General features: G+C 45.8%; 4 protein-coding genes across 4 annotated transcripts; 2 read left to right on the forward strand and 2 right to left on the reverse strand.

Moving 5' to 3' along the window:
* Nucleotides 1-4,261: 4,261 nt before the first annotated feature.
* On the reverse strand, nt 4,262-23,578 carry ARL17A (ADP ribosylation factor like GTPase 17A). Its single transcript, XM_032870953.1, has 5 exons — nt 23,473-23,578; nt 20,840-21,006; nt 13,414-13,524; nt 9,099-9,223; nt 4,262-6,096 (listed from the first exon to the last, which is right to left on the reverse strand). Exons 2-5 carry the CDS (start codon nt 20,985-20,987, stop codon nt 5,935-5,937), a joined length of 546 nt encoding a protein of 181 aa, XP_032726844.1. The 5' UTR covers nt 20,988-21,006; nt 23,473-23,578; the 3' UTR covers nt 4,262-5,934.
* Nucleotides 23,579-32,331: 8,753 nt separating this feature from the next.
* NSF (N-ethylmaleimide sensitive factor, vesicle fusing ATPase) lies at nt 32,332-180,124 on the forward strand. Its single transcript, XM_032870954.1, has 21 exons — nt 32,332-32,437; nt 58,397-58,482; nt 60,777-60,876; nt 64,275-64,314; nt 74,372-74,538; nt 77,762-77,869; nt 78,353-78,428; nt 81,073-81,228; nt 111,387-111,586; nt 120,358-120,523; nt 121,308-121,382; nt 121,518-121,705; nt 130,044-130,139; nt 132,269-132,425; nt 135,723-135,856; nt 149,011-149,077; nt 151,230-151,309; nt 173,120-173,254; nt 174,348-174,461; nt 177,965-178,020; nt 178,475-180,124. The coding sequence occupies exons 1-21, from the start codon at nt 32,426-32,428 to the stop codon at nt 178,518-178,520; spliced, it is 2,259 nt and encodes a 752-aa protein (XP_032726845.1). The 5' UTR covers nt 32,332-32,425; the 3' UTR covers nt 178,521-180,124.
* Nucleotides 180,125-185,510: 5,386 nt separating this feature from the next.
* WNT3 (Wnt family member 3) lies at nt 185,511-231,339 on the reverse strand. Its single transcript, XM_032870955.1, has 5 exons — nt 231,097-231,339; nt 194,262-194,503; nt 190,465-190,730; nt 189,289-189,776; nt 185,511-185,841 (listed from the first exon to the last, which is right to left on the reverse strand). Exons 1-4 carry the CDS (start codon nt 231,174-231,176, stop codon nt 189,297-189,299), a joined length of 1,068 nt encoding a protein of 355 aa, XP_032726846.1. The 5' UTR covers nt 231,177-231,339; the 3' UTR covers nt 185,511-185,841; nt 189,289-189,296.
* A 23,420-nt stretch (nt 231,340-254,759) lies between these two features.
* On the forward strand, nt 254,760-275,433 carry WNT9B (Wnt family member 9B). The gene is made up of 4 exons (XM_032870956.1): nt 254,760-254,885; nt 271,962-272,218; nt 273,636-273,901; nt 274,731-275,433. Exons 1-4 carry the CDS (start codon nt 254,806-254,808, stop codon nt 275,202-275,204), a joined length of 1,077 nt encoding a protein of 358 aa, XP_032726847.1. The 5' UTR covers nt 254,760-254,805; the 3' UTR covers nt 275,205-275,433.
* The last annotated feature ends 12,342 nt before the right edge of the window (nt 275,434-287,775 follow it).

Below are 287,775 nucleotides of genomic sequence, written 5' to 3' on the forward strand. Positions count from 1 at the left end.
CTAAGAAACATTAGGTGGTGGTATTATTATTATTGAACACCAGAAGAAGGAGGGCTTGGGATAAAAATGTACATGTAACAAAGGCAGCCTTTAAAAGCTAAATTTGTTTCCAGGCAAAAATAACAGGAAAGAGATGTTCAAGGCAGATGACATGATATTAATAAAAGACATTAATAAAAGACTGGGGGAAAGCTAAAGCCTCCTTTCTCCCTAGTTCCTTCCATTTCCTGTGTTAAAGAGAATAATCGTCAAGCTGGAAAGGTGAACAAACATGATTATAGGGTAATTGGGACCCACGACAGATGATGTAGTGCTCAAGGACAGCCCCGCTGCTGTACTTGGTCTCAGCTCTCCTGATTCCAGCTAAATAGATCCAAGAACTTTCTGGTGTGACTGCAGAACCCCTACTGGTAAATACTGAGAAATCAGGAAGCTACGAGGAGTGGGGGGAAACTGGAGGCAGGGACATATTGCCCCGATTTGAGAAAGAAAGTGAATTCCAGAAATTAGATTGGCATGTCTGATGTTGACCTGTGCTCAGCTAGGTCTTGAGACCTTACAGAACATGGCAGATGTTACTAACGGCCAAAGTACTCACTGGGTAAATGAATCTCACTTCCCATGTTGATCAATTGGTATAGGGAGACACTGCTATGCATCCTGTATACTGATTTTTGGCCAAGTACCTGACAGAATCTTTGAGGATTCCTGGTGAGCAAGATGAAGAAATAAGGCTAGATTTAAAATGCAAGGCTCAGAGAGGTTGGTATTTTTATCCATGTCACACAGCTAACCTTTAGCAAAGCGAGGATTTGAACTCGAGAGAACTTAACTCCAGGATTCAAACTGTTAGCCACATCACTGGGCTGGCATCTACCGAGTGTCAGCCTTACCACTGGCCCCCACATTTTAAGAAGGATGCTGACAGATCAAAGCAAGTGAGGCAGAGAGCTACCTGGAGAATGTGAGAGGCTAGAAACTTTACATACAAAAAATCTTTGGGGTTCCCATATGAGAGAAAAATTACTTGGGGGGAAGGCCATGACTGGCCTAAAGCACGTGAAGAAATGTTACGTGACAAAGCAATGAGGTTTATTCTGCACAGAAGGATAAGGGCAAGAGGGGCGCCTGGGTGGCTCAGTGGGTTGAATCTGTCTTTGGTTCAGGTCATGATCCCAGGGTCCTGGGATCAAACCCTGGGCTCCTGATGAGCGGAGAGCCTGCTTCTCCCTCTTCCTCTGCCCCTCCCACCCCCCTACTTGTGCTCGCTCTTGAAAAAATAAAATCTTAAAAAAAAAAAAGGCATAAGAGCAAGTGATAAGATTTCAGCTTTCTGAGGATGAGGGATTTATCCCAAACTAGAATGCGCTGCTTTATGAGGACTGAGACCCCTGGCACTGAAAGCATTCAAGCAGAGGCTGGACAGCCAGTAGCCAGGCTTTCTACTCTTGAGATGGTACTCTCCCCCTCTTCTCAAAGTGCTTACAGCACTGCTGAGACCGACTTACTCGACACCCTCGTTGCTATTGGTTTCATGTTCATAAATTTCACACCGCTTTTTGGAGGTGTAATTTACCTACCATACAATTCACCCATTATAAGAAAGCAATTTAAAGATTCTTAGTAAATGTGTACAGTTGTGCAGCCATCAATGCAATCCCGTTTTAGAACATTGATTATAGTTCTTGCTTCCCAAAGAACATTATAAGCATCCAAGTTAGGTCCAGGTCTCTCTGGCGGCCGTCTCCACTGGCCCAATATTGCATCTCACACCCCCATGCCCTGGCTGTTCCCCTCCATCCAGCACCCATTCCCTTTCCTGTCAGCTGACACAGTTCTGCACCTGCTGCTCTGTCCCCAGGCTCTAGGCTGTACCCAGTTTGTCCCCTTCTCTCCCGGCGTGCCAAGCTCTGGAGGCCAGTGTGTGGTCTTCAGCAGAGTCTGAGGTGGTGGCGTATTCTGGAAGGATATGGACCCCGGTGCCCTGGATGACATTTGAATCATGGCCATGTGGCCTCCAGAAAGTCACTTTATCTTCCGGAAACTTAGTTTCCCTGTTTGCAAAGTAGATGCAATAAGCGTGCCTTGCGGGGTGTTCCGCGGGAGAGGGAAGAGCAGAGATGACGTATGTAAAGTGCCTAGAAGCCTAGAACGGCATCCAGCATGCTCGGTAGATGGCGGTGACCACTGCTTTACAATTAGCATCACTGCTGATACTGCTGCCACCTTTATTATCATTGGCACTCTGGAGTCCTCTGCACTGGGTGGCCATTTGCCTTTCTCTTCCAGGCATATCCCTGGCCGCGGTCCCTGTTTTCTAGGTTACTCCGGGCGTCCAGGCAAGAAGATGGATTCCGTGGCACTCGACACCCCCAAGGCCCACCCCTGCTGGGGCTGCGGGTAGGTCAGTGGGACGAAGCAGCAGCACCACCTAGTGGCGATGAGCCGCAGCGAGTTATTTATGGGCCAGATGAGTAGCTGATCTGACTGCACAATTTTGGAGCCTTGAAGTTCAGTGGTCCATCCACTGCTCACGTGTGAGGCTTGTGTGTGCCCGGGACCCTCCTTCCCGTGCCATGCGTTAGAGTTAGGGAGAGACCACAGGGTGTGACGAAGTGGTTTAAAAAGCATCTCTGCCTAGTCTAGAGACAGGAAGACCAGCGACTAATGGTTACCTAGGACCGGGGCTGGGGGTGTGTGAATGCTGAATGGTACGAGGTTTCTTTGCAGGATAACGAACAAAATTGCAATAACGGTCACACAGATCTGAGTATACTAAAAACCACTGATTGTAACCTTTTAAAGGGGTGAACTGTGTAGTATCTGAATTAGATCTCAATAAAGCTACCCAAAAAGGTGAGGTGGTATCCAGATTTTTTTTCATCTTCACATCATCAGATTTTCTGTGTACTGTTTGACAACCTCCATCAGACCCGTGGGCAATGGACTCAGGTCACTTCTAGGTGTCCTACCTCACTTCCCGTGAAACTACTTCACCCCTTCTGTGCAGAGCCACTCACATGGAAATATCCCCAGCTCTGTTAAGACGTTATTTAAAATAGATCTAACTACAGGACCCACAGTCGAGAGAGCTCATAGAACCCCCACATTACCCCCCCATTGTTGGCATTTGCACAGAGCTATCTCCCAGGTCAGCCTGGGAACTTCCATTTGCAGGGGAGGAAATGGAGGGTCAGAGGTTGACTAGTCCAACAGAATCCAGCTAGTGAATGGGCGGAGCTTTCAATTCAGCTTCAGACTTTGATTCCAGTTCAGAGCTCTTGCCATTCCACGTAATTGTTAGTAGCACCCCATTCCCTCTCGATAATAAACATTGTGCCCTCTAGGGGGCAGTCTTTCCCCTTGGGTTCTGCCTCATCTGTACCTCAAACTGTGGTTTGAGGACAGAACTGTGGTTAGGCCAAGAGCGGCTCGGTGCTTCCTAAACTTCCCACTGGCTCCCCAGGCCCCTCACCAAAAAGAAACAAAAAGTAGATTAGTGGTTGCTGGGGGTGCCTAGGAAGAGGGAGGAATGGGGAATGGATGCTAACGGATCCAGAATTTCTTTTGGGGTTGTCGAAAATTAGCAGTTGTGGTTGCATATGCTAAAACCACAGAAAGAAAAAGAAAAAAGGAAGAGGAATAGGTGAGGATAGGACACAGCAGTGTGCTTGTTGGACAAGCATCCGGAGTGATCTCACTAGCACTCTCCATGGTTAGAAAAGGACAGAGCATTCAGCAGGGTTAGAAGGTGACTAGAGCAAGAGAGATTAAATGCAACCTCCCACCATCCCACTTCCTTTCTCCAATAAAGAATGTTTATCAGTTTGCATCCACGCGGCCATTCACACTTAGACAGCAAGATACTCCCAGGGAAAGAGTAAGATGTGCAAAGGTCAAAGACACTGAACCCGCACAACATCATTAGGCAGGTATTATTATCCCCATTTAACAGTGGAGTGAACTGAGGCTCAGAGATACAGAAGCCAAGAATAAATGGCCTGAGGCCAGCAGCTAATTAGGGACATAGCTGGGATGTCAACATGGCATTCAGGGACCCAAATCCAAAGTTCAAAGTTACTACACTGAGGTGGCCCCACTTACCCTCAACCCAGCAGCTCCAAATCATAGAAGACGACCACAGTTGAAAGCACCAGGAAAACTGTCAGTGAGGATTATTGCTAAAGGCATAGAGTAAGTCCGCCAAGACGGAGGGGAAAAGGGATTTTAAAGTCTTTCAAAATATTCAGAAGCAGATGGCTGTCCTCTCCTCTTTCCAAAGAAAGTTCTTTATTGTCCAGCCAATCAACAATTATTTAATGAGGCCCAGCACCATACTAAGCATAAATACAAAAATGTAAGACACAGTCCCTGCCAACATGAGGCGTACAACCTTACTATTTCTCAGGAATTACTCCAGGGTTAAAACAAAATCTGGACTTGGATGCCTGTATTGCAAGGAACATTCTTTCAAGTCAATATTTCAAAGAAAAACATCACACCCCACATGTATCATGGTATGAAACTTCTTCCTAGTAATATCAACTTCATTATCAACAAACAGGGTTTACTTTTGTTAAAATTCACCTTGCATTCCCCTCCTAGATCTGTTAATTTGAATAAACATTTTTCTCAAAAAAGGAATTTTCAAAGGTGAAGTAGGGGAAGTGCATAGGTACACATTTGGCCAAGAGCCATCTGCGCAAACGAGCTCTACACTACCGCATGAGACCCAGCTCATCACCAGGCCGTTTCTATGAATGTTTTGAAGACAACATAAAGCACGTCTCCACACAGGACATTACTGCATCCAGAAGACGGAGTCAGCACCACGGACAGCGGTTGGGATTAGACATTTTTCATAGCAAAATTTAGCACCAACTCAGGGGCAGTAACAGGGGTTGCTGGGAATTTCGTCTCCAAAATGAACCTCTCAATCCTCTTTCACTCTCAGAACTCACAGGTGTGTGGTTCTGGGAACAGAAACTAAGCAACACCGCAAGCCGAACGGAGACAACTGAACTTGGTGACGATTCCATCCCAGGAGTGACCCTCCTGCTTCGAGCACAGAACATTCAGCACAGAGCAGAGAAGTGGGAGCAGCTGTCTCAGGAGCCTGAAACCTGAGATGGTGATACAAGGACACAAACACGACCCTCACCTCCCTTCCGCAACCCGGCCCTTCGCTCGACTGCGTGGCCCCTGTAAAGAGCCTCGGCCTCACACTGGGTTACTTACCCCAAATGGTCTCCATTTGGCAAACAAGAGGCAACAAGGGGAAGGAACTAGCATGAGGGAAGGACTGGATGATGTTCTAGTGTTACGGACTCTGGATACTCTAATGAAGAAGATCTCAAGTTCCTTTCAATAAAGTACATTAAACCAGGAAGAACATAACTTATGGGAAAATTTCAGAGCTGAATTTCAACCCTGTAGCAAGCAGGTGTCTTTTTTCTTGAGGACCGTTTGCTTCGAAAGTACTGAAAAGTGAGCTGCGAGCTCTGGCAGTGATGGGGAAGAATGACAGGCCCTTTCTCGTTTACAAAAGGCCACCGAAGTCTAACATGACTCTGGGCAGGCAGAGCCACCGGACCCAGGACGGCACAGCTCCACCTGGGCCCCATGCCAGCCCTCCTCCTCCTGCCCACCACGAGGGCCTCTCAGGCTGTCGTGTGCCAGGAAAGCCTCCGGACCCCTCCATCACCTGCTAAGTTGACCCTCGAAACTCCTGAAATGGAAGGTAGCGTTTAAAATGAAACACTGATTTTTCTTCAAATGTAAGCCTGGTTTTCTTGTAGCATGGCTAAGGCACAGTGTGAGAAAGCTGCTCCCACTCCCAGCCACACACCCATCCTCGGCTCCTCACACGCACACATGCACACAGAAGAGGCCAGCTGAGTTTGCCACGATGCACGGCGAACGGAGCGCTTCCGATCACTTCTGCGTTTTGAGCTGGTTGGAGAGCCAGTCCAGGCCTTCGTAAAGCCCATCTCCACTGGTGGCACAAGTGGCCTGAATGTACCAGTTTCTCTGGCGGAGGGAATGTAAGCCGAGCTTGTCTGTTATTTCTGCTGCATTCATCGCATTGGGAAGATCCTTGAGAAAGAAAATTCAGAAGTCAGTTTATAATGATTCTTTTTTATAATGAAATACGCTCTTCTCCCAAAACCTCAGTCACAGGGCGCCTGGGTGGCTCAGTGGGTTAAAGCCTCTGCCTTCAGCTCAGGTCATGATCCCAGGGTCCTGGAGATCGAGGCCCACATCCGGCTCTCTGCTCAGCAGGGAGCTTGCTTCCCCCTCTCTCTGCCTGTCTCTCTGCCTACTTGTGATCTCTCTCTCTCTCTCTCTCTCTCTGTCAAATAAATAAGTAAATAAAAATCTTTAAAAAAAAAAAAAAACCACCTCAGTCACAGTCTCAGCTCAGCAGATCCCCAATTTCTCTCGCTCTCTCTGACCTCTCAACTCCACTTCGGGAAACCCCATCAGAACGTGCAGGATCTGACCACTTCTCACCACGCCCACAGCTACCCACCCAAGCCTACCATCGCCACTTCTACCTCCGGGTACCGACATAACTTCCGAATTGGTCTCCTTGCTTCTGGGCTTGTTCCCCCTCGAGTCTATTCTCAACCCAGTGGTCAGTGAAAGTCAGAGCAAGTCATTCTTTCCAAGCCCTGAAGCGGATCCATCTCTCAGGGGGAAGAGCCGGAGTCCTCACCGTGGTCGGCAAGGCCTTTGGGACCCAAGCCCCCAGGACCCCTCCCTAATTTGCCTGCTTCATCTTATCAAACGCAGCACTCTCCACATGTGACTGTACTATAAAACTGACTTATTTGCTATGTTGATGACTTAGATTACCTGTGTCTAACTAGAACACAAGTTTAACAAGGGCAGGAATTTCTGTCTTGTCCTCTGATTTATTCCAAGTTCTAGAACTGTGCCTGGCACGTGCGTGGTAAGGCAGATCTAGCGATACTGATATGGAACGACACCACAACACGCTACGTGAGAAAGCAGGCGGATTCCCAGCACCTAAGTACGAATGCAATCACGCAGCTGCTTATACAGGCATGGAAAGCTGTATCTCTGAAAGAAGATGGAAGAAATTCAACAACATTATTTTACCCCGAAGACTGAGGCAAGAGTATTTCACTCGGTACTCTAAATTGCTGGCAGACTTATACTACAAGCATGTTCTGCTTTTATAATTAAAAAGAACAAGCGTCATTATCTTTTTGAAAGTCCATTAAGTTCACGAGTGAAATTCGGGAATGGCATAGAACCAAGCAGTAGTGTAAAGCCTAAGCAAAAGACAGATCAGCCACCGTTTAAAGTCATGTTTACAGTGGCACCTGGGTGCTTCAGTTGGTCCTGATCGGCTCAGGGTCATGAGCTCAAGCCCTGCACTGAGCTCATGCTGGGTGTGGAGCTACTTAAAAAAAAAAAATCTAGGGGCGCCTAGGTGGCTCAGTGGGTTAAGCCCCTGCCTTCGGCTCAAGTCATGTTCTCAGGGTCCTGGGATCGAGCCCCACATCAGGCTCCCTGTGCAGCGGGGAGCCCGCTTCCCCCTCTCTCTGCTTGCCTCTCTGCCTGCTTGTGATCTCTGTCAAATAAATAAATAAAATCTTAAAAAAAAAAAAAATCTAGGGGCGCCTGGGTGGCTCAGTGGGTTAAGCCTCTGCCTTCGGCTCAGGTCATGATCCCAGGGTCCGGGAATCGAGCCCCGCATCAGGCTCTCTGCTCAGCAGGGAGCCTGCTTCCCCATTCTCTCTCTGCCTGCCTCTCTGCCTACTTGTGAACTCTCTCTCTCTCTGTGTCAAATAAATAAATAAAATCTTAAACAAAAATAAAAACAAAAAATCTAAGGGACGCCTGGGTGGCTCAGTCGGTTAAGCATCTGCTTTCGGGTCAAGTCATGATCCCAAGGTCCTGGCATCAAGCCCTGCATCGGGCTCCCTGCTCGGCAGGGAGTCTGCTTCTCCCTCTGCCCCTTCCACTCTCTCTCTCTCTCTCTCTATCTCTGTCAAATAAAAAAAAAAAAAAAAAATCTAAAAAAACCCAACAACATAATAAAACATAATACAATATAAAACAAAACCATGTTTACAAAGACCCGAAGGGCAAGGGACGGGCAAGAGAAATGCCTTGGATAAATCCGAAGTGACAAAACACGAAGGACGCAGCCCCGTCAGATGAGCATGAGCTCAATCACAGAACGAATGTATTCGTGACGGAGAAAGTTGAAGGAAACATATCATGACCTGACTGAGGTCATCTCAGGCTGGTACATTCCATGACTCTACCTCATCCCACGATGCTACCTTCTTTCCAATCTTCGCTCCACTTTGAATCCCAAGGCGGAACAGCTCAACACTTGGCCCTCCTCCCACCCTTCCTTTACTACTCTCCACTACATTTACACGAAGCCCCTTCTTCCTCCTTGACAGACCCTATATGACACAACCATCTCCTCCCTCGCTGCCCCTGTCCCCTCCGTTCCAGCTGCACTGGCTGCCTTGCTATTCCTAGCCCCATGCAGCAACCTTCCCGCTGGCCTTCCAATCTGCTCAGATGTCGTCTTATCATGGAGGCATTCTGGCCCTTTCCCACAGCCAGCCTGCCCGCCTCCTCTGCTCACCTTCCTCTACCACACTTCCAGCAGACACACCACGTATTACTGACTGACTCTCCTACCACTAGAACGTAAACTCCATGAACACAGGGACTTTTGTCTGTCTTGCTGCTCACGGCTATGTCACCAAAACAATGTCTGTATCTTAGTAGATGCTCAATTCGTATCTGTTGAATCCATGAACAGAAGACATAAGCTAAAAAGGACGTCGGGGGAGGGGGGCCCTGACTGGCTTAGTTGGTAGAACATGTGATGAGTCTTGATCTTGGGGTTGAGAGTTCAAGCCCAACACTGGACAATGGGCCTAGAGCTACTTAAAAAAGAAAAAAAGAAAAAAGGAGGTGGAGGGAAAAGTTATGGTAGGGACTAGAGAGAGGGAGGCACACAGCTAATTTAAATATCTGTATTTTTAAGTGAACATCTAGCAGCAATTTTGGTCCCAGTAGCCAGAAAGCCAACAACATACCTGTTTATTTACAAACACCAGTAAGACTGCATCTCTGAGCTCATCTTCTGCTAACATTCTGGTTAGTTCCTCTCGGGCCTCATTGACTCGCTCTCTGTCATTACTGTCGACCACAAAAATCAGACCTGGAAAGAAATCACAAGCATGTTGGTGATCTGAACCTAGAAAGTGAGAACGTTTACATGTCCTTAGAGCTTCTCCCTACCTATGCATATGGTTTCACTGAAAGCACTCAGGGAGGGACATCTACTCTCCTGAGTTAGAGAGCCTGCCGAGTTAGAGAGCCTGTCGCACCTCACTGGTCCATCTTTTTGGAAGCAAACAGGCTTTCCCCAGGTTACCAGAAGAAAGAATATAGAGAAAAGATATAGTTCATGCTTAATCACTTCACTTCTACATCCTGTTTACATAACAAAGTCCCCATAAAACCCAGGGACATCAAAGTTCGCATAAGCACCCCTGGTGGCAACACTCTGCAGACACGTCACACATCAGGTAGCTGGAGGTCGTACGTCCTGACGGAAAGGACAATGTTCTGGGGACACCCGCATTTTCAGCAGGTGTCCGAATGGAGGGAGTCTTGTACCCCTAACCAGGGAAGTCTGGCCCAACTCCAGGAAGTTGGTGCCGAGAAATCTTCGCAGGATCCCATTCCAGACAGCATCAGAGAAATCCCAGGAAGCACAAGACGGTCGAAGAAAGATACCATCACACTGAGGCTATGCCAAGCTGGCTGAACCCTGCACACACCAGGTCATCACTGGCTGGGCCAACACGAGTTCCAGAGGATTCCCCAGGGGGAAAGCCAACATACACCCAAATACAGAACGGGGAAGACCCCTCTCAGCAGCAGTTTCTGTGGCAATAATGACAGTAAGAACTGGGTGGTTAGCTGAGGTAAGTCCTCTGGGAGACGAATACGGGAAGCGGCTGCCAGAACGAGTTTGCTCCTAAGCCGGATCGTGAGGATACGGCGGAGAAAAAGCCTTCTCCATCTCCCGTCAGTCAGAACATCCTGCAAACATTATTACCTGGTCGCTGCTGGACGCCACACTCTAAAACACGGGCAAACTGAAAGGACTCAAAAAATGCCTAGGAGGGGCGCCTGGGTGGCTCAGTGGGTTACAGCCTCTGCCTTCGGCTCAGGTCATGATCCCAGGGTCCTGGGATCTAGCCCCACATCAGGCTCTCTGCTCAGCAGGGAGCCTGCTTCCTCCTCTCTCTCTCTCTCTCTCTCTCTCTGCCTGGCTGTCTGCCTACTTGTGATCTGTCAAATAAATAAATACATAAAATCTTAAAAAAAAAAAAATTGCCTAGGATGGCAAAGGAATGAGATGCCACGCCAGACGAAAAAGAACGGATACACCGAGGTATTTTATCGTGAGAAAAGACTCACTGAAAGGACTGCCAGCTGTCTTTATGTATCTAAAGAGCTATGCCATAAAGAGAGGTTCAACTTGTTTTATATACAGCTCTCTTCGTACACTGACGATCAGTGGGTGCAAACTACAGGAAGTCGGCGGACAGAGAGTCAACAGAACTGAGGAGGCAATGAGCTCCCTCGGGAGGCAACCCCACCACTGGAGACACGCGGGCCCAGCTTCAGCCACTGTGTGTGGGGACACACAGAGGGACCTCCCTGGTAAGAGAAGTGTAGTGGGACAAGATGACCTCTTGGCTCCTTCGGACACTGGGATTTTACAGCTGTGTCTGGGATGGAAAATCAGCGCCTACCCTCCCCGGCCTTCCCTCCGGCCTTCCCAGCTCTGGAGAGGCCAAGTGCGGCAGACAGGTTCCAGGTGTTTGGGGACTGCATGTGAGACAAAGTCACGTCTGTTATATCACAACAAATTTCAAAAGTGCAGAACATTCAAAACCTCCCCCCAAAATGTGATAGTCTACCTGTAGTATAACCAGGACTCTGATCTTAATTAAGCAAACAAGGTTATCCAGAAATTCAGGGAGATCCTGGCAAAACTGACAAGGTGGGAGCAGATATATAATCCCTTTGCCAATCCTAATAAAAATAAAGGTTTATAAATATTAGGGCCCATTTCATACTGTTTTTAATGTAAATCCTTATGCGAGAAGCAAAAGAACCTAGCATCAGATTGACTTCACTTTTGAACTGGAAGAACCTAGAAAAGGTAAATTTGCATATGAATAGTGTGTTCAAATTTGTTTTAAATGGGAGGGGGTAATATATTTCCGGCTGCTTGCACATGCATAAAATATCTTTGGACCAATATACAAGGAGTACAAGCGCTTGTCTATGGGAGTGCGGAACTGGGTGGTTAAGGAAAAGGAATGAGACAATGACTTTTCTTTATATTCTTTTCTATCTTTTGGAATTTTGCACCATATAAATGTATTCCCATTTAACAAATTAAAATAACTGAACCTATAATCAAGGAGAAAAATCCTTCCACATGGGAACTAATGGACCATTTTATGCACACTGTACAACATAATCAACTAAGAAATCACACAAACAACTCAAATTTCAATCTCTACAAGTAAAGCCTAAGTGAACACACAGTTAAGTGTCTTATTGGAGAGCTAAAAGCTATCATTAAGTCTGTCATACTCAACATACTGATGAAAAAATTTCAAATGAAAAAAGACAGCATGACCTTTTAGGAGCCGGCAGGAGAAACAGGGGCAGCCTCCAAGGCTACTCCTGGCTGAGATGTCCGGACCCACCACAGACAGCGAATCCATTCTTCAAACCGTCCCCGTTTGCTGGTTTCACAAAGAGTCTAACTGACCCACCCCGGGGTCCTAGATCAAGCCAGGTGCCTGCCATCACCGCAAATTACTGAAGTTCCATAAAATCGGGCTTGTTATGAATAGAAGATTGAAAACAAAAAGGCATTCCAACTTGGTGACCGAATATGACACTACATGCAGCAAAAGGACTCCTGCCAGAGAATGAGCCTCTCACCATTTGGGCTCAGTGACGGTTAATTTTATGTGTCAATGTGACCAGGCCATGGGGTGCCCAGACGTTTGGTCAAACATTATTCTGGGTGTATCTGTGAGGATGTTACTGGCTGAGGTGAGTCACGTTTGAATCAGGAGACTGAGTAAAGCAGACTTCCCTTCCCAGCGTTGGGGCGGGGGGAGGGCGGAGGTGCTCTCCAATCCTTTGCAGGCCTTAAGAGAACACCATCCTGGAGCTGGTCTTCTGCCCTTGGACTAGACTTTCCACCTTTGGCTCTCCTGGTTCCCCTGCTTGCCGAATGCAGATACTGGGCCTGCTCAGGCTCTAGTAACCATGTGGGCCAATTCCTCTTAATAAATCTGAGACAGACAGACAGACAGACAGACACACACACACACACGTGTAACTCCATCCATCCTCTTGGTTCCGTTTCCTCTGGACAACCCAGTCTAATAAAGGCTCCTATCTGAGTGCCTACTACCTTCCAACCACAGAACGAAGCATTTTATAAAATCCATCTCATTTAAGCCAAATGATCCAACACAGCAGGTACTACCTCCATTTTATAGATAAGGAAACAGAGACAAAAAAAGACGAACTTTCCCAAGTTTTCATAGTAGAGCTGAGGTTTAAACCCACACTTTCTCATTTTATTAACTAATAAGGAATCGCAATCGTCTGGCCAAAATGGCACGTGCCAAGCCAAGTTACACGAACACTCCGGGTATCAACAGTACTGTGTGCAGGGGATTGAAACACAAAGACACACAAATCGGAGTTTTGGAAGTTGCTTGTGCTTGCTCTGACAAATAGAATCTTTTTAAAAAAATTTTTTAAAAGCCCGAAACCAGTGGTAAGGAAATAAGGCAATGATCTGGGATACGTGTGTCAATTCATGCACTTTTAGAATAGTGGGGCAACAGGCAGGGACGCCGGCCGCACAAGATGCTGGCATCTGGGGTTCCAACCTTGCCTGTTCATCTCTCTCTCACCAGCGGCATGACTTTTAGATATTCTCAATGAGTTTAAAGGAGTTTACTGAACTCAAATTCTCTAAAACCTGGTACTTCGTCTGAGGCACATACAACTTTCAATTAAGCAAAAGACAACTTCATCAGGAGAGCCATTTTTTAACTAGTCTGCATTAAGAGCAGTTTTCTATGTAGGGCATTAATGCCCAAGTACTTTTTCTAGGAAGGCAGGGACCATTTTCCAAAAAGAAACCTCCCCAGTAAGTTTAAGTGGGCTATCAGAGGAGAAAGAACAACTGACAATTCGTATAAAGTGGAGCACAAGGTTTTGCTTCAAGCATCCATCTTTAGACACATTTAATACAAATGGGTCCAAGGCTAGAGACTGGACAATCTTTACCTTGGGTGTTCTGGAAATAATGTCGCCACAAAGGTCTGATTTTGTCCTGGCCACCAACATCCCAGACCGTGAAGCTGATATTTTTATATTCTACCGTTTCCACATTGAAACCTAAATTGGGAAGAAGGAGAAAATTTTTAATGAAGACTTTAAAACAATTCAAATGAATTTCAGCTGACATTTGGACAGTATTTTTTAATTTACAAAGCAACTTGCTAGTCAAAATCTTTAGCTCACAGGGGGAGCCTGGCTGGCTTAGCCAGTAGAGCATACAACTCTTGACCTCGGGGTCTTGAGTTCAACCCCTACATTACTCTTAATTCAAAACAAAACAAACAAAAAAGATATACAGCTTACAAAACAGGGTGTATTAGTCTTCCATTCACCGTGACAGGTGTCTCAAACCTTCTCTACTCTCCAACCTCACACATCCTCTCTCTCAGATCTTACAGCGTACTTCAGGGCAAACAGAAACCATTAATGAGACTGACCTCCACCTTCTACCAAACAGCGTAGAAACCTACCTACCTCTGCACCCATACTTCTTTCTCTCCCTATTAGAAGAGAAGGGGGCAACTATCCAATGCCCATTCCATCTAAACATACAATCTGGACTTCTCCTAAGACTCCAACCCATTCTTCTCAGCATGCTTAAGTCTTTACATCTGTCAAAAGAGCCCTTCCTTGGAGCTCCTGGGTGGCTCAGTCGTTAAGCGTCTGCCTTCGGCTCAGATCATGATCCTGGAGTCCTGGGATTGAGCCCCCGAGTTGGGCTCCCTGCTCAGCAGGAGGCCTGCTTCTCTCTCTCCAGCCCTGCTTGTGTTCCCTCTCTCCCTGTCTCTCTCCATCAAATAAATAAATATCTTAAAAAAAAAAAGCCCTTCCTTGACTCCCCATCTTCAACTGATCTCACCCTCGATTTTCCCTATCAAAGCCAAACTTCTCTAAGAAGCTGAGTCACATTCACTGCACCCACTGCGTCTCCTATAACCCAACAGCACCTTCTGCTTCACTGTGTTACAAAGCTGGTCTGGCCAACGTGAGCAACAAGCACCATGTCAATAAACCCAACAAATGCTCCCCAGTTCCTGCGTAATTCGATTTTATATCTGACACTACTGCTCACTCACTTCTTGAAACTCTCCCCTGGGTTCCCATTTTCCTTATATTTCTATGGCTGAATCTCCTTGGTCTACTTAGCGAGCTCAACCATATTTAACGGATCCTTAAATGATGGAGTTTCTAGGACTCTGTCCTGCCCCATCCATTCTCCTCTTTCCACTGCCCCAAGAGGTAATCTCACTCAGTTGTAGGGCTTCGTTACCACCTTTGTGCTAACAACTTTCAAATTTACATTATCTCATCCCAGATCTCCTGAGCTTCAGGCTCATAATCCAGCCTTCCATCCAACATCTTAGATTAGATCTCTCAAAGGCTCCGATAAGACATTATGTCAAAACTGAACATAAGATTCCTACCCCTCCAGGGATGCCTGGGTAGCTCCACTGGCTGAGCGTTCGACTTTTGATCTCATCAGCTCAGGTCGTGATCTCAGGGTTGTTGAGTTCAAGCGCCCTGTTTTGTTCCATGCTGGGCATTAAAAAAAAAAAAAAAAAAAAAGATCCCTGCCTCTCTAAGTTGCTCCTTTCCTAGTTACCCCCGCACTGACCTACGAGCTAGAAATCTGGGAGGCATCCCTGACACTTCCAACTCTTTCACCCCTAAAAATCTCATTATCAAATCTTACCCATAAAACCTCCTAAATATCTAATACCCACCCTAACCCAAGAGACAGTAATTTCTAGCCTCAATTACCGAAGTAACCTAACTACTCTATCTGTACCTACTCTTCCTCTTCTCCATCCATTCACCATTTTCCAATCAAAACTTTCAAAATAGGAGCGCCTGGGTGGCTCAGTGGGTTAAAGCCTCTGCCTTCGGCTCGGGTCATGATCCCAGAGTGCTGGGATCGAGCCCCGCATCGGGCTCTCTGCTCCGCAGGGAGCCTGCTTCCTCCCGTGTCTCTCTCTCTCTGCCTGCCTCTCTGCCTACCTGTGATCTCTGTCTGTTAAATAAATAAATAAAATCTTTAAAAAAAAAAACTTTCAAAATATACAATACGGTAATATCACTTCGCTACACATTTACGCTTGACTAAGATATTTAAAATAAGGGGGGAAAAATAATCTCTCCTTGGCTTCCCACACCCAAATCCCAAACATGACCGCCGAGGCCGACCACAACCTGGGCCTTCTCACTTTCCAAATCTCACTTTGAGTCCTGCCTTGTTTTAGCAAGAGGCACTCACTATATTGCAGCAGTCTCAATTCTTGCTAAATACATGTGTAAACTCAGTTCCATTCTAATTCTAAAGTGATGAGGGAAGGAAGGTGAGGCGTGAAACTTAGCAAAATCATCTTAAATGTAATCTGGGGAAATAAGCGAGTAAACGTAACCAGGAACCCTCTGAAAACAGTTAACAAGTTATTTGTAAAGATATTATCAAACCTTAAGAATGCATGAAATAATTAAGTTCAAATGACTACAACAGGGAGTTGTCTAAAAGAAGACACACATACCCACGAAACTTTAGTATATGATAAAGAAGGCATTTAAAATCAGCAAGGAGGGGCGCGTGGGTGGCTCAGTGGGTTAATAAGCCTCTGCCTTGGGCTCAGGTCCTGATCTCAGGGTCCTGGGATCGAGTCCCGCATTGGGCTCTCTGCTCGGCAGGGAGCCTGCTTCCTCCTCTCTCTCTGCCTACTTGTGATCTTTCTCTGTCAAATAAATAAAATCTTAAAAAAAAAAAAAAATCAGCAAGGATGGGGCACCTGGGTGGCTCAGTGGGTTGAGCTTCCAACTGCTGATTTCAACTGGAGTCGTGAGATTGGGGTCATGAGATCGAGCCTCATGTCAGGCTCCATGCTTAGCAAAGAGTCTGCTTGTGCCTTTCCCTCTTCTCCGTTCCCCACTCACTCTCTCTCTCAAATAAATAAATAAAATCTAAGAAGAAATTATAGTAAAAAAATAATAAACCAAATCAGCATGGAAAAATTACCCAATAAGTGGGCATGGACAACTGTCTACCCCTGCACATGTCCAATATATATGTGGCCATTTGGATTTAATTAAAATTAAGTACAATTAGGGGTGCCTGGCTGGCTCAGTCAGAAGAGCATAAGACACTTTATCTCAGAGTCGTGAGTTCGAGCCCCAACTTGGGTATAAAGATTACTTAAATAAAACACTTCAAAAATATTTTAAAATAAAATTAAGCACAATTAAAAAGTCAGCTCCTGGGGCGCCTGGGTGGCTCAGTGGGTTAAAGCCTCTGCCTTCAGCTCAGGTCATGATCCCAGGGTCCTGGAGATCGAGGCCCACCGGCTCTCTGCTCAGCAGGGAGCCTGCTTCCCCCTCTCTCTCTGCCTGCCTCTCTGCCAACTTGTGATCTCTGTCTGTCAAATAAATAAAATTTGAAAAAAAAAATCTTTAAAAAAAAAAAAAAAAGTCAGCTCCTCAATCACACCAGCCACACTTCAAGTGTTCAACAGCCACTCGTGGCTAAAAGTACGACCATGGACAGCATGGACACAGAACATTTCCATCACTGCAGAATGTTCTACTGGACAACACTGGCATACTCATTTGAAAAATATCAATCCCTACCTTACTCATAACAGAAAAGTAAACTTCAAATAAGTAAGATATTTCAATGTTTTTAAAAACAAAATAAAAATAACACAGAAAGTTAGCAGCAGAAAATACTGGTAAATACTTTTATGACCCTGGAGTAAGGAAGACCTTTCTAAAAATGATATCAAAGCTAAAAAAAAAAAAAAAGAAAGAAAGAAAGAAAGAAAAAGAAATTGGTGGGATGCCTGGGTGCCTCAGTCAGGTAAGTGTCTGCCTTTGGCTCAGGTTGTGATGTCAGAGTTGTGGGACTGAGCTCCCCATGAGGGTCCATCAGGGAGTCTCATCAGGGAGACTGCTTGTCCCTCTACTCCTCCTCCCTGCACTCATACACTCTCTATCTCAAATAAATAAATAAAATCTTAAAAAAAAAATAAAAAGAAACAAGAAAAAAATTGGTAAATTTGACCACCTCAAATTCTATACGGCAAAACACAGAAAAAATGAGGTTGAAAGACAATTGACTGGAAAGTTAAAACATGAAAAGAGTTGCTCCAGACCCGTGATATACCTCTTCAAATGGCTAAGAGACAAATAAATACGCTAACAAAAAGAAAGTACAGTAGAACCAAATTAAAATCAAGGCGTGGAATGGAGTGCCTGGCTGGCTCAGCTGGTAGAGCATAGGACTCTTAATTTCAGGTCGTGAGTTCAAGCCCCACACTGGACAGAGACTACTTAAAAAATAAATGAATAAGGGGCACAAGGGTGGTTCAGTTCGTTAACTATCTGACTCTTGATTTTTGGCTCAGGCCATGATCTCAGGGTTGTGGGACTGAGTCTCAAATCTGACTCTGTGCTCAGCTGGGAGTCTGCTTAAGATTCTCTCTCCCCCTCTCGCTGTCCCTCTCGCAGCACGTGCATGCTTGCTCTCTCTTGCTCCCTTGCAAATAAATTTTAAAAAGCTTAAAAACTCAATAAAGAAATAAAATGGAGTCATAGAACAAATACAAACAGCCAACGGATGTTTGAATATATCCACTTGCAATAAAAGAAATCCCAATAAAAATCAGTGTTTTTTCTCCATCCGTTTGGGAGAAATGAACACTTTTTAATAGTTGGTGACACAGCCTTTTTGGAGAGAAGTTTGGCAACGTGTATTCACATTTTAAATGTACATAAGTTTTATTTTGCTCGTTTTTTGTTTTGTTTTTTAAGTAAACACTATGCCAGTGTGGGGCTTGAACTCATGACTCGATCCCGAGAGCAAGAGTCCACGCTCTATGGACTGAGTCAGCCAGATGTCTCTAAATGTACATTAGTTTTAACATAGCAATCCTTCCTCCAGAAATTACTGCAAGGAGTAAAGAATATGTCTGCAAAAATGTTAAAGATGCTTACTTCAGTGTCATTTACAAAGAATCACCACAAATAACTGAACCAAACATCAGTGGAAATTCATTAAAAATACAGCCACATAATGGAATAATATCTCATTATTAAAATTTGATGTCAATCTGTATAAATTGTTATTTAAGCGCCCAAACTTAGTGACTTAGAATAATGATTCTGCCCCTCCAACAATTCTGGGGGTTGCCTGGGCTTCAGCTACGGAGTCCCCTGAGGGCTGAACTGGGCCCCTCTTTCTCCAGGTAGTCTTTTCATAACACTGAGCATCCTCTTACGGTGATGGCAGTGTTCCAAAAGTACAAGCCTCAAGACACAAGCACTTCTTCAATCTTTGTTTGAATTACATTTGTTGATGTCCCCTTGGTCAAAGCAAGCCATGTGGCCAAGCTCAGCATCACTGGAGAAGGGAATGATTCCCTGGGGGCCATCTGTTTCACAAACTATAAGATGGATATCCCATTCACTCACCACATATTTACCGGACAGCTACTGTGTGCCAGGCACTTTGCCAGAGGCCTGGGAACAATGGTGAAAACGACAGACATGGCTCCTGCCCTTATCTACACACTGCTAGAAGGAAGGGAAGTGGGAAAGCAATGCCAAGTATGTTGAGAATTTCTAAGAAGTTCTGGTTACTATGGAAACTTTTAACAGGGGAAAACAAGTCCAGGCCATCAGGAAAGGTGCCCCCAAGACATAACATTTAAACTAAGACCAAAAGAATGAGCTGGCATTAGCTACATAAAGGGGGAAGAGACTGAGGAAGAAGGCAGGAAAGCATTCCACAGGGAGGAAATAATATAGAAAGAGATCCAAACATATAGTTTAATGCAGTTTGAAAACAGCATGCATATGATTTTACAAAGGTATTCACCAAAATCTTAACCGTAGATTGTTTTTTTTGAATACTCGTTGATGTTTTTGTCTAACATTATGGAAGCACAAATTATTTTTATAATTGGAGAAAACCAAGCAATTATGCTATTTTCATTTTGGACTAATAGCATTTTTTTTTAATTGTGGATGTGAACATTTCCTCCATCTGGTTTCCTCCTTCTCCAAATGTTGCAATCTCTGAAACTACGGCCCAAGTTCAAACTTGATCATTTGGCTTCCTGTGACTAATCCAACATTCAGAACACTACTTACTTCACATCCTGCGGGGCCTATTCTAACTCAGGAGACTGGATCTAGAGGCAGTTCATAAGGCAAAGATTTCGTCCTATCAGATCTGCCTTTGCAAAAAAGTGGCCCATAAAACACAGTGCTAGTTTGCAGGAATAACTCTACTTCCAGGTTCTCCTCCAGCACTGGAACAAATCAGTTTCTTCAGCTGGACACCAACTCAAGGAATTGGCCTGAGCCAGGGTAAAGAACATCACACTGCATCTTTACACCCTAGGAACATACTTCCTGGGAACATACTTCCACTTAGAAAGGCCGGCTGGAAGGAAGATGGACTGAAGGGGCAACAAGAGATTCCCAGCTCCCCTCTCAAGCTTAGGCTGGGACACATGCTAATTGACTAGAACAGAGGGCATAACTGCCCTCCCTGGTCATTTGTCTAAGATTTTATTTTTAAATAATCTCTACATCCAATGTGGGGCTCGAACTCACAACCCTGAGATCAAGAGTCGCAAGCTCTGGGGTACCTGGGTGGCTCAGTGGGTTAAAGCCTCTGCCTTCGGCTCAGGTCATGATCTCAGGGTCCTGGGATCGAACCCCGCATCAGGCTCTCTGCTCAGTGGGGAGCCTGCTTCCCTTCCTCTCTCTCTGCCTGCCTCTCTGCCTACTTGTGATCTCTGTCTGTCAAATAAATAAAATCTTTAAAAAAAAAAAAAAAAAGTCGCAATCTCTGGAGCACCTGGTGGCTCAGCTGGTTAAGCACTGGAATATTGGTTTCAGCTCACGTTGTGATCTTGGGGTCCCAAGATCAAGACCCGCGCTGGACTCTGTGCTGTGTTAAGTCAGCTTGGATTTCTCTCCCTTTCCCTCTGCTCCTCCCCCACAAGGCTTACTCTCTGTCTCTCTCTAAAATAAATAAATCTTTAAAAAAAAAAAAAGTCACAAGCTCTACTAACTGAGCCAGCCAGGCACCCCTGCCCTCTCTGTTTTAATCATTATCTTTTTCTTTTTTTGCCAGGCAGAAAAGGTTAAGTGTGCTTATCCTAAATGTGTCCGTTTGATTACCCTGTAAACCTAGGAATAGTCCTAGAGATGCCAGGGAGCAATTAGGAAATTCTCTATTACCTAGTTTGGGCCTCAAAAAGTTTATGCTCTTGGGGCAGAAAAGATTTTTAAAAAGAAATATTCAATAACATAAAAGGCATGTAAAAGTGTAACATACTAACTTGTAAACTGGTCTCATCACAGGTCATGAACATACCTATTGTAGGGATGGTAGTCACAATCTCTCCCAGTTTCAATTTATACAAGATGGTAGTTTTTCCGGCTGCATCCAAACCCACCATAAGAATCCGCATCTCTTTTTTCCCAAATAAACTTTTAAACAGTTTTTCAAAAACATTCCCCATTGTGACTGAATTCCGTTACCTAAATGAAAAGAAAGGCAAGTCAAGTAATTGTTCTTTGCAGAGATAAAAAAACACCATACATAAAATACAAGTCTCTATTAGAGGTGACTTCTAGCAAAAATTTAAACAATTTTAAGTATAATTTGGCCAAGAAAGAGTAGTATGTTTTGTTTTCAAAGGGAAATTCAACTAAGTCTTTTGATGCCTTGCCAGAAAATTCTCTTTTCCACTGCAGCATCCAAGTGGGGTAAGTGGAAACACAGTCTCAATGCTACCTCTATGGCAGCAGGCTTTGGTCAGCCTATAGTAATGCCAAAACAAATACATCTGAACTCTCTTGAAATGAGAACTAATGAAGCAGAGAACCAGTTTATTTTACAGGATGTAAAGCCAAGTCCTTAAGATACGTTAAATATCAGGATCTTTTAGAAATGTAGTAGTTGCCTTTGGCTAACAAACAGTTTCAACACCCAGAAAAGAACCTAAGACAATTTCAGAGGGGAGAAATATAGCACTGGGACACCACATAGGCAAACAGAGAAACTGACTGGCAAACATCCCCCGTTGACCATCACCTGACTCTCAACCACTTTAACTTTTTATTGAAATGTAATTTACATAAGACAAAAACACACTTGATAACCAAACAGTTCAATGAAATGTCATAAACCAATCAAAATAAGATTACCAGCGACCAGGATCTCCTTGTCTCCCATCCCAGTCATTACCTCCCAAAAGGTAATCACTATATTGACTTCTAACAGCATAAGCGTTCAATATTTTATTTTTTAGAAGAATGCATGATAGATTCTATAAAGGCAATAGTAAAGACAGACTAGCTTTGCAGAAATTTATTCTACAGTCTTTTAACACATCAGCCTATTTGAAGTGTGAGCCTGACATTTTAAAGACTTGAAAGTAGTCCTGTGTCTGCACCTCTAACTAAGCTCCTGAAAGTCTACAAAGATTCTTCAAAGATAAGAAAAAAGCCCTTGCTTCAAAAACTATGATTTTCCTTTTAAACTGCTAACCACGGGCGCCTGGGTAGCTCAGTCCGTTAGTTGCCAGACTCTTGATTTCTGCTCAGGTCATGATCTCAGGGTGGTGAGATCCAGCCTGTCATAGGGATCTCGGCTGGGCACGGAACCTGCTTAAGATTCTCTCTCTCTCCCTCTGCATCTGCCCCCCCCCTCCCCAATAAATAAATAAAATAAATTGCTAACCAAAGAAAAACTTTACTCTCTGGCAGAACAGAGGCAAAAATGCAACAAGGACAGCCAGTCTCCGATTCGTCTGGACCCTAGTGATCTCAAAGGGGAAGTCACCAAATTCCAGAGCGCCCACGTCTGAAACTCAACGCTTTCCCACGGTAGCTTAACAAGGATGATGTCCAAGCATACACCATTCCATTCTACGACCAGAGAAGAGAAGCAGGGCATTGGGACGCCTGGGTGGCTCAGCCGTTGGGCGTCTGCCTTCTGCTTCCGTCATGATCCCAGGGTCCTGGGATGGAGCCCCGCATCGGGCTCCCTGCTTGGCGGGAAGCTTGCTTCTCCCTCTCCCACTCCCTCTGCCTGTGTTCCCTCTCCCACTCCGTCTCTCTCTGTCAAATAAATAAATAAATTCTTAAAAAAAAAAAAAAAAAGGCAGGGTACTTAGCCCGTCTAAAAATGAAGTAAAAGTGAACTGCTATAACCAAAGAATGATGAGTGCTCTAACCATTCATAGTAGGTCTGTATGTAAAGCATATACACGTCCAGGGCACTGCAGCAATCAAAATCTTGTTGGGCGACAAAACGAGAGATGCCTTGTCTTTGGTTCCAAAAAAAGACAAATCGCATAGATGAGAAAAACTAAAAGGATGTCAAGGGTGAAGGGGGGAGGTACTCCCTAATTAGATGTCCTTTGAGGCTCATACTCGCGCTCGATTCCCCCTCCCAACTACACACGGTACACCACCTAGGTTTTTCCCTCCTGCTTCTCTTTCCCTCTTCTTCCCACTCATCTGCCAGAGGCGCCCAAATCCCACTGAGCCTCTGAAGACCCTCTGGGGAAAAACGTCCCAGACCCCGGCGCCTCTTCGACCCGCTCACCCTTCCCTGCCACAAGCACCAACTATCCATCAGGGAGGAACGGCGGCGAGACCCCCAGGGCACTAACGGGAGCGGGTGGCCAAGAGGACGTGCGCGGCGGACAGGCACGCGCACCGGGTCCTCGGGAAGAGCCTCGAATGCCTTTTCTGCCCACCCGCCAAGCCGCTCCGCCTCGAGATGCCGGTCCTCGGGAGAGCGGAGGATCACGGGTGGACGCGCCAAGCTTTCCTCGGGTCCCCACAACGCCGGCCCTACAGAAGGTGGAGAAGCACCAGGGAGCCCAACCCCTTCAGCAGGCCAACCGCTACTCTCTGGTTTCCCGCCCGCTGATGGTGCGGAAATCCAGCCAAGCCTTAAGTGCTACCGCTTCTTCTCCGCAGCCCGCTACTCACCTGCAACCGCACTGAGCACGATTAACCACACCACTGCCTTTCGGATTTCGGCTCCCTCTTCAAAATGGCGACTGGCGCGGGGGCGGGAACCTCAACCAACCAATCATCCTCCGCCTCTTGGAGCTTTCGTACCAATGAGCTCGAAGTTCCATGAGTGACGACATGTCTGACCAATGCAAAGGACAATAAGAGCCTGGTCGGGAGGAGGCCCGCCCCTCGCGGCCTAGGCGACGGCACGAAGCTCTGAAAATGCCGGGTTCATCTTCCAATGACAGCTCCCGGCGTCCGGGCGAGACACTCCCACACGCCCCGCCCCAATGCCTCACATGACCAATCAAAAAAGTCAAAGGAGTTCCGATTTACTCCGCCAATCAACTTGGAAAGATCCCTAGGATTGAACTAACCCGGGGAGCTTTTGAACCAACCGGGTGGGGGCATGTGGGCGGGGCCGAGTTCCTAGTGATATTTAAGGAAATTTGCCGCGGTTGAGCTAAAAGTAGAAACCAGATTGGGGCGGTGTCCTGTATGGGAAATACCCAGATATTAACACAGAAGTTAGGCTTAAGGAAAGTTTCCTACTTAGTCGGAAGCTAGATTGCAGCCCTGCCTCTATACAAATTGTCAATAGTTGAGTAAGATACTAGCCACCTGCACTGTTCGGATGTCACAGTATCCCAGCCAGCCCTCTCGATGACTCAGACCCCTCAAACGCCAACTTGGTTAGCTAAAAAGGTAACCAACTCTGTAAATGGTATCTGAGATAATCAGAAAACGAACACCTGTTAAACACATACAATGTGCCATGAACTATGTCAAGGACTTTACCTGCATGACCATAATGCCTTGTGAGTTAGAAACTGTCATTTCCATTTTACAAAGAGGAAAACTAAGTAGCCGAACAGAGATAAAAGCTTAGGTTTTGATCCCTTTACAGGATACTTTCTGTCCTGGTCGCAGTAATTGTGTATATGACAGTAAATATATGAGAGGTTTTTCTATGTGACTCCTTAAAAATTTTTTTTCTGACTGCAAAAAATTATACAAAGTCACTTTTTATAAAAGATTTTATTTATTTACTTGAGAGAGAAAGAGAGAGAACAAGCAGGGGGAGCTGCAGAGGGAAAGGGAGAAGCAGGCTCCCTGCTGAGCAGGGAGTCAGACTTGGGACTCTATCCCAGGACCCCAGGATCATGACCTGAGCTGAAGGCAACACCCAAGGGACTGAGCCACCCCGGTGCCCCTACAAAGCCACTTTTTAAAATACATGAAAAATGACGTTCCTCACCAGAATGGACACAAAGGAGGGGGGAAGAGGAAAAAAAAATTACCCATCATTCTATCATCTAAGGGCAATTTTGGATTATTTCTTTTCAGTCATTTTTCCTTGCAACTTTTCTACATAGTTCAGATTATGAATACATAAAATTTGGGGTTTTTTTCCAGTTAACATTTTAATTTGAGCATTTTCCACATTACTTAACATTTAAACATTTTTGAAAGCTGTGTAATATTCCCATATGGATATACCCTGATTTATTTAATCATTTTCATGGAATTCAACATTTAGATTGTTTTGAAGTTTTTCTATATGAATAATGTTGCAGTGAACTTTTTCCCCAGCATTCCTGTCTGCTTTTTTCTTAGGAAAAACCCCAAAAATGAAATCACTAGGTTAAAACATGAAGATGTTTAAGGCTCTTGATAACATATTAAGCCCCCAAATCGTTTTCTGACTATGCAAATGTACATTCCCATCCTAAAATGTAAATTTTCCCATTCGCTTGGCAATGTACATTTGTACATTTCCCATTGCCAAGTAAAAACAGTGCTTACTTCATCATTTGGTAAGCTCTTTTTAATGTGTTTTGTTTGCTAGTTTGATAACCAAAAGAAAAAAAAAGTATCTCATGTTGGTTTCATTCTCATCTCTTTGATTAGTTGTTTTTCCCCAAATGTTTACTAGTATTTTTATTTCATCTACTACAAATGGTCTATTCATGTACTTCTGCTGATTCCCAAGTCAGAGATGCAAAACTGTTTTGCCAGTAATTATGAAGACTGCTTAAATGGATTCATCATAACCTGAAAAAAGGGTAAAATAGCAAAGAAAAGGTTTTTCCTACCACTGTTTGTACCCTACAAAAGGAATGTTGGAGCTGATAATAACGGGACTTTATCCCTCCACCTCAATGACCTGAGAATATGCATTATTTTCCCAAGATCTGCATCTTGATGCCTATGAATAAATTCATGATGCCTATGAATAAAATAAAGTCCCTGATCACATGGCACTCAATAGTTCAAGGATTATGACCATGTATAGATACACATATTCACACAAAGAGATGTTTATATGTATACACACAAATTTATGTTTTATATGTTTATATGCATGTTTTATACATACATATGTTTCCTATGTATATGTTTTTTAAGATATTATTTTTTTAAGTATTTCCCACACTGAACAAGGGGCTCGAACTCATGACCCCAAGATCAAGAGTCCCATGTTCTTCCAACTGAGCCAGCCAGGCACCCACCATATATTTTTTATAATAATATGCATGGGAATGTATGGGAGAGGGGCTAGAAGAAAACAGGTCTAACTTACTAATGATTGTATTCAGGAGACAGAGCTGTGATTTTTTTCTTTAAGTGATTGAGAGAAAATACTAATTTCATAATGTAAAACTCGACCTTTTTTTTTTTAATACAAAACCCACAATTAGGAAGAAGTTTTAATTGAAATCATGGTAACTGTTCGGGGAAGGTTTATTAAGCTCAATTGTGGTGACTCAATAAATGAATTGCTTATGGTGATGTTGTCTGAGTAGAGTTTTTTCCTTAATAGAAAACACCTCTTGGGGGGCCTGAGTGGCTGTCGGCTAGGCGTCCAACTCTTGGTTTCAGCTTAGGTCATGATCTCAGGGTCATGAGTTGGAATCCTGTGTCTCGGGCTTCTCACTCAGCAGGGAGTCTGCTGGGGATTCTCTCTCTCTCCTTTTGACCTTCCCCACCCCCATGCAGGCATACATGCTCTCTCTCTCAAATAAATAAATAAATCTTAAAAGAAAAAAGGAAACATCTCTTGTCGATATAATGTTATTTGTACAGCATGACAAGTAGAAATTGCTCCTGGGAGAAACAGGATCATTTCACCCTGAGAAAGATCTTATTTGGAGATAGCTTTCCTTCTCTGAGTTAGACTTTAAAATCAGCTCATAGTGTTACTAGTATTATAGTACTATTGATAGTAGTAGTTAGTATCCATGTAACTGCTGCATCAGGTAGTGAATGTGTTAGGTACTCCATGATAATTATCTCATTCTTATATGTGTCCAAATGTCACACAGTATACCCACACCATTCTCCCCCAAGTATCACTAAACTTATCCCTTTATTCTTTTTTTTATAACTTAAGTAATCTCTATGTCCAACATGGGGCTCGAACTGATGACCCCAAGATCAAGACTTGCATGACCTACTGACTGAACCAGCCAGGAACCGGTTTATCCCTCTATTCTGGTCACACTTCTGCTCAAGAGATGTCTTCTTCTCTTGGAAAGCCCTACTTCATATGTTCCTTGTTCTAGAAACCACCCTGCAGAAACCATATACACACCTTCACTTTTTCTCGAAAGCCCTCCTGAGAGCCATCACAGATAGCCAGTATTGTCATGACCAGTGAGCTGTGGTTTACTGACCTCTAGTGTCTTAAGAATCCAGGCAACTTGACACTTCCCAGGAGACTCTGACTTCCTTTTCGCAAGATGCATAAAAGCTCATCAGACCAATATCTGAATAATCCCTTTCCAAAGACCGGCAAGCAGCTCTCTGGCTCTACAATGTTAATATCCAGGGTTAGGCAGCCTGGCAAGCACTTTGGGGCTCTCACTAGAGGATGATCTGGTTTCCATAGCAACATTCATTCCTTTCCACGGAGGATTCTATCATCTCTCCTGCCCACTCAGACTTTCCAGAATGAATTGATTTTTGTGACTATAGGTGTTTGTCCTTGATATTCCAAAGAGAAAAGACATATTCATCAAAACAAAAAACACAAAAACACCACCAAAAAAAACCCCAAACAAACAAACAAAAAAAAAACAAAAAACCCGACTGCAGCTGAAATGCCGCATTGCACCAGCCTGTCTTCCTTTCTTTAAAAATTCCATACCCTTTCTCCATTTTGCTCTCTTCCCTAGCCTTATTCATCGTGTTGGGAAATAGGTTTCTCCAACAGAAAACAAACAGATGGTGACTCCATTTTCCTAAAACTGGTTACCATGGGGCTATAAAATGAAGTTTTCAGCGAGTCTCCCTTAAGCCTGGGCTTAGGGCATGGGTGGCTGACCTGTGGGTTATGATTGGAGGGGCAAGAGTAAGGATCATTATCCACATAAAGCTCCCTAGAAAGAGGTCACAACCTCTGAAATTCCACCAGTAGCAATTTGTTTGTTTAGGTTAGGCATTGCCGTCCCCAGCAGTATTCTCTTAAATTGCATATACTTCTGGGAAGAATAATATATGAGGTTGCTAATGCATAAAGAACTTGGGAAAAAGAGGAAGCGGTGCAGAGAGAAGGGTGTTAAAGTAGCTCTGGGGACCACTTTTATCTGCTTCACAATGACATCTTCTACAAGAGGGGCGGTGCAGGTCCTTGTCACTTACATACACAGAGCCACTGGAGGATGTTCTCCGACGTTTACAATGCAGTGGCGAATTCACTACATAGCACTGTTCCCTGAAACACCTGCATGCAGTCTTGCTGGAAGATGTTTGAAACCCACACTGTGAAGTGACTAAAACACATCTCTGTTCCCAGCACCATTTATTTAACCCTCGAGTTTCCGCAGACAAAAGGTAGTTTTCCTCTGGGCAATGTGACAAGAACCAAAAAGCTTCATTGCTTTGTTGAATAAACTAGATGACATGGATTCAGCTTATTTCTACTTAGGTTACTATTGCCTTCACTCTTCAAAACACGGAATAAATTTTTCCTGCAGTTAAATTCTTACAACTGTTACAACCAAAATGCTGGAAAGTTACTAAGCCCCATTCCAATGGCGCTCTTACTAAGTGATGTTTAATGGGCCATAATTTGAACATAGAATTATATCCATGCAGTCATTTAGTCTTTGAGTCAGGCCTCCACCTAGAAATGTTGGTTACCCATCGGGGAGGAACAGCTGATATTAAGTTTCACTATGTAGAAGCCTGGAATCATGTTATTGTTACTAACAGGAAATAGAGTGTATTAGTCAGTGTATTAGTCTGTTCTCTACAGAGAAACAGAACCAATAGGGTGTATTGTATAAATATCTGTATAAAATATAAAGATTTATTTAAGAAATTGGCTCATGCAATTGTGGAGGCATTTGATGAGGCAGGATGGCAAGCTAGAGATTCAGGAAAGATTTGCAATTCAAGTCCAGTGGCAGGGTGCTAGGAAACCAGGAAGATGTGATGTTGCAGATGAAGTCAGAAGGCAGTCTGCTGGAAAATTTCCTGTTGCTTCCAAGAGAACAGCATTTTATTTAATGTGGGCCTTCAACTGATTAGATGAGGCCCACCCACATTATGGAGAGCATCTACTGTACTCAAAATCCATGGATTTAAATGTAAATCTTGTCTAAGGATATCCTCATGGAAACATCCAGTATAATGTTTGACCAGGGATCTGGGCACTGTGACCCAGACAAATTGATACATAACATTAACCATCACACTGGGTCACAAGTGGTGGCCATATTCAACAAGAACTGATATCGATCAAACCCTTACCACCACCACCTCCATTCCTCACTGTTATTAATCCTAGATACTGCTATGTCTAATTCATTATTATGTCATTATCTTTTGTCCTTTCATTCAAGGTACCTAATACCCCTTTTTTCTCTGACTCTTCCTAGTCTCACCTCATCTACCTCCTGCCTCCTTAAAAAGCCCTGCAGCCCTTAGAAAATTATCCTGGTCATTTATACTTCAGGATAAATTTAGGGGCACCTGGCTGTCTCATTCAGTAGGGCATGTGACTCTTGATCCTGAAGGTGTGAGTTCGAGCCCCATGTCAGACACTTTAAATAAAAATAGAGTAAATCTAAATCATTGTTAACTGTCTTACCTACTTTCTCATTGTAAAAGAAAAGCATATTAAGAGGATTTCAGGATCAATGAGGAGCTGAGGGAGGTATTTCTTTTGAGGAAGGGAAAGAAAAGAAGAAAGTGACAAACAAATGAAGGCAAAGAGAGAAAGCCAGATTTTGCAGAAGATGGAAACCAGGTAAATTCCAGGGGTCTAGATAAGTCATGAATGGTCTTTCCAAGGTGTCACCATTGCAGTAAATCAGCTCTCACTGTTTTCTATCTTCCTCAGGATAGTCAAGGTTGCAGCTGCCTGGGAGAGAAGCATCTGATTGAGCTTGGGTTCTGTGCTCCTTCCTGGGCCGGGGAATGGCAGGGCACCTTGTCTGACAGTATCCAAGCTTCATGAGCTAGAGGAACTGTGGCCAGCAAAAGGGGGTGTAGATTTGGGCAGCAAAATATTTATTCTCTATTGACTACCACTGTAAGAATTGCTCAAAGGTGATGCAGAATCAGCTCCATTACGATAACCTTGAATATCAGAGCAAGTCACAGTTGGGAGGCACAGACGCTGTAACAGCCTGGACTAATGTCTCAGAATCCTTCTGCTCCAGCTGGACACTAAGTACCTCAAGGGCAAGAGCTCATGTCTATTTTAGTTTCTTTGGTAGATGGACCTGTAGGACTGTATACACAATGCTATTGAACTTATATCATTTGTGAGATGCTACAAAGGTTGGCTTATCATGGAAACATGTGCTCTAAACAGACACACTGGAACCTCTCAAGCAAGCCTATCTTTCCTAGGTGGTAAGTATTCCTCCCTGTTGAAGAGATTAAAGACATTTTCCCTTGCAATCTATTTTACCTAGTAAGAAACCAGTGGTGTAAACATATTTGCATTATTCTCTGGCCTTGAAAATAACGTCAGGTCATTGGACTGAGAACCAGTATCATCTTCTGGATCTGTTTGGTAACTCTTTGATTTACAGATTCAGAGTATCAAAAAATGTAAGAGGCAACCATTAAGCTCATCTAATTATACCTCTCACTTTGCAAATAAGGAAACTGGGGCTCAGAGAAGAGATATGGCAAATGAGTTGGCAGAGCATGAAAAGGGACAAGAACCTGTACCTCCAGGCTCCCCAATTCATTCTCAGTGTTTTTGTAGCTTTTGCAAGTTAATACATCAGAGCTCAACTACTTCTCTTTCCTGATAAACTCCACTGATTTAGTTAACATCTGATTTGCCCAATAAAGCAATGTGGTTCTCAGGCATAGCCTGAGAGTTTATAAAACTGGCCTGGTTTTGTTTCTTCTGTCCCTGGCCCGCCTTCAGGTCACTTACTGATTTTTATTCTCAATCTTAAACCGCTAAGCGTGCCCACCTCTTCTAATGTTTTCCTCTGCTCGTATTGGAACCACTATTTTTTCCTAATCAACTGTGAGAAATGAAAGGATTTGTTACCTTGTTTCTCGTCTTGTGTAAATATGGAGAGAAATATAAGCTATCAGGGGCAGGGCCAATAAAAGCATCAGGGAATTTGCTAAGCAGAATCTTTTGCAGCATGCTGCTGCTGCTGTTACTATTCTTATTTATTTTTTTTAAAGATTTTTATTTATTTATTTGACAGAGAGAGATCACAAGTAGGCAGAGAGAGAGGAAGGGAAGCAGGCTCCCTGCTGAGCAGAGAGCCAGATGCGGGGCTGGATCCCAGGACCCTGAGATCATGACCTGAGCCGAAGGCAGAGGCTTTAACCCACTGAGCCACCCAGGCGCCACTATTTTTTTTTTTTTTTAAGATTTTATTTATTTATTTAACAGAGAGAGATCACAAGTAGGTAGAGAGGCAGAGGGTGGCGGAGGGAGGGAAGCAGGCTCCCCGCTGAGCAGAGAGCCCAATGCGCGCTCCATCCCAGGACCCTGAGACCATGACCTGAGATGAAGGCAGAGGCTTAACCCACTGAGCCACCCAGGCACCCCTGCTTTTACTATTATTAATTCTAATTTTTATTATCCTCTATTCTGAAGACTCCAGTGAGGCAATGGTATAGTAGAAATATAGAGGTAAAAGAAGTAAGAGCGAATTTGGGGCATATTTTATTCAAATTCCGCCCTATTGTCTAAAATGAAACAATACTGGGGAATCATAAAGATTGTTAAAAACATTATCTTTATAAATAAACAATGAATTAAAATATAGAAAATAAAGGGTAAAGCAACAATTACGATTCACTCTTAAATTTGAAAATAGAGTTTTCCAGGCTCCACAAAAGTTAAATATAAACAACATTGATAATTTCTAGGACCTAGATAAACAAGCTTGCCTACAGAGAAAGCTTGAATCCACGCAGAACTTGAAATCAGAACCAGCTTCGGGCAGGTCAGTACCCTCGCCGGGTGCTTTTAGGCACATTTTCACATTTCAGTAGGTCTGGAAGCAGAAAGGTAAAAAGTCTTAGAGGCCGTAACTGGGCAAGCAGCAGTGGGCAAAGAGAAGCAAGGCTAAGGGATTAAAACATCTGAGGCCTTGCTACACAGCCAGACGCAAACGGCCAGCTGTGACAAGACTCTCAAAAGAAACCCTTAAGAAAGTCGCCAGCAGACAGGTGCTCTGCAGAAATAGAGAACACCGGCACCCGCAGCTCCCGCTCAAAATGGCGCCGTTGCCCCGCCCGCCCCTCGGCGGCCGCGGACCCGCGCGCGCCGTGCGGGGCGGGTGGGGGGGGGGACGCCGGGGACGCGTCCGGGCGCGCGCGCGGCCTCACGGTGGCTGCGCGCCTGCGCGAGGGAGGGCGGCGAGCGCGCGCGGGGGCGGGCTCTACTAAGCGCCCAGCTGCAGCGGCGGAGCCGGACGTGTCCGCGAAGATGGCGGGCCGGGTGAGTGCCGGCCCCGAACCTGCGGCTCGAGGCTGGGGCGCCGGGCTCGCGGTCACTCCGAGATCCTGACGGCCCCAGGGGAGGGGGCGTGAGTCCGAGCAGATGGGGGGGTTGGAGGGGGCGGCAAGCCAGAGAAGGGCTTGAGGGTGAGAAGTAGGAGCGGTGACGGGGGATTAGCCTTCCGCAGAAACTCCATCCCCCTAAGGAAGCTCGAGGGGAGGCGACCCCCTCACTACCCTGGGTCTCCTGGGTCTCCTTTAATTCTCCCTCTCTATCCCTTGGGGCTTGTTACCGCGTCCCCCAAACCAGCCACAGGATTGTGGCGGTCCCAGCCCGGTCGGATGGGCTCTGGGGGTTTCTCCGCACCCCCTTGCTAGGGCTTATTAGGTGCAGCCGCTGGAATGACTGCGGGGGATCCGTCTCCTGCGTTGGGGGTAGGCCTGTGGGAAGGATCATTAGGAACCCATTTCTGTTTCTTTTAAAGTGAAAGGTCTTGGGAAAGGGAGGAGGAGGTGCAAATGACTTTTAGTGTTAAACCCCAGCCATCTGGGGGACCTGTCACTGTCCAAACAGGCAGGAATGTCTTCAGCTGGGAATGGGGATGCTTTTGGGGTGTCGCGTTTTGTTTTTATGAATGACAGTCGCTTTGAATGCAGCAGTCTATGTTGTAGTTCCATGGTTTTAAATTTTACTTCCTCCTTTACCTCTTAAGATCGCAGTGTAGTATGGGTTTGGCAAGGGGAGATAGGGCTGGTTCTGTGCCGTACTGCAGTGTGCCTTGAGCTAAAAGCTCTCTGAGGGATGGATCCTGCCCAGAGATTACACTGGTCATAAACCTGGGGACATTAACTGCGTCACTAGGGGATAAGGATGTGCTTGACTGATTTATTTATACTGGAATATTTAAACAAGTTTGCGTGGATTTATGCTTGCATGCAGATGTCCTATCTAAACGGCCTATCTAAAAGAAAGTCATGAGATGATGGAGTAAGAAGAGACCTTAAAGGTCATTTAATTTGACTTCTTTTTCTTTCTATTCTCCATAGGCTCTCCTTTTATCAATGGCTTCTCCCTCTACCCATGCTTCAGATTCTCTTTTATCCCATCCAAGGAACCCCACTCCTGTGCGTTCACCTGTTCCCGCTTAACATACTTAAGCTTCTCCCATCTTAAGACGAACCCTCCCTCCACCCTCACAGCTATCTCCTTTCTTTTCCCATTTTTCAGCCAGATATTTCCATAGAGTTGTATACATTTATTGTCTTTTATATTTGCTTACCACCTACTCACCCCCCAGCCCACTGTGGTCTGATTTCTGGCCCTATCAGTCCACTGAAACGTGCTTCTAAACTTAATTGACATTTTTCATTCTTTGTCTGACTTGAGGTCTCCACAGCGTTTGGCATTGTTGATCATAGCCTCCTTCATGGTAAACGCTCTTTCCATGGCTTCTCTGCAGCCTTGCTCCTGTTTTTACTCATACCTCTCTTTTGCAGACTCACCCTCCTCTATGCTGTTATTCAATGCAGATATTCCTCAAGGCTCTCTTCTCCGTGATCTCTTCAGGCAGTCTCTTCTAAGCCTACAGCTTCAACTACCATCTATATGCCAGTGATTCTCAGTATTTTACTCCCAGTCCAGATCTGTCCTTTAAGTTCCAGATCAATATGTCAGAGTGCCAATTTAAAATCAAGGCACCTCAAACGCTACTGTTCACATCTAAACCCATGATCTTAGCCCACCTAGTTAGTACTTTCCTGTGAATGTCATCACCGTCCATAGGCTAGAAACCAGTGGGCGATGAGGAGGTGGGGTGGTGGTGTTCATGGTCATCCTTTATACTTCTCTCTCACCACATCCTCTGCCCCCCAGTAAAACTCATCACTGAGTTCTGTTCCACCCACCCCCACCCCTTCTCTAAAAGGGTATGATTAGGGCCAAAGAATGTGGAGTGGGCATTGCTGCTTTAAATTATACCCAAATAGGGGCACCTGGGTGGCTCAGTGGGTTAAAGCCTCTGCCCTCAGCTCCGTCATGATCCCAGGGAGCCTGCTTCCCTTCCTCTCTCTCTGCCTGCCTCTCTGCCTACTTGTGATATCTGTCTGTCAAATAAATAAATAAAATCTAAAAAAAAAAAAATTATACCCAAATAACCCACTGGACTACTGGTCACGTGGGTTCTGTCATTTTAATATCCTAAAAATCTTCAATCTGTCCACCTCTCTTCATCCTCATTTCTACCTCATTTCCCTAAACTACCATCATCTGTGGTTTGGACTACTTTGGGAATCTCACTAGAGGTCTCTTTACAGCATTTTCCACATTGATTGTTTCCTCTCATGCCTGTTGCTTTTTAAACCCCTACCTCAATAGTATCAGGTTACTTTTGGGAGATCAGTCCAAACTGGGCCTTTAAGGCCCTTTGTGGTTCTACTCCTGCTTCTCTCTACTCACACTGCCTTACTCCCTATGCTCAGGTTATATAAACCATTCAGTTCCTTGAACTTTAGTAGTTTTCTTACCACAAGGTCTTTGCACATACTGTTTCCTTTCTTTGTGATGTTCTGTTCCCAACCATTTACCTCCTACTCATGGATCACTCATCTATTCAAGGGAAGCCTGTTCTGATCCCACACAAGTCATGATCCTTTGTTAGATGCTCTTGAAGAGCTCCATTCCTTTCCGTAGAGATTTATCTGTTTGTCATTTTAAATTTATTGGAATGGTTATTTGCCTTTACTGTTTATCTTCCTTGAAAGAAGAGACCATGTTAGTTTTTCATTCATTGTCATCACTGTGTGCTTTGCACACTGCCTGGGGCGTAGGTGCTCAATACCTTTTTGTTTGAAATGAAACTAATCTAATTTCTGAATACTCTAGCAGTAGAGAGTGCATCACCATTAAAGCTATCCCATTTTAGTGGCATGTTTTTTATATGGTGTTCCATGTAGTTTTTAGCAGTTTAGAGTTACAAAGAACTAAACACAATTCCTTTTCCGTATGACAGGTTCTCATATATCTGAAGACACGTTACATATTTGCTCAGATTTTCTCTTTGCAAGTTAAACATCCCCAATTCCTGAAATAGTCTGTATTCCGAACTCTTCATCATTTAGGTTACCTTCCTTTTGAAACGCTGGTTTGCCAGTGTTTCTTCTAAAATGTGCCCCAAGTGGAACACAGTGATTCGTGGAGGACATACTGAACTCCTATTCTCTTAAGCTAGACTCTACCATCATTAACACAGGGTAAAATCGTATTTGCTTTTTTTCTGCAGTAAATCACACTCTTGGGTCATAATGAGCTTGCAGTCCATTAAAACTCTCATATTCTTTTAAAATTGGCTCCCCTACCCCGTTCTATGTATTGTGCAATTGTTTTATTGAACCTAAGTACAAAGCCTTACATTTATCCCCTTTACAGTCCTCGTTTTTTTTAGGTCAGGGCCCATCTACTACTTGTTCAAGGTCTTTCTGATTCTTGATTCTTTCATGTTATGCAACATAGTAGCTCTCTCTGCCAATTTTGTTTTCATCTGTAGGTTTAAAATAATGACTTCTGTGTCTACATTCAAGTCATTATTAAAAAGGAGACTAAGATGGGTCAGAAATAGCCCTTGAGCATGCTGTTAGAGACCTTTCTCTAGACTGATACACATCAATATACTTGGGGTACCATTACTTAAATACAAACATATCTCATCTAATCCTGACAAAACCTTCCTGCAAGCTAGGTAGTATTAATATTGTTTTTCTCAGAGATAGGGGCTCATTAATTTGCCAGGTTTACAACTAACAAGAAGCAGCGTTAGGATATGAATTCAGCTCCGTTTGCTACTTATTACCTGCTTCACCAACTTAATTGCAAGGGTCTAGAAAAGAGTAGATTGACCTTACTTAGAGCTTTTGGAGGTTGATGTCAAAGTTTAATTTTCAAAAACGACCTTCTGTCTTTTGGAAACTCTGAGCACCTTTGGCCCATCCTTGATTGTCTTATTTCTTCTGATAACCATAATTTCCTAGTAACTGCTTATTTAACAAATAGAGTTAGCCTTGTGATGCTTTTAAAATAAATTCTGAATTTCCTTTTTTGGAAGAAAAGCTATTTTGAATTATTATTGCTTTTGGTTACTTTAATTTTGGCATTCTGACACCTTGTAAATGGTATTTATATTCAGTATGTAATTGAAGGTTTTTTTTCCCCCTGTATCATTATATCACATGTATCACTGGTAGCATTAGTAACCTGTATATCTTGTCCTTTGCTTTTTCTGGGCAAAAGAGAGCATCATGTTTAGTTCATCTAGGAAATTGGCTGAAGAATAAAATGTGTGATATTATTCAGTAAATAACATCTAGGTCATTAGAACTTGATTAATCCTTAAAATTTCTTGAAGCTTATAATCTGAAAAAGCAAAGAACATGAAAGAAAATAATTTTTGTCATTATCTTCTTTAGTGTATATACTGTATGAGAAAAAATATGGGATTATAAGTTGGATACATTTTATAATAAATGATGAATTGATTTAAAGGTACTTGATTCCCTTTGGCCTTTCAAAAAGATTGAAATAGGTACTAAGTGCTCTTGGCTGTTTTAAATTTTTGCTGGTAATAAAACATATTCTCTAGTTCTAATTCTTATTATTTATATAAATACAGACTCTTAGTTATATAGGAACTCCCCATACAGATGGCTGCTTTTGCCCCAGGCCTCCACACTATCAGAACTCTTAGGCTACAGCGTCTCTGAAATCATAGAATCAGAAGTAGAGGAAAGAAAGAATCTGAAATACAGCCTTAAATGTTTAGGAGAGCTGATTCTAAGTATGGAGAGGCTCCTTAGCAAAGCTGCTCTGTTTGGTGTTGCTTCTTGGCCCCTTCTACCACCATCACCACCACCACCACCTGGTTACTGAAAAGAAAAGAAGAGAGGCTTTCCATATTGCCTGAACTTTTTTGTACTGTATCTTTTAAAATTGCCCAGAGATGGGGCGCCTGGGTGGCTCAGTGGGTTAAGCCTCTGGCTTTGGCTCGGGTCATGATCTCGGGGTCCTGGGATCGAGCCCCGCATTGGGCTCTCTCCTCAGCGGGGAGTCTGCTTCTCTCTCTCTCTCTCCCTCTGCCTTTCCCCACTGCTCACTCTCTCTCTCTCTCAAATAAATAAAATCTCTTAAAAAATTTAAAAAAGGAGAGATGTTAGAGGTAAAATTTACCTAATCTCACATTTTGAGGAGGGCAGGCTAGTAAATTTCATATCAGTTAGTATATTGATGAAACTTTTGTAGCCTAATGTAGAAACCTAGCCATTTACGTATGTATGTACGTATGTATGTATGTATTTTTGAAGATTTTATTTATTTTAGAGACAGCGTGAGTGGGGAGGGACTGAGGGGGAGAGAGAAGAAGAGGGAGAGAGAGAATCTGAAGCACACTTCTGCTGAGTGCGGAGCCTGACGTGGGGCTCTAGCCATGACCTGGAGATCATGACCTGAGCCAAAACCAAGTCTGACGCTCAAATGACTGAGCCATCCACATACCCCAATAAGCCGAGCCTTTTGTAATATTTTGTGGGTGAATGGCATCTTTACCAAATAATTGACCTTCGGGTAGTTTTGGAATACAAGTTCTGAATGGGGATGGCTTATGTGCAATACCACGAGTCCAAACAAACAATTCAGAATGTTTTGTAGTCTTGTTTCCTGAGGTCAAGAGTTCTGCTATCCAAAGCATATCAGCCTTCCGCCATGTTTGTGCATGTTACTTTAGTGGAGATTTCAAAAAGTATTTTGAAATGCAGTATGTTTTAGAAACTAAAATTGAACTCTTTATAACACTACTAAATAGCTTCTTTTAGAAACAAAAGGAATTTATGCTTAAAATGGATGTATTCCTTTTTTCAAGTATTTAAAACAAGGTGCAAAGGTATAAGGTGGAAGTATACTGTTGGGGATGCCTGGGTGGCTCAGTCAGTTAAGTCTGCCTCTGGCTCAGGTCATGATCCCAGGGTCCTAAGATCAAGTTCCACTTCGGGCTCCTTGCTCAGCAGGGAGCCTGATTCTCCTTCTGCCTTCTGCTACCCCTGCTTGTGCTTTCTCTCTGACGAATAAATAAAATCTTGAAAAAAAAAGGAAAGTATACTATTTTATTCTTGAAAATTCTTGAATCGGCAGAACCGTGAACCCTTGGAAACACCTGCACTGGCAATATACTAGACACTTGCTCTAGTGCAGTTCTTAAGGGTCCATACTCTGGGTGTGGCATCTTTGGTTAAGAATCTCGTAATGAGATCCTTTCTCACAATTCAATATTAATACCCCTGAATGGACTCTAAGGCTTACATTGGGTTGTTTTCAGTTTCTTAGTGATTTTTTTACAAGATTCTGTTTATTTGGGGCACCTGGGTGGCTCAGTGGGTAGAGCCTCTGCCTTCGGCTCAGGTCATGATCCGAGGATCCTGGGATCAAGCCCCACATCAGGCTCTCTGCTCAGTGGCGAGTCTGCTTCCCCCTGCCTCTCTGCCTGCTTGTGATCTCTGCCTGTCAAATAAGTAAAAATAAAATCTTTAAAAAAAGAAAAGATTCTCTTTATTTATTTGACAGGCAGAGATCACAAGCAGGCAGAGAGGCAGGCAGAGAGAGAGGGGGAAGCAGGCTTCCCACTGAGCAGAGACTCCGATGTGGGGCTCGATCCCAGGAACCTGAGATCATGACCTACCCGAAGGCAGAGGCTTAACCCACTGAGCCACCCAGGCACCCCAGTTTCTTAGTGATTTAATCTCATAATTTCCAACTTAAATTTTATGATGGAAACTATTCCTTGCTTGACTGTATATCTAGAAGCTCTGTGCATTTAAGCAAGTATAAATTATATACACTTCAAGAGGTTTCAAACATGGGACACCTGGCTGGCTCACTCAGAAGAGCATGCAACTTTTGATCTTGGGGTTGTGAGTTCAAGCCCCACATTGGGTATAGAAATTACTTAAAAAAAAAAAAAAAAAGAAAAAGAAAAAAAAATCTTTAAAGATTTAGAGCATGCTGAAAAGTACAGCAAATAGCATAACATATATCCATATGTTCACCACCCAGATTTAAATGTTAACATATTGTGATATTTGTTTCAGAACTTTAATTTTTAGAAATAAAACATTACAGATCCAATTCAATCTCTTTTGTATCTCCTTTTGATTTCACTAACCTTTCCCAGAAATAACCACTATTCTAAAGTTGGTATAGATCCTTTCTGTTCACATTTACATATGTTTGTGCCCATAAGTAATATATTGTTTTGTGGGTTTTAAAAATATATATAGGGGCGCCTGGGTGGCTCAGTGGGTTAAGCCTCTGCCTTCGGCTCAGGTCATGATCCCAGGGTCCTGGGATTGAGCCCCACATGGGGCTCTCTGCTCAGCGGGGAGCCTGCTTCCCCACCCTCCCACCCCACCCCCCGCTCTCTGCCTATTTGTGATCTCTCTCTCCCTATCAAATAAATAAAATCTCTAAAAAAACACCCAAACATAAAAATACATATAGTGATGTCATATTGTATATTTCCATCTGCAAACTGCATTTTTAAAAAAAGATTTACTTATTTATTTATTTGTCAGAGAGAGAGAGAGAGAGTGCGAGCGCTCGAGCACAACCAGGCAGAGTGGGAGGCAGAGGGGGAGAGAGAGAAGCAGGCTCCCTGCCAAGAAAGGAGCCCCATGGGGGACTCGATCCCAGGATCCTGGGATCGTGACCTGAGCCGAAGGCAGCGGCTTAACCACTGAGCCACCCAGGCATCCCGCAAACTGCATTTTTAAAATTTAAAATGACATTTGAAATTTAGTCATGTTGATAGAGAGCCAGTTAATTCTGTTTAACTACTGTATAGTATCCTATTTTGTGCCTATACCACAATTATCTGTTCTCTTATCTTAGGATAATTTAAGTGGCTTCCAATTTTACTTTTTATGGTGTACACATTTGTCTATATGTCTCCTTACATACACATGTAAGAGTTTCTTAAAGATGTATGTCTAGAAACGTAGCATGTATCTTGTGTAGAATCGCTACATAGAATTGCTGGGTGATGAGTTACCTTTGTCTTTACCTAGTTACACCAGTTTGCACTCTTGCCAGCAGTATTTGAGTGTGTGTTACTCATGTCCTTTTGAGTACTGAACATGGCAGATATTTTAGTTTTTACAATATGATAGGTATAAACAATCTTACTGTTTAAATTTGCGTTTTTGTGGGGGCTCTGGGTGGCTCAGGCAGTTAAGTGTCTGCCTTCCACTGAGGTCATGATCTCAGGGTCCTAGGATTGAGCCGGGCATCCGGCTCCTGGCTCAGCGGGAAGCCTGCTTCTCTCTCTCCCTCTGCCCCTCCTCCCCCTCGTGCTTTTTCCCTCTCTAATAAAAAAATAAAATCATTAAAAAAATAAATTTGTGGTTTTTTCCTAATTACTAGTGAGATTGAGCTATTTTCTTGTTGGTCTTTGGGATATTCTCTTCTTTGAATCCCCTTTGTATAACCTTTACCTGTTTTTACCTTTTGGCTGTTAGTATTTTTTAAGAAATTGATTTTTAGAGTTTTCCTTTTGGGAGGGATAAGGTATGCTTTGGAACCTTAATTCTTACGTAGTCGTAAATAGCTTCTCCCAGACAGTGGTGATCTTTTCATGTTTATAGAGTTTTAGACTTAAATTTCATTATAGCTTATAATTATGCATTTTTTTTACCTTTATGATTATTGTGTTTGCGTGCTTTAAGAGAAATCTTTTTTTTTTTTTAAGATTTATTTATTTATTTGAGAGAGAGAGAGAGAGAGAGCATGATGGGGGCAGAGGGAGAGGGAGAGAAAGAATCCTGAAGCAGATTTCCCACTGTGTGTGGAGCCCAATGCAGTGCTTGATCCCAGGACCCTGAGATCATGACCTGAGCTGAAAACAAGAGTCAGCTGCCCAACCAACTGAGCCACCCATGTGCCCCAAAAGAAATCTTTTTTTAATTTATTTGACAGAGACATACACAGCGAGAGAGGGAACACAGGCCGGGGCATGGGAGAGGGAGAAGCAGGCTCCCCCCTCCCCAAAGCAGGGAGCCCATAGTGGGGCTGGATGCAGGGCTGGATGTGGGGCTGGATCCAGGACCCCGGGATCATGACCTGAGCCGAAGGCAGAGGCTTTAACCCACTGAGCCACCCAGGCACCCCAGGACCTCAGATTCTTAATGACTGAGCTACCCAGGTGCCCCCCTCCTGCCCCAAAAGAAATCTTTACCTACCTTCAAGTTAAAAAGATTTTCATCTTAAAGGTTTAAAAGTTTGGTTTTTACAATTTGGTGTTTAATTCATCTGGAATTTATTTTTGTGTTTGGTGTGAATTGGGAAGCTAATTTTATCTTTTCCTTATGTATAATAGCCAGTTGTCCCAATATCATTTATTGAGTCCATCTTTTTTTTCCACTGATTTTTTTTTTAAAGATTTTATTTGTTTATTTGACAGATAGAGATCACAAGTAGGCAGAGAGGCAGGCAGAGAGAGAGAGAGAGGAAACAGGCTTCCGGCTGAGCGGAGAGCCTGATATGTGGCTCGATCCCAGGACCCTGGGATCATGACCTGAGCTGAAGGCAGAGGCTTTAACCACTGAGCCACCCAGGTCCTCCTTTTGCACTGATTTTTGATGCTATCTCTGTTTTATAACCATCCTAAGTCTGGACTCAATTGTGGTTTATATTCTGTTTGCCTATATGTGCACCAATGCCACTGTTTTTTTTTGTTTTGTTTTGTTTTGTTTTGTTTAAAGATTTTATTTATTTATTTGACAGACAGACACAGCAAGAGAGGGAACACAGCAGGGGGAGTGGGAGAGAGAGAAGCAGGCTTCTTCCCACGGTGCAGAGCCGGATGTGGGGCTCGATCCCAGGATCCTGAGATCATGACCTGAGCAGAAGGCAGACACTTAACGACTGAGCCACCCAGGCGCCCCCAATGCCACTGTTTTAATTAAAGTAGCTTTAATATTATATTAAATGTATATCATTTTATATATTTTATAATAATTGTATTATTTGATGTTATATATATTGTATGATAGCTTTAAAATTATTCTTGCTATATGCTAAAATTATTCTTAGCCCCTCCTTATTTTTCTTTATTTGGCATTTCTTGACCCTTTTCCATATGAAAGTAATCTTTCCTCTATTAAAAAAATCTTTAAATTTAAATTAATCTTTATTGGGGTGCCTGGCTGGCTTGGTCAGTAGAGCATCCAACTCAGTCTCAGGGTCATGAGTTCAAGCCCTGTGTTGGGTGTTGAGATTACTTAAAAAATCTTTAGGAAAAAAATTATCTTTATTGCTGTTGATTTTGACCTACATTTTCCTGCATGTTTTACAAGAGCAGATAAAAGATTACGCTACAAAGCTGATTTTCTTTTCTTTCTTTCTTTTTTTTTTTTTTTGATGTTAAGCCAGAATGTACTAATAATTTATCACGACTTTGTGCTGTATGGATTTGAAATCAAATGAATTAGTATCAGCTGTTTGTGAGTAATGCCCGGGGGGGGGGGGGGGGGGGGAGGATTTTGGTCCTTTGCTAAATTCAGAATGAAGTGCTAAAGTTCTCACGTGTTTTGCACTAGCCATATAGATCTTTACTAATGGAGAAAATGGGAAAGTTATTAAAGTAAGAAATAAGTTGTCATTTTTGAAATCCAACATTCACTTATTTTTAAAATCCCTAAATAATAAAAGAATATTTTAGGGTTTTGCTGGTGGAATATCTTAATACTGTAAAATGTTTTTAGTGTTATGTGCATATGAACATTTTCTTACTTGATTGAAAGCAATGAAAATAGCAATTATCACTAATTCTGGGTCTTCCAAAAAACATCAGTGTGGGGGGAATTAAAAACATTTAGTTATCCTAGTTACTTTTCTCCTGCGGAATAATATTGACAACATTTTGTGAGATAATAGAGGACGTGGTTCTCATGTGTGGAACAGAGCCTTTTCCATGAAGTATTACTTGGTGAATGATTGTTGAGTGAATGGATGAACATTTATTTCTAAATACCTTAATAAATCATCATTTTAGACAGTGTAGTTTGAATTTTAATGTTACATTCTCTGCCAAGCTATTGGCTACTGATCTGATTTATTCTGTTATTCAGATCATTAATAATATGGCATAGATCTAACTTTAAACAGCTGCTGGATTTCATGCTAGTCTTTTTTCTCCATGTGCTGATATTGAGTCTGATTATTGTTTTTTATATATAAAACCTTCTAATCAATTTACTACTTATCAAGCACAAAATAAACTTAACTGTATTTATCATGTTAAATGATGAAATGGCCTAAGGGCATTATTGAAGCCTCTTTCCCACATTTCTGTTGTAGAAAGAAAGGAACCTATAGGTATTTCTGTTTTTATGAAGTTTATTTCTCCTTACTGAGTACAGTGATTCTCTCTCTCTTTTTTTTTTTTTAATACAGTGATTCTTAAAGGGGAATCTGCAGACCAGCTAATACAGTATCTCTGGAGAACCTATTAGAAATGCAAATTTTCAGGCTCCACCCCAGTCTGATTAAATTAGAAACTCTCCTGGGGCCCCCTGCAATCTCCTTTAACATATTCTCCAAGTGATTCTGATAGATGCTAAAGTTAAGAACCAATGACTTGGTATATTTTGCTCTCCAATTTAGTTCCTTAACAAATTGCTGAAGATATTTTTCCCATATTTCTCTCCAAATGTATATTCAGCCTTGTCATTTCGAGATTTCAGGATTGTTTTCTTTTCTTCCCTTTAATACCTTAAACTGTATCCAATTTTCAAACATTTAAGAAAGCATAGTTATTTCCTACAGTATAGTGAATTTGGTATTCTAAGTGATCTTCCTATAGAAACAATTTAAAATGCTAGATGGCACTGCAACTATAGTTAAAAATAATATATTGTATACTTGAAATTTGCTGAGAGTAGATCTTAAATGTTCTTTACCACACACAGAGAAAATGGTAACTATGTGAGCTGCTGGATATATTAATTAGCTTGATTGTGGTTATCGTTATACAGAGTATATGTATATCAAAACACTACATTGTACAAATTAGGCAAAATTCCCTAAAGCTGAACATATATGTGTATGCTATGACCCAGCAATTCTCCTGGAGGCTGTGTGTATATGGGCGTGTATATCCAATAGACATGCATGCATATATTATTCAAAAGACATGTACAAACATGCTAATAGCTGCAGTATTCATAATTAAAAACTAGAGACAACTCAGATAAATAATGGTGGCATATTCATATAATTATATACTATAAAAAGCAATGAAAATGAATGAACTAGTGCTGCATGCAACAGTGGATGAGTTTCATAATCAAAACATTGGGGGATAGGGCACCTGGGTGGCTCAGTTGTTTAAGCAACTGCCTTCGTCTCAGGTCATGATCCTGGAGTCCCGGGATTGAGTCCCATGTCAGGCTCTCTGCTCAGCCGGGAGACTGCTTCTCCCTCTGACCTCTCCCCTCTCATGTTGTCTCATTCTCTCTCTCAAATAAATAAATAAAATCTTTTTTTAAAAAATTGAGGGATAGAAGTCAGACACAAAATTGTACTACTGTACAATTCTGTTTATGTAAAGTTTCAAAAATAGACAAAACTATGTTTCTGGTGATGGAAGCAAGATACTGGTTATCTGGGGCACCTGGGTAGCTCAGTGGGTAAAGCCTCTGCCTTCGGCTCAGGTCATGATCTTAGGGTCCTGGGATTGAGCCCCACAAAGGGCTCTCTGCTCAGCAGGGAGCCTGCTTCCCCCTCTTTCCCTGCCTGCTGCTCTGCCTGCTTGTGCTCTCTTTCTCTCTCTCTCTGTCAAATAAATAAATAAAATATTTTAAAAAAAGATATTGGTTATCTGTAGTTGGGGGTGAAGGGCTAGTAACTAGGAGGGGGAAGTATGGGAGGCTGGTCACATTCTCTTTCTTGAACTCAGTGTGTTCACTTTTTAGAAATTCATTGAGCCAAATACTTTAACGTACGTACTCTTCTGTAGGAATGTTTTTCTTCAATAAAATTTGATTTAAAGAAATGGTAGTTCTTTTTCTTAAACTGGGGTGAGGCTCTAGGCCTTCTACTTTTGTTCTGATTACCTCTCCAAAGATTCTTCTCTTCCTCTTCACCCTTCAAAAGAACATAGGTGCTAAACTTTCATCAAGATGTTGGGAAATAAAAAGAGAGCTTCACAAACATTGTTTTCATTTCTTTAACATTTAGAGATAACTTTTTAGAGTAAGAGCACTAAGTTACTGAATAAGAATATCTTAAACTAAATGGTATTTTACAGTTTTGAAAACACCTTCACAGATCTTTTCTTGATAGATCGTCAGAGCAACCTTGAGTTAGCACTCTGTAAATTCAGTTCAGCAAGCAAAATTCGACAGAATAATCCACAGCCCACATTATACTTACTGGTAAAAACTGAAAGCTTTCCCTTTTAGGATCAGGAACGAGATAAGGATGCCTGCTCTTGCTACTTATATTCAATGTGATATTGGAGGTTCTAGGTAGGCAGTTAAGTTAAGATAAAGAAAAAAAAAGTTTGCAAAGAAAGAATTCAATTTACAGATGACATGGTCTTGTATATAGGAAACCCTAAAGAATTTACAAAAAACGAATCCAGCAAAGTTGCTGGATACAAGATCAATATACAAAAATCAGTTGCATTTCTATACACTAGCAATGAACAATCTGAAAATGAAATTGAGGGAAAAAATCCATTCACAATAACATCAAAAAGAATATAATACTTATGAATAAATTCAACCAAGTACAAGACTTTTACACTAAAATCTATAAAACATATTGAAAGAGATTGAAGATCTAAATAAATGGAAAGACATCTTGTGTTCATGGATTGAAAGACTTAATATTATTAATATAGCAATACTCCCCAAATTGATCTATAAATTCAGTGTATCCCTGTCAAAATTCCAATGCCTTTTTTCCAGAAATGGATAAGCTGCTCCTAAAATTCACATGGAGTTGCAAAGTCATTGAATCCACAACAACTGGATAAAGTAGAACAAAGTTGAAGGACACACACTTGACTTCAAAACTTACTATAGGGGCACCTGGGTGGCTCAGTGGGTTAAAGCCTCTGCTTTCGGCTCAGGTCATGATCCCAGAGTCCTGGGATCAAGCCCCACGTTGGGCTCTCTGCTCAGCAGGGAGCCTGCTTACCCCCCCCCACCCCCGCCTGCCTCTCTGCCTACTTGTGATCTCTCTCTGTCAAATAAATAAATAAAATCTTTAAAAAAAAATTACTACAAAGCAATAATAATGAAGATGATGTGAAGATGGCATAAGGATAGTGTTATAAACCAGTGGAATAGAATTGAAAGTCCAGAAGTAAACCCATAAATTTGTAGTCAGTTAAGTTTTAACAAGCATGCCAAGACCATTCAATGGGGAAATAATAGTCTTTTTAGCAAATGATGCTGGGACAACTGGATATCTTCATGCAAAAGAATAAATTTGGACCCCTACCTCACACCACATACAAAAAAATTAACTCAGAATCAAAGATCTATATAAAATTCTTAGGAGGAAACATTGGGAAAAATCTGCATGACTTTGGATTAAACAGTAATTTTCTTTTAGCCATGACAAAAGTGTAAAAAAATAGCTAAGTTGGACTTCATCAAAATTTAAAACTTATGCATCAAAGACAACTATCAAAAAAGTGAAAAGACAATCCACAGAATGGGAGAGAATATTTGCAAATCATATATCTGATAAGGGTCTAGTATCCAGAATATATAAAGAACTCTTGCAACTCAACGTTAAAAGACAACTCAATTTATAAACAGCCAATGGAAAAATAAAAATCAGCAAAGGATTAGAATAGACATCTTTACTAAACAGGTGTGCAAATGACCAGAAGCATGTGAAGAGACGCTCAACATCATGGTCATTAGGGAAATGCAAATTAAAGCCACAGTGAGGGGCCCCTGGGTGACTCAGTGGGTTAAGTGCCTGACTCCATCTCGGCTGAGGTGTTGATCTCAGGGTAGTGCCTTTAAGCCCTGCCTTAGCTCCACGCCCAGCATTAAGAAAAACAAAACAAACTGCAATGAGGTACCACTTCACATCCATTAGGCTTTGTGAGTTAAAAAAAAAAGAAGTGTGGGTGCACATGTAGGGAAATTGGAACCCTTAGCCTCTGCTGGTGAGAATGTAAACTACTGCTGTCATCGTGGAGAACAGTTTGGCAGTTGTTCAAAAAGTTAAACAGAATGACTCAGGAATTTTACTCCTAGGTATATGACCAAGTGAGTTGAAAGTACATTTATACATAAACTTGTTAGTTGGATGTTCATAGCATTGTTCATAGTAGCCAAGAAGTGGAATTAACCCAGTGTCCACCAGGTGATGAACAAATGCTGTCTATTCATACAGTGTGAATGATCTGGTCACTTGCTGCAATATAGAAAATCTTGAAGACATTATACTAAGTGAAAGAAGACACATGAAGATGACATATTTTATGATTTTGTTAATATGAAATGTCTAGAATAGGCAAATCCACAGAGTTAAACTAGTGGTTATCATAGGGTGAAGGAATAGGAGAATTGGGACTAACGACTAATAAGTACAGGATTTCTTTTTGGAGTTTGCTGGAAATGTTCTGGAAATGTTAGTGGCGATGATTGCACAACATAGTGAATATAGTAAAAACCACTGAAGTGTACACTTCAAAATGATGAATTGTATGTTATATGAAATTATCTTAGTCTCTTTGGGCTGCTATAATAAAATGCCAGAGACTGGGGTACTTTAAGTAACAAATTTATTTCTCACAGTTGTGGAGGCTGGAAGTCCAAGATCAGGGTGTCAGCAGGTGATGAAATAGAACTATATTATGTGGTTGAATTATATTGGAGGTGCCTATAAGATGAAAATATGCAATCTCCAGGTTATTCACCATAAAATTAGAATTTTTTTCTCTTCTATGTATGCAGTTTTCCGAATGAATCCTATTAAAAGATCATTTAGAGAAAAATAATTTTTCTTGTGAGAAACAAAAGCAGTAACTAGAGTGAGGCAGATACAGTTGACCTTTGAAGAACACAGGGGTTAGGGACATTGACAGTTGAAATTCCACTTAGAATTTTTGACTCCCCAAAGTCTTAACTACTAATAGTCTGTTACCAGAAGCCTTACTGATAAATGGTTGAATAACACTTATTTTGTATGCTCTGTGTATTATATACTGTATTCTTAATGAATTATGCTGGAGAAAAAAATGTTAAGAAAATCATAAGGGGGGCACCTGGCTGGCTCAGTTGGTAGAACATGTGATTCTAGATCTTGGGGTTGTGAATTTGAGCCCTATGTTGGGCATAGAGTTTACTTGATTATAAGAAATATATATATAGGGGCACCTGGGTGGCTCAGTGGGTTAAAGCCACTGCCTTCAGGTCAGGTCATGATCCCAGGGTCCTGGGATTGAGCCCCATATCAGGCTCTCTGCTCAGCAGGGAGCCTTCTTCCCTTCCTCTCTCTCTGACTGCCTCTCTGCCTACTTGTGATCTCTGTCAAAAAATAAATAAAAATCTTTAAATGTATGTATATATGTATATATATATATATATAGAAAAAATCATAAGGAAGAGAAAATACATTCATAATAGTGTAATGTATTAAAAGCCGCATAGAAGTAAAGTTCAAACCCATGTAGTTCAAGGGGTCAACTGTAATGTTAGATTTTGGTAATAAGAAAGAATTGTGGGCTGGGATGCTTGCAGGTATGTAAAGCTCTTAAAACGGCGCCTGACTCATAATCAAGTTCCCCAAACATGTTATCTATTGTTATTAACACTCTTCCCACACCACCACCAAATGGCTGGTCAGTTGTCTCAACACCGGTATTGAATAGTTCCTCCCCACTCCCCCATTCTCAGTCTTGTATATTAAATTCTCATGTACATCTAATCCTGTTTCTGGGTTGGTGGTTCTACTCCATGAACTGTTTGTTTTTGTACCGGTACCATCTAGCTTTAATTACTGTGTATAGCATGTTTTGATGTCCAGTAGGGCCAGTTTCCCTCGTTCTTCCTGAACGTTTTCTTGGCTACTTCAACAAATTGAAAAAAATTCCCTCCCATTTCCTCTACTGTATTTTACTTGGCACTTGCAGTTTAGATTGAATTTATGAACGATCCATTGGGATTCTGCTTATAGTTACATTACATTTATAGGTTAATTTGGAGTTCATGATACCCTTACAGTATTGAGTCATTGCATACAGTAACATCATATTTCTCTAAGTTTATATGGATATTCTCTTATGTATTTCCATGGGTTTTCTTTATGAGAGTCTTCGGCATTTTTGCTAAGCTTTTTTCTAGTACTTTAAACACTTTTTTCTGTTGTACTTGGAACCTGTTGTGTATTTCCTATTTATAGCAGTTTCTGATTTTATGTGTTTATCTGCTTAGATAGGCATAAATTTTCTTCAACTTTGTAGGTATATTTCTCCAGAAATTTTTAAATTTAACAAATACTTGGGATGCCTGGGTGGCTCAGTAGGTCAAGCAGCTGCCTTTGGCTCAGGTCATCATCCCAGGGTCCTGTGATCTAGTCCCACAATGGGCTCCTTGCTGCACAGGAAGCCTGCTTTTCCCTCTGACCACAGCTCCCCCTGCTTGTGCTGGCTCTCTGTTTCTCTCTCCCTTTCTCTCTGACAAATAAATAAAATCTTAAAAAAAAAAAAAACCATAAATTAAATTCAACAAAACTTATTGAGTCTCTCTCTCTTTTTTTTTAAGAGATTTATTTATTTATTTATTTATTTGACAGAGAGAGAGATCACAAGTAGGCAGAGAGGCAGTCAGAGAGAGAGGAGGAAGCAGGCTCCCTGCTGAGCAGAGAGCCTGATGCGGGCCTTAATCCCAGGACCCTGGGACCATGACCTGAGCCAAAGGCAGAGGCTTCAACCCACTGAGCCACCCAGGCGCCCTTGAGTCTCTTTTTGAGTCTCTCTCATGTGCTAGGTAAGTATTGTTCCAGGTTCTTCTCCACATTTTTAAGTAATTTATTTTAAGGCATTGATGAACTTTTTCAGATTAATGCAGCCTTGGAGAGGAAATTATTCACAGTGCCAAGGACTCTGTCAACTGACTATGATTTAGTGCTCATTTTGATGCTACCAATATAACCTGCCCAATATAAATAAATCTTGAACTCTAAGTATCAAATGGTTCTATGTTTCAGACCATATTTTATAGCTTCTTACTAAGTTCGCTAGAAGTGTTTTTTCTTTATTTACAAAAATCCTTGTCATACCATGATCAAAATTAGGTTTAGCCAACATGATTTAATTATGAAGAAAAAACACACACAAAGGATGAGGCAGTGTCTTGTATGTAGTGAATAATGACAATGACCTTTATTAAGCATGCTTTGAGTTATTTTCCTAATGTGTGTGGTCATAACTGTCTATACAGAAGCAGACAGGGGTCTAAAATGAAATGTCATCAATTAACTTTAAAGATTTATTTATTTGAGAGAGAGGGCAGGGGGAGGGGCAGAAGGAGAGGGAGAGAGAGAATCTCAAGTAGACTCACCACTGAGCTTGGAGCCTGACGTGGGGCTTGATCTCATGATGCTGAGACCATGACCTAAGCCGAAATCAGGAGTTGGATGTTTAACTGACTGAGCCCCCTAGGTGCCCCACTGTCAATTAACTTTAAGGTAAAAATTTTAATTTGGTTAAATTGGAAAATGCAGGAAAAAAGATGAAAAAAAAAAAAAAAGAAATCATCTGTAGTTCCATTATCTAGTCACAATTGTTTTTTACATTTTGGTGTGTTTCCATTAGTTGATTTGCTATTCTTTTAAAAAACCAAGCTGCAAAGTAGAGTAAAACTTACATACATTTTTTTCATGTTCCTGTGATATAAACCCATCAGTATATTATGAGCAGTTTGATGATTATATAATATTTAATTAAGTAGATATGTTGTAGTTTACATAGCCTTTACTTAGAAATAGTATTTTTAGGTTGCTTCTAATTCATCACTGTTAAAATAATGCTGTAGAGAACAATTTTGTACATAAAAGTTTCCCATATTTAAAATTATTTCCCTGAGTGCCTGGCTGGCTTAGTCAGAAGAGGGATCAACTCTTGATCTCGGGGTTGTGAGTCTGAGCCCCACGTTGGGTGGAGAGAACTTAAAATAACTAAATAGACTTAAAAAAAAATAAAGAAAAATTATTTCCATAAGATAAGTGTTGTGGGAAGTGTTTCCCTAATGACTTCTTGTTTCTCCCCAGTGATAACTACTGTTAATTTAGTGCATATCTTGTTTGTTAAAAAAAAAAAACAAAAAACTTTCCCTACACATTGTTTCATAACTTAAAAAAAATTAGCACTATAATGTGGACATTTCCCTTGTCAATAACACACAGAGGTACCTTGACCTTTGAAATGCCTGCATAGTTGAGATTCTTTTAGCCACACCCCTATTTCTGGCATTTATATAGGTTTAGGTATCTGTGATTTTTTTTTCTATTACTGAATATCTTTAGGGTAGTTATAGAATAGCTAAGATTCATTGAGTATTTACTCTGCATCAGTAAATGAGGATTATCTCATTCAATTATCATTGTGTAAGAGTGGGTGGGTACACATTTCTTCTTATTTCCTCACTTTTCCATTCCTGCCCAGAGGGAGGGTGCAACTTTAGCTCAAACTTTCTTGCCTCTTAAGGGAAGAATTATTACAGAGAAAAAAAAATCCTTACTTATTCTTCTCAGGAGGAAGAATTACCAATCTGATAGTATGGGACGTTTGTGCCAGAAGGAGTTGTAGGTTTTTGTTTTTTTTTTTTTAAAGATTTTATTTATTTATTTGACAGAGAGAGAGAGAGAAAGAGAGATCACAAGTAGGCAGAGAGCCAGGCAGAGGGGGTGGGGGAAGCAGGCTCACTGCCAAGCAGAGAGCCCAATGCGGGGCTTCATCCCAGGACCCTGAGATCATGACCTGAGCCGAAGGCAGAGTCTTAACACACTGAGCCACCCAGGTGCCCTGGAGTTGTAGGTTTTATCCTTCATCTTTCACTTCCTGTGCCCAGGGCTAGAAGGCCAGTGTGGGCAGCACCCTTGGACGGGCCTTTCAGAGGTGGATATGACCATTCTCTTAGTTGTGTAGGTTTCCTACATCTGGAATGAGGACTGGTTGGGGAATGAATGGAGTCTGTTCTTCAGGCCTAATTATCTCTCTCTACCAGGTAAGAGTATGAATGTATCAAGGTCTAGGTCTTTGTTATATAGGAATAAGGGCCCCATTTTGAACTTGTACCTAAAGTCCATTTTCTAGTTTTAGCATTTATCCTGTCTTTGCAATGGAAATTATTAAATTGTACTGCCATTGAAAAATCAGAGTGTAATCTCTCAACTTTGTTGAAGTATAACCTATATACAGTAAAATGCAATCAAGATGTAAAACACTGATACGGCACCTGGGTGGCTCAGTTGGTTAAGTGTCTGCATTTAGCTCGGGTCATGATTGCAGGGTCCTGGGATTGAGCCCTACATCCTGCTCCCTGCCAAGTGGGTAGTCTGCTTTTCCCTCTCCCTTTGTCCCTCCCCTGTGCTTGATCATACTCTCACTCTCTCTCTCAATTAAATAAGTTCATTTGAGAGAGAGAGAGAGTGAGAGAGCATGCACACAAGCAGGGGAAGTGGAAGAGGGAGAGGCAGGCTCCCCACCAAGCAGGAAGCCCCATGTGGGACTTGATCCCAGAACCCTGGGATCATGACCTGAGTGGAAGGAGGACACTTAACTGAGCTACCCATGTGCCCCAAGTAAATAAAATCTTAAAAAATAAATAAATAAAAACCCTATAAAACACTCTGTTGGGGCGCCTGGGTGGCTCAGTGGTTAAGTGTCTGCCTTTAGGTCAGGTCATGATTCCAGGGTCCTGGGGTTGAGCCCCACATCGGTCTCCCTGCTCAGCGGAAAGCCTGCTTCTTCCTCTCCCACTCTCCCTGCTTGTGTTCCTTCTTTCGCTGTGTCTATCTCTGTCAAATAAGTAAATAAAATATTAAAAAAAAAACACTCTGTCATCTCAATAAATAACTTCATACTTCTTTGCTGTCCTTTTTACTCAGGCAAGCACTGACGGATCATTTGTTGTTGTTGCTCTAGATTACTGTTGCCTCTTCTAGAATTTCATCTGAATATGAGATGCATTTTACATAATTTCCAGTGAACTCTTATTTTGCATTTGGCTTCTTTTACTCATTGTTATGTTTTTGAAGTTTACTTATGTTGTGGCATGTATCCGTAGTTTCTTTTTAATTGCTGGATAGTGTTCCATTGTATGGCTGAACCACAATTCGTTTATCTACTCATGTGTTGGTAGGCACTTGTGTGTCTTTCCAGTTTTTGGTTGTTATGAATAAAGCTTCTGTGTACAAGTGTGGCTACATGTTTTCATTCCTCTTGAGTAAAAAGTTAAGGATAGACTTGCTGGGTCACATTAACTTTATAAGAAACCGTATTATGTTTTTGCCTGTACTTAATGTTGCCAGCCTTTTACATTTTGGGGGAGGGCCCCGCCTCCCCAAAAAAGACCAAAATGGGAACATGTTTTTTTTCTTTTTCATTATAAATCTGTAAAGGAATTTTAAGGTCCTAAGGAATGTTAGGAGGTTCATATATGTGAATAATTATTGTTCGGAAATGGGTAAGATAAAAGTATCCCTGCAGGCTCTTTGAGAGATAACTTCAGGACGTTTAACTTATTTCTACCGTATCACTCACTTTTAGGCTCATGTGACTTCAAAATTTCAACAGAAATTATTACAGGGTTTATGCACAGAGAAATTCCATAGGCCTGAAGACAGGTATTATTGATGGCCTTTCTCACATAATCCTAGATTAGTCCTAAACTTTCCACAGTGATAGCTACTGGCCACATGTGGCATTTGAAAGGTGGCTAGTGCAACTGAATGGAATTTTAAATTTTAATTTTAGTAACCATATCTGTCTAGTGGTTCCTTTATTGAACAGTGCATTTCTAAAATGTTATTTTTCAGCAAAGGTCATCCGACAAGAAATAATTGAGTGAGACTTGTCAGCGGAGCTGGCTCTGGGCAAGTTTATGTTATCCGTCCTACTTCCGTTTCCTGTGGGGGATTGGTGTGTCTCTAGAGAGATGTAACCAAGGCCTCAAGCACCACAGAGGAAGAACCAGTGGTTCTTGAGTGTTACAGTGAGGGCAGGGGCAGTTACTTGGTAATGAGCTCTTCTAGTGACCTGCTACACTCTGTTTTTTTTTCTACTTAATTTTCCCTACTGAACTCTTTGGTAAATGATAAAGCATATATTTCATTAATTCAGTGGACCTTTGGATGGAAGTATGCTATTTAAATTCGAAAACTGTATAATGTTGCCCAGACGAGACCTGGTTAAATTCTTCTATCTTTTGGGGGGGTTTTTTTTGATGAAGAGAAGCAAATTCTCTTTCTGCACTTTAAAGGCATTCAAGTAATGATATAATTACTTCTACCAAAGTTTCCATTAAAGAATGGTTGAGATTTTTGTTCCTTCAAGTAGCAATGAGTTAATAATTTTTTTACATTTCAGGTTATTAGTGAAAACACTTTACAGCCTTTAGATGGTTAAATGTTCTAGTAACTCAAATAACTGACCTTATATAAAAATGCCTATCAATGTCACATTTTTATTTCATAATAGCTGTGTGGCTTCAGTGGCTGAGGTTTTATTATTGTTTCCTAGAGGCAAGTTCAATGTTAGAAAAATTGTGGAATTTTCCCTTGGCATTACTGTGGTAAGTAAACAGCTACTATTTATAGGGATTTATATTTTGATGAGAAAATGAGATACCCTGCTTGGCATATCATAAAAACACAGATGCTTCTAGATTCCAGTAGGGAGGCCTTTTGCTCATAGCATCTGTTTTGGTTGGCTAGCCAGATGACTTCTACAGAGTTTTTCACTTTTTTTTGAAGGGCACTACCTCTTTGGCAATCTTTTTTTGATGGATGTAGAAAAGTATTACAAATAATGTCATGTCTCAGACAGACTGGAAGGTGACCCCCTCCCATCATCACTGCCTCTTATTCGTGCCTCTGTGTCATCCCCTCTACTTGGGTATATGAGACATGCAGCTTGCTTCTAACAACTGGATTATGGCAAAGGCAATGCAATGTCATTTCCATAATTACATTGTGTTACATAACATTCCAGCTTGCTAGTGGACTCAACCTATTGACTCTCCTTGCTGGCTTGATGAACTAAGTGGCTATATTGAGAATGGCATGTAGCAAAGAATTGAAAGTATTCTCTAGGAACTGCGGATATTTTACAGCAAGAAGCCTGGACAATCAGTCTCACCATAGCAATGAAATAAATTCTGCCAACCATCCCAGTGATCAGTGAAGCAAGCCTCCAGGTGACTTCTTGATTATAGCCTTATGAGACTTTAGACAACCCAGATGGGCTATGCGTAGGCTCCTGAGCCATAGAACTGTAAGATAATAAATGTGAGGACACTAACTCTTTGAGAACTAAACAAGTTTATAAATGAAAAAGTTAACTTAGGGGCGCCTGGGTGGCTCACATGGTTAAGCGTCTACCTTCAGCTCAGGTCATGATTTCCCGGTCCTGTGATTAAGCCATGTGTCAGGCTTCTAGCTCATCAGGGAGTCTGCTTCTCCCTCTCCCTTTGCTTCTTCCCCTGCTCATGCTCTCTCTTTCTCTCTCTATCTCAAATGAGTAAATAAAATCTTTAAAAAAAATGATTGAGCATTTTGTAAATTTTTTATTACTTTGGCTTTATCAATTCTGTGCAATTTTGAACTGTTAGATAATTTACATTATGTCATTTCATATCTCTTCCTAAGGAACCTTGAAATGTCCTTTATGTACCTGTCCTTTGAACGTTTTATTCTGCAGCTAGATTTGTACTGATCCATAAGTTCATTTATTCAGCAGATATTTGATGAGCACTCACTGTATTCCAAGCTCTGTGCTAGTCTGGGAAACCACACATTTAAGCAAGATGTAGTCTGAGACCTCGAGAAGCTTACTGTCTTTTATGCCATGCACATATGTAAACAGACAATAAAAATAGGTGCTTTCATTTGAACTTTATTGTATCAGTTTAGTGAGGAGGGAAAGGTCTAGAAAGTTCTAGAAAAAGTAATGTCTGAGCTGAGAATTGTTGAAATGAGAGGGGTTAGCTAGTCAAGAGGCTCAGTATTAGTGAAGAAAGAAAAATATACAAGGAAGAAACTAATAGATGAGAGAGACCCCAGGATGGGTAAGAAACTAAAAAAGTTTGGTATACTTGTCAGATGGCTACTCAGACTGGCCATGGGCAAAAATACTGTCTCATTCATAAAGCAAACTTTTGACCCAGACTTTATTCACCTCATGTTCTAAATAAGTGATTTCTAAACATTTTAGGAATCCCATAAGTAAAACATGTTTTCCTCATGTACCTCCAATATGTATACATACGTATTTATAAGCAACATACTAATAATTTATATACATAGTAAAACATACACAAAGAGCAAAGTGCTACTTCATTATCCTTTAAAATATAGGCTTAATATTTTATAATATACCTATTTAGAGGTCTGTTTTCTAAATGCAGTTAATTTTGATATTTGGTATCAATCAGCGAATCCTTCTGGTGAACACAGCCTAATTTATGGACCACTACTCTAAACAACTGGGATAACTGTTGAAACTAGCCTTTTAGTTAAAATAAAAGCAAAGCAAAAAGGTAATTTAGTTTGCTTTATTCATTTGTATTTGGAAGGCAAATTTAAGAAGAATCAGCTTTGGCTTGAGATTTAAAGAATGAGCACTTTAATCACAAACTACATGTGATGACAACAGGGGTCATATTTCACTAACTAGGAAACCCTAGAGAATGGCGGAAGGGTTATTGGTTAAGTACGTTATATAAAGGAATGTTTTGCTAGTAGTTGTTGATCAAAAAGATGAATTGCTGCTTTGAAAAAAATAAACCTTCCAGTTATCTTTGTTGGGAGATACTTGGAAGACGGTCTTTCTTAATCCTTAGGAGATGTGGCTCATGACACTTGGGATCTCTTCTAAAAATATTTTTTCATGATGCACTTTATTAAACTTACTGAATTTACTTCACTACATTTGAATCAGTCAAAATTCTTTTCTTCAGAAAAGATGGAAAACCGAACCAAATAAGGTTAAGTGACAAAAAGAATTTATTGGTTCATAACCAATGTTCAGTACTCATCTCAAGAGTTTTAACTTGGTTGTCAGATCTGTATTTCGAGGTGTCTATTCATGTCTCTGTTACCTTTGCTTTCCCTGTGATAGTTTCACTCTCTTTTAGAGCAGAAGGTCGTCCTCCATGAGGTGGTGAGGCAAGGGAAAGGCCTTCTCCCGGCACATGTCTATATAAAATCCCACGGATGAACTAGAGTCTGTGGTTGCATGTGTGCTGTGATTGGCAGGCCCACGAAAGCATGTGGAATGGATGGAGAAGGAACAGTTTCCCAAAGGAAGGGCTTGCTGTTACCACAGAGGCAGGAGTGCAAGGAGTCAAAAACGATAGGTGAAGAGGAATAGAGGACAGGAGGCATAAGCTATTCTCTAAGCCTGTAAAAGATGACTTAGGGGCGTCTGGTGGCTCAGTTGGTTGGGTGTCTGCCTTCGGCTCAGTTGGTTGGGTGTCTGCCTTCGGCTCAGGTCATGATCTCAGGGTCCTGGGATCAATGAAGCCCCATGTCAGGCTCTCTGCTCAGCAGGGAGTCTGCTTCTCCCTCTCCGTCCACGTGCCATTCCCTGGTTGTGTTTGCTCTAAGATAAATAAATTAAAAAAAAATCTTTAAAAGATGACTTAATTTTATTTTCTTAATCATTGATTTTTATAGAGTATGCAAGCTGCAAGATGTCCTACAGATGAATTATCTTTAACCAACTGTGCAGTTGTGAATGAAAAGGATTTCCAGCCTGGCCAGTGAGTATCTAATTTTGTTTTCTCCTAACCAGCCAAGTGGTATTTTAGAAACTTCTAGAGAGCCCTTATTTTTTAGGAAACTTGAGAATAATTTTTTAATTCCTCTTGCTGAGTGGGAAAATGGAAGAATTGAGAGTTACTGTATTTCAGTCTTTACTATGTTAAACATTGATTAATATGTTTTAAAAATCATACATACCTTTTTATCTATAACTTTTATTTTTATCAACTTTTTTAGCAGAACTAAGCATACTTGTTATATAAATCATATATAGCATAGTCATTAGGATTTGGGGTCTTCAGTCAAATTGTCTGAGTTTGGCTCTGCCAGTTATGAACTGTGCCTCTGTGTCCAAATCTGTGAAATGGGGATGGTGATAATATCTTTCTCAGGGTGGTTGGGCAGATTGACTTACATAAATAAAGCATTTAGAACAGTGCCTTGTACATTAATAAGCACAATCAATATTAGCTATTTTGATAATTATTACTATGATAATCTAAGAGACATGAAAATTACAAGATGCACAACAAAGTATTTATAAGTATTTACTTATACATATTTTTTTGTTGTCATTTGTTTATTGTCATCACCCACTGCCAGAACTTCTAAAAAACCCTATTACCAAGTTCAGTGCCACCCATGTATGCGTCTGAGACTGGTAGAGGTAAGGAGATAAAGGAGCCCCACCAGATGGCAGACTAGGGTAATAAGGAACAGTAAGGCAGAATTTTAACTGAGCCTTATTAAAAACAAAAACAAAAACAAAAACAAAAACAAAACAAAAAAAAAACAAAAACCCAGCTATCTGTAAAATCCAGGAGTTTTACAAAGTTAGAATTGCCAATTATCTTTAGTTTTCAGCTTTAGAGTAAGGGGCTATACTACATGATTGCAGTAATATTGTTCCTTGTCCTAAAAATTCTTTGATGCTAAGTTGAACACAGAACTTTCTATGTATAAACTGGGGTGTAGATAATCAGTATGAGAATTTGTTTATGGAATTCTCTTTTTTAAATTTAAAAAAAAAATATGTTATTTATTTATTTGACAGAGATCACAGGTAGGCAGAGGGGCAGGCAGAGAGAGAAGGGGAAGCAGGCTCCCTGCTGAGCAGAGAGCCCAATGAGGGGCTTGATCCCGGGACCCTGGGATCGTGACCTGAGCTGAAGGCAGAGGCTTTAACCCACTGAGCCACCCAGGCGCCCCTGTTTATGGAATTTTCTTATATTTGTCAAATGTTCACCATACTCTTGATGAAGTTACTTGAAATATAGCAGATCTAAGGAACTTGTAGTGGCAAAATGACATGTATGGAAACATTAACCATTAATATTTTAAAAGTCATAGCATTTTAAAAGGTGATTTTCTTAAGAGATTTTATTTATTTATTTGAGAGAGTGAGCAAGCTAGTAAGGGAGAGAACATGAGCGGGGGGAGCAGAGGCAGAGGGAGAAGCAGACTCACCCCTACACCTCCCTGCTGAGCAAGGAGCCCAACTCGGGGCTTGATCCCGTGACTCCAGGATCATGACCTGAGCCGAAGGCAGATGCTTAACTGACTGAGTCACCCAGGCTTCCCTCTAAAAGATGATTTCAAAACAGATAGTGCTGTTGAAGCTTTTATCACACACACAGTCCTTGGCAATTTCTTGTTGTAGGAGGTTATTATGAGATAAGTATATTTTATCTGTTTATGGGTAACTTCTGAGCAGAATGAATTAGCACAAAATGCCTTAAAATAATAAATATTTGACATCTGTATGAAAGCTGATGTATTTTGTGACCATTTTTTATTCTGTTTGAACTATTGTGAGAGCCTACAGAGATTTAATGAATAGTCCTAAAACTTAACTTTTTTTGGACTGTTATATCCTGGTTCTTCTATCTCTGGTTCTCCTCCATTTGTTCTATTTAAGGTGTGAAATAATTCCCAGGAGAGGAAATTCATCTAATTTTTACTTAATATCTAAGACTCTAAATCATTGTCTTCACTTTTATATAAACTGGAAATATAATGGTGTTGATACTTTGATTGGTATGTACTCTCTTGAACTTGATCCTGATTCTTGTTGTGTGCTTGGCCCAAGGTTATGCCTGTAAAACATTTTGAATTGCTGACAGTTTTTGAGAAATGAAATTTGTGGTTCTATTCCTTCAGGACTTTCAAACACCCTGCCATGTTTCCACCTGCTACTCTTCAAGCATCCGTTGTTGGAAATGAGCACATGCAGTGGAATTGATGGTTTGTATTTCCTACGACACGGAGCACCAACTATGTTTCTGTCTTTTAGGCATGTGATTGTGAGGACCTCTCCCAACCACAGGTACACATTTACACTGAGGACCCATCCGTCAGTGGTTCCAGGGAGCATCGCATTCAGCTTACCTCAGGTAACTCAGAGGCTAATTTATTCTCTTCCATTCTTGAAAGTCCTAGAAAAATCAGTTCATTTAAAGCAAGTCTCATCCTGGAACTGTATTGATTCATATGGAAGGGAAACATCTAGGTATTTATATAAGGAATTTAAAAATACTTCCTTTTTTTTTTTTAAAGGGAGGTGGGGCAGAGGGAAATGGGGAGAGAGAATCTGAAGTAGGCTCTGCACCCAGTGTGGAGCCTGACAAAGGGGTTTAATCTCACAACCCTCAGATGCTGACCTGAGCCAAGGTCGAGAGATGGATGCTTAACCGACTGAACCACCAGGTGCCCCTAAAGATACATTCTTTTTTTTTTTTCCTAAGATTTTATTCATTTTTTGAGAGAGAGACAGAGACAGAGTGTGCACCCACTTGCACACACAAGCAGGGGGAAGGGGCAGAGGAAGAGGGAAAAGCAGGCTCCCAACGTGGGGCTTGATCCCAGGAGACCTGAGCTGAAGGCAGATGCTTAAATTAACCGACTAAGCCACTCAGGCACCACCTAAAGATACATTCTTTTTTTTTTTTTTTTTTTAAATATGCATTCTTAATTGTGAGTTTTACTATGTTTGCCTTTTATTGACTTGAGTTTTTTTTCCTAATTTTTAAAAAATTCTGCAGTAATAGCAGTTAGCTATCAGATAGTCTCAAGTTATTTTAATGTTAGCTCATAAGGTAACAAAAAATATATAAAAATAACATTTATAGGGGCTCCTGGGCGTCTCAGTCAGTTGAGCATCTGCCTTCAGATCAGGTCATGATCCCAGGGCCCTGGGATGGAGCCCTGCATCAGGCTCCCTGCCCCTCTACCTGCTGCTTTCCCTGCTTGTGCTTTCTCTGTCAAATAAAAAAATAAAATCTTGGAAAAAAAATTTTAAAACTGACATCTAATAATAGTGCTTTTTAAAATGCAATGATGTCAACGCTAATGAGTATGATATGAGTAGCTGCTATCTCAGAGTACAATGTAACTTGTTGGTCTTTACCTAAAGAGTGGAAGGATTATGCTTACATTTATAATTGTTGGAGGATTCTGTGGTGGGAAAACTGCCTTGCACTGTTGCAGGCACCAATACGTAACTGAGGAGCTTTGCAAGTACTAGTCTGTATTCTTTTCTCCCTTATCATCTTACTTGTGCTACTAATCCCACAGTCCTCAGCAATATAATGCAACCCCTACTTTCTAGTATGGAATTGATACTTTCTAGTATGCTAATAAACATTGATTTTCTCCCCTGGAGTTTGAAGGAAAGACATCAAACACTCTTTAGGGATCTATTAAAGATCTCTTGAAGCCCTCAAAAATTATGGGACATCTTTACTGGCAATTCCCTTTTCTCTGTTTGGATGCCTCTGATTATCAGGACTATTTTTCACATTTGTTTCTACACATTAGGTGTTTGGAATATTTTAGAGTTTGTCAACTTTTGCAGAGCTGAAATTCTGGTGGTCAGAAAAGGGGTTTCTAATTATTTCTTCTCGTCTCTGCTTTAAAAAAAAAAAATCCCTAATATATACAATAGGCCAAGTACTATTCTAGATACTCTTGCATATATTAGCTCATTTAATTCTCAAAACAACCCCATATGATAGATACTATTACTTTCATCCTTTGAGTCTGTCTTTGGGATTGAAGTACAGAACCTCATTGTGGCTGCTTTTTGATCCAAAGTCTGGACTTGCTCAGCATGCTGCTAAACTTCTCGTTGGCCAGAAGTGAGATGGGATATTACAGAAGAGGGCACGAAGGGCAGAGAGGAGGGAGAAGCAACCTGTGATGAGAGAGCTGGAGGGGAAAGCAGGTGTTGCACACACTCACCACGCAGCCTTTTCACCATCCACCCCCAAATCCGCTCTGCTTGATGAGTAGACAGAAATGTGGCTTTTCAGCCAAAAATGATTTTTCTCACTGTTCTTTGAAGTGTTATCTGTAGTGACTAATTTTGACTCCATACCAAGCCAGTCCTAAATTCCTGCCTAAACACAATCTGGCCTGCCTCCGCATAATCTTGCCATTGTAACCATTCTGGACCTGGGAGAAGCTGAAGACTAGTTGCAAATGCCTGAAAATCCTTTGGCTAGTACAGAGAGTAATCAGAACCATCTGGTGATTGAAATCCCTATTTGGGTTTCAGGCTAGATTAGCTAACCAGCTTCAGTTTAGTTTTCATGAATTGAAAGTCTTTTCTTTTTTCTTTTTTTTTTTCCTCTAAGATTTTATTTATTTATTTGACAGACAGAGATCACAAGTAGGCAGAGAGGCAGACAGAGACAGAGAGAAGGATGCAGGCTACCCACTGAGCAGACAGCCCGATGTGGGGCTCGATCCCAGGACCCTGGGATCATGACCTGAGCTGAAGGCAGAGGCTTTAACCCACTGAGCCACCCAGGTGCCCCGAATGTCTTTTCTTTTTGAAATACTATAACAAACAGTGTAAGTAACCACGGTACATTTAGAACACCGAAATGTTATCTGATACTACGAAGGCCTTCGGCACAGTATAGTGGACAAAGGAACATCCTCAGTGATACCAGTTTTATTGTACAAAGGCAAGCTTTGTATGTTTTCTGATAGATGTTCAGATGTAAACTACAGCATATAAATATGTTTCCTAGGGGTGCCTGGGTGGCTTATTTGTTAAGCGTCTGCCTTCGGCTCAGGTTATGATCCCAGGTTCCTGGGATCGAGCGCCACATTGGGCTTCCTGGTCAGCAGGAGCCTGCTTCTCCCTCTCCCTGCCACTCCCCCTGCTTGTGCTTTCTTTCTTTTTCTGTCAAATAAATAAATAAAACCTTTAAATAAATAAATAATATGTTTCGTAGGGCCACTGTACAAAGTATCACAGAGTGGGGTGGCTTAAATTTATTCTCTTGCAGTTTGGAAGTCTAGAAGTCTGAAATCAAGGTGCCAGCAGGACCATGCTCTGTCCGAAGGCCTTAGAGAAAAATCTGTTCCGTGCTTAGCTTCTGGTGTTGCCAACAATCTTGGATGTTCCTTGATTGGTAGATGTGTCACTTTAGTCTCTGCCAACGTCTTCACATGACTTTTCTCCCCATATGTCTGTCTTTCTTTTTTCCTCTTGCAAGGACACTGGGTCATATTGGCTTACATCCACCCTAATTTGATAATGACCTTATCTTACCTTGATTGTGTCTGCAAAGACCTTATTTCCAGATATGGTTGTATTTGTATGTGCCAGCAGCTAAGACTGCAGCATGTGTTTTGCGGAACACAGTTCAACACACAACACTAAACCACATTTTGGTCTTTGAATGTGTTCCTGTTACTCAGGTTCATAGAGATCCTTCTTTTTCTCATTTCTCTAATTTTGATTAATTTGAGATTTAAGTGTCTTTCTTTTATTTTACAGCGAAAATGGGCTGGACTTTCTATTGGGCAAGAAATAGAAGGTAGGTATAGTTTTTAGCTACCTAATATAGATTTTCTTTATGAGTTTCTCATGATTGTGGATATCTCTAAAATTTTCTATTACTGGTTGTCAGGCCATTAAACATTGATCCTATTTAAGTTACTGGTTAGATATATGAGAATGGAAAAGTAAATAGTTATGGTACTTACCTCTCGACTTGCTATTCTGCCTGAAAATTGCCATCTAATGGGAGGAAAGAATATCCATTTATTCATAGCTCACAGAATGTGTACAGGGTAAATAAGTGTACAAGTATTAGCATTGGGAACTCTGTGTGAAAGTGCTAAGGTAGAACAGGAGTGGCTAAATTGATTGGAGACTGGAAAATCAGCCAGAGAAATCTTAGGCACTGGAGTTTTGAGCATAATTATGAAGTAGGGGGAAAGCATTACATAGGAGAGATAAGGAAGAAAGGCTCTTAAGATGAGAAATAAGATCAATCAAAGGCATTCATATGGGAGCAAGCAAATCACAGGCAGTGCTTAGGAAGTATGTTTGCCTGATTGAAAGGATTTACCTGAATGAGTTCTATTAAGTGATAGAGGCATGCAGTTAGTGAAGGGCCTAAAAGTACAACTGGAAACTTTGGATTTTATTCAAAGACAGTTGAGAGCTCTTGAGGATTTCTGAATGAGCCTGTCAAAATCCTAACTTTGAAAAAGATTCTGATGTCACTGTGGAAGATAGTGAGGGAAAGGGGAGAATTCAGGAGTCAAGGAAAATAGCTTGGAGATAATTTGGCTTACCTAGAATTCAGTTGAATAGGACTTTGTGAAATTATGGCTATGGGATATATTTTTTTAAAGTCTAAGTTACATTGGGGGTGCCTTGGTGGCCCAGTTGGTTAAGCGTCCAGCTCTTGGTTTCAGTTCAGGTCGTGATCTCTGGGTCATGGGATTGAGCCCCGCCTTGGCTCTGCTGTCAGCGTGGAGTTTGCTTGAGATTCTCCCTCTCTCCCGCTGCCCCTCCCGCTAAGGCTCTCTCTCTCTCAAATAAATAGATCTTTTTTTTAAAGATTTTATTTATTTATTTGACAGAGAGAGATCACAAGTAGGCAGAGAGATAGAGAGAGAGGGGAAGCAGGCTCCCTGCCGAGCAGAGAGCCAGATGCGGGGCTTGATCCCAGGACCCTGAGACCATGAGCTGAGCCAAAGGCAGAGGCTTGACCCACTGAGCCACCCAGGCACCCCTCAAATAAATAAACCTTTTAAAAAAGTCTAAGTTATGTTGAAGAGGAGTTATTGGTATTACTTGGTGATTCCATTTTACTATATACTGAGATATGTTTTCTTCTGTGTTTGTTTGGAAAGATAAATCAGATTTAAGTTAAGAAAAGGGTAGCAGTATTTAAGCAAATGGTATACTTTTTAAAAATTTTTATTTTAAAGATTTATTTATTTATTTCAGAGAGAAAGCACATGTGTGCATGCAAGCAGGGAAGGGGCAGAGAGAGAGGGAGAGAGAAAATCCTCAAGCATGACCTGAGCCAAAACCCAAGTGTCCAGCACTTAACCAGCTGAGCCATCGGGCACCCCAAGTGGTGGGCTTTTTTTAAATGAAGTGTGTATCAAGTCATCATAGTTCACTGGGGAAGGGCATGGAAAGCAGCTTATGACATCAGGTATAAAAAAAGACTAAGCTGCTTGTGGATTCTAAGCCAAGAAGCTAATAAGCAAAAACTGGCATTGTCTGTTAGGCACTGTGGCAAATTGAGAAAATGGGGTATGAATCTTCTTGTCAGATAGTTTCATGTCAACTTCATGGGTACAAGCAGGAGAAGGAAAGAAGCAGCAAGTATAATTAACTCAGGTTTTTTCTGCTTGTTTTTCTTTTTTAAAAAATATTTTAAAGGTTTATTAGAGAGAGAGTGTGCATGAATGGGGGGAGGGGCAGAGGGAGAGAATCTTCAAGCAGACTCCCCTATGAGCTCAGAGCTGGACCTGGGGCTCAGTGCCATGACCCTGAGATCATGACCTGAGCTGAAATCAAGAGGCTGACGCTCAATCGACAGCCACCCACCCAAGACGCCCCTTTCTGCTTGCGTTTAAAGCTTTAAAAAATTCATTTTTATGAAAAGTTTGCCAGAAGAGAATCCATATATACTGCTTTTACCCAGATTCACCAATTATCATATTTTTAAAAATTCATTTTCTCTCTCTACACACATCCCTTCATACACACACATTTTTTTAAAAAAGATTTTATTTATTTATTTGACAGACAGAGATCACAAGTAGGCAGAGAGGCAGGCAGAGAGAGAGGAGGAAGCAGCCTCCCTGCTGAGCAGAGAGCTGGATGTGGGCCTCCATCTCCAGGACCCTGGGATCATGACCTGAGCTGAAGGCAGAGGCTTTAACCCACTGAGCCACCCAGGTGCCCCTCATACACACATTTTGAACCATTTGAGATTACATTGCAGAAATCATTCCTCTTTACAGCTAATACTTTAGTGTGTATTTCTTGAGAACAAAGATGCAGTCTTACAGTAATTGAATTCAGGAAATGAAACATTAATATAATTAAACATTGAAGCTTTCTTCTGTAGTCCATAATTCAGTTTTGGTAATTGTCCCAGTTATTTCCTTTACAGACTTTTCCCCCCTTCAGTGTAGGATCCAGTTCAGGACCATGTATTGTCCTTAGCTGTCATTTCTCAGATCCTCAGCTTCTTTGTTTTCCTTTCATGATGATGATATTTTTGAAGAAAACACTTATAAGATGGGGAATTGTTTGGTCAAAGGGTACAAATTTTCAGTTATAAGTTCTGGAGAGCAATGTACAGCATGGCGACTATTTAACAATATTACATTATATACCTAAACTTTGAGAAGAGGGTAGATCTCAGGCATTTTAATTTTTTTAATTTTTATTATTTTTTAAAGATTTTATTTATTTATTTGACAGAGAGAGGGATCACAAGCAGGCAGAGAGACGGATCACAAGCAGGCAGAGAGACAGGCAGAGAGAGGGGGGAAAGCAGGCTCCTCACCAAGCAGAGAGCCCGATGTGGGGCTCGATTCCAGGACCCCGAGATCATGACCTGAGCCAAAGGCAGAGGCTTAACCTACAGAGCCACCACCCAGGCGCCCCTAGATCTCAGGCATTTTCATCTCACATGTGCATACACACACACCTACATGCAGAGAAAGAATGTGCACTGAGAAGGAGGTATATTCTCTGTTATCAGGGTGTATTGTTTGCTGTATAATCGGAAGCTCTGCTTTACTGATTGTACCGTTCAGATCTTCTATATTCTTATTATTGGTGGTCACTTACCCCATTTTGCACTGAGAATGGTGTGTTAAAATCTTAGTTTTTCTATTTTTCCTTGTATCTCCTGTAGTTTCTATTTTACATAGTAGTTTCTGTGTTATTTAGTATGTAGATATTCATAACTTTTTTTTTTAAGATTTTTATTTATTTATTTGACAGAGAGACACCATGAGAGAGGGAACACAAGCAGGGGGAGTGGGAGAGAGAAAAGTAAGCTTCCTGCTGAGCAGGAAGCCCGATGGGAGGTTTGACCCCAAGACCCTGGGATCATGACCTGAGCCAAAGGCAGCTGCTTAACGACTGAGCCACCCAGGCACCCCCATAACTGTGTTATATATATATATATATTTTTTTTTTAAGATTTTATTTATTTATTTGACAGAAAGAGAGATCACAAGTAGGCAGAGGCAGGCAGAGAGAGAGAGGGAAGCAGGCTCCCCGCTGAGCAGAGAGCCCGACGTGGGGCTCGATCCCAGGACCCCGGCCGGGATCATGACCCGAGCCGAAGGCAGAGGCTTAAACCACTGAGCCACCCAGATGCCCCCTGTTATATTTTTAATGTGGATTGTGGCTACTAGAATCATGAAGTGTCCTTCTTTGTATTATTTAATGTGTTGTAAATTATACTTTGATGTCAGGATCACAAACTTTGCTTTCTTACTGTTTTTAATTTGCTCAGTATATCTTTGTCCATCTCTTTACATATAGGCTTTCTTAATCTCTGTGTTTTAATGTGTCTATGGTATACAATGTAGAGATGGGATTTGCTTTATGAGCTAATCTGAAATGTAATAGGTTTATTAAGCCCATTCACAGATCTCAGCTCTTTTATTTTGCATTTAGTTGTGTTTCTCTATTCAGTATGTCATCTTGGCTATTTTAAAATTTTTATTTTGGTATTTAGGAGTGTTTATTTTATTTTATTTTTAAAGATTTTATTTATTTATTTGACAGACAAAGATCACAAGTAGGCTGAGAGGCAGGCAGAGAGAGGGAGGAGGAAGCTGGCTCCCTGCTGAGCAGGGAAGCCCAATGCGGGGCTTGATCCCAGGACCCTGAGATCATGACCCGAGCAGAAGGCAGAGGCTTTAACCCACTGAGCCACTCAGGCGCCCCAGGAGTGTTTATATTTTTGTTTTAGTGATTACTTTTGCATTTATACGTCTCATAGTTCCTTAGTTCCCTCTTTTTTTTTTTCTTGATCTTTTCAAAAACTGTTCTGTCAATTCTAAGTGACATCCTTTGACTCTCATCTGTTGCTTATATGACAGTTCATGATTATTTTCTACCTCTCCCTTTCTCCTCTATGTTTTTCTTTGTTCTTTTTTTAAAAGATTTAAAAATTTATTTATTTATTTATTTATTTATTTGACAGACAGAGATCACAAGCAGGCAGAGAGGCAGGCAGAGAGAGAAGGAGGGGAAGCAGGCTTTCTGCTAAGCAGGGAGCCCGATGTGGGGCTCGATCATAGGACCTTGGGATCATGACCTGAGCCACCCAGGCGCCCCTAAGGATTTTTCTAAAAAAGATTTTATTTATTTATTAAGGAGAGAGAGAAAGAGAGTGCACCAGGGGGAGGGGCAGAGAGAGAGAGATAATCTCTAGCAGACTTTGCACTAAGTGTGGAGCCTGACCCGCTTTCAATCTCATGACCCTGAGATCGTGACCTGAGCCAAAATCAAGAATCAGATTTTTTTTTTTAAGATTTTATTTATTTATCTGACGCAGAGAGAGAGATGGTGAGAGAGGAAACACAAGCAGGGGGAGTTGGAGAGAGAGAAGCAGTCTTCCCACTGAGCAGGGAGCCTAATGCAGGGATCCATCCAAGGACCCTGGGATCATGACCTGAGCTGAAGGCAGTTGCTTAACAACTGAGCCATCCAGGTGCTTCAAGAGTCGGATTCTTTTTTTTTTTTTTTAAAGATTTTATTTATTTATTTGACAGACAGAGATTACAAGCAGGGAGAGAGGCAGTCAGAGAGAGGAGGAAGCAGGCTCCCTGCTGAGCAGAGAGCCCAATGTGGGGCTCGATCCCAGCACTCTGGGATCATGACCCGAGCCTAAGGCAGAGACTTTAACCCACTGAGCCACCCAGGCGCCCCAAGAGTCGTATTCTTAACCAACTGAGCCAACCAGGCGCCCGCCTTTGTTCTTTAAAAAATTTTTTTTAATCTTATTTTTGTTACCTGGTTGTTTTCCTCTTCTTTCACTGCCTTTTACTAAATATTAATTTGAATTTACTCTCCCCATGGCTACTTTGTAATTTATTATTCACTCTGAAATAATTTTATCTTTTTCTTCAGTTTCCTTCTGGAGTTTCATAAACTCTAATTGCATTCTTTTGTCTACTTGTGTTTTTACATTTTAATCTTCTGATTGTAGATGTTTTGTTATATGTCTACATAGTTGTTTGGGTATTTAGTTCAGTTTAAAGTGTTTTATATATATATTTTATATATATACATATATATATAAAGTCAATATATATATATTTTCTAGTTCATGGTTAATTTTGGGGGGAGAAGCTTTATTAGCTGAAATGCTGCAGTATTTTGTTATATGTTATGTTTTCTTTTTATAATAAATTTGTGGAGTTGTTTTTTTCAATTTTTGTGGGAACTATTTTTTAGTTAGAGGGAATTAAATATTGGGGTTATCTTTAGGTGGCTTTTTGTTTCCTTTGTGGAAATAAAATGAGGGCTAAAATTTTTTGATTGAGGGTGGAAATAAAGGAAATTTCTTTAGATATGGGTAGTTGATGGAGAGATTTGCATAATTAGTGCTTTCCAGACTTGCCTGGGAGAAACACCTGGAGAGTTTGCTTAAAAAAAAAAAAAAAAAGAAAGATTCCCAGGCCCTCTCCTTGAGAAGTCTGATTCATGAATCTGTGTTTTTAACACTCACTGTTAAGTGATTCCTTAGCCACATTTTGAGAAACAATGACATAACTGATTCTGTTAACTCTAATTCCCTCACCTGAAGCCTGGTAAGAAGCTGAGACAGGAGTTCAGCACTAGAGTGAAGTAGGTCAGTGCATGAAACCAGGGTTTTTTGTTTATAGACATTGGCAGAAATAAAAATGTATGCTTATTAAATCTAGTGAGAAAATAAGTGTGTATGTAGCATAGGTTTCTTACTTCAAACTTATTTTTCTAAATATAGTTAAGAGAGTGCCTAAATTTAACCTTTAATGTAGATAAATTCTGTTATGAAAAAATATGAAAATATAAGATTATAAATCCTGATGAGCTGAGAAATGTGGTTTTTTTTTTAAAGATTTTATTTATTTATTTGAGAGAGAGACAGTGAGAGAGAGCATGAGCAAGGAGAAGGTCAGAAGGAGAAGCAGGCTCCCCATGGAGCTGGGAGCCCGATGCGGGACTCGATCCCGGGACTCCGGGATCATGACCTGAGCCGAAGGCAGTCGTCCAACCAACTAAGCCACCCAGGCGTCCCGAGAAATGTGTTTTGTGACTTAAATGTGTTTAAAGCATTCTTCTGCTACCAGAAATGGTTGTTTCGATTGTAAAGTCAGTTCTTTAAAAAGGCAAATCAAACAGGGGCTCCTGTTGGCTCAGTTATTAGAGCATGTGACTCTTAGTCATGGGGTTGTGGGTTTGAGCCCCATGTTGGGTGTAGAGATTACTTTAAAAAAATAAATTTTTTTTTAAGTGAATCAGACAGAAAAGGAGTAAAATTATAAAACTAAGTGATTAGGTGGGATTAAGGTAGAGGTAGCTTGAGGCAAGGAAGAGTCTGGGGGCCTGAGTGATGTGGATGCTATGGCCATAAAGGAAGAAAGCTGTTTTAGTGTAAGTAGCAATGTAGGCACTGATAGGATAGGACATGTGGTATGAAGGGGAGTGCTAATTCAAAGATTCTGAAACAGGAGTTTTGTCTGTAAGGTGAGAATTTTTTTAGTCAAGTCAGTAATTATAGTGTGAAGGACTCTTCTAGAAGAATCATTTTCATATTTAAGTATTACAGACTGGGGGTGCCTGGGTGGCTTAGTGGGTTAAGCCTCTGCCTTCGGCTCAGGTCATGATCTCAGGGTCCTAAGATCGAGCTCTGCATTGGGCTCTTTGCTCATCAGGGCGCCTGGTTCCCCTTGCCTCTCTGCCTGCTTGTGATCTTTGTCTGTCAAAAAAAAAAAAAAAAGTATTACAGACTGATGTCCAATTAACACGTTTTTGACCATTATAGTATATGCCTTTCATTGTAATGTCTGTTTATTCAAAGGACTGCCTATATCATTCTTTGCTTATAAAAACAATTTTTATTAGTCTTTGGCATTAGATTTCTATTAATCATAAAATAAGAAAACATTCTCAACCTTATAGCCCTTGTTTGCTCCTGTATGAAACCTTCAGGGCATTTGTCACTTTGGGGCTGACAGTGGTGCTGACCACGGTGCTGCCTGTGTTACTGTCCGTGTTACTGTCCGTGGTACTGTCCGTGGTACTGTCCGTGGTACTGCCCGCAGAATTTGAAATTGTAACAGCTTGGTCTTTTCTATTTAGGAACACTGACCTTAAATTAAAGCACATTAGAAAACTGTAGTCGGGGGGGTGGGCCTGGGTGGCTCAGTGGGTTAAGCCTCTGGCTTTGGCTCAGGTCATGATATCAGGGTCCTGGGATCAAGCCCCGCATCTGGCTCTCTGCTCAGTAAGGAGCCCTCTTCCCCCTCTACCTGCTGCTCTGCCTACTTGTGATCTCTGTCTCTGTGTCAAATAAATAAATAAAATCTTTAAAAAAAAAAGAAAACTGTAGTCAGTAATAATGATATTTTAATACACTTATTCAAGTTTTTTGATACACAGATGACACACACATGTATATACATACATAGGTGTATGTGTATATGTAAATACATACATAAATACACATCATGACATTATAGAATTGTTTTTCAATCTTTAATGCATAGAATGGTATTATGCTGTATGAATCTGCAGTATGGTTTTTTACTCAGTATTATATTTTAATAGTCTATCCATCTTTTATACATTTAAATTATACATATTTTAACATTTAAATTATACATACAATATAATTTATAATTATACAGTTAAATATATATGAAGTTTTAATTTCAATTGCTGTACAGTATTCCACATTCTGAATATGCCACATTTTATTCATCATTCCCCTAGTGATCAGTGTTTTTTCAGTGTTTAACTGTTACATATAATGCTGCAAGGAACCTCTCTGTAGACCTCTTTTTAGATAAATGTTCAAGAATCTTTTTGGTACAGACACCTGGAAATGGAATTGCTGCACCAAGTTGCTCATTTTTACATAAATATTTCATTCTGTACTCATCTTCACTATATGAGGAAACAGGCTCTCTTGCTTATGAAAATTAACGTGTAACCTTTACTTTCTAGAAAATGTTAAGAAAGAACAAAGCACCCAAAAGTGGAGGCAGGAAAGTCTATTGAAACTTTCAGCTGAGATTTGAACTTATTCTTTGATCTTCAGTGAATTTTCTATTCTGTACCCTGGCTTTCTTAGTTAATTTGCTTTTGAAAATGTTTATCTTTATGTGTATCCCCCTTTATAATGACAAACCAAAATATTAAAATATGATTATATAAGAAATTTCATTTGGAGAATTTGTAGAAAATTTCTACATATAACTCAACTGACTAGATTATAAGCAATAAGTTTAGAACAGAATTTAGGGTATGGAAGAAACATAAAGGTTTATATAGTTCCAGCTTCTTGTTTTACAGATGTGACAAATCAAGACACAGAAGCTAGATGATTTACTTAGAATCTTTTTTTTTTGAGATTTCATTTATTTATTTGAAAGAGACAAAGATAGTGGCAGAGAGCATGAATGAACACAAACCAGGAGGAGAGGGAGAAGCTAGGGGCACTCCCCCACCACCACCACTGTGCACTGAGCCAGGAGCCTAGCACAGTGCTCGATCACAGGACCCTGGGATCATGACCTGAGCTGAAGGCAGATGTTAACTGACTGAGCCACCTAGGTACCCCCTAACAGAATCTTTTGAAACAAAGACTCCAACTCCAAAGTTCCTTTGTCTTGTCTACTTTATTAATAGCATGGAGATTAGGTTTTTTGCTATATGTGCTGTTCATACAAAGATGAGTTAAAAACATGGTTCTTTCCTTCTTTTGCATGTTGTGCATGGAGTACTTACTGTAGTTTGTTGGCTATAGTAGGTGCTCAGTAAATATTCTTGTAGTATTAGAAAAGAAATGTCAAACTCTAAGTTGCTCTGGAGCAAATCTGCCTAGTAAATATTGTTTCTCAAGCCTTTTTTTTTGGGGGGGGGGTGGTCCTACACACTAACTTGCTGGGGCAAAAGAGTCCACACACTTCTCACAGTAGCTCTTGCTTATGTCAAACAAAAATCTTGTTTGAAAGCAGCATGCTATGTCAACTCCACTGGCACTTCCCATGCTGTCATTTTGTCCTCTGTTAAATGAGAAGGAGGAAGATGCAGAGACCATGTGGGAAGGGCTGTGATTTCCTGTGAGAGTCAGGTGAGGGGTAAAGGTAGAGGGAGAGTGCTGTTCAATATGTCCTAATTCAGAGGGGAGCAAGACGTCCAGTGGTTCTATTATTTTCTTCAATCTCTGCCTGTGTCTCCCTCTAGTGATGGCCATGGAAAACCCCCTTTTGGTCAAATTCTGTTAGGCTTCATTTATGTGAGACTTGTAAATTACTCACAGAACAGCAAGTATTTGGTGTCCTTGAGATTCTAAAAATGCTTCTTCTTTTTTCCCCTAGTATCCTTATATACATTTGACAAGGCGAAACAATGCATTGGCACAATGACCATTGAGATTGATTTCCTGCAGAAAAAGAGCATTGACTCCAACCCTTATGATACTGACAAGATGGCAGCAGAATTCATTCAGCAGTTCAACAACCAAGCGTTCTCAGTGGGACAGCAGGTGGTTTTGAATTTTCTTTCATTCCTCCCACTTAACAGGCATTCCAACCTCTGTAGTTGTCCAAAATAATAATTCTACTTTTTAGAAATTGTGAGGAGCTTGACATATGGACAGATATATCCAGGTGAGTGACAAAAAGTGATGGAGATTTGTTTACTGAACCTCTGAGTCCAGTCAGAAAAATTCTGTAGTAGCTTTTAGGGTTACTATTTAATTATAGCAACTCTTCCCTCTGTGGATTTGGAAATACCGCAAACTTGTAAGTCTCAGATTTCTTACTTTTCTTTTTGTGGGACATTTGTTTTGTTTCAGATGGCTTTCTCTTTTACTGATATATTTCTTTAGAAAAGTCATTCTTAATTCTTTGATTGTGAACTAACTTGAGAATCTTAAGACAATTAGGTGTATATATTTTCAGGTTTTTCATGGAACATCTGAAACCCAGATTTTTTATCCTTAAAAGTGATGTGCTGATCTTGCCTTTTTTTTGGACTTCGGTTAATATATTGTTAACATCCTAGGAAGAAATTCTGTTCTTTTATAATTTTACTTGAAAATCTGTGTGAGTTCATAAATTGCTGCTTGTTTGAATGTGTAAACAATCACTGCTCTTTTGACCTCATCATTACTTTTTCTCCAGTTTTGTGACTTTTCTTAATTGTTTCTAACTCTTTCCTCCTTTCATTCGTAGTTCCATAGCAGTAGTTCTCAAAGTGTGGTCCAGAGACCTCTGGGGGATCCCTGAACTCTTTCAGGGGGTTTGCAAAGTCAAAATTATTTTCATAATAATGTCAAGATGTTATGTCTCTTTTTCCTCTTATTTCTTCATGAATGTACGATGGAGATTTGCAAACTATGTGATGTGTGCTAGCTCATTGGCACACTGACTGTTAAAGCAGATGCAAGGGTCCAGCTGTCTTCCTTTAACCAAGACATTGAAGAGATTTGTAAAAATATGACAGTGCCGGGACGCCTGGGTGGCTCGGTTGGTTGGGCGGCTGCCTTCGGCTCAGGTCATGGTCCCGGCATCCTGGGATCGAGTCCCGCGTCGGGCTCCTTGCTTGGCGGGGAGCCTGCTTCTCCCTCTGCCTCTGTCTGCCTGTGCTTGCTCTCTCTCTCTCTCTCTGACAAATAAATAAATAAAATCTTTAAAAAAAAAAAAATATGACAGTGCCCCTGTTTCCACTTACGTTTTTTATTTTGGAAATTGGTGGGTTTTTTTAATAAATTAAAAAATATGTCATTTATGTTCACACATAGTAAATTTATTGTCATTTTTATATTAACAAATACATTTTAAGTTTCTTGTTCTAATTTTTACTATAGTGAATACCAGTGGATATAATCCATTTAAACAAAGGCTCTTTGGGGATTCTCAAAAGTTTTTAGGAATTTAAAGAGACCCTGAAACCAAAAAGCTTGTGAATCGCTGCTTAGGGCATTCTGATCTCTAGTGACTTCCCTGGACTGTCCTTGTAGGCTGTCATCTGGGGGAGAATGTGGAACAGGCAGTGAGAGAAGTGGTAGAAAGAACTAGCTTTTGGATGAAAGGAGTGTCACTTCTCTGGATTCTCTCATCTAAGTGTAATGGCATAAATCTGGAAGAACAAGACCAGGCATCTGGATAATCCCTATATTATGATAATCAAACTTCCACAAATGAAACTGAGTCACTGATAGAAAAGGGTTATAGTGCATTTATTATTATTATTATTTTTTTAAGATTTTATTTATTTATTTGACAGACAGAGATCACAAGTAGGCAGAGGCAGGCAGAGAGAGGAAGGGAAGCAGGCTCCCTGCTGAGTAGAGAGCCCAATGTGGGGCTCAATCCCAGGACCCTGAGATCATGACCTGAGCCGAAGGCAGAGGCTTTAACCCACTGAGCCACCCAGGCGCCCCTGCATTTATTATTATTTTTAAGAGTATTAGAATTGGGATGAACCTCAGAGTTTATCTTTTTTTTTCCCCCCTCAGAGGTTATCTTGTCTAACCTCCTCATTTTGCAAATGAGTAATTTTTAAATTCAGAGAAGGTAAATGATGTGCCCATGGCTACACAGCCAGGGCCATAGCTGAGACAAGAACCCATTAGTTAACCGAACAGTTAATTAATTGAACAAATACTTACTGGATAACCTAGTATGTTTCAGCTACTATTTTAGTCCCAGCAGCTCAGAACAAAATACACTCATTTCCTATTCTTACAGAGCTTACTTTCTAGTTGGGGAAGACAAAAAAAAAGCAAGAACTGCCATGCACTGTTAAGTATTTTCATGTAAGTAAAATGAGACAATGTGCTGGAGAACCAGCATGGTTGCTACTTGAGATTAGATGGTCCAGGGAGGTTCCCCCAAGGTGACAGTCCGCTGATCATTAGGTGACAGTCCGCTGATCATTTGGTGACCACCTGTCCATTGCTTTTTGAGCTGTGCTGTACTCCTTCTGGACCCCTACACTTTTTGATGAATAATGATGCTGAAATTGCTTACGTAAACGTCATTGTTTTTTACCTTTTCCTTTAACATTACTACTTTAATAGAAGATGCTTTGGTATTTGTAATCATTTAAAACCCAGTAACATGCAGATGTCTATAAACCCATGAGAGAAAAATCCTCCATAATGCAGAGAAGAAATAAATATCTCACCCCAAATCACGTATCAATTCCCATTTGTAGTGGTGAGTAGTGGCAGGATTTGGCAGTCAGCTTTGCGTGCTGTCCCAGCAGAGAGGGCCCAGGTTGTAGAAGGCACTCAGTAAATACTCGGTGAATGAATGAGCATTCAGAAGCTCTCTGTGAACTTGTATGGCAAGGGTTTGTATTGGTGGTAGAAAGGCATGAATCTTCGAATTATGGACCCAGGACCCAGGCTTGAATCCTGGCACTGTCATTGACTAGGACTCTGGCTTCCATTGCTTAGGCCCTCTCTGGATCTCAGCTCCCCTTCTAGTAAGACTGAGAAAGACTACCTGTTTCCAAGAGAGTTCGTGACTGTTAGGTATAGGACATCCTGTAGTGTTTGTTTGGCACATGAAGATAGTCAGTGTTAGTTCCCTTTTCCTCTCATTGCCTGTGTGAGTAGTTTGCCTGTGGAGCAGATTTGAGAGGGATATACAGAAGAAAGCTGCTTTCCCTGCATTTGGAAAACACTGGTGATGATGTGAGAATCCCGCCATTATATCACAAAGTGATTTTTCTCCCCTTATCTCTTTTCTACATAGCTTGTGTTTAGCTTCAATGAAAAGCTTTTTGGTTTGCTGGTAAAGGACATCGAAGCCATGGATCCTAGCATCTTGAAGGGAGAGCCTGCGACAGGTAAAAGACAGAAGGTATGTTTTATTTCTAATAATCACTGTGATGTGAATTGTGAAGATTAGTATAACATTTCTAGCCATTCTCTTGCTCAGTGTTTTCTTTCATAGTATGTACTCTTTCTTTTTAGGTAGTAGGGAGAAAACATTGCTTTTGTAGCTAACACTTATCAAAATATATTTAGCAAAGTGTGAATTACACTTCATTGCAGACTTAATAGTAATTTGAAGTTTGTATGTGTACTTGTAATCTGGTTGAATGCAGATAATTATTGTACATAAATAATAACTGTAAGTCAGGCATTATCAAAAGATACATGCATTGAAATTAAGTAGAAATAGTAGAAGGTGGTTAGGACAAAAATAAATGGAATTTAGATGATAGTTTAGAAGACTTGCTCTGCTCAAAGAGATCTTACTTCCCCTTCATTTTTGGCCTTGCTTTGAGAAGTCCAGAAGTTCACTCTTAGGCTAACTACTAATTATTGTCTTTCTATATAGATTGAAGTAGGACTGGTTGTTGGAAACAGTCAAGTTGCATTTGAAAAAGCAGAAAATTCATCACTTAATCTTATTGGTAAGATTTGCAATTTTTATAAGTCTGAATAAAGTGGGACTATGTCTGTTATCATATGTGGCTCAGCTACTGTGATTTTCAAGTCTGGGAGGAGAATAAGGGCACCTCTGTTGAGAAGGGTTATCATGAAATCACGCAGTATTTCATCACTGTCCAATGTGCCAATACAGATAAAAAGTTTGGGGCACCTGGTGGCTCAGTTAGTTACTCATCTGCCTTCAGCTGCCTTCAGCTCAGGTCATGATCCCAGAGTCCTGGGATCGAGTCCCACATCGGGGTCCTTGCTCAGCAGGGAGCCTGCTTCTCGCTCTGCCTCTGCCTGCCACTCTATCTGCCTGTGCTCACTCTCACGCTCTCTCTCTCTCTCTCTGTGACAAAAAAATAAATAAAATCTTTAAAAAAAAAAAAACCAGAATGAGGTCTCTATGTGTAATTTTTAATTTCCTAGTAATCACACTAAAAATCTGGAAGAAAATACAGAATAAAATTAATTTTAAACTTTTTTTTTAAGATTTTATTTATTTATTGGGGAGAGCACACAAGAAGGAGCAGACAGAGAGGGAGAGAAGCAGACTCCCCTACTGAGCAGGAAGCCCGGTGTGGGCCTCGATCCCAGGACTCTGGGATCATGACCTGAGCTGAAGGCAGACAGTTAGCCAACTGAGCCACCCAGTTGCCCCTAATTTTTAAACTTCTAATTTTGAGATCAGTTCAGGCTTACGGAAGATTTGCAGAAATAGTTCAGAGAGGTCCTGTATGTTTCACCAGCTTCTTTGGTGTTAACATCTCAAATAATCATAGTACAGTTACCCAAACTCAGTTAACATGGCTATGTCGCCACTAACTAAACTACAGATTTTATTGGGGTTTCACTAGTTTTTTCATTATGTCCTTTCTGTTCTAGGATCTGATTCAGAATCTTACATTGCATTTAGTTGTTTAGTTTCCATAGTCTTCTCTGGTCCCTGACAGTTCCTTAGGTTTCCACTGTCTTCATACACCTTGGTGCATAACGTGTCTATATGCACGTTGGGAACTGGCTAGCCTGCCCGTCACCTGGTGGTGTGTTAAATATGACATTAGCATCATTTCTATTAGTGATTGAGTTAAATGGTGAGTGTGCAGGTGAGGAAAGTCTTTCCACAGGTTCATAGCTCAGTCCTACTCTTGTATGTTAGGTAACGCAGACTGGACTCTAAGAAAAGTAACTCAACCAGAATGATGATGCCTGTATGGTAATTCCGATTCAGGGTGATGTCTTCCCAAGTACAAAGTAGAGGATTTTCACTGGTTGCATACCATTATTTCCAAGGTTATTCACTTTTAAATATGTGACCTTTTTTATTGATCCATAAATTATCATTCCCTCTTTACTGTTTTTTTACTGTTTTTTTTCTTAATTTTGCAGTAAAATATTTGTTTCATAAATTACTGATATTCACTCAAGAACAACTCGCACACTCTAAAATCTTAAAATTTGATTTTATTTTCATAATGTTTTATAATTCATTTTGTTGCTTAACATATTTCAAGCCTCTTAGTACACCTCAACAATATAATTTTTAATGATTATATATGTTGTCTTATGGAGATCAGATTTTTCAGAATCTCCTATTATTGATCCAATATATTTCTGAAATGATTTCTTTGTATTTCACACACCTTTCATACACCATTTATTAAGGTATCTTATCTTAAGGGAGTTGCATGACTTTCATAAATGTGGGTATTTCTAAGTTGTGCAAAGGTGTGACTGATGGGCTTTTTTCCATTGATAAATAAAATTGTGTATTGATTTAACATGCCCACAAGAGGGCAATAGAGTGTAAGAAATATATTTTTCATGGCTTCATAAAGGAAATGAGTCCACAAAACCCTAACCATACAATCACCAACTAGGTAAACTTTTTCTAATGTGATCTTTTCTTCCCTAATTAAAAAAAACTGTATCACTTTATTTTTGTTTATCGTAGAGTGTATTAAGGCACTTTTATTGTTTTTGAGATGGCTAATGTGGTTCTCTTGAGTTACTTTAGGTGGCACTATGACATTTAAATTAGATCGGTTTTTAATCTTTGAAAATTAGGAAATGTTAATTTTGAAATTATTAAGACCTTAGGATAATTTTAGACTTTTGTGTGCAAGTGGGGGAAAAAACAAATGACATCAGACTTACTCAGTGCCTCTTTTCAGGCTAAGGGGTTTATAAACGTAATCTAGATAAATACATGTATTTTTAAATATACTTGCTTCAGGAACCTTGAGGGATTGCTAGATTTCAGTTGCATTTCTAGCAACTAGTGTTGTCTTCATCAGATGTACACATGGTGTTTGTTTTCATCAGCCAAGTTAGTTAACTTGGTTAGGATTAGAGGTTAATAAGACCAGTCTCCATGGATTGATTACAAATGGACTACTGCATGAGTTTAGACATTTTGGAAATGTTTTACTGGCCCTGAGTGGGTCCACACAACTAGTTAACATAGCAAAACTCATTCTTCTTATTAGAAAACCAGCTAAAAGCATGTTCATCTTTGCATAGGATAGCTTCTCTTTATGCATTAAGAGTGCCCAGCGATTTCTGTCTTTTTTCACCTAGTAATGAAGTTCTTGTTTCACATTTGATTACCTTTGTTTGACATAGGCAAAGCGAAAACCAAGGAAAATCGCCAATCTATCATCAATCCTGACTGGAACTTTGAAAAAATGGGAATAGGAGGTCTGGACAAGGAGTTTTCAGATATTTTTCGACGAGCGTTTGCGTCCCGAGTATTTCCTCCAGAGATTGTGGAGCAGATGGGTGAGTTTAAAAAGGAAAATTTGATAAAATCTTGTATTGTTAAAAAAAAGAAAAGAAAAGAATGCCAAGAAGTGTTTTTTTAAATAACATTTTGAAATTATTTTTCAGACATGCTAGTGTATTTTTGTGTTCTAACTTTTTCTTTTAAAAAAAAGTTCAAAAAATTTTTTGAAGTATTAGAATTTTTAAAATTACCTTTTAGTGTTGGGGGGAAGTAGAAATATTTGTGGCTACTTTATCTTATTTATTTATTAATTTAAATATGTGTATGGACATATTTAGAAATTTCATTTTTTAAATTTATTTATGAATGTTTTTCTATAAGACACATTTAGGAATTTCACCGGACTCTAAAGAGCCACTGTGGGTCTAAGGTTTACGCCGCTGTATCATCATTATCTGTTAGACTGTGGGCATTGTTCTTATGTTAGCTACGGCCTCTTTTTATTGTGCTGTTGTATTACCCGATTAGTACATTTTCATACCTAGTAAATGGATTCTTGGCACGTTTTTCAATTAGATAAGTTTGATCCAAGAAGACAAATGCAGAATATACGTGGGAGTTTCCATACTGCATATAAAGAAATGTGCTATTCATTTATCATTTCCTTCTTGAAGGTTTATTTAATTTATCGTTGTGTGAAGTGGCTTTATTTGCCATAGTGGAAATGCTGTCATGACTGTTTTCATATCCATATGATAGGTTGAATTGGAATGTGTGCAACAGAATTTCTGAGAAAGGAATTTATAACATAATAGCTTCTGGCAGACTGTTAGTATAAAAACAGTATCTTAAAAAAACCTGAAGGAATACAAATATATTACTCCCTTCACCTCCATCATTCTTTATCTTTCCATTGCTACTGGCAGATAAAAGTATGGTGAGGAAAAGAACTGCTTTCTAGGCACTAAGTGCTTGGTTCTATTAGCCGCCTATTGTTGTAGCCTTTCTTCCTGGCCATTCATTCTGATAAACTACAGGCACAGCACACACCTGTTCTCTGGGTAAAGGTCGAGTTTGGAGTTGGATTAAGAGAAAATGACAGAGACCCTCATCACCTGAGTTTTATACACCTTGAGATGGCAATAACAGACTTTTTTATCTGAAAGATAACAAAGGCCAAGTCCATAAAAAACAGAGTTTTAATTTGGAGCACAGTAAAAAATGTGGTAATTCACGATCTTGGTACTGTGTATTTTGAAGCACCGTAAGTCCACAAAGCTTTTTGAGCAAGACGTGGAAATATTGTTTGCATATATTTTGGGTATCAGGAGAGATAAAAGGATGATTTTAAATGTTCTGTTATTCTTAGGGCACATTTTTCACTGGTTTTCAAGACTGAGCTCTGTGCAGAGTCTAATGATTCTGTTTCTTTGAACATTTATATTATCCAGCCAACAAGTAGAAAAATAATGGCTTCTGTTATAAGCTGTATTATAAATATTATCTCACAGTTTTTGGAAGCTATCAAGGATTCACTTATTTAGATATGCATTTCCTGTCTGTGCATTATGCAAACTCTGCTCATTAGGGTCTCTGTCTGCAGTTGGGTAGATAATACAGAAAGGAGCAAAACTCATATTGGTCAACTTGTTACTTTGCCAGCTGTTGGAGAGCTTGGAGTTCAATTGAAACAGATTTGGAATTTTTGAGTGAATTTAATCTGTTTCTGCAGTCGTATTGAAATTAGTTAAATTATAGTAGTTGGCCTTTTGTTATTGTCAACATGTTTTTTGGCTAAGAACCATGGATTTGAATTTTGTTTGTGAGGGCTACTATCTAGAACCTTTTTTGTGGATTTATTTTTCTAATACTTTTACACCAATTGGACAGAAAATGAATTCTGTTCTTTAAAAAAAAATTCTTTTTTCTCTTTATGGCTTTTTGCCATCAAGATACATGCTACCAATTTGATTTAAAAGACAAAAAGTATAAAACTACCTTTGCTTTTGGGCTAAATTGAAAGGCATTATTTTCTTTATTCTGAATGAAGATTGTCAGTGTCCTAAAGCTCATTTTTATAGTAAAATGGCTGGGAAATAAATCTCCTGCTATACATAGGTCTTTCCCTGTTTTCCATTAGAGTCTTCTTTTTTCCTTTGAATTTTGGGGGAATTGTATAGTAGAATACCTCATTGCAGTCTAAGAACAGTGTAGTTATAAAATTCCCATTAGGCTTTGGTAAAGGTATATAAAAGTACAGATTGCTACATTTGGATAGAATATAAAATAACCCTGTGCAAGTTCCTTTTATATATACCCTATGTTCTTTTACTCTACTCTGCCAGGTGGGAACAAAATTGTCTAATTTTTTCCTCACTCTTTATTAACTAAATAGCTAAACATCTATGGTTTGGGGATCTGATTAGACACTGGGTGTGATTGTTTAAATCAATTAAAATTGAAAAAATAGTGATTAGAAAAGAATAATTTATGTAGGTTATGGAGCTGTTTTGTTTTGTGTTAAGTAGAGAACTTTTTTACTTTTGGCTTGAGACCAAATGATGGTGTTTACCATGGAGTCTACAGTTATGTCTGCTTTGTAAGTAGGAATCTTAACTAAATGGGTCTCTTTGCCCGTATATCAAAGTTGCAAGTTCACAGAGTGATCAGTTTATACTTCTTTTCTCTCATTGTGTTCATGAGTGACAGTTTTGCTTCTAGGTAAGAGTTCTTTCCTTTTGCCCATAAAACTTCATGTTCCTTTCCACCATTGAGGATGTAGTTTAGAAATGTGCAAACTGTCGCTGGTGAGGGGTATGAAGACCAAAAGTGACCAGAGGTGCACAGTGTCGCGGGAACATTCGAAGTCAGGTGAGGTCACGCCCATGCAGTCAGTGTCCTAGGAGCTCCGTCCGAGTCCCAGGGTAGAGGCGTGGGTGTCACAAAGTGGTGTCTCTAAGTCGCAGTGAATGACCTCAGCAGCCAATGGTGGTCCTCGAGCTCAGTCAGGTGGCTTGTGTACTTGTGTTCAGTCACTGCGCTTTTCTCCCTGGCAGGCGGTTTTGTGGAGAGTGTTGCAGGTCATTAATTGATCAAGTACCTCAGTTCTCATCGTGGCTCTTTTGTTGGCAAAGCTAGAGATTCTGTAAAGAAACTTCATTTTTCAGCATCTCTCCAATGACCTGTAAGCTGTAAATGCCAGGACAAAAAGACCCACCAAAAATCCTCTTCAAAGGACAGTGGAATGATTGTTAAAGAATTAGCACCTCTTGATGTCGTTTTGGGACTGGGTTTACATGTAGCCAAGGAAAGGGGCTTTGGCAGAAGTTACCCATCTTAGAGCTGGAAGGAACGGGTGTGCAGACTGAAGGCCTCCAGCCTCGCACTGCCTTTCAGGGATGCTATACCTTGCCGAGATCCAGGCCACCTAGTGGGGAGGAGAGCCACTGTGAGCTCTTGTGCCCCCCCCTTCTTGGAAACAGACTCCTTTGGTCCCCTTTCTGCAGGCCTCCCTCTCTAAGCCCATGTTCAATCTGTATTTTTAAGATTTCTTTTGACATTCTAGAGGAAAGCAACTCTTTTCTGATACCGTAAGGGAAACCGCAGTTACTCTAAGGCATAGAGCGCCGAGAAGATAAGGAGCCTCTCAGTGGCAGGCAGACATCTTTCACACGCTAAGAACAGTGCAAATAAAATACGTGGAAGAAAGGGCACTGAGGTTTTGTATGCGCCATATTGGGGAGAGCGGGAGTTCTTGCTCAGATTAACATAAACACTGACACTCTTAAGATGCATTTTCACACCCCCACTCATGAGGGGAGATTGCAATTTAAATGGGGGTTAAGACATCTAGCCGAACTCCAGGGCTCTGTAAAAGGAGCCCTAAGGCTAAAGAGCTTATCTGAAATTTGAAAAAAAAGAAAAAAAATGAAGCTTTCTGACATTCATCTTTTTTTCCTTGTATTAGTCATAACTTGCTTTTCAGCTATATTTTAGGTTTTGAATGCCAACCTGACATCTGTTCAAGTCTGCCTGTAATTTATTAGGAAAGGAAAAGAAAGCAGTGGCTCCCTAGTTAGAGATGCAAAACTTCCCTCTTCTGCTTTACCACCAAGTACTTATAGATGATGCTTGAATATGAAGCAGTAATAACTTACTAATTTACTAATTCCAACTTTATGTTGGGAAATTTGTCAAGTTTTTTTTTTTTTTTAAACTGGAAGAAAAAATGGCTTATGACCATGTGATTTCCAAAAATCTCTAGAACAGGATTTAGAGCTAAAGCAAACACCCTAAAAAAAGTATTATAGGGGCTTTTTTTAAAATAAGTTGGAATTTTTAACCTTGAATTAATTCTTTTATTGGTTTTAATTTTGTATGTGAAATTTACTTATATTGGAATAGAAAAAATGTAGCTGTCTCATATCTCAGAGTCAAACCATATGTAAATTCAGTCAGCATTTTTTATTAATAGATAAACTTCTAGAAATAAATCTTTCGAGGAGGTAGAGCTGTCTATTGAGTCTAAGTTAATGGATTAGGTTTGCTGAAAACTACAGGTCAGGTACGTGTCCATAATTGGGTCACTAGTCTAAGTTTGAACCTAAATGGCCAGCAGTAAGGAAGTAATTAAACTATGCTGCATGCTCTTAGCCTTGCTATGGAACACAGCGAAGTGGGTCTTAAAATGCTACAGCTCCTAGTATATAGAGATGTCTTAATAAGAAATATATATATATATAAAACTAAAAGTAAAATGCATTAAATTGAAAAAAAAATTTACTTATGTGGAAGGGAAGTTAGGTTGGGAAATACAGGGAGATTTTTGTTCTTTTACTCTCCGTACTTCTGCATCTGAATGTTTTATGTGATCTTAGATTTCTACTTGTGTAGTTAAGAAAACAACCAAAAGGTAGTATCACAGGCTCTTTTTTGTGGCGGCTTTACTGTCAGCAAAGCAAGGGAACGTGAGAACAGGTGTGTCCCATGTCCTTCATGAGGTTTCCGTGGAGGAGAAGAGCACGGGGTAAGGGGACCCTCCCCCTGGACTTTGATGGTAGCCCTTGAAATAGGGGAGTCAGAAGCACCTGTCCTTTTTCACTGAAAAGAGAAAACCGATTTCCTGATATGTAACAAACTACTTCCTCCTATTACTTTTCTTCCTTATATTAATGAGTATAAGTAGTTTGTACTCCCTGAATTTGCATCCAGGCCTTTACTCAGCTGTGGAAGCCTGAGAGGGGAGAGAGTGGGACACAGGGACTTGAGGAAGAGCAGACATTCTGATGTGTGAGGACCTGTGCTTGAGTTTGCTCGGTCCTTACACCTTTCTGCCAAGGAATCCAGCTCCTGCGACTCCTGACGTAAAGTGGTGGGTATTTCTTCCCCTGTTACTCCCGTGTTGAGATTGGCGATGATGACGTCGATGACAATGGTGGCTAATGCTCCTGTAGTGCCAGGTGCTGTTGTAACTGCTTTATGTAGGTTGACTTATTTAATTCTCACAACAACCTTATCAGGTAGGTACTGTATCACCCCCATATGGAGAAGGGAACTGAATCTCAAAAGGTTGAGTGACTAATCCAAGACCTATAACTAGTAAGTGGCGGAGTCAGATTTGGACCCAGGCAGTCTGGACTCAGAGGCCGTACCCTTAACAATTACATCGTTCTTCTGTTATGAAAGCCTGTCCTATAAAGCTGCTAAAAATGGGCCTGCTCAACCCCTCTTCTTGGGGCTTCTGAGGTGGTTTTTTGAGGGAGCTAGAGTTGAGGGTTTTTCAGCTGTGGCATCATAGACATTTTGGGGCCTGATCATTATTTGGTGTGGGGCACTGGCTGTCCTGTGCATTGTAGGATGCTTAGCGGCATCTCTGGCCTCTGCCTACTAGATGCCAGTGGCTCTCTCCCCACCTCTAGTAGTTAGAATCACAAATATCTCCAAAGACTGCCAACATGGCCCTTTGAGGGGTGCAAAATCGCCCTTGGTGATCTAGTGCATGCCCTTGGCTTCCCTTTGCAGATGCAGAAACTATGGCCCAAGGTCACTAGGCAAGTCACAGGCAGAACTAGGACTAGAACTTGGTTCTCTTGATTCAGGAACATTTGAAGGAGGAGAAGGAAGTGACTTACTAAGTTTGTCCAGCAAGTAAGTGGCTGAGTTGGGGTTGGAAGTAGGACGTCTGGTTCCAAATTCTGATTTCTCAGCTGCCTCTCCAGGTACTGGAGAGATGGAAAGAATCAAGGAGCCAAGGAAGCCCTGAAGTTTAGGTCAAAGAATATTTTATGATGAGTAAATAAGTGCCACTTTTTCCTTTCTCCCTTAATTAATTCTCAAAGAAATTTGCGAAGTTTTTCATATAGAAGTGTTCTGGGAACTTAGACATGACAGCCTAGAAGGGTGGGACAGAAGAGAGGAGTTAACTGAAACCCTGAAGGTCTGAAGGTCTAGGTCTTGCCTCATCCCCCCACCATTGCCCACACACAAGTATAATTAAGCATTCATAAAATACAGTGCAGAAGTCACACTTCTGCATTTAGGTATCAGATAAGACAACTTTTTAACTGTTTAAACTTTTCCTGCAATTCCTATCAAAGTACCATCCATTTTTTTCAAAGAAATGGAACAAATAATCCTAAAATTTATATGGAACCAGAAAAGACCGCGAATAGCCAAAGGAATATTGAAAAAGAAAGCCAGAGTTGGTGGCATCACAATTCCGGATTTCAAGCTCTATTACAAAGCTGTCATCATCAAGACAGCATGGTACTGGCACAAAAACAGACACATAGATCAATGGAACAGAATAGAGAGCCCAGAAATAGACCCTCAACTCTATGGTCAACTAATCTTCGACAAAGCAGGAAAGAATGTCCGATGGAAAAAAGACAGCCTCTTCAATAAATGGTGTTGGGAAAATTGGACAGCCACATGCAGAAAAATGAAATTGGATCATTTCCTTACACCACACACGAAAATAGACTCAAAATGGATGAAGGACCTCAATGTGAGAAAGGAATCCATCAACATCCTTGAGGAGAACACAGGCAGCAACCTCTTCGACCTCAGCCGCAGCAACATCTTCCTAGGAACATCGCCAAAGGCAAGGGAAGCAAGGGCAAAAATGAACTATTGGGATTTTATCAAGATCAAAAGCTTTTGCACAGCAAAGGAAACAGTTAACAAAACCAAAAGACAAGTGACAGAATGGGAGAAGATATTTGCAAACGACATATCAGATAAAGGGCTAGTGTCCAGAATCTATAAAGAACTTAGCAAACTCAACACCCAAAGAACAAATAATCCCATCAAGAAATGGGCAGAAGACATGAACAGACATTTCTGCAAAGAAGACATCCAGATGGCCAACAGACACATGAAAAAGTGCTCCATATCACTCGGCATCAGGGAAATACAAATCAAAACCACAATGAGATACCACCTCACACCAGTCAGAATGGCTAAAATTAACAAGTCCGGAAATGACAGATGCTGGCGAGGATGCGGAGAGAGGGGAACCCTCCTACACTGTTGGTGGGAATGCAAGCTGGTGCAACCACTCTGGAAAACAGCATGGAGGTTCCTCAAAATGTTGAAAATAGAACTACCCTATGACCCAGCAATTGCACTGCTGGGTATTTACCCTAAAGATACAAACGTAGTGATCCGAAGGGGCACGTACACCCGAATGTTTATAGCAGCAATGTCTACAATAGCCAAACTATGGAAAGAACCTAGATGTCCATCAACAGACGAATGGATAAAGAAGATGTGGTATATATATACAATGGAATACTATGCAGCCATCAAAAGAAATGAAATCTTGCCATTTGCGACAACGTGGATGGAACTAGAGGGTATCATGCTTAGCGAAATAAGTCAATCGGAGAAAGACAACTATCATATGATCTCCCTGATATGAGGGAGAGGAGATGCAACATGGAGGGTTAATGTGGTAGGAGAAGAGTAAATGAAACAAGTTGGGATTGGGAGGGAGACAAACCATAAGTGACTCTTAATCTCACAAAACAAACTGAGGGTTGCTGGGCAGAGGGGGGTTGGGGGGGGTTATGCACATTGGGTAGGGTATGTGCTATGGTGAGTGCTGTGAAGTGTGTAAACGTGGAGATTCACAGACCTGTACCCCTGGGGGGAAAAAAATATATATATGTTTATAAAAAATAAAATTATAAAAAAAAAAAACACTTTTCCAGCCTCTCTGTCTCTGCTAATGAATTAAACCACCTCCTTCTTCATCTTCCTCTTTGTCATCCTCTTCTTTCTCCCTTTTCCTCCTCCTCCTCTTCCATCTCCTCCTCACCCCCTTTCCTCTTCCACTTGTTCTTTTTGAGATTAGTGGCCTTTTCCAAAATCTCAGATTTTGGAAATCTGAGAGTATTTCCAAATATGGCAGGAGAGTATTGACTAGAAATACAAAGATCTCTTCATCTGTTTGGGTTTAAAAATTTGAGCAGAGAAACTGTCCCAATTGAGATTTTTAAATTTTCTTGTTTCTGGCAGATTTTCTGGGACTTAAATGTGACAAAAATCGGTGGACTTCTCTTGGCCTGGAGAAGAAGTATTAAGTGCTCAATGTATGAGAGTGAATGAAGTCTCTGTAACACTACGGTTTTATAAATAAACTATGTTTCTAGTAACCAGATCCATTCGAATTGTCATGAGCTCAAAGACATGAAGCGTTGATTATAGGACTGTAATGTCTATCTAATACTTACTAATAAGTCTAGTCCACTTTCTTCGTGTGTTTTTCAGTACCTATGGTATCATTAATACAGGAAGGAAGTGATTGCTATGGGTGTATCCGGAAGCTTTGTCTAAGTGAACTGTCAACTTCGAGATGGAACATGAATGCTAAAATTAAATAATCACTTAGAAGTTAAGCACCATAACCTAACCAGTGATATCAGAAGTCAGTATATGGTAAAGTGCCAAACGAGCGCTATAGATGAAAAGTCCTATAGCAATTTTAAGAGAGAGAATCCCCGAAGACTTCATGGAGGATGTGGAGCTTGAGTGAGGCCCTGAATGCCGAATGAATTTGGATAGGAGGAGAAAAGGACGGTTGTCCATGCGCTGGGAAGAGTGACAGACTCAGCAAGGTGTAGAATTCACAGCTTAGACCAGTCTAGCAGAGCTGTTGTTGGAAGAAACAGGAAATTAGATTTAGAAGTTAGATTGGGGTTGTATGTGGAAAGTGATGAATTGGGAGATGAGGACTTCTCTCTCTCTCTCTTTTTTTTTTGTAAATACTAAACCTGTTTGACCTTTGGGACAGACTCAGGTGCTTCTTCTATGCTTTCTCCATACCTTTTATATACTTAAAATGTAGCTCTCTTCTTAATATACTATAATTTTTCATTTGTATTACACTCATAAGGGGGAGTTTCTCAACTTCAGCATTTTTGACATTTTAAGGTGGATCATTCTTTGTTGGGAGAAAGGCCTGGTCCTGTTTGTTGTAGGCTGTTTAGCACCATCTCTGGCCTCTATCCACTCAGTGCCAGTAGTTCCCTGCCTCCTTCCCTCTGTGTAGTGATCGAAAGTATTTCACTTGAATGTCAGAATTGCCCTGCATTGAGAACCGCTGCTCTAAGACCTTTGAAGGCGCAGTCGTAGCGTCTTTTTAGCAACGTGTTATCAACATCAGGGCTGTTTAGAATGTGGTCTACAGACCATTGCTGGACCATGAACCATTGTTACCAGTCCAAGATGAGATAAATATTGAAACTGAGAATAAGACTTTAGAAAATTTTTTTAAAACAATTTTATGTTAGCACAATGTTTTTTATTGTATTTTGCAAAAATATTGATTAGAAACTTTGAAGGAAAAAAAACTGGGCCTTAGCATAGATAGTTTGAGAAGTATTGCCCTACGTAAATATTTGCTAAATGAATGAAACTTTTTAAAAAAGATTTTATTTTTAAGTAACCTCTACATGCAATGTGGGACTTGAACTCAACAACCCCAAGATCAAGAATTGCATGGTCTACCAACTGAGCCAGCCAGGTGCCCCTAAATGAATGAAATTTCTGAACAAATGATTATAATGAGGAGTCATTGGAGAATTTTTAGTAGTGGAATAAGATGAAGTGAATGTTTTAGAATAGTTAATTGGTTATTCTGTGTGAATGGATTACTCTAGAGAAGAGGTGGAAGACTGCGTAGCTTGGGAGACCAGTAAATTCTCCATTTGTGTGGTCCTCAGAACCTGGATTGGGTGGTGGCAGTGGAGATGGAACAGGAGGAAAAGACACAAAAAATGTTACAGAGATGAAATTGGCAGAATTTGGTGATTACTGATTGTGGGTGACAGAGTTGGAGGGGAGGAGTCGGGTCTCACTGAGAAAATGTTAGAAATGAGAAAACCAGGAGGACCTAGTTTGGGGGGTTTGGAGAATATCATTGCATATCTTTTCATTACCATGAGGAGAAACTAGAACCTGAATTGAAGACAGGAAGAATTACTGATACTTGTTTTTAGGAAGGCTAGTTCAATCTCTGTTGACCACTCTTTCTTTTCTTTTTTTAAAGATTTTATTTATTTATTTGACAGAGAGAGATCACAAGTAGGCAGAGAGGCAGGCAGAGAGAGAGAGAGGAGGAAGCAGGCTCCTGGCCAAGCAGAGAGCCCGATGGGGACTCGATCCCAGGACCCTGAGATCATGACCTGAGCCGAAGGCAGAGGCTTAACCCACTGAGCCACCCAGGTGCAGCTTTTTTTTTTTTTTTTAAGATTTTATTTAATTACACCACTCTTTCTTGAAATATCCTTTTTACTTGGTTTCTCTCACTCCAAGGGTTTCTGATTTTCCCTCTACCTCTGGCTGTCTGTATTGGGGGGTTGTGTCTGTGTCCTTTAAAAATGCTGGCGTTCTGTCTATGGCCATACCACCCTGAACGCGCCCGATCTCGTCTAAAAATGCTGGCGTTCTTCAGGAGTCTATCTTAGATCTCTTTTCCTCACTCTGAGATTGTTCTGTGTAGAATTTATCACATCCATTTCCATAGCTGCAGTTAGTATCTTTATGCCATCGACTCTCAAATATGCATATTTTATCTCCGTCTCAGTTTAAAGCTCCGGATTTTTATCAGTATAACCTGTTGTCTATCTCATGATCACACAAATAAGTTCAAAATTGAATTTATTCAGCTGCCCGCTCCATCCTCCCTAAACATGCTCCTGCTCCTGTTTTCTGTCTCAGGCAGTGCTCTAGCCAAAAAAGTGGGCACCTTCTTTAACTCTCCTCTCTTCCTCCCTTCCACTTCCCAGTCAGTGCTACAGTTTCTCACTATCTCAGACCTGTCCAGTCTCTTCGTCCCCCCACCGCCCTGCCATTCCCTTCATCAGGACCCCTTGCCTGCATGGCTCCCCAGGCCTTCAGCCTCGCTATTCTCCAGTCCATTCTTCAGAGTGTAGCTGGAGCGATTTTTATGAAAAGGCAAGTCTGATCCTGTCACTCCACTGGTTAAAACTCTCCTTAGCTCTCCTTACTCCCTGCTTGGTTTATAAACCCTATGTGTTCTGGCCCCTGCCGAACTTCCCCTCTTCCTGTAGCCTTTGTCCCTCCCCCATGCCCTGGGTTCCAGCCAACCTGTCCTATTCCCGTTCCTCTGATGGGTCATGCTACTGTCCCTTTCCTCTGTACCCCCGGGTGCCTTTCACCATCTTTTTATCCCGCTCCTGTTCATCCTCACTATCAAACACTCGGTAGAGGTGGCTGGTTGGTGTGATGATTCCGTTGCCTAAGGTACTCTTACAGCTCTGTAAGAGGCAAAAATCTTTAATCCATTGCCTTTAGTCAAATGTTTATAGATCTGTTTCCTTATCTTAAACTTTTGTTGCTATTGAAGGTAGTTAACGCCTTAGATTATCCTCTTATAATGTTTGGTAATTCCCCATTTTGAACAGTGTTTGTTGATAAGGTAGTCAAGGGGACACTTAGAAATATTTTTTCTTTATTTGTGAACTCATACTTTGGCTGATTTATATTTACTTTTTATCACATTCCATCAGAGAGGAGTTGATAAATGCTCTACACTTGTATAAATCTTGTCAGTTTCTTATATGTGAATACTGACTTAGAAAAAAGACTATCTTGATAGGATACTGGAGGAAGGGAGGTGGAAGAAAGAATTAGGGATAATGTTAGCAAAAAGCTGCCCAGAACTTAATACAGAATTATTTCTGAGAGTATTTCTACCATGAGAGTATTTCTACCGTGATTCTAAAGAGACTTTTCTTAGAGTTCCATATGACTTGTTACTTGGACCAATATACCTTTGATTATAAGTTTATAATTTTTTTTAAAGAACCTGCAAGAAATGTGGGTTTTGCTTTTTGTTTTTTAAATAACATGATGTTCTTTCAGGTTTTTCAAAGAAGTTAGAGTAGACGGCAGTAAATCCCTGCCATATACCGTTTTCTTAATGGTGTAAAATTTGACATTGAATGTTACTGTAGGTAATGTATTCAGCACTCAAAGATTTCCCGTACATGTGGCTTTGAATTCTTCATTAACACCTCAGGCTCTCACATGGTATCTTTTCTCTGGGCAGGTGATAGTTTGAGTTCTGTTCCTATTCCAGAGTGACTGAAAATTGATATATAAAGATACATACATCTGTAGCTTGAACTTCTCTACCGTTTATACATGTATTTACTCGAACTTATCCACAATGATGTAATTTTTTTTGGAAGTGCTTTGATTTTTAAAAAATCGACCTAGAATCCTGTCATGAGGGAGAAAACTTAGCAAGACTTAAGAGCCTTTTGATAATGAATGGTTACTACAGGATAAACCTATAATTAGAATGCTGGCAAGCCACACAGATACATTCAGTCAAATCTCAGATATACGCAGGAGAATTATCCAGACTGCTGCATATTAGTGCATTCCAGGGACATCTCTATGCTGATCTACAGCTACTTTTTTGCCTGACGCTTTTCCTGTGTTACTGAACTTTTTCTACAAAACTTCTGTTGATTGATTCTTTTTTGCTTTTCTGTCGGCCACCTGATTACTTGGCTTCTTCTGTAACTCCTTATTTAGGCAACCAGTTGTGGCTGTGATGAGCTTAGACCAAGGGAGATAGAGAAGATGCCCTTTGCTTGAGTTACAGATTCTTTGTAATCTCTTCTTTCTCTGGGTGGAAAAGGTTGCCAAGATGTGCTAATAAATGACAGAACTCAGCTGTCCAAAATTCAGATTTGTTTTATAAGTGGCAGTGGTTCCAGGTGGGATACTGTGTCCCCATGAGGAGAGAAGGATGATAGTTTTTCACTGTAGACAAAAGATTAAATCCTTTTCTTCATTTTATCTAAAAGTGAATTTTTAAAAAGTTGAATGGGTTGAACCTGTAAGTTGAATAATTCTGTTTTTGACAACTCATATAAGAATTTGAAGGAAAAGATCATTTAGAAGGATAGCTAGAAACAGAATAAAAGACCTTATTTACATTTATTACCTTAATTATCCAGTCCATTCTCAGATAGTATTTTGCCCCCTTTTGCCCCCCTCTTTGCTTTCTGTTCTCAATTGCTGCTGTCAAGGTATGACATTTGCTCAAAAGGATTGTCACCTGCTTTGGATTATCTGATATTCCTCTCTATGAGATAACCACAAGTAGACAGTGTATCTGTAAATATAGTAGATTTAAGTACATTAAGATAGCTATATATCTAAATCAGAATTAGACCAGGTTAGAGTAGGAGACCTTAGAAATTATTTAGTCCAAAATTTCCGAAATTTACTTAAACTTATTTAGGCATACATGAAGGTAATGTTGCAAGGAAACACCAGTTTTGAGAAACACTGATTTTTGTTCATGTCATTCTTGTCTTGTAGATTTGTAGAGGACATTGGGGCCCCAGAAGAGTAAGCAGCTTATTTAAGCTAAAGTCACAGGAAGGGGGGCTAGAATCCAATTTGCCATGCTCCCAGCCTGGTACCCTTTCGGCTTCTTGATTCAGCCATTGAAAATAATTTGATTTATTACTGAGTTTTTTACAGATTTCACAACTTGGATGTGAAGCTATACTTCTTATTCTCTAGAATAAACTTCATTATTTTTTGAAGTCTGAATTTGATTCAGAAAACTCCATCCTGCCTTTAGATCACTTCAGGTTTTCTGGTGGGCCTGGAGATTCCAGAGATAGTGCTTTTATTTATTTATTTTTTTAAATCTGCTCATCATCTTCCCAGCTTTGATAGGGTCTTTTAGATCTCTCAGATCTAAGATTTCTGTTTATAAAAATATTTTTATTAGCTCTTTTAATTATAGAAATACGTGTTTATTATTTCAAGAATACACATGAATAAAAAGATAATTACTCAGTGTAAAAGAAAAAAAAACCTGAAAACTGTTATTAATATCTGGAGTATATTGTTAGTTTTTGCTTTGGATATATGTATACACATATGCATATATGTATGCATGGAGGGGGACAAAAATGTATTTTACTGTTTTGCAACCTCTTTTCCTCCACTCAGTAATGTTTTTCTTAAATATTCTATACTTTTTTTATTTTATAGAATGAAAATGTCATAGCTAATTTAATCAGCCCACTACAGTTAGACGTATCAATTATATTTATTTTTTCACTATTATACACTATGTTGTGATAATGACCCCTGAAGCTAAATGTTTTTTGCATGTCCGTATTTATTTGGGATAAATTCCTGAAAGTGGAATTGCTGAATCGAAGAGCATTCCCAAATGTAAACCCTTTTCTCATGCACTGCTAAATTTAGAGTTCCTTCTTGAAAAGTCAAAATGTTATAGATGAAATCAATCACTAAATAGGTTCTCTGGAAGAGAGAGAGAAATGTCAGAACTCTAATGGTTTACTGGGAAACTAATGGGCAAGGTCAAGAGTTTTGGAGCCTGGTCTTAGATTTGTCATTGACTGACTGTGTGACTCGTTAGTGTAGTTTCCTCATTAGTAAAAAGGGGGCAAATCGACTAGATACAGAAATGTTTCTGGAACATTTGCTTCCAAGTTTGGGTATTTATTACTAATTATGAATAAAGCTCCTGTAAACATCTGTGTACAGGTTTTGGTGTGGACAGTAAGTTTTCAACCATTTGGCTGAGCACCAAGGAGTGTAATTGCTGTATCATATAGGAGTAGGTTTAGTATTGTAAGAAGCTGTATTCCAGAATGGCTATGCCATGTTGTATCTCCACTAGCAACAAATGAGAGTTCCTGTGTTCCATATCCTCATCAGCATTTGGTGTTGTCAATCTTATGGATTTGGGCCATTTTAATAGATGTGTAGTGGTATTTTGTTGCTTTAATTTGCATTTCCCTGATGACATATGATGTAGGGCATCTTTTCATATGCTTATTTGCCATCTGTATATCCTGTTTGGTGAAGTGTCTATTAATGTCTTTGGCCCATTTTTAATTTGGGTTGTTTTCTTATTTTTGAATTTTAAGAGTTCTTGTTATATTTCGGTGCTTCATCACGTGTGTCTCTTGCAAATATTTTCTCCCAGTCTGGGGCTTGTCTTCCCATTCTCCTGACGTAGTCTTTCACAGAGCAGTTTTTAATTTTAACAAATTCCAGCTTATCAGGTATTTCTCCCACAGATCATGCCTTTGGTATTGTATCTAAAAAACCAGTGCCATACCCAGTGTCATCTAGGTTTTTTCCCTATGTTGTCTTTTAGGAGTTGTACAGTTTTGGCGTTTTACATGTAACTCTGGGATCCATTTTGCATTTTTTTTTTTTTTTTTAGATTTTATTCATTTATTTGACAGAGATCACAAGTAGGCGGAGGGGGTGGGGCGGGAGGGAAGCAAGCTCCTTGCTGAGCAGAGAGCTGGATGTGGGGCTCCATCCCAGGACCCTGAGATCATGACCTGAGCCAAAGGCAGAGGCTTAACCCACTGAGCCACCCAGGTGCCCCTGCATTAGTTTTTTGTGAAGGGTGTGAGGTCTGTGTCTGGATTCCTTTTTTTTTTTTTTTTTTTTCGCATGTGGATGTCTAGTTGTTCCAGCACCATTTGTTGAAAAGACGATCTTTGCTTCACTGTATCGCCTTTGCTCTTTTGTCAAAAATCAGTTGGCTATATGTGTGTGCATGCATTTTTCAAATCCATTATTGAATACTTCTAATTTTTTCTGCTTCGTTTTTTGGATCATTCCTTTTTTATTTTTTTTTTTTAAAGCTTCAGTAAATTATACGTGAACATAAGCAGTAGCCTCCTTATTATCTTCCCAGCCTTTAGTCTCTTTTTTCCTTCCTGGAATATTTATTTCAAAGCTCATTGTCTTTGCAAAACTAGCTCGTTCTGTCAGAGAATATCATGGGAATTATAGGATCTCAGCATTGCAAGGGATCTTAAATGTCATTTAGTTTGTACACTTTTGTTTGAATTTTTCTCTCCTATTTTTGCTAAATGTCTTCTGTCGAGTTCTTTAGTCTAAGCTTAGATTCCTGCAGTGACAGGGGAATCATTCTCTTTGAATGTTGCGTGCCAGTTTTTGGACACCCATTCATGTTAGTCTTCCTTATGTTAAGATGAGATGTATATCCTTGTCGCTCCTACAAGCTCTAGTTCTCCCTACTAAGACCATATAGAACAAGGATGCTTCTCCTTCATTGTGCAAGCGCTTGAGGCATATGAAGAGAGCTGTTCTATCCAGACCTAAAGTCCTGCAGGATTCATCTTTTTCCTAAGTTAAATCCCCCAGCTTGGTGGGTTCTTTCAGCCAATATTTTTATGATTTATTTTCAGCCCGTTACCATCCTATTCACTGTTCTCTGAACTTCAGCATTTGTTTATATTCTCCTTAAGTTGTAGAACCCAGAAATCAGTGATGTCCTCAAGTGTCTCCCCTGTTCTAAAATAGACCAGAACCCTCCATCCTTTGTTCAAAATCTCAGTCTTCTGTTAATGCATGCTGGAATTGCATTAACATTTTTGACATCAGCATTCTATCTTGGATTCTATAGCACATTGAATTACTATTGGGTAAAACCCCAAAATCATCTCTCACAAAACCATACCTCCCCCAGCTGTACTTAACTACAGAAATCTTACATTTTTTCTTGATAACTTATCTTCTTAGAATAGTTATTTGCTATTCTACAGCTACAGCTTGTCAAGGAATAAAAAAAATGTGTCCTTCTCAGCTTATGATTTAATTAAAACCATAGAACATATACACTAAATAAAATAAAAACCTCAGAACTCTTAGAAAACGACTTAACATAGTGTCAGTTTTAAGTGTGAATGGTTCTGTGTGCTGTGGTCTGCATTACCCTCGTCTGGGCTGGGGCGGGCGTTGGGCAGGGAGCTTAGTAACTGGTCACCTTCCTCAGCTCTGCTCCCGACTTAATGAGTTCAGGTTTCTAGGAGTGATGCCTGAAAATCTGCATTTTAACAGGCTCCAGTGAACATCAGTGCATGTTGAAGTTTGACTACTGCTACTGTACTTGAGAATAGAGCCAAAGATGTGATGCGAGAGAGGAGGCATTGACACAGTCAGATGTGACAGGGTTAGGTGACATTACTTAAGGAGGTGATTTCTGAGGAGCAGAAGAACACGAACTTGACAGAGTGAGTAGAAGTTCCAGGTGTAGGAAAGGAAAGAATACGTTATCTGCCAGGGAAGATAAGATATTTGCTACTCTGCAGCAGACGCCTGTAGAGCAGCAAATAAAATAAGTAGAAAGCTAAGGGACAGAGGGAAAAAGAAGAGAGGGAAGGCTGTAAAATTCTGAAACCAGTAAGAACGCAGGCTGCCAGATGGCAGCAAGGCAGGACCTGCCATAGTAGAAGCATGATCTTTGTCATCAAGAATTCGTGAAATACCGGCCACGCCCTAGGAGGGAGTGTAAAAGGGTGGGGGTGTCAGCAGAGATTAGTTCAGAGAGTTGCTACACATACCCCATCTTTAGTTCTAGGCTATCTAATGAGAAGATCTATATGAAATCTCAGTTGACTAATTTGGATATAGACCAGTCAGGTGGTAGACATCACACAGCTGCTTGGTGCTCAGGGCGGAGGCCCTTTTCACTTTATCGTAACGGAACTCACTCAGAGTGTTCTTGAGAATATCTGAAAGTTGGCGGGGCACAGCAAGTCTCTGCTAGACAGAGTGACACCTGTGGATGATCAGAGACCTGACTGCCCAAATGGGGTCAGGAGTGAATTTGTAGCCTTGGATGTGTCCTTTCCTTAAATATTTGATAAGTGCCCCGGTCAGCAAATGCAGATGATAGTCCACGCTAGATGCTGATTGGCAGTCTTTGAAATTAACAAACAAACAAAAAGGGCCCCCTGTGTTACGATGCGTTGATGGAACTGATGCTCCAGATCCTCTCTGCGTGGCTGGAAAATTCAGAACTATTTCTTCAAGTACGTTAATCATATCATACTGCTGAAAAGATGAGTTGGGCGGCAGTAAGAACATACAATTCTAGGAGAGGTTGGAAGTACGCAGACTTTAAAACAAGAGATCATATATTCATATCAGCTTGTGATTGTGTTTCTACAAGTGAATGCACTGTTTAAAAATAAGCATTCAGATCTGGTTTGCACAACTGCAGAGAGAAGCTTGCAAGACTTGGGAATGTGTCCTGACTTGCCACTAGTCTGTTGATAGTCTCCCTCTTAGGCAAACATGGCAGATCTGTCTGCATTTGCACTGGAAGCTACTTGGACTTCCCCTTTAAACATCAGCTGTCGTTCAAAACCCACTCCACACTTTCTCTCTTTACAGATCATGTTGCCCACGAAATGAATGAAACACTCCATACCCTGACGCTAATTTGACAGAGATCACTTCTAATATATTATCATTCTGTTCACTCTTGTGTAAAATCAATGGATTGTTATTGTTGTATTTAATATATATAATTTTTCCTCTTTTGGATACCCAAAAGTTGACTGACAGTTTCTTCTCAGCGCAGCTTGCCTCTGTATCCTCCTGGGAAAACAATGAAAATTCACTGCTTTTTAAAATCAAAGAGCCTAGCAAACATACTTGTCACTGTTTGGGGATAATGTTTTGTAGGATTATAAACAGTAAACATTACTCTCTATTCATTTAGGTGCAGTGATAAGGCTCTATATTTTTCACTGAGCTATTTTAAGAAGAGAGATTATAATTAGCATAGTAAATACCTTATATTTTCATGTATCATTTTCATCAGAGGGCTGGAGAAGCCTTATTATAGTGGATAAGGTCCTCTTCGGTTTAGACTTTCAGATCAGAAATCATTTCAGGTTATCCGTAGCGCACACCTTAAAGCCTCTTCAAGTTGTCCCCATCCGAATTTGTACGATTGTAATCACTGGGTGTCGGTACCTGGGGCTCAAACAATATTCCAAGTTTTATACATTGCTGGAGAATTAATTCCTTATTCAACGGAGAGAGGAAGAAGTGAGGTGGGAAGGCCTATCATAGTCATTGCCTCAAATGAAGAGGCAAAGGGTAGGCCGTGGTTGTCTAGCCTGGGGGGTGCGCATGTGGATGAAGTCCCCAGGAACAGCCTCAGTCCTCCCGGCAACATCAGGTCATTCCAGGGGAGTGCCGGCAGAGCTTGGTGTGTGCTCCCTGCGAGAGAAGTGACAGCTAGGGGCTATGACAGTGGTTGTACTGGGGAGACACAGGGGACTTCCCAGAGGAAACATACGGTAGAGCCAGGGGTGGCAGAGACAGCAGGACGTGTGCACATGGAACTGATAATCAGAGTAGCCAGGGTTTAGGGTAATGAGCTATGTGGTGGCCCGAAGTGAGCTTGGAAAATGAGGCATAGGGATGAACGGCCTCTGCCTGAGGCATAAGAGAAGCAGATGGGATTGACTCCGATAGTAATCTGGTCTACCTGGAAGACGGAGGCTGTAGCCAGGGAGAATCCTGACTTACTGAAACTCTCGTGAAATCTTTGGGGAACTGCTGTGGTCCACCTCATTTACTGCTGTGCCCATTTGCAGCTTGCGGTCCATCCGCAGAATGTGTACGAGCACTTGCAACCTTCAAGTGATAGTAGTGTCTATAAGTGAAGGGGCCACAGTTATTAGTCTCAGAAGGAATTTCGTAAGCAAAATAGTCACTTATTTTCAAGCTTTACTGTCACCTAGCAGTAATGTAATTCTCACAGAACAGTTAGGAGTCTGGTTGCATTTCATTGGTCCTCTCCAACAAGATGGTAAAGTATAAGCTAATATTAATTAATAGCTAATATTTATGAGCTCTTACTATATGCCGACAAGTATGCTAAGTGCTTTGGATGCCTTGTATTGAATCCTCATACTAACCTTCTAAGGTAGTTGCTGTTATTATCTCTGGCTAGGAAACTGAAGAACTAGGATTGAAACCAGGCGAGCTGAGTCCAGAGCTCACACTTTTTTTTTTAAAAACATAGAATGTGTTATTTGTTTCAGGTGTACAGATCTGTGAAGCATCAGTCTTACACAATTCATAGCACTCACCATAGCACATACCCTCCCCAAAGTCTATCACCCAGCAGAGCTCACACTTATGACAGTGTATATAATATGGAATTCGTGGGGCACCGGGGTGGCTCGGTGGTTAAGCCTCTGCCTTTGGCTCAGGTCCTGATCCCAGGGTCCTGGGATCGAGCCCCGTGTTGGGCTCCTTGCTCAGCGAGGAGCGTGCTTCTCCCTCTGCCTCTGCCTCCTGTTCCCCCTGCTTGTGTTCCCTCTCCTTCGGTCTCTCAATAAATAAGTAAATAAATAAAATATTTTTAAAAATAAAATGGAATTCGTTTAACATGAAGACTATCTTTTATTCTGAGATTCATTCATCCTACCTTTTGATATGAAAATATATCTCTTTTTATGAAATGTGGTGTTAGGAGATGTCAGGTTTGATTTTTTTTGTTATTGTTTAAGAAAAATTTACCCTGAAAAATAAAAACTAAGCAACCCTATGACATGACAGCACTTCTCCCCTGTTTAAAAAAAAAAAAGTTCTTTTCCAAGTCTGAAAACCACTGCTCAAAAAGGTGAGACTGTTAGTAATTTTTAATGTTCTCTAGAGATTTTTCACTCACATTATTTCCTAATGCGTTTAATCTGATAAATCTCATCCAGTCCATCTGGCACCTGACCACAATTCATATGTTAGTCTGGTGGACAGATACCTATTGTGAGACGTAATTAAAATGCAGTTTGTGGTTCATATTCGAGGGAATCATTAAAAACGTTTTATGACAGGGACACCTGGGTGACTCAGTTGGTTAAGCGGCTGCCTTTGGCTCAGGTCATGATTCCAGGGTCCCGGGATCGAGCCCCGCATCAGGCTCCCTGCTCAGCAGAGAGCCTGCTTCTTTCTCTCCCTCTGCCTGCCGCTCTGCTTACTTGTGCTTTCTCTCTAGCTCTCTGTCAAATAAATAAATAAAATCTTAAAAAAAAAAAAAAACAACTCTTTATGACAGGTGATCTAGAATGAGGTACCAGCAAGCCTTATACTAAATACTTTACGGAATGTAGTCTCACGTGAGGTTCCAGTGTCTCATTAACTTAAATCCTTAGTAAACAATGGCTATCATTGACTATGTTTATTTCTTGGGCATTTTGTATTGTTTCTGCCTTTAGTAGTAGCTATTGCATAATAATAATAGGGCTAATACACAGGAATGGTTTTCCGGTTTTCCGTGTCAGTAACATTTGGAGAACAAAATGAGAGAGTAAGAGTAGCCAGCTCGGGAAGTGCTCTGTCTCTCTTAAACAAATACATTAAATATTTTTTTTAAAAACAGGTTGAAAGCTCAAAAAAGATATCAGAACTACTGGTTCCATGTTTTTGAATGCCTGCTCTGGGCACATGAAAACCAGGGGAGCCGGGAAAGACGCTGACTGACTTACTTGGTCCTCCCGAGTATAATTTTCACTGTGTTTTCTTTCTCTCTCTGTTATTCTGGACTTCGGTGTCCTTGCTGGTGATTTATTCAGCAACTTTTCTTCACAGTTCTTTGGCTTCCTCGTTTCCAGTAAGCTTTCAGGCCCCCCCGTCCTTTGCTCATACCCCAAGCTTCACTGTTAGCAGTAACGACCGCTTTGGGGATCCCCGTGTTAAGCACCCTGCTCTCCAGCTGCCTCCCGTTTGTCTCATGCTAGCACCGTCCTCACCCCGGCTCCAGCAGCTTGGGCCCCACTGGACCCCCCGTTAATTTATTCTCTCACTTCACAACGTTTTTATTCTCTCTTCCCTCTTTACCCAGCTTCAATTCTGTGGTCTACCATGTTTATCCTCCTCCCGTACAACCTTAATGGCCTTGCTCCTTATCTTCTGTGTGTCAAAGCCCTGGATATGTCTCAGCTGCCTGCAGGCTCTGGATCAGGACCCAGACTACTGACTGTGGCTTTAGAAGAGTCCAAGGCAGGATGTCCGATCTCAATTTAAATTTAAGAAGCACATCTCAAGTGGGCCCTCAGTGTTTCTTGGTATCGGTATTTCCTGCTGTTCCTTCTGTATTCCCCTAGTCTAGCCACTTTACTCTCCTTCTCTCCAAGAGGACCAGTTCCTCTTTTCCGTTCTCCTCAGACCTCCAGCACCACCTCTTCCAGTCCCTCACCAGCCGCTGGTGCCCTGGAATCATGATTTCATTGAGAAAATAGAATTAGTCAGAAGAGATCGGCCTCCTCTTCCCTACCACCAAACGTAGCATTTGTTGAATGAGTGAAAGAATATGCTATCCCAGAACTTTACTTATTCCTGTATTCAAAGGTAATTAGCAACTTACATTCCAAAACCGTATATAAATCTGGTTTTGCCATTTTAGATTATGCTTTTCACAACCACCATCCTTTATGCTACTATAACCAAGAGTTATTAATATGTTTGTGCCTTAACCAAGTAAAAACTAGGTATTTTTAAAAAGTTGATTATTAACAGGAGCAATTAGTAAAATAAGCATTTAAGTAATTGAATATGGGAAATTAAAGATTATTTATTTATTTATTTGACAGACAGAGATCATGAGTAGGCAAAGAGACAGGCAGAGAGAGAGGAAGAAGCAGGCTCCCCACTGAGCAGAGAGCCCGATGAGGGCCTTGATCCCAGGACTCTGGGATCATGACCTGAGCCAAAGGCAGAGGCCTTAACCCACTGAGCCAGCCAGGTGCCCCTGAATATGGGAAATTATGAGAAGAAATCCTTTGGAGCTATGTTTGATTATGCTATTAGCCCATGATAGCTCTAACTTGTAGAAGTGACAGAAGAAGGAGAAAAGATTCGAATGACATAGAAAAGAAGATAAAGCCTCAAACTTCGTGGATGAGAACAAGTCGTGTGAGAGTTTCACCCTCCCACGTTAGGAAAATTAGATAATAGAATCTACTTAGTTATAAATATGTTGGCTTTAAATTTGTGCTGCTATTTACCTCATGTTGCTCAACTTAAAGATTTAGTTTTGAAAAAAAAATAAAGGGGTTAAAACAAACAATAAAAAAAATCAAGATCCTTATGCCAGCTTTAATGAAATTTCTATTTATGGAGTTGAGTAAGAGTCTGCACCTTACGGGGGCACCTGGGTGGCTCAGTTGGTTAAACATCTGCCTTTGGCTCGGGTCATGATTTCAGGGTTCTGGGATCGAACCCCACATTGGGCTCCCTGCTCACTGAGGAGTCTTCTTGTCCCTCTGCTCTCCCTCTGCCCCTTCCCCTGCTTGTTCTCTCTCTCTCTCTCAAATATATAAATAAAGTCCTTAAAAAAAAAAAGTCTACACCTCACCAAACACCTTAAGTAGCTTAGATAATCACAGCAAAGAGGAGAGTCCCTCAGTGACCTGAGTTCCATATTCTGAGTTCACTTAATGGCACCTCTGTGTTCAGGCGTGAGTTCCCACACATTTTCCCAGTTTCCCATGTTCTTTCCAAACCTTTACCATGCTTTCCAGGATCATCTCCTCATCCCTCATTTTGTAGATGACCTGGCTCCTGCTTCACATAGTAAATAGAGCCCAACAGGCATAACCTCCACTCGCTTCCTCATCCTCCTTTACTTAACTAATTCTAATCCCGGAAGAAGAGGTTTCCTTGCAAGGTATCTCTCAAAATCCCTCCTTTGTGTCGCCAGAGTTCCCCAAATTGTGATCTCTGTTTGTTCCTGCTTATATTACTTAGTTTCCTTCTCCCACCTCAACCCGAAATGATCTGACCCTGACCCAAGACCTTATGGCCCAGATCAGCATGAATTTCCTGGTTTTTACATCTAGTGTTCTCTTTTCAAGCCCCAGCCTCTATCTCTGCACCATTTGTTCCCATTGTCACACTCCTCTGCTTAAAACTTCTTATGGCTTTTCATGTGCTCAGAGCAGGCATTCAAAAACATGGAACCAGTAGTTCTGATATCTTTTTTGAGCTTTCAACCTGTATTTTTTTTTTAATATTTAATTTATTTGTTTGAGAGAGACAGAGCACAAGCTGGGGAAGGGAGAAGCAGACTCCCCACTGCACAGCCTGACTCGGGACTCGATCCCAGGACCTTAGATCATGACCTGAGCTGAAGATAGATGCTTAACTGACTGAGCCACCCAGAGGCCTCTCAACCTGTATTTTTTAAGGGATGTTACTACGTGAATCTTAAATGCCTTATAGCTAAAAACAAAGTTATGATTTCCTCTAATCTCCTCTTGCTAACTTCTTGGTTATGTTCTAGGGTTTCATCATTTTACCATGTGTCCAGGCTCATACCCTTGGGTCAACTTTGACTACTCCTCTTTCTCTTATTTTCCTTTGGCTTCTGAGCTCTGATGAATATCTCCCAAATCTTTGTTTCCTTTCCTACTATAATTTCTTATGACTATTGCCTCTTTCCATTTCTGGTCTCTTGTCTGGATTATTTCAGTAGTACATTCAGGGGTTTTAAATTTGGATTTCATGAATAGACCTCAGAGGATCTAAGAATATCATCAAAATTGCTTGCACATTTTTTGTACATGTGCATTTTTCAGGACAGGTCCATTAGACTATTCCATGGGAAAGAAAGTAAGAGAATGAGAGGCTAGGACAATTTAAATGAGTCAGTTCCACTGATTTCTCTTCTTTCCATGCCTGCTCTTTGCTATTTAGTTCACCAGCTCAGGGCGCTGATCTCTGAGTAGCGAGGCATGTTAAGACATCGAGAAAGAACAAGTGACAGCAGTCAGTTCAGCTTGGCAGTCAGGACAGTCCAGTGGCCACAGGTCAGAGGCTTTCCAGCATCAGAGCCATGTCTTAATGTACTCCAGAAGCTCAGGAGAAAGCTGGGGCATCTGTAGGGAGCTCTCCTAAGGCCTCCGGACCCATTTGTTCAAATGGTTCCAAAGGACTTGGAGGAAAATGAAAGTTTAATTGGCAAAAATCCAGAGCCGGCCAGTGAGGCAGTGTCCCCAGAAAAAGGTTAAAAATATTCCTCCAACTAGACTTTTACCCTCTCATCTTTGTTCTTCAGTCCTCCCTTCACTGTACCAGCAGAGTTAGTTTTTATTTTTTTATTTTTTTTTAAGATTTTATTTATTTATTTGACAGGCAGAGATCACAGTAGGCAGAGAGGCAGGCAGAGAGAGAGAGGGAAGCAGGCTCCCTGCCAAGCAGAGAGCCTGATGTGGGGCTCGATCCTGGGATCATGACCTGAGCTGAAGGTAGAGGCTTTAACCCACTGAGCCACCCAGGCGCCCCTAGTTTTTCAACATATATCTCATTGTGTACTCTCCCTGATTAAAAACCTCAGGGTTTTTCAAGACAAATTAAAAACTACTGGGCATGGTGTCAAGGCCTTCCATAGTTGGGAACCTGTCATCCTCGTCTCCAGACACTCCCCACCCCCCTCCAAGGCTGTAGTCACAACAGGTTACTACTGGCTGTTTTGAAAGGACAGCTTCTATGTCCGTACCTCTATGCCTTTGTTTGATCATGCTAGTTTCCCTTGTTAGGTGCCACTTCCTCTCCCATGCTCAGTCATGATCTTCCTGCTGTCCTTCAAGGCCTGCACTAAATATTATTTCTTCCTGTGTCCATCCCTCATTTTCTGCTATCACCCTGGTGAAGTCAGTCTCTTTTGGCCGGGTTCCAAAAACATTTCATACATATCTCTGATAATGTCATATTATATTGTAGATAACCTATTTTTATTTCTGTCTCTCCTACTAAACCAGAAATGCCCTGCAGGTAGGGACTGCCTTTTTCATGTTTGTATCCCTAACACCTAGTTTCATGCCTAGTCCAAACAGGAGCTTAATACACTTTTGTTGAATGGAATTACTTACGAAGAGTTTTTATGACTCATTTGAAATTAGAGACCAATGCTTATTTAATAACTCAGAAGAGGCTATAATAATAGTAGTAATAACAAAGTCCCATTTCCACTGCTTATTCAAGTAACTGCTTCCTTTGTGGAAGTGGATTTTGAAAATCTTCGCTTGTCAATGTATATTTTTTTAAAAGATTTTATTTATTATTTATTTGACAGACAGAGATCACAAGTAGGCAGAGAGACAGGCAGGGTGGTGGGGAAGCAGGCTCCCTGCTGAGCAGAAAGTCTAATGTGGGACTCGATCCCAGGACCCTGGGATCATGACCTGAGCCGAAGGCAGAGGCTTTAACCCACTGAGCCACCCAGGCGGCCCGTCAATGTATATTTTTGATGTGCTTGCAATCCTGAAAGAATTATAGTTCTAATGCAGGCTAGAGCTTCTATTCCCTATTTTTGTCATATTGAGTAGATTTGGTCATTTCAGAGATCTGTATGAGCTACAGTAAGTTCCACGGATATGCATTTTATCTCTTTCAGACTTCATGGTGATATTTTGTGAATCATTTATGAGTCCATTTAATTCAAACCACATTAAATTGAGCATTTTCCACATATGAAAACAGAGTTACGGAGTTAAGATTCTAGTACAGACAGTCCCCAACCTATGATGGTTTGACATAATGATTTTTTGACTTTATGATGGTGTGAAAGCAATATGCATTCAGTAGAAAACATATTTTAAATTTTGAATTTTGGTCTTCCTGGGCTAGAGATAAGCGGCACAATATTCTCTCACGATTCTGGGCTGCGGTACCCACATCTCCCAGTTGCCTGTGCCATCACAAGGGCTGTCTTCAACTAGCAGTGAGTTAATGGTAACTTATGATGATAAGTTGAGGTCAATCTATGTTATATATTATATAGTTCTGCTAAATTTGCAAAGTCCCAGTCACTATAAATATGTTTTTTAGGTATTAGTTCATTTATGAAAGTAAACACTTCCATAAATGAAGAGCTTCAAATAATTTTTTTAATTTTATTTTTTTTTAGGATTTTATTTATTTGTCAGAGGGAGCACAAGCAGAGGGAGTGGCAGACAGAGGCAGAGGGAAAAGCAGGCTCCCCACTGAGCAAGGAGCCCAATGTGGGGCTTGATCCCAGGACCCTGGGATCATGACCTGAGCCGAAGGCAGATGCTTAACTAACCAAGCGAGCCACCCAGGCTTCCCTCAAATAATTTTTTTAAATCGTCATCTTTCCTTCATTTTCTTTGAGTTTTGTAGGAAAGGAGTCAACAACAATTTACTTATTCAGCCACTTACTGAGTACATATTAGATGTTAGACATTATGGTGGATGTTTGCAATTCCAGATTGATGAGCTAGCACCTGCTCTTGAATAGTTCATCGTCTAATGGAGAAGGTAGATAAACAAATAATTGCAACTTAAACCTTGGAGAAGAGGAAGGAAACTCCTTGAGAAACCATGATGAGATTAAGACTGGATGTATCTGCAGATGAATTTGTGGTTAGAGAATCAATGAGCTGAAGGGAGTTCATACCTGATAGTCTTTTTTTTTTTTTTAATATGAAGTTGGAATCTAGGTCTTTTCTATGAATTAAACACATAGGGTAGCACTTGAGAAGAACGGTGAAGATCTAGATGATTAATGTATACAATGGGAGGTGGACTAACAGAAAACAGTAAAGGGTGGCGTGCAGTATCAAGAAGTAGTGAGCATGGAACCAAAAGTGGATAAAAGGAAATCGTGAGAATATCAGTCAGGACAGTGGTGTAATTTTCTCTGGCTGTGCTCTGTAGCCAACATGTAGGTACAGTAAAGTCATATTGTGTTCAGGCCTGTGGGATGAGTAGAAGAGAAGTGTAAGAAGGCCAAGGGGTTGAAAGAAAGTATAGCTTAATGTGGAAGGATGTAGCAGTATGAGGAAGTGGATGAACTTGGAGAAAGTTAAGAAATTAGAGGAGGAGGAGAAGGCCGGGTACTTTGTTGGTCCTCAGCAATTATTCGTTTTCTCCTTTCTGGCTCCCCTTTCCTGTGCCTTGTTTTACCAACACCATGACCACCTGCCTCTGCTGTGGTTTATATGAACAGTTTGAAGTCATGATGATAGCAGTTGGCTCAGAGGGTAAGATTAGCAGCCAGGTTCTGAAGTCTTCATCAGAAGTACCCCAGTGGTTTGGATGCTAGCAGTGCCCGATGAGGCTGGCCTTGGCCTCTAGGAGCCACCCTTCTTATGCTCCAAGAGTGGATCGAGGCCAAAGACATTTCATTTCATTGGCCATGGTTCTCAGACCAGGAATTTATTTGGTAATGAGAAAAGTTAAGACCCTAAAGCCTTCAAGGGTTTCCACTAAGTTCCCCTTGTCTCTACAAATCTAACCGTAAGTACACATCTCGTTACTTTCAAAGATTTAAAAAGGAGTATTTTTTTGGACATACAGAAGTAATGACCGTACTGGCAACCCAAAGGGTATTCCTTTTTATTTTTTTTAAAGATTTTATTTATTTATTTGACAGAAATCACAAGTAGGCAGAGAGGCAGGCAGAGTGAGAGAGAGGGAAGCAGGCTCCCCACTGAGCAGAGAGCAGAGAACCCGATGCGAGGCTCGATCCCAGGACCCTGAGATCACGACCTGAGCTGAAGGCAGAGGCTCAACCCACTGAGCCACCCAGGGGCCCCCCAAAGGTTATTCCTACTCAGAATCTAAAATACCTAGCAGAGTTGGTTGTACCTTGTGATTTCTTTTATGTGAGTTATTAAATGTATTGTCATAATTTTTTTAAAGAAACAGTTTTTAAGGCTTTCATTCCAAATGAGGACAAACTATCATACATGGAAACATACTATATTTCATTCCCAGAAATTTTCTTTTTCACCTGTACTTTTGAGTATAACACCGAAATCTAATAAATCGTTATTTCACAGAATGCTTTTTTGCTGTAGTATAAGGGAAAAACTCATAAGAAAAGAGTCCTGCATCCTAAGTGTGAAACTGCAGGAAAGGTGAGAATTCCTAGAGTTAGTAAAGTGAAACCACAGGTCATCGGAATCTTAGAAATGGAGTAAATGCTCATGAAGAAATCCTGGGGAGTCTAAATCACCAGTCTTGCTCTTTTCCTTTTGTTACGGATACCTTTTAAGGCATTTAGCAATGCTTGCCTAGAAACGAATTGAATACTGTTCTCTTGAAATTTCATCTTCATCTGGGTGGTGTTGAGAAAAGCGTGTGACTCCCTTGGCATTAGTCACATGAAGTAGGACATTTAGCTTTATCCACTAAGTTGTAACATCCATCTGGATCCTATGGATTGCTCTATACCAGCCAACTCAAAACATGTTTGCCCGTTCTTCAAGGGCTTGTGTTGACAGGTAGACCTGTAATTTCTATGACTAAGATATGGTTTCCATAGCCTACCGTATCATAATAGATTTGTGTTGGGTTAAATTTGCCTAAAAGCAGATCTCTTTTATTCTTTGACTTTAAAGCAAAAGATAATGGAAAATAAGTAATACTTCCTAATTAGGTATTTAGGTCAAAGAGACATTTTCAAAGTTAAAAGTATTTGTTCTAAATGATAGTTCAAATAGACTTTTCTAAAGACCTTTAATTGGCAACTTTCACACTCAAATACTGGTACTTGTATAAGAATTTTTTCTGGATTTTCTATTTTAAAAAGGAGTTTTAGGGACACCTGGCTGGCCTAGTCAGTAGAGCGTGCGACCCTTGATCTCCAGGTCATGTGTTCAAACCCCATGTTGGGTGTGGAGCCTACTTAAAAAAAAAAAAAGAGCTTTAGTTGTTCATTCTTGTTCTGTTGAGGCACTTGGATATTATATGTTAATGACATGACTATAGTTTTCCTAACACGCATATGAAGAAGAAAGATTTTCCTTTCGATGTCTTACTTGGATTTTTGTTAATTGATATAAGTCTGTTTTCTTTTCCTCTTTAGGTTGCAAACATGTTAAAGGCATCCTGTTATATGGGCCCCCAGGTTGTGGTAAGACTCTCTTGGCTCGACAGATTGGCAAGATGTTGAATGCAAGGGAGCCCAAAGTGGTCAACGGGCCAGAAATCCTTAACAAGTACGTGGGAGAATCAGAGGCTAACATCCGTAAACTCTTTGCTGATGCTGAAGAGGAACAAAGGAGGGTAATGTTAATATAAGTATAATTTAGTGAAAGTTTGTTATCGCTTTTATGATGAATGAAACCAAAGCTAAGGTGGAAAACTTAACTGTGATCCATGTTTTGAAAAACATGCAGGTAGAATTTATTTAGTACTGAACTATATCACTGAACCAGGGATTATGGGGCATTTACATGATGTGAACACATGCCATTACCCACATGGACAGAATACCAAGATAGATGATTATATAAGCCAAAGGTTTTGCAAAAACAGCTCATGAATTTATTTTCAGGTGTCACTTTTATTCCACATTACTTTCAGAGAGTTAAACTCATTTATCCTCTGGCAAAGGGGGAAACTAAATTCATAAAATGACTAGTAGAATTATCTATATGTAAGGAGCAGTTGCTGAAAGCGAGTTTACTTACCCCTGAGTCTCCTCAGCTGTAGAGTGACAGGTATGAATTGTTAGGTCTCAAAGGAAAGTTTGATGTGGGTCTTAGAAAAAAATTAATTAAAAGTCAAAGCAGAGTTTACTAATTGTTATGGTTAATTTTATGTGTCAGTCTGATTGGGCCTCAGGGTGACCACACATTTGGTTAAACATTATTCTGGGTGTGTTTGTGAGGATATTTCTGGATGAGATTACCATTTGCATTGGTAGACTGAGTAAAGCAAGTGCCCTCCCTAATATGGGTGGGCCCCATTCAATCAGTGGAAAGCCGGGCTAGAACAAAGGGCTGCTCCTCCTCTGACTAAGGGAATTTCCTACTGCCTGACTGCTTTTATCTGGGCCATCGGTTCTTCCCTGCCTTTATAGTCAGACTGAAACTGCCTCCCTTGGAAGCTCAGTCTCCAGGTTGCGGCCCTACCATTGGTTCTCTCGTGTCTCCAGCTTGCCAAGTGCAGACATGGGACTTGTCAAGCCCCATAACTGGGTTACCCAATTCCTTATAATTTATCTTTCTGTAGATAGATATAGATCTATATTTAGATCTATGTAGATCTCTCTCTCTATGTGTGTATATTTTCAGATGACCAATAGGGATGGATCTATAGATCCATCTTACTGATTACATTTCTCTGGAAAACCCTCATACACTAATACTAACATATTTATTTCATTGACAGAAGTTCAAAAACAATACCATCAGATTTCTGCTTCTAGCAATGCAGTAGAGTAGGTAACCTAAAAACCTGCCTTCTGTAAATACCTTCAAATGCTGGGTAGAATATAACTAAAATCATTTTAAATGCATAATTTAGTTCTCAAGAAAGAAAAAGAGATCTCCAGAAATGAAAAGAAAACTCTGAAAATTAGAGTGGTAGAGTTAAGAGTTGCAGCTTTTTGTTTTGGTAATCTATGAGTTTGTGTTTTAGTACCTGCTAGCTGGCAGAAAATGAGCCCTTGAGCCCACTTCAGATGTGGACTAGGAACTGGAACCTTCAAAGGGGTTGTGTCCTCAATGAAAAGAATGGACTAGAAATTGCTCACTAGCACAAAGAAATAACAAAGACATTTAACCATCTGTCTGAGTTCTTCAGTGGGATCTAAAGAATCTTTCATGGGAATTCTGAACTGTGGTTTCTTACCTCATGCTTAGGATTTGAAAACACACACACACACACACACACACACACACACACACCTCACCACTACCACCAACATCCCTACCCCCATGCCCACCCCTGACTTATGGGGTCTGGGGCCCCCGTGCTGAGAAATTGATTTAAAGATGAATCCTGAACTAATAATAGCATGGGGTTGATAGATATTAACAAACCTCTGGGGAGGAGGAGAATGGAGGCTCAGAAAAAAAGATCCTGGTGTGTAAGGTCATCATCCCTTTGGAGATATTAGCCATTTCTGGAGGGAGCTGCTAAACCGCTGTGCAGCCCTTTTGACAGGCCAGTGGGAACAATGGGCCAGAGGTTAAAAATGAACGGCTCACAAAGAAAGGACACCTGATGAACATGTCTCAGTTTGAGCTGGGACCCTGGAAGGCTGCACAATAGAAGCAGGGTTTAACCCGAAGTAGACATGCTCTCACAGAGGCCAGCTTTGAATTGCATCTCATTTCTCTAAAATTAAATTGAAGGTTCCTAAATCACTGGTGCCTTTCAGCATCCAGCAGAATTGTAGATCCTCCCTGGAGGAAGGTAATATCATGCAAGGCCACAGATTATTAGTTTACAAATGAGATGCCTGGTTATAATCAAAAGCAGTCAGGTACACAAACACATAGACAACTTGAAGAAAGAAAAACAAAAGGTGATAGAGATTGATTGGGCCTCCAGATATCGGAATTCTCAGATACAGGCTTTTAAAGTAACTTCACTTACCATGTTTCAAGGGAAACAAGATTGAGGATTTTGGCTGAGCAGTGATTTGTTTTAAAAAAAAAAAAATCAAATGGAAATTCTGGGAATGAGAAATTCAGCAACTGAAATTAACTCAAATAGATGGGTATAAATAGCCGATTAGATGCAGCTGAAGAGAGGATTGGTGCACTGAAAGTTGTTAGACAAAAATAACCAGAGAAAGGATGAAAGCAATGAAAAGTTTCAGAAAATACCAACACAAATGATAGAAACCGGAAATCAGTTGAATGTTTTTTCTAAGAAGTTGAGAGAGAAGAACTGTTAACTTAGAAATTTGTATCCAGTAAATGGATAAATCGTCAAGTAATATCCCATGAAGTATTACACAGTAATAAATAAACAGAATATGGTCATACGTAGTTGTGAGTCTCACAAATAAATATTGAGCAAAAGAAACCAGACAAGAAAGAATCATGACCTGAGCCAAGGGCAGAGGCTTTAACCCACTGAGCCACCCAGGCGCCCCTATTGTCATGTGTCCTTAACAGAAAAATGAGATGGTCTAGTTTCTTGTCACAGAATCTTGCACAATGAAGATTTTTGTTGAATAAGTAACTAGATGAAAATGCCCTTTTTTTGTCCTTAAAAATATATTATTCACTCATTCTTTATTTTTAACTTGAGAGAGAGAGAGAGCGTGCACACAGGGGTGAGGTAGGGGTGGAGGGAGAGGGAAAGAGAAACTCAAGCGGACTCCCCACTGAGCTCAGAACCCAGCGCAAGGCTCACTTTCCCCCTGAGATTAGAGCTGAGATGAAATCAAGAGTCAGCGCTCAACCGACTGTGCCACCAGGCACCTCTCACTCATTCTTGAGCTTGAGAAAATTTATGCAGGATAACATCATCTGAGGGCACGTAGTCTGATATTTTACTTATAATCATCAATTTCTCTCTCTTCATTAGAGTCTCAAGTGATGCTGTATCACTCCGCTTTAGTCTTTGGATTAGATATAACAAGTGTGAATTATTTTGCTCTATTGGTTTTCTTTTCTTTGCCGTTATGGCCAGAGGGAGGAAATCTGAATTCTTTTACTGTGTTCAGTTAAAGCTAAGACCAGGGAACAAAGATGGTGGATGGTGTCTCCAGACTTCTTTTATACCTTCTTGAGAGATGTTGTAATTTTTTGGACAACACAATAAGAAAACTGAAGAGTGATGTCATAGCGGTCGTGATTTCACTATTGCATTATCCCTCTGAGCAATTCCGTCATTCTTTCATTTTTCTTACCATCTTAATCTTTTTAGGTTAATTGGGAATCAATGATGAGTAATAATGATGTCATTTCTAGAATGTTGGAAGAGCATAATATATCTTAGATTTATAAAAAGCTTCAGTGGACTCACATGGTGCTTGCAAGATAGAATGAATTTTATTCTATTTATTCTATTTTTTAAAATATATTTTCCATTTTCTTCTGTGGAAGACTTCTAATTTAAAAAGTCACGAAATGTCAGTATTTACAAATAGTTAGAATTGTTCAACCAAAAAAACTTACAAAACTGAAATTGTGTCTAAGGGACCCTGATGGTATATTGAGGTTTAAACACTAGGTGCAGGTGTGTCAAAATGTCCCTTCTTTAAAGAGACATTTTTTAAAAATCTGTTGTGATAGTTTCCACATGGCCACATAGGTGTTTTTGGTACTGGTGTTAAACTTGCAGACAGTTTAAATAAGACACTGTTAATGGTACAACTGAGTTGACAAAGAATTTCTAGGTAAATGTTAATCAAGCCTGCCTTTTCAGTTACACCTTTTCTCAGTTCTTACAACCAGGAATGGCTTGGTGTTCTCAGCTAATGACCCCATGGAGGGTAGATGTGTGTTACATAATAGAGGAAAGCATCACCTCTGTGATTCTGGACAGTCCAGGCTGAGAGATGAACACTGGCATATAGGTCAAACTAGTTAAATATAGAACAGCTGTTATCCTAGGCAGTTGCCAGGGGCTCGACAGCATCGGCTCTGTTTCTGTGGGGGAAGACGTTGCAGAGGGTAGGAACCGAGCTAGAGGCCAGAGAATTAAAGAGGATTGCATTGTGGAAATTTAAACTCTTGGGTAAAGGTTTATTGATGAGTCAGCTATATTAATCTGTGAACATTAATCTTAACATCTTCCCTACATGACTTCTAATTTATTGGAAGAACTTGCCTTTATTTAAGTAATGCACCTGTAAAAATTGGTGTGGTTGTACTGACTAGGTTGGGGGAAGGCACCAGATGACAGGTCACAAGATTAGTAAGGTTCTAAAAAGGTCAGAATGGTACTGAATTATGTTTAAGACAGAATGTTCCTGTGGGCCTACGGTGTTCCTATTGTCTTTGGCTTCCCACCCACACAGACGATTTTTAAGGTCAGACTGAGAAGGAAGTAATGATTCCAGTGGCAACATAAGGCACATTGAACAGCAAAATTCATACATTTTAGCATCTTTTTGTTTCATGCTAAATTGGCAGACAGCCTTGAGTAAAAAAGTGTCTTATGAAATAATGTAGACTCTCAGGTGCCTGCTTAGCTCAGTCGGGTAAGCATCTGCCTTCAGCTCAGGTTATGATCTCGAGCTTTTGGGATCAAGCCCCACATCCTGCTCCCTGCTGGGCAGGAGTTTGCTTCTGCCCCTTCCCCTGCTCATGAGCTAGCTCTCTGTCTCTCTCTCAAATAAATAAATAAAATCTTTTTTTTTTTTTTAAGCTATACATATGTTAAAACTCACAGAACTGCTTACCAGAAAAGTTAGCTTTACTTCATAATGAATTTTTTAAGCAGAAAAATATCTTATAATACTTACATTCTATTGTTCATATTCTCTGCAAGATAATAGTTATGTGTTCATCAAGGTTTCCGAAATGTAACTAGGTTTTTTTTTTCCTGAACACTACTTCCGGATTGTTCTCCTTCCACCAGTTTTAAAAACTAAACTAAAATCTGAAAAAAATTAATTTTCTCAATATAGTCATATTTATTGAACAGGTATCTGATTATAAATGGTAGCTTGGTTTCTTAAAAAAAATTTCAACACCAAAAGCTATCATCTTTCCAACTGTAGAAAAGACCGAGAATAAGGAATTGGAACTATACCCTTAGCTTTGCCAAACACTTCTGTATGGTAGGGTATTAATACTTGGAAATTTTGTGACTGAAAAACTGAGTCTACATAATTTTTAAAAAAGATTTTATTTATTAATTTGAGATGGAGAATGAACAGCAGGAAGGAGGGGCAGAGGGAGAGAAAGAAGCAGGCTCCCCGCTGAGCAGGAAGCCGAACATGGGACTCAATCCCAGGACCCAGAGATCATGATCTGAGCCAAAGGCAGTTGCTGAACCAACTCAGCCACACAGGCGTTCCGTAAAGTAGTCAAAATTGTTATGACAGAGTAATGTCACAATACTATGACAAAAAATAATGATAATGTTACGACAAAGAGTAAGAGCAAGCTTGCCCAACCTATTGCTCTATAATAGAATAGGCTTGTAATGATATAAAAATATAAAGCCCAATAGAAATGACAGCTCACTGATGAAAAGATGATTTAGTCTACAGTATTAGATCAGTTAGTTAATCGTTTGAATAAAAATCACTTGGATTGGGACGCCTGGGTGGCTCAGTTGTTAAGCCGCTGCCTTCGGTTTGGGTCATGGTCCTGGGGTCCTGGGATTGATCCCAGATGGGGCTACTGGCTCAGCGGGGAGCCTGCTTCTCTCTCTTCCTCTGCCTGCTGCTCTGCCTGCTTGTGTTCTCCCTCTCTCTCTCTCTTTGACAAATAAGTAAATAAATAAAATCTTAAAAAAAAAATCACTTGGATTCTTACTTCACATGTACCATATACAAAAATGAAACTGATAGACTGAAAAATTATATGTAAAGTAAAAATTTGAAAAAGAAATATAGGTGACCATAAGGGTCTGTAAAGAGGGAGGATTTTAAGGGTGAAAGTAATTTTACAAACCATAAAATTAAAAATGGGTAATTTTGGCTACTACATAATAAAAAAAAGTAAAAGTCCTTCTATATTAAAAAATGTGCCATAAATAAAAGATAAGTGGCAAACTGGGATAAAATATTTATAACAAATAAATAATACCCTTAATATATAAAGAATTTTTCTATGAATCAAAAAGAAACACTATTAAATCCCAACAGAAAAATGTACAAAGGATATGTACAAATAATAAATGAAAGAAGAATTACAGGAGCACCTGGGTGGCTCAGTGGGTTAAGCCTCTGCCTTCAGCTCAGGTCATGATCCCAGGGTTCTGGGATCGAGCCCCACATCAGGCTCTCTGTTCAGCGGGGAGCCTGCTTCCCCCTCTCTCTCTCTGCCTGCCTCTCTGCCTGCTTGTGATCTCTGTCTGTCAAATAAATAAAATCTTTAAAAAAAAAAAAGAAAAGAAAAATTACAAATGGTAAAAACATGATTTTAAAAAGTGCCATCCTCTTCAGTAATCAGACAAATGCCAGTTAAAAACAATTGAAAAACGCCATTGTTCAGTTGTCAAGTTCAGAATTACTTTTTAGATTTTTCTAATATTCATTACTTGTGAGGATATACCAAGAGAGGCACTGTCATATTCCTTGGGGATTATAAAGTGGTAAAATCTTTCTGGAAAAGTATTTGACAACCTATTTCAAGGGCCTTAAGATACTCAACACACCTTTTAAAGTAGCAGTTTGCATTCAGGAAGTAATCAGATCTATTGTCAAGGAGTTAAGTACAAAAATGTTTATTATGGGGCACCTGGCTGGCTCAGTCAATAGAGAATGTGACTCTTGATCTCTGGGTCATGAGTTTGAGCCCCATGTTGGTACCTAAAAATAAAATCTTAAAACAATGTTCATTGTAGCAATACATATAATAGTAAAAATTTAGAAATTATTCAATATCTGAAAGGAAGGAATTAATGTGAAGTTCAGGAGTTCTCTGTGCTGCCAGTTATACAGTGAAATATTATGGAGCCATTAAAAATTACATAGTTGTATCTATAGCCATGTGAAAGGACTGAAGATAATATCTGTACTGAAAAAAGGGATACAAACTACCTACACAGCACCTGATTAATAATATGAGTTACTTGTAGCTGGTTGAATGTTGGATGATTATGATTTCTTTACACTTTTTAGTATTTTTCTACATTTTTATCATGATCATGTATTTTGCAAATAGAAACAAAACTAACAATTTTAAACAGTTTTCAAAGAATAGTTAGTGTTCAGGAGAATAAAGATGCAGCGAGTTCCCAATTTTTTAATTAAGATAAATTTAAAATATAGAAATAAATCCACAGAATGTTAACAGCATTTATCTTTAGGTATTATATAGTATATATCATAGGTATGATATGACAAAACTTATTTTTAACTTCCATTTGTTTTACAACTTTTGCTCAGTTAACATCTAATGCTTTTATAATGAAGTAAAAAAGCCCCAACTCTTGGGGGGAAAAAAAAAGATTCTATCCTTACCAGAGGTTTAATGAATACCAACCATTTCTAATCCTGAATTTCATTATGCCCATCATTTATATTATCCATATAAGTTATATTCATTTTCACCTGTTTTGTTAATCCCTGATTTTTTGTTTGTTTAAAAAAAGAAAAGAGAGTTTATGGAGTACACTTCATTCTTTGGTTCCTATCATAAGAGACTTAAATACTTGAATATAAATTGTTAGAGGGTCCATGTTAACCTAATGAATTATCAGCATTTGAAAGTATTTGCATCTATTAGAAGTTTATAATATATACACTATTTTCTTGGAATGATGCCTCTGTCTTCAGTAAACTCAAACAAATCACTATGCAAAAGAAATAGCACCCCCTTGACTGCTCTTTCTATAAACTATGTCTCTGTTCTCACTTTACTGTTAGGAAGAAGTCCTTTGTTTTCATGTGATATAACCAAATGTGAATCATGGTCACCTCCTTCTGTCATCTGCCCACTTCCCAGTTGACCTCCAGATAGAGTCACTGCTTAGTTATATAACATGACAAACGTTAAGCCTGCTGCAACTGGGACAGTGTTCTCACCAAAACTCAAGGAAAATGGGGAGGGAGTCACCATTCACTGACTTAAGACAGGCACCTGGTAATTATGAGTTCTCCTTTCCAGTAGTGAGAAAAGAAATGCGTGTCAATGAACAGATTGTTATTTGATGGACTGTTCACATTCATTAGTATATAATGTGTATTTTTGTTTAATGGCTATTAAATGTGAGGTTCTGGAATGCCTTTTCAGTTTGTAGAATTCTGAGAATGCACTTCCAGTACCTTTGGCAGGGTAGAAGCCATGAGTATACCTGCTGTATTTATTAGTCAAAATGGAGCAAAAGCCATCTGTGACGGCTTTCTTTGACTAGTTTGTTTAGTGATATATTCAAATTATGACCTTTACTCTAATTCCTTCCCTCACCAGCTTGGTGCGAACAGCGGTTTGCATATCATCATCTTTGATGAAATTGATGCCATCTGCAAGCAGAGAGGGAGCATGGCTGGCAGCACAGGAGTTCACGACACTGTCGTCAACCAGTTGCTGTCCAAAATTGATGGGGTAGAGCAGCTGAACAACATCTTAGTCATTGGTATGTTTGCTTTAAAAAAAAAAAAAAAAAGATGATTTCAAAAACATTAGACACACAGGTTCTGAATTAAGGTCTGTGTAGGTGATGGTTAATACTGTGTTGCCCGTGTTTCCAAATTAGAATCAGGTGATACTAAAGTATCTTAAGTGCCTATTTTAATGTCTGGCCTTAATAGGACAAATAAAAGATGGGGGTCAGTGACTCACAGGTGGATGCTCATAGCTCAAAGATGAAAAAGGCAGCACAGTATAATGCAGTGGTTTTCACACTGCGTCCTATAGGCCTCCAGGGGCCCTCAGAGGTGCCTCACGGTCTGTGAGTGAGCTACAGATCATGTCTCCCAATTATAACTTCTTCTTTTAACTGTTTCCTGTACTGAGGTTCTCCCAAGATGACTTTAAAAAACAAGACAAAACTGATATTTATGGAGATTGAAAACCTTTGGCCTGCCGAAAAGGAGAGGGCAAATCATGTTCACATTGTCCCTCCTCACTTTGACAGGTTACTTAGCCTCTCTGAACCTCTGAACTCCCTGAACCTTGAAGTTTTCATTACATTTATATTCCGTTGGCAGGATAGGGAAATACTAAAGTGGAGTCTTCAGGTATTCCCATTAGAACAGATCAAGAACAAATGATATTTTTTTTTATTTGGGAATAATTGGTTTTCCACTTGACCTTTATAAAATATCTTAGCTTGAGAAGTTACTATTCTTACATATCCTGAAGGGACATTTTATCTTACTTTTGAACTTTTGTTGTTTTGTTTTGAAATCTGTGCTCAGGAATGACCAACAGACCAGACCTGATAGATGAGGCTCTGCTTCGACCTGGAAGACTGGAAGTTAAAATGGAGATAGGTAGGCAGAGTGCTGTGGCCTAACGTTGGTTAGAAAAGTTGTGTGTCATGAGGAGCACACTGTTTACCTGCTTAAGTACCTATAAGAAAAGCATTAGGATTATAATAACTTCTATTTTATTTTCAATTTTGCCAGGCTTACCAGATGAGAAAGGTCGACTACAGATCCTTCACATCCACACCGCAAGGATGAGAGGGCATCAGTTACTCTCTGCTGACGTAGATATTAAAGAACTGGCTGTGGAGACCAAGAATTTCAGCGGTGCTGAACTGGAGGGGCTGGTGCGGGCCGCACAGTCCACGGCTATGAACCGACACATCAAGGTCAGGAACGTCCGCTAGCACATTAGGGGTCTTCAGCCCTCTCAGTCCCGTGTCAGTGTTCTTTCTCTTGCCTTTCAAACCTGCCAAGGGCTGTGGTAGTGCCGACTTTTGACAGAGAAGAGACATGGTAAAAGGAATAGGAATTGTCCGCTGCCCAAGTTCAGAGTGGCAGGACGTAGAGGTTGGAGGCCTCTGCCCCAGGGTAACCACAAACACTTCTTCCCTAGTTGCCACCGTCTGATACAAACGTGACGATGAAGAGTTGGAAGAGGTTGATTTTTAATCTTTGTACTGTGTTGAGTTGTAACATGCCATAGGAAGTTGGGTTTTTCTGCAATGCTCGAATTATGGAGGCTGCTTCCGTTCAGCCCATACACTGAAATACTTGTTTTCTGAGTATTAAACTGGAGACACAAAGATGATGAACCACGACCTCTCCCCTCGAGGAATTGCGAGTCAGGCGGATAGACATGTTTCTAAATGAGTACAATAACGTTGATACCATGGTAGGAAGACATACCAGGATGCTTCTATGTTGAAAAAGTGCTTTTGAGTCTTTACCATCCCTTCTCTTCAGGGGTAGATGGATGACTCCCAGAGGTATGTCTTCATCTCTTGAAAGCTGCTTTCTCCCGCTTTCAGATTTACACAAAATACCTCTACCTCGATGTTCTATCAGGTTTCAAATTTAATATTCCAAAACCAAATTCACTTTTTTTTTTTTTTTTTTTTTTTACTGCTTTCCTTCCTGTTCCTTTTTTCCTGTTTATCCCAATTTCCCAGGCATAAAACTTCAGGAATATCTTTAATTCCTGCCACTCTACTGTGTCCTACATCAAGTCACTTGTCAAATTTTGTCACTTCTATCTTGGCAATGTCCTCCAGTTTGTACCCACCTTCTGTTTGATTAGCTTTCCTGTTTCATACTGTTCTACCCTACAGAACCTTTCAGAACCAAGTACAGACTTCTTAGCCTGATCCTTAAGGTCCTCTAGATCTGACCCTAAACGGGCCTTTCCACGTGTGTTCCCAGTTATTCTTCATACTTTAGCCAAACTGAAATCCTCATTGGTCTTCAGACATTAATTTATTTTTTCACTTCTCTGCTTTTGCGGAAGTCCTTACGCTCTTTGTTTACTTCTCTTCAATACCTAGTTCAGATGCCACCACTTTCTTCAAACCTTTTCTGATTGTCTCCTTTAAGACGGATATATTGTCTTCCTTCTTGAAATAGTAATGTATCACTTAAGGTACTTGCGGTTCACTTTGGTTCACAGTAGCTTTATCCAGCACCTTCCCTATGCCAGACGCTGGGCTGGCAGTGAATGCTACACCTGGAAGAGGTAAACTGCCTACCATGTGCAGCCCGTGGTTTCATCAGTAACAGCAAGGACAGGAGACGTAAGGAAGTGAAAGGGTATTAGATGTGGTCAGCTCGTGGTGTGAGAGTGTGCTCCAGAGAGACATTTCTGGGTGAACGCATCTCTCGGAGGGGTAGGACATTTAGGTAGAAGGCAAAGGAACAGAGGCACAAAATAGCATGGTGCTTTAGGGTAATTCAGTATCCCTTCAGCATAAAAGGTAGGGGAGGGGAGGTAGAAGGAGACATTGTGGGGAATAAGTGTAGGAGACTAAAGCAGGGAATGGAGCACAAAGAGCCTTTTGTATTGTGCTAAGAAGTATGGACTTTTTTCCTGCGAGTAGTACTAAGCCATTGAAGAGTTTTAAGAAAAGCAGCGACATAGTGTTAAAACATAAGCTCACTCTGGCAGCTGTGTCGAGTGGAGTATTGATGGGAGTGGAGTTGGGTTGGGAACATCCTATCACTGGTTCTAACCCGAGGACTGTGACCCATGAGCCATATCCAGCTCATCACCAACTTTTATAAATAAAGTTTTGGGGGAACACACCCATTTATGTGTGCGTTGTCCGTAGCTGCTTTCATGCTACAGTGGTAGAGTTTGAGTATTTGCAACAAGGATTGTGTGGCCCCCCAAGCCTAAAATATTTGCTGTCTCATTCTTTACAGAAAAAGTTCGCCAATCCGTGTTCTGGACTTTAAGTCCGTATCTTATTCGTGTCTGAATATCCCACAGTGCCCCAAATAGGTCTAAATACCGAGAACATAGCAGGTGTTTGGTAAGTGTTTCTAAAATTAGTAAACTGATGTATGTATTCTGAATCAAGCTCTACCCATGAGTCACAATTTCCCTACATAATAGAAGTGACTTTGTTCTAGCTCAGGACTGCCAGAGGTCAGGATAGTGTGGAAATCCAGTATTGGGTCCTTTATAGAATGGGGCCATCCATCATCTATTCATTCTTCCATCCTTTCTTCTTGCCTTAAGAAATATCTTAGAAGTGATGGGGACTCAAGAAAAATTGTGTAAATGAGTGAGGAGTGTAATGATGAAATGATGTGAGGAGTGTAATGATGAAATGATCTTTCATCTTGTGCCACATCAGTGCATCTTGGTATAATCCACAGTGACTGGTCTATTATCAAAGCTTTCATAGCCAATGGCCACTGGATTTTTCTCTTAGTCACTTGTCATTTTTGCCACAATAGTCCTATCTCAAAATGTCATTCTAAACCATTCTCTCACTAAGAAACATGCCTTTCTTCAAGTATATATTGGATTTATCTACACACAAAGCACTGAGTAGTGGTGGAAAGATCACAGGTTTTATAGTCAGAAGGTGTGGCTATGGATTGCACTTCTTTCACTTTTTCATTTCTTTCTAACTTTTTTAAAGATTTTAAAAATTTATTTCTTAGCACGCGCCGGGGGATGGGGGGGAGAAGCAGGCCCCGTGCGAGCAGGTTCGATCCCAGAACCCTGGGCTCATGACCTGAGCTAAAGGTAGACGCTTAGCCAACTGAGCCACCCAGGCACCCCTGACTTTTTTATTTCTGTCAAGGGGAAATAACTACTTACCTCATCAGGTTTTTGTGAAAATCAAATAGTATATATGAAAGTGACCTTACAAACCATATGAAAGTTAATTATTTCCATTTTTGTTATTATTGGCTAATTTGAGAACCATATATATCCTTTCCAATGCCTGAGTTTCTGAATTTGTTGACTGTTCACAGTTATAATTTTTTCCATTGTAAATATTAGTTACAACTGTACAGAATATATATCCTTAAGATTTGCAAGTAAAAGGGTGCCTGGGTGGCTCAGTGGGTTAAAGCCTCTGCCTTCAGCTCAGGTCATGGTCCCGGGATCCTGGGATCAAGCCCCACATCCGGCTCTCTGCTCAGCAGAGAGCCTGCTTCCCCCTCTCTCTCTGCCTGCCTCTCTGCCTACTTGTGATCTCTGTCAAATAAATAAATAAAATCTTTAAAAAAAAAAAAAGATTTGCAAGTAAAAAGTAGTGCAAATAGTTGATATGCTTTGCCTTCACTTTTCTCATGTGGTTACTTTTAAACTTAAGGTAATGTATATTGACTTGGGATCAGTATCTTTTATACCAAAGAGCTTTTAATTTTTTTTCAGTATCAATAGAATATCTAATACAAGGGACTGTTCAGGCACTTCAGGGAAGAGAAGGATTTAAAGGACACTAACCCTAGCTCCCAAGAAGAAATAATGTGAACATTTATTTTCTTTTCTATGTTTTTAAAAATCTGTGTTGTCAAACACCTTGAAACACTGTTTTCCCAACAAGACTCCTCAGCTGAACAAAAGGCATACAGCTGTAATGCTTCCATTTTTAGAGATGTTCATAGCTTCACTGGTAGTGAGTGATGAGTAAGTATTTAATTTGAAGCTTATGGCCTGATATTGTTATACAATTTTAAAACATCCACAGCATTTAATTGTTTGTTCTACTTTCCTGTCTTTGTATTATAAAAAGCCATGATCGGTTTTATTTTGCATCCTTTTCAAAAGATTTAGGCTTGAATAAAGTCAGGTACACTCAACTAAACAAGTCTTCCCTGTTAGACTGTTTGGGGTTTTTTTCCCCCAAGTTTTCTGGAACATGGAGAAAATCCAGTCATAAACACCTGATGTTCATGTCATTTGTAGTTGAACCCATGTTTGTGGGCAACTGAAATTCATGTGACATTTGGTTGTTTTTTTCTTGAAAGGAATTTCTGCTTCAGGTAGAAAAGATTCATAATGCAAATTTCTTGTGCTCTAACGGGTTGTAAGGAGGTAAATTGAGGACATGCACTCACACACAGCACACAACACTCTACTTGAATCAAAGCCCTGGTTTATGCTTGCAGAATTTCAATAAAATTATTTCTTGTTTTCTGTAGAATTTTGATTGATTAAGGTCATTCTACCCTTAATTTAAGAGGAATGATAAGAACTTTGAAAGGTCAGATTTAAAAGGTTATGAAATTTAAGGGTGACCACTTGATATTTGCTAGTGTTGAAATACAAGTTTATTAGTTTTTGCAGGTATAAGCTGAAAGATGTTGCCTCTTCTATATTGATTAGCCGTTATAAATAAAATGCAGGAAAAAAATCACAATAATTCAGACAAAAGAGAAAAGGTTTTCTGAATGAGTAAAAATTCAGAATTATAGAATATTTTAAAATTAGATTTTACTAATTTTGATAAAATAGTAAAAGTTAGCTAAGAGAAGTCCTTAGAAAACTTAATGAATAGGCAGTAATAATTTATAATTATAATACTGGTTATTTACAGTTGGGTAACTTCTAAAATTCCTGGCATGCCTAACAACTTGCTCTAAAATAACTCTCCCCCAACCATCTTAATTCACTTTTAATTCATCAGGTGAGTCCTTTCGTAGTAATAAAAAGACAAGTTTCACACAGCTTCAGTCCTGAAATCTACCATATTTTTTGGCAAAAGTCAAAAGTTTAAGATTTTCCCCTCATATGGCTATGTTTCATCATCTGAGTTCACTTTCACCAGCAGAGGAAATCAAAACACAAAACGTCATAGTAGAAACTCAGGGCTATATACAGAAGGGGACATTGGGAATGAGGCTGGAGACTGGAGGCTTCATTGGGGTTTTAACATGATTCTATCAGAGCTCCTTGTTCACTTTGACCTGAGAGTTGACACCTTATAGAATCCTTTTTAAGATGTGTCGGAAAGTTTTATTCAGAGTTAAAACATTTATATAAGATTACCTCGGAAGGAAGTCTTATATCTACCCTTAGTTAAATTATCCTACCCTTAATTTAAGAAAACTTTGAGGCTTATATAAGGATAAAATATATAATGGGTATGATGAATGTATATGATAATGTATATGAACATACTTTATAAACTGTAAAGCACTGGGGTACTTGGGTGGCTCAATCAGTTAAGCATCTGCCTTTAGCCCAGGTCATGATCCCAGGGTCCTGGGATTGAGCCCCAAATTGGGCTCCCAGCTCAGCGGGCAGCCTTCTTCTCCCTCTCCCTCTGTCTCTCAACCAACCCCCACCTAGCTTGTGCTTGCTCTCTCTTGTGCTCAAATAAGATAAATATTTTATTTTATTTTTTTAATAAAGTATTTTAAATAAAAATAAATAAACTACAAAGCACTGTAGAGATTTATATATTATGAACTGAGCACTATAATTTTTTTCATAGAGGTGCATGTTTCCTGTAACACTGTTTCCTTTCTTTAACTTAGAAATGTCAAATAAATGTTTAATTTTTTTTTTTAAGATTTTTTATTTATCTATTTGACAGACAGAGATAACAAGTAGGCAGAGAAAGAGGAGGAACCAGGCTCCCCGCCAAGCAGAGAGCCCGATGCAGGGCTCGATCCCAGGACCCTGGGACCATGACTCAAGCTGAAGGCAGAGGCTTTAACCCCCTGAGCCACCCAGGCGCCCCGTGGTTAATATTTTTTTAAGGTTTTATTTATTTGTGAGAGCACGAGTAGGGGAAGGAGCAGAAGAGGAGGCAGGGAGAAAGCATCTCTCAAGGAGAACCCACGCCAAGCGTGGAGCCTGACATGGGGCTCGATCCCGGGATCCCAAGGTCATGACCCAAGCCGAAACCAACAGTTGGATGTTCAACAGACTGAGCCACCCAAGTGCCCCAAATATGGTTAATATTTGTCAAATGCTTAACAGGTATCAATGAAAACCCTATTAATAATTTAAATGCTAATTATTTTCTGTATTTAAGTAGGATCTTTTATTATATCTATTCAAATATTATTTGTTATTTTTTAAAAAATATAGAAGTCATGTATGAATACATTTTCTTTGTAGAAGATTCAAGGATGCCAAGTAATTGAGGGAAAAGTGAGAAAGGCTGTCTCCAGTACCCGTTCTCTTCCTGTCTGCGGAGGTAGCCAGCGTTTGGGTTATATCTGTATAGTCTGTTTTCCTTACATTTACATTCATATATTTATATGCTTTGAAAAAATAATGGGGGGCAGCTGGGTGGCTAAGTGGGTTAAAGCCTCTGCCTTCAGCTCAGGTCAGGATCCCAGAGTCCTGGGATCGAGCCCCGCATCGGGCTCTCTGCTCAGTGGGGAGCCTGCTTCCTCCTCTGTCTCTGTCTGCCTCTCTGCCTACTTGTGCTCTCTCTCTCTCTCTCTATGTCAAATAAATAAATAAAATTTTAAAAAAAAAGGAATTATACTGCAGTTCGTGTTTTTCACTTGACAATATATCTTGGATAGCTTTCCATGTCAGCATATATAAGCCTTCATTATTTTGGACAAATGCACAGTATTCTAGAATATCATAACATAATTTAAAATGTAAGATCCATGAGAGCAGGAACCCTGTCAGTTTTACTATTCTGATGTCTCTGGTGCCTGAAACTGTAAGTAATACTGTTGTGAAAGTGCTTGCCTTTACCTCCCCAAGTGCATGTGAGAATCCTTTTCTAAGGGAGATAGCTGGATGTATTTTTGAAAACCACATTTAATTACCTTGTCTTCTAGTTTCTAGTGTTGCTGGTGAGAGATACGCCAGTTTTATTCTGGTTTCTGTGCAGGTAACCTGTTTTTGTTTCCCAAAAATTTCAGGGACTTCCTCTTTACCGTTAGTGTTCTGGTAGTGTACAAGTGTGTCTAGACAGATGTGGGGTTTTTTCACTCATCCTGGTCAGCACTCATTGAATCTTCTAAACTGCAAAGACACAACTTTTTTCAGCTGCAGAAAACGTTTTTCCTTCTGTCTCATTGTTTTTTTTCCTCTATCAACCTCTCTCTTCTGTCCTTCTGAGACTCCTCTCGGGTCAGTGTTAAATTTCTGCATAGATCTTCCATGCTTCTTAGCCTTTCTCTTTCACTCTGTCATTTCATGGGATTTGGGGCAGGAAGGGAGATAAATAAATACTTTCTGTTTGCCATCTTGATCCAGTTTCCTGACATAGTTCCTTTTATCCCATAAGGCTGATTTTTTACAAAATGTCTGTCATTTCATTTGTCTCAACAATCTGTTCCTAAAGGAACATGAGTCATAATTTATAGAAATCAGTGAAAGGTTGATATTGCTTAATATACTTTTGTTTTAGAGTCAGATTTTTTTGGGGAAGATACCTTCTTTAAAAAACGCAGTGCCATTTAAAAATTAGACTCACTTGCCTTGTGCTATTGGGAGTGAGCCCAGTCGCATTAAAAAGCGTGTTGGTATCTCAGTCACTCATCAGGTCCAGGCAGCTCCAAGTGCTGATAAAGGCCTTGATGCTTCTCCAGATGTCTGTTCTAAGTGTTAGCTCCAGGTGCAGTAAGCAGAATATTTGGAGCTGGCACATGGTTTCTCAACCACAAAGTATGACTACAAATCAAAGTTGTAGGACCTTGGTCTTCTAGAATAATGGTTCACAAACCTATATGAGCTTCAGAATCACCTGTGGCACTTTATGAAAATATAAATGTATGGACCCTCCGTTGGACCTGTTAGATCAAAATCCTGAAGGGAGTGGGGCTGGGCTTCTGTATATCTTTAAAGACTCTAGAGATCATGCTGGTATGCAGCCAAGGATGAGAACCACTGTTCTTAGAGACCCTCAGTATATATTTTGTCCTCCTGTGCCTTATTTGTCGGGGGGAGAGGGAAGCTATGCAGCATTCTTTGGTCAAATGTGTCATAATTTACTTAACTGGTGTCCTCCTGCTAGACATTTAATTTGCTTCTAATCTTCTGTTATTATAAATTACTCTAATAGATATCTTGACATATATAACTTTGCATACATTCATGGATATATTCATGGGATAAATTCCTAGAAGCGGATTTGTTCAGGCAAAGGTTATGTATGTTTGTGAATTTGAGAGAGATTTTTTTTTTTGTCTGTGAAGAGACACCTTTTAAGTCCTCAGGCAGTACACTCTTAGTCCGAAAATATTCTTACATCTTAGAAGTCCTTACATTTTGTTTTCATTTCTAATTAGGCCAGTACCAAGGTGGAAGTGGACATGGAGAAAGCAGAGAGCCTGCAGGTGACAAGAGGAGACTTCCTTGCTTCTCTGGAGAATGATATCAAACCAGTGAGTATGGATTCTGAGTGATGGACAAGCCAAAAAAATAATCATAATTCAAGAGAAAAGTAAATGCCATTTTGCACAATATTCTGTAAGGTTATATCATACGTACTTTTAAAAACCAGGAAATCTCAATATTGGAAGTGTCCTACATGAGAAACGTTGGCACATCAATGCTGGTGACTGGGTAATTAATCAGTACTTAATTGAAATTATTTCTCACGACAGGGACAGCGCCCTCTCGTAGCACTGGGTCTTGTCAAACTTAACTTTTGCCATTCAGTTGGATGTAAAATGAGATCTCATTTTGGTCTTGATTTGTACCTCACTGATTACTCATGAAGTTAAAGCATCTTTCCGTATGTTTATTGGCCACACGAATGTCTTCTGTGAAATGCTATTCGTGTCTTTTGCCTATGTTTCTGCTGTATTGCTTATTCTTTACTTTTATTTGGTCTGCATAAGTTCCTTATATAGTCTTAACAATAATTATTTGTTGCGAGTATCTCCTTTAAAGACAAAAATGAATTTGTTTTAGCCCTGTCTACTTTATGATTATTGTCTTTTAAATATAAAATAATTACTTTCAAAAGTTACTGAACAATGGAAATGATTTAATCTTTTGCTGCTGTCATTTGTAATAGTTAGCGAAAATATTAGAGCCCAGCCTGACTGATTTATCCCAAGATTTTTTTTAATGAAAATATTTTGACTACCAGGAAGGGGAAAAACTAAGATAACTTACTTAAGTAATTAATAACTTACTTTTATTTATTGCACGGATCTGGGGGATAAAACAGAAAATAAAATGACAGGATAAGTAAGGAAGACTCCTACATATGGTTGGGCTGGGGGTGGTCACTGTTTCGTGGTTCAGGTATCTCGCTGCTGCTCTTGTGAGGCTTGGACTATGTACTTGTACTTAGATTATCTACCTATTTCCTACAATAGCCATTCAACCAGTACTTCCTAGGCTCCTCCTTTATAACTTTTTATAGAGCCATTCAGTTTCCCATATCCAAAACAGGGAATGATAACTTTCCTCTGTATTCAGGAATCAAAAGACTAGTATGTGCATGGACAAGAGGGTGGTCTGCAGAGTGATTTGGTGGCAAAGTAACAGAGTAATGAAACCACAGTGTATTGTTAAGAGACAGTATTACAGAGAATGACTTTCTGTGAGGTGTAAGTTCTAATATTAACATCATTCCATATATTGGGTAATGAAAAACTGACTTTTTGAGGGATAAGATAATTTTTTAAGATTTGAAAATCTCAAGATATGTGACCCTTAGATTATGTTGGGTTTTCCTATTCTTTTCTTCACTTGTTAACCTTATGAAAACAAAACTCATTTAAGTCACTAAGTACTAACATTACTGACTCCTCTTGGTAGCTGGTTTGATGGGAGTTACAATGTGAAAGTAGAAGTTGAAAATGAAGAGGGATGTGATTGAAGCTCTAAAATGTAGCAAGCACACTTAAGATGATTATATATAGTGATTCCTTTTATTTCTATTTTCTCATACTTTAGTCTTTCAGTATAGCTGCCCATTTCTACCTCCTTGTAAATCTTATATTTAGAAACCTAGGCTAACCTTGGTGCCATTGAACTTATGTCCCCTGCTACCTAGCTGATGTGGACAAGATCTTCTCATTACCATTTCATTTCCCATTTTAATCCAAGACACCTACAGTCAGTGTGAGGAGAGTATCTCCGTCTGCTGAGCCAACTGATTCTAATTTCTAAGTCTGTGACCTCTTTTTCTCTTTGTTCTTAACAAAAGGCTACATCCAACGTACTTCTTACAAAAACAAGTACATTGAAACTGCCCTTTCTCAGAGATTATGAGGGTGTGGGCTCTTGTAGAATCTGACCATAGAATCTATGTTTTATTCCATTAAGTCACCCAAAGTAACTCCCCTAACCACTAGGGAAAAGGATAAGTGAGAAATTATAAAATAATGGGTTTTTTGTTTTTGCTTTTATTTGCTTTTTAAGCTTTTTACATTAATATGGGATATTGCTCAGCACTTTTAGTGTATAGGAATTACTACTCATCTTTTTTACCTTTAAGTATTTTAGTTTTTATGCTAACACCCAAAATGCTTTAAATTATCCTTTTCCTCCATAGGCATTTGGCACAAACCAAGAGGATTATGCAAGTTACATTATGAATGGTATTATCAAATGGGGTGATCCAGTTACACGAGTTCTAGAAGATGGGGAGCTGCTCGTTCAGCAGACTAAAAATAGTGACCGCACACCACTGGTTAGCGTCCTTTTGGAAGGTGAGAAAGAATGAGCAGATGGCACTAAAAGTAAAAAAAAACAAAAACAAAAAACTAAAAGCTCACTTTTACAAAGTTATTTAGCACATTCCAGAAAAATGAATTATTTTTTATTCTAAATCTATTCATGATCTAAAAATAGTAATCCAGTCTATGTAACAATATTGTGTGTAAATGAAAATTTTCTTGGGGTAGAATGTCACTGATGAATGATAGCAACTAGTTTTCTTGTGGGATTGTATCTAAATTTCTGTTACTTACTAGACTGTATGCTACCACAGAGTACTTGAGTCAATTAAATAACTATCCACTGAGTGCTGTGTTATGTAATAGACTATATGATAGCACATAGTACTCAATTCAATTAAATAAGTATTCATTGAGTAAAATGTTTTAGGCATTGAACTGGTTGCTGGAGATACAAGGACACAGAACTCAGTCTGGTCACGAAAAAAAGACATGTAAACAAATTCTTAACTACAGTATATGTGTGTAAATGGGTGTGTGAATGCAAGTCACTTTGCCCAGGGATGATCAAAGAAAGTGAAGGATGGTGTTTAATCTAGATTTTGAAGGATTAGTTAGGATTTTACCAAGTAGACAGAAAAGCAGGGACATTCTATTCATTAGTTACTTGTTTAGAGTTATGATTAGTACAACAGAAAGGTTTGTTGAGTCCACATGACAGAGGGATTTAACTGCTTCCAAAGTCTGGGAGTAAGGGCCTCCTAAAACCCATTAAGCCAAGACCTGAAGGATGAGGAGAAGCTGGCCCAGCAGAGTAATTGGGGAAGGTGTTCTAGGTAGAGGGACCAGCAGGTGAAAGAGGCCTGGGGAGGAAGGGGATTGAAACAGATAGCGACATTGGCTAGACATGAAACTGAAGTAGTAGACAGGAGCCAGTTGGTACACAGTCTTGTAGACCATATTGAAGATTCAGTCTCTGTCTGAGGGACAGTAGAAGCCATTTGTAGGACTTTACGCAGTGAAGTGACATGGTAAGATTTGTATTTTCAAAACATCATGAGTGCTTCATGGTAGAGAATAGATTGGAGGGTGAGAAAAGATATAGGAGAAACCAATGGTTAGAAGCAGTTGCATTAATGCAACTTAATGAAAGCTGATTGTGGTTTAAAGTTACATAGGGTAGGGGCACCTGGGTGGTTCAGTCAGTTAAGTGTGTGCCTTTGGCTCTGGTCATGTCCCAGAGTCCCGGGGATGGAGGCCCGTGTTGGGAATCCCTGCTCAGCAGGGAGCCTGCTTCTCCCTCTGCCCCTCACCCTACTTTTTTTTTTTTTTTAAGATTTTATTTATTTGACAGATCACAAGTAGGCAGAGAGGCAGGCAGAGAGAGAGAAGGGAGGAAGCAGACTCCCTGCTGAGCAGAGCCCCCCGCCCCCGGGTGCAGGGTTTGATCCCAGGACCCTGAGATCATGACCTGAGCTGAAGGCAGAGGCTTTAACCCACTGAGCCATCCATGTGCCCCAGCCCCTCACCCTACTTGTGCTCTCTCTCTCTCTCATCTCTCTCTCTCTCAAATAAATAAATAAAATATTTATAAAAAAATAAATAACATAAGATAGTGGAGATGGAGGTAAGTAGACCATTTTGAGAAATATGTAGGAGAGAGAATAAATGAGACTTCATTATTAGTTATTAATCACAGTTAAGGAAACATTCTTTCAACTGTTATTTGCTAGTCACTCTACTGGCACTTCACACTTATCTTAGTTAAACCCCACTTCAATCCTCTGAGAGCATATGCTTCTGTTTGGCCTATTTGGTAAATGGGGAAGCCAAACTTAGAAATATTAAGTAACTAGATTGAATATGGGGAAGAGTTATTAAGTATAATCGCCAGGTTTTTAGTATACACCTAAAGGGTGTATACTAAAGGGTAAATGGTGCTATTTGCTAAGATTGGGAATGCTAGTGGAGAAGCAGATGTCAGGAAAAAAAATTATGAGTTCAGTTTTGGATATGTTGAGTTTGAGGTTCCTATAAGAAAATTGAATTGGAAATATTAACAGCTCATTGGATATGTGGGCTCAGAAGAGAGGTCTGGCTGGCAGTAACATTCATGAGTTGTCTGTATATATAGACTGTTGTTGAATCCAAGGGAGTTGGGTAAGGTGGCTTACAGAAGGGGTGTAAGTTGAGAAGAAAAGGGGGCCTAGAACTGATCTCTGAGGTATGTCAACATTGAAAAACCAAGTAGTGCAGGAAGAGTAGACAAAGGAGACTGAGCAAGAGGTAAGAGGGAGAGAAAGAGAAGGAGCTATCGCAGAAGTCAAGAAAAGTATTTTTAAAAAGAGGAGTTATCCATTATATCAAATATTCCTAAGAAGCGAACAGATAAAATGTCTGTTGGATTTGGTGATCTAGAGATCATTGGTGACTCAGATGGAAGCCTGTTCCATGTAATGGCAATGGAAGCCAGAGGGTTTGTTTGAGGATGGAGGGAAAATGAAAAGTGAAGGGGGCCAGCGCAGATAATTAAATGGAGTTTAAATAAATTAAATGGAATAGTTCCATTTTGAAGGGACAAGGAGTGGTATTGAGGGGTGTGAGTCCAGAAAGCTTTTTGCTTTGTTTATTAAAGTGTTAGGTAGTCTAAAGCATGCTGAAATGCTGTTGGACAGACTATAGGGAAGAGGAAGAGATGTAACAAATGGGGAAGAGGATGTAGACAGTGTCAAGTTCCTGAGAAGATGGGAAGGAAGAATCCGTTGGTTTATGGATGGAAGAGAGACACATCTTCCATTTCACAGAAGGGAAAGAGGAAATGTCCAAATACAGTTAAGTTTACAGATTTGGTTGCCTTTATAAGAAGGCCTAACTAAATCCTTAAAATTTTAGCTTTTTAAGGCATTTGCTTCTATAAGGCAGCTTTTCCCTACCCCCAATGTCATCTCATAAAAAGATCATATTTTTTGTTAGACATATGATTTGATGGAACTCATAACGTGAGTATGGATATGCATTTGAACGCATTCTATTTTTTTTAAGAAACAAAACCCTTGCATTTTATATATTTAGCCAGAAGTTTGAAAGATTATGACTGTGAGAAAGAACGAAGGAATGTATTTCATCATACCTTTGAGAAATGCTAATCAGTTCATTAAGTTTAGTTGCTAATAAATAAGAGAAAACATGTCTGCTATAAAATTGTGTCAGGAAATGTTAATGAGCTACTAGTTGAGACCTCAGTACATTGTGGATAAACGTTTAAACTTGTTTTATTCCCTTTTGCTTAGGTTGGCTTTTTTCCCCTGACTTGCTCCTATCTTTGCACAGGCCCTCCTCATAGTGGGAAGACTGCTCTAGCCGCGAAGATTGCAGAGGAATCCAACTTCCCCTTCATCAAGATCTGTTCTCCTGATAAGATGATTGGCTTTTCTGAGACAGCCAAGTGTCAGGCCATGAAGAAGGTATCAAGATTTTTACTTTCATTTTAATCTCCAATCTCTTAGATACAGGTGTGTACACATGTACCTCTGTATCGATCTTTGTACGTGTATATATGTAAAAGCCATAGCAGTTATGTTCTCAAGCAGAGCTAGATTATCAGCAGAATTTGGGGGGAAACAGTGACTGTGTTTTAGGTAGATTTAACTTTGTAATACGTTCCTTTTTTTTTTTTTTTTAAATTAACATATAATGTATTATTTGTTTCAGAGGTACAGGTGTGTGATTCGTCAGTCTGTAATGCATTCTTATTAGCATTTCTTTATCTTCCAAATTATGGATTTTTAAAAAGATTTTATTTATTTGAGAGAGAGAGCCAGAGAGAGCATGAGTGTGGGGAGGGGCCGATGGAAAGGGAGAATCAGACTCCCTACAGAATAGGGAGCCTGGTTTGGGGCTCGATCCTGGGACCCTGAGATCATGACCTGAGCCGAAGGCAGATGCTTAACTAACTGAGCCACCCAGGTGTCCCCAAATTTTGTTTTGTTTAATACATATTAGTTAATTTTCATTTCTTAGGTTTGTATTGGCTCGACTGAAAGAAAGATCAAGTTAAAAGTATTTGAGTAGAGGGGCCCTTGGGTGGCTCCGTCGGTTGAGCATCCCATTCTTGATTTCTGCTCAGGTCATGATCTCAGGGTCCTGGGATTGAGCCCTGCGTTGGGCTCTGCTCTCAGTGCAGAGTCTGCTTGTACCTCTCCCTTTGCTCCTCCCCTTGTTCACTTTCTCTCTCTCTCTCTCTCAAATAAATAAATAAAATCTTTAAAGATAAAAGTATTTGTGTGGGACAAATTCATTTAGGATTTTTTTTTTTAAATCAGTGTACAAAATCAGTGTTTGGGGTCAGTTAGGTTGACTACGTAGTTTGGGAAAGAACAGAGGTACATCATTGGAAAGATAGTCTCAAAACCCCTACAAAGGGATGGTGGTCTATTAGGACAGTCAGAGTCTGCTTGGCAAGTTAATGCAGTCCTCATCCTTCTTCCTTTCTCTGAGTGCCGTTTGTCACCTTCTTAATGCAGCTGCTTTGAACCATCAGTGAAAGAGCAACAGAGAATAGAATCTTAGAGCTGAAAGGACTCTAAGACCATCTGGTCCATCTCTCCTACATTCAAACAAACGCCGTGTATGGCTTCTAGGATAGTAAGTGGCTGCTCTTTAAAAACAACCAAAGTCACTGATGAAAATGTAGTGACTGTTTTCATGTCCCTTGGTAGCTTGTGTTCCCAGTGATACTCTGATTTGGTATACTCCCAGGCAGTGAAGAAGTTATTATTATTATTTTTTTTTTGTATCTAGTTGAAGTATTTCTTTTACTTAAATCCGATTTTTCATGCTTGATCTTTCTTAGCTGTGAAAATCAGAATCTGAGAAAAGAACTTTGAGAATTGGGGTGCTGCGTATAAAGACAGCTCCAGAGTTCTTTAAACTTGCTCTTGGGCCCCCACTTTATAAAGTTGGAGGGTACAGTGACTTTAGTTTTTTTTTTTTTAAGGGAAGAGACTGCAGAGGAAAGATGATATTTTGAAAGAAGCAGTTTCCCAAAAAATGTAAGTTTGAGAGGCTAGCTTCTTGTTTGGTCAAATGGCAGAAGATGGTTCAAGTTGCATGCTTGAAATGGACGGAGGGGGCCAGAGCTTGAACCAGGATTCGTGTCCTGTGTACTGTAGCATCAAGGTAAATATTCTGTGGGGCGCCTGATGGCTCAGTTGGTTAAGCGTCTGCCTTTGGCTCAGGTCATGATCCCAGGCTCCCCGGCCAGTGGGGAGTCTGCTCATCCCTCTCTCTCTCCCTCTGCACTGCCTCCTGCTTGTGCTCTCTCTCTTACTTGCTCCCGCTCAAAAGAAAATAAAACCTTTGAAAAAAGGTAAATATTCTGTGTAAAAGTCTTTGAAGTTAGTGTGAAAGAGAGGGAAATGTTGCCAGACAGAAAAAGAACTTAAATATCATAGTCCGTTTATTCTGTGTCTGAGGTGAAACCAGTAGTAGCTCTCCTGGGGAGTATCTAGACAGAATCACTAGAACCAGTAACTTCCCTAATGTGGGTGGGGGTGGGTTTTCTTTGTTTTTTGAGTCCCCCCCCAAAGGGAACCTAAACAACTTCTTATGGTGAAACTTTAAATAATAGCCCTTGGAATCTGTAGCCATCGAATGTAGCATTTAATTGAACAGCTAATTCTGTTCGTATTTCCATAACCCCATTCATTGCTCGTATGTGTTCTAAAGTAGTAGTCTCCTTTGCAGATGGTAAATTACTCCATTGCTTTTCCCCAGCTGCCAGCTGCTACCTCAGATGTACTCGGAGATGTGGGTGGAATGGTCCTAGTTTTTCTATAAAGTTTTAAAAAAGCACTTTAGGCTCCTCCAGATCAAAGCTGCTTTGTAAGTGTGAGATATTATCATTTTTATTATTTTAATCTCTTGCAAATTGACTTGAGGGGGGAAGGTAATATGTGCTGGGTTTAGAGGCTTAAATGGTTAAATTAATGGCTTAATAACTTATGATTTAATCTTTAAATTGTTAAAGCCTTTCAAGGTAGAGTTTTAGATGAGTGGAAGGCTAAGGAATAGAAAAATAAGTGTCTATACAAGCTTATTCAAAATTGTTTTGATTCATGATTCACTGTCTGGATCATCCAGGCACCCTTAAAGTTACAAAAATTATTTCCATGTCACCGATATAATAAATTTGTATTAGACTTTTTTATTTTCTCTGGCAAAAAAAAAAAAAAAAAAATGTTATCCCCTGAAACTAAAGTACATACAGGAACAGAGAAAAGAATGAAGCATAGGTGTCTTAGAAATATATTAGAAATATTGCAAAATCTTTCCCTGCAAATAGTTTTCACATTGTTGCCTAATGATAGGTTGACAAAAGCCTGCGGGCTCAAACCCGTCTAAAGGTGCTAAGTCTTCCAAGCTGCTTTTGAAAATGAAATATAAATGCCATTCCTCAGTACTTCTAGTCTACCTCCCACTGCTGTTCTCTTCCCTTCATTTTTAGTGTTACGATGGGAAGATATTTTTTTCTTTTTTTTTTTTTTTCAGAACACAAATAATTTGTACTTTTTTTTTTTTTTTTAATCAATTCTGGAAAGACATTTCTTTCCTTTTAAATGCTGCTCCTCCCCAAAGATGCAGCTTTTCTAATCACACATACAAAAAAAGAACACACAGAAGGAAAAAAAAAGGAGTCTATATTTGTCCTTCAGTTTTCTTCTGTACTCAGATACACACACACACACACACACACACATTGGGGATCACATTGGACATACTGTTTTAAACCTGCTTTTTTCACTTAATATATTATGGCTTTATTTTGGTGTCATTAAAATGTATCTCAGTATTATATTAATAGCTGTATAATATTTGTTTAAACATTCCCCCTTTGCTGAACATTCAGTTTGTTTCCAGGTTTTTTCACAATTAAATATAATATTCTGTAGAGCCATCAAATTAGGGAAATCACTACTCCCCATTTTTTTTTTTAATTTTATTTATTTATTTGACAGAGATCACAGGTAGGCAGAGAGGCAGGCAGAGAGAGGAAGGGAAGCAGGCTCCCTGCTGAGCAGAGAGCCTGATGCGGGGCTTGATCCCAGGACCCCAGGACCCCAGGATCATGACCTGAGCCGAAGGCGGAGGCTTTAACCCACTGAGCCACCCAGGCGCCCCTCCCCATTTTCTTACTAGATTTTTCTTTCTTTTTTTAAGGAATGTTTGTTTATTTATTTATTTATTTTATTTGACAGACAGAGATCACAAGCAGGCAGAGAGACAGGCAGATAGAGAGAGGAGGAAGCAGGCTCCTCGCTGAGCAGCCCGATGTGGGGCTTGATCCCAGAACCCTGGGATCATGACCTGAGCTGAAGGCAGAGGCTTTAACCCACTGAGCCACCCAGGTGCCCCCTTACTAGATTTTTTCTAAGAGTAGCATCATATTTTAAGGGCTGAGAACTTGGGCTTAGGTCTCAAATTGATCTGTCTTTGAATTCCAGCTCCACCACTCTTACCAGGTCTTGCAGTCACTTAACCTATAAGCCTCTGTTGTGTCGCCTATGAAATGAAGATAATATTCAGAATTAAGTGAGATGACAATCTATGTGAAGTATCATGCAGGGCCTTGGGATAGCATATGAGCTCAATAAAGTATAGTGGTTATTTTTACATATCATTATTACTGTATATACATTTCTGGTTATTTCCTACAGAATTAGGATTGCTAAAGTAAAAACATTAATATTTTGAAGATTTTTGATAAATATTGGTATCAAAACTCTTATGTAAAAATACTGCTGATTTCTACAGTCTACCTCTTCAAAAAGTTGTACCAATTTACACTCACAGTCCCATCATGTGAGTGTCCATTGCCTTGGACTCTCACTGACACTTGATGTTATTGAAATATTTTTTTTGCAAGGGCACCTGGCTGGCTCAGTCAGTAGAGCGTGTACCTCTTGATCTCGGGGTTGTGGGTTCAAACCCCATGTTGGGTGTAGAGATGCCTTAAAAATAAAATCTTTTAATAATTTATTAAAATATTTCTTGCCAATTCGAGAGGTAATAGATTAGCATTTAAAATTATTTCTTCAGCTACATTTTAATGACTAAGTGCTCAAGTTAAAAGATTTTTTAAGTGTTTTGTAATGGCAATAGTTCATGATACTCAGAAATATTATAATTTCATATAATTTTAGCACATTAATTTTTGTTAAAGAGAGGTGGTCTGATTTGCTGCTTCATAGAACGAGCATCTTTATGTACCATTTTATTACTTAAACCAAGAGGGAAGAGTTTTTATTAGAGAGGGTCGTTCAGCTTGCATTAATGAGTATCTTAGATTTAATTGTAATTAAGCTATTGCTTCTTGTTCACATATGGGTGATGCTAAAATACATGAAAGTAGTTTATTTTCAACTAATTTAAATTTTACCTTGTACTTCTCTTAATTTGCTTAATAAATCCTTTCTCCTTGGATGAACTCCTCAACACTGCCATTATCCTCACATTGGGGGGTGGGGTGGGTGGAGATACCATATGTTCCATTAAGATGTTTGAAGTGTTTACAGATCTTCTTCTCTCCCATTTTATGTTTGTTTCCCAGCTCCATTCTATTTTTAAATTTTAGTTCCTTTATCCATATTCACATGTGTATTTTTTTAATCTATTTTACTAGTTCTATTAGTGGCATTACATGAACAAAAGAACAAAACAGTAGAGTTTGATTTTAACTAATTACCAAATCTTGATGCTTCCTGAGTACACAATCAGTACAGAGATGAAATAGAACAATCCGATGTGACTGAACTTATTTGAACAAAATTAAGTAGGAATATCCGTGATCTATAGAACTATACCCGTTAATAACATAATATAGTCTTGTTTTTAAAGGACTGGAAATTAATGGAAGAAATTTTCCTTTCCACTAGCTTTGCAAGAAGGAAATAATCTTCTTTGAATATCCTCCTGTAAATCCCACTGCAAATTGTAGTCTGTACAGAGCAGAATCATGGTGCCTAATCCTCCTCTTTTCATGGTTTAGTCCATACAAAGAGCAGAGCTGGAAATTGGATCTTTTGACAGCAGTTACTAAGCAACAGAATTTGGATGTTTTTGGTTAACATCCTAATAATATCATGTAGCTGATTTGTCGAAGTTTGTGCATGTATTAACGGAGACAAGTGGACACTCCGGAAGTGACTACTGGTCCCTGTACAGCTGGGGCGGGGGTGGGCGCGTGTTGTTTTGTTTAATACACTTTGTCTTCTGGCGTTTATATCTCTTTGGCACACAAAGGAGGACAGTGCAACCTTTAGGAGAACTTTCAGACTTTGTGACTTTTTATATTATTAAGAATACCCTACTTTGGGGTTTGTGTTATGTGAAAAATGAAGGAATTTTTCCTGAAAAGCAGGGAGAACAAATGAAGGATTTTAAGGTCATTCCAGGAAGCTTTAGTACTTTGCCAAAAGTTTAGGTCCACTTCCTGAGGCAGTTTCATTAGAAGACAGCTAATGTTTGCTTGGTCTACTCCCAAGTTATTTTTAGAAACTAGAGATTATTACTGATAGCACTGATTTGAATTTGCTCATTTACGTTTTTATATGCTACCAAATATGATTAGGGTATGCTTTCAACTAATTGCTGACAGATTTACTGCATTAGGGATTTTCTAAGTCATCAGATTCCTACTAAGTACTTCACGCCAACCACTTCAGAACTGAGATGAACTCTTTCAGCCCCAGAAGAAGCGGAGAATTTGGCTTCACCTACCTCAGAGCACTAATGAGGTTATAGAAAATGGAGGATGGAATCCACTTAGAACACGCTTTGCTGTGGTTTGTGATTCTGAAAGGCTGGGATTAACATGGAGCCAACGCTGGCGCGTTCCCATTTGTATTCACGGAGACTCCAGAATCCGCAGCTGCTGCCCCTCCCGTGCACACAGGTGGCTCCCGGCTTGTCTGTAGATTCCAGGAGTGGGCTCGGTGCCTGGAGCGCTTGCAGTGTCCTTGAGGGCCATACTCAGACCTGCCCCAGCCCCTGTGTGGCAGGAGCCCTGCGCCTCCCTTGGCACAGTGTGCATAGCACAGCCGGCATGTTCTCGCCTTCAGCTCGGGCTCCTCGCGTTTCAGTTTGTCTCCTATGACCTAGTACCCACCTTTGCACAGGAGAGGTGGTACCAGAGAGCAGAAATAGACTGTGGGATTCTGTGTGTTCTAGAGATACTATTCATCTTCTAGAATAGACCTCTCATTATGTCCTTGTTCACTGGGGCCACTCTTTCACCCACTTTTTCTTCCTTTAGTTCTTCGGATTCTTTTTCTTTAGCCTTCTCTTTCAGACTTCTCCCCAGGCTCTGTGACTATCTATACTGATCATTTTACCTGCCCTGCAGGAAGCAGCCCCATAGAACTTAGGTGACCAGACATTCCAATTTGTTTGAGCAGTCTTGGTTTTTACCTGTTGTTCCAGAATGATTATTAACAGCGGCCCCCTTTCAGGTGTCTGGGTTTGCATGATAACTACTTACCTGATCCCCAACGGATAACCTCCTCAACGAGAAAGGCTTAAGGGGCATACATTTATCTTACTAAATGAGAGTATCTGAATTTAAATTAATTTTTAAATTAATTTTTAAAAAATTAAATTTTTAAATATAATTTTTAAAGAGTCTTCGACGTACAGCCCCCAGCTCCAGCTGCAGCCAGCCTGCCTAACTGTCCTTCGGTGTCATTCAGTCGGGAGCTGGCTCTCTCTGTACCAGGCGCTCTTACGAGGGGCAGGTTTGGCATATCAGAGCAGGCAGTTTGTACAATTGTATTTTTTCTGCATCTTTCTTTTTTTTAATATATATTTTATTTATTTATTTGACAGAGATCACAAGTAGGCAGAGAGGCAGGCAGAGAGAGAGAGAGAGGAGGAAGCAGGCTCCCTGCGGAGCAGAGAGCCGGATGTGGGACTCGATCCCAGGACCCTGAGATCATGACCTGAGCCGAAGGCAGAGGCTTAACCCACTGAGCCACCCAGGCACCCCTGCATCTTTCTTTCTGATACCTCTCCTCCTTTTTGCGTTTAGCTACCTAGAGGTGTAGTAGAACTTCCCAGGTCACTGTGTAAATCTCTCACTTAGACTTTCACCTGGCAGCTAATCGTATGTACTTGGCCGTCAAGTCTGAGTGTCTCCTCAGGGAACACTGGGCTGGGACCGGGGCCTGGCCCCCGGGGGTGAGGAGCGGAAGGGGCTGAGAAGTGGGCTGAAAACAAGGATTCAGAGGAAGAGTGGTGACCTTATATTACACTAGTGACTAGGTGAGGTAAAGAATTATGTGTGTAAGAAGTGAAAGGGGTGTGTGTATTTAAATTAGAGTCAAGTTGCTACCCAAAGGAGTTTCAGTTGACCTGTCAACTGAAACTGGTCAAGTTACAACTGGAATCGCACAGCCTTTGTCATGGTTAGTAGGTTGTTAAGGGAGCCCTGAGTGCTCCTCTACTCATGATAGTAATTAGTACATTAAGAGCTGTTAAAAAAAAAAAAAAAACTACATTAAATGACTGCCATAGGTACTTTTCTTCTCAAATCTTATAGGTAAATCATGCAGTCAGCTATGAAGTGATTTGTAATGCTTGGTGAACTCAGTGTCAGAAGTAAACTGGTGAGACAGTGGACAGTTTAGCATCAGTTTTGACCCCAGTAACGTCCTGAGTTCCTGGAGCCGTGGAAGCTCTGTACTGTTCTTGAGAAGGGAGAAGGGCTGACTCAGGAAAAATGGAGTACTGCAGATAGCCAGGCCTCTGTGTCCCGGGCCCTGTGGCTCTAATCCATGCTAGTACAGCCTGACACACAGAATCATATGCTTGCATCAGAGCCTTTAGCAGAATTCCGAAAAATGATTTGAAGAGCGAGCGTTCTAAAAAGTGACTCCTTGACATCACCAGAGTTTATACGATACCATGTTGACTGCTATCTTGGTCCAGTCTTACAAAAAAAAAACAAAAAAACAGCCAAGAACTACTGTGAAACTGTTTCTAAACTTTTCTCCTGTCTTGGATTCACCAACTCAAAGCTTGATCATTACGTATCAAGAAGCTGAAATAAATGTCCTGTTTTTCTTACCTATTTTGGGGGGATTGATCGTGGTTCAGAGAGAAATAAAAGGCTCCTCTTTCCTTGCTCTTTCCATGTACTCATGATCCATTCCCAAACCAGCATCTCTCCTGTCCTCTATTTCAGTAGCCAAACCAGAAGGAACCTTCAACTCTAGTTTCTTCCTCATGACCAAACCCATTCATCACCAAGTCCTTTCAGTTCTGCCTCCTGAATATCTCTAGAATCCATTCATTTATCAGAACACCCACTTGACTCCCCTTCCCACTTCCAGACCACCATTGTCTTTCACCTGGAGTTCTACAGTATTAAAAAATGATTGCTCCCCTCTGATGCTTTTCTATATATCAGCCAGAAAAATGTTTCTAAATCATAAAGCTGACACGGTGATCCATTGTTTAAAGTTAGTGGCTTTTTATTGCCTTTATAATAAAATTTCAACTGGTGTGAAATTTCTAAGACCCTCCAGGTCCAGGTACTTCTGTCACCTCTTCTGCTTCATCTCTCACCTACCATTCCCCACACATACCACACTCCTCTTCATTTTAATTCTTATTGACTATATGTCAGTTCCTGAATTTTGTCACTCCAAGCCTCCTAATATTCTTGCTCTGCTTAGAACATTTTCTTCCCCATTTTCCACTGATAGTTTATCCTTCAGATCTCAGCTTAAACGCCACTTCCTAAATTTAGGATTCCGTCATTGACTACATAATCCTCCATGTCGGTTAGGATAGGCTAAGTTATGCTGCAGTAACGAACACTCCCAAATCTCAGTGGTTTAACATAACAGAGTTAATTTCTTGCTCATCCTACGTGTCCATCGTGGCCCAGAGGAGGAGCTCTGCTCCTTGAAGCTTCTCAGAGACTCACCGTAACACATAACAGAAGCTCCCTCTCACATGTGAGATCATGATAGCCAAGGCAGGATGAGGGGAATATGGTGAATCATGCAGTAGCTCTAAAGCTCGTTTTAGAAAGTGATATGTATTCAATCATAGTTCATTAGCTGAAGCAAGCCCCATAGTCATCCCTGCCTTGAGAGGGGGTGGGGAACAATAATCCTACCACATTCGAGAGAGAGAACCAGCACATGCGTGGGTATCCCTAGGGACTACCACAGCTCTGTTGTGTATACTACCAATGCATCTCAAGTTTCCTCCAGCGCAGTAGTGTCATGCTTTATTATGGTTTCCTGTGACCTGTTTCCCCCACTCCAAGCTTTGTGGAAGTATGATCATATCTGTCTCATTCATTACTCTCTCCATTGCCCTCACTGATGCTTGACATACAACAGGAATTCGAAAATGTTTGTTGAATGAATGCATAGAGTAACACTCCAAGATTTGGTACTTAGCCTGTTACTCTTTTACCTCTGCCATTTCTCCTCGCGGTCCCATCCCCTCACCTGGTTTCAGCAGTTACTGCCCTGAGGGTGAGCTCCATACTCTGACTTCAGTCCATACCCTGACTCCAACTACTCACTCGATATTTCTGCTTGATTGTAAAATGCACATTTATGGGGCGCCTGCGTGGCTCCGTCGGCTAAGTGTCTGCCTTGGGCTCAGGTCATGATCTCAGGGTCCTGGGATCAAGCCCTGCCTGTGGGCCCCCTGTTCAGTGGGGAGTCTGCTTCTCCCTCTCCCTCTTCCCCTCCCACTGCTCGTGCACTCTCTCTCTAGCTCTCAAATAAATAAAATCTTTAAAAAACAAAAGAAAATGCATATTCTTGCAGTCAATATTTATTGATTACTTTCTGGTAAGGTATTCTATTAAATGACAGGAGGATACAGAGATAATTAAGATAGTACTTGCCTTCAGAGTGCTTATATTCTAGTATAATACAAGGAAGAATGTAATGAATCCTTAATATGTACACAGTATACAAAATTCTATACCATAGCAGAACAGAGACAGTGGTTTATGGCTAGATGGAATTAGAACTTGTGTTGTTTCAACCACTGAATTCACTGGGCAAGTATAAATACTGTTCTGTGCTGGGTCCCTGAGATGACATGAATCAAGTTTTTATCCACTTCACAATCCAGTGGGGGAGACAGGTAGCGGAAGATGAAAGGGTAAGTGTGATTTTAACATAGTATGGGGGAGTGACTAAGGGTAAAGGGGATGGTGCAAAGGAAAGCACCAGAGGCTTTCTTTCATTCAGGCATCTAGGGAACATGTATTAACACCAGAGCAGTATCAGAATACATAGCACTGAGGAAGATAATACCTGCCTTACAGAGCCGATAGTGTGTTGGGAGGAACTTACTATCTGGATTGCCAACATGAGTTGATTCATTTTTCCATGTTTTTATTTTGCATCTTTGAGGGTGACTTTTGAGCATAAAAAAGACCACACATAGCTAGTTTAAGGTTTAGAAAATGAAAAGTCAACATATTAAGATTTTGTAATGAGACCTAGTTTTTTAACACAAAAGCAAACGAACTTTTAAAAAGTCCAATTACATCTCTCTCTCTCTTTTTCTGAAGATTTTATTTATTTGCGAGAAAGCGAGAGAGGAGATACAAGCGGGGGGAGTGGGAGAGGGAGAAGCAGGCTTCCTGCTGAGCAGGGAGCCCGATGCAGTGAGGGGCTCGGTCCCAGGACTCTGGGATCCTGACCTGAGCCAAAGGCAGACACTTAACGGAGCCACCCGGGCACCCCGACATCTTTCATTCTATTTGTAGGTCTAGTGAAATTTAGAAGTTCCTTAAAAGGGGACTTTTACAACTTAATTAAATTTCTTTAAATATGTTGAACTATATTTACACATTTAAAATGTTTTATTTTCTCTTTGAAGTACTTCAGTTGTCTAACAAATAAAAAATTGAGTTCCAAAGTAATATTTGTTTAATGATAAATTAAAATACAACCAATAATATAAATATGGTGAATCTTAGATTATCTCTACTGTTTGTAAGGCTATTTATCTTTTACCTTCCAACATAAAAGTTTATCAAAATGAACTATTCCATGGCCCATTTTTTTTTTAAAGATTTTTTATTTATTTATTTGACAGAGAGAGATCACAAGTAGGCAGAGAGGCAGGCAGAGAGAGAGGAGGAAGCAGGCTCCCCGCCGAGCAGAGAGCCCGATACGGGGCTCGATCCCAGAACCCTGAGATCATGACCTGAGCCGAAGGCAGAGGCTTTAACCCACTGAGCCACCCAGGTGCCCCTCCATGGCCCATTTTAAGTTGAACTAGTAAGGCTAATCTATTAATCTTGATGCGGTACATTTCCTTAATTGTTACAAATACTTTTAAGACCAAGTATACACAAGTTGTCTTTAAATTTAATGTGAGGGGCGCCTGGGTGGCTCAGTCAGTTAAGTCTCTGCCTTCGGCTCAGGTCATGATCTCAGGGTTCTGGGATCGAGCCCCCTGCATCAGGCTCTGCTCAGCGGGGAGCCTGCTTCCCCCTCTCTCTGCCTGCCTCTCTGCCTACTTGTGATCTCTGTCTGTCAAATAAATAAATAAAATCTTTAAAAAAATAAACAATATGAAAAATATTAATAGTGAAAACTTGATTTACTTTATTTCTGTGCCTAGTGCTTAATTATCTATGGTTCAAAGATAAACCACGGCTGGGTGTGGTGCATAAGCAATGAATCTTAGAACACTGAAAAAATAAAATTTAAAAAAAAGAAAAGATAACCACTAAGGAATATTATGTCACCCTGAGCCAGATGGGTGGAAGGGTGGTTACCATCTTGGTGCACTGAGGTTATTTATCAACCAGAGAGACTGGGCTGGGATGCAGAAATTAATTCTTACCATTGATATCCATGGGGTGCTCTAAAATATAACTTTTTTTTTTTTTAAGATTTTATTTATTTGACAGACAGAGATCACAAGTAGGCAGAGAGGCAGGCAGAGAGAGAGGGGGAAGCAGTCTCCCCGCCGAGCAGGGAGCCTGATGCTGGGCTCCATCCCAGGATGCCGGGATCATGACCTGAGCCGAAGGCAGAGGCTTTAACCCACTGAGCTACCGAGGCGCCCCAGGGCCACAATTCTTACCGATAGTAAAACAACATACAGTTTTATTCTACCCATCCCTTGTGGCTCCATCTAGCTCTTGAGTCACAACACTGAAGTCACACTCCAGACATAGGAGAGACCACTGTGATACACTTGATGGGATTTGTCCGTTGGTTAATGACCAGCTGCCCCTCCGCCTGCCCAGGTGTGTATGACACTTCCAGCTCGAGGGGCTGAAAACAGCATCACCCTTCTTCTGGCTCAGCCAAGGTCCAGTTGTATCCTCTTGAACAAGTCATTTAACTGCTTTGTGCCTCAGTTTCCTCATTTTTAGGTCGTAAGAACTTTTAGCTCTCAAATTCTATCATTTCCTAAATTCTAGTGTAGTAGAATCTGAAATACTGGTGTGTTACACTGTGCTTTGTTTAGGCATTGCTCAAGAATTAACTAAATTTTATCTTCTTGGAATTTGTCATAATCATGGAGAGCAGTGAGATAGTAAATGGTTTTTACTTTCTTCCAGATCTTTGATGATGCGTACAAATCCCAGCTTAGTTGTGTGGTTGTGGACGACATTGAGAGACTGCTTGGTGAGTCTTAACTTTCGCCATTGTACTATCTTGGCTTCATTACACTAATGTCTCAGCAATTGCAAGAGAAAAATAACAGGTATTTATAAAGTAGAGGGCAATAGAAACACTTTTCTTTGTCTTATAAGGAATTACATTATCTGTTCTATCTGAAGTCGTCAGGGATGGAATTCATGTTAAATATGTGTGACTGTAACTCCATCATAAACTGCTCTCCCGTCAGGGCCCACACCTTGTATTATTTTCTTTCTTCCACAGAGCTCTCTGCCCTGTAATAAATGATTAATAATTTCCACTGATGGATGTATTTGCTATTTAGTACCTCTGAGCTGCCTGTACCCCAGAGTTTCCGCTTAAGAACTTTGACAGAAAGGCTTATGAATGGAATGAAATAACACTTGGGAGAAGTGGCAAGTTCCCTGGGACCTCATTCTCTGTTTTATAAGAACAAGCCCCTGTTATGATGCATTCATTCCAGATTTATCTAATTTTTGCAGTGAAATCAAGTGTACCTGTTTTATAAGAACAGAAACTAGATTCCCTTCCTTACTTATCCATTAGAGGAACTGCGCAGACAAACATGATAACAGTGTTGAAAACATTCTGAAAGTTATAGGTGCTCTACAGAAATTTAAAAAAATTTTTTTAAATATCGATTAACCATCTCTTGTGCTGAAATGCACTGCTACCCGATACAAAGATGAATAATAAGACTGTCCCTGCATGCAGCTCACAAGTTATCATCTCCCAGTAAATGCCAGAAAAGTGCTGTTACTTACATTTTATTTCATTGCAAAAATTAGATAAATCTGGGATAGACGCATTATAATAGTGACTCAGGATGCTGTATTGAAATTGAACCCACATGGTGACTTCATCAACTTCTGAAAATGTTACCCAACACCTGAGTGATCCCTTCTTAAACTGTCCAAAGTGGTGTAGGAATGATTTCAAGTTAACTGTTCTTACCACATTTTCCTCACGATTTTCAGACTTGCTTTAGGTCCTCTGTTATTTATTCTCTTGTTTCTTAAGGCAATGTTTGTTACAGGGCAAAGATGTCCCTATGTATAATAAGGTGAATCTGAGGTCTTAGAAACTATGTGATAGTTTCATCTAGTGATCTGGGGTTTTTGGTCTGCTATTTTTGATACATTTCAACCCAGTTTATAGGATTATTTCTTTAAAAGCTTTAAAGCACAAACTCATAGCTCTGTGTAAATTCCTTTATCTAAACACAATTGAGATGTGTGGTCATAGCAACACTACTATGTCAGGAATGTGTGCCCTCTGAGTATATTTTCACTTGTATGAATAGTTATTATCTGTACTTGTTTGTTCACCAATTCCACAAGTAAGCTGAGCCCTTTCTGCTGTGCTGGAATTATTGGGGTCTCGGAAAAAATAAGTGACATGCTGCTGTTGTAGCCTCCATCGGTGAAAATTATTGCAAAGTAGAATGTGCTGTGTGCTCTGCATGTTCAGAAAAGGGAAAGATCATTTTGGACTTCAGAGGGCTGGTGCCTGAAGGTAGTTCTAAGCACGGGCCGGGGTGCGTATATATGCAGCCTGCAGAGAAAGCTGACGAGGGGCCGTTTATGCGGAGTCTTGAAGGTTTAGTAGAAGTTTAACAGAAAGTTTTAGAACGTTCTCTGTTCTGGACCATCTGAGGACCAGTCTTAGTGACTCTACCATCATATCGGTTATACTGAAGTACCGGACTTTCATTATTAATCGACATTTCCCCCTTACTCATTTTCTAGTATGTTTTGTTGCCTGTGAGATTACTGTATTACCAGGCTCTGCAGTAATTTCTTGGACATGGTTAGCAAGTACACCTGGATTTTTTTCTTCCTTAAAAAAGACAAAAAAAAAAAAAAAACCACAAAACCAAAAAAACTATATCTAAGTATTAGACAACGATGTCTACCTGAATTCAAAATGGATATTTCAGAGCTTTTTCAAAAGATTTACAGATGAGAGTTCTTACATAATGTTTTAAGCATTCAAGTTATTGGAGATACTATTTTTCTAATTATCATTAGTTGCCTAAGTAAGGACGATGTTTATTCTTGATGCAGGTAATTTGAATGTTTGGAATATGTGCATGTGTGTATTGAATCCCTAAAACATAATAATGTTTCTCTTCCAGATTATGTTCCGATTGGCCCTCGATTTTCTAATCTGGTATTACAGGCTCTTCTCGTGCTACTCAAAAAGGCACCTCCTCAGGTAAAAATAACATAAGAGACATTTTCACAGAATTTTCCCAGTAGATTGCATATAATGGGGCAAACAAACTGCTAAGTAAGCAAGCGGCCATAAACCTAAAATTCTATTGTTGAGGGCCTTGGGGTAAGTCATCTGGCCTGGACTTCTGTTTTAAGGTAAATGATTTTCTTAACAGAGAAGTTTCCTTCCTGAAGATCCCAAAATCCTAGTTTCGGTTAGTGAGTTCTGTTTTTGTTGTTCTCTAAATTCCCCAGGGTTTTACACATCCCTGGCTGCCTCCATCTCCCACGAGAGATCATGATATTCACATAGAACGGATTGAATATACATTCCCATTTGTTTCATTTGTCATTTGATAGATTTTCCCAAGAAATTGTATTTGGGGGTATTTACTTCCTGTAGGCAGATTTTTCCTTTTTCTTTTCTTTTTAAAAAGTATTTACAGTTAAGCTTGAATTATGTCTCTTGGGTCATGTGGCACTTTTGAGGAAGGAGTTCATAGCCAGGATCTCTATTCATGTGGTTGCATTTTTATTGATGTGGCTACTGGAGACTGGTGATTTTGATAACTTAACACATTTAAAAGTCATCTATGAGGGTTGGTTAAATATGTTAATTATGTAGAGGCTGCCGGAGCATGTTTGGCTGTGATACAAGGCACAAATTCTCTTGACTGATTTTGTGTGCTGTAACCTTTGAGAAATGCCAAAGACAGATACAAAGGGGTCAAGCACTATCTTGAAAAACATCTTAAAGTCTGTATGGGAATCTTGTATTTGAAGTTAGAGATTTTAAGTAGGCTGTAGGGAGTATATTTCATGTTAAGTTGGTGAATATGCTTTTTAACAGTTAAAATTGTGTGTGTGTGTGTGTGTGTGTGTGTGTGTGCATGTGTGTGTTAGAACTAAAAGTGATGGACTTGTCTTGGTTTTCTAGGATTTTTTGTTTGTTTGTTTGTTTTTGTAATCCTAGGATAGTAAGAAGAAACAAGTTACAACAACTTTGAAAATTTACTGCATTATATGCATTGTAAGGATTTTGTAATCATTTGTCCATAAACTATCATTCCCAGTAATTGCAGTTTTAGCTCATTCTAAGGCTGAAGTTAGAGAAGTGAGTTTATTTTTCCTTTCTATGATTCCTTCAATAAATATGTAAATAGATAAATCTAAAGTTGCTTAAAAAGGGACAGCCGGTTGGCTTAGTCAATTAATCATTGGATTCTTGATTTTTGGCTTAGGTCATGATCTCAGGGTCCTGGGATCAAGCCCTGTGCTGGGCTTCCCACTCAGTGGGGAATCTGCTTGTCTTCTCTCCTTCTGCTCATGCACACACTCTCTGTGTGTGTGTGTCTCTTTCTCTCTCAAATAAATAAATAAAATCTTTTTTTTTTTTTTAAGATTTTATTTATTTACTTGACAGAGAGAGAGAGACAGTGAGAAAGGGAATACAAACAGGGATCATGGGAGAAGCAGGCTTCCTGCTGAGCAGGGAGCCCGATGCAGGGCTTGATCCCAGGACCCTGGGATCATAACCTGAGCTGAAGGCAGACGCTTAATGACTGAGCCACCCAGGTGCCCCAATAAATAAAATCTTTAAAAATAAATAAATAATTTGGGCACCTGGGTGGCTCATTCGGTTAAGTGTCTGCCTCAGGTTCGGGTCATGATCCCAGGGTCCTGGGATCAAGCCCCACATCAGGGCTTCTTGCTCAGCGGGGAGCCTGCTTCTCCCTCTGCCTCTACCTGCCCTCTTCCTGCTTGTGCTTGTGCTCTCTCTCTCTGCCATATAAATAAATAAAATCTTATCAATAAATAAATGATTAGATAAAGTTGCTGGAAAAAGTAAATAACCCCAATATCCATATGTATCACATACAAAAAGAATCCTTTCTTAGGAAGTAGCACTTTAAAAATAATTAGATTGGGGGACTTCTCCAGGCATTTAAATGTATATCTTGTTCAGGGATACCTGGGTGGCTTAGTTGGTTAAGCAGGTCATGATCCCAGGGTCCTGGGATCAAGTCCCACGTTGGGCTTCTTGCTCAGCAGGGACCCTGCTTTCTCCCTCTACTACTCCCCCCTGCTCATGCTCTCTCTCTGTCAAATAAATAAATTAAATCTTTTAAAAAATTCTATCTCATTAAGTCTTTAGCTTAAAAAGAATTTACGCTAAAAATCATTTGGGAGAAAGAAGAATCATTTTTCAATGATATTTTTTAAACTGCTTGTCCTTTACATTGTTAAATACATTCATTTAAACAGAGAGGTATACCTTGGTTGGAAATTATTTGTAATCCAAAATAGATACTGATAGAAATAAATAGAGCATATTTTAAAAAGACTTGCAGCATTTTGATTAAAGAATTAGAAATAACTTTCCATTTTATAAAAATGTAAAATTCTTGAGGAAAGGAACATTACCTAATTTTTTAAATCTCACAGTATCTGGCACAAATTTATACACATGTACTTCATGAATAACTTACTCAATAAAAAATATAGATAACTTCCTTCCAAAGATATTTTTTGAGTGTCCACTCATTTTGGTGGGCTTACTTATTTGCATTGTTGTAATTTATATTTGGCAAGGTATGATTAAAGTGAAAACATTCAAAAATTAATAAATTTCAAATGGCCAACGAGCACATGAAAAGATGCTCAACATTATTAGGCATCAGGGAAATGCAAATCGAAGCCACAGTGAGACACCACTTCGTACCCACCAGGATGGCTATAACCCCCAAATCAGATAATAGTAAGTGTTGCTGTGCATATGAAGAAATTAGGATCCTTATACACTGCTGGTGGGAATATAAAAACTGTGCAGCCTTTGGGAGATAGTCTAGCAGCTCCTCAAAAGGTTAGAGATAAAGTTATAATATGACCCAACAATTTAGGTATACACCCCAAAGAAATGAAGATATATGTCCACACAGGAGCTTGTAGATACGTTCATAGCAGCATTATTCGTAATAGCCAAAAAGTGGACACTGCCTAGATGTTCACAAATAAACCATGGTATATCCCATACAATGGAGTATTGTTCTGCAATAAAAAGAAATAAAGTCCTGTCACGTGCTGCAGCATGGTTGAACCATGAAAACACGCTAAGTGAAAGAAGCCAAGCGCAGAAGACCCACAGATGACCACAGATTGATTCCATTTGTATGAAATGCCCAGAACTGGCAAATCTGCAGAGACAGAATCTAGTAGATTCATGGTTGCCTAGGACTGGGAGATGTGGATAGGGAGAATGAGAAGTGACTAATGGGTGTGGGGTTTCTTTTTGGGGGTGTGCCACATGTTCAGAAATTGATCATGGTGATACTTGCACATTCTGTGAATATACTAAAAACCATTGAATTGTACACTTTTAAATCAGTGACTTGTGTGTTCTATGGTTTGTACCTCAATAAAGCAGATACTTTAAAGAAGAAAGTGATTGCAAAAGCTACCTAATTGATGAAAGGAGGGTTATAGGGAGAGCTAGAAGCCAGGAGTGAGCATCCCAGGTCCATGGCCCAGCTTGGGAGAAGTCTTAAAAACAGGGATTGGATCATTAAAAAGGGATGTGGAATGAATTTCTGTAAGGACTGAAAAGGAAGGGTATAGGGATATGTAAGAAGTCAAAGATAGATCTGGTTGCCTTAGTGATTGGAAATGGCAGGGATCCCCTTTTAAGGATTACTAGCCTGTCATGGATCAGAATTTGGTGACTCTGACCTGGCCTGCAGGACAATGTCTGGTGGTAGAAGTCCATCAGTGGCCAGAGAAGTTCATGTTTCAAATATCTCTAGTTGGCCTACATTTGACGAAATAAAAATACACTTTCTCTGTACCACCTTGCTTTTTAAATTAGTATGTATTCTCTCAGGAGAGCAAGGGAGAATTTTCAGTCTGATCCAGCATGGGGAATGTTGTCTTTCTAAAATGGAAGCACTGACTTCACCAAACCATTATCCATGTAGGTTTTTCAGATGTTTTCAATTAAATATTAAAAGCGTATGAACCTGAGTGTTGTAGAGCCACGTAGGGTGATAGGAAACTATTATTTTTATCACTGCCAAGAAAACAGAGAAGTTGAAGGCATTTTTCTTCTAAACGAGGAACCGTACATGTATACAATACAGTAATCATATCAGCCTCAGAATCCTTAATATTGCATTCGTTGTAATTCCAGCTTTCACACAGAAAAATTATGTGTGCATGTGTGCACATGCTCAAATAAAAGAATCCCTTCAGGGGCACCATGTTGTTATGTATCCAGATATCCTCCTTTCTCCTCCTCCCCTCCCCCACACCCCTCCCTCGTTGTAAATTGGCTTATTAAAACTGGTTCACAAGCCTTCTTTTTTTCCCTTTGTGATTGCCTTGGTCTTGGATTTTCAGTGTAGGACTAAAAATTCAAGTCAGATTTCAGTTACTAGGATAATTTTCTTTGAATTTTAAATTTTTCTAAGTAAATGCATAGATTTTTAATGAACCCGGCATTCAGTGGGTTTGCTTTAAATTTAGCTGGAGAGTTAATTTCATGATTGATTTATTAGCCCTTTGAAAGTATAAAAAGTGGTATCCATAGTTCATGAAGACTGAAAAACATCATCACATTTTGTTTAGCATCTTTTTAAAACCAATTAAAAGCTTTTCTAAAATGGATTGAACAGGAGAAAATAAAACATGTTCCCTAGGTCTTTATTTCAATCAAGTTGCCCTGTGTTGTGCAGGAGAAGAGATCGAGGGGGGGTAGAACACTGAAAAGGGCTGTCCCAGCAGGGAGCCACGCCGGAGAAAAGGGCTGCTCTGAGAACTCCCCGGCCGCGGCTCAGAAAGCCCCCGGCAGGCTTCATCTACATGCAGAGTCACACAAGGCGTGGGGGTGCCCCCCCGCACCACAGAGGTTTCACATGTGCTTCCCTGCTGATTCCTGTGAAAAGCTAACAATTGGCTCGGAGGGTAAAAGACCACTGCAGTTCACCCTCCCCGGGCTGGATGTACAATTTGTCCAGTGTTAGGAAATGTCCGGCTTAGCAGTGAGAGGCTTGAAGACACCCCTCCTTCCAGTGAGATTCCTAAAGCCGCCTCTTTTACTCAGTGACACTGGGGCCCTTTTCAGGTTTTGCAGATTTATGGAAGTTGAGGGGAATGTGCTTTTCAGCATCAGGAGGATGAAAGCCTTGGTCTTAGCAGCAAGGAAGATGGGGTAGGAAAGCCGTAAGGCCAGGTGAATCTTCCTGCAACCTGCGGTACCCAAGGCACCTGTTTGTTTCTTTCTGGGGAGACAGGATACAGCGCCTGCAAAGGAACTCCTAGGCTCTAAAATGACATGACTTCCCCAGTGTCCTCAAGCGCGCGAGTAGTTAGTTAAACCCATTAACCTGACTGCTTTAGCGCTCCGTGTCCTCGACACGATGGGGAATCAGATCGGAAGACTGCGTCTGTCGTCTGTCCTACAGTTGTCTGTCGGAACGGGCAACCGGTCCTCTCTGAGATGGTCCTCTGTGAGATGGTATATAGAAAACGGTAGCATCCGTGGGGGGACCCGGGTTAGTGGCTGTCGCCACTCTCAGCGCAGCCCCCACCAGCTGCCATCCAGCCTTCCCCAGGGCTGACCAGAGCTGGTGTCGTCGTCCGCCTAGAGCTTCTGTGCCCCATACCAGCTGGAAAACTCTTTGGAAACTGTACACTCTTACAAGAGAAGACCACTCTGAATTCATACCAGAGTTACTGAAGTAGAATTCAGACCTAGCAGTTAAGAGTTTTAGGTAAAGTCAGAGTTGTTGGGAAAAAAAAAACAACTACCTCACTGCCCTGCACCTAGGGTTTAGAGCCAGGACTGGCATCAGGTACCAGTAGAAAAACACTGTAGTGAGCTGCTGGTGGGAACTCGGGCAGGCAGCTCTGTCTGTCCCATAGACCGTGTTTTAACCTCACCAGTCTCTTGACAATACTGCTCTTCACATATTCCTGACAGGACATCCGAGTCCAGTCTTCAGAGATGTTATTAGGAAGTCTTGATGCTATTAAGCAACTCTTCAGCCTTCAGCCTTTGGGTTGCTTCAGCGAAATAAGCAGATAATGGAAGAGACTCCAGATCGTGCAGGCCTAAACATGAGTATCTCCCCATCTATCTGTTCAAAATTAACTCCGGCTAATGACTACAATATGACTCAATAAGATGTAGAACCACTTTAGGAAAGAGGTGTAGTCATTTTGCCAGACATATTAATCGTAATCATTGATGTGATGACTTGTGCATTGGACTGCTTTGTTGAAGAAAAGTTGTGTGATGGTTGACAGTTCAGTAGTCCAGTTTTTCCATGTATTAAGTCAGTGACATTAGATGGCTACTATATTTTATAAAATTCTTTATACTTTGCTTAGTATAGTAGTTGTCTCAAAGTTCTATGTAATATATATATATATATATATATATATAGAGAGAGAGAGAGAGAGAGAGAGAGAGAGAATGATTTCAGTTACATAAAAACTAGTGAAAGAAATGTGGTGAGTCCATTTATAAAACAATGCTACAGATACCTGCTAAATAAACCATCATGTTTTCAGGGGCACCTGGCTGGTTCGGTTAGTTAGAGTCTTGATCTCAGGGTCACAAGCCCCACGTTGGGTGTGGAACCTACTTAAAAAATAAAGTAAATAGGGGCACCTGGATGGCTCAGTGGGTTAAGCCTCTGCCTTCGGCTCAGGTCATGATCTCAGGGTCCTGGGATCGAGCCCCACATCGGGCTCTCTGCTCAGTGGGTAGCCTGTTTCCCCCTCTTCCTCTCCCTGCCTCTCTGCCTACTTGTGATCTCTCTCTCTGTCAAAAAAATAAATAAAATATTTAAAATAAATAAATAAATAAAATAAAAAAGTAAATAAATCAAAAGAGACACACATTTAAAAAGCATGTTTTCAAAATAGGGTTTTTGTTGAGTTTGGGAGAGCACACCTATAATAGGTATTAATGGATATAAAAAACTATAAGACGTGTAGGCACCATTTTCAGCTAACTCAGAATTAAATATCTGAAGTTTAATCATCGGGAAACTGCTAATGGTGCTGAGGCACAATATTCTCTCCCTGCCAGAGTGTCTTTACCGAGCCCTGCTGCGATAAATATCTTACTGTGACATGACCTCAGGGTTAGAGAAGTATTGATTTTAGTACCATAGTATTCTGCAGTGGCGTGGGTCTCGTGCGGAGCCCCGTCTGCAGACCTTGCTCTTTGTATCGGAGCCAGAAAACCCAAGTTTGAGTCTTAGCTCAGTCAGCTTTGAACCAGTCCCTTAAAATCTTTGTCTGTTTCCTCATCTGTAAAATGGGGGTAATTCTCCCTGCCTCTACCCCACTGAGGGCCAATGAAGATAATGTATCAGGAGGTCCTCTGTAACCCTGCGGGCTACGCAGATAGAAGGTACTGATGCTTTCCTGTGAAGAGCATGGAGTTACTGAAAAGTAGGAATCTGCCATTGTCCACAGAGCATGGCGTCTGTAAAGGATTGATTTATAGAGTCTTAACCCAGCATCTTTGAAAAGAGAATGGATGTTCTCTTGACTGGAATATTCCCATTGCATGGTGCCAAGGGTTGACCATCTCCAAGTCCGTTCCTGTTTTGTGGCTGTTCCAACGTTCTTAGAGGGTCTGGTATTTCATTAAGACTGTTGCTTGGAACTAGATTTTCCAGTTTGTTTGTTTATTTAAAGAAAGGAGGTGCCTTTGGATGGTCCACAGAATCTTTTTAGCCTGTAAGATGGGAAAACTAAAGACTGCAACTGCTGTATAGAGCAAGCAGATCATCAGAAAGTGAGCTGGAGTTCCAACCTGGAATGCCCAGGCACAGACTCCCTCATTCACAGTCTCCCTCATTCACAGTACTGGGAAAACTTAAGTATGCCCTGCTTCCCTCTCTCCCATGTGCTGGAATTTAGAAGCTTCCTAAGTACTCTGGTCTGAGGATTAGAGATCCCTGTGATAAACGAAGAATGAAATAGAGACAGGAAGTTCAGGGCTGAGCAGGGTAACGAGTCAAGGTAGGAACAGGGCTTCTGGCCATTGTTAGATCCCTGAGGACACTGCCTGTTACGTTTATCCTCAGCCTCCAAGGACTGGCCCACCTACTTGCTTTTCCCCTACAGCCGCCTGTTGGTTGTGACTAAAGCTCCCCTGTTCTCCTAAATTAGGGTGGACCAGGTTAGTATCTCACAGCTTCCCTCCTGACTTGTTGTCCCTGAAACAAGAGCACAGATCTTTGGAGATTTCCTAGGGCTTTATACTGTGTGGCATAACAACTGTTGGGTAAGAAGAGCCAGTAAGGGGCGCCTGGGTGGCTCAGTGGGTTAAAGCCTCTGCCTTCAGCTCAGGTCATGATCCCAGGGTCCTGGGATTGAGCCCCGCATCAGGCTCTCTGCTCAGCAGGGAGCCTGCTTCCTCCTCTCTCTGCCTGCTTCTCTGCCTACTTGTGATCTCTGTCTGTCAAATAAATAAATAAAATCTTAAAAAAAAAAAAGTTTTTGAAAAAAAAAAAAAGAAGAAGAAGAAGAGCGAGTAAGAGGAATCTTACAGAAGGTCCAGAGCAGTCCGTCAAGATTCCTGATAGTTATTGGGAAGTAGACGGAATGAAGTCTTGATCTTGTTAAGTCACTACGTGGTCTGAAGCCACATGTTCATCTTGAGACCTTCCGTACCCCTCACACTGGGGAATGGAAAGTGGGCTTCCACAAGCAGGCGCCAGACAATATGAACAGCCCTACCTTCGCCTTCCTTTTTTTTTTTTTTTAAAGATTTTATTTTTTGCTTGACAGAGATCACAAGTAGGCAGAGAGAGGGGAAGGGAGGAAGCAGGCTCCCCACTGATCAGAGAGCCCAATGCAGGACTCGATCCCAGAACCCTGGAATCATGACCTGAGCCAAAGGCAGGGGCTTTAACCCACTGAGCCACCCAGGCGCCCCCCCCTTTTTTTTATTAAACCATTTAGGCTACGTGGATGATAGTACTTACTACAAATGGGTGTTTTGAAAATGGTTCGTCTTAACTACACATAGAACTGGCATTGGCAGTGTAAATAACGCACAAGAGTTAGAATCCAAAGACTTGAATTTGAATCCAGTCACATCTGAGCCTCAATTTTCTACTTTTCTAGAATAGGAACAATAGTATTACTGAGGTTAAGAATGTGAGAGTTTAATAAGCGTTTATTGCAGTTCTCTGTAACCTGCAAAGCACAACTTGGCCGTTACTTTATTATTCACTTCCGTGAAAACTTTGACTCTGTCTTTCCCCACACAAAAATATATAAAACCAGCAAAGCAACCAACCCTTATCAAAGGAGCTTGGCGCCAGGTGGCTCCTGCCGAAGAAACCAGCCCTAGAAACTGGGAAGAAAGTGCATAGCAGCTTTCTCTGCCAGCCATCTTGTTCCTTGCAGCCCCTGGCTGCCTTAGCCAGCCTCGGAGCAAGTGGAAGATGGGAACCAGTTTCCAGAATAAGAGGGACAATAATGGGAAGGAAGGACGGGGAGAAATAACCAGGTGACCACAGTCAGATGGAAAATTCTGGCCACCCAGCTCGTGACCCATTGTCTCTATAAACTGGGCCTGTGTCAGAAACTGCCGGAATAACTCTCAAGTCACCTTTCACTTAATCCTGAGTTACCCTCCGAGTGTGATTTCAGTCAAAGAAAAAAGGACTGAGGGTGAGGGGTTGTAATGCCGAAATTGTGCCTTATGGTTGTCTTTATGTCAGTGGCCCTCCAGGTGTTTGAATGCGTACCCCTACCAGTAAAGAAAGCATATGAGCTTATCCTCCCAACCTTTTTTTTTTTCCCTCCCAACCTTTTAATACTACATTTCTTATTCTATCAGATGATGTTCATTTTAGAACATACACAAAAAAGGAAATTTTTTGAAGAATGCGGTCAAAAATAAAAACCAAAGGAAGTTCTATTATTTCCCCATCTTAAAGGCACCTGCTGTACCCTAGATGGTAGGATTATAGGTGATTTTTTTTTCTGCTTTATTGCTTCTTCCAGTTTATAAATTTTCAACAGTAAGCATTTGTTACTTTATAATCAGGAAAAAAGAAAAACTTAATGTGTATACGATTGTTTTCATTTTTTACCAGCAGCATGTAACTGTCAAAATTCTTTAATTCCAATCCTTCCAGCTGATTTGCTCTTCGACTAACAGGGTTAAATGAATGCACCTTTGTCTCTCAGCTTGTCTATGTATAATTTCTTTTTTGAACCTTTGTTTTTCTTGTAAGGCTGATTTAATTTAAGGTCTGGTCTGTAAGACACCCTGCGGTCCTGAGAGGAAAACTGTGAAAATGTCTCATGCCTCTCACAGTTGTCCGTGGAGACCCACCTGGCATTCAGCTCAGTGTTGTGCCTCCAATAGGCTCTTATGAAGCTGGAATGCCAGTGCAACCAACGTTGATGAAGATAGATGGTGACAATTGTATTAAGTTCCATGGAAGGGCAATGGGAAGGTTTTTCCCCCCACCCAAAAATATTTCTTTTGACATACAAGTTTGAAATATTACTTTACAGAATATATGCTTTCCCTAGGATGTGTACTTAATAAGCATCTGTTCCACACTGTAAAATAAAGGATGAATGAGACACTTGTACCTGCCCTCAAAGAGCTTATGATCCAGAACCACCTGGTCAGTTGTGCAATTGGTGAGCAAAGTAGAGTGACAGTTGAGATTTAACATCCAGCCCACCCTTTGTTCACTAAGCCATCCGCCCCCGTGGTGTAGGGCTACATCCACTTGGAGTGGGGTTGCTGCATTTGGTAGATAAGAATAAAGGACACGCAGTTAAATCTGAATTCCAGAAAGATATCAGATAATTTTTGGTCTATCTCATGTAGTGTTTGGGGCACACTCGGGGCTTTATCTGGCAGCCTTAGCCCTGAGAGTGACTTTTATAAGGTGTTGGGGCTTTGCTGGGTGGGGTGAGGAGAGCTGCATGCTTCTTTCTAGTTCATCTACCTAGGAAAGGTTTTGTTTTTTGTTTTTTTTTTAATTAACTGAGTCTAGTGTCCCTGTCACAATCCAGTGATGGAGGGACATGTGTGAACATGATGTATCTGATTAAGTTTTATAAGCTGTGTTGCTTCCAGTGGAATACAAAGGAAAGCACAGCCCATCTTACTGAGAAAATCTGCAAACGTTCCACAAAGCGTTCTTGATCTTGGTCTTGAAAGATGACTAGAACGGGACTTATCAGGGCCATTGTGCTACCGTAAGGAATTCCAGCTCGGAAGCAATGAGGAGAGATGGTAAAAGATGCATCTATGCCAGAATTAGCAAATTTTTATTACTTATACACCAACTGGTACTTGGAAATGTAAGGATATATTTTGTGTACAGTTACTTACCTCAGGCTTCCTACGGCGTATTCATTTTCCCTGGAGACAAGAATAGGAATTCGTAACAAATCAAAAGCTTTATTTTTTTCGAATGATGGAAGCTTAGCCTCTTTAAAATATGTATTGTTACACTTTAGCCTTTTTTTAAGAGGAAAAATTGCTACGTACATTTGTGGTGTCTGCACTGTGTTAAAGAATAAGGATCATCATTACAAATAGTAATCACATGGGTCAGAAATATCATGGGGGACAGCAGGAACTATTGGGATGTGTACAGCTCTGTCCAGGCGGTCATGAAATACGTCCAGGGTGCCTGTTTTGTTTTGTTCTAGTTTTTTGGTACCTTTCCTTGTTCTTAATGGTTTTACCGTTAGCTCTGACTTGCAAAATCCCATTGAATTGTGTTAGCCTACCTACCTCTGATGGTTCCGCTTTTCTAATTTGCTGCCTCTGGTCAACTGTGAACTAAAAAGGATTGGGACTCATGAGTTGTTTGTAAAGTAGGAATAACCAGGCCATAAGAGTTGGAGGAGTTTTCCTGTGTGCAGGGCCACATTATGACTTACATGGGCCCTTTTCTCCATAAAAACATTCAGAATTTTTATTTTCCAGCTGTTGGTATTTCAGACATCTTCTTGGGGTGCCTGACTGGCTCAGTCAGTGGAGCATGTGACTCTTGATCTTAGGGTTGTAAGTTTGAGCCTCATGTTGGGGTGTAGAGTTTACTTAAAAATAAAATCTTTAGGGGCGGCTGGGTGGCTCAGTTGAGCATCCGACTTAATTTCGGCTTAGGTCATGATCTCAGGGTCATGAGATTGAGCCCCAAGTCAGGCTCTGTGCTGGGTGTGGAACCTGCTTAAGATTCTCCCTCTCCCTCTGGTTCTCCCCCACCTAAAAAAATAAATAAAAATGAAATAAAATAAAATAGAATCTTTAAAAATAACAACAACAAAACATTTTCTTTGACCTGAAAGTTCTTTGTTTTCTTCTGATTTTAAAAAGAAAATAGAGGGGCACCTGGGTGGCTCAGTGGGTTAAAGCCTCTGCCTTCAGCTCGGGTCATGATCCCAGGGTCCTGGGATCGAGCCCCACATCGGGCTCTCTGCTCAGCGGGGAGCCTGCTTCCCCCTCTCTCTCTGCCTGCCTCTCTGCCTACTTGTGATCTCTTGTCTGTCAAATAAATGAATAGAGTCTTTTAAAAAAAAGTTAAAAATTTAAAAATAAAAGAAAATAGAGGGGTACCTTGTTGGCTCAGTCGGTTAAGCATCCAACTCTTAATCATGGCTCAGGTCTTGATCTCGTGGTTGTGAGTTCAAGTCCGACACTGGGCTCCACACTGGGTATGGAGCCTACTTTAAAAAAAAAAAAAAAAAAGAATATTTTTGTGGGCCCTTCCAAGTTTTATGGGCCCTGGCCACTGTGCTCACTGTGCCTAATGGATAAGATGACAGTAGCAGTGAGTAAAATCACTTGAATCTCACTCTGTTTTGGTGCTAGAAGTTAGAGGATTTTTGCTTATTTCTTGGCTCTGTGTTCTGGATAGCTGGAATTATTCAGCCAACTGGCTTCCATGTAAGTGAGGGCATGTTGATCCGTGTTCGAAAAGGTTGGGGCCTGCAGGATTCCATGGACTTGTGTTGGGTTAAGTGAGGGCAGAGTGTGGAGAGAAGGCAAGTTCTGAAATATCTTGGACATAAGACATCATTGCGAACTGGTAGAAAACTCTGGAAAGCGTTTCAGTAAAGAGGAAGGCTGTGGATAAAAGTCACAGAGGTAGAAATTAAATGAGAAGGAAGAAGAAAATTGACCTGGTTAGAGCACAAAGGTCATTGTAGGGTGCATCAAACTAAACGACTAGAAAGGGAAGGAAACTTCCTGTGGGTGCCAGACTAAGGAGTTTGGATCTGCTAATGAATCAGTGGTCATCTTAATTCAGTTTCTAATGAGAACTATTCCTTTCGGCACTAAGAATACTGTGGCATAGTCAGTCCAGCTTTATTTTCTTAATTTAAACTTTTCTCCGAAGAGCTCAGAGATCATAATTCCTAGGTGATGTATCTCCCTGACTCATAATTAAGAGATCAGCCATTGCTGATAGGAGTTAAAAATTGCACAGATGAGAACAATGGGCAGCAAAGCATAGTGGAAATGTCTGAGGCCTGAACTCTAGCTTCAGCTCCCTGCCTGGACATAAAAGCCACAGACAGGTCCCTTCACCTCTCATCCCAGGTTTCTCATCTACAAAATAGCCAGGGGAAGACTAGGTCATCTTTAATATGAGATCATCTTCAAGAGCTACTCAGGTGTAAAACCTCATGATTCACTGTCTTTTTCACAAATTGATACTAAAATATTATGTAATATGATAAAGTGATCTGCTCTTGCCTATAGTAATTATTTTAAATTATTTGGGGTGAAGTTTCTCATTTCATACTCAGTCTGCATCATGAATTCATGAATTCCCCTCCTTATTGTCCTCTGCCTTGCTCACAGCACCACGAGGATGGTTACAAATTACAAAGACCGACAAAGACTGTAGACTAAGAATTTGCTCCAGGGGAAAACCTAATGGAGAGTTTTAAGTGTAGTTATCTGCCTGGCTGTAGCATGATTTATGTGAAACATCCTTCCTTTGGTATTCAACTTAAATATTTAACCACAAAAAAAAAAAAAAAAAAAGTTACCAGACATTTGAGCATGAGAAATCAGAAATGCATGCAGAATATGCAAAGAGGCCCCTACCTCTCCTTTTACTATCCTGACTACTGGTTGTTTTGAATGGTCGTTCATTTTCTCCCTTCTTTTGGGGAAACCAAGAGTTATAGGAGATGCTTAATAACACTTCTTGTTCCTCAATAACACTTGTTGAATGAATGCCTTCTAATGAATCTCCTCTCTTTCCCGTCAGTGAAATCAGTATTATCTGATCCGTAGCTTAACTATGCATCCGATGAGTTGATTAATTGAAACCAAGAGATGACAGCCTTCCTGGTATCTGCCGACATTGTAAATGAGGTGTAGATGCCATTCATTCTAGATTATTTTCTTGAAAACCTGTTACCGCATTCCCCATTGGGGGCTCCAAGGTATAGACTCTGAAATGGTCGTTATTTTCCTGTTGAACGCTTGGTATCACGTGCCTTTTTCCAGGGCGGGAACAGGGAATGTAATGAGGAAGGAGTGATCTGCACCCCCAAAGTCTGCAGTGAGATTACCGTTTCACCATTCATTCAATGCAAATGTACTCTAGCTGCCCCCCCACCACATATCAATAGATCCAAACAGACAAAAATCCTGTCCTCCTGAAGGAAGACCAGCAATAAATACAATACTAAGTGAAGACAATTTCCCATGTTAAAAGGGGATCCATCCTGGGGGGAAGAGAGCAGGATGAAGGGAACGGAAGAAGGGGGGTCTGCAGTTCTACATGGTGGAGCATGGGGCTGTGTGAGCCTCGCGGAAGGGGTGACGGTCAAGCAATGCCGTGACGTCAGGGGGAGAATCAGGCGGTCAGTCGCATAAGGGAAGAGCATTCTAGGTGGAGGGAGCGCAGGAGTGGCTTCTGTGGCCGGGGATGCTGCGCTAACAGCCACCAGGGCCGAGATGAATAAAACAGGGCTCCATACCGGCAGGGAGCCGACAGGGTAGGAAGGAGTTTCAGATTTGCAGTTAAGGGCAGCCAGAAAGCTGTGTAAGAACTGTGGTGGGTAGAATGTTTTTTGTTTGTTTTTTTTAACATCTCTGTGTTGAAGAATACAAATGAAGTAAACGTATGTGAAATTCTTCCCATTGTGTGACTGAGGCTAGGTAAGTCGGGGAGTAAAGCACGGCTTACTGGGAATGCTTCTTCACACCCCTGCCCGGACCTGGCCTCTCCCTCAGAAGCCTCTTGCTGAGGACTCACTCTCACCCCTGCCCGACTCCTAAAGGTGATGGTGGGTCTTTAGTTCAGACCTCATGTGGGCCTCCCTGGAACCCTAGTCAACTGAAGACTGGGGCTCTGCTCTCCCCCCGAGAGTGAATCTTGGGAGAAGGTGCTCCCTGTGCATCATTGGCTGTCAGGACCCTGGGCCGGGAGGAGAGAGATTTGCAGACACCCCGCTGTTTGCCCACCTAACCTAACCCTGACCTCACCTCGCGTTAGGGAGTCCTGACGTCCTACAGGACGCTCTGTCAGTTCCCTTCAAGACCCTCCATTCAAGCTGCGCCTCCTTTCATTCTCGCCTCCTCTGAATGACTCCCCTTCGCCAGCCTTCGCCGCCCCCCGCCCCCAACAGCACTCTACTCTGACAGGTGGGTAGGATTTTTATCCCATTTTTATGATGGAAGAGGAGACGGGTACTCAGAAGTGAAATAATCTACTCCAAGCCACACCGCTGTGAGCGACAGAGCCAGTCCTTTTGCTCCTGTACCAAGCCACCAATCCATCTGGAGACTTGTCGCTCCTCCCTTGCCGTCTGCCAGCCCTGGGCTTGCCATAAAAAGGACATCGTGTGTGAGGTCTCTGGGGACGGGGTGGGGGGGTGCGAGGGAGGTGCAGATCCTTCCTGGGCGTGCTCACTTGGAGAGCTGGCACGTCGCTGTCCACCGGCCCCTAGACTGTCCTGCCCGGAGCTGCCAGGATCCTCTTTCTCTTCCTCACTCTTCTGCCTCCTCAAGAACCTTCTTTAGTTTCCTGTTGCTTTTTATATCAAATCTCCTTCCTTAGTTAAGCATTCCGAGTCTTCCTTTCAGTGGCTGCCCACTCCCCTCTCTAAAAAAACCTTCGTTTTCAGCCTTGAACTCTCTGGTTCAGCTGCCTCCACCACCCACATAGGATTTAGTAGCATTAAGAGACCCGTCCCTTCTCCTCCAGGACCTCCTCTGTGTCCGTGAGTCCCCGGTATTACAGCAATCTTCCTAGATGCCCCGACTCCAAGGAAACTGTCCCCTTATGCTCCGTCCCCTCGACCATTATAAATCTGTTTGCTGATGTGTTACTTGGTACTGGTCCCTGAATGTGCATTTGCTCTTCCCAGCTAAGTTGTAATCACTTTGAGGGCACAAACCAAATCTCATAATTCCATAAATACCTGAACAGAATAAATTCTTGTTAATGATCTGACTGACTAGTCTTTTACTTACTGGGTTTATAAATTCTTTCCATTCTGAAAATCTTCTCTCTCAAAAAACCCTCAGACTCTTAACAATCAGAAAATAAAGTTTAAGGCCCCGGCACTCAGCAGTTTTGAGTTGCACTTTTAAACTCACTTCTTAATCCATTTCAGGGTTCCCGATTGTTCCCTGTTAATTCTTCTTACCGAGGGTGTATTACACTTGCCCAGCATTGAATGATATGGAAAGAATGGCCTTTCTTTTACTGCATAACTGACTTTACTTTTGTTCACAGGTTAAAATCAGCCCTTCCATTCCACTGCAGTATTATATTGGTGGCATTTTTATTTAAGAAAAAAAAGCTTTCTTCCACATGAACTTTTGTTACAAATCAGTTTATTGGGGCCAATCAATGGGCAGGACCTATGAAAGGGTGTGGATTATCTGGTTAGTCCTTTGTGTGGCAAAAGGCTTAGATACTGCTTAGTACTTTGTTCATTCTTCATCATGTAAAGAAGTGTTTTTTTGAAGGATCAACACCTGACTGAGCCCTGCCTTTTTCATGGAAATGTTTTCACCTGAGTTGCTTCTTATGGCACTGAGAATTAGTTAACTAATACTTATTTAACCTTGGAACAATGTTTATCATAATCCGATTGGCAGATAATCATTTTATTTAGGCCCGTTCTTTATTATATCAGGAACTAGCAAATCTCAGTAAAGAGTATGCTGGGAACAATTTCTTTTTTTCTCCTTCAAATAAGTTATCATTCTACTTTTTTTCTTTCCATCAAGGGGCATGTTTCCATGCTGTAGACTTAAGACTAGTAGCCACACATTAACGAGTTGGATTTCCCCTCTTGGGTTGAACTCTACTTTTATTTTTTAAAGCCAGCTTTCCTATTACGTGCTGCTGGCAGCTTTTCATCCAGAATGTTCTCCAGTATGATTTACCACATTAACACACTCAGAGTTGTTTTTTCATGATAAAGCTTCCTCATGAGCATTACCACTAATTAATAGACAAAATGACCCAGCACAATTTAATTATTTGGTAATGATTTTCGGTGTTTTCGTAAAGATGAGCTTTACAAGTCAAGGCCTGAACTTGCCTGGGTCGTGACCTCTCTGCAGTGTTTGCAGTCTTGTTAAACAAGGAGTAGAGCAAAACATAAATTAGTGTTTCCATTATAAGTTGCTATACGTTTCCCAGTCTTTCAACACTCCAAAGAGCATAGTCATGGTTAAACGTAAGAGAAAGTTTCACTTGGAAAATGGCAATTCCTGCTTTCTGGAGTGACTAAGAAGCTTCTTCCTTAAGGCCTTTCTTCTAGGGCCAATGTGTGGCCCTCCTGGAGAGGAGACAAGATGAGGGAGTTTGAGTGTTGAGCTATAGAACATTAAAAACCTCAGGAAAAGGAGAGATGACTGTTGCCTTTCATTGTAATGAGGACGTACTAGCCTGTGTGGTGGCCCTTAGCATCTGTTAGCCTTCAGGGTTGTGTTCCTAAGTTTAGAGATGGAATTTAGCATTGAATGTTAAAGTACTACTCTTCTGTGATAGTAGAAATATGTATATCTTTGTGTGTTTGTAATTACCCCGACTCCCCAGTTTTTGTTTTTATTATTTTGCCCTCAGACTTATGTATTTCTGCTCCTTCTGGCTTGGAATATCCTTCCCCTTCATCTTTCTAGTCAACCCACTCGTTCCTTAAGACTCGCTTCCAGAAGAACAGATGTTTCTCTGCCACGTGTTCCCTCCCTCTACCATGATGACCTGTGCATAATACCCCCCACCTGCCCATAATATATACTCATTACCTCTTTTGTAGCTGTCTATATATACAGGGTCTGTTCCAGATTCATCTAGGAGCTTGATAAAGTTCTGTTGATAATGTGTTTGATTTTTAGCTAGTTGAGTTCTTAAATGATAATAATGATTATCCTTCAATCTGTATACTTCCCAGGAATACTGTCCCATGGTCTTTGCATAGTCATTGTATGCCAGCCTCTAACCGTGCCAGAAGGTCTTGACTTTGCTTCTCTGATATTCCTTTGTTTTTGTTGGTTCATTTTCCATTATTGGCACAGTAGGTGGACAAACACAGTGAATAAGACTGAGAATGCATGATCTGCCTTATTGATTTTAGTGGTATAATGTTTACAAAACCCAAACTGAAACTGTTTTGGCATCCGATCGTCAATTTCTTAACATCTTTTCCTGTGTTTGTTTTAATTTTCACATAATAATTTATTTTCTCATTGATTTTCTTTTTTTTTTTTTTTTAAGATTTTATTTGTTCATTTATTTGGAAGAGAGATGGTAAGAGAGCAGGAATGGGGGGAGAAGGAGAAGCAGGCTCCCTGCTCACATGGGACTCGATCCCAGGACCCTGGGATCATGACCTGAGGTGAAGGCAGATGCTTAACTGACTGAGCCACCCAGGCACCCCTATTTTCTCATTTTAATATCCTGAGTTTCTAAGATCCATGAATAGGTTTAATGATTGTATTAAAGCTTATCTTTGGAGTAAGTGTGTACCATAAATCTCGTAACATAGTTTAAAATGCACTCCTTTCCTATTTTCCAAGTAAACGTTTTTTAAAATATGTTTTTCTTCATCAAGAACAGCAGTATACAGTTTTGGATTCTGGATCTGGCTTCCATTCCTGGATCCATCATATATTAGTTATTCGACCTTCAACAAATTACTTGTATCTGTGAGATTCAATAGCTCCGTCAGTAAAGCAGAGAGAATACAAGTACTTAATTCTCAGGATTATACGAACATGAAATGAGACATTGATCTGAAGAGTTGCCATTCTGCAAGTAGCAAATGGGAGTCTCCATATTGAATGGTGGGAAACCCAGATCCCTTCCCCCATCGACTCCCAGTATGCCGGAAACTAGGCTTTATAACGTTCAGGAAGAAGATTGGAAGATTCTTTCCTGGGAAAAATGTACATATCCTGACCTTTGAAGGACCCCCAATCATCAGCCAAGTCTTATCTGATCATCCTGTAGTGAAGCCCTCAGACTAAGAGCTTCTAGTCACTAGTTTAGCTCTTAAATCTGAATAGTCATCCAGCAATCACCAGATCCTCGAGGGAAAGCTCCAGTGAACAAATAGGAAATAAAGGAACTCCGGGGAGACAAGACAAAGCAGAGAACAGAAGAAAACATTACAAAATCTGTAATATTCACACAAATCTAAAATAAGGTATCATACCCATTAAATACAATAAGAAAAATTAAAGAAACAAGAAAGAGCTCTTAGAAATGAAAATATATTATAGAAAGAACTTAATATAAAGGTTGGAAGATAATGTTGATACTAACCCAAAAAGTATTTGAAAGAGAAAGGTAAAAACCAGGAGCCAAAAAAAAAAAAAAAAGAAACTTAGTCTTAGTAGACCAGTATGCAACTAAAGGAGGTTTGGGGGTGGGGGGTAGAGGGGTATAAACCCCCCCAAAAAAAAACAAAAAACAGAAAAACACAGAAATGAATGAAAAGAAGTATCAAAGAAATAATCTAAGATTATTTCCTAAAACTGAATCACTTTTCAGGTTAGAAAGGACCCATCTAGCACCAGCAGAATGAGCAAAGACTTACCTCAAGGTGTGTGATTTTAAAATTATAGAATATAAAGGTAAGGAGAAGGTCCTTTAAAATTAAAAAAAAAAAAAAAAAAAGAGAGACAGACAATATCAGAATAATATCAGTCTTCTAGCCAGCACCACTGAAAATGAAAAGACAATAGAATAATGCCTTCAAAATTCTGGAGGGAAAATTATTTTTAGCCTTGTTCTCTGGGCCTACTGAACTCTCAGGTATTGAATAGACAGTATAAATGGTGGAATAAAAGCATTTCCAGATGTTCAAAGTCTTTGCATTTTTACCTCCTGTGCACCCTCTCTCAGGAAGTTATTGAAGTAGGTGCACGGTGGAAAAGGGGATGAATGCAGACAGACCAAGATGTAGGGGATCTAACAGAAGAGAAGAAAGTTCTAGAACTGCAGCTATGCAGCAGCAATCCATCCAGACTCTCTGAGAATAGAGGGCTCCAGGAGGGGGATGTCTTAAACAAACAAACTTTAAAATTCCCTGACATGTTCGAATGTATTGAAAGGATATTCATGGTTGTGTTTGTTTGGGGATGAACTTGTAATTGGTACGTGGTCTACTAAGCTGAGGGTGAAAATGGCAGTTACTAAGTCTAATAAATACAAAATGTTTCCTAGGAAAGGAAATGTAATAGTATATTACATGGCTTAGCTGTCAATCATATTTATATAATCATGATAAATACTGAATGTAGCCTTATTCAAAGACTATGAAATAACCACATTGGAAGGGAAGGACAAGAAAAGGGGCACAGGGTGGGGGGTTGTGAAAAAATAATATTAAATCCCCATCTTCAATAATAGGTGATCAATAAAATTTAAAGCTTAAAACAAAGATCTAAAAATAGTGGTATAACCTTGTTATTTAAAGAAAAGGAGGTAAATACAAGAAGAAAAGCTTAAGAGTTTAAAATGATTGCCTTTGGAGAGAGGGAATCAGAAATGGTGGCGTAGGACTGCTATAGGTTTTAAACATTTTTTGTATGTTTTGGGGTTAAAAACTGAAATTTTAAAATATTAAGTGACACAGTTATGTAAAGCACTTGGCACCCTGCCTTTTACAGGTAAGTATTGCATAAATGTAAACAATTATTGTTAACCTACTCCTTTAAATTTTTTTTTTTATTTTAGAGAGGGTGTGAGCGGGAGGGGCAGACGGAGAGAAAAGCTCAAGCAGACTCCATGCTGAGTGCAGAGCCTGATGCAGGGGCTCCATCCATCTCATGACTCTGAGATCAGAACCTGAGCCAAAACCAAGAGTCAGATGCTTAACTGACTACGCCCCCACCAGGAGCCCCCATCCTGCTCCTTCTTAAAAGCATTATAAATCTTTGCTAAGTGGGTGATACAGACTTCCAGTTCATTCATTTCCCTTTTTCCAGTCCCCACCATACGTACACCATGTTGGCTGTCAGAAATGGATTACAGCATATAAGTCAGTATCTTTTTATTTGGTTTGTATGTCTCTCTGACTTACTCATCCATTATTTTATTGCCGTGAATGACAAGAAGCTGTTGCCTTTCTGAATCCTGTGCTTGCTACTTTCCTTTAGATTTTCACAAGGAAAATTCTGATTTTTTTTTTTTTTTTTTTATTTTTTTTTTGCCTAACCACCTGCATTTCTGCAGTTAAATAAATGGATCTTGTTCAGGCTTACTCTAGTTTCCTAACCAGTCTTATCCTGCATTTTAACACATTTTCTCCCTGTGATCAGGGCCGCAAGCTTCTTATCATCGGGACCACTAGCCGCAAAGATGTCCTTCAGGAGATGGAGATGCTCAATGCTTTCAGCACCACCATCCACGTGCCCAACATTGCCACAGGAGAGCAGCTGTTGGAGGCTCTGGAGGTGAAAATGAGTCAATGGATTGCAAAGTGTCTGTTAGAGAGGAGTCGGGGTTGGGACTAATGCTAAGGAGGCATGGCGGACATTGCCCCCGGTGCCTGGTTTCTGTGCTAACCTGGAATAGGGCACCTGGGATATACCTTCAGTCATTTCAGGACTTCGAGGAAGAGATGAATGTTAGTGAAAATGAATGAATCTCCCATTCCTTGGTGTAGGCAGCACCCAGCCTGCCAGGAATGAATTATTCTGTGCCCACAGGGAGAGAGGCATGCAGATTACATGGGCCAGAAACTCGGAATGGAGGGAGGGGAGGGTAGAGCAGTAGAGTAATCAATATGTGGAAAACTTGGTCATTTGCAAATAGCTTTCCACTCATTTACTTGCATTTAATAAATTGGCGCAGTGAGTAAAACCTCAGGGACTTCAAAACTATAGAAGTTGAAAGGGACTGCTTTATTAACAAGTTCATAGTATTAGTATAGAAATGTTTCCTTAAATTTTTTGAGGATGACAGAGTTTAAATTATTTAAAAAATGTAACCTTCATTAAACTCTTGATTAATATCATTGTACACAGGTGACTTGGTGAGATCTGGAAAAGATGTCGTGTGTAGTAATTTGTTCAGCAGTGGTAAAAACTTCTTAAAATTCTCAAGACCCATGCAGTTGGAGCATACTCCAACAAAATAGAAATCATCTCTATGATTAATATCTCCAGATTACCTATGCGAGCAGCTCTTGGGCCGAGGTTGAGTAAGGTTTAAATTTAGTCTCTGCTTTGACACATGTTAAAATTTTTAACTGATGCTTATTATAGTTTGAAGTTTTTTTTTTCTCCCTGCCTCCAGCAGACATATCTCTGAATTATAATGGAGGTCTCTAGGAAAACAGCATTTAGGATACCCGTTTTCACGTTCGTTAATTGTACCTAACGGGGTGAAGAAGGTCAGGTTGGATTTTAAAATAGGAGAAAACCCTGTCAGTGTGAACCAGTCAGGTAGTTCTTACACACTGTTCTTTCAAGGATAAATGTGAGCATTAATAATGTTGATGCACTCTCTACAAAAGTGCTTTTGTCCTTTTTATTGTTTTCGTAGCTTTTGGGCAACTTCAAAGATAAGGAACGCACCACGATCTCGCAGCAAGTCAAAGGGAAGAAGGTCTGGATAGGCATCAAGAAGCTGCTGATGTTGATTGAGATGTCACTCCAGGTAAGATGCTGCGTTCTCCCTGGGATGCAGGCACAGGTGCTTTGTGACGTACCAAGAGGTTTTTCTATGTCCTTTGCCAAGGTTTGGTTTTGTTTTGTTTTAAAGATTGTATTTTAAGTAACCTCCATACCCAACGTGGGGCTCAAACCCATAACCCCAAGATCAAGAGTCACCTGCTCCACTGACCGAGCCAGCCAGGCGCCCCTCCTTTGCTAAGGTGTTGCTTTTTGTTTTTGCTTTTTTAAGATTTTATTTATTTATTTGACAGAGAGGCACAGCAAGAGAGGGAACACAAGCAGGGGGAGTGGGAGAGAGAGAAGCCGGCTTCCCTCCGAGCAGGGAGCCCAATGCGGAGCTTAATATGGGGCTGGATCCCAGGACCCTGGGATCATGACCTGAGCCGAAGGCAGATGCTTAATGACTGAGCCACCCAGGCGCCCCTTTTGCTAAGGCTTTCATTAGTTTGTTATAATTCTCTTATTTCTGTACTCAAGTTGCTATTAGTGGCCTGCTTCTAAGACCAAACAATAACTTATTAATACTTTTCTAACTTCTTAAAATTCACAAATGGAAGAAAAGATTATAAAGTTACTTTCCATTTTAATTAGGGAATCATGAGGTCTTAGAACTAGAAAGGGCTTCAAAGTGGCAATTGCTCTTCTGTCATCACTGCCCACCCGCATTTTAGAGATGAGGGTACTGAGTGTCCCACCAGTGGTCAGTGGGTTATCCACGATCACAGCCAATTATCGATGGAAGGAAGATGGCATCATTTATCAGAGGTCTGGAAGCTACTGTGTCTTTCATCAAAAGGGGCCTGGGAGACTGTTTTAAGGGACAAGCTAATTGAATTATACAGAGTAGACTTAGGGTGTCTGTATTTTCCTCTGGCTGGGCTCCTTGAAACTTCATGCAAACTACTGTAGGGTTAAAGCGTCCAGGATCACATAGAAGACCGAGCCCTAGGCCAGCACCTGGGCAAAAACAGACGAAATTTCTCTGAAACTTTTTCACGTCTCCTGACAACTTACTTTTCCTCTTTTGGGAACTCCACCCCTCCACGTGTCCATCCTGTGTCTTCCTATCCTTATCTGACACACTGGCTAGATAATAAATGTATTCCTGCCAAGTTCTGTGAGTTCAGGGACCTTGGCTTTTACTCACTGTTTGAATCCATAGTCCCCGGAACAGAGCTGGACACAGTCGGGTACTCGGGGAACTGTAGTCGCCTGGGTCCATCCCAGTTCACTGCTGGACAGACTGGCCGCGCTGTTGGCATTTTGTGTCACTGCTCAGGCCTGCCCTCTTGGCCCTGGGAGCAGTGGGTGGCAGAAGTGAAATTTCACTTCCACGGTTACACCAGAAACAGGCTCTTGGACCAATAACGAAGGGGGGACGCAAAGTGAATGCTTTTTAATCTTTACTGGTACCTTTATTTTAAAACAGAATTGTGGCTTTCAGAAACCTATAGTTGAATGTATGGAACATTCTGCCAGATTGAAATTTACTTATTTTCCACATCGAGTGGTAAATTGAGGTTACAGACTAATCACTTGACTTAGGATTACCCTTGGTAAAGGTGCATATACAGATGTATTAGCTCTTCGCTTGGGAAAAGATAAATCTGTCGAGATCGTCAACTACTCTTCATTTTTTTGGTTTCAGCATAATTTTTTTTTTTCAATAATTGCATAGGAGAAACTATGTGGGCTTTTCACTCCAGTCCCCTTCTTCCTTTGATGCCTGCGGGTCAGTGATCACCTCAGTGCCTCTCGTGTGTGGGGCAGAAAGCAAGAGTGGGGCACTCAGGCCTCATCTTCAGCGACTGACACTTCATAGGCCTCTGAGTTTGAACCCCTTCTTGTCAAGTGGATTTTGTGCAGCTGAGTGAATTCTCTTCAGATCTGCCTGAGAGAGACCGAGCCTAAGTGGAGAGGCATGTAGTTGAGCAGAATATAAGTCATGTTACCTCTCTGTTCACGATACACGATTCTGTTAAAACTTGCACAGTGCTGAGGATCTGCTCTGACTGGATGTCACCTGAGGGAATAAAGTCATTTATCTAGATTACTTTTTTCCTCCCTTTCTCTTGACTTTTAATTCCATAGCTACAGGCAAGTCAGTAAGTCATTGCTCACACATATTAAATATATTTAATGGGCAAAGACCTGCAAGCACTGACTACAGCTGAGTTCCAGCCAGTTCCATTTCTTTTTTTTTAAGAACTTGACAATTGATTCATATGTAATTCTATTCCCAAAGAGGGAAAATATTTCTTTTGTTAGCTGTTCACACTTTTTCTTGGTCCTTTGTAGTCTGACCTCTTAACTTTGCTACATTTGAAACTTCTGTTCGATGTTTTTCTGGGATAGAAGAGAAGAAATCTTAAAAAAAAAAAAAAAAAATGTGGTTGGGGGGGAATCTAGTTGCACATTTCCCCACAGCTGCATCGACATTTGAAAGCTCTCCCTGGAGGGCAGGGAGTTCCCTCTTGGGAAACAGACTCCTGCCCTGGAACATTTTTTAAAAGTTAGGTATGTTTCTTACAATAAAAATTCATCTTGAGGAATTAAAGATGTGTTTCATGATCATTTTTTAGATAACTTCACATCTCTGGAGGACCAGTGAGAACAAAATATAATTAAATAAATTAGTATAAACATGAATATAAAAGGAAAATGAATAGAGAAAATTACTAATATCCTAAACTTGGCTCCCTGAATCAAAATTCCCCTATTTTCTCCTAGATTCAGGATGCTTTTTTTTTGTTTTCTTCTTTTTTGAAGATTTTATTTTTAAGTCCTCTCTACACCCAACTTGGGGCTCAAACCCACAAGATCAGGAGTCACATGCTCCCCAGCCTGAGCCAGCCAGGCTCTGCTATCATGATGCTTTTCTGCCACAGGAGACCCAGATTATCCAGCAGCCATGTTAGGGGAGTCACTCCACTCTTCATGTTTTTTACTTTCAGAACCATTTTTTTCATTAATTGCAAAGAAGAAACTACATGGAAGACCAAGACTAAGAAAAGCTAATGTGTCGATCATGAAAAGTTAATAAGCTACTTTTTAGTCATTTACTCAACCTCAATTGGTTTAAGTTTGGTCTCACTTTCATGTGTTGGATGAATCCTGGGAGTTGGATGCCCTTCAGCTCCGCGTGAACAGCTGCCATCTGGCCTCAAACGTGTCCTCTCCAACTTGCTGCATCCTCGCAAAGCGCCAGCCAAGGGGGCGCTCTGCTGAGGTGCCTGGGAATGACCGGCTGGGTCGCTTGGAGCCTCGTGCCCAGTGATTCTCTGTGCCGGGAAATCCCGTTCACTGCTAAATGATGTAATCTGCTTCGCTTTGTATCAGAATACTGGTCAGGGAGCAGGTAACCTATTTCTGTGACTCAGCAGGGCACTGGTGGATGTATGAAACCGAGCATTTCCTTGGCATGAAGTGCATAGTTATTAGACGGTACCATTAACGCGTGTTCTTTATTTCTGCTGATGTATTTAGATGGATCCTGAATACCGTGTGAGGAAATTCTTGGCCCTCTTAAGAGAAGAAGGAGCGTAAGTACACACAACGTTAGGGCCGTCCGCCAGACTTAGCCCTCTGCTCAGTCCGGGTGCCTGTTCTAAGCGTTGCTCTACAGTGCGTAAACATTTGAATTCTCAACTTCTCTTGGACAACTTTGTTTCCATTTATTAGCCTTCTTCACTGTGTTGTAGGTCTGAGAGACCAAGCAAGGAAGTTGGTTGTACTGTTGGTTTGCTCTCCTTGTCCTGCTTCGCAAAACTTCCTTGTCGCAATGCAGGAAAAAACTCGATGGTACATATTTATTGGAACCTGCTTTTAAATGCATGGGGCTACGACCGTTTTCTTTTGTGAAATGCTATTTTAATAGCAAATGCATAGTAAAAAAAAATGTAGAAAACCCATTAAGAAGCTTTTAGTGATTTTGTGATAAATGGTTTTTTTGCACACCCTCACCTGCTTTTTCTGTGTCGGGTGTTTCTTTTTCAGTAGCCCCCTGGACTTTGAAAATGGACTCTTTGAACACGCACAGTGACCAAGGGACGTGACCAAGGTGAAGAGTGAAGACGGCCTGGGACCTTCACTCAGCTTGCTCAAGATCCTAGGCGAAGTGAAATGTTCCCTGCCTTCAACACATGCTCACTCTGCATGATTAGTGCAATAAAACTCCCTTCCTTGTGCTTACTCAGTCTGTTTTGTGGAAGGTACACATTTGCTCTAGAACGCTCTGCTTCCCTCTCTGTGCAAGCTAGGATGATTTCTTCTTCCTTGGTCCTGAAGTGTGGGAGAGCTGCTGCACTTGGGAGCGCTACACATTTCAAGCTCCCTACCACCCTCTCCACCCCAAACCTCTCAGTAAATGTAATATGTTGTAGGACAGCACCTGGCCTGTTAGAAGGAAGACTTTCTAGATGTAAACCAGGAGCAGTGACTTAGAAGTATGGGTTCAGAGGGATTATCTTACAGCTCGCCTGTACTAACACTAAAGCTACTTGGGTATTTGGTTAAAGGTTCTCCCAGAAGACTGGTTGGTTATTTTTGCCTGAAGAAACAGGGCTTTGGATTTCTAAGATGTGGTTCGCAGTCATTTTCAGAGATGTTCCCAAGTTGTAGCCAGGAGATCTTTCTTAATAGAAAGTCCGAATACCACTGTGTTGGCCGTGGCATCCCCTCAGTGTTACTCGTGTGCTCCGTGGCAAGAGATATGGTGGCCATGACCACATGGTAGCTGTTGCTAATGACTTGGGAAAGACCTGTATGGAAAAAGCCTACACCCGTGAACGGAAAGGAGTCATTAAAATAAAGTCATCTATAAACCTCTCAGCACTAATTAGTGTCCAAGTCTAAATGGGAAAACATAATATTAGAGGCATATTACTAGTATCACCATTTTTCTTTTTCCTCAGCTTAGTGACTTAGAATTTATTCTTCCTTTATTTTAAACCCGCTGTGCTATCTAGCGTCGAAATAAAACACTATTCTCCAGGAGAAACCATTTTCTAGCCCTCACCCTGAGACACTTAACATCCATTCCAGTGCATTTAACACACTTCCTTTCCCCTCCACACGCTCCTTGCAAGGGGAAGGAGCACCAGTGGTTTGTCTGATAATTGAGTTAGAAGGAATGGGTCAGGTCATCATATCGGTGAGGAAACTTAGGAAGCGCGCCACTGTCTCCCCACCGTGGCTTCGAATGCAGGGACGAGCAGTCAGCAGCCACCTGAAGGTGCCTCATGCCACCCACGAGGCTTGTGGCCACAGTGGCACTTGGGTGTAGCTGTCATTTGTGCCCATGGTAGAAGGCAGATTATCTCCAGATCCTGCCATCTGTATATTTTTGGTTGACTTCCGTGTCCTAGCTACTTCGTTTTGGGTTTTCACCCCTAGCTTATTTTGTGGCTTTTTAAAAAGTAGATTTTGTATTGTGTAATTCTGCTGTGATCCCTGATGGCCAGTACCCCGGGTCCCCTGATCTGTTGTGCTTGCCTCTTTTCTCCTCCCAGGAAAGCCACACACATTGTATTAACTTATGGCTCTCATTAAATGATCTTTATGTCTTTGTGTTTTGTCCAAAACTATATTGAAAAATATATATTGTTTCATGCAAATGAAGGAATGCAATAAAGAGTACCTATACTCGAAAACATTCTGTAGACCATGTTTTGTACAAAACGACACGTAACTGATAGGAATGTGTGAAGCAGAGGGGGGCCCAGGAAAGCCCCTCCTTGTCTTAACAAGCCTAAGGAGATGGCGGATTTTTATTTTTATTTATTTACTTTTTTAAAGATTTTATTTATTTATTTGACAGAGAGAGAGATCACAAGTAGGCAGAGAGGCAGATAGAGAGAGGGGGGAAAGCAGGCTCCCCACTGAGCAGAGAGCCCAATGCGGGGCTTGATTCCAGGACCCTGAGATCATGACCTGAGCTGAAGGCAGAGGCTTAACCCACTGAGCCACCCAGGTGCCCCAAGGATTTTTATTTAAAAATCTCTGGGTTTCATTATTTAGGAAGCATACTCCATTGAAAAAAGAAATATATCAATAGCGTATTTTCAGGAGTTAATGCACAACAAGAACCTTCTTACTTATTTTGCTTATTTTTGCCTTATTAAAACACTGAAGCAGACCAAAGCCATAAATGGGTTAGTAATAATCCAGAAAGGAAAATTGTTTCTCAATTAGAGTTCCTCCTTTGAAATGTGCAAACCGAGGGATTCAAACACTCTCAGTGGGATTTCTTCACATGGTTCATTTTTGGAATCCTTTTTGCATTTTTCTGAGCTGTCGGATCTCAGCCCAAAAGCCCGCCGATGCTTAGAGTTGGATGAGGTTAGGACGAAAGGCAGCTCAGAGAATCAGCAAGGCTCAGTGCAAAGAGGTCATCTCCCCAGGAGTTGTCCACACCTCCTAGGAGGACCCCGGGGCCACCCTGGGCCCTGCATAACCTTGGGAAGGTAGGGTCTTGAAGCTGTCCCAGTGTACTTCAAAGCTGCCCTGGGCAGAGGGTGAGAGAGTGTACGACGTCACAGGCCTAGCGACAAAGTAAAGGAGACCAGCAGCTGCTGCTTTAGATTTCTTCCTATATGGATGCACTGTGAACAGGCTAGTTTTTGTCAGAAGATATAATTAAAACCTCAGAAAAGGAGGTTATCTCATCCTTTCCGTATTTGTACATCTTCACTGAAATACCTTCAAAACTATATAACCGAGCGGACCCTGGGTGGCTGTCGGTTGAGCGTCTGCCTTCGGCTCAGGTCATGATCTCAGGGTCCTGGGATGGAGTCCCATATCCGGCTCCCTGCTCGGCGGGGAGCCTGCTTCTCCCCCTCTCTGTTCCTCCCCCTGCTTGTTCTCTCTCCCTCAAATAAATAAAATCTTTAAAAATAATTATATACCAGAAAAACTATAATGGTGGCTAAAATCTGAATACGGTTTGCTTTAAGGCTGTCTTCATGTCCTAAAAATTATGGTGAACAGCCTCTGGTTTAAGTTTCAACAGCAAGTCACGGAGTAGATTTGAGTGTGTAATAATCAAATCCTGGTCAACAGACCTGTTGATGCACGGAGTCAGCAAAAAACAACCAAGCCAGGCCAAGCACAGAAGGCAGAAGCGAGACTTCCCGTCCCTTGCCTGGCCACCTGATTCATAAACCTTTTCAAAGACGACACCAGGGAAGGTGTGGATAAAAGTTCAAAAAAGCATGTCCGTTTCAGAAGTTATTGCAAAATGATCTAGAGTTTCTCCTCCACTGGCAAGCAGTGCCAGGACCGGGCCGTGGAGCCAAGCCACAGAGGGCGTGTGCTGTGCGGACACCGGGGCAGGACGACGCTCCATGGGATGCCTGTGATGGGCAGGAATCCCAAGCCGTGAATACAGCATTTGCAAGGGGGACTCGTGTTTGAAATTTCCCCTCCATATGTACATGAGGGAGCACATAGTCTCTCCACACAACCAACTTTGTCACACTCTCTCGGGAGTATCAGATTAATGGTAAGGTCATTCTTTGCCTCCTCAAGAGTTCTCTGTCAAGCTAAGAGAAAACGACAGCATAGCCACCATCATTTTGCTGCATTGACTTTCCTCATCTGTGTGTCGATCAGCCACAGCTTACATGTCCATCTATATACCCAGGGCTGGCGTGGAGGTACCACTGGATCCGTCTAGAATCACCTACCCATCATCCCTCCCCCTGCTTTCCTCTGCCTTTATTTGTACCCCATCCCCCGAGCCTTGAACTCACGAACGTTCTCCCCTGCTTTTTTCACATTCTTTCCAAGCTACCGCTTGGAAAGAGATCTTCCCAAGCTACCGCTTGGAAAGAGATCTTCCCAAGCTACCGCTTGGAAAGAGATCTTCCCACGATATTGTTTCTTTCTTTTGGGTCTTCTTTTTTTTTTTTAAGCTTCCTCTTATTTTTAGATGTTTATTAGTATTCATACTTATGGAGAAATTGAATGTTCAAGCACTGTAATCAACTGCTTAATCATAGAATATGATTAATCATAGAAAGGATTGCAAATGGCCTTGGTAAGTATGAACAGGGACCATTTAAATGTTTGGCAATCTTATAGGTTAAAAAAAAAAAAAGAAAAGTACTCAGGATACTAGGAGAGACGAGTATTAGTTTTATGTTGGAGTGAAGTACAAGGTGAGCCGGGCTGTGAGATACGGAGATTTCTGTCTACGCTCCTTGTCCAATAACTTAATGCAGCTAGCACAACCATTTTTTGTGGTTTAAACTTTTCAGGGACTAAACAGAGACACATCAGGGGCACAATAAAGTTCATGAACTTCTAGTCGCCGTTCCTAATTAAGGTTCGAGGTCTGAATGGAGCATAAGGCAGCCCAGCGCCAGCACCCAGGGCAGGCTGCTTTATTTTTATGTTGTTTTTGTCTCTGCAGTGAGATGAGTAAGATTTGCTCCTAATAAAGGTAAATCAGGAGAAAGAGAAAGAAAAGGAAAGCGTTTTAGCTGCGCCACATCAACCGAAGGTGACATTTTATGGGTCGGTGTGAAGACCAAAGGGCGGTCTATCGTCATAAAACCGAGTTATTGCCCCTCGTCATCGAGAGAGCATCGCTTGCGAGCTTCAGGTGAGTCCTTTTGAAGCAGCAGTCTGAGAGAACGCCCCTCCCACAGCGTGCCCACTGCTGGGTCCTTTCTGCCCAACCTCCATCAATAACACCTGTTCCAGACCACCCAGAGGCCAGGGCAGACCATTTCTTCTTCCCGACCGACCTACCCTTTCTATAGCCGAGCTAGCAGGAGGGGAAGCCATTTCCAGTCAGGTTTCATTTTCAATAGAGCAAATCCTATTTTCCCAATAAATGGAGTTGAAAACATCGGTGAGGAAAGGATTAACCAACCCCGTGGGCTGCTGGCCTTGCGCCACATCTTTTGAGTGTCTGTGACATTCATTTGTGCAGTGGAAATGCTAGTCTATGAAAGGAATTACTGCTCAAACCGCTTACTTCCAAACCTAGGAATTACTTGTCAGATGTTGACTTAGAACAAGGTAAGCCTGTAAGAAAGTCCTACAGTAGATGAGACCCACTGTCCATGATGTCTGAGATGATCCTGCTTAGAGAACAGAGGAAATGGCTTTACTCGGGACCACGCACTTCAGGGTGCAAGTTGAGGCCACCACATCCAGAAATCGGATATTCGCAACCTCCTGAGCGTTAATCTGGAAACCCCACACATTGTACAATGTATCCATTTTAAGTTTACCTTCTCTTTAATGACTTAACAGAAAAAAACTGCATGATGAAATAGATTTTCTCCAAATATATATATATTTATATAATATATAATCTTAGTTAACTCAAAGGTATATACATTGTATAATAAATAATATTTATAAAAAGAGACTTTTTGAATATAAAATCAAAAAGATCAACAACTTCTACAACTTTTTACAAAACTTTGGATACAGCAGGTCGGTAGGAAATTTCGGTTGGATACTATTACCTGACTACAGCGAGAATAATTACAATGTGCTCAGTGTACTATTATTAAATAATTACTTGTCAGCTACTTGAATACGCCCCAGAAACATGACTTTATCACTTTTAATATAGAATACATAGATATGAAAAGACTGTTCTGAAAATTTGTATCCGTTCTGCTGAAATAATTCTCACATAAAGCAAGCATTATCCGGTTGACATGATTGAAAACTTTTCAGTCTAAGGTGAGATGGGGAGGGGCATTTCGGACTCTCCGGACAGGGGATGGGATGTGTATCTGTAGCCGGGCTTGTTGCCCACAGATTCAAGAGTGCGGGCATGGCTTCTAGACGGTCTTGGCAAGCCTGCCTGAGTAGAGCAGGAAGATCACTTGACCCAACAGCTGAGGTCAGTGTTAGACCAAAGAGAGAAGGGACTAAAGAAAGGAAGAAACAACTCTTTTCCTGTCTCTATCCCTGCCGCCTCTCTTCTTCCTGATTCTCCCTAAGACAGAGCTGTGGCCTGGGTTTGTGCTGTCCGATCCGCTGGCCTCCGTTCAGGACTCTTGAGAGGACCTGCGTGGAGCACGGGGAGCTCAGCGGAGAGAGGTTTTACCGGAGGGAGCAAGTGACTGCTTGCCCGCCTTCGAACACCTCCTCCAGATCCTTGGGAACTGCGTGGACTGGTGGGCTCTCTGCACACAGGTGAGGCCAGCAGGTGTGTGTTAAAGAACTCTGCGTTTCTCTTTTACCCGCACAGGCCAAAGGAGGGAAAGGAGGCCGGAAGACAGGTCTTTATCGGAGAGGGAACTAAGGAGCCGTGTTATCCTCCCTAGCTACAAGTCACCAAGTTGGAGCATCAGGAATCGGCCGCTGCTCTGTCTCTGACCCTTTGTCTGATTTCTACCCAGGCGACCTAGACTCCCAGCTGCTCTCCCTGGAGTTGTTTGGGTGGGGAATCTGCCAGGGAGCAGGGCCGGGAGGGAGTGAATGGCCCCTTCTAAAGATACCGCTTCTTTCTTTAGGAAGCCCAATGGAGCTGCAGAAGGCTCACCACCCCCTAAACATAACCTATTTACATCGGTTCATCCTTTAAAAAAAAAAAAAAAAAAGGCCCCAAGCCCTGCCCTGCATTCCTGGTAGACAGCGCGGAAGGGGAGCAGGAGACCCGGAGCTGGGACTGCGGTTCACAAGGGCCTCGTGTGTGGAACAGGGCTGCAGAGGAAGCGAGACTGAGAACAAGACCCAGCCGCTCTTCCAACGGCCTGCCAGGCCACCCAGCGCTCCTGCTTCTTCAGGACTCCCAAGCCCACCCCCACAATTGCTTTGGGCCTCCCTCCCACTGGATCCTAGCTAACCCTATGGCTTTCGTGAGAATGTGGAGGTCTATCAGATCTGAGCAGGAGGAGACAGAGAAAAGGAGACTGCTGGGCTCTGTCCTACTTCATAACGCCCACCGCACAGGCATCTTGCATGGCACCAGGAGACGCCTTCTGGAAAGAGAACCTTGCCCCAGCCGAGGTCTTCACCACCAGGCAGAGAGCTCACGGCAGCCCAGCCTGTTCTGTCGGAGTAGCATTTTTTTTTCCATTTTTATTTTCTTTAACATGTGCAAAGATAAGCCTGGGGTCTGTTCCTATCAGACCCTAGAGAACTAAAAAGAAAGCCCCTTCTTTAAAAACCACACACCATCCACAGCAGGGTGAGAAACTTAAGAGAGAGGGCGAGGGAGGCCTCCCCAGCATCGGGCAGCTCGGGTCCAGGTCATTTACCGCACGGGCGTCTGGCAACAGTCCGGGTGCCTGGCTGCCTGGTGCTGAGGGCTGAGCCCGGCTCCAGGTCCTGCTTTCCCATGGGACTTCGGTGACTCTGCCCAGCCACACACTTCACCCGTTCCCAGTGCCCTTTGGAAAACAAAGAGGGAGAATCAGACTTTAAATCCCTTTCTCGGAGGAACTGCCCATTGGGGTATCGAGATTAGAGGCTGCAGATGGGAGAGCTCGTTGTTTCTCCTGTACTCGGGGGCAATGGGGAACTCAAGGGGCTTTCCTACACCCCCTCCTCTGCTCTGGGGGGGTCTGCTGCTAAGGGAGAGTGCGGGATTTAAACAGGATCAGGAGGGCTTGGGCCACCGCTGACTGGGACCCAAACCCTACCTGCTCCACCTTCTGGCAGGGAGCTTGGGCAGCAGCCCCCAGGCAGGAGTCTACCTTGTAGAGAGACTGAAGGCCTCTCCGGTCCGGGGCCCATTCCCCGCTAGAGTAGACGTGGGCACTGTGCTTTTCTGTCCCACCAGTGGTTTGATAATGAGCTGTCTACACAGGAGCAGGGCTATTTAATTAACTATGAATAATTCCTTCCCGGGGGAGCACCAATGTGTACCTCTTACTCATTTGTGTATTTACATCTCACCAAGGATGAGAGGCCCAAAGCACTTTCATGGGCATTCCCAACCAACCTTCCATTCCCGGGGGTGGACAGGGCCAGTGGAAGACTATTACACTGGGGCAGAACCGGAGCCTCAGCAAGACTAAGCGAACACGTCCCAAGGTTTTGTGGCAAGTTAGTGACAGATCCAGCACTTGGGGCCAGCCAGACCCCCTGCCTCTTGTCCAGAGAGAGCCCTCTCCAGCTTACTGTGGCTCACAACATCTGAATAACAAGGAAAATGCCTGGTACTTGCAAGGTAGGCAATCGGCCGGTTGTTAGGCCGTTAGCACCAGACAGCTGGACAGAAGCCACAGGCAATGGAAAAGATGTTTTCCCCACCAGGGAAGGACTGGGAATCTCCCCGTGGCCTAAAGCCGTTTTGACTGGGGCTCCCCACCGAGTGTGTGGAAGGCATATGTCCCTGTCAGCCTGTCTCGAAGGTTCCCCTGTTGCCTGCAGTGTCTGTGTGGATGAAGGGAAAGGAGAGGTAACCAGGTCTCAGCCAATCTGGGGCCTGTGGTTCAAGACCAAGCACTGCGCCTGGAGAACGTCGCTCGCAGAGGTCAGCCCTGTCTGGTCCGGGGAATCTTTGCTGCCTCCTTGGACCATGAACCAGGCCCAACCCTGGGGTTATCCAGCCTCTGGTCCACACAACCACCCCTCTGTTCTCAGATGAGGGAACCGGGGCACAGAGAGGCTCCCCAGCCTGCCCCACATCACTCAACAGTTGAAAATTTGTCCAAAGGGCACCACGTGGGGAGAGTCCTCCACTTGTCCCAGAGCAAGGGCTCCAGAATGCCCAGAGCAGAGGGGCGGGGGGCCCTGATCTGCCTAAATAAGGCATCTGAGACCATGTCTCTAAGACTGGAGAAAACAGTATTGTCCTTCAGAAATGGGAGGAAAGAGAGCTGAGGATGTATTAATTCCTCCTAGGATCAGCACTAATTATACGGGTGGCAGGCAGGAGAGTTTTCCGGATACTGAGGGTCAAACCAGTCCCTCCCTCCGCTGGTTGGCAGATGGCTTCTCTTGGCGGCCTCCCCCCACCCTGCCCTGGGAGGGGAGGCACCAGAACACCTACTGCTTCTACAGTCCCAGCCGGACCCACACGGGAAGTTCAAGGTCCCTATCCTAGCAGTGGGTCCGCCATTAGGGCTCTGGCATCCTAATTCCCCCTCAGCTGCCCCTCAGTCCTGCTTGGGGACCCCACGCTGGCTCTGGCCACAGTGGCCACGCTACACTGAGCCCATGAATGCGTTCATATTCGCGGATTTTTTTCTCTCACTGTGAGAAACAGGAAATGAAACTCGCCCAGGCGATGACACCGTCTCACTGCGCAATGTCACCCTCACGTCACAGCTCTCTTGATGGCAGTTATCACTCCCGATTAGTATCAGATTCAGACAAGCATTCACTTCTGGTAGCTCCCTGGGGCCTCATGAAACTTCCGTTAGGCTCCTGATGCCCCGGTACGGGTGAGGAAACTGGACTTCGGGCTTCCAGGGCCGGTACGTGGCAGAGCTGGGCCACCTGCGTCCCCTCTCCACCGGCCACATGGCGCCCACTTAGACACGAACAAAACTGTGCCTCCGGCTGCCTTTCTGAACCCTGTCCCTGCCAGGTCCTAACTCGAGCTCCACTGAGGGGCCTCCCAGAGGGACTCACCCAGAGCTGTCCCCAGGATGTGGGGGCCTCCACACTGCAGAGAGGCCCGGCCCCTCCCCCAGGCCCACATAGTGTGGACCGGAGCCACCAGCTCCGAGGTGCCCTCTGTGGAGCTGTGTGACCCAGTGGGGTGCTCGCCCCTACCCTGTTCCAGGGGGATGACCCAGGCAGGTATGTTCTTCACAATGAACCAAGCACTGTCCCCACAGCTCCTCCGGGGAGGAAGATAGATAAGGAGGCAGATCTATAAAAACTCTCTTATTGGGGTCCCCCAGCTGGCAGGTGGTGGCAGTTGGACCAGGGCTCACGCCTTTATATACTAGGCTCCTTCTCAGGTAGAGAAAAGGGAGAGAGGGCACAGTGGCCTTGGACCTTCCAGCTCCCAGACTCCAGGACCACCTTACATCAGTCCTGACCTATGCTGGGGACCGATGGCTCCAAGGGCCAGGCACCGTGTCTCCCACGCAGGCCACCTCTGGGAAGCTTGGGAACATAACCCACTGGCCTTTGATCCCTTGATTACTCACCACCACCACTCTGAACTTGAATCCCTCCTCCTCCTCCCCATCCCCTTCCATAAACTCGGTGAGAGCGCCCCCGCTCCACCCAAGCTTCAGATCTGTCAGGATATGGGCTGATACACCGCTTCCCCCACCCACCTCCTCAAGGTCAGTAGGATTTATGCTTGTGCAAAAACTTGCCCTCAAAGTTCAGGGTGGATGCAAAATGACTCTGCCCCGGGGTGAAAGAGAGAGGATCTTTGGCCTATTATTTCAACTATTTTAACCCTCTCGTTTTAGGGTAAGAAAACTGAGGCCCATGGAAATGAAATAACAGGAAATTAGGGACTTCCTGGAACAGGGCACAGTTGAGACCAGAAGTCAGGTGTCCTGGCTTCCAGCCCCACAACGTCCCTCCTCTGGCTCAGAGCCTCCAGATGCTCAGTAATGATGGCCAGTGGCCATGCAAACATCTGACCTGGCTCATAATTTACTAACTTGTATACAAACATTAGACAATTTCGCGCAGTCTTGCGTACACATGCTCAGCTGGTATCCGTACTTTGCGTAATCCGCCCAAAGCTGCCCAGGGACCATCCCCACAGATGCTCGGGGAAATCCTGGCTTCCTGCTTTGGCCGTGGAAACTTGGGTATCTTGGACAGCTCAGAAAGAGAAGTGGATTAGTCAGGAAGAGGAGCTGGGAGAAAAGGGTCCCTGTCCCAAGGCCCCGCAGCCGCCCCACCCTCGGCCCTACCTGGCTCCCTACTTGCAGGTGTGCACATCGTAGATGCGGACGCACTCCTGGCAGCTCACGTAGCAGCACCAGTGGAAGATGCAGTGGCATTTCTCCTTCCGCTTCTCCGTCCTCGTGTTGTGGCCGCGGCCACAGCACAGCAGGTCGCAGCCATCGATGCCGTGGGAGGTGACATTGCAAGTCCGGTCCCTGGTGCCAAAGGAGCCCGTCTCGGGGTTGGGCTCGCAGAAGTTGGGGGAGTTCTCATAGTAGACCAGGTCCCTCTCGGTGGGCGGCTTGAACAGCGCGTACTTGGCACGGAGGGTCTCCACCCAGCCGCGGGATTCACGGTGCTTCTCCACCACCATCTCCGAGGCACTGTCGTACTTGTCCTTGAGGAAGTCGCCGATAGCGCGGAAGTCGGGTTGGGCCCACCAGCAGGTCTTGACCTCACAGCTGCCAGACAGCCCGTGGCACTTGCACTTGAGGTGCATGTGGTCCAGGATGGTCTGGAGAAGAGGAGTAGCTGCTGGCCCCCAGCACAACCTCACTCGGGAGCGCACCTAGGCCCTCCCGCTCTGCCCCCGCCCACCCCATCCCTGGAACCTTCTCTATTTCTACTGGGGGTCAGGAAGAAAACAGATTGGGGCTGAGGTATGGACCTAAAGAATGATGACCATTGTTTCCCTCCCTTCACAGCCCAAGCATTGGCAGAAATCGCAGCCATTTCTCAAAGCTGTAGGAGATAGGGATTGTGAACCCCATTTAACAGATGGGGAAACTGAGACCGGGAGCGTAAGTGACTTGCCCTAGGTCAGACAACCAGAGGAAGCCGTGGAGGTTGAATTCAAAGTCAGGCCCTCCCGTCTTCATGGCCCTGCCTAGGCAGCCCAAGTGCACCAGATGGGCTGGCGGGGACCTGCTCCATGGGGTCTGCCTCACTACTGAGCTGACAAATCCCCGGGCAGGCGCAGATGGGGAACAGCCCAGGGAGAAAGGGTGAACAGGACGGGTGATTGTGGGGGTGTGAGTGGAGGCCAAGTTCTGCCAAGGGGAAAGAGGAGAGTAGGGAGCCCGGGATGCACAAGGTCCACTGGAAGGGCAGGGTGGGGCAGGGGCGAGGCCAGGCGGGAAAGGCAGGGACAGGGTCCGCAAAGGGGTACCAGGCAGGGTCGGGCGAGGACAGCCGCAGCTCACCGTGCGGCCCGCCTCGTTGTTGTGCTTGTTCATGGCTGAGCGTGCGTCTGGCCTGTTCTCGCGCGCGTCTGCGAACTCCCGGGACACGAGCACCCCGAAGTCGGCGTCCTCGCTGCAGCCGCCCCACTTCCAGCCCTCGCCAGGCGGCCCCTTGTGGTGCGAGTCACAGCCGCAGATGGTGGAGGTGCCCTCAGCACAGGAGCGTGTGACGGCGAAGGCCACACCGGCAGAGGCGATGGCGTGCACGAAGGCCGACTCGCGGGTGGCTGTGGGGAGGCCAAGGCTCAGGCGGGGTCCTGCCTCGACCTCCCCAGCCGGGAAGAAGGGCTCGCCAGCCCCAAGGAAAGAGGGAGGAGTCGAGGTACTCTTCCCACCCCATTTGGCTGGCCCAGCCTCTGAGGTATCTGCACTTTACAGATGAGCAAACTGAAGCAGGGGGCAGATAACTGATTAACCCAGGGCCCTAATACCTGGTACTGGTCAGAGCCAAGCCTGCCAGAAGCAGGGGCAGAAACTATAGCTCTGGCCGGTTGCTTTAGAGGTGAGGTGGTCCTGCTCCATCCTGGCCCCAGGCCCCCTACCCTCTACCTGCCCCAACTCCAGAGACTGAGAGAGCACGGGCCTGAGCCCTCCCCATCCTGAGAGAGCCTGGGGCCTGCAGGAAGGAAGCCTGGGAACCTACTGCCTAAACTACCCAAGTCCACCCCATCCCCCACCTAGATGCACTTGGGCAGATCCCTTCCTTTTCTGGGCCTCAGTTACCCTCTTTGTAAAACGGGTATAACTTCCCTTTGCCACCAGAGTTCCTGACCAGGAGGAGAGTGGCCCCAGTCCCATGCCCACTCCCTGCCATCAGGGGACAATCCCTTGAAGGAAAAGAACTTCTCAGGGGTGTCCCCCAGCTTCAGGATCCTGATCACCACCTTTGGGCGCTCAGTATGCACCAGATTCTGCCCTTCAGGTTCTTGATCTTATTTAATCCTCTTAATAAGAGCAGAAAGGCTTAACACAGAACCATTTTACAGATGCAAACATTGAGGATTAGAGGGCCAAGGCCTGGGAGACCTGCAGTCCAACCATCTCTCTCCGGACAGGCGAGAAACCCAGATTGGGCGGTGACACGCCCGAGGCCACGCAGGCCGGCCTGGAAGCCAGAGCTCCCATGCCGGGTGCTGAGGGATCGCGGCTCCGCACACAGGCGGGAAGCCGGGTAGCCTCGCGGGAGGCGGAGGAGCCGCCCGACCCGCTTCCACGGACGCCCCGCCGCCGCACCGAGCCCTCGCCGCCCAGGCGGACTGAGACCGGGGGTGGCCGAAGCCCAAGGCTCCGGTCCCTCCCCTCACCCCAACGCCGCTCCGCTCTCCTCGCCCCGGTTCCGGCGCCCGCCCTCCCCGAGGCGCCCGGGGGTGGCGGCGGCGCCGAGGGCCAGCGCCTCGCTTCCGGCCGGGCGCGCGGCCTCTCGGGGCGGCGGCGGCGCCCGGACCTCGGGCCGCGCTCGGTTCCCAGCCCCGGGGACGCGGGGGCGGCGGGGGGCGGGGCGGGGATTAGCCTGGGAGCGGCGCTGACAGCCCCGCTGTGCCGGTCCCCGTCCGGCGGGGCCCGCTGGGCCGCTCAATCCGCCTTTGTTCGCGCGGTGTCACACCGCATTACCCGCATAATGCGGCCGCCGGGCCCGGGCCGCCGGGCCGGCCGCCACCGCGTAGCAACGGGCGGCTCCCGCGGCCGGGCCGCGCCCCCGGCCCCGGCGCCGGCCCGCGAAATCCTCATTGAAGCGGCGCCCCCCGCCCCCGCGCCGCGCCGAATGGCCAGAGGGCGTGTGAATGGCGCGGCGGCCGCAGCGGGCGCGGGGCCGGGCCGCGCGGTGGGGGGCGGCGCTCGGGCCCCTTTCAAGCCGCCTAAGCCCCTCCGGGCCGCCCGCGCCGCCCCGCCCGCGGAACGCGATCCCGGGCTCGCCTGCGCCCCGCCGTCGCGGCCCGTCGCCTTCCGGCCGCCGACCCCCGCGGCCTCCGCCCCACGGGTGCCGCGCGAGTCCCCGGCCGGCCGCGGCCCCGCCTCCGGGCCGGCCAGACCGTGGGGAGCCGGTCCCGGGCTCCGCCAGCGGTGCGCGCCCCGGGCAGGGCGCACCCCCACCCCGCGCCCCCGCGCCCCCTGGCTCTCAAAGCGTGTGTGTGGGTTGGGGTGGAGGGGGGTGGAGTGGGGTCGGGGGGTGCAGAGATGAACGCACCGCGGCCCGCGCGGCGCGGGTGAGGGACTCCCCGACCTTCCCGGACCTTCCTCGGCTTCATCAAATTCCTCGAGTTTCTGACTTATTACCCAGCTCCCAAACCGCCCCCCCACCCCGCGCAACACAGAACTGCCCTCTTGCAATTCAGAGATGAAGGCAGGTACCAGAACCTACAACGTGATGGAAAAAGTTTAGCACAGGCGTGGATGGGTAATAAGCTCAAAGGCCCGATTTTCATTGCCAAATGTCCCAAGAGGGTAAGAGCGATCAGAAGGCGAGTCTTGCTTTTGGGGAGCGCGTCTAGACGCCAGGCTGTTTGATTAAGCGCTACCTGGCCCGAGGTGGGGCACCGGAAGGCGGTGAGACTGACACACCGGGCAAGATCAGGTTTGAAATGCAAACCGCCGCCACTTGGCCCCAATTAGAGGCCAAACCTTTTATGTAAACAAGGAATAATTAGCTTTGGTAATAGAAGCGTAAACAGAATCATCATCCATTGATTCGCTAATTGGTCTTCTGTCCCTTGACAATGGCCTGTAGGTCAGACAGACCCAGCATACCTGAGGCCCAGGTAAAGGGGGACTGCTTACTAAAAGGTAGGGGGGGGTCAGTGCCCCAACCCCCACTCTCCCCATCAGATCCACCTGGCTCTCAGATCCCTTTTCCTTCCGGCTATATAGTTCTTGTAAGAGAAGGGAGGGCCAGGCTCACCAGTTTGGGTGGCAAAGCCCCTGGGGCGGGAGGGTTCAAGTTTCTGCTGAAAGGGAGCAGTGGTCCCAGGAGGCCTGCTGGGGTCATCAAATTCCGGGATGCGGCCATTCCTTAGAGTTGCCCATCTTCAGCCCAGAACTCTCCAGCCCCAAAGTCCCCTTCTCAGGAGCAGTCGTCCCCCTCAACCATCTCCCCCGGTCATGCTTGAGATCAAGTTGTGTGAATGCCATTCATTTCAGGCACCAGCCGGTTAGACTCCTGGTTTGCAGGAGGGCAAGAAAGTTCCCCAGAGTCCAGCCGGCCCTCTAGCCACTCCAGAGTCGGTGGGCAAATCCCCTGTGCAGGGGCGTGGGGGCCGGCAGAATCTTTGCACTGAAACGCTTGGGGGCAATGCAATGCCACCAACACCAGTTTCCTCAGCTCCAGAATTTTCTATATGGGTGGGACCTAGAGGTGGTGATCACCCAAAAGCTAGATTTAAATAGCACTTAACACAGTGTTGGGAAAATGTCACAAATGTCCACAACAAAGCCTGCCCACTGTGCCAGCCAGGTGTGGGGTGGGGAGGAAGGCCATGGCCTCCTGTGCTGTGCTAGGATCTCAGGATATGGAGCATCTCAAAGCTGCTCAGCCCCCAGCAGCACCCGGGAAGGTGTGGCAGGCAGGGTGACAGTCTGGGTCAGTCCAGAGAGGGAGTTGACCCGCTTTTGTGGAGGCTGCGGGGTCCTGATCAGCTTTGTGGCCCTCCCCTGGGGACCCTGGGCTGGGAGCTGAGGCATCCTGAGGGGGAAGGGTCACCGGGTCCTCCTCCCCCACCTCCCGCAGCCCCGCCCCCACCTGCTAGCCGGCCCAGAGACAGTACCTTTGTCCAGGACCGGCCCGAAGATGGCCAGGCTGTCGTCTATGGTGGTGCAGTTCCAGCGGCGGCCCCGGAACTGGTGCTGGCACTCCTGGATGCCCAGTTTCACGCCCTCGGCCACGCTGGGCATGATCTCGATGTAATTCCGGCAGAAGCGCAGCTGCTTGGGGACCAGGCCCGGGATGGAGCCGCAGAGCAGGGGCTGCGAGCCCAGGGATGTGTATTGCTGGCCCAGGGCCAGGGACCTGCGGGCAGACACAGGGTGGTGGCACATGGCCCATCAGGGGCCTTTTTTCTTCCTTGTGAGCCCTCTGGGGTGGGTGGAGCCATGGAGGGCCCCTGGGTCAGCCCGAACCCAGACCCTCCAGCAAGCCGGCGCCTCAGCGTGCTCCCTGCCACTCTGGGGCAGATCTCCGGCCCAGCCAGCAGCCATCTGATGGGGGCATATCTGATGTGAGCGGGGGACTCACAGGGGCACATCGTGAAAAGAACCCTGGACTGGAAAGATGGATTTGGGGCTCCAGATTAAATCCCTCCCAGGCTGTGGGCCAGTTGCCCTGATGGGCCTTGAAGCGGTTGGCCTGGACAATCTTCCACAGAGTCTGAGTTTCTGGGGCCACACAGACTCCAGTGACCCATGGGAAGTAACCCAAACCTAAAGCGAGGGAGGTGGCAGGCTTGACCCCAGTCCCATCTCAGCTGAAGCAGAGAAACAGAGAAGCTCCGGTCCCAGCAGGGAATTCATTACGTACATGTGTGCCTGAGGTTTGCACATGCACGCGCACGTGCGCGCGCGCGCGCACACACACACACACACACACACACACACAGAGCCCATGGCAGTGTCTCTTAGCCGCCTCCTCCGGACGCTGCCTGCCCAGCCAAAAGCCCCCAGTGCCTCCCTAGGGAATCAGTAGCTTCTACTAAGTCCTCTGTCCTTTGTCCCCGGGGGCCTCCGTGACCATCTTGGCAGCTTCCTAGAAGTTTCTGGAGTACCATCTTCCCTCTTACCAGAGACTGGAGCTTGGCTTTGTTTCCAGACAAGTGGAGCTCAGTGTCAGGAGGGAGAAGATCCCAGATCACACTCTGCCGGCCAAGTCCCCTACTCTCCTAACCCTCATTTCTCAATCAATATCCTGTAAACCTCTCAGCATTTTTTTCTTTTAACAGACTGCTTGGACATCAGGACTTTAATTTTTTTAAAGGTTTTATTTTTACTTATTTATTTGTCAAAGGGAGAGAGAGAGCAAGCACAGGTTGCGGGGGCACGGCAGGCAGAGGAGGAAGCAGGCTCCCCGCTGAGCAGGGAGCCTGACATGGGACTCGATCCCAGGACCCTGGGATCATGACCTGAGCCGAAGGCAGAGGAGCCACCTCTCAGTTTTTTTATAGAGTCAGCAGAAGGGAAGGGCTTGTGGGGAGCCAGAATAAGAGTTTAAAATACTAGAAAACCAAGGTGCTGCTCTTCCCACTCTCTCCCTCAGCCCTGGAACAGCAGGAATGACATTTTGCAGGAGAAACTGAGAAAATGATCCGTGGGTCTCAGTGGACTTGAAGGTCCGTTGCCATCAGCCCTGTGATCAGGGACAGTGCGAGCTGGAAGAAGGGTTGCATGAGGCCCACATCTTCCCCCTTCATGCCCATAACCAAGGCTCCAGTCCGGCAGTGACCTCAGTCAAGTCCCTCACACAAAGAGATGACAGAAGCCTTGGGAAGAGGGATCAGAAGACCGCAAATGCAGATCAGGAAAACACAGACACATGCACACCAGCGTCCTGGACTAGACACAGGGCTGAACTCAACGCCTGCCGTTTATCAGCTCTTACGCGGCTTTGCCTGTAGATTTCCGATCACTTCTCCAAGGCGGAGAACATCACTACCCCACACCCCAGACTAGGAAGCTGGGGTTTAGGGAGGAAGTTAGTTGCTCAAGCTTTCCAATGCCCGGCCTGTGTCCAAACACAGCATGCTCTCTGGGCCGAGCCTTTTCCTTGGGTTTGCTTCCCTCAATCCTTAGAACAACTGTAGGATGTGGAAGGGGGCGTTACGGCAGCCCTGTTTTTGGGCGGCGTGGTCTCACGTTCTGAGGAACCAGCCCAGACCACAGAGGGGCTAAGAAGTGGCTCATGGGACCCCATTCCCTCTGACTCCAGAACCACTGTGCCGCCTGCCTTCTGGGCAAGGCCTGCTTGGGGCCGGAGGCAGGAAGGTGGAGAGAGGGGCTGGCTGTAGGCCGGGCCCTTCTGCGCCCTGAGTCTCACCCACGGATCTCCTGCCTCACTGAGCATGACCTGGTCAGCCCAGAGCCCCCGATGAGCACATGGCACACAGCCCCCAAGGGGGCCCAAGGACTGTTCTCTCCTGTCCCAACCCTGTTTACGCTCATAAACAGCTTATCACAAGAACGGTGAGGTTCGAATAGCCATCACTGATTACACGATGAGCCTGTTCTAAGCACTCATGTCTCTCGCCTTAGGTAATCCTCCCCAAACCTCATTATCATCATTATTATCCCATTTCCTAGACGAGGAGACTGAGGCCAGGAAGCTAAGTACCCTGCCCCAGTCTACAGGACTGCACAGACTGCACAGAATTGAGCCTCCCTCCCCATTCAGGGTGTCTCCCCATGTGCTCTTTTTTCTTTTCTTTTTCTCTTTTAAGACTTTGTTTATTTGAGAGAGAGGGACAGAGAGCACAAGTGGGGAGGAGAGAAAGAAGCAGACTCCCCACTGAGCAGGGAGCCTGATGTGGGGCTCGATCCCAAGACCCTGAGATCATGACCTGAGCTGAAGGCAGACGCTCAACCGGCTGAGCCACCTGGGCGCCCCCTCCCCTCGTGCTCTTAACACGGGCCTTGAGCCCCACCCGCCAGCTGTCCCAGCAGCTCTGCGGTCACCCCCGCAGGAACCGGCCCAGGGTTCAGGGTGGAGAGTCAACACAGTGCAGAGCGGGCGGCTTGGGGACAAGGCTCCCCTGGGAAGAAGCCCGGGCTGTCCCCACTCCCTCCTCTGACATTTAAGACCTGATGCCCCAGAGGAGGAGGACAGTTAGAGAGGGGAGCTGAGACCTGATAAGGGACTCTGCCACCCCGTCACCGCACCTGGGTTTGGTCCTGAATGGGGTGGTGATTCTCGGCCCCCTCCCCATCTCCTGGTCTGGCCCCTCCCTGTCCCAGAGCAGCATGGGAAGACCTGGCACCCACTTCCCAGCCTCAGTGTCCATCCCTTTGGCCAGAGTCAGTTTCCCCTGTGTCCCCACCACAGCTAACTCGGTCCATGTCCGGGTCTGGAGGTGTGGACCGTCCCTATAGTGGCCATGCTTGCCATCAGCTTGGCCTCCGGCCCGCACAACACACTCTGATCTGGGCCGGTCTGTCCCCACAGTCACATCTGGCACCAGGGGCCCTGTCCCATGTCACCCCCCATTATTGGTCTGCTCACCAGCCAAGGCTCCGAGTGCCCCAAGGCTCCAGCCTTCTTTTGCCCAGAGATGCACATCCTCCAAGACTCTTCTCCTTCCTAGCTCTCTCCTAGCCCCTTGGCAGGCCTGGCCCCCTCAAGCTAAGCTGAGTCCCGGACTAGAATGAGAACCTACAATAGGAGCCCTATGACAGCACGAAGCCCATTTATACAGGTGAAAAAGTGAGAGGCCCACAGAGAGAGGTGGCTTGCCTGCGGCTGGCCACTGCAGAGAAGGGAGACTGAGGAGTGGGGGTGCCCCTGCTGGCTCTTCATTTCCATCTGGCTAGGCCACTTCTCATCCCAGCCCTCCAAGGGGCTCTGGCTCCTGGTTTCACCAGCCCCCTCCCACAGGGTCCAAGGTGGGCCTCCCCAGCCCAGCAGAAGCCCCGAGCTCTGGGCACTGGCTGGCCACAAAGGTCACAGTTGCTCCCCAAACTTCTCCCAACAGGGAGATACCTCATTCCCTGCCCCTCCTCTGAAGGACACCAAGTTCTTCCTACTGGTCCTACTGGATGACTGTGGTCTCTCCAACACAGGCAGATTCCCTCTTGCCCTCCAAGGTCACGTGCAACTCCAGCAATCATAACAACAACCGTTTCCTTCACACGTCGTATCTACTATCTCAACAGATTTTCACAACAGCTCCCACTGGAGGCGTTGCCGCCCCCATTTCAGAGGGGGAAACCAAGGTGCAGAGAAGCGAGGCACCTTACACAGGGCAATGACTGAGCCAGGATTCAACCCTGGGTTTGTCGGACTCCGAGTATGATACCCTCTGAAAACAACTCTGGGCATGAGAGATGATTTCTTGTGTTTTTGTTTGTTTGTTTTGCTTTTAAACATTTATTTATTTATTTGAGAGAGAGAGCAGGAATGGGAACAGAGGGAGAAGCAGACTCCCCGCTGAGCAGGGAGTACAACACGGGGCTCCATCCCAGGACCCTGAGATCATGGCCTGAGCCGAAGGCAGAGGCTTCACCAACTGAGCCACCCAGGCGCCCCAGAGATGATGAGTTCTTTCCCCTCCCACCAAACCTGGGCTCTACCCTGCTGCCCAGGGGCCAGCCCAGTGCACAGCCTGGAGGCAGGCTGCCCGGCATAGACCCGGCTCTGCTGTTCCCTAACTACTGATCTCAAACAATTCACTCAACCTTTCCCTGCCTCAGTTTCCTCACCTATAAAAGAGACATAATAAGAGGAAGGAATGAGAAAAAGCGTCGAGCACAGAGGAAGCCCTGTGTTTAGAGGCTGTCCCCAGCACTTTGTCCCCTTGTCCTGTCAGTAACCTCCTGCTTCCTGTCCTCCCATTCCTGACTTGACAGAACACACCAGAATTTCCAGAGCCCCTTCCCATCTGTTACTGGGAAGGATACCAAGCTGGCCCTTTCCCCGGCAGCTCAGTCCTAACTGGGGTGGCTGGACACGGATATTTGTGACCTGGCTCAGTGTTAGAGGTAACCCAAAGGACCAGGGCAGGGGGACATTCCCAGAATGCTCCATTCAAGGGTTTCAGCTCGGCTTTGAACATCCTGCTGGTCAGGAGCAATGCCCCCTGGGGAAGGGACTGAGGAGGCCTCGGCTGTGGGACTGATTTCTGCAGGATAGCTGCCCTCTCCCACACATGGCCTGGCACCCCTGACCCTGAGCCTGCTCCCCGCACAGTGCTCAGGTCTGAAACTCCACCGCCACGGATGCATCAATGTCACCCACAGCGCCTTGTCCCCATTATGTGTGCTCCCCTGGGGGAAGTCACACAGTGGGCTTCGTTCTCCTTCATTCTTCCTCCCCGAGTGCCGGCTCCAGCTGCTCTGCCCTTACCCCTCCCTGCCTCTGTGCTAAGTGAGCCCTCTCCCCTGGAGTGCCTGTCCCCGGCCAGCCCCTGGCAAACATCTTATCCATCCTCAGGACAGGACTCCTGGAGGGCACCTGGATGGCTCAGATGGTTAAACATTTGCCTTTGACTCAGGTCATGATCTCAGGGTCCTGGGATCGAGCCCCGCATCAGGCTCCTTGCCCAAAGGGGACCCTGCTTCTCCCTCTTTCTCCCTCTGCCCCTCCCTCCACCTCTCCCTCGGCTCGTTCTCTTTCTCTCTCAAACAAATTAAAAAAAAATCTTAAAAAAAGAAGATAGGACTCCTGGGTCACCTCTTTTCTAAAGACTCTCATGGGCTCCCAGACAGAAGTGAGGTCTCCTGTCTCTCTTTCTTTCCTGCACCTTATTCACACCTCCTTATCGCCAAGTGCTGGATTCATTTGTTTCCAGTTCAATCTGGCTGTGAGACTGGGAGCTCCTTGGGGACAGAGGGGGCGTCTCCTCCCGTTTCCCCAACACGTTGACACCCCCCACGCGTGCACGCACACACAAACACACGCGCGCGCAGGCACATTTGGTCTACCGAAAGGCCAGGCACAGGCACGTGACAGGTAGGAAGGAAGGAACCACTCCTTTCCCAGAAGGCCAGCCCGACGTCCCCCGTCTCACAGCTTCTTCGCCTCACTCCCCAGGAATGCAGGCATCCGGAGCTCTCGCCTCCACACAGGACAAGACTCCTCGGTTCCGCTGAGGAAGTCCCCACGGTGAGGACCTCAGGCAACAGCGAGGCTCCCAAGGGAGGCAGGGACCCCGCCTGGCACCAGCAGCTGGTGAGGGGGAGGGCGGGGGGCACCGCCAGGCCTGCCCAGCTGGCCAGGGGCTATTCATAGCCAGCTCCTGGCCCGGCCCTGCCCCAGGACTCTGCCACCCTCCCCCGAGGACAGCTCACCCTCCACCCCAGCCATCCACAGCCCAGCTGGGCTGAGGACAGACATGGGTAGCCGGGCAGGGGGACAGCAGGCTGCTCCTGGAGGCCTCGGTGTTGACCACTCAGAGTGAAATTCCCTCTCCTGGGAGGCCGGACTCCAACACGCGACGGCCTTGCAGGACTCCCGTGGCCACCTGGGTCCTCACCTCCCCACCATGACAACATCACTTTCTCTGTCTCCAGAGGACCAAGGAGGGCCCACCCCGCAAGCCAGGGCACAGATAAAACTTCTAACCACGGATACAGGTCAGCTTAGATGCTGACTCGACTTCCACATCTATCACACGGCCAGACACTAACGCGTGTCCTGCACCGGGTGTCCTGACCGGGGATGCTGGCACTGTCGGCCTCGAGATCCTGCCATCTCCCCAGCATAGTAGGATTTTAGAGATGCGGGGGGCCTCGGGAGGCATCTGGTTTGGGGTGGTTTGTATTTGGTAGCTATTTTTTTCCCAGATGGAATCATACACAACCTTCCCCCACCCCTCCCCCCAATACATAAAACCAATAAAAAGAAGAACCTGTTCCTCTTATAAAGATACACATAGAATTAGCGCAGGATCCAGGAATTCTCGAGTGCCCGAGAGAAGTGAAAGCGGTCACGTCCATCAGTGTCATGGCGGCGCCATTCAAGAGAACCAACAGGGGGACGCAACAGAACATGGCCTATCCATTCCACGGAATATTACCCAGCCCCAAAGAGGAATGAGGTTCGGACACGTGCTACCACACGGATGAACCCTGACAATGCGATGCCAAGTGACAAAGGCCAGTCAGAAAAGGACAGATATTGTAGGATCCCACTTCTGTGAGGTACCCTGGAAGAGGCGATTTCCTCGTGACAGAAAGCAGAGTAGCGGTTACCAGGGCGTAGGGAGTGGGAGGGAAGTCGGTGCTGACTGAGTGAAGGGTCTGCCCTCACCCACCGCCCCTCTGCAGGATGAAACCTGAGAAGCATGGGTCTAGTCTAATCCCTTCCTTCTCTAGTTGGGAAGACTGAGGCCCGGAGAGGGTCCCAAGTCACAGTCACGTATGGAAGATGGGTGGGGACACAGCCCAAGGAAAGTCTCCCCTTCTCCTCCTTCCGGTCTTGGGCGAGCTCCATGGCCAAGCCTCCCCGAGTTGTGCCTTTCTTGGAGTCAGGAAGGTCCTCCCTCACCTTTCCCCAGGTCACGGCTCCGTGTCTCTGCCCGCCCCAGACAGGGTTCCTGTCATGGGTGCTGAGAGGGAGGGAAGGAGACAGAAACCACTTCCTCTGTGGTCATCTGTGCCTCTCTCTCCTCCAGAGTGACCCCATGTCTCTGGAAGCCCTACAGTAACCCAGGGCTTGGTACTCCACCTGCTGGCTCCTGGGCAGTACTGGGCAGGTGCCCTCCCTGCTCCTGGGTCCAGTGGGTCCTCCACCCCCCACCCTGCCCCCCAGCCTGGGACAAGACAAAAACTTCCAAAAGGAGAAGGAAAGGCTTGAAAATGGACAGGACATCCAAGAACCGAGTGTTGGTTTGGCAACACAAGGTTACTACCTTTCTGTTGAGGTCAAGAGGCCCTTCAAGGCTGGCGGAGGAGCCTAATAAGTTCAGGGGCACATACGGACTGGGGGAGGCCAGGGGCAGGGCCTGGGGCCCCGACACTTCTAACTCCTGGAATGACACAAGCTATAACCCAGAATAGCAAGGCCATCCCTGCTCCCGACTAGGGCCACCCCGGTCAGGACGCTCTGGGTCACCCTGGTGCCCTGGCCAGGAGCTTGCGACAGGACAAGACCTACCCAATTCAAGGTGCACAAGTTACAGCTCTCCTGGCCCAGCTGCTCATCCTCCTGGAGCTCGTGTGGGCCCCACGGGTGCCGAGCACAGATTCAACCCCGCCCCCAGGTCAGTGCAGGCTAAGGCTTGGGAGTCCCTTTTCAGTCCAAAGGGGCTCCTGTGCTCCCTCCATCCACAAAACAGGCCTAGAGACACCCCAACAGACGCCTTTCATCAAAGGAGGACCATCTAGTTCTCGTGCGTCTCCAGCAGCCTAGTGAGCACCCTCGCTTATGTATTGGAAGGGAAGAGGATGGGGAAGGTAGAAAGGGTCCATGCACTGAGCTGGGACCCCGAGACCAGAAAGGAATCAATAAAGAAACAACTCTAAGAGCTTCTGAGCCCAGGGAGGCCCAGGCCGCCAGCGGGGCTCCCCATCTCGACTTAGTCCCAGCCAGCCAGCCAGCCGAGGGCCCCGGGAGGGCAATAAGCATGCGGAGTGGATGGAGGTGTCCATACTGGGGAGAGCAAGTAAACAGAGTCATCCCCCACCGAGTCACTCAACACGCATTTGAGTGATGACTCGGAATCGGGCAGAGTGCCAGGGGCCAGGGACCTGGAGAGGCCTTAAGCCACACCCACGGAGGGTCCAGATCAGGACGCATGTCAGTTACGGAGCCACAGCATTCTTCCAGCACCTACGAAGTCAGGGTGCCGGGGGTGCCGTGAACAAGTGACGGAGTATCCCGAGGCCCTCGTAACTGACAACCCAAGTCACCCCCACGCCAGAGAGCGTGCCGTCAGGGCCGAGACATCCAGGAGGGCGGAGGCGAGAGGGTCCCAGCCAGCGGTGATCACGAAGGCATGGCTGGGGCTCCTCGGGAGGCGCTGGGGTGGCAGGGAAGCCACAGGCATGAGGTGAGAGAGGGAACCGCAGCTGTTCCTCCCCTGCTGGAGCCCAGAAGCTGTATAAAGGAGCAAGGAGGGGAAAGGGGCCCTCACTGCCAAGCTTCATCCTGGCAACCTGAGCAGCCATTGGAGGCTCCTGAACTAGACTTTGGAAGTATCAGTCTATTAGACAATATCTAACTGCAAAATGGGCCCCCGGGGGAGTGGGCACTAGTGACCCACAGCTGGGAAAGGGAGGCTAGTGTGACAGCCGATGCTAAGGAGGGTGTCAGGCTTGGCTGCACGTTACAACCCCTGGGGGGCACGTTTCATGGGTCTGGGGTGCATCCCCTATGTGGCTGAGGCGGGGCACCACCCGTCTGGGCTTGAGGGGCCTGAGGCTGTGGGTCTTGGGACAGAGGCCTTAGACGCAGAGAAGAAGTAAGGATGGTCACAGGGACATGAGAGGAAGGAGGAGAGCATGACCAAAGTTCTAAGCCAGGATGACCAGGAAGATGGATGGGATGTCAACAGAGAAAGGGACCTTAAGAGATGAAGCAGGTTTGGGAACAAAGACAAAGATGGTTTGTGGGGCCGAGGAGACCTCCAGTCACCTGAGTTCAGACGGTGCTGGGAAAAGACAGAGCCTGGAAGTTCAGATTTGGGAATCTGTTGGAGTTGAGAGTTGAATGACATTGGAGGCCTTGTCCCTCCCTGGTGGGCACATGGTAGAGGGAGAGACAGCCAGGAAGCCTCATGGTGTGGGCACAGGATGCCATGTGCCAAGGGAGGAGCCCCAGGAATGTGGGGCACTCCTGGGAGGGAGGGCATCAGCAGGGGGGTGGGGACATCATATCAGATGGACCTCACACTTCAGGCCAGGGAATGGGGAGGGCTCCCCCAAAACTGTGCGGGAGGCAGGTCGGTTGGGCCTCACTCAAGCCAACACTGGCACCAAGCGCCCACGTCCGGCTTCTGTTTCCCCGTATTTCTGCTGAGGTCCCCACGGAGGCGCGGCCAACATACTTGGACAGAGTGAGTCACCACACCCTTCCTTTGCTCTGGTCTTTCCCTCTTCTACTCTTGTCCCCACCCACCTCCCTGGGTGAAATTTCTGAACATGCACTAAGCCATCAACCCTTACAGGGTCCCTCTCTGTGCCCATGGGTGGCACCTCTCAGCCTGACCCTTCTCCTCCTACCTGGGACCCACAAGGGTAGCGCTTTCCTCTCACCCGGGGACACAGCTTCCTCGGGTTGGCTCAGCTGAAATCTGGGTTTTTGGACTTTGGTCAGCCTTTTCTAGACCTATCACCCTGTAGTGGGTGCCCAACGTCGCCATGAGCATGGCGGGAACAGGAAGATGGGAGACTGGGGATGGACGTGAGGGAAAGGGGGTGTTCCAGGCCAACTGTCTACACTACCACGGACAGGGAACCCACACATCCCCCAAACACAAAGCCAAAGTAAAGAACATTCCCTCCCCCATTGGGCAGAACTTCAGACTCACCATGAGAGCCCAAGAAGGGTCTTCCTACCTTCCTCTCTCTCCCTAAATTCTCCAACACAACTCGCTGGCCCTACTGGCCAAGTGGTCATGTCTGTATTCAGCGAGTGACTTGGACCACTGCCTGCTGCCTTCTAGAGGTCCCCTTGCAGGGCCAAGTGGGGCCTTCCAAGCACATGCACTGAGACTACCTGAGAGCCCAGAGGGGCCACAGCTCTGGGCAAGTGTGGGAGGAGGAGAAGGGGTGGGTGGTGGACGCTCCAAGCCAAGGGATCAAAGACTGAGTCCCAGTCAGAGGGAGGAGGCGGAGGTGCTGGCCCTGAGCTCCATCTGCCATCCTGTCCCAGAGCCCTGTGGGGTGTTTCTCTGGGGAGAAGAGGGAGGGAGGGAGGGGAAGGCGGGCTGGCCTCGGCTGGAATGTTACAGCTTCTGTTCTCCAAAGCAGCTCCCAGAGCGCCTGGCCTGCGGCTCCTGGCTGATCTGATAAGATGTGACAAGACGGCCTGAAAAATGTTGAAACCTGTAAAATGTTTAAACCTGTTTTTTGTTGTGTTGTGAGCATGAGGGTTTTATTTATTTATTTTTTTTCCCCTCAATTTCACAGGAAAGTGGAGTTGATCAGAGTGGAGAAGGGGAGGAGAGTGGGAGAGAGAGATTGTCCCCTTCAGCCAAATTGGGAGGCAGGGCTCAGAGCAGGATGGTGAGACCTGGGGAGGAGGAAAGGAGGGTGAGAAGTAGGAAGATGAAGGGGGGAAGGGCTTGACAGAAGTTGGGGGTGGCGGGGGAGAAGGTGAGGACAAGGGAGGGAGAGAGCTGGTGTGACTCTGACCTGTCAGCAGCTCCAGCCCAGGTCTCCTGGGGGCTGTGTCCTCCCTCAGCACCCCGAAAGGACAGTGAGCTGAGGGTACCCTCCTTCAGGCGGGTGTTGGCCCAGGAAGACTCACTGTGGGGCACGGAAATGCCTGAGCCCAGGTAGGTGTCCAGAGAGAAGTGAAAGAGGGTCTAGGCCCAGCGTCTCACCCCTCAGACTCCCCAAGGGTCTCCCGAGAGGCACCAAGGCCACAGGTAGACGAATGCTCACAGGGGACTGCAGAGGGGAAACTGGTCCCCCGCTTCCGGGTCCACAGGCTTTGCTGAGCCATTTAGAGCTCACGGCTGAGCCCAAATGACCTCATCCTTGTTCAGTGGTGTCCTGTGCCTTCACAGCTGGGAGCTGCAGCCCAGCCTCTCCTCTCAGACACGCAAGGGGTTGCCACGCTCTCCACAGATGAGGCGATGGAGGCCCAAAGACATCAAATGACTAACCTAGAGTCACAACACTCCTGCCTACCAGTTTTGGGCGAGCCTCTGAACATTCCCTCAGTGGGTCCTGTCTTTCCCACCTGAGAGATGCAAAGCATTCTAGAAACCGTGGTGGGACCAGGTTGTCTCTGGGAGTGCTCCCTGGTACAAGACAGATGCTTGATAAAGTCCTGCTGAATAAAAGTTTCTGCCTAAGGAGTTTCCCCTACTGGTCTCTGGCTAGTTGGAGGGGGCGGGGAGGGGCACAAGACGCCCAAGGAAGGCTTCAGAAGCGTTCTGTAAACAGCCGCTCATGTCCATTATTCAATCACGCTACTGGGCCATAGAATGTCAAAGATGAGCAGGGTCTTGGGCTAATTCATTAGTCCACTCCCTCAGGGGAAACTAAGGCCCAGAGAGGCAGGGTGACTTATCTAGGGTTCCTCCACTGGTTGGAGGCTGTGTAGGGTCACCCAGGCCCTGTGACCCCAGTCAGACCTCTGTATCCCTTATGCTATGCTGTTCCTTCTCGAAGCCCTGGGGTCCGAGGGCGGGGACCTGGTTCAGTACACATGCATCACGTGCCTGGCGTGCGTAAGATGTAACCTCCACCCTACTCAGAGGCCCCCACCCTGGAGCAGGACAGACATCCCTGCAGGTGACCACGGAAATGGCACAGCATGAGCATGGAAACCACAGGGGACGGGAACACTAAAGGAGAGAGGCTGACAGCCAGGAGTCCGTCTTCAAAGGGGTCACCTTTGAGCTGGGCCTTGCAGACGAGTTCAGCTTGGACACCTGTGACTCCTGGTTCTTGGCCACTTGTTTCTTCCGCCTCCCCTTCCACCAACCAGAATTCTGATTTAAACTTTTCCTAAAGCATTTTTGCATCGTTAGTGCCTTTCAGCTGGGGACACTTCTGTCCTTCTCCAATCCTCCAGCCCCCGAGTTGCATAAGGCAGAGGTCAGTCTCCCATTTTCCAGGTGGGGAAATGAGGGCTCTACACAGTTAGGTTGCTTGTTCAGAGAAGCTGTGTCTTCTGGTTCCCCAGGCCAGGATTTTTCTGGGTTTGCACACTCCTTTACCCTTCAGGCCGGTTCCAGTAAAAGACAAGACAGAGCCTGCCTAGCCCTCTTGTTCGCTTGGAACTCCTATTCATCCATCAAGGTTTGATTTTAAACCCCCCTCTTAATGGTCCAGTTTGAACTACTCCCTCTGGATAGTCCCCAGTTCTTATACATGCCCAAGGGGAGCCTTAAACACATCCCACTGAATTGTCTGTTGACTCTGTTTTTCCACTAAAATGGAGTTTTTTCAGAGGATGAATTACTTTGCTCAGTTTTGTATGGTGGTCAGAGTGTCTGGCTCCCCCCAGGCACACGGAGCACCCCACCTGACTAGCACAGACCGTCTCCTCACCTCCTCGGGTCCCACAGGCCACTGGCAGGCCCAGCTGAGGGCAAGGGATGGCCTTACTGGCTCTCTGAGCCTTATTAAGCAGCTGCTGGCTCTTCCACCCAGAAATCCTTTGTTTGACTCCTAAGAAGAAGCCCAGGAGAGACCACTGAAGGGAAAACCACTTGGCTGGGAATTCCTCTTTACAGCAACTCCCCTGGGCTTCTCTGCAAGCCACGGGCTTGGTGTGTATCTTCACTCAACAAACACATATGCTGGGCCAAGCCCTGTGCTGGGCGCTGGGAGCAGAGTGGAAGGAGGGGCACCCCTCGTCTTGCAACTCCCAGCTAAGCCTAGGAGCTGCCCCTGGAAACCCCACACTCCTCCCCTGCTGGGGCCCAGACTCCCGCCCTCCCTGCTTCACCCCCAGGGAGCAGCGCTCACACACTGGGGAAGGCCAGGGTCCCAAGGACCTCACGTACCTCAATCACCCCACTTACCCTCCCTGACACCACCTTTCAGAGGATGGGGTAGGAGCATTTACCAGCTGGTGGCTGCTAGTCAGGGATATGGGCCGAGGCTCTATGGCACTCAGATCACTGGGGGTGGTTTTGAAAACTACAGACACCTGGGATCCATGACCAGCCCTGCTGAATCAGACTTTCTGGGGAGGAGTCCAGAAAACTGGATCATTAAAAACCTCCCCCAGAGTGTGACAAGACTGCGGCATGAAATGATGCAATGTGAGGTTCCTAGCCTCACATAGGAAGTTCTCTGGCCAAAGATGTTTAACCTCAGTGTCCCCAGGCTTTGAGAAGTAACTGTCAGCTGTCAGGAAGCACGAAGGATAGATGAACCACCCAAATGACACGAAGGGGAAGCAACCAGACAAATTGAGAATGTGGGCCAGTACACAGAGCTACGGGACTGAACTTCCCAGAAGCTCCTGTCACTTGAAAAAAGTGGTGGGGGGCAGGGGAGAAGGGGGGCTGCCTGAGATTAAAATAAACTTAGGAGATGTAACAATCAAATAATTGGAGCCTAGCTTGAAAATCCTATCCGGGAAGGCATTGTGAGGATAACTGGGGAAATCTGAATCATTAGGAATCATGATTACTTTTGTTAAGTGGGATAATGGTATATGGTCAGAGGGGTCATCCTTCTACTTTGGAAATACAAGGGTGAAAAAGAGTCATGATGACTCTCTTTACTTTGAAATGGTGCAGCCCAAGCAAACCGGGCCAAACTGGGGGCGGAGGTAGTTTGTGAGCGGGAGGGGAGGGCAACTAAGGCAAAATGTGAAACTGTTGGGCTAGGAGGTACGCATATGTGGGCTCCTTGTACTATTTATTCTGTTTTTCGGATTCACAATTTTCATAATAAAACTTCAAAAGAACAATAACTATAAAAACTCCCACCAACTAGGGACTTCTGGTCACAACCGCACAGGGCTTGAGCCTGAAACTCTGGACCAGGCAGGCTGAGCTCCCCAGGTGCACAGAGCCTGGGACGGGCAGTGCGGGGAGGTCCTCACAGCCACGGGGCTCTGGGATGGGGGTCGCCGCTCGCTCTCCGCATTCAAGGTGGGTGTTTCCACCGCATTCGCAGGAGCGCGTCCCTGCACCAGGTCCCCTGGGTGTCTCCCCACTGGGCCGCGGAGGGTGCAGTGAAACAGCTCTGCATGGCACTGGCACTTCCCCACTCCGTTTAGGGAGGCTCCACGCAAGTTCAAAGCCACGGCTGCCCCTCCCTCTCATCCCATTCCCCCATCTGCAGGCAGAGCAGCCTAAGCGAGCCTCAACATCTTCCCCTGCGTTAAATTCACTAAATTCATGGGTCCTGAGTGCCCCCGCCACCTCCTCCGCAGGGCCCTTCCCTTCACTCCCTCTGTGCTTTCTGCTCCGGGGGCTCATTGCCACAGGTGCCAGCCCGGGTTTTGCAAACATCTACTCAGCACCTGTTAAGAGCTGTATTCCAGGCCCACCGCAGACCTCTGCAGGACCTTGTTAAGTGTTCCAGCACTCGGAGGGGCGGATCACTGCTTCTTGGCCCTGGCTGCGAGTCAGATGGCCCCGGGGGGAGCTGACAGCTGCTGGTGCCTGGGCCCCAACCCCAGAGAAACAGATTGAGCAGGTCCGGGTGCCCCCTCTTCTCTGTGTTATTCCATGCTAAGGGGAAGAGGCAGGGTGGAGACTGTCCGAGGTCACAGACAAGGCTCAGAACCCGCCCAGGATGGTGGTGGGAGAGGGTGACGATCAGGGAGTAAGAGGGGTCACCCAGGGGCCCCACCTCTGTTGCTCCCACAATTAATCCATGCTTTCCAGCCGCTGGTGTTGTCCACGTTCCTCTGGTGAAAGGAGCCCTCCCTCAGTCTCCCCTTCCCGGGCTCGCAACAGATCTCCTCTTCACAGCGAGGGAGACAAACCATTTTTGACCCAGCAGCAGCACATCATAGTCAAAAGTGTGTGGGCGTGCCCCTCCATTCTCACACACACACACACACACACACACACACACACACACACACACATCTAAACCACTGGCCAGCCAGCCACCACGCTCAGATTTTATCTGCCTTACAAAACACAGGCTAACGGACACGAAAAGACAAGACGAGAAGTCTATTTCAAGAGAAATCACTTCCCCCTACAGCCTAACGCTTGATCTTCCAAGCTTTCTGTCCCCCAGTCCTCTGTTTTTTTCCGGCTCTCATTTCCCCTTCTTCCTGATTCTCAACTTGGTTTTCTTAGCCTTGCCGTGGTGTGAATGGTGTGAGGCAGACAAATGTTCTTTGCGCAGGTGCAGGACACCAACAGACACTCTTGGGGTTCAAGGTCCCAAAGCCTTCTCCCAGCAGGGGTCCAGGCCTTCCTTGCTTCATGCCCACAGCCATATATATATACATATATATATATGTATATGTGTGTGTGTGTGTGTGTGTATATATATATATATAATATATTTTATCTAGGACTTTGAGTTCCACACTCATCTCTCACTGGAAATGCTTTGTCTCCTCAAGTTCACGGGTAGAGGTCTCACTTGCCTCCTCTGGGTCTGTCCTCACTTCCTCCTGTGTCACCTCTGCTCATGGCCTACGTCCTGTCCTGCCATCCCACGGGACCAGGCCCATCCCCACAGAAGTGCCGGCGCCACCGGAAATTTCGGTATTCTCAGTCTGGTGTTCTAGTCATATCCGTGGCAAAAGTAGGACTTTCTTTCAGCACGAAACACACATAAGGCAGAAAAAATAAAATCACACACATACACACACAAATAGCAAACACATAAAGTAAAAAAAAGAAAGAAAAGAAAGAAAGAAAAGAAATGTCTCTACAAATAGGATGAGTGTGTGTGTGTAATGTGCCTTCAGCCTGAGGGGAAGATGTCAAAGCATATTTGGTCCAGTTAAGCTTCCCACGGGGATCACCTCAGCCTGAGAAGACCCAAATCACCACAGACAGGAGGAGGAGCCCGAGAAGTTCCGGGAAACTGAGCTCATGGGGACACTTGGTTCGTGGGGACAGCTCATGGGAAACTGAATTGATGTGGACACTTGTTTCGTGGGGACAACTCATGGGAAACTGAACTGATGGGGACACTCAGAAATGAAGTAAAGGGAAATGCCTTATCCCATTGTAAACCCAGTGGTGGAAAGAAAACGCAGAGGGTGTTTGCTGGGGTAGAGAGTGCCTAATGAGGTCGTGAGGAAAGAATTTGCTGAATTCTGTAAGTGAGGTAGTGAGGGAACCCACTCAGAGTAGAGGTTGTGCCGAATAACGACAGCTAACATTTATGGAACCTGGCTAGGGCCAGGAGCCACGGAAAACACGCCACGTAGAATATGTCTTTTCATTTGCCAAAGAACCCTCTGAAGTTATAATGACCCCTCTTCAACAGGTGACAACATGGGATCAGATAGGCTGACCACGCTTGTCTGGGGTTGCACCACAAGGAAATGTGCCACCAAGATGCCTAATAAGGCAGTGGGGGAGACTTTTCTTGGGACAAAGTCTGTAGGGAGCTGAAAATGGGGCAGAAGGAAAATTCAAGGTGATCCTGCCACTCAGGATCTCTCAGGATTTACAGGGGGTCCCTGTCCATTGATCTTTTCTCTTTTGAATGTTGGCATGGCCCTTCCATACTCGAGGTCTCTCTGTCTATATCCCAGAAAGGGCTAGACTCACACTCAAAGCATCCCCCTGCCGTGGGAAGGAGACCTCTGTCTGGGGGCTGGAGGGATGTGCGTGTGAGACGGAACGTGTGAATTCGGGACCTCCCCCAGGAGGCATCCAACAGGCCTCGGGTAGATGACACATGTTCCAGCACCTTCCAGTTTGTGAAGCCTCTTCCCCCACACAGCATCTTGATTAATTCTTTCAAGAGTCCCGAGAGAAACACACTGTCTCCACGTGACAAATAAGGAAGCTGAGCCCCAACAGGGGACCAGTAAGTGAAGGGGGGGGTGACCAAAGTCTCTGCTATCACTATTCTGCTGCTCTTGTCTAGACCCCACTGTCTGGGAACAACCAGTTCATTTGAGCAGAATGCATTTATTTGGCACCCACTGTGTGCTCTGCACTCAGCTGGGCACGGGACGCCATCATGGACCCTAACCTGGAGGAGGGTATGATCTAGTGAGTAGGTCACATGCATCAGAACAGAGGACGTGAACAGGAGACCAGCCAGCTTACAAATCGTTCTGGAGGAGATGGGGGCACCAAGTGAAGGAGAGGACACGGGGGGATGATGGGGGGGACAGATAATCCACAGGACTTCAGAAGGCTGTGCTCTAAGGTGGATTTTTATGCCCTGAGAGAGAAGGAAGAGAAAAGGCACTTCTGAGACATTGGTGTGACTCAAAACACCCAAAACCCAAGAAGCAAAGAGGGAAGAAGGCAGGACCTGAAGTCCCAGCTGATGAGTTTAGATCCTATAAGACAACGAAGTAGGCACCAGGGCTCTTCCCCCTTAAAAGAAGCCTGTTAGAGCTGGAAGGAAGGTTGTGGGGGGAGGGGAGGGCATCTGGAACAAAATAACAACCCAGAGGCAAGAGGACCCAGTGTTCACATCCTTTGGCTCTGTAGCCCCAGTTTGGGAGTTCCGTTGGGCTCCCTTGGGGCTGAGGAGCCAAAGGACTCAGCCAACCATGCTAAGGGGCTCTTCCACGTCTTCACAGAATTCTGGTTCTCTTCTGTTCACAGAACACACTGCACCACCATAGAGAAGATAAAAATCCAAATTTAACACCTTACCCGATTCTCACACTAGTCAAGGTTTTGATAGACCTATCAGTCCATAGATACCTGGGAATTCCTTCATCTTTCCAGACTGGAAAGTTAACAGGCCCACTTTCCTCAGTCTCTCTGCGAGCCTCGCCAGCTGCTCCCATTCATAGGCGCGTTTGCCTCATGATATTTGATGGGAAATCTCATCTGTTTACCTCAGCTCCTGTCCCTCTAAGCCGCCATTTTGGGCCCCGCGGCCTTTCCTCAGGTGCTGACAGAGTAACTGCTCCCCTGCCTGGAATGCAGCCCCCAACCTTCTCTGCTCCAAGACAAACAGCCTGTGGCATGTGCCTCTCAAACCTCCTACAGTCACATCACCGGATGAACCCTTCCCCCGAGACCCCCACACCTCATTTCTGCTGTACGACAAGACCAGTGATGGTGCTAGAATAAAGGCCCTGGCTACTATGGAGAAAAGAGGACGGTCAACCCCATGACTCCTAGGGTCCTCCTCTTAAGTGGAGAAGAATGGAGTCAGCCTACAGGGTCTGAGAAGGCCAGCTGGCGCACAGGGAAAGGGATTCCAGCAAGTTCACCTCAGAAGTCCGGGATGGCTCCCCCAGCCTGATGCCCTCTTAGAACCATCTGTCTTTCACCTGGATAAGCTGCCCAGATAAAAGCAACCACAGATGTACCCCCTGCAAACATTTCCTGGGCACACACAGGACCCCGGGCCCAGAGCCATGGGTGACGATACCAAGCTGACTTCCAAGATCTCTCTGCCAGGTCTGGATCCTTGCTGATTCACAGGCAATTTTCCTCCTGTGCATTCTCAAAGTCCTTCCTCAAGAGCTTTGTGTTCCTGGGTCTACCACGAAGGCGATGGCAGCCCCCAGCCCTCTCCAAGAACTCATTCCCACCCACTTAAACTCTGTCTTATGTACACAGTGCACTTAAAATCCCCCCGTGCAGTGCCATGATCTTTGGGGGAAGGACAGAGCATAAACAAGCTGGTCAGGTGCTCAGTGGGGTCACTGTAGAGGAGGGAGAGGAGCTGCCCAGTCTCTGGGTCCATTTGGGAGGACTCCACTTCCTGATTAGAAAACTATAACTATCCCTTCCTTCAAAGAGACTGGAGGGAGGAGTCGTTGAGACAATGTAGGAAAAGCTCTCATGACCGTCCCTGGCGCAAGGAACGGTGGTGGTCGCTGTGGTTACAAGTGCCAGCAGCGGCCAACCCATTCTCCGTGCCAGGCGTGTCTCATGCGATTCCCACATATTATCAACGCATTTAGTCCCCCAGCAACCTTGTAAGGAAGGTACTGTGATCGTCACCGCCACTTAGATAGGGAGAATGAAAGGCCATAGTGTTCTAGATCCCTCCGGAAAGAATCAGGAGAGACGCTGTTCAGCAACCAGAGACTGTGTACCCACTTACGGGAATATGGAGAGGCGAGTGGGACGCGGTCCCTGCGAGACAGATGCCTAAGAAGAAAATCACTGGCGCCTAATGTGGGACAGTGATTCATTTCACTGTGGAGAAGGTCTGATGTGCCCCTAGGGTACAATGGCCAGGCTGGTTTCAACTGCTCCCCAGGAGAGGGGATCTAGCTGGGTGACCAACCGAATGACCGATTCCTTCACTCATTCATTCATTCATGAAAGCACACATTCATTCAATTCAAGACCCTCTGGAACAGATACTCGGGGCTGAACTATTTCGCAAAAGATGATTTTAAAAAGTCAGAGGACAGGGAGCCTGGCCGGCTCAGTCGGAAGAACGTGGGACACTTCATCTTGGGGTTGGGAGTTCGAGCCCCACGTTGGGTGTAGAGGTAACTAAAATAAATAAATAGAAAACTTAAAAATGAAATAAAATAAAAAATTAAAAGTCCGAGGAATTCCAGCCTGCCTGCTGAGAATAAAATTCAAAGGTCACACTGATCTATGAAAGGAGCAGGAGAATCTTCTAGATCACATTTCCCAAATAGGTAATGGTGGTTATTGGGGGAGAAAAGGCTACCAAGTTAAATACTTTTGGAACACAGACCAAACAAATGAAGACCGGGGTCATCCCTGCAGGGCTGGTGTGGTTAATATGCTAATGAATGCAAATATGCTAATGAGCACCATAACCACCAAGAGGCTGGAAGTAGCAGGTGGCACTTCTCCAACTTGTTGATCCCCAGAATCCCTACTCAGCAGGGTTATTTGGGAGTTGTGGAAGAAATGTATCCATGCACAGACCAAGTCCTGCTCTGTGCGCGGGGGCTGCTGGGAGCGAGGTGGCAGGTAGTCTGGGAAGATGCCAGGGAAGGTGACAGCTCTGAGCTGGATTTTTAAAAGTCCTGGGAAGCTTATGGCCAGGGGCAGGAGTGATGGGAAAGAGATTTACAGTCGGGGAAGGGATCCCAAGACCCCTTTATCTTTATAGTAAAGGCCTGAGGAAGTGGGGTGTCGCCCTGTTGGTGCGGGGGAGAGAAGAACGGGCAAGGCCAAGCGTGTGAGGACAAGGATTCCAGCAGGACAGGGCTACCCCACCTGGTTTTTGAAGTGTGTTGAGGAGCTCACGGCTTTTCTTTCAGAAGGAGGGAACTCCAGCATTTGGATCAAGACTTAGGGGAGGGGCGCCTGGGTGGCTCAGTGAGTTGAAGCCTCTGCCTTCGGCTCGGGTCGTGGTCCCGGGGTCCTGGGATCGAGTCCCACGTCGAGCTCTCTGCTCCGCAGGGAACCTGCTTCCTCCCCTCTCTCTCTGCCTGCCTCTCTGCCTGCTTGTGACCTCTGTCAAATAAATAAATAAAATCTTAAAAAAAAAAAAAGACTTAGGGGAAAGGGTCACCTTCTGGTCTTTCCGGAAGTGGCACCTAGGAGATGTTCCTGCTGTCACTCAGGCAGTCCCCTTGGGCTGGTTGGCGCTGCCGGGGTGTGACTCCCTGGCAGGAGTGGCATTGTTTCTGGAAGGCGGGCAGGGCTTTCATAGCCCAGGAGGGTGCTTTTGAGAAGCAGAAAGGAGGAGAGGTGGTGCAGATGCAGAGGTGAGGCAGGGAAGAGAAGGCTCCATCAGACACTTTGCCCCCATCACCAAATGCCAGTGATGCCCCCGGGCCTCAGGCAGAAAATGTGAGGAGCGTGAAGGACTAGAAGCCAAAGTCGGGGATTTCCACCAGACACACCAGGCATGGGCCATATGTTCTTCCAAACGCATGTCTTATGTGCTGACATAAACACCTGGGTCCCCACACTGCCTCCTCTTTGCCCATGAACCTTAAAACGGGCCCCATCTCTGCCAGTGAAAACCAAAGATCCCATTTTGCAGCTGCCAGAGCAACAAAGCTGAAGTCCGTTGATTCCAAGCATCAGTGAAAACGTAAAGATGAGAGTAGAATGGGCACAGCCTAACTTCGAAAAGCTTGGTGTCCTCTTGCAAAGGGGAACATTCGCACATTCTGCAACAGTCAGCCCCATGAGCTCCTGTACCCCATGTGCACCCCGAGACACTCGTCCATTGGCAGGGGCTGGAGTCAGCAAGTGTGCATTCACACGATGGGCCATTACACAGCTGTGGAAATAGAAGAGCTCCAGTAACGTCCAACCATGTAGTTTGAAATTTAGAAATAGAAGGTAGACGGAGCAAAGTGATAGCATTCAGCACGCCATTTTTATAATGGTTAAAAAATAAGCAAAAGGAAATATATATCGTCTAGGCCTTCTTTACTGGGGAAACTATTATTTTATTTAGATTACGTGACACAGAGAGAGAGGCATTGAAAAGGCGAGCATCTAAGCCATTAACTGGGGCCCTATTAAACCCACACAGACTAGTCCTTGGAACCACAGTAAAAACGGACAGCTTCCACGTTTGATTTATCCTTCCCTTCCCAAGAGTTGGAGGCTTTTGTGAGTCTTTTGGCTGAATAGGACATCAGGTCAAGCCGGAGCCCACGTTGCGTTGGGCCCACTGAGTCACAGACTGCAACCACATGCCCATCATCCCACTTCTTTCTTCAAACAGGTTAATTAGTTGGGATCAAACACCATAAAGCATATGGTTTTCCCTGAGTGTGGCCTTTTCGGTTTTGGAAGGAATTCAGATCTTTTTGTTGTACAAATCCTGGCCTGGGATATTTGTACAAGCCTTGCTACATTGGAATGACCTTCAGGACATCCTTGATTTATTCTGTATTCACCTTGAACTCAGTTTTTGTGTATTGTTCCATTTCATCTTCAAGGAACGCGTGGGTGGGTCAGTTGGTTAAGCTTCGGCTCAGGTCACGATAACCGGGGTCCCCCAGGACCTCCAGCCCCACACTGAGCTCCCAGCTCAGGGGAGCGTCTCTTACTCCCTTCTCCCCTGCCCCTCCTCCTGTGTGAACTCTCTCTCTCTCTCTCAAATAAATAAACAAAATATCTAAGAAAAAAAAAAACCAAAACTGTCCTGAGATCAGAATTTTTATCCCCATTTTACAGATGAACAAACTGAGATTCAGAGATTTTTTTTTATTTTTTTTTTTAAGAAACTACCCAAAGTCCCGAGCTCTTAAGAACCACATCTGAGAGTCATGCCACAGCAGATTTGACCCCTCTTTCCGGAACACAAGGCTGCCTGTCAGCACAGAGACTTAGAAGCTCAGAGCCGGGCCCTCTGTGGCATCCCACAGTGAGGGAAAACACCATCCCAGAGAGTGGGAACCAGCTGAACCTGGATGGGAGGTTGCCTAGTTCATCAGCCAAACCATCCGCACCATTACCAGCTGCACTCCTGTGTTACTCGGGGCGATGGGTAAGGCTCGCTGGAGAGATGAGGACATATAAGGGGAATCCTGCTCTCCAAGGACTGACTCTCTAGTTGGGAAGGCTGGACAGACGCACAGGAACCGCTAACGAAGGATCTGAGAAGATACGGGACAAGTGCCAGCAGCTCTTCCCGGGAGGACCTCACAGAGGCCACGAGCATCCATCCGCAGATAGAAGACTGAGCCTGTGACCAGCAGGTGACTCTCAGCAGTGTCCCTTCATCCCACCACTCGTCTTAGAGGACCCTCTGTGTGCCACACGTGCTATGCTTGGTGACGTGGGTACAAAGCTGACCAGGGACCAGTCCTGCCCACAGGGGACTCCCAGTCTTGTGTCCGAAAGCGCTCCCACCGAAAGGCGCTGAGCTGGAGCCAGTGCCCAGGGAAGACTACACAGAGAAAATGCTCGAACCAGGCCTTGAAGACCACACGCAAATTCGTACAGGTCATCCCAAGGGAAGGCAAGGGCAAGGCACAGAGAGCCTGGAGACAGAAGGTAGTGGAAGAAGAACACAGACAATAAAACAGGATTAAGGAAGGCCACACGTGTGGACACCACAGCCTCTACGAAGTCACACACACATTATGTTCTTAACTCCTTAGAGTGGCCCTCGTCTTACAGAGCAAATGGAGCCTCGGAGAGTTTTGGGCCATCCAGGTACTAACAGCAGAACCGTCTAGGCCCAGGACTGCTGTTCCCCAAGCCCACGCTCTTCCCCCAAGCAAGGAAAAGTAGGTCCTGGGGAGGAGGTGGCAGTGGGCCATGAGCTCCAGCGGGGAGCTGGGGCAGGGCCGGCCCACGGAGGGCACCCCGGGCCCTACCAGGGAGCAGGGAACAGCAGGGCCGCCCCACTGCGTGCTCTTCTGATGGGGCCGCTGAAAAACGAGGAATCCCGCCGCACAGGAAGGAAGCACCTGAGGCCGAGGGTGGTGAGGACAACGGTCCAGCTTAGCAGGCGAGGATGTGAAGGTGTGAGGCAACCCCAGCCCCGGAAGGAGCTAGAAGTGCGGCCCATGCGGAAGGCAGGTAACCTGCTAAGGGAGAAATGGAAGACGCAGCAAAGCTGGAGAAAGCAAGCCTTCTTCCAGATCCGGTGCCGGCCTAGCCTGGGGGGAGCCCTGTTTCCTGCCCAAGTGCCCCGGGGCCCGGCTGGGGTGTTCACATGGCCTGGGTGAGAGGACAGACAGAGACCCACCTACCACGGCCCGATGCGTAAAGACTTTGGGTCAGGTTAACAAACGGTTAGACAGGGTTTGTCCCATCCCACTCAGGGAACTAGACACTTTGACCAGACCTACTTTCTTATATGTGTGCTTCGGTAATAACTTAAAAAGTCATTCTCTCATCCTTGTTCACCACAGAGTGTTATGCTAGAAAAGTAATATCGGGGTGGGGGGGGACACCTGCTGGCTCAGCAGAAGAGCATACAACTTTTGATCTCGGGGTTGTGAGTTTGAGACCCACGCTGGATGTAGCGATTGCTTAAATAAATTAAAAAATATATTTTTTAAAAACCAGTGACATGGGGGGAGCCAGGCTCCATCCAGCCTGCCGTCTGCCCATCCCTGTTCCATCCCACACTGGACACCCCAATAGCATCTCCAGGCTCCATCCACAGCCCCTGCAAAGGGCCTCCACTCACTACAGCTTGGGCCCAGGGGCACCCACACCAGCAGCGTGGCCACCCTGGTGGGAGAAAACCCAGACAGAGGTCCGCACAGACAGAGCCCATTAGCAGGCTCACAGCCATTTGGGCAAGACACTCCAGGGGCTTGAGGAACCAGAGCATAGGCTGGGGGTTGGGGGATGTGGGCTCTGGGTGGGTACGACCCCTGGAACCCCAGACCCCACGCCCTGTGGGAAGGGGCACGGCCCAGTTCCTGGATTTTCCTTGACAGAGTCGGGAAAGACTACAGTCAGACCTAAGGAGGAACTTCCCGACTGGAGGGTGTGCTCCAGTGACTGGTGTCACTGGAAGGCCTGGCAGGCCTGGCTGTGGGCACTTTGTGCCATGGTGGCTGCTCCTGGGCTGGTCAGCTGTGGGGCTCGGGGAAAGGGAGTGGCTCTCTCAGGGCCTCAGCTTCCACAACTGTAGAATGGGCATCACAGTAATATCTGCGTCCCGAGGATGTTGAGGGGGCAGGAGTTAAAGTGCTGCTGTCTCCCCAGCACATACTGCACACGACGGAGTATTGGCCGGCTGTGACCTGCCTCCCCCACTTGCTTCCTGGCTCCTTAGGCTCCCGCAACCTCGATTGTCTCAGAGACAAAACAGGGGTGAAGGTGCTGGTCTCATGGGGCTGCTTTAGCTGTAAGGACATTGCTGACGTGCCAGACTCCCTCCTTCCTGACAGCCCAGGTCGGCTGCCGAATCTCCCTGCAGAAACTTTAGTCGAGACGGAGGACCACCCAGCTTGGGGTTAGGCGTTCTCTTTGCTAAAGTCAAGGGACTGAGTGGGGTGATTCCCAGAGGTGCTGCTGCAGGGCAGAAGCAGAGGAGGCGGGGATGTACTCAGAGCTGAGGACACCTTGTTGGCACAAGGGTAGGGCCCGGCCGGCCTCCCTTGCTGGCTGCTCTTCTCTGTCCCTCCTTGGAGCTCTATTGATGGATGGGGGCTTGGCGCCTTCCAGGCCAAGCCAGTACCTCCCCCACCCCGGCCAAGGTGTTGCAAATGGGAAAGTCCTTGCTGGCCTTGAAGGACCCTGGTGCTTGTCCCATCCCCACAGGACCTTGGGTCTGGCCTCCAGCTGCTCTCCCTTCCAGTGCTCACAATGGCTGCTGGGGACTGGGAACCTCCCAGGGGCAGAGACAGGGTGGGTGCTCTCTGGGCATGCTGCAGAATGACAGCAAAGAGCCCCGGCTGGCTTCCAGCTCAAGGGAAGGTGGGAGGAACCAGCTATGAAGGGAGCCAGGGAAAGGGTAAAGCACAGTCTTTGGCGGGAAACAGGAGAGGAAGATTGTGTACCAACGTCAAGTTTCAAATGAAGTAGATCATGGACAAACGAAAAGATGGTGGCTTACCCAAAGACAAGGCTTTAGTAGACTTGGGATGGAGGGGGAGCTGATGATAAAGAAAGAGAAACTGATCGCAATTCTTGCAACCCAACTCCCTGATAGAGCAAGATTTAAAAAAAAGAATTACGTGTGCCTTGTCTCTTTCCAGAAAGGATTTGACCACCAACATTTATTCCAAAGACAACAAATATTTAGTATTGACTCTGTACTTGCCACCGAGAATATAGCAATAGGCAAGTCAGTGCCTGCCCTCAAGGAGCTTGTAATACAAAACACCTGGGATTAAATAATAACATGAAAACGAAAATCAGGATCGAGGCGAAGGAGAAGACAAAATATATTGAGTCAAGGTCAATAGAGGTGCCAGGACAGAACTTCAAGTTTGACTCTGGGTTTTCTAACAGCCAGGACACAAAGGGAAACATACTTTATCTGAAAAGGAAAGATGCTTGTCCTCCAGGAGGAATAAAGCTGAATATGGAACTGTAAAGAACCGGTTTAAAAAAAAAAAAAATCAGCTGTCTCAGATGCACGAACTCAAGAATTGGTGTGGGTGAGAAAGATCCTGTCGGGTTGCTTTCTGGTATGTGTATGGTAGAGATCAGGTATGAAGCAGCAGAAGGGACTCGATAGAAGGATAAAACTTAGAACTGGAAGTAATGCGAGAGGCCACTTAGCACACCTCCTTCCTGTTTCATGGTTGAGAACACACTGATTTGCCCAAGTACCCTGCACCTGTCCAAGGGGGCAACAAAATGGCCACGTGGTCCCCACTGCCGGGCTCCAACGAGCCCGGCACGAGGACACGTAGAAAGTTCACCAGGGACTTGCGAGTTGAAGGTCACACGTAATCTTGCCTCAAAGCCATCCTTAGGGGAATAAGGTAGCACGTGAATGAGTAAATTCTTGCCCCAAATAAGAAGTCCACTTTTGAGCCTGGGTGGTGGCAGGAAGAAAAAGCTTTGGACCCAACAGGATGGGGATTTCCGAGGACCGGCTGTGTGCCCCGAGGCTTCGTCTGCAGGACTGAGGCTCCCAAGCGTAGTGTGAGCTGGTGAGGAGGTGGAATACAGACGGGAAAGGTTTGCAAATGGAGCTGGGGTGGAAAATCCAATCCCAGGGGAACCAAGACTCTAGGCACAGGGCTCAGACAGCAGCCTGCTCAGGCCTGGGCTCCCGTCCGCCTGAGAGCCCTCCACGGTTCAGGGCTGTCAGCCTTGTGGTCTGAGCCCAGCAGACCCGAGCCAAGCAGGGCAGGCTGACCGCTGGGCCAGGGAACCAGGTCCCGCTCCTTTCGAAGTCGGCAGAAGCAATGTGCTCGGGGCCTTAGGTTACGCTGAGGGGTGGGCAGGGAGGTCGTATCCATTCTGCTCCTTCCGTCTGCTCACGACCCACGGCAATGCACACGTGCAACGGGCACTCTTAGAAACATCTTCTGTCCCTGTGCCTTTACAGAGCATGTTACATACAGCACGGAGTTGTGTGTTTGTTTACTGACCCTTGCTCTATGCTGGGCACTGGGGGTGGGGTGGGGTGGGGGGAGCGGTGCAGAGAGGGGTCACAAGGAACTAAAACTCTGGTTCTCCCTCAGGGGGCGTCTATAGTCTAGGAGGAAAAGAAGACTCCCAAAGTCTGTGGCAAAAGGCAGTGGGAATATATGACATGTCTGCCCGTGGGGGAGAGGAAGTGAGGCATGAGTTTGGAAATCGACGTGGGCTTCCCAGAGGAAGAGAGTTTGGATCTGGGTTCAAGGCAAAGTGGAATTTCAACAGTCGAGTGTGGGGAAGGTGGTGAGGTTTTCCATGAACAGACACAGAGGAACTGGGAGGTCCTTGGGGGTTTAAGAAAGTACTACTAAACAGGTGGGTAGAGGCCAAATCCTAGGGAACATCAGTGCCAGACAAGAAGTGGGGAGTCACGGGAGGTTTCAGAGCAGGGGAGAGGCCCTCAGAAATCCCAGTTAGGAAGATAAGTGGTGAGGAGCTGGACAGGAGGCAGGAAGCTTGGTTGGACACTGCCACCATCCCTATTTGTATTCCCAGAGTCCCTGCAAGGAGAGACTGGTCTTTCTCGCTGTCCGGCTGGCTCTGGCAGATAAATGGGACCCTGTGCCCAGGGGCGGGTTACACACAAGGGCCCTCCCAGCAGACTGGGTGCTTGGTCCTGTTGCTACCATCCCCCTCACTGCCCCCAACACATGTGAGTGTTCATGCACGCGTACACACACACACACACACACACACACACACAGAGTCCTCCCTGGTTTTCCAGCCTAGCTTGAGTGAATGGTATGCCAGTTTGCAAGTCCTTGTACAGGCAATGACCGCAGGCCTCAGAAAAGCTCCTTCCATCTCTAGGCCCTTTACCCTTACCACAACTCACCTCCCCCCACAACGCCACCCTTGTGTGTTCCTCCTTAGAAATCCTGCTCTGTGCCTGGCTGAGCACTGGTCAGGCCTCTGGTCTCTGCATTAGGTTGGGAGGGCTCCCAGCCCGCGTGTTGTGCGCCGTGGACGTGCACATGTCCTGTGGCCGCTTGGTCTCAGCCTCTGCCCCTCCCTTGGGTGCTCCCCACGGAGCCGCATGACGCCCCAACATCCCATTCCTTCCTCCTCTGCTGAAAATACCAACTCCTTCAGCTCAGGGGCCCAGAGGGTCCTGCGGGGTCCATGCTCAGCACTGTCTGACCAGGGGCCAACTCTCACTCCTCTTTTCTGGTAGGACCAGCAATGACGCCAACTTCTCTGGAAAGAGCGTGACACTTCTCAACGGGCCTCATCAGAATGACTGTTTCCGAAGCTCCAGACAGCCCTGCAGGTGGGCAGGGCCACGGATGGCCTTATTAACATCATCCCTGGTGCAGATGACAAAACCAAGGCCTGGGAAGTGGTGAGACTCATCCCTGACCGCACAGCTGTTTGAGGACAAAGATTTGTGCTTGGCCCTCCCCACCCTGCCCCGAGGGCAGCTCTCCGTGACCTGCCCTCCTCTACCAGACAGACGCTCCAAATCCCTGGGTGACCAGAATCCGGGATTGAAATCTCAGACATGGAAGTCCAAGGCCAGCCGCTTGCCTGACTCCCCTTTTCTTGCGGTCCAGAACAGTGAAGGGACTTGCCTCAAGTCACACCCCAACTAGGGGCAGAGCCAGGGCTCAGGACCCCTAACTCACTGGCCAGAAACCTCCAGACACCCCACACTGCCCCCTCTCATCTCCCAGCACACCTCTGCGTCTCCATCCTTCCCTGGGATGTATGGGTGTGCCTGACATTTCTGGAATTCACTCCACACACATAATGAGGCCATTTTGAGAAGGCCCGCCTCGGGGGGAACCAGAGAGCTGTCTAGTGCCCCCAACCTGACCCCTGCCAACCCCTCCTGGCTGTGCACGCCAAGCTGCAGCTAAATACACTCTTTTGGCCGAGGCTGCCCTCCCCCCCCAATCCCCCCCCAACACCTTCCTAGCCTCCAGAACTAGTGGCGGGGCTTTGGGTTTCAAAGCCGTGATGAGAATAATTGGGAACCAAGCAGCAGACGAGAGATGTCAGGGTGTCCCATGGGGCAGTGTTCCCACTGGGGATCCAGATGTCATCACAGCAAGTAACCGAACCGAGCGGGGGTTGCTTATCAACGGTGCCAAGGGGACTTTGTAGCTTTAGCAGGTGAATTGTGGGACACTAGGAGACAGTCTAACGTGAGGCTAGGAAAGTTCCTCTCCCTCGGATACAAGCCTGCCCCTGCCCCTGGAGAACCCTCTGGATCTAAGGCAGCCCTTGTGCCCACAGGACACAGGTTGTCTGGCACTAAAGAACCAGGTTTCAACCTCCCAGCCCAGTACCTGGTCCCTAGTCCCCAGCCTGTCTGTGGTCCCCCGAGGAACTGAACATAAAAGGAACATACTTGAAGGAAGGATCCAGAAGCAGCAGTAGGATAGGGCACTGGAGGGCAAGTGTGGAGTTGGCACCTTCAGGAAGTTTCTAGAAACCCTTTTCCCCCAGGTGGGTTATTGATTCACCTGCCCAGAAGTAGGGAAGAGAGGAATGGATCCTCTTTCCCAGACCGTCCTGTGTCCCTGCTCCCCGCTCGTCCTGTGTCGCCAGACTCCCCCGAGTCCTTTCAGGAGATGGAACTCTGACCTCTTCCCTTTTTCTCCACCTCCTCCAGCCCCAGAAGCTCTTCCTGCTCCCCTGGCCTAGTCTCTCATTGAGAAGAGGGAATTCCTTCTTTGGCAGCAGGAGAAAGAGGGACCCTGCTTGGAGCGTGGGCAGCAATGGGGACAGGCCTGGAGGGGGAGAGGGGTAAAAGTCGATCCCCTCCTGCCGCACCACTCATACCTCCCCCTCCAAGAATGTAATTAACCAGCAGGCCTCTGCCAGGAGCCAAGCTTTCTGCCTTCCGTCTATAAATCACCTTCTGAATCATCTCTCGGCTCCTGGAGGAGCAACTTCTGTGCTCGGGCTGGTCCTGGCGGCCCCAGGGCCACTCCCCCTCTGCGCCTGCTTCTCTACCCCTCCCAGGCCCGGCCCCAGGAGGCTCCAGGTCTCAGCTGGAAATGGCAGTGGCCACAAGAGCCCCACAAACTGTGGGGTGGGAGGAGGGTAAGGGGAGGCTCCGGTACCTTTGTCCCCACCCTTCCTGGGCAAGCAAAGAGCTGAGGGTAGGTTCTCCTGGCCTAGCTCCATCAAGTTAAGAATAAAGCTACAGTCAGGGCACCTGGCTGGCTCGGTAGGAAGAGTGTGCGTTGGACTCTTGATCTCAGGGTTGTGAGTTCAAGCCCTGTGTTGGGTGTAGCAAGTACTAAATAAATAAATAAATGAAAAAAAGAAAAAGAAAGCTACAGACTCATGGTCACCAGTGCCAAGGATAATGGGGCAAGCTGAATTCTGAAGATAAGAAAGCAGGTGAGGCCAATCCAGGAGGGTTTCTTGGAAGAGGCAAGTTTGGATCAAGGACTTAAAGGGGTCAAAATAGCTTGCAAACAGGAGGTGTGAGTGACTAATATTCATCTAGTACTTTCTATAAGCCAGGCATTGTTCTAAGAGCTTTATATGCGTTCGCTCATTGAACCTTCTCTACAACCCTGTGAGGCAGAAGCAATCACTATCCTCATTTTAGAAACGGGGAAACTGAGGCTCAGAGAGGTTAACTTGCCCTAGGCCACCCAGGTAGAACGTGAAAGAGCCAGATGTGAGTGTGAGCCCGGCTGCTGGATTTGGGGGCAGTGTGGTCAGGGACGCACGTGGGCTAGCCCAGCAGCAGTGGGCAGCCAGCTCTGGGACTGAGTGCAGGTTGGGCTGCAGAAATCAGAGGCTAGGCTGCCTGAGGCAGGCTCTGAATGGCTGAATGGGTTGGGTTGGTTGCGGGGAGAGTGGGGCATGGGAAAGGCAGGGGGGAGAGTGACACTGGGGCCTCTCCTTCGCAGCACTGTATCAGCCCCTGTCATAGCTCTGGGAACTCCAAGGGGCAGAAGGGATCCCTCAGGGGAGTCAAGATAAAGGAAACCCAGAGGAAGGCAGGGACATGAAGCAGAGAGAAGAAAAGAAATTCATTCTAGGTCGCCCAGCAGTGAACCCAGATCTCAGACCCATCTCCCCACTCGGCTCTAACCACTTCCTGGAACATCCTTGACCCTAACCTTGGAAGGAGGGATGAGGCATACCTCCTCTCTCAACCAGGGACAGAGGTAGAGAACGTCTTTCCCTCCCTGGGGGCTTTAGAAGGATTCTAAGCCTCCCAGCAGGGTGGGTGGAAAAGTCTAGAAGACTAGGTCCTCCTCCACTCCTGGGCTCACCACATTCTCAAGCCAGGAAGGTCTTCCTTTTTCCCCTCTCCCGGCGGAAGAGTCTGTTAGCTCCATCCTCCTCTGAGAAAACTCACCTCTCCTGCCCTGACCTACTCCAAGTCTACAGAAAACCCTAAGTTCAAAGCTCCCTTCCCCTATCTCGTGTCCAGACCACCTTCTCAGGGGTCCACACGGTCTTCTTAATCCTTCATCTGTCCAAGTACCACTCAGATCTTTTTAACATTCTGTCGTGTAGCGAGGCGGATTAGAGACGCTGGCTTGGCTGAGTCTACTCCTTGGGGATTTCCATCTAGGGCCCCCCCAACCCCGTCTGCCTCAGTTTCTCCACCTTCATAAGTTACTGAACATGCACTGAGAGGCCAGAGTGTGGCTACTGGCTGGGTTTGTCACTGGGAAAGCTGCAGAGAGGGAGCATGTCCACCAAAGAACTTGGCACCACAGTTCAGCTCCTGACTCTTTCGACCCATTCCCACCCCTAAAAGGTCTTCTCACCAGGCAGCTGTCGAAGACCCGGGACCCTCAAGATCCCTGGGGTGGGGGTGACACTCAGACTCCACCAGCCCAGACTCCACCCATCGCTCACCTCTTGGCCCCAGAGCTGTTGAAAAATGTTCTGAGAGATTCTGGGAGAACTTTCCCTGACTGCTGCCGCTGTCCCCTCTGCCTTTTCCCCTATGCTAAAGCAGGTTCTTCCAAGAACATAATTCACCTCCAGGCTCCTGGCATTATTATAATATTTGACCTGTTTTTGTTTTTGTTTTAAACCAAATGTGGTCCCATCTTAAGAATACAAACAGATGCACCACCAATTTTCCTCCCCTTGGACAGCAAGCCCTGCCCACAATGGGGGTGGGGTGAGCAGGAGGGTTGTTAACTCACTTCCAAGAGACCTGGATTAATTTCTACCAACCCCTCCCCCCGGATCCCCCCAGGGAAAGGCCTGCCCTGGAAGGGAGACCACCCGGTTCAAGCCTGGCCATCCAATCTGCCCATCTGTCTGTCTGTCTGTCTGTGGGATCAACAGCCTCCAGCCAGCTCAGCTCCTCGCCAGCCCCAGCCCCAGCCCCAGCCAGCTGTAATTCCTGCCTGTTACAAGTGTTAACACCTGGCCTGGGGCCTTCCTCCCCCGCAGTCTCCAGGTGCCTCCTTGGGCCCAGCCCACTGACCCCCACGGGGTTTGACTGAACATGTTCACAAGCCTCTGAAAGGCGGGTGGAGGTGGGAGCGGGTGGGGGAAGCAGCATGACATCTGACAGATAGGGAAACTGAGGCAGGGCTTGGGGTAGCTGCCGGAGTGGGGGAATGGGTCTCAGGATGGTGGAAAGAGAACTCAGGTGTCTTATTTCCCAGCTCACTGCCCTTGACTTCTGCAGAACACCTTCACCCAAGCTGCAGGGCAGGACAGGCTGGTGAAGCTGGAGCATGAGAGGAAACAGCGCCGCAGGCGGGTGGGTCACTCAGAGGCAGGGTGGGCTCCCGACCCCCAGCGGAGGCCCCTTCCATCAGGGCCTCTGTCTCAGGAATGTAGCAGGCCCTAGGATGGGCCCTAATAAGGGAGTTCATTTTTCCCCCAAGAAGGAGAAGAAAGACAAGTTCCTCCAGCAGGCACTAACTGGGACTGACAAGAAGAATTACAGAAATCAGTGCTGCTGTCACCGCTTCCTGTCCCCGCTCTACCCCTACCTGGCTGGGAAGGCCTGGAGCACATCTCTTCCTTCCACAAGCCTCTGTCTGACACCCTGATGGCTCTACTTTCTGGTATGCCTTCTCTTGGGGCTGGGGCACGAGCAGCACAGGCCCCTGGGGGTTCGAGGGGCCTTTCTCGAGGGGTAGCAGGGACAGACATCCCAGCTAAACCGTTTCTCCTGTAAACCCCTCCTGGGGAATGTGTGAGCTGGGTGGGCTTAAGAGGGCAGCCTATGCTGGGCTCAGACGCTGAAAGATCTGGAATCTGATGGACTGCCCTGGAGGCAGAGCGGGAACAGGAATCTGAAGCCTGTCCACTCTGCCGTCCCTGTCCCAGGCCCGGTCCCAGCTCTAAGAAGGTGACTTCTCCTCCATGCCAGTTCCAAGCCCAAAGACAAATGGCCAAAGAGGGGAGGGCTGTGACGACCATCCTCAGACAGGATAAGCTCATGCCAAGAAGGGCTCTGTACCCTGCGTAGACACTGCCCAGTCCAGGACCCTTGGTCAGCGGGGCCCCTTGCAGCTTCTTGGTTAGACCTTTGTCTCCTGCTGGACTGCCCCTCCAGGACTACAGCTGCCCACCAAGCACCCAAGCTCAGGATGTCACTCACACCCGAAAGTCGTGGGTCTGCAAACATATCCACAAGGCCAGGGCCCTGCCATCCACGGGGACTTGAGGACGGGGTCCCAGGCAGACCCGGACACAGCCTCCTACTCCTCCTTCCAAACACAATCAGGTCATGGCCATGAGCACTGATATCCATGCACAAAGACAGCTGTGGGGCTTTCCCCTGACACTGTCGTGAAGGCATGCGCGCACATGCACGTACACACGCGTTTGCGCGCACACACACACAACACTCACATGCCCAGTCATGAACACAGTCATGCCTAGTGTCACAAGCAGACACAGGGGCTGACCTTTACGTGGGCATAGACACTTCTAGGCTTCCTCTGTCTCTCTCTCTCTCTCACACACACACACATACATGCTAGAATCAGCCACTTGCTGACACTTGTGTATAGAGGTGCAACACACCCGTTCATGGCCACAGATCCCCCATCTCACGTGAGTTCACATCCATGGTGGCCCAGATGTGGGCATGGACTCCTCCACACACAGAGACACACTCATATTTGGTTGACACCTCTTATGATCATAGCCCTAGAATACACACACACACACACACACACACACACACACACACACCTCTCCTCTGCTCAGACAAAGCAGTATCCTGGCCTCCCCCGAACCACCCCCCAACACCAGCCCCCAAACACGCCATGAGTCCAGCATTACATTAGGGAAGATGTCCTGGCTTTCCAGGTTTTTCCAACATCTTGCTATCTAGGTGTTCCCCAACACACGACTGCACACCAGACTGCCCCCTCCCCACAGCCCTTCCCCACAGGCACTGCCCCAGGAAGTGCCCTCCTCCAGTAAATAGGGTAAGGGAACCAGCCTCTTCCTCACCCCTACTCCTGCCTTACCCCTGCAGCCCGTGGGGCTCCCAGCCTTCTCTCCATACCCTCCCCCCACCAGTCCCCATGAAGGCAAAGAACAGCATGGCCTTGGCCCTGGGATGCAAAGAGGGTCAGAAAGGCCTGGAAAGGCGGGATGGGTTTAGGCAGCACTCTTCCCCCAACAGGCAGAGCCCCCCGACCTGGAATCCCTGGCTGCCCCCGCCACCCCTCGGACTTCTTTATGTACAGGAGGCCCCAGGCCAGCCCAAAGCCGCGGGAAGGAAGGGCTGGACAGAAGAAAGACTTTCCCTTGGGTGTGTGTACTGGGAGCAACTCTCAGAACCTTCTACACACAGACCCTTGGCCATGCCCGGCTCCTGCCCCCATCCTGGGCCCCCCACCCCAGCAACTGGAGGCAGACTCAGGGTGTGGCCCCGGAATCATGCTGGCTCTGCTCCCCCTAGCTGGGCTGGAGAGAGGGTGGCAGGTCAGAGAGAGGGGGGTGCGCAGGGGGGCACCGCACCCTGGTGGCCTTCTCCTCTGACTTTAACCTCAGGGGCCACAGGCCCTCTTCTTACTCACTGGATCCCAAATTCTTCTTCTTCACCTCCCACCCTCCCACCACCCCCCACCCCCGGGGCCGAGGCTCTCCGTCCAGGAGGGTAAGATTCTTTAATTAAAGTTTTCCGGAATGCAGGGGGCTGGAGACTGAGGACAGGCGGGGTATAATTTAGAGAACTGGTTTCAGTGTCTCTTTCCCCTCTGGCCTCTGGGACCTGCTGGGGGGCGGTGGGGCTGCTTGGAAAACAAGGGGACTCCCTGGAACTGGGGCTCCCAAAGGGCTGTTTATTCCTTGGTCAGTCTCCCCCTCCATAGACGCGCCCCCCCAAAACACCGCGCCTGATTTCCCAGCCTTATTTACTAAAAATGTCTTTTGTATCTGCATTTCTCGGGGATAGAATTCTCCTTTCCCTCTCTCCCTTTCTCCTCGGTCCTCGGTTTTCCAAAAGGAACGAATTTGACATGGAGAATTGGGTTTTTGGTCAAAGAACAAACCCACCCCCTCCCAGACAACTACATTTTCAAAGAGCCCCCTCCCCTTTTGCCAGGATGGACAAACAAGAAATGAATAAAATCCGAATTCAATGGCATCTCGGATCAGCAAATACCATATTCACTTCTGAGGCTCAAGATTAATCTGGAGCAGAGTGGGGAGAATCTGATGAAATCCACCCCCCCGGCCTGCTCCCCTGCCCCAGGGTTCCCTGAAGCCATCGGGGTCTGAAATATGAAGGCAAAAGGGGGTTATTGTGGGGGAAATCTCTTGATGGAGGCGCCGGCAGAGATGGGGGTGGCAATGAAGGAACAGGATGATTTTGCCCATGAAGACCCCAAAATGGAGAAGAGGAGTGGCTGGGCCCCAGGGACAACGCTGGATTTCCAGAAACCCAACTGCAAGCAAATGGAGGGTCTTCGGGGCCCCCAGATGAGGACGGGTGAAGGGTGAGGATTTAGGAATCAGAGACCATCGGAGCCGGGAAAAGTCCTCCAGCCTCTGCAGCGAGTAGCAGGGAAAATGGTGATTATCAGAAAAGCCAGGAGTTGGATTCTGAAGGCGACACCAGCAGAAAATCTAGGAGGGGTGGGCGAGTGGGGGGCTGGAGGGAGGCAAGGAGAAAGGAGCCGCAGCCCACCCCGGCCGGCGCCCCCCACCTCCCCGGGACTCCGCGGAGAAATCGGGCCGCGGGCAGACAAGAGGCGAGTCTTACCACCAAATTGGGTAGCCGGCGAGGACCCTGGTGCCACAGAGCAGGAGGCCGAGGAGCAGCCCGAGCAGGTGGGGCTCCATTAGAAGCGGCGCCGAGGAGGAAGTTTGCCCGCGACCATGAAGAGGGGGAGCGACGCCCCCAATAGTTGGAACAAAGTCCACTTGAGATTGGAAATGACTTTCGGGCTTGTCAGAAGCGCACCTCCACCCGCAGCCGCCCCCCTCCCGAGCCCAGCGCGGAGCAGCCGGGTTTGAGGATGTCAGCGAGCAGCCAATCAGCGCCCGCGGCCTAAGGTAAGAGATGAGTCTGTAGTTCAGCCTGTCAATCACGCGCCCCTCCCGCCCGGCCCACGAGTCGGGCTCAGGGAAGGGCATCGCCCAGCAAACTTGGGCAAAGCCGCGCCCCGGACACAGTGGGAACTTGGGGTTGGGGAGGGCGGCACTTTGGACCCTCTGCTGGCCCGGGACCGCCGCGGCGCCCCACCCCCCGCCGCCCCCCGCCAGCCAGGTTGAAGAAGCTGGGGCTTTGACGGGGGCGTTCACGTGGTGCCGTGTTGGCGTGGGCATTGATGGGTGGCTCCTTTTCTCTCGGGGGACCGTGACCCCTTTGGACTTGGGCGCGTGAGAAATCGAGAGTAGAAAGCACACGGATGTTTCCAGAAGCCTCGCTCGGGCAAGACAGGATCCGAGGGTCTCGGAGAGGGTTGGGAAATACAACCCCTCCCAGCCTGCAGCCTTCGGGGCCGGCGAGCCTGCCGGCCACTCGACCCCGGCCGCGGGAGGTCGCTTCCCGGGTGTCCGAGAGGCGCGCGGAAGGGTCCGCGGAGGCTCGAAGGTCTGGCTGCGGGCGGCGCCGGGGGACGGAGCTGAGTGTCATTTGAGTCTTTTGTCAGGGATCAGATCGGTATCGGGACCTCCTGCTGCCTTTGCATTTCCTGCAACTGACACCAGCGGCCAGTTGCATTTCCTGCTCGCGGAGCCAGGTCACTTTCTCCTCCTCGAGGGGTTCAGGGCCGGCCTCCAGCTCGGGTCAGAAGCAGCGCCCGCAGTCCCATTTGGATCTCAGGGATGAACCGTTTGGGGCCAGTGAAAGACAGTAGTAGCCCCAGCAGGGAGCAGCTGGGGTCCTCCGAAGACATTTATGCCTGCCCAGGGAACCCTCCCCCCAAGTCTCTGCCTGAGCTTCCACCTGGGGTTCGATGATAACGGGTCCTTTGCCTGTGTGGAAGTCAAATGTATCCAACACCCCCAGCCCCCACCACAGGAAAAAAGTCCCATAACAGGCGCCTGGGGTCTTTCTGTCCTCTCCCTCTCCAGCGTCCAAGAATTAGGTCTCAGTCCTGAGTGGTGCTGAGAGGGAGGCCACTCTTGGGGGACTTGCCCCCTGTCACCTGGGCGACCTGCTTTCCAAGCCCCTCTCTAGGGCCACCCACAACCCCAGAGGCAGTCGGGACCCTGGAGCAGCCCTGGGCCTGGGGTGAAGAAAGCAAGGCCAGTGATGGGGGACAAGGGCCACTGCTCAGAGGACAGGGGCAGAAGGGGCAGCAAAGGAACTGCCCCCAAGACCCTCGGAGGCCTGGAGTGGTGGGCCATCTCTCCACCAGGTGGGGGGCACCGTCCAAGGAAGTCCAGGCCAGAGGCCAGACGTTCCTGGCCTTTGATCTGCGCCACCCGTGCCCACAGCTCGAACCTGCTGCCCCTGCCCATCCTGAGAGCCCTCTCCCCACATGGCGGCTGCGGGCGCGGGGAGCTCGGGGAACTGGCCCCGGGGCACCAAGGGTCGGGAGCGCCGCCTGGGCTTGTCACGGCTCCTGCTGCGTTCCTAGCCTGGTGCTCGGCTGGAGGGGTTGGGTGGGGTGGGGTGGGGGGAGAGATGAAAGAGAGGAGGGAAGGGGGGAACAGGGAGAAACAGAGTGAAGAAAGGAGAAAGAAAGAGAAACTGAGAGACAGCGATAGGGAGAGAAGAGGGCCGGAGATTAGCAGGGGGAGCTGGAGGAGAGAGAAGGGGAAGGGGGAAGGAGGGGGGCTGAGAGGGGCAGGGTGACCAAGACGGAGAAAAAGCCTCAACCTGCCCCAGAACAGCTACTGGGACGGAGGCTGGAGAGATGGGGATCCTTTAGAGATGCCCCCGTGATGGGCTAATTCTGGGGTACCTTGTTTCTGATTGACCTGGAAAGAGGGTCATGGTGGGTTTGCCATAATCACTGCCTGGAGCCCTGGGTCCCAGTTCTAGGAGTAGAGAGCCCTCCATACACCCCACATGGCCTGCTAGGTCCTACCCCCTTTCTGTCCTGCCCAGCAGGGACTCCCCTGGTTTTCTGATCAGAGGAGCCTGCGGGATTTCACCTTCTGCCTGGCAGTTTCGGAGGCTCCGGAGCCCATACCTGTCATTCCGAGACCTGAGAAGGGCTCCCTTCCCTCGCCACCAAGAGACCATTGTGGATTCAGCATGGCCAGGAGGCAGGAGCTGGGCTAGATGGCCTCTTGGGGTCATTTCTGGGTCCTCAGGGACCATAAGTACCATGCCTGGGCGGCAAAAGATCTGGGAGTGCTGTGGGTGGGCTGAGGGTTGGCGGAGACATGCCCAACCAGGACCCCTGGGCAGCCTAGGCAAGACTGGTCATTCTCTGAAGGGCCACTCGTATCCAATGCCTCCTCCAGGCAGCCTGGGAGCACCCCGAGACTCAGGTCAGGAGCTTGAAGCAGGGAAGGGAAGAGAAGCAGGGGAAACAAGTGGGTGGGAGGAGAGAATCATGAACTTTTGCTGAAGGCACAGCCTGGGGAAGTTGGGGGGGTGGGAGGGAGGCCCAGCAGGGAGGTGTGAGAACCCACTCGTGGCCTGCTCGGGGGACCCGGAGAATGGAAGCTGGCGTGGGGATTTCCCCCCACTTGAAAGCTCCCCAGAGGAGGGGATTCCTGAGCCCTTGCCCCTCCCCTGCCAGGTGTCCTTCCTTCAACACAGGCTTAATTTCCTTCCTCCCACCGGCCCAGTGCTGCCAGTAGAACACAGAAATGGTCCCTACCCGGGAGGGGGAGGCCGCCCCCGCGCCACGTGTCGCCAGCGGAAACACTCTCTCTTATTAGGCGCCCCGAACCTCAGGGTGGATTGCAGTCGATGGGGAAAAGGGTTAAATTCGCTCCGAGACCAGCCCGGGTGGCTGAGGTGGCGCCCCCCAGCCCTCCGCCTTAAATGGGAGGGTGGCCTCTAGAAAGAGGGCCAAGAAGGCGGGAGGGTCCGGGGAGGAGGGTGCCCGGGGAGTTGAGGACTGGCACGTGGGCTGCCCTCGGTGTCGTGTGTGTGAATATCAGGGAGCTCGGCGCTGCCGGGTGACTGCCCGGCCTCACCCCACCCCCGCCTCTCTCGTGGCCCCGAGGTTGCTTTTGATGTGCGCCCCCCGCCCAACAGGCCGTCGGCAGCTCTGTATTCAGCGCCGCTGGCCGGGTCCCCTGCGGAGCGCCGCCGAGACAAAGACGACGGCAGCCAGACCCCCGCCCGCCCGCAGGGGGCTACCCGTCTGTCGCCGGGAGGGAGGAGGAAATCTCCGATGGAGCGCAGTGCTATTCATTTTTGCTTGGAACGTGCCCGAAAGCTTGCTCGGGGGCCTAGGAACCTGGAGCCCAGACCGGCCCGGGGAGGGTGAAGAGAGAGGGGAATGCTGCAGGTGCCCCGGCCCAGGGGGCCTAAGAGAACGGGGGTGGGGGGTGGGGGCGGGGAGCGGCACAAGGGGGCGCGTGGAGGCTCCACGGTCTCTCACGGGAGAGAGGGGCTTTTAACTTTCTCCTGAGAGCTATAGGAGCCTCAGAACGGTTTGAGCGAGCTCCTTGGAAGCCACCAGAAGGCTGGACAACCAGAGAGGACAGCCCAGAAGCACACAGGCCGTAGCGGTGGGCACAGGTATTCACCGAACAAGATTTCTTTAAACTGTAGAGGTGGCGTCCTGGAAACGCCAGAAGCCTGCACCGGGTAAGCACCCTAGGTGAGCCACGAATGTCCACGGAACCACAAAAAGGCGCATGGAGCCTGCCAGTCCCTCCGTCGTCCGTTCCTGGCGCGCCCCCTGGCGGCGGTGCTGATAATGAGGCAGGAAGTCGGCGGGAGAGGAAGGGCCCCGCCACACCGACCCGCCCCGCACTCGCTCCCGGCCGGGCCCGGGAGCCCGAGACTTTGTTGGTGAGCAGCCCGGATTTTTGGGGATCCAGGTTAAGTAGGCGTCCTCGTGAGCGAATGCCCTTAATCTACTTCCCAATCCCGGAGCTTAGCTGAGGATAAGGTGTGCGTGGCTTCGGGCTCCCTCTGCTCCCCACCCAGGTGGCTCCCTGGGGAGGGCGGGCGGGCCCCAGATGCAGGACGCGGGCGGGCCGAGGTGATGCGAGGTCTTCTCGGCACCGCCTGGCCGGAACCCTGCGGCTGCCTCAGCTTTGTGTCGAGATACGCGAGGCTGTGAACAGGCAGGCAGAGTGATGTCACCGAGTCCTTCCCAGACTGGCCCACCCGCACCGGGAGATCACAGGTGCCACCTGTGGGAACGTGAGGGCTTTTTCCTGTCGCAGTAATTCCTCTGGTGCTGGTCCTCTCCGGTTCCCCAAGGGCATCTCAGAAAGCAAGCGATTTGGGGCCAGAGTCCTTCGAAAGGGGAGGGGAGGGAGCAACAGAAAGCATGAAGGGCACCCCTGGCCAGCTGCCGGTCATCCCTGAGCCTCCCCTCTGCTGCGGGAGGGGGAGATAACGCTTTATATCTCATAGGGAGTTGTCAGCGTTAAATGAGAACGGTGCTGACAGAATGCCAGACCGCGGTCAGGAATAATAAATATTGGGTTTCTTTCTTCTCCTCTTAGGGGCTGAGGAACGAGCTGCTCTCTTGGGTCTCTCCTTCTGCCCCGGTCAGCCTCAGCGAAGCAGATGCCCCTCTGGGAGCCCAAGAGCTTCCACCAGAAGGGTTTCCCCGGGAAAATCTTGTCTGATGTTCCAACTTCAACCTACCTCAAAATCTCCTTTCCAGAAAGATCCCCCTTACCACTAGGCACTCCCCGACCCTGTCCCTCTTGGCCTCCTATTCCACTTTCTTTTTCTGCTGAGCCCTTAACACTGACCTTATGTTACATACGTTATGTGTCAGACACGTCTGTTCTGTTGCTCACTTAGTGTGTATCTCTTACTCTAAAATCAAAACCCAATGGGACTACTCGAAGCCTGACACCCAGAGCAGGGGCTGGCATGTCAGAGTCCCCATATGAACGTTGTTGGTGACAGGCTGAGAGAGGGAGGGAGAGAGGAGGCAGGGCTGAGGCTTCAGAAGGGAAGATGTCTCTCTCTCTCTCTCCTCTGGGTTCCTTATGGCCCTTCAAGGTCCCCATGGTGAGTAGACCTAGGCCCATAGCACTCCCCACCTACCCCAGCTCCCGGCTCTATCCTCTGGCTCCTGCTTCCCTTTCAGAGCGTGGTGGCACTGCCCCAAGTGGGGTGAGATCAGGGGTTGGCAACCTGCTGGCATCTGGGGCTTGGCGGCCCTGCCCTTCCCCATGCTGCCAGCGCCCCCTCTCTGCCACTCTTTCCCTCCTTCTCCTCCCCTTTCTTCCCCCTCTTCAGCCTCCCTCCAGCCCCTTTATGCTGCCTTTGGCCTCAGAACCCGGACCCAGAGCCCCCACCCAGACAGGGCCGCCCCCCCATCCCAGGGGAAGTGATTGTGCCCTGGGAAGCAGAGCCAGCCCCATGGGCTGGCATGGTTTTTCTTGGTATGGACTACGGCTCCCAGTTGCCTTTATAACCAAGATAAGAGCCATGAAGTTTCTTTCCATTTCAGGAGTCTTTTGGGGAAGACTTCTGTAGGGCATATTAAGGAGAAGGGAGAGAACAGGCGTGATATTACTCTTGGAGATGGTGTGGAAATTTCTGGTCAAATCCTGGTTTGGACCCTGCAGAGCTCTGCAGCTAACTAGCGTCCCACAGAGCAGAGCAGCCAGCAGCGGCCATTGCTAGGACCTCAGGATGGGTCCAGCCGTGGGCCCCTGGGTCCTGAGAGCCTAGACACATGGCGAGAGACCCGATGGGTTGGCCGTGGGGTCAGAGCTGCCTCCACCAGCAGGAGCCCAGGAGCAGGTGGCTGGGACAGGACTAGACAGGCAGGTCCTTGGGCAGACCCGTGGCACCTGTCTGGATTGTCCCATACCTGGCAGAGCCCATCTCTTTTGCTCCTTCTTGGCTTCCGGTTAAGGTCTGAATGGGGTTTCATATGTATGGTGGGGAGACCCTCTGTTTGAGTGCTTGTCTTAGAGCCCAGATCTCTTGCCACCATCATCATCCAGTGAATGTTAGCTCTGCCTCCTACTGTGTGACATCGGGTACATTACCTACCCTCTCTGAACCTGTTTCCTCACCTGCAAAATGGGAACAATAACCCCTGCCTCAGATGGCTGTTATCTGTTCAGTGGAGTGATGTGTGCAGTGTCTGAAAGGGCACCTGGGACATGTGAAGAGCTCAGTAACTGGCCCTTCTAACATATGACAGTCTGCTGCTCTTTCTTGAGCCTCCTTAGGGTAAAGTCTTCTATGCTGGTGGTCCCTTCCTCCAGGCTAAAAGAGGCCCCCAGTCTGTTCTAGTATCTACCCCTTCCCCACCTGGCTCAGAGAGCAATCCTGCTTGGTCTAAGCCGGTCCTGGACTCTTTCCCCTTACCAGGGATTGGTTTTAGAGGTAGGCATATAACCCAGCTTTAATCAATGAGACACGAGGGGACACCAGATCCCTAGGGTGCAAAAGGACTTCTGGGAAAAGGTTTTGGGGGTTCTTAAAAATGAGACTAAGAAATGTCCACTTTTTCTGCCTTTGGACATCGTGTCTGTGCGGGATGCCTGGAGCTGCAGCAGCCATCCTGTGACCGTGAAGGAAACTCCCCGAGGATGAGGCTTAGTATTGGAGAAAGAACATGGCAAAGAGAGAGAACGAAGCTGGGTTTCTGATACCATCGCTGAGACATCAGCTGACCCCTGCAGAGTCCTGCTTCGGAATTTCTTGGTATGTGAAATAATATATTTTCCTTGTTGATTAGGCCACTCCCAGCTGTTAATTTGCAACCACAGTCTTCCTAAGTGACATCTGTGCCCTCCTGTCCGTAGTGTCTAGTATGGCACAGTTAGATTAAGTGCTACTGAATGACTCACGATCGAGTTGCTTTAATTTATGGGCTGGTTAGGCTTCTTTTTCTTGGTTTGGGGGTCTAGTCTGGATTGGGGTGAGGTTGCAATTGCTCTTGGAGCTGGGAGGCTCACTCTGAGACAACTTGGAGGGAGAAGGGAGCAGCAAGAGATGGTGTAGGGGTGGGATAAGGCTTAAAATTAATCCAGAATATACTTACATCTTGTGCTGCCTTTTCCTTTTTTCCTTAAGAAGCTGCAGCTTGATGGCTAATGGGTATGAGTGTATTTTGGGGTTGATGAGAAGGTTTTGAAATGAGACTGTGGTGATGGTTGCATGACTCACTGCGTGTACTACAAGCCACAGAATGGCACACTTTAAAATGGCAACTTTTGTGGTGTGTGAATTGCATTTCCCTTTAAGAAAAGGGGGAAAAATCCTCAAGCTCAGCCGGCTTCCTCCCACACTCTCTGCACCTGTAATCACAGCTCTCCATTCCTTCGTGGCCTCCTTGGGGTCCCAGAGAAGCCCCCCCACCCCATATATCCACACAGCTTCCTGAGGGAAGCTCTGGGGCTTATGCAAGTCTCCTCCGGGACCGGGGTGGGGGGTGGGGCTGTGTTCTTCCTCTCCCCCACCCCCTATTTGCAGGCCTTTCTAGGCATCAGCTTCACTCTTTTGTCCCCAGGTCAGGATCTCCTAAGTTAGGTCTGTCCCCACTGGCCAGCCAGTCTCAGGTTATTGGGAGGGAGGCGGTGGGGGCGGTGGGGTGGGGAGCATGGGCTCTGGGATCAGAGGGAGGCATTTCAAATCCTGGCCCTACCACTGCTTTGCTGTGACTTTGGGCAAGTTATCTGGACCTCCATGCGCCTGTTTTCTTATCTGTCAAATGGGTATGCTAATTCCACACCTTCCCACAGTTAAATGGAATAATTTACTCAGAGAGCCTGGGGCACACAGAGAGCACAAATCCTGTTGCCCTAAAGACTTATTATAAACTTGTGACTCCCCAAATGGCAAAATCTTGATCAGAATGTCTAATGATTGAGGGCCAGTGGTGATGGTGAGGATGTTCCCAGAGCTCCTTTCCTGGGTCCAAAAGTCTTTCTTCTCCTCATTCTTCTCGCCTACCCCTACCTGGGGCATCCCCAGTTCCCTTCTGCCTTTTGTTCTGCACATCAAGACAGGGGGTGCTGAGAAGTCATTTTCTGAACCCCAAATCAGAGAACACGGTGTAACCAAAATATTTTAAATTTATTTTATTTTATTATTATTATTTTTTTTTTTTTTTGCTCCAGAATGTAAGAAAGTCTGAAATACGGTTTGGCCAAAGGTTGGAATTTGGAGAACATTTCCATTGCTAATGATAATGTTCCTCAGAAGCTGGAAAGGACCACAGACGCCCCATGAAATGAAGCATGGTATTTAATCACTTCGAATCACACGACGAGAACGCTCATTTACTCACATCCCTTATTCCATTCTCTTTCACTCGTTTTGAGTGTTGTCGAGGAGGAAGTCCGCTTGGTGCTAATAAGACACTAAGATTTCTTTCTAATAGAGAGTGAGGGTCACACATTCAGAGACTTTGGGGGGCCAGAGTCTCTGGTTAGAATAAATTCGCATTGTTGAACGTCACCATCAACTCACATTTCCTCTTGAATTGAAGTTATTAAAAACAAAGCAAATCAATTTAAAGGCAAGTGTTAAGAAAGTACTGGATTGGATCCTGTGGGGTGAATGCGGCATGGAAATGCCTGTCGGATCCCGGTGCCAGCCTGTGCGGTCGTGGCCTGCACCTACTGGATGGCCAGGGACCCTGAGGGTGAGCCGGGCCAGACCTGGCAGGAGTGGAGGAGCCTCAGAGTTGGAGCCCCTCTGGCCAGGAGCTGAGACTCACAACATGGGTCTGCCCATCCTGCCTAGTGAATATGTCAGATGACACAGTGGCCCAGAACCAGGTCTCTGTGACACAGACACTTGTGGTTGGGGGAGGGATGGAGGAGGAAACTCGGCTGTCTCCTCATTGTCCAGAGGGTCTGCAGAAGAAGGTCCGGGGTCTCCCTTCCAGTCCTGGCTGGACAGAAAAGCCTTTTGCATGGAGGAGGCAGAGAGCTTTGGAGTAGACAAGTCAGAGCTCAGAAGGTGCACTGGCCTCAGACGGCCACCTGTTTCCCCAGCATAAGGAGCATAAAGAGCCACAAAAGAGGGAGAGCAGAAGCCAGGGTTTCAGCCGCACCTTTCCTCCATCTGCCTGTGTGTTCTCAGGCAAAGCACTTACCCTCTCTGGGTCTCAGTGTCCCTCTAGATTGAAGTGGCCAAATGAGGAGTCCTGGTGCTGACACTCATAGTGAATAATCCACCTCCCCAGGACCCCTGTGCCCACCACCCCTGTGTTCCTGCCCATTTCAGGGCAGGCCAGGACACTGGGCCAGAGCTGGCAGCCAGCCTCTGGCTGGGGCTGTCCCAGCCTTCAGCAGAGGCTTGTCCTTCTAGGTGAGGGGTTGTTGGTGTCTGGCCCTGTGAGGCCCTAGCAAGGCCGGGCAGTGCCCAGTGGTACTATTGGCAGGCTTAGGGTACTAACAGAAGAGACTGGGAGCTGAAGCGGAGGAGGGGGGAGAGAAGGAAGAGGGGCGTGCAGGGTGAGGGAGGGCTGGTTCTCGTGGCTGCCCCTCGTGAACGTGCCGAAGGTTGCCAAATTGAGTTTAAGCCTTGGTTCCAGAACACAAAGCCTCGTCTCTGGGGGCTTGACCCCTCGGAGCCCCCACCCCCAGGCCCGGCTGGCTGAGCTGCCCCAGAAGGGCCTGGTTGTTGGCTGCGAAGTGGCTGGGAGGGAAGTTTTAATGATACACAACACAAGACGCAGGGGGGAAAGGAAAAAGGGGGGTGGTGGAGGAGAGAAGGGAGGTGGGGTGGGGGGGAAAGAAAGACCTCCTGCCAGGCCTGTTGCCAGGAGACGGCTAGGCAGCCAGAATCAGCCCTGCTCTTTTCACAGTTGCCTTTAAGCACCGAGAGAAAGCCCTGGTCATAAAGGGGGACATGTGTTGCTGGGTGTGTAAGGCTAGCCTCTGCAGTTAGGGGAGCCCCTAACCCCCGCCCCCTGCCACTGCCTGGAGAGAGCCCCTTTCGCCCCCACCCCTGCCCCCACTACTGGGGGTTATGGATGAGCGAGATTGGGCTGCAGAGCAGTGGAAAAGGGCTTGGGGAAGGCGGTGGCCCTGGCCACCTCTGGGGTGAAACTCACCAGCCAGGGGCTCCAGGAAGCTGGCAGGGGCCGGCAGGGGTGGGAGGCCAGGGGAATGCAACGGAGGAGTGTTCTGTTGGCTCTGGGTGGCCCATGGGGCTTGGGGCGTCTCCTCAATGGGGGACTTAGGTGGGTAGACCGGGGAGTCAGCAAGTCTCAACAAGTGCAAGCCCCCCGACCTGCACTCCGGCCCCCGATTCTTGTCTCAGACCCCATGAGGGATCTGCAGGGATCCCAAGGCTGTGTGTGCCCTAGCTGCCCAGGGGACAGTGCCCTAGCCGCCCAGCGTGTGGCTGCATCTATTTCTACTGGAAGTCCACCATGTGACCACGGAGGAAACAGGAGGTGAGGGCTGTTGGCAACACTGGGACTCCAGTGTCCCAGGCGCTGGCTGTCCATCCATCGAGAGCCATCAGCCCCGCCAGTGGGGGTTGGGGGGCAGTGCGCTCAGTGTCTGGGCTGCCAGTAAGCCAGGCTATGGCACCCAGCACCCCTGTGTGTGGAAGCTGGGCTGGGGCCCCAATGGGTTTGATTCTATGCCGCATGACCTCCCCAGGGTGTGAGGGTTCTTTCCACCCCACGTGCTTCTGCCCCCACCGGAAATAGGCTGTGGTTTCTGTTGCTTTGTGTAGGATCAAATGAGAGAGAGCGCACGTTTCTCCTGATCCTCTGGCATGCCAGCGGGACCTGGCTCCTAGTTCCAGGAGTATCATTGCCAGCATGTTGCGAGGTGTCTGAGTCTGTGCTGCGAAGGAGCAGCTGATGGGCCTCAGCTTTCCTGCTGGGTGGCCGGCTCCCGTGGGCACGTGCCCAGTGGCACTGGCGGCTCCTCCGAGCTGGCCACCGGCTTCCCCCGGCTGGTTGACTTGGGCCAGGCCCGGGGAGCGAGGCGGGGCGGTGTGTGTCGCACGGGTCTGCTGAGGCTGGCTCTGGACAAGACGGACACGTCACTGCACCTTCTCCGAAATCTCTTGCCCCGCCTCTCTGTGTGCCTTGAGATGGTTTCCTCACGTGGTGGCCTCCGGGAGGCGGGGGCCTCTGGAGGAGGGAGGAGGTGAGACTGCCCACAAGACACTGTCGGTCCCGGGCTCCTGCGGGTGACCCTTCTTTTTCCTCCCGCTTCCCTTTTGCAGTGATCCCTGCCCCAGTCTGTGTGCAGTCACTAGTTCTCAAATCTTTCCTGTCCCCATCTGGGCCAGGCCCCACGTCAGGTGTCAAGGCTCACTTCCAGAAGGGTCGAATCTCCATGAGGTGATAACCAAAAGGGCAAGTTCGCCAGCTCTCAGAGGGGGAAGTGGGGAAGGGAAGGGGCGGGGTGGCCGGGGCCTGGTACTCCCGGAGGGCCTCTGGGGAAGATGGCAGGGAGTGGACAGACGGGCCAGGAGGAAATATAGAGGAAGGAGCTGGTGAGTTCTGCCAGGCCCTCTGAGGACTCAATGGGCTTCACAATAGGAGGCTTGACACACCTTTTGTGCAAAAGCCCATCTCCCTGCCTTGTCACTGACTTTTCAGCCCAAGAAAGGCCAAGAGCCCAAGGACGCAAACACATCTGACAGGCTCAGCCCTGTACCTAAGGCTGGGCGCAGGTTTAGCTCTTTTCCCTGCCTCTCCCCTCCCTCGCCTGTCGCACCCCTCCCCCACCCAGACAGCCCAATTTTAATCTGGAAGGAAGGTCTCCCTCTCCCCTCTCACCACTCTGCATCCTACTATTCTCTCATATCCCTTGCCAGCCCCTCCCAAGGCTCTCTCTCTACACACACACACACACACACACACACACACACACTTAGTCTGTGTCTCCTGCTTCTCTGACTTGTGGTGAGAGAGTCCCTGGAAGCCCACCAGACTCCAGAAACATCTCCCAAAACAGTCATCCGTGAACTCATCTCTCAGCATTCCTCTCCCAGATAATACTGAGTCCCCAGGTTGGCCCCTCTTCGTGCTTATTTTTCTTGTGAGGCAGGGCCCTGAGTTAATCTCTTGAGACCACAACCATCTCCTCCAGGAAGCCCTCCCTGACTTAGAGTCCCCTTTGTGTCTTCTGGTTCCTCATCAGTCTCGTGATTCCTGATCCTAAGGGGCCTTCAGCAGTCACCAAGATTTAGCCCCAAAGCTCAGGGCTGGAGGTAAGGTGGATTGAGGGAGAGTGGGGCTGGGGAGGACAATCTCCTGATGCAATGTAAGAAGAGACTGATGGGGGAAGGGGAGGAGGGTCTAGGTCCCCTCTTCCCCCTTCACTCTCCACTCTATACCTAGCCTCTTGAGGGTAAGGTTGAACCTTCTCTGGACCACAGTCCTCCCTAAAATGATTCTGGGAGAAAGTGCAGCAGAGATGGGACCCTTCTCTTTGGGGCAGGACTCTTCCTGTGGGACCCCTTAGAGGTGAGTTCCCACCTCTGGGAGGCCCCCAGGCTTCAAAGGTGTCTTGGCTGCAGACCCAGAGGAGGGGCCTGTGAGGATGGTCAGGGTCACAGTGACACCTGCTGGGACTTCTAGGAACAGCAGCTGAAGAGACGTTGACAATGGGTGGGGGAGTGCGGTAAGGGCAGTTAATAACACTTTAGCGCAGATCCTGAAATTCCCCTTAGATATCTAGATATTAAACCCTTATCCCTTTTCCCAGGGGAGAAGCACAAGAAGGTGTGGAGGGAACTGGGGCATTGGAATTCCAACTGGGGCTCCTAGGGAGAGCCAGGGCCCCAAGGACATGAGCTGCATTCCTCAGAACGGATAGTGGTTTTTTTTTGAACTTCAGAGTCTGGTTTCTAGGGATGTACCCAGAAGGAAGCCTGAGATAGTTCTTTGCATTTGTATGTGAAACGGGGCTTTTAAGGGCCAAGAAATAAGTATACCCTCTTTGTTTTACTGCATTGAGAAGAGGAAGAAAAGTGTGTGATACTGCAAATGGCAATGATTAAAAACAATCCAGGTGATTGCTGTAATGTCAATTTCTGAAGAAATTGGCAGGACTAAAAAAGACAGTGAATTGCATGAGCACCATGCCTGACGCACAGCCAATGCTCAACACGTTGGGGGCAATCCGCTGATAGAATGAAAGCCACGGAGGCGAGAGACATCAGCCTCCCTCGTGAGCCGGACTGGTGAGCAGCTGCCCAGAAGGCCGAGGTCCTGCTTGGAAGCCACCAGCTGATGGTGTCCTAGCGCACAGGTGTGCTGCTCGCAATTCTCTGGAATAAATAAAAAGCCAGGCATGTGAAGAAAGAAATGCAGGGATGAGGATTTCAGTTTGTAAAATAATCCTTCACTTCAGGAAGAACTCAGTACCAGACTTGCAAGTGTTTCATGTGTTGTTTACTTGAGGGGCTTAAGGATGATCAGATTCTGTTCGCAGTGACAGGACTGGAGGGAGAAGCTACCCAGGAGCCATGTGCTGAGGTTCCTGGGGCAGAGTTTGGGGTACAAATGGGAGAATATGGAGGTCGGGGGCGATGTGGGGAACTTGGTGGCATCACACCCTGATTGTGAAGCACTATGTTTATTTCCCCAGTTCTTCCTCACTCAAGTCCCATGTCAGAGGTGGCATGGCTCTCACTTTGCAGCTAAGGGACTTGTGGTCCAGGAAGACCATGAGACCTAGCTGAGGTCACTGTCCTAATAAGAGCTGGACCTGAGATGTGAACTTTGGAGCTTGGGAGGGAGAGGGGACCCTTCCAAAGGGCTTAGGCTGGGTACACAAGGAGGTTTGGTGAGCTAGCTTACAGTCAGCAAGACTCAGTTTCCCATTCATGGGGCAGAGGAGCAATCTGGTGTAGGTCTTTGGTGCTGCCATGCACAGCTGCACAGGTTGGGCACTGCAAAAGGGAAGCCCACATAAGAATGCATCATTGGCATCACAGGCATATTGGCTTGGACCACTTTCTGACATTTTCTGGAGGAGGACATATCTGTTCCCAAATCACTCAGAGGGGCTGTGTGGGTGGGCAGTGCCCTGCTAGCCTTTTCCGTGGGCACGTTCATCTTCCTGGAGGCCTTCACACTAGGGAGTGAGCAGTTGTTGGGGCAACTCCCCGCTGTAGCCTGGAAGTGGAGAAACCTTGTCCATTTTCTGCCCCAACAGTCATCACAGGGGCAGCAGGGAGGAAACTCTTCTCTGTGCCTCCAGTCCTGCTGTTTCCTCTCAGAGCTATCTGGCTAAGGATTCAGGCTTCTTCTCTCTTTGCTGGAGCAGGACCTTATAATTGGGGATGAGGGAGGGTAGCAAAGGAGGGAGAGACGAGTCAGTAGCCCAAAGATAAATGCAAGGAAAAATACAGAACAGGAGTTGGCTTTTTTCTTTTTTTCCACATTACAGATTTTTAAAAAGATGTTATTTATTTATTTATTTATTTATTTATTTTCGAGGTGGTGAGGGGAAAGGGGAGTGAGGGAGGCAGACCCAGGTACCTGAAAGTCACGTTCTCTGTGGCTTGATCACCCCCCCATTGTTCAGCCTTTCCATTCTTCTAACAGCAGGACCCTTCCTTTCCTAGGGCCCTTCCACACCCACTGGGTGGCCGGTTCCCTGATGCTGTTCGCAATGGAAGGCAAGGGGTGGGAGAGAATTGCATCTGCAAGGTTCACATCCAAGATTGAGGGTGCCAGATAGGAGAGGGATGAGGCCAGGGAGACCAGCCTAAGGCTCCTTGAAAATCTGACTAATCAACCTTGCCAATTATTGAGCACCTACTATGTTCAGGCATGTGTTACACATTTTCTCATTCAAGCCTCATAACCCACCCAACGAACAGCTTTATTCCTATTTCACTGTCAGGAAGTGGAGGCTCTGAGAAATTTAGAGTGACTTGCCCAAGGCCACAGGCTAGGAAAGAAAGCCCCATAGACATCCTGGCTGTTAGGGCCGAAGACACTGGTGGGCTGCTTTGCAGTGAGAGGAAGAAAAAGACACCCGCCTATGTTCATCACCCACTGCGAGTTTGGCCCTGTACCAGGCACCTATGGGTGGGGAAGGGCTGAGTGGGTGAGTGGAGAATCCAAAAGAAAGAAACCTCATCTCTGGTCCCCAAGATCGTGCCAGGAGCCTGGCAAAACCACGTCCCGGTATTGAAAGCCATTTAAACTCGAGGCCTCCGGAGGCAGTAGGCTGGGGGACCTCTGGAGCTGCAGGGTGGGAAGGTTCTCAGAGGGGATGGGCTTGTGGGACGGGGCGGGACTGGAGAGGAGGGAAGGAATGAGGGCTGGCTTGGCGCAGGCCGGGGAGCCAGGGGCCCTCTGGGCTCAGGAATGCGGGGTGGGAGGGGAGGGGAGATGGAGGGCTCTACACTGCAAGGCAAGACAACCGAGAGACCCGCATCCCGCTGGCTTGCTGAGAGCCTTTGAACAAGTCAATTACTCCTCTGAACTTCGCGTTTGCCATGTGCAAAGTGAAGAGGTTGGGATGTCCCCTGGGTTCTTCCTGTTCTAGCCCGGGGAGCGGGGGTGGTCTCCAGTCCTCTAGAGAACAGTCCCTCCAGCGCCAAGCATCCTCCTCCACCAGCGGCTGCTGTGAGCAGTAGCAACGGTGACCAGCAGGGGGCGCTCCTGCAGAAGGCTGGTGGCCGCAGCCGTCCTCGGCTCCATCGGCTTGACCAGGGTATCCCGACCGGGAGGTGCTCCCTTCTCCGTCCCTCCCCCGGGCCTGCTCAGGTCGACTGCCTTTTCATTATGCCCCTTCCCACCCCATGTTCTGGAATTAGCTGACTGGGAGGTTCCTCGAATCCAGGTTCTTTCTTGGGTGGGCCACTTCGCGTCTCCATGCCTCAGTTTCCCCATGTGCAAACTGGTTATGTGAGGAAGAGATAAGTGATTGGGTGGGAAAGACTTCCAGCCAAAGGCTGAGGTGGATGTCCTACCGCTTTAAACCTCATCATTTTCCCAGGACCGGGGATGCTGCTTTTACTGCTCTCTGGGGAGAATTCTTCCCTGTCCCCATTCAGTGTTACGGTTTGCTTTAAAACTTGTTTTCAAAGTCTGATACAAAGATAGAGATAATTTTTGGATTCCATATGGAACCTGGCAAGATAAGGGCTGCTCAAAAGGTAGTTATGGAATGACTGGTTTTTTGAAATCATCTGGACAGGAGCTGCCTCTTCTGAATCACAGAGAAAGATGTCCATATTCATCCTCATTTCTCACCACTGTTCTGTGAGGAAGACAGCGAGTGTTACTTCCATTTTATGGACGAGGAAATGAGGTCACGGAGAAAGGTTAAGTTAGGACCCACGGTTTTCTCAGTTCAACTCTTGGCAGGTGTCCCGTCCTTTCAGTAATCAGCGACCCCTATTGAAGAATTGTGGTATTACAGCCAGGTCACTGTAGACACTGAACGCCCTGCGGGCCATGAGAACGTTAGGCACATCCCAGGTGCTAAGCCCAGAAAGAGCGACTCGGGTAGACCTTGACTTTGGAGCTGGGGGTGGGGGTAGGGGAGGGGTCTGTGTGAAAATGAGATTCCAGAGTCAGTAATATAGGGTGGCAATGTTCAGCAAGTCTCAAAGACATTTCCTAATCTCAAGTCCCCAGTACCCTTTGAATCTACTTCTGACTCCAAAGGTGGACTCAATACAGCAAAGGAATGTTCTGGAGGGTCATCCCTTAGGATTACAAGGACAACCACTGGTAAAACTTGACTCCTTCTCAAACGTTTATGTGGCAAATTAGGATGGACTGTGTCTGTTTGGTTCAGGAAGATGAACAGAAAAAAACATTCTACAAGATCCAGCTCAAATACTGCTGCCCCCTGGTAGTGTCCCAACACCTCTCCCCTGGAACAATGAGTGGATTGCCCTCTCGCGAGTTCCCCTCTCATTTGGGGCTTTCTAGTGTTTACTGCAGCACAGTGATGAAACATGTAGCCTCTGGGGCCAGCTCCCTAGGTTCTAATCCCAGATCCAAGCTTACTAGTTGGCCAGCTGCTTAACCTGTCTGTGCCTCAGTTTCTTTATCTGTAAAATATCGTGAGAATTACATGAGTTAATATTCTTATAGGACTTAGAACGATGCTTGGCACATAGTAAGTACTAAATAATTAACTTACACTTGCAGAGAAATATCAAAATACTCTATGTATTTATTTATGCGTCTTTCCCAACAAACTGCTTGCTCCTTAAGGAAGTAATCATCACTTATTCCTAGGGCTTAATACCAGAAGTTCAATCGAAGTTCATTACATTGCATATTATATAATCACACTTCAGATGGCATGCAAATTTTGCAGTAAAATGGAGGTAGTCACCTTTTTCTCCTTGAGGAGTTAAGTCTGAGCTTACTGTTTCCCAGATATAAGTCAAGGTTTGAGCCTCTCCCCAGTTTAAAGAATGACCTCCAGCTGGAACAATGGAATCCCACACTGAATTCAGGGAGATATCCTGTAGTCCAACTGTCTACCGGTGAAGACTCTGTTAACGAGCACTCCCTGCGAGCTTATTTGTACCTGTAGTGGTGAAAATGTGGCCTGGAGGAAGCCGTCTCTGATGGTTTTTCCTACAACTGCAGGGGATGGCATTCTGAACTTCAAGACGGGACTTCTCCCCCCCTCGCCCTTCCCTTCCGGAGAGCAAGAATGTCCTCAGATGAAAACCAATTACAGAGAAGATGTGGAGTCTGCCTCTGTTCAGAATCAAATCTCTAGAATGTTATCTGTAGTACATTCTGGATTGTTTTTCATTTTCTTTCTTTCTTTCTTTCTTTTTTTTTTTATTTGCTAAGAAAGTTGGGAGGGTTTTTTTTTTGTTTTGTTTTGTTTTTGTTTCGTTTTTGTTTGTTTTTCCTCCTTCCTTTCTTCCTTCATTCTTCCTTCTTTGAGTTGTATTAGTAGCTGTGTCTTACATGGAACACCTTTTTGCAGTAAGACATCCCAAAGTAGAGTCTCTCCTTAGTGCTTTGCCTTGGGAAAGCCCTATGGAGGATTCACAATAGTCAAAAACGGAATGGATGCTGCCCAGCACTGCGTGGCCCATCATCTTGCTGTACTTGACCCAGGGACATAAAGACCCAGGGAGTGGGTACATGGATGTTGAGTCTGGTGCCCAGGCGGAGCATGGACATATATGTGACCTAACATTTATGAGTTACGTGTGGGGACAATGGAGCAGGCTATTCAAATTGGAATTGTCCATCCATATTATTATCTATCTACCTACCTACCCAGCTACCTACAAACCTATCCATGATCCCTAGTCAGAACCAGACTGATCAGAACACTCCCTCCAGCGCTAACCATGCTGGTATAGAGGGATGAACGTCTTGTCTTTCATGAAGATTACAAAATCAAGGGCAGAGTTTGTAGCCTTCAGTATGTCAGGTTTGGCCCTATCCACGGTCCAGTGTTTATTTATTCCTTAATTCAAATAGTTAGTGATTTCTGTGGGTTGAAGCTCAGTATATATAAAAAAGCAGGGGTGAAGGTCTTGGTCTTTGAGAAATCTGCAATCTACACATAGCCGGGGTACCTAACATCCCCCAAACTCAAAGACAGTGTGCATTAACATAATCACTAGCCTAAAATTAAGTTGTGTCTATCAAGTCTCGAGGTCGAAAGTGATGAGTGAGCAGAGCCAGGAGTAGTCAGCGAAGGCAGCGAGGGCTCCCGGAGAGGTGGTGCCCCATAGCAGGAAAGCTGCTGGCCTTGTCAAGGGAAGCATGGCTGGGTGGAAGGGTGCTAAGGGGCACCCCTCTGCATTCAGTCTTCCTTGGCCAAGTTCAAAGATGTTGCTGTATCAAGGGCTGGAGAGAAGCCTCATGCAGGCAGGGCACAAAGGAGGGTCATACCTTCCCACAGCCTTTACTCAGGTGAGGAAGGTAAGGAGGAACTGAGGCAAAAAGACCTTGCACTGGAATAGCCTTGGGTGGGGGAGATCTGCCATCTCTGGAGTGAGCTCCGCAAGAGAGAACAGGGGCACTTTCTACAGAAGTATGGATGGAGGGGGGCCAAAGAAGGATATCCAAAACGCTTCCCTCTCACCCTCCCAAGTATCTTTCCTGACAATGTTTAAAGTCCTATCATTAGGTATTATTCTTGGGTATTTGTTCCCTCCCTCTTAAGAGGAATTTTCATTATAAATTTTAAGCATGCTTGTAATAGAATATTTGAAAAATGCAAAAGGGATATAAACGTTTTCTACCCAGACTTCCAACCTCCAAGGCACCCACTAATTTTTTTTTTTTTTAACATTTTGGTGTCTCTCTCCAACATCTTTTGTTGTTGTTTTTCTCTTCACACATAGCCCTGAGCCTCCTGTGCGTGGGATTTGGTAGTCCACGCTCCCCACCGAGTTTCAGTCCCATCTCAGTCTGATGTTCTGACAACATGAAATCCCCAACCGTCAAGTGCCAGTGAGTTCGATGACATCGAAGAAGTTGCCCACCTTTCCGGACCTTGGGGTTGTATGTGACAGCGAGGACATTGATTGATGCCTGGCAAGCTATTGCACCATGCCCCCAAGTCAAATCATGCACGGGAGGGTCAAGTCCGGTTCAAATGTGCAAAGGTAGGTCATAACAGAAGTAGCAAAGAAGCCTGGGTCACAAGGAGGTGGGGAGGACAGGCAGAGGGACAGGCCAGCCTCCCCAGGACCAGCTCTCCTGAGCAGCTGTGCCTCGGACCAGCCCGGGCACTGGTGCCTTCCCGCACAGCTGCTGGGCCATCGCCTGCCCCACTTCCTGTCAGGTCGAGTCCATTTCCTGTGCAGCCTGGAGGGCGATCAGAGGGAGATAGCCTGCCTGGAATTCCTCATTTCCACTTGCTCATGGTCTGGTGGTGGGCTTGGGGGATTGGGAGGTTGTGTGATTGCCAGCCTCTGACTGGGGCCTAGGATGAGCTGGGGCTTGGAGTCCTGGGGAACCTGGGGACAGACAAAGTTGGCTGGATGTCCCCTGAGGGTTAGGATCAGGCAGGGCAGCCTGGTCTGTGGACAGACTTCAGGGGGACGAGGGAGGTCTGGAGACACCCAGGCACTGGATTTGATGCAGCCTTTGCAAACCATTCAGCACATGCTTGCGCCCTCCAAACTCCGTGTGTGTGTGTGTGTGTGTGTGTGTGTGTATACACGCAGCGGGAGGCGAGGGCTCCATCCCTGAGCTTGGCTGCCTTGGGCTGGTTCATGGAGACAGGTAGCTGCATGTGGCTGTCTAAGAATGCTTCTCCTGCGCACCTGTGTGAACCTGTGGGTCCAGGAGCAGCTGTGGGTCTGCCTAGGAATTTAGACATCCGCGGGGGAGGTGTGGGGGAGTCTGTGTGTCGCCGAATGCCTGGACTTGTGTTGTAGAGTATCATAGTTATAGGTGTGTGTGTGTGTGTGTGATGGAGCTTGTGTCTGAGCTTGGGAGGGGATGCTGTGAGCACACATTTTGTCAGTGTGACCTTTTCTCTGCAGCCCCGCACGGAGATCACAGACGGGTTGCAAGCTGGCAACAAGACGTATTTCCTGAGCACCGACTACGTGCTGGGTCCTGTGCCTGCCCCTGGACATATGGAGAGAAATTAGGCTCACAGGGTATGGGAGCGGCGAACCGCCTGTGGCATGAGGCTCTGAGTCCTGCGGGCCCCCCTCATGTCCTTCCTTGGGGATTCCACAGCCCTGTAACTGCCGAGGTGGTGTGCTCTCACCACTGCCTCCCACTCCAGGCAGGAGCCCTGAGGAGGGACCTGAGGCTCCGCAAGGATGAATTATGCAACAGCCAGTGTGCGTCAGGGTGTGCCCGGGCAGTCTCCAGCCTGCCACAGCCAGCCGTGAGGCACCACCAGTGTGACAGTGCCGCTGGGCCTGGACTCCACTTCTGTGTCCACTATTTCCAGCTGGGTCACCCTCACCAACTACTTAACCTCACTGAGCCTCCAGTTCCCTCATCTGCAGTGGGGATCATGATTGCCCTGACCTCTCAGTGGGAGGTTTCAGTGAGACCACGTGCCTCGCCTGGCACATGTGCGCGCACACACACACACACGTGTGCGCACGGTACATGGGAGCTGCTGCTGGATTTGTGATCAGAGGCAGGAGTTGCACCTGGGCAAGTCTTTGAAGCCCTGGTGTCAGAGAAGGGGGCAAAGCAGAAGCAGAACTCTGATGACTTTGTGGGCCAGTCAGGAGCCACCCCAGAGACCCACACAGTTCTAACACCAGGAGGAATAAATAAGTCAGGGGTGGCATCCATGTCATTGGCTAGTGAGGACTCAAGAACACCCATCTGGATAGTTTCTGTGTGTATCCCACTATCTAGCCATTGACCTCTCCCTCCCATCTTGGTGCTTTTCCTCCAAGCCCTGCGTCACAGCCTTAACCGACAGGTGTCCGCATGCAACTTTTATGAAATGTTGAGAATGTGTCACTTTGGGAGCATGTTCTCCCCCCTTGCACCCCCCCACCTCCTCCAGGCACATGCTCACCTGTGTGTACAGTATATCATGGCCTGTGCCATGGGCATGAGGACAGGAGGGCCCGCTGGGTCTCCTTGATCTTCACCTGCCCACACTCTGGTGCCCATTGGGTGTGGCTGGGGACTCTTCCTCTTCCCTGACTCACCCTGGTTGAGCTTGCCCCACCCCCCTCCTTGAGCCTCACCGAGCCTAGTTCAAGGTCTTAGAAGTGGTACGCTGGCATCAGTTCCTACCGGCTTCCAGAACTGATTGAGCAAATCTCTTCCTAACTCAGGAGATTGGGGATGATGCCACATTGTCATCTTGACATCAGCCATGGTGGGAATATTTACAGCACGGCAACTGAGAAATGATACAAATCAGACACCCATCCATGCCCTGAAAGCATGTAAAACACGAGCAAACCCCTGGTTCTGCCTGCTGTTGTAACACCCCACTAGCCCCTGATAGGCATTTGGTGTCACTCTTCTCCGCACAAAAATCCTGTGAGATAGTCGTCAGCATCCCCGTTTCATATTCAGGGTTCACGAGGTACATGATTTGATGCTGGGTCCCAGCTTGCCACTCTGGTCTGTGCACCTCAGTAACCAGGAGCATGAGAACTGACAGGGCTGGCCGAGTTGTTAAAGATCATTGATCATCTCGTCACCCCACTCTGAAGAGAAACTGAGCTCAGAGAGGCTCACTGTGGCAGGGGCTTCCTCTGGTAATCCTGCCTAAGGTGGAAGCTGCCATCTCCCCACAAACCTCCCAGACCCACCACCCTCACATTGGTGCCCACAGCAAAACCAAGGTCACTGTCACCTGATGTTCTACAAGCATGGCTGAGATTTTGGAAACTTTGCATGCAGATCTTGACATTCAGTGCAAGTTCTATTTTGTTTTGCTTGATTTGACCCAGTGCTCAAGACTCTCAAAAACATTTAAAATCTTGCTTGGGTCATTTGTAGTATGTCTCTCTCATAGACGGGTGTCATCTACTGCCTTGATCACTGCACTGTCGCTGCAGGAACTGGGGTTAAACTTTTAAAAAGGACAAGCAAGACAGAGCTTTGTGGCCCACTACTGGAGATCCCCATCTTGTCTGACAGAGGTCTGGCATCCACACACTTCGGAAAGCAGGTTCCTCCCTGGCCCTCCCTTTCCCACCCAGGCTCCTCCTGCCGCCAACCCCCGCCCCCACCCCCCGAGAATCTTGATGTGTGTTCAGTGAACATCAGCAGAACTTTTTCAAGACGCCCACTGAGTCTCGCGCTGTGCACCTTGCCCTCGACAGTCTCGCGTTTAGAAAGAGGGATCTTCCCCCCTCCTCTGCTCTAAGAGATACCCCTCCAGGATTCCTTTTGTCGGACAGCAGAGTCCCCCAGCCATTCATTAGACGTGGAACTCCGGTTCCGGGAGCAAGAGGCTCTGCGTTAGGACCTGGCCCTGCCCTCAGAGTCCCAGGACTGGGCAGAGTGACCCACACCCGCCGCGCAGGAGAGCGGACACGACGCGGTTTCTCCGCAGACTCCCTCTTTCTGAGCCCTCCACCCGCGTACCTAGGGGGAGAGAATTTTGCACGTTCCTCTGCCCCGCCGGGAGATGCAGAGACTCCCGTCTCCGCCTCGGATCCCCCTTCCCGCCTCTCCAGGCCTGGGGACCTTCACGTTCAGCCGGCGCGCCCCGGGCGGGCGCCGCCTCAGGTGAGCTCTCACCTGGGGCGGGTGGGAAGCGCAGAGGGGGGGCGGGGCGGGGCGGGGGCGGGCCCTAGGCGGCGGCTCCACCCGCGACGGGGCGGGGCGATGCCGGCAGGGCCAATGGGGCGGGGGGCTCACCGCCCGGGGGGGTGCAGCCAGCGGCGCTCCCTCCCCCACCCCCGCTCCGCCCCTCGGGGCTTTAAAGCCCCACGGGCTGCTGGTGGCGGCGCTGCGAGCGCTGAGCGGCGCGAGGAGATGCGACAGGGCGCCGAGCCGCCGGCACCATGCGCCCCCCGCCCGCGTTGGCCCTGGCCTCGCTCTGCCTGCTGGCGCTGCCCGCCGCCGCCGCCGCTGCCTACTTCGGGTCAGTGCCCGCCGCGCCCCCCGCCCGCGTCCCCGGCCAGCCTGCCTCCACTCCTGCGGCTAGAACAGGGACAACTTTTCCCCTCCGCTGGCCCCTGGCGCGACGGGACCTCGAACTCAGACCTTAGCTCCCGGGGGGTCCCAGTCCCGGCTCGCTGTCAGAGTTCGCGTCTCGAGCTCCGTCTCTGACTTCCCCGGCTCCGGCACCGATCGCCCCGTCTGGTGTCCCACTCTCGGTCCTCTTCGCCACCGCCCTTCCCACCCCGCCCTGCCCGAGACCTCATCCCGCCCACTCCGCCGGGCCTCGGACCCCGGCGCGAGCTCCCGGACCCTGGGCACGTTTCGGACCCTGGCCCCATCCGCGCGGCGCGTCCAGTCCCTGCCAGTCCAGGCGTCCCTCCCGCGCTCCGATGCCCTCTCAGGATCCTCACTCTGTGCCATGTCTGCTCGTAACCTGGTCTCTGTCCAGCCGCAGCCCTCGCCCCGGGCTCTCTCTCCACCCTCTGCCTTCCCCCTGCGGAACGCAGACCCTGCAGGCTGGGTGGCTGAGCGGGGTGGGTTGTTGCCCCGGCGGGGGGCGGGGATCGCGTGGATACCGGGGGAATGCGGACCTCGGGCGGGTGGGGGGTGTGAACTGGAGATGCGGAAGGGAATCTTCCGCTAGGGAAGCCCAGCCAAGTCTCAGACTTGGCGTCGGGTGAATTCTGGGGGGGAATGACCAAGAGTGAGAAGGGAGGAGAGGTACATGATTGGAAAAGGAGGCTCAGAGTTGGGGAGACACCAAGAGGGGAGAGCGGGAGGAGCAGGGAGTGAACGCAGTGCACTGAGTTACAGGGCACTTGTCCCTCCTCTGACCCTCCTCCTCTGACTTAGGGACCTGGGTGGGAGCTGGGGTCGTGGGCGCGAAGGTACTCACATGACCTCCACCTAACGCTTGCTCCAAATAAGTACAGGCTGTTACTTTCATCTTGTCATTTTTTGTGATCTTCACTGAGGTTTACAGTCTGACTAAAGCAAAGGCAAGAAAACACATCAAGCCAGTGACCTGCCAGAGACTGTTCTTAAGGACCTGCCAGGGAGGGGAGTAAGGATCTGAGAAGTCCCGGCACAGGCAGAACTAAGGGCTGTGGGCTAATTTCCGGGTCATGACCCTGGTTGAAAACGTGCCTTGGCTGTGAGTAGTGGCCTCTCCTGATATATAAGGGGGTGGGGTGGGGTGGTGTAGGCAGGTCAGCCCAGACCCTAGCTCTGAGCTCAGCTTGCTGATGACCGGGGAAGAGCAGCTTCTGGGCCTCAGTGGCCCTTTTGTACAAAGAAGGAGGTGAACTTGATAGAACTGAGCCTCTGTTTCCACCTGGAGAGCAGTGCGCAAACGTGTTTGCTTGACAATGATTTCAGGCTTGGAGGCACTGCTGCTGCCTCCGCAGGCTGGATAAAATGGCTAGGGCACAGACTTTGGATACAATGCCCAACCCCGCTACTTGCTAGCCCTTGCTCTTGGCCAAGTCACTTAACCTCTCTGTGTCTCAGTTTCTCATCTGTAAAATGAGGATGGTAGTGCCAATTTCATATAGACGCTATATGGGTTAGTGCATGGAAACCACTTAGTATAGCATCTAGCACATAGTGAATGCTCAGCTAATGCCAGTTATTATTATCAGTGAGGAGATGAGATATAGTAGCTTGGTATCCCAGCCCTGACAGGGGTGTCTGAGCTGGATGGAGAGCAAGAGGACAAATGCACCTGCATCCTTTTGGACATCAGCTCGTTTCCATAATTCTTTGTTTGGGTTTTGGGGTTGGGGGTGGGGTCAAGGCCAGATGGGGTGAGAAGAGAGGGGCTCCAGAAGGCCTGGACCACCCTGGCTGGTGTGGTTGGAAGGGAAAGTAATTTGTGGCAGCGCACAGGGGTAGAATTTGAGGCTTGTGAGCCGGGGCGTGGGTGGGGACACAAATACTTGGAGAATAAGCTAAAACTGGGGCCTTGGGCTCTTATGTATTTAGTCTCAGAGAATGGACAGGATTCAGCCTGAGTTCTCATTGAGAAAGCACTAATGGGACTCAGGTAGGCCAGATTCTCCAGCTTCTCATTAGAATTTGCTCTCTGGAAGGAATCCTATATCAGTCATCCACACTATAGTGAGAATGGGAGGAAATGTGTTTCTCCTTTCTCTGGGTCATTTGCACTTCAAATATCATTTCCAGTTATAAGATGGAATGTTTGGGCATTTGATAAAAGAAAATTCAAACACCAGGAGAGCAGGTGAGACCAATATTCTGGGGGTCTTTGGAATCACAGAATCATAGACCTAAGAGCCGGATATGCCCTGAAGCATTTCTGGCCCACCCCCCTGTTTCAAGTGGGTCATGTATGATTATTCCCATTTTTCAAATGAAACCGCCATCATCCCCATACTGCAGTAAGCCAGCAACCTAGAGCTGAATTCTGGTGTTGCTGAACATGATCTAATTCAGAATTGCCGTTTACAAATCATACAGCCCCTCTCTCCTCTGATCCCCAGAGCCATTCTTGAGGTCTATAGGATGGGGTAAATAGTTCCCCAAAGGAAACCAAGGATCAGAAACGTTCAGAGATTTACCCTATGCCACATAGCAAATCAGTGGGAGAGGCAGGACAGAAACCAGATTCTTCCCCCAGTCTGGGCTCTCTGCCCTCCAGGCAACAGTTGGGAGAGCAAATACTGTGTGATCATTCAGGGCAGAAGCAGCTACAAGGAGCTACAGAGGGTAAAGCCGGGGGAGAGGGGCAAGGGAGAGGGTGGCCCCCTCCCCTGCTTGGTTACTTGTATAGGTCACTTGCCTCCAAGGTCTATAGCACCTGGAGGTCCTGAGTTTCCCTAATTCTAATTGGCTGATCCTGGCCTGGAAATCTCAGATTGCTCAACACCTCATGTTCTGGCTTGGATGCTTGGGAGGCCTGGTGTGGTGTTTTAACCCACTGAGCCACCCAGGTGCCCCGACTGGTGTGGTGTTTTATAAATGAACATGCACTGTATTATGTGACAAGTAGAGCCCATGACAGGCCTTGTCCCCCGATCCAGTCTTTAAGTCATCCCGATGGGTTGATAACTCCCAAGTCCTTCCTGTGGATACAGCTTTGTAAATCCTGATAGACTTCGGGGATGCTTTTAAAACGTGTGACCTCTGCACTGGCTAGGTTCCTTTCCTCTCTACAGATGGTACGGAAAAGTTTATGAAAGCACAGTCTTCAGAGTCAGACCTGAATTTAAATCCCGGCCTTTTGTCTTGCTAGCTATGTGGCTTCAGGCGAAGGTCTTAACCTTGCTGAGCTTTCGGTGATGGTAATACCTATCTTAAAGGCTGATGCGAGGCTTTGCTGAAATGATGGATGAAAAGGGGCCTGACTGGGTGCCTGTACGGGCTCACTTTTGGTGGTAGCTGGGGCTCTGACCATCTTCTTGGCACATGGAGGTGGCATCATCATGAAGAAAGCAAAACTCAACCTGCTGCGTTTTCTCTGATCAACATTACATGCAGTAAAATGCGTGCATTCCAAGCGCACAGTTCAGGTTTTAACAAATGCATAGCCTTGTGTAAACACCACCATAATTACTGCATGGAACACTTCCATCAGCCCAAAGGATCCCTGTGCTCCTTTGCAGTAAGCCCTCCCCAACCAGCCTCGGATCATCACTTCTCTGCCTTCTGTCCTTATACATCAGTTTGGCCCATTGTAGATGTTCGCATTAATGGAATCATCTGGTACATAGCCTTTGTGTCTGAATTGTTTTGCTCAAAATAATGTTGTTGTCTTTTTAGACTTTTTTATTTTTTTAATTTTTTATTTGGATTTTTTAAATTTATTTGACAGGGATCACAAGTAGGCAGAGAAACAGAGAGAGAGAGAGAGAGAGAGGAGGAAGCAGGCTCCCCACAGAGCAGAGAGCCCGATGTGGGGCTCGAATTTAGGACCCTGGGATCATGACCTGAGCCAAAGGCAGAGGCTTTAACCCACTGAGCCACCCAGGCACCCCTCAAAATAATGTTTTTAAGATTCATCCACGTTGTGACATACATTAGTAGCACATTCCTTTTTACTGCTGAGTAGTATTCCACCGTATGGACATACCATCGTATGTTTCTTCATTTACCAGTTGATAGACATCTGGATTGTTTCCAGTTTGGAGCTATTCCTTCTTTTTTCTTTTAAGATTGTTTATTTATTTGAGAGAGGACACAACGAGAGAGGGAACACAAGCAGAGGGAGTGGGAAAGGGAGAATCAGGCTCCCCACTGAGCAGGGAATCTGATGCCAGACTTGATCCCAGGACCCTGAGATCATGACCTGAGCCAAAGGCAGATGCTTAATGACAGAGCCACCCAGGCGCCCCTGGAGCTATTCCAAATAAAGCTTCATATAAGCATTTGTGTACATGTACATAGTGGACTTATGTTTTTATTTCTCTTGGATAAATACCTAGGATCTGACTGTTGCAGCATATGGTATGCCTATGTTTAACTTCATAAGAAACAGTCAAATAATATTCCAAAGTGATTGTACCATTTTACGCAATGTCTGAAAGTTCCAATTACTCCGTACTCTTGTCAGTGACTGGCAGTCATAATTTTCATCTGTTTTAGTGGATGTATATTGATATCTCATTGTGGTCTTAATTTGCATTTTCACACTAATGAATGGTGTATTGAACACTTTTTAAAAAGATTTATTTATTTATTTGAGAGAGAGAGAGAAAGAGAGAGCATGATCAGGAGGGGCAGAGAGAGAGAGAATCTCAAGCAGACAGTGTGCTGAGTGCAGGGCCTGATGCGGGGTTCTATCCATCTCATGATCCTGAGATCAGGACTTGAGCCCAAACCAGGACTTTTAACTGACTTTTTACCACACAGGCACTCCATGTGTTGAACATTTTTGCACCTGCATGTTAGTCATCTGAATATCTTTTTTTCATCGGGTTCTTCTTCTTGTTGAGTTGTAAGTGTTCTTTGTATATTTTGGATCCAGGTCCTTTGTCAGAAAGTATTGGCAATATTTTATCCATATCTTTGGCTTGCCTTTTAATTTTCTTTTCTTTAAATCAGTTGTTTATTTATTTGACAGAGGGAGACACAGTGAGAGAGGAAACACAAGCAGGGGGAGTGGGAGAGGGAGAAGCAGGCTTCCCATCAAGCAGAGAGCTTGATATGGGGCTCGATCCCAGCACCCTGGGATCATGACCTGAGCTGAAGACAGACACTTGAAAACTGGGCCACCCAGGCACCCTTTGCCTTTTAATTTTCTTATTGGAATCTTATGAAGAACAGAAGTTTTTAATTTTGATGAAGTACAGTTTACAACTTCTTGTATGGTTTATGATTTTTTGTGTCCTGCCCAAGAAATCTCGGTCTACTCAGAGGTTGTAAAGATTTCTTCTTATGTTTTCTTCCAGAAACTTTATAGTTTTAGCTTTTGCACTTAGGTCTGTTTGTTCCTTTTGAGTTAATTTATGTGAATTGTGTAAGGTCAGGGTCAAAGTTTATTGTTTTCCATGTGGACATCCACTTGTTCCAGCACATTTGCTGAAAAGATGGTCCTTTCTCTATTGCCATTTTTGTTGCAAATTAATTGAATCAACATTTGAAATTCTATTTCTGGACTCTTTATTCTGTTCCATTTACCTATATGTTTATCCTTATACAAATACCATATAGTCTGGATTACAGTAGCTATAGTAGGCTTGAAACCAAGAACTCTAAGTACCCTCTCTCTCTCTTTTTTTTTCTTTCAAAATTGTTTTGGGGCCCCCAGGTGGCTCAGTTGGTTAATCTTGTGTCTCTTGATTTCAGCTGAGGCCAAGATCTCAGGTCCTGGGATAGAGCCCTGCACTGGACTCCATGCTCAGCAGGAAGTCTGCTTCAGGACTCTCTTTCCCCCTCTTTCTCTGCCTCTGTCCCCCCCCATCTTCCTCTCTAAGATAAATACATAAATAAATAAATCTTTTTAAAAGGTTCTTTTGGCTAGTCTAGGTCCTTTATATTTCCACATAAATTTTAGAATCAGCTTATCAATATCTATAGGAAAGTCCGCTGGGTTTTGTTTGGGACTGCATTGAATCTGTAAGTCAGTTTATTAGAAGCTCAACATTCCAACAATATTGAATCTACTTTATAACAGGCATATCTTCTTTATTTAGGGCTTTTAAAATTTCTTTCAGCAATGCTTTGTAATTTTCAGCGTATAGGCTGTACACATATTGAAAAACATTCCTAAGTGTTTTTTGTATTTGGATGGTATTGATTTGACTTAAATACATTTTTTTTTTTTTTTTTAGAAATTGATTGGGTCCCGACAAAAACAGCGTTGGAGGGAGGAAAGGGTAAAAGAAATTTTACTGCTTTGGGTGGTAGATTGAAAGCCAAACATCACTGATAAGAATCATTGTGTTTGGGGAAGGAATTTAGGCCGGCTTGTGCCTGGCTGAGCTGTAACCCCCACCCCTGAGGAGGAGTTGGGCTCTGTAGTTGGGCTCAGGGTCAAATCAGCCTCCTCATGGAGAGTGATGGATTTTTGAAGGCTAAGGAGGGCAGGCAAGCAGGGGGACTCCGAGGCTGGAATCCTGTAAGCCAGAGAGGTCCAGGGGCCTTTAGGATTATGTGCTCAGGTAGAAGTTGGGCTCAGGAGGAGGTGGGCCAGGTACACTGAGGGTGACCCCACCCTAGCATCACTGTAAGCAGGGAGAGAGGTAGCCTGAGGCCCTGCTACAATGTAAGGAGCACTGGACTTGGAGTTACATAGATTGAGTTCAGATCGTCCACCCAACCATTTATTAATGTGACTCAAGGCAAGTCAGTTAACTGTTCTTTTTTTTTTTTTTTTAAGATTTTATTTATTTATTTGAGAGAGAGAGCACGAGCAGGGGGAGCAGCAGAGAGAGTGGGAGAAGCAGACTCCTCGCTGAACAGGGAGCCCACTGTGGAACTTGATCCCAGGACCCTGGGATCATGACCTGAGCCAAAGGCCACTGCTGAACCAACTGAGGCACCAGGCGCCCCAAGTCGGTTAACTGCTCCAACCTCAGTTTTCTCATCTATTAAAATGGGCTAATCCTTAACCTGTAGGGTTGTTATAGTTAAATAAGTGCATATAAACTGCTGAAATGCTATCCATGTATAAAGAGTTCAAGAAATCTAATGATCTGGTTTTAAAGCCTCCCAAGTTAGGAGCATCTTCGATGTCCCATGTTTCTTTCTCTCTTCATTTTTGCCCCCATCACTGTATAATTCAAATCCTTTCCATGCTCAGCATTTTATGTGCATGATCTCATTAATCCATTGTGACATCCCAGGCAGGAGGTGCTGGTAGAATTTTCTTTATACAGGTGAATGGGGAAAAAGCTCAGAGAGGCCAAGTGCCTTGCCCAAAGTCACCCAGCTAGTGGTTGGCAACACTGAAGTTTGAATTGTGGCCTGTCAGCATCCAGAGCCAACCTTGTCATCATTCCCACCTCCTGCTGCCTCTGTGCCCCACCCCTGTGGGCAGCTCTGACCCTTGAGCCTTCCCCTCTGTCACCCACATCCTTCCCCTGGCATATGACCTAGCCATCTTTTGCACTGCTGGTCTTAATCTCTTGCTTTGCTACCCATTCTTTTCATGTGCTGATGTCTTTGATTCATGCATAGCTCCCTTTAGGCAAGGGTCTTGGGGCCCTGTTGTTGGCTGAGCCCCCTACAGTCACTAACACTGCTTCATGGTTCACAGTGAATGTCTAGATGGGCAGCCCCTCTCCCTCTCGTGGGCCCTTCCTCTCCCCCAGAATCTCCCTCTGCCCCATCGTATTTGCTCTTCCATCTCCTGTTTGCTCTTGCTTCTCGAGCACACTCTGCTTTGTCATGACCTGGCCGCTGTCAGGATAGGAAGTAGAAACAAAGCAGAAAGCAGAGACTTGCCTCTGTTGGATTCTAGAAGTCAGCCACAACTGGCCTTCTGTGGGAATCCTGGTGGCAGCCAGGATGAATTGGGGGGTAGGACAGCTGCCTCAAGCCCCCTCACTGGAGAGATGAGGACTGAAGGGGAAGGGTGGAGAGTCTCAAAGAGCAAGAATAGGTTTAAACCACCATTTTCAGAGTCCTGGAATTTTTTTTTTTTTTTTTTAATAAGTACTACACCCAACATGGGGCTTGAACTCACTACCTGGAGATCAAGAGTCACATTCTTTACCCACTGAGCCAGCCAGGCGCCCCCAGAGTCCTGGAAATTCTAAAGAGACTGGTTTTAGGGCAAGAGCAGAGAAGGCCTGCTTTCTTGATAGTTACATTCGCTTTAATGCCAGGTCATGTCAGAATTCAAGAATTTTTGAATTTTAGAAGGGTAATATAATGTGTATACCATGTCTAGGGCAGCACCCCATAATCAGACACTTTATTATTTTTGCAGGAAAATATCTACATGTGGGGATAAACGGTCAGACCATAAACTATTTGCATCTGGGTTCAGGTCAGGACTTGCTGCCGTAGGAATTCACCATAACTGCATAAAAATCTTTAGTGGTTGAGCTTCCTAGAGCTGGAATTATGAAGGAAGGTCTGTGAACCTAGGGTAAATTTTCAGCACGTGTCACCACTAGAGGTTGTGCAAGCTGAGGTTTAAAGAAAGACTTTTGGGCCAAGTTCTTGTCGGGTCCTCACTGGGTATCAAAGGGAGGCTTCAGGTGCCTGGCACTGCTTGTCCCAAGGAACTGAGGTCGGGAGGGAACAGACCTGGCTCTCCCAGTCCCCACAGGGGTTGAGCCTGCGGCCGGCCGGCGGAGTCAGGGTCAGACTGAAAGCCCCATCAGGCCCTGGGGAGAGCACGCGCCGGTGATCAGAGTCGGAGGGCCCGGGAGGGCGTGGCCTCAGACCGACCCCTCCAGAGCCACGCCCCCCAGAGCCCGCAGGGCCGAACTTGCGAAGGTTGGGGGTGTTCGGGGCCGGGTGGCCCCTGCAGCTTGGGAGTCAGAGAGCAGGGAGGTCGGGGTGTGGAAATGGGCCTGGGGGAGGCTGAGGGTCAGCCTAGAGCTATACTCTCCTCCTGGGGGTGGACATCTAAGGGATTTACGCAGCCAGCCGGTGTCTGAGGAGTATGTGCTTGGGGTGGAGAATTGTCTGAGCTAGGGACAGCAGACCTCAGGGTAAAAGAAACCAGGACCTCTGCCAGGGGCTTACAGGCTACTTGGAGAGTCTGTGCAGCTCTGAGGAGGAAGAAAAGAGTGTCAACCACACAGAACTAAGGATGTTATATCTGAAAAAATGAGAGAATGCAAAGAAAAAGGAAAAAAAAAAAACAAAACCAAAAACGACAGCCGGAGGGGATGGACCCTCTGCTACAGCTGCGCCTGGCTCTGAGTGCAGGACATTCCAAGGTGGAAAGATGTCCTGGTCCTGCTGTGGTGTTGGTGGTAGTGGGGGGGAGGGTGCTGCTCTATTCCCAAGGAAGCCCCTTAGAGCTTCATCCCTGAGGGCCGTCCTGACCACTCAGGTGTTCCCTAGGCACATTCAGGACGTGGCTCCTTCACCAGGTTGGGAAGCTCCTGCTGTCCTTGGAGCTGACAAGGAGAGGTGTGGTGGTGTGGACCACCCCTGGGCCCTGGAGGAGGACAGATAGAACAGGCAGCTTGGGACATCTCTGCCCAGAGCAGCCACCAACAGTGAACTACCCTCATCACACAAGGATCACACACAGGTCGTTCCCCAGGGGCCTGGTTCTTCCAGGGCCCCCAGCTTAGCCTGAGCCTGCCTGGCCACCGGTGGGGAAGAGGGTGACCACTCCAGAGCCTGCCCAGCTGGCTAGTTGGTCAACGTACTACATACGGTTCAATAACTTGGTCGAAGTTACCCAGCCTAGGAGCCAGGGTTTCAAGGTTGGGGCACAACCAGGTGGGAGTGTTGGCCACCACAAGAAGAGACATTCTTAGTAACTACTTGCCTTTTCCTGCAGTCCCCACTCTGTATCCCTTAAACTACTCCTCCCCTGGGTCAGAGCTGGGCTTGTGAACCCAAGAAGCTGGGGAAGCTTGTTTTAAGGCTTCTAGCCTCTCTTTTCTCTACCCACCCCATCCTTGCTCTAAGCTTCCCCTTCCTCCTCAGTTTCTTCATGATCCTAGATCCTCTCCTATGATCTTCCTTCTATCTCGCAAAGTAGGTTCTCAGGCACTAATATTGTATCAGACTCTCACACTTTAGTATGAATAAGCAGGTCACTTCTTTAAACTTTATTTCTAATTTTTAGCCAAAAAGAAGCTGAGGTTTAGACCAGGAAAAAGCAGTCTTTTAAACAAAGCATACTTCTCTCTCTTTAGCTGCCCAGGAGCCCAGAGGAGTCCTGACCAGATTGCCTTTCTTTCATACCTACCCGTCTTGTGTTCTTTCATCCTGGAACTTTGCTGTGGTGGTGCTGATTTTACTTCCCTGAAGTGTTGCAGTGAAACTGAAAGCAGAACCTGCCACGCGTGACAGAAACAATCAGGAATCCCATCCCTGTCCTGCCACTAACTCAGCGGGTCACCTTAGGCAATAAATATTACATGAACTCCCAGGGCACCAGACAGGTCAAAGCAGAGACCTGCACCCTTGGCAAACCCCTTGCCTTCCTGCTTGTCCCAGAAACCTCTAGAATACCTCTCAGGAGCTATCAGGGCAAAAACCTCTGGCCTGGGTGATCTTAAAGGTCTTCTCCAGCCTTAAAATATAGTGCTTCAAGTGGTGTGCATTGGGACCCAGCCAGGGAGCTGGGGGAGATGTTCCTAATCTCAGGTCTCTAGAGATGAGGGAGCCCCCTGCACACGGGGACCCTCGGTGGTCACTGTGCCACCCGATCCATGCATGCTGGGGATGAAGGCTTCCCCTCTCGGGCTTCTGCCTGAGCCTGAGTGGAGAGGGAAAGAGACAGGAAGGAGGAGGGGGAAACATTTCCTCTGCAGATGTTGCACCAGCCAAGCTCAAAATACAGAGACTGTTGAGATGCAAAGCGTGCTTGCTGGGCAGGCTGCTTGCTGCCCACTTAGCTGTGAGCACACGTCTGCCGAGATGCCATCCTCAGCGGCTGCAGACAGGAAGTGGAGCTGCTCTGGGAGAGACAAAGCCCACAGCTGGGCCGCTCTTTTCTCTCGGAGCCAGGGCTGTGCTGGGGCGGGGCATGAGGCTCTGGGGATGAGCTCTAGGGGGGAGGTGGTGCCCAGATTCGGTCCTCAAGCTAAGTTCATGGAGTCCTGAACTTAAGAGCTGGGGAGGAAAAGGGGGGTAGAGCCAGGAGGGGCTGAGGGGGACCCGCGACAGGGAGGTGGTGAGTGATCTTTTGTGTCTTTCAGTCTTCCGTGGGGAGACCTGGCCTGAAGCTGACCCTCAATAAAGTCATTGATATTTATATTTAAGGAAGGAGTGAGTGAAGGGGGCTGGAGCTTGTAGGAGTCGGGGCGGGCACCTGGGTGGCTCAGTCGGTTAAGCGTCTGCCTTCAGTTCAGGTCGTGATCCCAGAGTCCTGGGATTGAGCCCCACGTCAGGTTCCCTGCTTTGGGAAGCCTGCTTCTCCCCTCCTCTCCCTCTGCCCTTGGCCCTGCTCATTCTCTCCATCTCTCAAATAAAGAAATAAATAAATCATCTTAAAAAAAAAAAGGAGTAGAGGTAGGATATGACAACTGGCGACTCGGCCAGGTTGCTCATTAAGGACGCAGTCTTGGAGGAGGCATGAGGTTGACATGGAATCCAGGAGAGGAGAAAGGAGTCTGAAGGATGGAGGGAATGTGCGCTCCTCATCAGCGTATGCTGGGGGCTCCTCAGCATGACAGAAAGCGGGGAGAGAAGCTTGGAGTGGGTGTTGAGGGTACCCCCTCTCTGCAGAGGAGCCAAATGCTCTCTCTTCCAGGGCCAGGCACTGCCCTCAGCAATCTCCCTGCTGGGAAGAGATGGGTGGTGGAGAGCCCTGGGAAGGGGTAGGCTGGGTGGATGTATAGGGGGATTTAGTGAGGGCTGTGAGGTGCGCTGAGATGTTTGAGATGAAAGCACAAAGGAGCACTTACCATGCAAATGGCCCTGCAGCGGAAGCCTCTTATCGGGAGCATCTAATGGGGTTTTTCCAGGTCCAAGTCCAATGCTCCAGGCAGGGCAAGGCTTTCCTTGTTCCCAGGCAGCTGCCCACAGTTGGCATGGTCCCTGGTGCCAGGCACAGCTCCTGGCCCCTCCAGCTAAGGGTCTAGACAGGCTGGCATTACCTGGTGCCCTGGGAACCTCCAGCCTTGTCCTACACCACCCCCCCACTCATTCACCCACATCCTGGTGGTGACCTCCTCTGGAACCATCAGAACTTCTCAAGCAGAAACAAAAGGGGGTGGGGGGAGAACAGCGCCTGAGGCGCCCCCAAGTGATGGGAAATGCACAACACCTGCCTGGTCTCCCCTCCCAACCTACCCTGACCAGCCAGAAGTGCTCTGGGGACCTTCCTCCTGCCTCCTCCCCACCCCTCAGGACTCTTACTACAGGTAGGGTGGGGCTGGCCATCCTAGGCCAGCCTAGACCAAGGTCAGGTTCTCACCTCAGCCTCTCTTCTGCTTCTTGGGGCCTTGGGAGAATCTGGAGTACTGCTGAGTCCAAGCAAGTTCCTTCTAGACCAAAAACTCAGGGGCAGGAGTGCGTCCTCGAGGCCAGCATGGCACCTGGCACATAGTGAGTGCTGGGGAATGACACGTCTCTGGAGCTTACTATGTGTCAGGCACTGTTCTAAGCCCCATGCAAGTGCCAACTCATTTAATCCTCCAGATAGTCCTGCGAGGTAGGTGCTGTGGTGACCTGCATTTTATAAGTGAGGCACAGAGAAGTGCTTTGTCCAAGGTGCCCGAGGTGCTTTGGCTAGTAAGAGGTGGAGGCGGGATTTGAAGCCGGGCAGTCTGGTCCCATCATGCTCTCCCACTAGCCAGTGTGTATTTGTTAGATGGAATGAGTTCAGCAGGAGAGTTGACGTTCCCAGCGTCACCAGTGAGCGAGGGCAGACCTGGGACCAGATCGCCCAGGCCAGAACAGCTTTGGGGGCCTGAGGCTCTTGGGTCCCCTACTCCAGCAGGTGGTGGGTGATTAGTGCAAGGTGAGCTCCATTTTTCTCTCTGGGGCTTGGTGATGACTGGGGTCCTGTTGAAGGTAAACCAAAGCAGCCTCCTGGGACACTTGTTTCAAATTCTGGGAGAACCTTCTTTTCCTTCCTTCAGGGTCATCCCAGGTGGGGCAAGTTCAGCCCAAACTGTGGATGGGATGAGCATTGGGGAGTGAAAGGAGGCGAGGGCAGGAAGAGCCGGGAGCGGGCAGAGGAGATCTGGGGGTAGGGGTGTATGTGAGGTGAAGTCCCGAGGGGCAGCCTTGACTTTTCCCACCCTGGGAGGAGACAAGGTGGCCCAGGGAACAGCCGGGGCTGGAGTCAAAGCCAGAGACGTCTTGCTGTATAGGGGTGAGGACTTCTGGTCTTGTTATTAAACTAAGGCCTTGGTCTGAGGATGCAGAGAGCAGAGGATCACAGGCTAGAGGCAAAGAAGGGAGGAGAATGGAGCTGGTCACATGCGATTGTTGCTTTTGTCGAGGAGAAGAGGGGCTGGAAGTCAGTTTGGGGAAGCTTGGCTGGAAGCAGGAAAGGGGGAGACGTGCTGGGCCGAAGCAAATAGAGCCTGCTGGGGGTGGCATGAACCCAGATGGCCCAGGAGCCCTTGAGTCAGGCAGAACCCTGGAGGAACTCATCCCACAGCCCAGAAGAGCAACTAGAAACTTCACAGAGTGTTCATTCCCTGCTCCTGAGCTCAGAACCCTGGCTACTTGTTCGGTGGAGAGCGTCTGACCTGACTGCAAGACTGTGTCTTTATGAAAACTCCAAATTTTGTCTGGATTTGTACATCTGACGAAGCTCACTTGATCTTTTCCAGGTGTACATCCTACCCCCACGGGGCCCAACTGACATGTGGGCAATTAAGATTTTGCAGAGAGGCTGGGGGGGGGGTTCTCAGGCTTGGGGTGCCAGGGAATGTGGGTTCTTCAAGGGGAGGGGATCAGGCCCACAGACCCTGAAATGGATGGGAACCCGCGATGGCTAGAATTCTTCTGAGGTCCGGGAAGAAGGCTTCCCTGGCAGATACTAAGGGACAGGTCTGTGGAGGTTAAAGCTGACAAACACCATTTGAGGGAATAAGGGGTTTTCTAAATTTGTTGTCATGGCACTATTTCCTCAAAGGAAATTTGACCCCAGCCACAACATAGGAAATCAAGAAAAAGGAAACTGGGTCCTGGAAGATCCCCCAGCTATCTTGGAAGGCCCTGAGGGGGCTCCTCAGGCGGTCCCAGGGGAGTCTTCTCTGAGAGCAGCCCTGGACAGACCAGGGCCCACTGTGGCCCGAGGCCTCTGTGCGGTTGGCTGCCTTTCCTGACCATTAATCGCTACTAAGTGTCATTACTGCTAATAAAATTAACCGACTTTATACTGGACTTTTTCTGGGGCCATCAATCACAGGGTCTATTACACAAAATTAAAAAAAAATAGGGGCGAATGGCTGGGAGAGAGGGTATTTGTTGAGCCTGGCTTCCAGGTTCAGGATGGGGCATGCTGGTCCTTCACTGCTGTCCAAAGGTCATGATCAGTGAGAGCACCCTTGGTTAGACAACCACTCCAAGCCTTAACACCGTACTAGAGACAGGAGTGTCGAGGGCAAGAACACAGCTGCCCACAAGAAGACTCTAGGGCTGGGACTGAAAAGCTCCCCAAATTCTCCCTCCCACTCTCACCTCTGCTTCTCTCCATGTGTTTGGTTCATTGTTTTGCTCTCCCTCTGGACCAGGTTCTTCTTTTTATCTCCTGAGTGACAGGCCCAATCACCCAAAGAAAGAAAGAAAAAAAGAAAGAGAAACCAACTGTATGTGCAACTTAATTCAAATTCCAAATTCCCAGAGAAAGAACTGATTGGCCCAGCTTGAGTCATGTGATCCTCATTGGTCCAATCACGAGGTTGGAGCAGCAGGTCACGTGGTTTAAAATGGTCAGCCACAGGGTAACCAGGCAGACAGGAACAACCAGTGGGCAGCCAACTCAGCAGGTATCTGCAATTTAAAGGTCCTAGTAATAAGGACTCAAAACCTGATAGAGATGATCTAAATTATATAACAGAAAGTATAAGATGTAGCTCTAATGATATAATAATCATAGCTATTATTCTTGGGATGGCATCTGAGACAGACCTGGAAGGATATGCAGACCCATTGGTCCCAATTCCCATCACTCCCTGCCTGTTCTCTCAACTGTCCACCAGCTGCTATGAGGGAGGTCCCAATTTCTGAAATGCAGGACGGGCGTGAGCAGAGTTTTCCCTCACACCAGCACCTGCTGTGGGGAGGAGAACATTTGCGGGACTCATTGGCTCCCATTCCCTTTGCGCCCTTCCTACTGGAAGCCAGGCAGGGTGGGGCCTCCTCGGCGAGAGCTGACATCTGGACCTGCCTGCCAAGGGTCAGGCTCTAAGGGTTTCCTGCCAGGCTGCAGGGAGGGGCTTGGGTGTAGACCTGGTGGACCGGAAATTTACCCATTTGCCCCCAGATTAATGTTTAACAGGTCCCAGCCCTCACCCTGTCTAGCAGGGGAGCCTAGGGCCAGGCTGGGCCAGGAGGAGCCTGATAGCATCTGTCTCTGCTCAGAGGTTTCCGAGATAGGCTCCACACTGGGTTGGCTGCATCTGATGGATGTAGAATCTACGGGCATTTTCTGGGGGCACCTGGGGCCTGGCCAGAACCCATACTCTCCCTGGGGCAGTGTGGCATCCAGCCAGATGTCCAGGCTGGGTCAGGTGGCTCCAAACAGGAGAGCCGTGTCCTCGGCTCCAGGGGGAGTGGGCCTCTCCTGGAATGGCGGATATTCTACCCATGCTGAGGGCCAGCAGGGGCCAGGACAGAGGGCTGCTGGGGAGAGGGAAGGTGAGCTCTAATAGTAGTTCATCCCTTGCTGCTCATCTGTGTTATGGCTCAGGCCAGGACCTGCCTCTCCATAAAACCTTATTTCCTTATCTGGACAAAGGGACGATCTGCCCAGATTAAAGAATAAAGCATCATGTGAGAGGAAAGAATTTTGACATACTCTAGCCAGTGGAAAGGTGGACCAGTGTGTCCCAGGCACCATGTTTGGTACTTTCTGTACAATCCTCCCAGCAGCCGCAGGAGAGGGAAGGGATCCCTCTTTCCACTTCCCGGAGGAGAAAAATCAAGGCTTCAAGGTGACAGGGTTAAGGAAGTGGCAGCCTGACTTCAGAATCCACAGACTTCAGATATAGTAGAACAGGAAGTCTGGAGGGGATGGCATGATGGAAATTCACCCACCCATCTGTCAGTTCATCTGTCCATCCATCCGTCCGTCCTTCCTTCCTTCCTTCTTCCTTCTTTCCTTCCATCCAGGTATTCCCTACGCATCTCTTTGTAACAGGCACTGAGTGGTCAGAAGGTTGAAGGTCTAGCTGGGAATTGTGGAAACAGGTTGGGCGGGCACAGGATTACCTGGGGAGCATTATTATATAACCTGAGGGAGAGAAGGCTATCAGGGAAATTGTGGAGTGTTTGCCCGGCACCTCCCTACGTCTGCCTTCCCCCTCCAAGAAACGTGGCTCTCCCCTCCAGGCGGCAGCCAATACTATATGCAGTATTTCCCAAACGTCCCTAACCAGGGACATTGCACAAAGTACATGGTGGATACAGATCCCAGGGCTGCCCTCCAGACCTATAGGATCGGGATTGCCAAATGTGGATCGTGGGCATCTATACTTTTAATAAGCACCCAGATGAGTTTTATGATTGGGCACGTTTGGGAAATGGAATGGCTAAGAAGAACAGAGACGTTGGCATCTGGAAACCTTGGGCACGAGATCTTATTCCAAGCACTTGGGTTTCCTACTCTAAAGATGGGCTCATAAGTGCATGGGGCTGGCCCGCCACCCAGCAGGGAACAAATGAAGCCCCATGAGAGAACCTCCTAACCCCTTGCTTGTCCCCTGTCCTCCCTACCGCCTCCTCCCATCAGGACCCCCAAAGGTCACTGTCTCCCTCTCTCGCTCCCCCCTAGCCTGACTGGGCGGGAGGTCCTGACGCCCTTCCCAGGGCTGGGCACCGCCGAGGCCCCCGCACAGGGTGGGGCCCACCTGAAGCAGTGCGACCTGCTGAAGCTGTCCCGGCGGCAGAAGCAGCTCTGCCGGAGGGAGCCCGGCCTGGCCGAGACCCTGCAGGACGCTGCCCACCTCAGCCTGCTCGAGTGCCAGTTTCAGTTCCGACACGAGCGCTGGAACTGCAGCCTGGAGGGGAGGACGGGCCTGCTCAAGAGAGGTAGGGAGGAGGGCTGGGTCGGGGATGGGGGGAGATGACTGGTGGGGGAGGACTGCTGGGGAGGAGGATGGCTGGGGAGGAGGCCCCTTCCTGCCCCCCCCACCCCCGGCCACGCTGCCCTCGTGAACCTAGTATAGTCCGCAGGAGAAGACTTGGGAGTTAACGAGGCCCTGCCTTTTCCCTCGGTTTGGGGCAAGTAGAGGAGCAAGGGGGACCCGGGAGCATAGGAAGCACAGCCTATTCCTGGATTGAGGAGGAGTCCACAGATGAGACGGGTGGTCCCCCAGTCCCCTCCCTCAGCTTCCTGCACGCACGTGCACACTCACACACACGCAAACACGGGGCAAGAACGTGTAAGGATGGAGGGCGGGTAACAGTGGGCCAAATAACCTGAGACGGGCCAAATTCATGTGTTCCTTCATTCACCCGTGACTTTGTTCATCGCATCCATTGGTCCATCGGTCCTTCCTCTCCTTCCATTCACACCCCACCTTCTTCCCCGCTCCCTGCGTCCCTCCACACTTCATTCACTAAGCATCTGGTGAGGCTCGCAGCGAGCCGGCCACTGGGCTGGATGCTGGAAGCACAGAGCTGAACCCACCCCGCTGGCCTCGGAGAGCATACAGCCCCAGGGGGAAGGAGGTCGGCGGTGTGTGACTCTGTCGCCAAGTAGCAGGGGCCGTTTAGAAAAAGGCAGTGATGGTCTATAGGAGGAGCCAGGCCCCTCCTAGGCCAGCTGCTCTCCACGGCTGGGGAGGGCCCAGGATGGAGCTGATGCTACTTTCCCACCACGGTTACTGGCACCCAGGGACCCTGGAGTGCAGGCAGAGGGCAGCTGGGTTTGGGCCATGCCCCAGCAAGAGTAAGGGAGTAGCGATGTTCCTGGCAGGGGGTGGGGTGATCAGCCCTGAACAAGTCAGGCAGGAGACCCCAAGTCACTTCTCAGTGGGTCTGCTGCACGAGCAGGTAGCAGAAAGTGATGTTTAAGCAGCATCCTGATGCCCACAACACCCAGGGCATCAGGGACCTCAGAAACGGGTTGGTCCAGTCTGCCCGCCCCTTGACTTGGAGTCAAGGTCAGTGGTTTGGCCTCAGCTCTGCCCCTCACCAGGTGCCCAAGTCACCTCTCTTTGCATCTTCATGTCCTCCTCTAGAGGCAATAAGCGCTGTCTGCTGCCCTGGGAATCAGGCATATACTCCACAGTGAATCTGAAAGTTCTATGGAAAGGGCAGCCTGCAGCTGGAGCCTAAGGGACAGGTGACAGGAGGCTGCCCCGAGCCATGTCCTCAGGTCCACACGACCCTCCTCGGGCTCATCACGGCACCCCCACCATCCTCTTCAGTCCTCAGAGGGCAAAGGGCAGCCTCTGAGCCCTCTCTCCTCCTCCCTCCGGGATCCCCCGGGTGCCTGGCCCAGGTTTCAAGGAGACGGCCTTCCTGTACGCAGTGTCCTCGGCCGCCCTCACCCACACCCTGGCCCGGGCCTGCAGCGCCGGCCGCATGGAGCGCTGCACCTGTGACGACTCTCTGGGCCTGGAGAGCCGGCAGGCCTGGCAGTGGGGCGTGTGTGGTGACAACCTCAAGTACAGCACCAAGTTCCTGAGCAACTTCCTGGGGCCCAAGAGAGGAAGCAAAGACCTGAGGGCCCGGGCGGATGCTCACAACACCCATGTGGGCATCAAGGTGAGCATGTTTCCTGGAGCCAGAGCCCTGCCCCTGCCCCAGCCCGGGTGCCCGTGCAACCGGCCAGGTCCGCAGCAGGCCCCTCAGCACACACGCAGCCGTCCCCGCGGGAGCCCCATTCCTTCCACCAGCATGCCCTTACCGGGTGCCAGGAAGGAGGGAAGGGTCCTGGGAACCATTGTGGGCTAAGCAGGAAGTGGGAGCCAGGCTTGGGACTGGGCCCTGATGAGGCCAAAACAGGTTTGGAGAAGGGTCTCCATTCCCAGGACAGGCTTTCCTGGACGTCCTAGAAGCCAACGTAGTTTGAAAACTTTGATCTGGTCCAACACCCCCATGTCCTCCATTCTACAGATGGAAAGACGGAGGAGGCCCAGAGAAGGGAAGGGGCTTAGCAGAGGCATACAGTAGTAGGAGACCGGAGGGTAAATAAAAAGTTTCTGAGTCTATCGGGGTCAGAGGCTAAGAGAGGCCTGGCTTCCAGTTCTTGAGGACACTGACTTCTGTGTCCTCACTGCTGACTCTGTGTAGGTATGCTGCGTTCAGTTGTGCAAGCTGTGTACGCCACAAGGACTCTGGGCCAAGGGAAGGAGCAGAGGCTGAGATCTGGCTCATACTGCTCTCCCCAAGGCACAGTGGCCCAGCAGAAGGGTGGCCTTGAGCTAGTTTGCACAAAGGTGGCACGTGGGTTAGCTCGGGTCCTATTTGCCCCCTTCCGCTGTCTCTTGCCCATCCTGCTGCCACATCCCTGCTGGGGTCTACGCTCTGGGGGAGGGTTGGCGCCGTGGGCTCCGGGCCCCCGGCCACACCTGCACTCTGTCTCTCCTGGCAGGCTGTGAAGAGTGGCCTCAGGACCACGTGTAAGTGCCACGGCGTGTCAGGCTCCTGCGCCGTGCGCACCTGCTGGAAGCAGCTCTCCCCCTTCCGCGAGACGGGACAGGCACTCAAGCTGCGCTATGACTCTGCCGTCAAGGTGTCCAGCGCCACCAACGAGGCCTTGGGCCGCCTGCAGCTGTGGGTCCCCGCCCGGCCGGGCAGCCCCACCAAGGGCCTGGCCCCGCGGCCCGGGGACCTGGTCTACATGGAAGACTCGCCCAGTTTCTGCCGGCCCAGCAAGTACTCGCCGGGTACGGCGGGCCGGGTGTGTTCGCGGGAGGCCAGCTGCAGCAGCCTGTGCTGCGGGCGGGGCTACGACACCCAGAGCCGCCTGGTGGCCTTCTCCTGCCACTGCCAGGTGCAGTGGTGTTGCTACGTGGAGTGCCAGCAGTGCGTGCGGGAGGAGCTGATATACACCTGCAAGCACTAGGCCCGCTGCCCGGGGTGCCCGGGGGTGCTGCCAGGACCCCACTGGGCGCTCGGCCACTGTGAGCAACCCCCCCCAGGCAGGGACACAGGGCAGGCAGGCACTCCCTGAGGCACGTGCCCTTGCGCACGCCTCCTCTCTCGGCCGGGCTCAGCCACCTTTCCCTCCCTCGACACTCCAAGGAGAAAGGCTCTGGGGGGAGGGAGGACACCAGCACGGAGGGCCCCCAGCCTTTTTGGAGCAGGAGCGCTGAGTTGGAAAAGAGGTGTGGGCCAGAATAAGGGAGACCAAGAAGAGGCCAGGCGGAGGTTTTTTAGAGGGGCGACATCCTGCTCTCTCCATTCCTCCGGTGAGTGGCCTAGAGCCAGCAAGAGGTTGGAAGGTGAGCTTCTGGGCCAGCAGGGCACGGGGAGGCAGTGTCAGCTGGAGCCTGGCCGGGATGGGTCCTCCTGGCCTTGCTCAGGTCACAGTGAGCCCTGGGGGCCACGCAGCTCTACCCCCGGGGGGCTTTGCCACGTTAGAGCCTGGGGGGAGAGGCAGGGAGGGAGGGGCTGTTTGTTCGCCCGAAGAAAGCCAGATACATGCCCCAGCCCAGGGCCCCGTGTCCTTGACTTGGCTTTTAAAATGCTCACCGAGGTCTCATTCTTGCCTGGAGAGCTGAGTTGTCCTCGCCCACCCAGCCTTGCTCAGTAAGAGCCCTAGTGGATGCGAGGCTGGTGGGGTCGCACAGTCCCTGGGTGGGTGCAGCTAGCGCACTGAGGCTGGACAGAGGGACAGTGACCCTTCCCCTGTGTTCCGGCTGGGGAATCTTTAGTCCCAGCCCAGGAGAGGGTGACAGCCTTTGGTCTGAGGCAGAGACGCAGAGAGCTCAGTCTCTCAGCCTCCCCTTAAGCCCGGTTTGGTCCACTGCCTATGGCAGCGGTCCTCCTGTGCCGTGAGGCCCCAAGACAGCTGACATCCGTGACCCAGAAGAGTTCTGACTCTGCTTAACATCGCCACTCTGCTAGCTACTCATCTAATTAAGCTTTTGCCCTGGAGTTACAGGCGCGGGAACATCTTGGCTAAGCCTGGTTCCTTGGGGGCCCCCTTCACTCACGGATGGCCCCCACTCTGGCTCTTACCTGAGGAATAGAAGCGACTTTGCTAATTTCCTCTGATCCTGTGGACGTTTCCAAGGTCCTGTGTGGGAGGAGGAGAGAGTAACTGGTACATACACCCAGGTACGCACGCACGAGTGTGCGGGAGTGTGTGGGAACACACGCACGCACGCACGCACACACACACATACGCACGCGCGTGCGCACACACAGGCCCCTTGGACCTGCCAGGCTGGAGGGTTCCCATTTAGCAGCACACACTCTCTGGTTCAGAACCAGGACCTTGCAGGGGTCACTCCGCTGGAAGCTGAGTGCTTCCCCAGAGCAGGGCCCAGGGCCGGCTAGGAGGAAGTGACCTCCTTCCGGAAGCCCTTGACCGCTTCGCCGGCCCTGCCGCGCCCTCTGTCAGCTTCCTTTCTCCCTGAACCCGGAGTTGCTGACCCTCCGCTGAACAGAAACTTCAGAATCAGCCCAAGGCTCAGAAACCACCAGTGGGAGCCCAGGAAGAAGGCCCGGGGTCTCTGGGACCTCCCGGGCTGAGAAGCTTCCCTGGCTTTGGGGGGTCAGGGCAGCCTGTGGGACACTGGAAGGATCTCTGGCTGCAGAGATTCTGAGGAGAAGCCAAACTTACCAGAGACCCCCTCACTGGACTGACCTCGCTGGCCCAGGCAGCTGGCCCACCTCTTGTCAAGAAGAGCAAAAAGGAGAGCGGGCTGGTTTTCTAGGTTCTTCCATTCCCCTCACTGTGTGGAGACTGTTTCTTGGCCAGCCCAATCCATCTTGTTCCTCTGAGACCCCAGCTCTTGGCATAAGGCTGCAGAGGGTTCCCAGACAAGAAGAAGGGCCTGATCCACCAACTGACCATCCGCACCCCAACCCCCCTGCTGGCTGGGGTTGCAGGAGGATAAAGGCAGACTCTGAGGGACCAAGGAGGAAGCTGGCCGCCAACACTGACGAACTAGGCCAATAGCACGGGTGTGGGCTCTGAGGGCCCCTCGGCCTGTGGGGGAAGCCCCCCATCTAGCCCTCTTCTAGACCTTTTTTCTCCACCCCTTTCTCTTCTGGGCACCCCCAAGGTCCACCTCAGCCCTGCGGGGGCCCCTCATTCTACAGCTTTAAGGGAAATGCTCACAGGGTATTTTTTTTTTTTTTGTCTACCTCACATATGTAGTTTTTAGGGCAAAAGAGAATAATTTATATAGCTAAGATATATGAGAAAATATTTATGTATAATATTTATATAATTTCTATATTTCATGGGCAGCACCTGTGGGGGTTGTGTGTGCTGTCAGAAGCCGTCTGTCTGGGGAGACACTGCTCGACCAGACAGGGGCCACCTCTGAGCTGTTCCCAGGGGGCTGGGGTGTCTAGGAGTTTCCTGCAAGCAGCCTGTCTTGGCGCCGGTCAGAATGCATCCCCTCTGTGCGTGAGCCCTGGTGGGATCAGTCTGGATCTTCCTTGTGGAGGTTTTGTAAATTCTCTGTTCTTCTGGGTCCCAGGCCCCTCTTCTGCTCCAGTGACACTGTCCTGCTCAGAATAACGATGACACTTTGCATTTGTAAAGCACTTCCGATTTTCAGAAACACTGTTGTCCTTTTAATCCCGCTTGATTTCCCCCGTAATCCCCGAATTGTTTGGAGTGGGGAGAGGGGGCTCATACTGTACAGGGTTTAGAACTGGAGGGCTGTGCCCAACGTCACACTGAGGACGTCTGTTCAACAAGTATTTACTAAAACTCTGTGTGGGTCCGGCACTGTGGGAGCTGACTTGCCTAGGAGCCCCAAAGCCTGGAGACACGTTGAGCCCAAGAGCCCAGGGAAGTAGCTGCTTCTTCAGTTGTGTGTGACCTTGGCCTTTCGGATCTGGACACACATCAGCATCTCTCCAAACGGAGGCAAGGACCCCAGGGGCTGCTCGAGAGGATTGGGCCACATCATAGGGCCCCTCCTGGGCCGGAGATGGGTTTTACTTGCTCTCATTTGTGGTTTTCTCTTAAAAATGAATTGTTTTCCATTGGATTTTGGGCTTGCCTTGTGAAATCAGTCGTGCTGGCCAACGGGATCTGCATTCTTACCTGGTCACAGTCAGCAACAGGGAGGGAGCCCTAGGAGAGAAGCCGCATGGGGGGGTGGTTTCCAGTTTGCCCAGTACCCCCCACCTCAGTTCACTTCATTCATGGATGCTCCTGCCTGGTTCCTGTGGGCACATGGTCTCCTTCCCCCTGTCCAGATCAGCCCCGCGTCCCTGTGTCCTTCATTGCCTGGCAGGCCCACAGGCAGACCCATGCCAGCCCCAAAGATTATTTCTTGTTTTCCAGAGTTTCCTCTCTCAACAACCATGAACTTCATATGATTTTTGTCTCAGCACATTTTGGAATTCCAGTGGGAGCTCTCGTATACGGAGCACACATGACGTCCATCCGCTCAATCAGCGATCACGTCGGGGGGGGCCCTGGATGAGCTCCAGGCACCTCTCTGGGCACTGGGGCATAGCAGCGAGTGAAACCAAGTCCCTGCCTCATGGGGCTGACATTCTACGGGGGGAGAGAGACAATAAACTCCACGTCAGATATCTGTACCCACTTTGTCTTGATTTATTGCAATAATGCTGCGTATTGGACACAATCAGTAAAGGTTCTCAAAGGCCACTAAGAAGCAGGGATGTCAGATCTGCTGGCCTTCAAAGTGTGGCTTGGTCCCTCTCTGGTCTGCCACCCCCCCTTTTATGGATTCTGGGTAAACTGAGGCCTGGAGGAAGGAAGTGGCCCAGCCAAGGTTACATGCTAAGTCAGACCAGGCTGGATGTTGGGTCCCCTCCCGGACTTGATCAGTGTTTCTAGCATCTTCACCCCAAGGCCAGCAACGCAGGTTGGGGTCGGGGGGGCCATGATAATGCAAAGCAGGAGCCTTAGGACCCAGGAGGGGAAATGAGAGGCCCAATTGAGCAATGGTTTGGACCCTTTTACGAGGGAGCCCCTGACTTCCTTTCTCTGGCCATACTGCCTTCCCAGTATGCCTTCACCACCAGTGTGTTTGGCGGCCTGACAGGGGAGGGGCCCCTTATTGAGCAGAGGGCCGCAGAGAGAGCTTGGCAGCTGCCTTCACCCCCCACCCCACCACTCTCCAGATCTGCTGTGATCCACACCAGGTCCCCGGAGACGGAGCCAGATGGCGGTCCAGCCCAACCGTGAAGGCACCCATGCTTCTACGTGCATGCCCGTCCTAACGTGTTCCTCGGGGCCCGGGGCTGGCTGGTTCCAATCGGTGATGGAAGTGTCCACACAGCAGGTTCCAGTGTTCCAAGGGACTTCTTCTTACTTGTTTTCTTACTTGAGCTTCCCAAGGCAGGCACCTTTCTTCCCTTTTTTACAGATAAGGAAACTGAGGCACAAAATGGTTAAGAGACTCACTAAAGGTCACACAGCACAGAACCCAGGTCTTTGCCTCCAAACTCTACATTCTTTCTACTCTATACTGCCTTTGGCCTCCCTTCGTCTGCTCCTGCCCATAAACCTGTCCCCAAACAGGCCCTCAGTGAGGGCATCTCTCCCTGGGGGCCATCGCTTGCTGAGACAATCATGGGGTGGGTATTTTCCATACCGTATCCCCCCTTTTAAAGACACTGAGCTGCTTCTCTCTTCCGATTTTGTTGAATCATTTGTAAGAACACTGCGCCCCCCAGGACATTCAAACACTTTGTTAAACATCTCCTAAGAACAAGAACATTCTCCAAAAGAACCATAAGGCCATCATCATATCCAAGACCCAATATTATCAGCCACAAACTCTCTATTCAAACTTCTGCAGTTGTCCCTCAAACTGTCCTTTCTAACGTGTGTGTGTGTGTGTGTGAGAGAGAGAGAGAGAGAGAGAAATCCAGAATCCACTTAAGAATTAGGCCTTGCATTTTGTGGTCATGCCTCTCCTGCTCCCCCTACCCCCTCCGTGATCTAGAATAGTCCCCCTGCCTTTGTTTTCATCCCATTGGTATTTTAAAAGGTTTAGGCCAGCTGTCTCGTAGAATGTCTCTCCATCGAGATGTTTGTGGTTGTTTCCTTAGGACTAGATTCTGGTCCGACATTTTGGCAAGAAATCTCCTTGGGTGATGGGCGTTCTTCTCTGTGCAGGCCATGAGGAGCCGTGGGGATGTTTGCTTGTCAACAAGACTGGGGATGCTAAGTCTCATCGCTGCAGTCAGGTGGTTTCCACCAGATCCCTCTGATATGAGGCGGACCTTTTACCCAGATGATTCGTCTGTGGGGTGATATTTGGAGCATGGCAATATCTTGCTGCCCAACAAACATTTTACCCAAAACTTCCAGCATCCCTTGATGTCCTTGCCCAAGCTGATTGCAAATGGTGATTTTCTAATTCTGTCATTCCCCGCCTATTTTGTAGTTGGCATTCTTCTATAAGGAAGAGCTTCCCCTTCTTCCTTACTCCCCGTGGTATTTCTTTTAATCTTCATGATCCACGCTACAGGGTAAGAATTGTTACCCCTGCCCTTTTTCTTAAAGATTCTATTTATTTATTTGAGGAAGGGATAGAGCACGAACAGGGGAAGAGGCAGAGGGAGAGGGAGAAGCAGACTCCCTGCTGAGTAGGGAACTCCACGTGGGGCTTGATCACAGCACCCTGAGCTGAAGTCAGATGCTTAACCAACTGAGCCACACAGGTGCCCCAAGAATGGTTACCTGCATTTTACAGGTGAGGGGACTGAGGTCTAGGGAGCTTCAGTCATTGTCTGAGTGAATGGCAGAACCAGGATTCAAATTCAGGGCCTTTCTCATGTTTGAGCTCTCACCCACTGCCCTCTGGAATCTTCTCAGATTTCTGGGTTTCTTCTCTGATGACTCAGCTCCAAGTGTGGGGTAAGGAGCGGTGCCCTCTCCCAGTGGAGTTCCTATAGCAGGTGGGAGAGGTCTGTAGGTCAGCAGGGGTGGGGTGGGGTGGGGGACAGAGATTTCCTCTCTTGGAAATCATGAGATGGCCTTGTTCCGGCCTCGCAGGCCTGCCTCCCACCTTAGAGGCTGTGCGGTGCTGACAACTCCGTCTTCGCTCCCCTGAGACCCCCCACCCCTGCGGTCTGTGTTCTGTTCTCCGCTGGGCTTCTGGCTCTGTGGAGCACAACCATGGTGACCCCAAGTCCCAGAGCTCTGGAGAAGGGCCCAAGGTCAATTATTCTGCCCCATTGACTCCTGAAGACACATGGAATGATCCCACAAGTCCGATCTCTGGTCACGGAGACATAGTCACTGTCTAGCCAGCAAGCAAGCATAGGCTGCCTAAACCAGGCTCCAGGAGAAAGGCTGTAAAGGCCCAGAGCGGTGACTGGGGTGGGGGACACACAGGAGTGAGAGCAGCGGGGTGGGGTCCTCTGCCTACCTACTGGCCTTCCCATTCATTCTCCACCTTTACTTTGCACTCTCTCTCAAACGGGGTCCCTTCCTGTAGCTGCTCGCTCAGCAAACCTGGTGCCAGGCGTGTGCTGGGGTGGCCCCAGTGACAAGGCTGAGTTGCAGGCTTCAGGGAGGTCATGGGCACGGAGACAGGTGAGGGAAGAGGTCACTAGGTGCTAAGCTGTGTGAGAGATGTCTCATGGCACTGGACGTCCGGCGCCCTTCCCAGGTTCTCTCCTTCAGTCCCCCCGGCAACCCTGGGATGTATACAAACACGATGCCCATTGCACAGATAAGGAAACAGAGGTTCAGAGAGGTTCCCTGCCATGCCCAAAGCCCTACAATACACTCTAGGGCTGGCCATTGAACAACCCCTTGACGCCTCTTGTCCCAAGAGCAGGGCACGGCTGGTGCAGAAACCAGGGCGCCAGGGAGAAGGTGGCATCAGGAAATTGCAAGGGTTCAGTGTGGTTGGTGGTGTCCCCTCCCTCTCGCTCAGTCCTCCTTCTTCCCTCTCCCTCTCTCTACTCTCTGCATACCTGCACAGCTGAGGCTGACTGCCTCTAGGGTGTCTGATCCCTTCTCCGCCTACCCCCTCCCCTCCACCGGCCCGGCCCGTCCCTCCTCTAGTCCTCAGGGTCTGTGAGGCCCACATTCCTCCCTGGCTCTCTCCATCCCATTAATGTGTTTACGCTGGAGCGGGCCCAGGGGAGCTGGGCCGGACTCTCCCGCCCCACCCCCACCGTGCAGGGTGGACTGGTGAGAGGTGGAGGCCGGTCAGAGTCGCAGGAGAACCTGCCCCAGAATCCAAATTCCTGCCCCCGTCTGAACAAGTCCAGAGCGGCCAACGGTAGCCCCTGGGTCCCCGCTCCCCTTCCCGCACAGCCCCTCCGGTGGCTGACAGGCCCTAATCTCAGCTGTCTTCATGCAGCCAGTCCTCCAAGCCTGGGGTCACCTGACGCCAACACAGTTTAATTCAGAAGCTGATTTCTGCTTGTTGGCAACATGTCATTTCTGAAATTGCTTTCTCTGCCCAGAGGCGGGAGATGTCAGAGCCGTGCAGGTGTTACAGCCGTGCCCCCCCCCCCACTCTCTAACCCCCCAAGTTCAGGAAGGATTAAGGGGCATGGGGAGGCGCACATTAGATCCTCCAGCTCTGCTTCTCATGTTTCCCCAAAGGCCGGGGGCCAGGGATGGGAGATGCTGGGAACAGCCTCAGCTTTCCTCTCCTGCCCAGAGACACAGGCCCAGAGTTGGGGAAATGAAGCTGCTTCTGCCACTGATACTGACAATGTCATCGGGACGTTGTTTCAAGCATGTTCTGTGCAGGTGCCAAGCACCTTGCAGACTGCCTCTCATGCATTGCCCTATTTGAATCGCCAAGACAGCCCTCCAAATTGGTATTGTCCCTCCCTTACAGCTGAGAGGACTGAGGCTCAGAAAGGTTAGATCACTGACCTGAGGTCACACAGCAAGTGTGTGGCAGACCTAGGACTCAGACCCAGTGAAGGCACTGTGTAGCCAGACCAGGATTTGGAGGTCTGGCAAGAGATGGGCCACGGGGGTGGGGAGGGCTTGGGGGCTGATGTCTAGGCTTCCTTCATGGCTTGGCCTAAATACCTTTAGTGAAATTTGTAGGCTCCCCTAACTCCCTCACTCCTGCAACCCGTCAAATTGTTGTCTGCCCGCTCATTTACATATTCTTAACATGTTTCATATATCCTGACTAGCAAATAGCTCTTAATATTGACATTCTTGGCTTTATTGGATGAATGAAAAGATGAACGAACCAATGAATTTGTAAATCTTGCCCTCCCTACTGTTCCCTCCCTAGCAGTGTCCTACCCTGGACATCCTGGCTCGGCACTGGCCATGCTCCCTGTCCTCTCTCCTCCCTTTCCTTCCCCTCGATCCCTCGGGCCTCACCTTCCCAGTTCCCGGGACCCTTGTCTGCCCCACCATCAGTGACAAGGCCATGCAGAAGCCCAAGCCGGAAGCTTGCCCGAGATTAGAGCTGCTTCCTGCAGCCCCAGGCCGGGAAAGAGCTAATCAGCTGGAAAGTAGCCTGCTGGTCTCCTTATAAAAATGGTATGTGGGTCAACCACCCTCCCCAAGGAGGTCCTCATCCCTCCACTCCACCTGCTTCCCCCCAGGTGAGCGTCTCCCCTGCCTCTCCCTCCTACCATTCAGAGGACCCCTAGCTGTGAGTCCTTGACCCTTGGCCTGGGCCAGAGCTAGGACATGGCCAGATAGGCTGGTGCAGAGCACAGAACAGACAGAAAGCTGACCTCACCCACCTCATGCATTTCTTGCATGGGTGTCAAACATCCACTTGAGTCAAAAAGCTCTCATAGCTAGCATTTCATTTTAGTGTTGACTTAAAGCAGTACCAGCTGGACAGAGTAAGAATAGGGAACACACCAAAGATCCAGAGAACTTCGGACCTAATGGGCTCTTCCCATTTTACAGATGAAGAAACTGAGCCCCAAGGTGAGCGGCAGCCTTAACATCCTTGGGATCGGGGTTGGGCAGGCAGCATGGGACCTCTGAAGTGGGGAGACACTATTTCCTGCTACGTGGCCCTTTCATTGTGATCATGTATTGAGGAATACTATTTATGTTCCAATTACAAATTAGGATTTAAAAAAAACGAAATCAGGATCCACTTCCCAGAGGGCGCTTAAATGTCCAAGAAGAAAGGATAGGTAGTCTTTCAAGGTCAGGTAAACAGAATTCTAGGTGAGCCAAGCAGCCATGTTAACTTTCTTCTCTGGGCCTCATTCATTAAAACAAACGAACAGGACAGAAAGCTCTATATAGGTAGCCCTAGATGGATAGATGATTGATAGGTAGATAGGGGGATAGCTAAAGGTAAAGGTAAATAGAGAGAGAGAGAGATTGCATCACAGTACGCCTGTATATGCCAGGTGCTGTGCTAGGTCTTGGGGATGAAGCAGTTAACAGGGCAGGCAGGGTCCCAGCTCCTAAAGGACAGAAGACAGATAAACAAGTCATCACTGTTCAGCATGATGAAACTGACAACCTTGCTCGCCCCAGGCCGGGCAACTGAACTCAGTGGCTGGGGAACAGCGCTGGGAGAGAGAGAGGAGGCTTTTCCTATCCTGAACTGTGAACAACGAGAATACATTTCTTACCCCTGAAAATAAACAAAATAAAAAACAGAATAAAAATAAAGTGTGATGAATGTTGACGAGGGACGAGTACAGGGTGCTTAGGGGATGAGTGGGGGTGGTGGTGGGGGGCTGGGTAAGCAGGGTGAGACCTGGCCTGGGGAAGGGAGAGAAGGAGGAGGAGAAGCCCAACTTCAGCCCGCAGCACAGGGAGGCCTCAGAGGTGAGGAGTTTGGAGGGAAGGAGAAGGGAGGTGCTGGCGGGAAGGTTATGGGGTGTGCAGGGTTGCTGGGGGGCTTAGACGGTCGTTCTAGAAAGGGTCTTGCATACAGGACATGCTTAACATACAGCAGCCACTGCTACAATTATCCTCTGATTATCATCGGCGGGGACGAGCGACGGGGCCTTGTGGGGCCACAGACCCTACGAGATATTCTGGGACCTCCGGAGTCTCTTGGTGAAGGGCACTCCTGGGACTTGCTGCCTTTTATCGTCTGCGTGCACCCAGCCCCGGGTGCGGGGGGGACAGAGAGAAGGCCCCAGCTGAGGGTGCCTTGCTCTGGGGAGGGGTGCTCGGCTCCTCTAGCCATGGTTTCCCCTCGAACACAGGCCCCAAACAGCCTGGATTTCTGAGGCAGAGGACGGCTGCCTTGGGTGCTTTGGTTTCACATCACAGACAAGAAACCTGCCCAGGCTCGGAAGGGCCACAGGCCCAGGACTGTGTGTGTCACAGCGGGGACCCACCAGCATGGCAAGCACAAAGGGTGGCCTAACTCCTTGGCCTCACCCCACCCCATCAGGAGCGAGGGACTGTAATTACTCCCCCCATTTTACAGATGAGGACGCCAAGGCATGCAAAGGTTAAGTAACCTCCAAGAGGTCACCTCTGTGAGGTCACATGGTCAGGCTTTGACTGCCCCCAGCCCCAGGCGGTCTCATGGCCTCTTCCGGGCCCTACAGCAGAGCTCCCGTGTCTCAGATTGTCTGTGCGTGTCTGCTCAGCCCGTCCCTGCAACAGGAAGAGAACCATTTCCTCCAACACAGTAAAGCCCACTAAGCACATCAGAAACCTTATTTGTGTTCTGGACTTAGGACCCATGACCACAGCGACAACATTTTTGGAAAAATCTGATTTCCAGGGAGGCTGGACGGTCTGGCGTTCACTGCATCTGGACGTGGGATGGGGTAGGGGAGCACAGCTCCCTGAGAGTTGCTCCCTTTGGAGTCAGGGTCTCTGGGGTGTGACAGTCTTAGCCTGACAGGAAGTGCCCCCCCTCTGGGGAGGGGGATCGGCATATGAACCCGTGGCTGAGGGCCAGTGGGGAAGAGTCCCGACCCCAGGCAAGCTGTGAGCTAGGGAGCCACGAGGAAGCGGTGCTGGGGCCCGTGGCCCCTCTCTACTGTCGGGAGAAAGCAGAAGTCACGTAAGCCCACAGCTTCATCATGGCCTCGGTGGGGTCCAGCCAGCTGTCAGTGGTCATTGTCTCCAGCCCCTGGGTTGACTAGATGGACCCTCAGATTTCTGACTCCTAAAGCTTAATTCAGACCTCTGACCTCTGTGTTCCAGGCCCCCCTTCTCCCTGGCACGCAGGAGACCCCCGTTGGCCGTGCATGTGCGGTAGTTACGAGAACATGTCTTTTCTTCCCTTCCAGACTCTGGGCGGAGGAGGTCCACCCAGCCTTCGGTGTGAGGAGTCTGCTCACTCATCCAGGCTCTCAGAACTGCTCTTGGCACACTCAGCTCTAGACCAGTGTTGGCTGCTATGATCATGACCATCACCGCTATTCCTAGAAGACGCCCCCCACCCAGGGTCCTGGGCTACCCCTCTCCTACCACCACTTTGGCCCTGCCTAAGCCTCCATCCCCGAGGCCCTGCCTCATTCCCTGTTGGCGGTGTGTCTCTGTCCCTGGCCCCCCTCCCGTTTTGTCCCCTTCCCTCCCTATCAGCCCACCGCTCCCAAGGCCCTGGGCCAGCTAATCCTGCTACCTGTCAGCTCAGATTAGAGCCAATTACGTTCCTTCATCTCAGCTTAAAATTTTTGTGGTTTCCCAGCTCTGCCTAAAGTGCTCCATGAGGGGCAAGGGCTGCCCAGCTGGAGAAAGCTTCGGGAGAAGGAATGCGGGTCTGTGAATTCCCCAGGTGGGTTCCTGTCTCGGAGATGGGGCTGTGGGAGGCAGGGGGTGGGGGCTGGGGGGCCCTCTATGGGCTGTGAGCAGGAGACCAGGGAACTGGCTGTCTTGGGATCGTGGCCTCATGGTCCTGGGGTAGACTCTCAGCCCAGTGTCCTCCAACAGACAGAGTCCACTGGGGGCCTGCATCTTGGGCACTCAGTCGAAGAGGAGGCCCAGAGTTACCAGAATTTTGCAACTGGGAGGCTCCTGGCCAAAACACAGGGCCAAGCCTCTCTCCTCAGCCCTGATCAGCCCTCCTCTGCCCTCCCATCCAGGGGTTTCACCAGCCACAGGGTTCCACGGGAAGAGACAAGAGTGGGAGCAGGGGGCTGGGAGGGGGTGGCGTGCAGTGTGGGGGGCTGGACAAGCAAAGGACCACTTCGGTACGTGCTCCCCACGGCCTGGCAGTGAGTCCCCAAGGACTCGGCAGGCTTCATCTTCCTTAATTTGTGTTACAGCCCCCTGAGGTAGGCTCTCCAGTCACACAACTAGGAAGGGGGAAGGCAGGTTTGGTTTCTGGTCCGTCTGTCTCCCTTGTGGAGCCTCTAATGAAGGGTGAAAGAGAAGGGGGACCCTGTGGTTCTCAGGGGGATCTCCCGGGCAAGTCCCAGGCCCTGGCAAAGGTTCTGGGCGCAGAACCCTGACAACCCACATCTGGGTCCTCCCCACTCTGGGACTCGGGTATCACATTTTAATCATTGCATCTAACTTTTGCGCAAGACGCTCCTATTTACAAAGTGCCTTCTGTGGCTATTATTCATTTGTTGAACCCCCA

The sequence above is a fragment of the Lontra canadensis genome, unplaced genomic scaffold, assembly GCF_010015895.1.
Source record: "Lontra canadensis isolate GAN:19392208 unplaced genomic scaffold, GSC_riverotter_1.0 scaffold41, whole genome shotgun sequence".
Classification (NCBI taxonomy): Eukaryota; Metazoa; Chordata; class Mammalia; order Carnivora; family Mustelidae; genus Lontra; species Lontra canadensis.

Bases quoted from the DNA above. Each gene is read 5' to 3' on its own strand.
- ARL17A (XM_032870953.1), bottom strand. From the start codon at position 20,987: ATGGGGAATGTTTTTGAAAAACTGTTTAAAAGTTTATTTGGGAAAAAA. The intron at 9,224-13,413 runs GTAAAGATTGTC...ATTTCTTTCCAG, and splicing joins TTATTTCCAGAACACCCAAG to GTCTGATTTTTGTGGTCGAC. The intron at 6,097-9,098 runs GTATGTTGTTGG...TTCTTTCTCAAG, and splicing joins TGGTGTTTGTAAATAAACAG to GATCTTCCCAATGCGATGAA.
- NSF (XM_032870954.1), top strand. The intron at 121,383-121,517 runs GTAGGCAGAGTG...CAATTTTGCCAG, and splicing joins GGAAGTTAAAATGGAGATAG to GCTTACCAGATGAGAAAGGT. The intron at 121,706-130,043 runs GTCAGGAACGTC...ATTTCTAATTAG, and splicing joins CTATGAACCGACACATCAAG to GCCAGTACCAAGGTGGAAGT.
- WNT3 (XM_032870955.1), bottom strand. From the start codon at position 231,176: ATGGAGCCCCACCTGCTCGGGCTGCTCCTCGGCCTCCTGCTCTGTGGC. The intron at 190,731-194,261 runs GTACTGTCTCTG...GCCTCCCCACAG, and splicing joins CGGGCCGGTCCTGGACAAAG to CCACCCGCGAGTCGGCCTTC. The intron at 189,777-190,464 runs GTGAGCTGCGGC...CCTCTTCTCCAG, and splicing joins ACAACGAGGCGGGCCGCACG to ACCATCCTGGACCACATGCA.
- WNT9B (XM_032870956.1), top strand. From the start codon at position 254,806: ATGCGCCCCCCGCCCGCGTTGGCCCTGGCCTCGCTCTGCCTGCTGGCG. The intron at 254,886-271,961 runs GTCAGTGCCCGC...GCTCCCCCCTAG, and splicing joins GCCGCCGCTGCCTACTTCGG to CCTGACTGGGCGGGAGGTCC. The intron at 273,902-274,730 runs GTGAGCATGTTT...CTCTCCTGGCAG, and splicing joins ACACCCATGTGGGCATCAAG to GCTGTGAAGAGTGGCCTCAG.